Source organism: Ceratotherium simum, chromosome 38 (assembly GCF_057802395.1).
Source record: "Ceratotherium simum simum isolate JZ-2026a chromosome 38, ASM5780239v1, whole genome shotgun sequence".
Taxonomy (NCBI): domain Eukaryota; kingdom Metazoa; phylum Chordata; class Mammalia; order Perissodactyla; family Rhinocerotidae; genus Ceratotherium; species Ceratotherium simum.
Genome location: NC_141937.1, coordinates 9367265 through 9655622, shown reverse-complemented (window position 1 = coordinate 9655622; position 288358 = coordinate 9367265). Strand labels below are relative to the sequence as shown.

General features: G+C 45.2%; 4 protein-coding genes and 1 pseudogene across 13 annotated transcripts; 2 read left to right on the top strand and 3 right to left on the bottom strand.

Moving 5' to 3' along the window:
* The first annotated feature begins 4165 nt into the window (after positions 1-4165).
* TMEM181 (transmembrane protein 181) lies at positions 4166-80274 on the top strand. Of its 5 annotated transcripts, none has more exons than XM_004444117.3 (17): positions 4166-4302; positions 35683-35786; positions 44621-44676; positions 46503-46593; positions 47754-47875; positions 53736-53846; positions 65181-65261; positions 66477-66576; positions 67151-67281; positions 67530-67621; positions 68620-68677; positions 72099-72201; positions 72841-72892; positions 75340-75422; positions 76599-76688; positions 77607-77673; positions 78090-80274. In XM_004444117.3, exons 1-17 carry the CDS (start codon positions 4172-4174, stop codon positions 78166-78168), a joined length of 1551 nt encoding a protein of 516 aa, XP_004444174.2. In that variant the 5' UTR covers positions 4166-4171; the 3' UTR covers positions 78169-80274. The 5 variants fall into 5 exon arrangements, with proteins under 5 accessions (XP_004444174.2, XP_087281210.1, XP_087281207.1 ...); XM_087425081.1 differs by lacking the exon at positions 4166-4302 and adding an exon at positions 23252-23379; XM_087425083.1 differs by lacking the exon at positions 4166-4302 and adding an exon at positions 24078-24262.
* Positions 80275-82205: 1931 nt separating this feature from the next.
* DYNLT1 (dynein light chain Tctex-type 1) lies at positions 82206-89360 on the bottom strand. Of its 2 annotated transcripts, XM_004440520.3 has the most exons (5): positions 89298-89360; positions 86345-86386; positions 83422-83545; positions 82935-83012; positions 82206-82646 (listed from the first exon to the last, which is right to left on the bottom strand). In XM_004440520.3, the coding sequence occupies exons 1-5, from the start codon at positions 89322-89324 to the stop codon at positions 82576-82578; spliced, it is 342 nt and encodes a 113-aa protein (XP_004440577.1). In that variant the 5' UTR covers positions 89325-89360; the 3' UTR covers positions 82206-82575. The 2 variants fall into 2 exon arrangements, with proteins under 2 accessions (XP_004440577.1, XP_014650875.1); XM_014795389.2 differs by lacking the exon at positions 82206-82646 and having other exon boundaries at positions 82937-82992.
* Positions 89361-96222: 6862 nt separating this feature from the next.
* On the top strand, positions 96223-176973 carry SYTL3 (synaptotagmin like 3). Of its 5 annotated transcripts, none has more exons than XM_087425077.1 (17): positions 96223-96310; positions 104310-104592; positions 106242-106530; positions 108328-108546; positions 124071-124135; positions 137769-137820; positions 139045-139114; positions 140608-140686; positions 142848-142972; positions 150165-150296; positions 160551-160729; positions 168000-168102; positions 171076-171246; positions 172844-172949; positions 173992-174097; positions 175382-175587; positions 176604-176973. In XM_087425077.1, the coding sequence occupies exons 3-17, from the start codon at positions 106421-106423 to the stop codon at positions 176711-176713; spliced, it is 1833 nt and encodes a 610-aa protein (XP_087281203.1). In that variant the 5' UTR covers positions 96223-96310; positions 104310-104592; positions 106242-106420; the 3' UTR covers positions 176714-176973. The 5 variants fall into 5 exon arrangements, with proteins under 5 accessions (XP_087281203.1, XP_004440578.2, XP_087281204.1 ...); XM_004440521.3 differs by having other exon boundaries at positions 150162-150296; XM_087425074.1 differs by lacking the exon at positions 96223-96310 and adding an exon at positions 98215-98298 and having other exon boundaries at positions 150162-150296.
* Positions 176974-177274: 301 nt separating this feature from the next.
* EZR (ezrin) lies at positions 177275-227721 on the bottom strand. Its single transcript, XM_087425079.1, has 14 exons — positions 227615-227721; positions 226251-226338; positions 201268-201351; positions 197472-197567; positions 196324-196598; positions 195559-195642; positions 194414-194560; positions 186837-186933; positions 182740-182903; positions 182093-182223; positions 181184-181344; positions 180723-180815; positions 178947-179198; positions 177275-178740 (listed from the first exon to the last, which is right to left on the bottom strand). Exons 2-14 carry the CDS (start codon positions 226260-226262, stop codon positions 178576-178578), a joined length of 1761 nt encoding a protein of 586 aa, XP_087281205.1. The 5' UTR covers positions 226263-226338; positions 227615-227721; the 3' UTR covers positions 177275-178575.
* Positions 227722-271136: 43415 nt separating this feature from the next.
* LOC147912243 (large ribosomal subunit protein eL29-like) lies at positions 271137-271764 on the bottom strand (annotated as a pseudogene).
* Positions 271765-288358: the final 16594 nt, after the last annotated feature.

Sequence of the window (288358 nt, the reverse complement as noted above, 5' to 3'; positions counted from 1 at the left end):
ATGGAACTGGATCCTCCAGCTGGGTGGGCCTCCCCAGCTGATGTCATATAGAAGAAACACAAACTGTCTTTCTAAGCCTAGCTCAAACTGCAACATTGTGAGTAAATATATTATTGTTATTTTAAGCCACTAAGTTTTGCAGCACAGCAATAGATAGCCGAAACAAAGGGGAAGTGACTATGAATACTAAATGCATAAGGACCCCTCCCATCCTTCTTCCTCCATTCTGCTTCCAGAATGCTGGCAGCCAGTCTTTCACCTTCTAGTAAGAAACGAAAGAGTCCTTCTCTACACAATTGGACTAGTTGTATCAGTTTTCTAATCGTGGCAAAACAAACCATCTCAGAACTTATTAGCTTAAAACATCAACATATCATGATTCTGTCTGTACGTTGGGCTGAGGTGGGCATTTCTTCCTCCGTATGTTCTTCCTTAGTGTTACTCATGTGGCTGCCTTCAGTTGAGAGCTGGGCTGGGGCTGGAACATTAAGATCCCCTTGCTCACATGTTTGGCAGTTGGTGCTGGCTGTTTACAGGGGGCACCTCAGTTCTTCTCACACAGCCTCTCATCCTCTAGGGCACACCATCTGTCCAGCAGCAAAGCCCAGACTTCCTTACGCAAAGACTGGCTTTCAAGAGGCTGAAAACAGAAGGTGCAACTCCTCTTAAGCCTGGACCAGAAGACGTACAGTGTAACTCCAAAACCAGTCTGGATTCAAGTTAAGGAGAAAGGGATTCCGCTCCTTGATGGCAGCAGTGGTGCAGTCACATTACAGCAGGGTGCCCTTTGGACACCAATCTAAGAGGAAAGAGCTAACGATACTGACATCGGGAGTTCCTCAAGAAGTAGGTCAGCCATATTATGTACAACAGAGTCCCCTTCCTACACAAATACACGCACACAGCTTTTGAGCATTTCAGTGTTCCCCTCTTAAATAGGAGCATTCAACTAAATTATAGGACATATGAAGAAAGCTTCTAATATAAAAGAGGGATGCAAACAAACAGTAAAAAGCAACTTGGAGAAAATAGATTATAGAGGGAGAAGGAAATATTCAGAGAGAGAGAGAGAAGATATTGCATTCACGAAAGAAGAACAGGATGTTCTCTAAGAAGGAACATTCAGTGAACTACTCAAAACTCTTGAAAACTAAGAAAATATCCTAGTAGAAACAAAAATCCTAATAGAAGCATTGGAAGATAATGTTGAATAAAAGTAGACAAAGAAATGAAAACTAAGAATGAAATTAGAGGACCAGTTCAGGATGACCAACTTCCAACTAACAGGATTTCCAGGAAGAAATAATAGAGAAAACAGAGAGGAGGACATTATCCAGGAAACAATTCAAGAAAACTTCCCCAAACTGATGTACTCGAATTGCCAGAAAAAAAATTGCTCTTAAAGTCCACTTCAATGGATAAGAACAATTCCACATCATCTTGAAATTTCATCACACCATGCACAAAACGAAGCTCCGACATGCTTCCAGAGAGAAAAAAATGGATATATATAAAAAAAATCAGGATTTATAATGACTTCAGACTTCTCAACAGCAATACTAGAATCTAAGAGACAGTAGAGAAATGCCTTCAAAATTTAAAGGGAGGGGGCCGGCCCGGTGGCGCAAGTGGTGAAGTGCACGCGCTCCACTGTGCCGGCCCAGGGTTCGCTGGTTCGGATCCCGGGCGCGCACCGACGCCCCGCTTGGCAAGCCATGCTGTGGCGGCGTCCCATATAAAGTGGAGGTAGATGAGCATGGGTGTTAGCCCACAGCCAGTCTTCCTCAGCAAAAAAAGAGGAGGATTGGCAGATGTTAGCTCAGGGCTGATCTTCCTCACACACACACACACACAAAATTTAAAGGGAAAATTATTTCCAACATAGGGTTCTATTTCTAGCCATACTATCAAGAAAGTGTAAGGGTAAAAGAATTACATTTTCCTACATTTAAGACCTCAAAAAATTGCATCGCATGCACCCTTTCTCAGAAGGCTCCTAGAAGATGTGTTCCACCAATAAAGAAAGAGACATGGGATCCAAACAGAACAGAGGGGAGAGAATCCCCCAAATGATGGTGGAGAGATTACTTAGATCTCTCAGACAGCCATGCACCAGGCAAAGAGCAACCAGTCCACAGCTGGTCAGAAGGCCAAGAAGAGGTTTCACAAAGACGAAATTGATAGAATGCATCATGTGCCTGAATATCTTAAGAGGGGAATTACACAATTGATGAGGGACCAGAGGTTGAATTAATGATCAGTACACAGAACACTAAGCAATAAAAAAGACATTAATTGTAGAGGAAACAAAAAGAAAAAGTAATTATAGTATACTATATGGCTCAGCTGTGCATAACATTTACACAGGCATTGTATATCTATATGCATATGTGTACACATAATATTTTATCTAGTGTTTCTAGCTCTTTGTGGTGAAAGAGGTAACAAAGTAGATTAGGACCTTACAATGCTGGAGCTAGAAGATGTGTCCTCTAGGGGCTACTATAGTTCAAAGGGAAAAAAGTCTAGACTGGAGAAGCTAGGGAAGCCTTCCCAGAGGATTTTTAAGTGTTCTGGGGTATCTTTGAGATTGGTTAATATTTTCCCTAATGATAAGCTCTCTGTAGCCAATCATAAAATATTTGAAAAATGGCAGAGGCTGGCCTCACAGTCGCTATCTCACTTCAGAAAACAAATCTGCATGTGTGTTTTCTGGAGGATCTCTTCTCAGCATGCCTCTCTCTGCACTGTATTTTGGGTATAGCCAGTCCCAAGCTCCAATCTTTGTCTTCCCGAGATGGTTGAATACAAATGCTCATGTTAATGAATTAAAACCTAACTGTGCACAGTGCAGGGTGATCAGAAGTTATGAAAATATTTGCAATGCCTGACAGGAGAGCTTGGCTAGCAGACAAAAAGTTGTTTCAAAATGTAAGGAAAATATGTAAAGTAAAGTAAGTAAAATATGTAAATATAAGAAAATAAGTAAAATATGACCATAAAAATAAAGAACAAAGAAAAGTTGGTGGAATTAGAATGTAGGCAAAACGTGGGAATTCTGAGAACATATAAATGTAAGTGATCATTAGATTCGCCTAGGAGCTTTGAAAAATACAGACTCCTGGGACCCATATTCTATAATTTAGATTCAATAGTGTAAGTTGAGCCCCCAAAATGTACATTTGTAAAAGGTTCCTGCAGTGCATACAAGAGCAGCCTTGCATGGAGTTGTGTCATGGATTCAGGTGGAAACGCACAGCATCGCCTGGAACAACTGTTTCTCCACTTATTGTTGGAAAAATTCTCAAGAGGAGATGACACCATCTTTTGATGAGTAGTCCCATGGGGGACGTGTTGATTTGGGAGTTTTTATTTTACACACTAGTGATGAGCTTTGTAGAGGATGAGTAACTCCCTTGCCCAGAATTTCTTTCTTTTTTGAGGGGGGAGGGCCATAGAACGTGTGGGAAGAGATATCTTATTTGGACACATTCCTTTATCGTAAAAAAAATAATATTTATTATGACATAACCACAATGGGCTTGGTTTTTAAATGTTTTTGCTTTAGGCCAAGTGGAACCCCAAAATGTTGGGGGTGGTGGTGATAAGGAAGCATTCCGGTAGCTGTCCGTGGTGCTGAACGCGGGAGCCGGCTGCAGACTTTGACCTTGCGAGCAAGATGGGGCTCTCAGTCCGTCCCCCATTTTCCTTTCTGCTCTCACCTCCAGTTTCTTCTGTTTCCCAGTAGGAGCAGTATCGAGAGCGGCCCTTTACACTTTTGTCCTGGGCGGCAGATGACCTTGCGTTGGACTGCCCCGCTCCTTCTCCCTCTCCCTGGGCGGTGGCTGATGGGCGGGGCCCCCTCGGCGCGGGGAGGGGACGGGGGGTCAGGGGGCGGGGCCGGGACCCCATCACCCACTCCCGGGCCGGCTCCCCGCGTCCCCGCGTCGTCACGGCGGCGCCCTGAGCGCGCCCGCCGGCCCCGCCTCCCTCCGCGCCCCCTGCCCAGCCCCCCGCCGCCTGCTCCTCCTCCTCCGCGGTCCCGCCCCGCGCGCCGGCAGCCCCCGATCCGGAGCTGGGAGGAGAGCGCGGGCGAAGGCAGCAGCACAAAGGGCGGAGCGGCGGGAGGAGGGGACGCGGGCTCGGCTCCGGAGGGCGGGCGGGCGCGGGCATGGACGCCGAGTACCCTGCCTTCGAGCCCCCGCTCTGCAGCGAGCTCAAGCACCTGTGCAAGCGGCTGCAGGAGGCGTACCGGGAGCTGAGGGAGGACCTCACGCCTTTCAAGGATGACCGCTACTACCGGTAGGGCAGCGCGGGCCGCGCGGAGGGGGCGCAGACCCGGCTTCGGGCTGCCCCCGCCGCCCTCGTCCCGGACCCGGGCTGCGCTCCCCGGCCTGGCGGGCTCCCGCCCCTCGGCCGCCCCCTGCTCCTGGCGAGCGCGGAGCCCCGGGAGGGGCGGGGAGGCTGGGGAGGGGGAGCGGATCCGCGGGTTCTGGCTGCGGCGCTCGCATCCCGGGGATCAAGGGCAGATCCGGGAGCCGGGGTGAAGAGCCGTTTTCCATTCCCTAGAAACCTGAGCCGAGATTCTCAAACTCGAGCAAGGGACCCACGGGCACTGTCCCTGCTTTGCTCCTCCCTCTTTCCCTTCTCTTTCTGTCATTCTCCCCGCCCCCCTCCTCCGTATGCCTACCGCTCCAACGGGCTTGGCTCAGGCCTGGCTGAGTCCTGGTTTGGGGAGAGATCACTCCCCCCCAGCGCCGGTAGGGAGGGCCTTGGCCTCTCCTCTGAGGTCCTCAGGCCCCTGGGCTTCGGTGGAAATCTCTGAGTCTGGGATGCTGCTGAGGGTTGGGGCAGACGGCCTCAGGGCTGAGTGGCACCTCCGGGAAGATGCTGTGCGAAGCCATGTATCAGCATCCCCAAGGAGCTGTTGGTTTGGGCTTGTCTGTGTTCACCTCTGTCTCCCTCTCCTGTGGCCAAGGTGAGAGCCGTGGGGACCTGCAGAGCCCTGCCTCTGGGCATCTGCCGCTTCCTCCCTGTGCTTTGCTGTTCTAATGGGAAAGTATGTCCCTTGCCAATGGCTGGACTTACCTGGCGTGTTGTGATGTAATGAAAGGACCCTATCTGTGGCTGGAGGCTGGAGCCTGGATTGATTTTGTTACTAACCAGCTCTGTGACTCTGAGAAAGTTACCTGCTCTCTCTGCACTTCAGGCTTCCTCATCTGTAAAATGGGAACCTTGGACCAGAAGGGTTCTGAAAGTCAAGGACTCTGATAATGATTTACCCACTCTGTGCTTAAGGATGGCAGGTGTATTGCGTGGCTATCTTTGAAGGGGTGGTAGACATTTTTGTGTAACCCACCTGTGCTAATAGTCTTATATACATGCTCAGAAGAACATGTATTGCATTTATCATCAGTTCTTTTCAAAAGCCCGGTGGCTTCTCAGGGGCTAATCAGCAGTGTATTGCTGAACAACATGTTGGTCACAATTACTGAGTTGAAAAGCCCATTAAAAAAAAAAAAAAAGTAATCCCAAGATCATATGATGTTGGTTTTGGATGAGCCTCACACTCTGTCTAATGCAGCCACTTGACAGTATGGTAAAAAGCAAACCCACAGATAGTTTCATGTCTTATTTTATTTGTTCCAATTATGTTTATAGATCTCATTTCCCACTAATTTCCCCCGCTCTGTTTTCTTTTTTTTCCCCTCTATATTTTATTTTCTTGGGGACGTTTCTTTGGCAAAAGAGCTAGTGAATAGTGAAATGGTCTTAATTCAGGTAGCAGAGAAGAGAACAAAGCCACATCGCTGGGCAATCAACAATTGGATCATCCTTTACTCACTCATTCATTTATTCAACTGATAGTTAATTGAGCATCTGCTATGTTCCTGCTGTTGTTCTAGGTGTTGAGGATCCAGCGATGAGCAAGACAGACAGACCCCCTGCTGTCATGGGGCTTGTAGGTAATAAAGAAGTGGTTGCATAGTGCAGTGAGTGTAGGACAATAATAAACCAAGTGACATGATAAAGAGTCATGGGGGTGCTACTTCCCTGACCACAGAGGTGGTGGTCAGGGAAGCCTCAAAAGGTGACATTTGACTGAGAACTAAAGAATGTCTTGTTCACTAGACAATGAGCTGGGGAGGAAAGTTCCAGAAGAGAAAGGACAAGCGCAAAGTCCTAGAGGCCATAAAAACATAGTATGTTCAAGGAACAGACACAAGACCAGCGTGTCTGGAGCAGAGTGGTCAGAGATAGGGTGAAGTTATATAGGGCCTTGAAGGCCACACTGAGGAATATGGATTTCAGGGGACCGGCCTGGTGGTGCAAGCGGTTAAGCGCGCGTGCTCTGCTGCGGCAGCCCGGGGTTCGCCGGTTCGGATCCCGGGCACGCACTGACTCACCGCTTGTCAAGCCATGCTGTGGCGGTGTCCCATATAAAGTGGAGGAAGATGGGCACAGATATTAGCCCAGGGCGAGTCTTCCTCAGCAAAAAAAAAAAAAAAAAAAAAAGAGGAGGATTGGCAGATGTTAGCTCAGGGCTGATCTTCCTCACACACACAAAAAAGGAATATAGATTTCATTAGAATTCCAACGTGAAGCCATTGGAGGGTTTTAAGTGGGGGAAGTGACATGAGCAGTTTGGCTGCCTGTCCACAGTAAGCATTTGAATCTTTGCTGCAGGAGCAACTTCATTAGTTGAGTTAGATCCTGAAGACAAATTCACCATGGTTGGAAGGGGACGGTGATGAATTCTAGCCCTCTGCCATGAGAACAAGTTGACCGCAGAATGCTTTACAATATTGTGTGTTGGCAGAGCAGTTAGGCTGAATCACAAAGACTATTTTCTAGTGAGGAGATGTTTTAGGTCACTGAACTATCTTCTACTGCTCCACTGAATTTTTATATCAATGAGTTGTACCTTTACAAAATTATACCTTTACAAAACCCAAGAGTGAAATACTCTTGGATTTCTAAGTCAGAAAGCTGATAGTTACAGCTCCTGCATCTGTCTAGCTGGGAGATAAACTTGCTACTATAATTTTTGCTGCTACTCTTCTCACCATCTTCGTTTCCTCATTAGCGATTTATGACTAAAAGACACCAATCCTTTTTCCCTGGAGGACTGGGGGCTCACCTCATGTGGCTAACAGTTTCCTTATAACAGGCCCAGCAAGGAGACAGCTGTTAATGCTCCATTTTCCGAAGATGGTTGGCCCTTTCGTTAGCTGGCATGGCTATTTGCATATTAGCTACGTAATTTGGCATCAATGAAAAACGGCAGCTATGTGATCAAAGGACTCACAGTCATTTTCACAAAATGAGAGATGACAGTCATGCTGCCTTCTAGGAAAGGGGGAGCCATCATGGGGTGGATGGAAAAGCAGTAGGCTGGGCATCTGAAATCCTGGATTCTAGTCCCAACTCTACGCTTTGCTAACTGCCTTGCCTTGGAGAAATCATCAAATTTTATGGTAATCAGTTTCCACATCAGAAAAATGAGGCGAGGTTGTTGCAAGGCTCACGTGCTTTATGAAGATAACAAAGATGCTTTCCAATACAGATACAGAAAAACCAAAGCAACCAGCCTAAACAATAAGGTAATGGATTGAGTTGTTGATCCAGAAGCTTAATGATGTCATCAAGTTCTTTCTCTTTAACTGGGTAGCAATTGGCTGCTAATAATCATTTGGGCTATTGCTTCTCATTTGCATTCATGGGGAGAACTGGCTGGCTTTATATAGCTCTCTCTAAAGGAAAAGGAATAACTTGAAGTCCACAGCAAAACTCCTCGAATCTCCTCTATACCCCGAACAAAATGGTAACCATGAAGAAGAGAGACATGTGTTGACAAGGACATGGAACTTTCATCCACTGCAGATGGGAGGGTAAATTGGTGCAATCCCTGTGGAAAGCTGTTTGGCAGTATCTACTAGAGGTGAACATACACATTTTCTTTGGCCCAGCAATTCTTCTTCAGTATACACCCTATAGAAATGTAGACATATGTCCATCAAAAGACAGGGACTAAATTGTGTTCATAGCAGCACAATTTGTAATACTCCTAAACTGGAAACCAGCCAAATACAAATACTCATCAGCAGTAGAATGGATAAATTTGGCTTATTCCATAATGGAATATTGTACAACAATAAAAGTAAATTACACACAACAGGAAAGATGAGTCTCACACACACATAATGTGAACAAAAGAAGCCAGACACAAGGAGTCCATCCTCTTTGATTCCACTTATATAGAAAAGTCTAAAACAGACAAGATGCCTCTACATTGTTAGAAGTCAGGATAGGGCCGGCCCCGTGGCTTAGCGGTTAAGTGCTCGCGCTCCGCTGCTGGCAGCCTGGGTTCGGATCCCGGGCGCGCACCGACACACCACTTCTCCGGCTATGCTGAGGCTGCGTCCCACATACAGCAACTAGAAGGATGTGCAGCTGTGACATACAACTATCTACTGGGGCTTTGGGGGGAAAAAAATAAATAAATAAAATCTTTAAAAAAAAAAAAAAAAAAAAGAAGTCAGTATAGTGGTTACCCTTGAGAGGACAGTGACTGGAAGGGAGGAGAAGAGGGTTTTCTGGGTACTGGTAATATTTTGCTTCTTGATCTGGGTGCTGGTTACGCAGGTATATTCAGTTTGTGAACATTTATCAAACTGTGCCCACGATGTGGGCACTTCTCTGTGGGTGTATTATGCTTCAATAGAAAGCTGAAAAGAAAACCAACTCCTGTGTCTCATTGATGAGATCCGGGCCCTTGCCCTTTTTTGAGCGCAGACTGGCAAGAGGATGGAATTAGATTTGGGCAAATCAGAGCGCCCCAGGAGCTGAGGGTGGAGCCAATGTCCCCTAAGGCATAGGTCTTCAAGGGAGGAGGGGTAAATAGCCAAACCAAATTGGAGTTCTGTTAGGAAGAAGATGTGGAGAATGGATGCCCGGTGGGCAATTAACTATGTCCATGGCATCAACGGTAAACAGCTAAAGAAATGTGACGGACAATAGATATGTTCCTTTAGAGCTCAGCTCTTGGAGAATGTGTGGTTGGCCATTTTGCTGATCCATACTTTGTTGCTCGTGTTATTACTTGACCTCTGTAAAATATAGAAGCAATCAAGTTGGGCTTGAGTTTTCATGGACAGTGAAGTGATGTCCAGGGGTGTCCTCACCCAAGAGGCTTCCAGAAGTAACATTTCATCACCTCGGTGAATTCATCAGGGCCCCGGGGGCTGGCCCCCAGTCTTCCTGGCTTATTTTAGCCAGCACATTGAGAGAAGAACCTGTTCAGTGAAGTCTCCACATTTACCAAGCTCTGGACTAATGTACAGAGTCAGAATTCTAGTTTATTTAATTGGCCGATGCAGACCCATGAGAACACAGATAATGGTGGGCCTGGCAGCAGAGCCAGGGGAATTACATCAGGGATTCTCAATGCTGGCCACACATCGGAATTACCTGGGGGAGCTTTTAAAAATACAGATGCCCAGGCCCCACCCTCAAGGATGATGATTTAATTGGCCTGGGCTGATTCTCAGCCAGGATGGAGAACTCATGAGAGGCTAGCGGAATGTATAAGAGCATCAGGCTGAGAGATCCTGGTGCATCCATCTCCTCAATGGGACGGACTTACCATTGGGACAATATTGGAAATCATTTGTCAAGGCTTCCTCCGCACCACACAAAGCTGAGTGACAGCTGTCAACAGTCACCTTGGCTGGTTCTCCCTTTTCTGCACTTCTAGGCTAACCAAGCTCCCTTTTTGGATTAATACATCTGGTCAGGTTATGGTCAGGTTTAAAGGTCTGAGAAACATTTTTTCTATCTAAGGCAAACCTGCATGTCTCTAGCCTGACCCATCTGTACTAATTTTAATGTTAATGTTTCAGAGGGCTAACTTTTCTCCTTGTTTTCAAGTTATTGGAGACAAAGTGCTGTAACATACAGTCGTATGTTTCTTAATGACGGGGATACGTTCTGAGAAATGTGTTGTTAGGTGATTTCGTCGTTGTGCAAACATCATAGAGTGTACTTCCACAAACCTAGATGGTATAGCCTACTACACACCTAGGCTCTATGGTACTAATCTTATGCGACCACCATCAAGTATGTGCTCCGTCATTAATCAAACCGTCATTATGCGGCACACATGACTGTATCGAGTACTAACATCTCTGTCTGTCTTTTGTTTCTTTTTTGATGGGAGGAAACAACGAGTATCCCTGATGAGACTGTGATTTTAGAACCAGCTTCTCTTTCTTTTATCATTTCAAAGGTAGAAAAATAATTTCATGAAGCTTAAATGCTTGAGAATGTAGATTTAGGTACAAATCTGGCTCAGTGGGGGAGGCTGGTTTTCTATTTGGGACAAGATACAGGCCCCAGATGGGCCATGGACCAAGGGCCTGAGCAAACACATGTGTGAGGGGCCAGTGGTGGATGCCAGGACAGGTCAGTTACCCCAGATGGATCCATGTCCTCGTACAATCCCCCCAGTGCAGCCCCCCTCTCCCTGACTCCTGACTGCTCACCTCTCCCGCGCTCTGGGATTTTCCTCCATCAACTATCCCCTTTTGTTCTCATGTCTCAGTCTTTTCCTTGACTCTGACTCCTTCCCATCCACTTACAACTCTTTGTCCAAACAAACTTCCCCCAGCCCAGCCTCCTTTGGGAGCAACCACATCATCTTCTTCAATATATGTTGGTCTGGCTTCTGCCCCGACCATGTTGTCATATAAATGAGTTAAAGGTGGTCTCTGCATTTTGGCTTCCAGGTAGGTTGTTTACTTCTTCACAGGAGGCGAGGACCATTAGCTCAAAGCCCACTGGCGCCAAACTCAAATTCTTACACATCCAGTTGCTTTAAATATAGCCCAAATAATTTTAGCCTGCTTTGCATACCCATGAAACTGCATCCACCCTCTGCTAGCCTTAGGTAAGACAAACCCTGTGGCTATAAAAGACCCCAACTGCTGCTGCCCTTGGGAGCTTTCTGCCCCAGAGACTGCCCACGCTGCTGCTGAGCGACATCACCTGGACACGTAAGCCCCTTCTCCTGTTCCCCTCTCCCCCGGGACTTCCCTTGTCCTCTTCCCCTTCTGGGTGGTGGCGCTGACCACTGTGTCTAAAGGGTCCTCCTGCTCTAGGAACCCCCACCCCCCGTATGCAAAAGCTTGTTGTGCAACACTGCCACCTCATGGTCCTGTCTTGTCTTTGATCAGCCTCAAAACCCTCGAACTTGCTGCGCACGTCCTGGAGCTGCTCTTGCCCAGGTCACTGGCGACCTCTAAGCATCAAATCCAGTGGCCCCTTCCAGGCCCCCGCACTGAGTGATCCTGAAGGATTTGGCCCTGGAGCTGGGACTCTCTCTTGGAGCTCTTTTGTCCCTCCCGGGGCTCCAGTGATGCCCTTCTCTCTGGTTCTCCTTTTAGCTCCTTGTCCTCTACACGGTTTCAAAGCCTCTTAGGCAGCCTCTTCCTGTTTATTGTTTGAACTTAACATGAACCCTACATTTTCCCAAAGTCACAGCGCCATGATGGACACTAGTAAACGTCCCCCGCAGCAGTCCTTGGGGATACTGCTATTTAGTGTTTCAAACCACCTATCGTGGGGGTTACACCTCCTACAGAATGACCCTTTCTTTCCTCCATGCAGTATTGGTGTGTGCATTGAGAAAAGTTGTATCATATGAACCAGACACTAGCAGCTCTCGTGACCTGTCTGGTGGCCTTCCAGGTCCAAAGGAGAAGGTGAGTATAGGCTCCCAGAGGCCAGAGATGGAGTCAGATCTTTGTCCCCCTGGAACACCCAGTTGGGGCATCAGGACCTGCTCCTTGTCTTTCTACAACTTCTGAGAATTCCTGTTCTTTTGGCCTCGGGATTGTGTCTTGATGTCAGCTCAGATTCAGGGACATTTGGGGGCGTTTCTCAATCTATATGGTCCAGAAAATAGAATACTCTGGTGAGATTCAAAATTGAAGTCCTGGGCCAAATCTTTTAACCTCTCTATTGGATTGGTCACTATGAGGGTAAGACTGTGTGGCGCCTGCTCTCAGAATTTCACAGCGAGTCAGGAGGAAGATCTGCAGCTGTGGGGAGTCTTCTGACATCCTTGCCTGGCCCTGGAAGGACATGAATGTTCTGCTTCTCTGGGATGAGCACCCTGGTTGGGAATGGAGGTGTGTGTCGGTTGCCAACAGACTGAGTCACCTTCCCCTGCATCTGCCTGTGAGCCATCACTGGTGAGGGTCTGTGTATGCCTTCCAGTTTTCAGTGTTTCAATTTCTGCAGTTAAGACTTGAGCTTTGTTGGGGCCAGCCCTGAGGTTGGGTGGTTAAAGTTCTGTGTGCTCCACGTCAGCAGCCCGGGGTTCGGGGGTTTGAATCCCAGGCGTGGACCTACTCCACTCAACAGCCATGCTATGGTGGCATCCCACATACAAAATAGAGGAAGATTGGCACAGATATTAGCTCAAGGCTAATCTTCCTCAAGCCAAAAAAAAAGAGGAAGAGTGGAAACGGATGTTAGCTCAGGGCGAATCTTCCTCACCATAAAAAAAAAAAAAGACTTGGGCTTTGTTTCTCTTTCTCTGGCGTTGGGCTGCCACAGCCATGTTCCAGGGGATGGCCTGGTGACTACGGAGGGTCTAAAGAAGGGGTTTTAGGGAGATTTCTTGATACAGGGCAAGGACTACACATTGAGTTATGAGTGACACTAAAGAGGGGATCTATGGTTTATACAAAATAAACGTCTGCCCTGCATTCTTTGGGTATGAGTCTGATTTATTTTGGGGGGATCGTGGGATCTGAGAATACGCAAGGTAGAGGGGATTTTCAATGTCTATACTTTATAAGGAATTTCTATTTAGAATATATAAAGAAATCCTGCACCATCACCACCACAACATGGCAAAATACCCCAAAATGGGCAAAACATCAGAACAGAAAGTTTACACATTAGGAAACCCTAAAGGCGTATAAGGAGATGCTCCAATTCAGGAAACAGGGAAACGCTAATGAAAAAATCAAAACTAAGAGGTGGGATTGGCCATCGGTCTGGTAAACATTGCATTGGATGCTTTGCTATTAAGCATCACCAGGATTCTGGCTGATACCTGATGCATGAAGGCCCTGGGGCTGTGTCCTGGAGTGAGAATCGGTGACCCAGCAGCACCAACCCCAGTCTCTCCTTGGCCAGCCTTGGGTGATGTCCTCCCACTGTCATAGCACCCCCATTTTGTTCTTCTCACTCTGGTGCTCTGCACCTTGGTTATGGATTTCCAAACAAAGAGGGGTACCTTCTTAGCTGCAGAGCTAAGCCCCCATTTTTAAAATATTGGACAAATGATTCCTTTCTACAGAGTACAGGTTTCCATCAGGTGCTTTGAGTACAATTCCAAGAGGCCTGAGAGAGCGGCAGCTTGCTGGGTGGTGTGAAACTTTATCGCTCGCCTGTGTACATCTATGCACCATGTCACTTTCTTAGCTGAACAGCTGTCTACTCTGTGCTCATCACTGAGGCATGATGAAGGTGTAATTAGGCCCAGGCTTGAAACTCACCTCCCCAGGGGAGAAGTAGCCTCCTTGGATGCAAAACACCCACCAGACCCATTTCACCGTGCTTTGTTTCATTCATCATTTGGTGTTTCCAGGTTGCACAACTCTTTGCTTACAGGACGTCCAAAATGCCTTTTACTGGCCGCTGGTATCTGTATTCTATCTGGAATTCAAACAACAGAGCTGCTATACGCTTATCAGAGCTCTTCCTGGTGGATCACCTGGGCTTAATTCTTTTTATGTGCCCCTTAATGTAAGCACAGCTATGGCCCATACAGCAGAGTTGTTTTGTTCTTTTTTCTTTAAAGCTATGTCTTGCTCTGGATCAAGAGGAAAAGATAAAGATATTCATTTCCTGGAGAGCAGAGCATGTGTAAGCACCCCGTCTGTTCTCCAGGGCCCCGGTCATCATTGGGCTGCAGCAATGACTCAGCTCCTGCAGCGGAAAGAGCATCATCTGCCGGATGAGAACAGGCGTCCAAGCTGGGGCAGGATGTCCAAAGCTTGAAGCATGCCTCATCCCTGAAATGTGCAAGCTGGGGCTCTGGACGAGTTTCCTCGAGTTCCACCACAACATAGTGCCACAAACTGGGGGACTTCAACAACAGACATTTATTGTCTCACAGTTCTGGAAGCCAGAATTCTGAGATCAAGGTGTCGGCAGGTTAGTTTCTTCTGAGGCTGTGAGGGAAGGATCTGTTCCAGGCCTCTCTCCTAGCTGCTGGTGGACTCAGATGTTCCTTGCCTTGTACATGGCCATCTGTCTTCTCTGTCTCCCAGTATTCCTGCCACATCCCTCTTCCTCCCCTGCCCCATATGTCCTTGCATTGTGCAGCTTGGGGCACGTCTAAGAAATCAGGATAAAGCCCCTTGTTCTGAATGCTGACAGCTGAAGCAAAGGATTTCTTTCACCCAGTGACCCCCCCCATTACTGGACAGCCCTATCGTGTGCCCGGAACTGGCCACTTCGGCATTTACCCTAACTTGGCAATTTACGGCAAACTGGGGACCTAATGTGAGCAGCTTGGTTTGTTATGTAGGAAGTGGCTTGGGTGGAGGGCTGGTCCCCTGCCGAAGCAGAGCTCTGAAGGTGACAGGCAGGCCCTGTGGTAAGCCATGTCCCCGCGTGCGCTGCACACGGCATTGTGTGTGTTTGGGCGGGTGGGGGCTCTGTCCTGCCTGCTCTGTCTCCCAGGGAATGAGGGAACCAAACTGAACCTGGACAAAATGCCATCACCCGGGGACAGCTGTGCTCTTTCAGTTCTTTTTAATATACCCACATGGCTGGGAAGTTGCCCTTCTGCTGTATTTGTTCATGGGGCAGCACGCCTAACAAGTCACACTCGTGTCCAATCATCAAGCCCGGGGAGCACTTGAAGATGGGGTTATGTTCCCATGTGGAGATGATTACCACTGTCCCCCCATTTATCTGTCTAGTATTTCTCACATGTAACCCCATACTCTTGGGTGAAGAGAGCACTCAGTTTTGGATCCAGGCCAACAAAGATTACTTAAAAGTTAATTTGGAAAGGGCAAGGATGCCTACTGCCCAGTGGTGAATGATCTAGAAGCTCCAGACCTGGTATTCTTCTAACAGCAGCCCATCCTTAGCTTCCTGTGGGGCAAAATGCAAAATCAAACACCATTCCTTCAGGTTGGAATAGGAATGATGACTTTGCTGTAGTTCTCATTGTTGAGAGCGATGTCAGGGACACTTAGGGGCATTAATTGTCACTGTAGAGAGAAATAGTATGACAGCATTTAAGACTATTGGTTGCAAGTATTAATTTCAACCTAAAAGAGGGAGTTTATTACAAAGATACAGGGATAATTTATAGAACCACAGGGCAAAAACGCAAGCGGACCTCAGGAAGGAGCTGTAACCGATTCAGTCTAGATTCCACGGGTCCGTCTTTTTAACCTCTCTTACCAATGTCCCAAACCACTGGTTATCAAATTTGCTGCACATTGGAATCCTTTAGGGAGCTTTAAAAATAACTGATGCCTAAGCCCTCCTGAAGATTCTGATTTAACTGGTTGGGGTTCAGCCTGGGCATTGGGACTTTTTAAAGCTCCCCAAGTGATTCTAACTTCAGCAAATGTTGAGACCCATTGTCCTAAACTAAGTTGCTCCTGTGACCTTTTGTCTCAGCTTCAGGGAGCTCCCAATCTTTGATCAATACCAATATTCTCTTCTCTGTGCTTACGCTGCTCATTTGCAGGAGGAAACCATCACCAAGCAGGCATTATTGGGAGTCACCAGAATACGAGATCATGGACCTCAGCTGGGGCCTTAATAGGTTTTCCCAGGCTGCTCATTTCCCCAATCTTTGCAACAATGATTTCAAATCTTCTCCATCTCTTTGTAGTGGATCCAGTTGACAGTCCCTCAGATCAACTGGGCCCTGCCCATATCCACCCACCCCCACCCCCTCTGTGGCCCGGGCCTTGCTTCCCCACCTGAGCCATCCTGGTGAAGGTTCACGTAGTTCCCAGCCTCTGCTGCCTCCACCCACAGACCAAGGAGGCCCTGGTGCTGACTGACAAGGGCAGCTAGTTTGCCCCACACCCACTGGACTGGCGTCCACAGGCCCTAGCTCCCCAGTGGCTGCTTGCAGGGGCTGGAGACCATGTGCAGGTCAGACTCTGACCTGTGGGAGACAGATGGCAGCACAGAGCCAGCAGATTGTTTCCAGACACTGTAGTTTCCATCCGTCTCTCTGGAGCTATCCTGCAAGACCCAGCAACCAGCTGTGTTGGTCGTGAAGCTGTGGGCAGCGTGCACTTTCTGGAATTTACTCTCCCGAGTCCTTGCCTCACTTCGTTCACTTGCCTTCTTGTTTCCCAGAGATTCTTCCTACTTCCCATAAAGTTAACATGGAAACTTTCACCTCAGATTCTGTTTTTGAGGGACCCAAGCTAAGACATTCTTTAAATGTCAAGACAATTTTGCCCAGTGACTCAGAAAAACTAGGGGCCAGAAGTCAGGTGACCAACTGTCCTGGTTTGCCTGGGACTCAGGGGTCCTGGGATGCAAGACTTTCAGTACTAAATCCAGGAAAATCTCAGGAAAACTGGACCAGCTGATCACCCTCGCCAGAAGGCAGGAGCACACCCAGCTTCCCACCTCCAAATGATACACTCGCTGCCCCCGACACCTCCTTCCCTTTCCTGCCATAGGAATGTGTACCCCGTTCTCTAAACTAGGGGAAAACGCACCATATGTTACAGTCATCTAACAAAGCCAGCTGTCCTTCGTTCAGCACACGTGTGTTGGGTGTCCTTCTGAAGCAGCCTGGGTGCCGCCAGGCCCTGGAAAGCTGAGGACAAAGGCCAGCATGGCGAATCACAGAGGGTGGTGGTGGAATGGCACTGCTCAAACACTGGGAATAAAACAAAAGACATGTTTCAGTCTAATAAATTGGGATTGATACTTAAAAACTCCTACACTACCAAAGGCAGAGAAAGTGAAGGGTTTCGGTATGCCGGACACTGATTCCCGGGGAGTGGAAACACCGGAGCTCGTGAGTGAAGGCCGTGCTCTGCGAGTGTGTGCAAGAGCCAGGGATGGGCACCAGCAGGGTGTTCCTGCTCCCGTGCACTGGGCTTCATTATTGCAAATACCAACAGGTACCAAGGAAAAAGAGGGCATTTGTTTTAATGGTGCTAAGAGGATAGAATGAGATAATACATGTAAACTCCTTAGCATAGTAGTAAACTGACAGTGATGCTGAAAGTTCTGTGCATAGTTATCTTCCCCTTGGGAATGAAGGAAAAAGAGGAAGCAAATATTATGTAGCAAGACTACGGTAGCTAGTCTCCAAAGATGGTACCCAGGGAACCACTCCTCTCAGGATTCGTGCTCTTTTCCTGTCCCTCGCCTTTGGATCTGGGCTGGCTCTGGCTTTTTTTGCAAACAGAATGTGGTGATAGTGACAGTGAATGACACCTGAGGCTGGGTCATAAGAAGCCCTGCAGCTTCTGCTTTGGTGTCTTAGAGCATCCGTTCTAGGAAAACCAGCTACCATCTTTGAAATCTGACTTCCCTGAGACCAATGAGGAAGCCCAAGCTAGCCACGTGGAGAAGCCACGTGGAGAAAGACTGCCTGGCCAGCCCCAGCTTTCCAGCCATCACAGCTCAGGAGCCAGACATGCAAGTGAAGACGTTGTTCTGGATGTCCAGTGCAGACAAGCCTTCAGATGACGGAAGCCCCAGATGTCATCTCACTGCATTGGCAAAGGAGACCCCAGCAAGAAGTGCCCACTTGAGCTCAGTCAACACACAGAACCATGAGAGATAATAAACTGTTGTTTCAAGCCATTGTAGTAGGTGCCATCAATGGCTCCCAACAATGCCCACCTCCTGGTATTCACACCCTTGCATGATCCCCACCCCGTGAGTGTTGGATGGACCTGTGACTTGCTTCTAAAGAACAGAATAGAGCAAAAGTGATAGGATGTTGCTTGTGACCTTGGTTATAAAAGACTGTGACTTCTATCTTGCTCTCACTCTCTGGTTCTTCTCACTTGCTCACTCGAATGAAGCAATGCTACCATGTTGTAAGCTGCCCTATGGAGAGCCCCATGTGGCAAGGAACTGAGAGTGGCCTCTGGCCAACAGCCCATGAGGAAGTGGATCCTGCCAACAACCAAGTGCATGAGCTTGGAGGCAGATCTTTCCCCAGTTGAGCCTTGAGATAACTTCGGCCCCAGCTGACACCTTGACTGCAGCCTGTGAGAGACCCTGAGCCAAAGCACCAGTTAACTGTGGCTGGATTCCCGACCCACAGAAACTGCAAGATAATAAACGTTGTTGTTTCAAGTCACAAAGTTCTGGGGTAATTTGTTATGTAGCAATAGATGACTAAAATAGCTACTACATGTTAGAGTAGTTTCTTATGCAGCATAAATAATGGGAACAAGTACAATGATAAGAAGCAAAAACAACAGCCTTATATTGTCAATAAATATGGAGCTGAATGTCTATGTTCCTGGTATTACTAAACTTGGTAAGCAAGATGAAGCATTTGAACCAATAAGAGTTAGACCCTTGCTGCTAATGATCAGTTCTTAAGAGTAAAGAAGACAATGAGAAATAACCTCCCATGTTTGATGCAACAAATGGGCCAGAAAGGTGTGAGCCTTCCTTCAAATGACTGGAGGAGGGAAGGCAGAATGTTGAGAGAACTGAGCCACGGATGGAAGTCCCTGAGTTCATGCTCTGCTTATTGGAGAGAGGATGAGTCAGCTGAAGATGGGTGTCCAGGAACTGTCAAAACCCAGGCCAAATGGGGCCGGCCCTGTGGCGCAAGCGGTTAAGTGTGTGCACTCCGCTGCTGTGGCCTGGGGTTCACCGGTTCGGATCCCGGGCGCGCACCAACACACTGCTGGTTAAGCCATGGCTTTATATGGTGGCATCCCATATAAAGTGGAGGAGGATGGGCACGGATGTTAGCCCAGGGCCAGTCTTCCTCAGCAAAAAAGAGGAGGATTGGCATTGGATGTTAGCTCAGGGCTGGTCCTCCTTGCAAAAAAAAAAAACCCAGGCCAAGAGATATTGCTAATATCAGCTGTCATCAACTATAATCATGCTTAAGGGGAAGTCCAGACTGTGCGATTTTCCTGCCTTGGAACAAAGAATAGGCAATTAGAGTTGTTGGTATTGAATTCTTCTATAGTCTCTGCATTGAATATATAGGTCAATTTTCCTTTTAAAGAAATCTTCCATTTAGGGCTGTTATGGACAGAATGCTTGTGTCCTCCCCAAATTCATATGTTGAAGCCCTAACCCCCAGTGTGGCTGTATTTGGAGTAAGAAATGAGGTCATAAGGGTGGGGCCCTGATCTGATAGGATTAGTGTCCTTATAAGAAGAGACACCAGAGAGTTCATGTTCTCTCTCTCTCTTCCCTCATGCACCCACCAAGGAAAGGCCATGTGAGAACACAGCAAGAAGGTGGGTGTCTCCAAGCCAGCAAGAGAGCCCTCACCAGAAACCAAATCAGCTAGAGCTTTGGTCTTGGACTTCTAGCCTCTAGGACTGTGAGAAAATAGATTTCTGTTGTGTAAGCTACTCCGTTGGTGGTATTTGGTATGGCAGCCTGAGCCGACTAAGGCCATGGGTTAGAGAGAACTGGAAGAAGCTGCTTCTGGTTCATTCCTATTTAACTCAGTGCCCAAGTAGAGCATGAGTACTCAATGTTAGCTACTGGAGATCACAAGAGTATATCTACAAAACCCTAGACAAATGTCGGTTGTTAAATTAGGAAGTGAGTTTGAGTCCCTTGGAACAGACCACTGATTTCCTAGGGTATCAAGAACACTTGCAGACGAGCCTCTTGAGTTGTTGCTGTCAACTGGAAAATAGTGGTGAGTGGGAGTGAGCAAACTACAGAGTGGTGGACTTGACGTTGGTCCTATTCTAGAAGATTATTTAAAAGGATGGTTTGTTGGCCCTTAGAAAATGAAATGAACATTAGGTATGAATAGGAGTTTCTCTGAGAGTAGGTGGTGTTAGACCAACCTTATTCCTGACACCTTGATCCTTTTAGAAACAATACACACACACTCACTCACGCACGGGTCATATTTCCAATCAAATGGGATTACTGGGGAATGCTGTGGACATAGTATCAGGATGTTAGAAGTCTTTTTAATAAGAACAAAGTTGATAAATGTGGGCTGAGTGCCTTGAGGTTAGAGAGACTATAGCTGGTGGCCCATTTGCACCCGGCCTCTGCTGGTCACCATGTCCCTGTCCCATTCATCAATGCTTGGGACACCCAATGGAAGAGCCAGGGCTTGCGTCAGGTCGTCCTGAGTTCTTACCAGTTGTCGCTGAGAAAATCACTTCACCTCCTTAGGCCTCCGTTTCCTATCTATAAAATGAGGATTGTGACCATTGATAAGTCATCAAGTTGTTAGGGAGTTCATTGGCTCAGGGCTTAGACTTGGCAGATGCCCAGTAAGTGCTGGTTATTCTTATTGGATGGCATGACCCTGAGCAGAGAGCCGAGGAGGTGTCATGCGAGTGGAATAATGGGCTGATGCTGCCAAAATACGAACTCATTCTCGGGCTGATACAGACCTCGCCTGAAATGTGTTCCATTCTGAGCTTAAAGAGGAAGCGCGCCGAATAGAAGCATGCTCAGAGGAGGGGAGCTGGGAGGTGAACTGGAGGAATCTCATGTGAGGGATGGTTGATAGATCAGACAAGCATTCTCGGAACCCCAGAATATGTGGGGTCCCTCTCTCTTCGTCATATACATGGTCACAGCACCTTCCATTTCCTTTTCTGTCACAGGTGTAACTATGTCATTATTTGGTTATTATTTGTTTGCTGACTGTGTCCTTCACTGGAAGGTCAGTCCCAGGAGGACAGGGACTTGTCCGTGAATTCATGTTGTGTTTCCAGAGTTGAGAGGAGCGCTTAGCATATACTGAGCACTCAGTTAATGTTGGAAGAACAAATAAATGAGAAAAAGTGATTTAAGTGACACTGGAGAGCAGCTCAAGGGAGGACCAAAGGGGAGAAGTTACCAGGAGGCAGTTTGGGCCTCAAAGATGTCAACTCTTTAAAACCTGGAGTCATATGAAAACAGCAAGGGGTCCATGGGGTGTCTCAGGAGAGGCCAGGCAGCTGGCACAGTCCCTGGAGAAGGGATTTATACAGCAGATAAGGCCACTTCAGATAGGAGGTAAAAACTGGCTGCCTCCGGGCAAATGCAGCCAGCAAATGTGTTTCATTTAGTCCTCTCAGAGTTCAAAATATTTTTTGAATTAGTTTCCAACATTTTAGAATCAGAAGGTATCCCATGAAAAGTCCTATTTGAAGTCAGACTCTTTCAAAGCGTTGAGTGGCAGCTGCTCATTTAGACGATGCACACTCTCTAGTTCACGGCACCCACTTGACCTGCGTCCCTGTCACCCGCCTGTCCCTGCAGGCACTGGCACTTATGTTCCCTGGACTTGTGGTCATGAAGAGCCCTTTCCCTCCAAGTGTCTCTGAAAAGAATTGGAGACATAATCTTTTGTTATCATTCCTTTAGGAGCTGCGGTTTAGGATTCAGAGTGCTCATGGAATTTCTTGTCCTAATTACTCGGGATTCAGGCTGTTGCTTTGCCAGGCACCCCCTCTTCCCTCCAGCTTCCTAACCTCCCCCTACCCCGGGGATCAGCCCAAACATCACGCATTCTCTCTCCTACACCCCCCACCCCCACCCCAGGTGAGTTAGGTGCCCTTCCTCAGTGCCACCGTAGCGATCTGTGCTTGTCACACTTAGTTTTGGTAACTTACTTTGCCTGTAAGTTTGCTGAGGGCAGAAACTGTTATCTTATCCATCTTGGTGTCTTCCGCCAATACCAGGCTTGTTGACGGCTTGGTGATGAATGAGGATACATTAGGAAGGAAGCTTGAGTCTCTTATTTTCCTCATTCAGATGGACTTTAAACCACGTGGGGACAGGGGACCTCTGGACCAATGCTCCAAAGAGAATCTCTGAGATATCCAAACCATGGCTCTCATCTGTTCTTAATTACAGAAACGTAGACCTGTGAGCCGAGATCCTAAATCGAGAGAGTGCTTTTTGGTCAGCTGATCTCTTTCACACTGTGTAGGAACAACTTCAACAGCCATGGGCCCCTGACACTTGCTCCTATCGCAGCAGCACCTTAGCAGAGCCAGGAGGCATCATCAGTTACATCTTCCGGTCTGTGGGATATGGGATGCGGGGTCCACAACCGCATCCTCCCTGAGGGCCAGGATGGAAAATCTGCACACTATGATAGCTGTAGTCTTGAAAACGTTTGTGGGAGAATCCACCAGAAAAAGCCAGGAAGGCTCTCCTGTCATCACTCAGGGGTGCGAGAGGTTTCCCCGGCTTTTAATCTCTTTGGGGTCACAAACCTCTTCGGGAATATGGGAAGTTATAGATCCTCTCCCCAGAAAAATGCAGACACCCCTCCTGTCTTTCAGAAAACTGCAGGGCATTCATAGACTCCCACGCCCATTCTTATGCCCTGGTTAAGACTCCCTGGAAGCAGGAGGGTGAATGAATTAATGTGCTGTTTCCTTGGCTAGGGACAAGGAGTAAGAGTCAACTCATTCATTCATTCATGCATTCATCCATCCATTCTGTTGTGAACCCTTGACTTAGCCCCAGCTCAGGGCCGGCGTCTGTGCACGCTGGGCTCAGGGGACGTAGACGCGCCGCAGGGCCTTCTCCCACCGGGATCGGCTGCGCGCCGGTCTCCTGCGCCGCCATCGCCCGCGCCCCAACCCCCGCCCCCCGCCGTGGGCCCCCGTCGCTCCCCGGCTGCACTCCCCCCACCTCCCCCGGCCGCCTTCACCTTAACCCCAGCCAGCCTGTCCCCCAACCCCGGCCGCGCGTCCCCTCCCCAGCCCGCCCGCGCGCCTCCGCCCCAGCCCGCGCGCCTCCTCCCCAGCCCGCCCGCGCGCCTCCCCACTTCGCCCGTGCGCGCCGCTCCGGCCCCTCCCCAGGCCGCCTGTCCCAGCTTCACCCGTGCCGCGCGTCCTCCCCAGCCCGCCCGCGCGCGCCACCGCGGCCCCTCCCCGCCGCGCCCGCTCCCCGCCGTCGCGCGCCCCCGCCCGAGGCCCCTCCGCCGCGCGGCCGCTTCCGCGCACGTGACGCGGGTCGCGCGTGCTCCGACGAGTCCCGCGGAGCCGGGCGCTCGGGCCGCTGTCGCTCCGGCTCCGGCTCCGGCTGCGGCGGTGGCTGCCGCGGCGGCTGTGCGGCACCGGCCGGGCTCGGGGCGCAGTGCGGGGCCGAGGCCCGGGGCGCCGCGATGGAACCGTGAGTGCCGGCCCGGGAGGGCGGGCGGGGCGAGGGGCCCCGGGCGCGCGGGCCGGAGTGGGGCTTCGACGTCCGGCTCCCCGGAGCCCCGCCGCGGGGCCGCCCACGTGGAGCTCGAGGACGAGCGCCGCCGGGGTTCGTGAGGGTGGCTCGGCGCTGGAGCCCCCATCGGCCTGCCCGCCTGGTTGGAGGGAGCAGTGGAGGCGGGGTCGGCGTTCCGTGTCCGGCCTCGGCCAGAGCGCACCCCGGGAGGGCCCTTCGAGACTAGCTCTGGCCCTGCTGGCTCAGGGGAACCGGGTGACCCGCGTCCCACCCCAGGGCAGCTACTGGGATGGCCTGTCCCTCCCGGAGCTCCCTCAGCGCCTTCCCTGGGGCGGCCCAGCCTGCCCTGGAAAGGCGGTAGCCCCTGTCCCGGGCAGTGGCCCGGTTCACCAGCTGTCTATTAAAAGCACCCACAGCGCCCTACTGCGCTTTCTATGACCTGCCCCATCTCAGGGTAAAGAGAGATGCTTTCTTATGGCTTTTTTATGATGTTGGCACGTTGGGAGCCCGCGACAGCCTCTTGAGATCTCTGAGAGACCGAGTTTATGAGTTACAACCTGCTGACTTTGGACCTTACTACCTGTGTGAAGTTCAGCGGTTTTAATGAGGGAAAACCTGTCCAGGGCCCCGTAGACGCTGTCCCTAAAGCTTGCTTTTGACGCAACAGAGTCAGCTGGGTTTCCCCCAGGGGGCATCCGGAAAAGAAGGAAAGCGAAGTGAAAAGTTGAGCACTTGAGTTGCAGTCACAGAGAAGGAATGCCTGGAGTCTCTGCTGCGTGGAGCAGCGTCTGTGACAGGAGCACAGGTTCCCGCGATTGAAGGCAGCATGAGACAGGACTTTGTGAGTTTCTCTGTGTATTTGGGGTTTTAGAGGCTGAAAGGATTTGCGTTGGACCTCTGTTGATTTCTCTGTGGACATAGAGAAGTAAGATCCGGGGGTGTGGCCTGAAAGCAAACACGTGTGATGGAAGGAGAGTTTTTTTTCTCTTGCTTCCTCAGAAGTTTCTGACTTTGGTTGATTACTTGAGCTCAGCATAGGAAACCAGAATAGCGTAAAATGTCAGTCCTGTTAGGAGTCCGAGATGGATGTCTTAAAGGTCTTTCTTTTAAGCCCAGGTGGAGGTGGGTGAGCAGTTCTGCCTCTGCGCAACTCCAGGGGACACCTTCTGGAAGTTGTGCAAAGTTGTGACCCTGTAGCAGAGTGACAACCAGCATGTTTAGGAGGTTCCTTCAGTCTGCACAGCATGGCAGCCCTGGGTGGTGCATTAGCACTTTTACTAGGACAGAGACAGGCAGAGAGTTTCAAGTGGTGTGGGCACTAGCCAGGACTGCAGTCCAGGTCTCCTGCAGGAGTCCTGTGCTGTCTGTTACCTGACAGGGAACTAGACCAGGTGGAAGCTGTTAACTAAAGGAGGATTTGCAAAACCACAGTCCAGCGGTGGAGAGGTAGGCAGCGTGGATGCTCTCCTGGAAGGTGTGCTGCAGGCTGTGCTGAGCAAGGGGCTGGGGTGGTAGGTTGTGGTTTTCTGGAGGTCAGCACTCACCCCCCTCCCCCCCATTGTCCAGCATTCAGGATGGTGTGGACCTGGAAATCAGAAAAAGTCTTTGGCAGCACATAGAAATCCTACGAGAAAACAAGCCTGAAAATCTAAAGCGCACATGGGACTTAGGTGTTTGGTAGGGTCAAAGTGCTGTTGTTGGCGGGTGTGACAGAGAGCCCCGAGGGAAGGAAGCTGAGCAGTGACAGGAGCAGGAAGGGAAGCCAGAGAAAGAATGGGGTGGGGAAGACTGGGAGAGAATAGAGGGGGTCTGGGGGAGCAGTGGCACTGGTTAGGGGTAGCGGTCAGTGCTGGCTCTGTCCCATGCAGATCCTGGCCCTGTGACCTCCCTGCTCACATGCGGCCCAGGCTCCTCTTTTTAAAAGGGCCATTTTAAAACTGCCATCAAAACCAGTCAGAATACAGAGTTCCCAGTTCTTTTTTTTTCTTTTTTTCTCTGAGGAAGATAAGCCTTGAGCTAACAGCCGATGCCAATCCTCTTTTTGCTGAGGAAGATTGGCCCTGGGCTAACATCCGTGCCCATCTTCCTCTGCTTTATATGGGATGCCGCCATAGCGTGGCTTGATAAGTGGTGTGTTGGTGCGCGCCCGGGATCCGAACCTGTGAACCCCGGACCGCCAAAGTGGAGCGTGCACTTAACTGCTATGCCACCAGGCCAGCCCCCACAGAGTTCCCAGTTCTTAAAGCTTTATGCCCCAATTTGATGCAAACTCCATTCCTTTCTGATAATGCTGGGGAAATGAGAGAAGCCGGGAGTTCAGGAGGAGAGGCCGGTGCAGGGCGTATCTCAAACAGTTGCTAACTCGACTTCCTGTTGGAGCTACAGGGCTACATAGTTGAGATTTCTCAGGTTCATTTCTTGCTTTGCTCTTATTGTAGCATTTCTCTGCAAACTTAAATCAGGTCGGCTTTTGTGTGTGTCTTGCTTGGTACTACCGTTTTTTAAAAGAGTGTATTTTACATGTCTCTTTCATCAGGGGGCATGTAAGTGTAGAATTGTATTAATTCAACTCCTCTTCTGCCAGCAGTGAAGGGGTGGGATAGACAAATCAGCACGGTGGAGCCCTGCTATGGTGTTTGTGTCCTGGTGCTTGAGGGGATACCAGGCCTGGGTCAGTATCCTATTCCTGCAACCATAGAGTTGTTTACGATTGTGCCTCTTAGAATAATTTTTTTTTCTGAACCAAAATGATCTCTAGAACTAATAAAAGATAACAGAGTGTTTACTATGTACCAGGTATGGTTGCAAACACTTTATATGTGTGATTTCATGTAACCTTCACAGCCACTCTCCCCATAAGGAAGTTTCTCTTATCATCCCCATTTTACAGGTGAGGAAACTGAGGTGCAGAGAAGTCAAGTGAGTTTCTCAAGGTCACAGCTAGTAAGTGGCAGAGCTGAGACTGAAGCCCAGGGAGTCAGCTCCAGAGCCCACACTCTTGATGTACAATAGTCCCCCCTTATCCAAGGAGGATACGTTCCAAAACCCCCCAGGGGAAAGCCTGAACCCGTGGATAGTACTGAACCCTATATATACTTTGTTTTTTCCTATACGTACATACCTATGATAGAGTTTAATTTATAAATTAGGCACAGTAAGAGATTAACAGCAATAACTAATAAACTGGGCTTTGGGGCCATTATTAAGTAAAATGAGGGTTACTTGAACACAAGCGCTGTAACAGTGCGACAGTTGATCTGATAACGGAGATGAGTACCAAGTAGCTCAGGGTGGGTAACATGTACGGCGTGGGTCCTCTGGACAAAGGGATGGAGCAGGATCGTGTGAGATTTCATCACGCTGCTCAGAACAGCATGCAATTTAACACTTATGGATTGTTTCTGGAATTTTCCATTTCATATTTTCAGACCACGGTTGACCGTGAGTAACTGAAACCGTGGAAAATGAAACCTTGGATAAGGGGGAACTACTCTATATTCTGCTGCCTCTCGATAACAGCTGGCAGTGACTCAGAGCTTAGCAAGGGCTTTCGCGTAATCACTCAACTGTCACAGCAAGAGTAGGTGGTGGAGTCCCTCAGTTTCCTGAATTTTACAGAAATCAGAGGTCCCGAGAGGTAAAGTGGCTCACCCGAGGTCACCCTGCTGGTCAGTGGTGGAGGGGCCTTCTAGCCCAGGCAGTCAGCTTCCAGAGCCCCAGTTCTTAACCAGTGGGCTGCACAGCCTGGAGCTGGGCGGGGGCGCTGCCCCTCAGCGAGCACACTGCCTGAGCTGACCAGTGTGGCCTGCTTCCCTGTTCTGTTTGCCCTGGGAAGGGTGTTTGAAGACCTAAGCAACACGCTCCTGGGTGTGAGTCACTGGGCTTGGTGGCCTGGCAAGGATACACATGCATTCATGTTTCCTTGAGGAGCTTAGAACATTGTTCGTTAAAATACGTTTTGAGTTTGTTGGGCTTTGAATGTTTGCGTACTGGCTTTTTTGAAGAGCTAAAGATAAATAATTTGTAATATATTCAAGTTGGCTGATTGAAATTTCAGAGTTCTTATTCTGTTCTTCCCTCGGAGTTTCTTCTTCCTGAAACTCATTAGCTGGTAGGTTGTTTAAAAAGGAAAGATTTTGGTGAGGGGGCCAAAGAGTGAATGTAAGGAAGCAGTGGGCCTCCTTTCCACCCCTGACCTTGTGGGTTCAGATCCCATCTCCGCCTCCTGCTGACTGGGACCTCAGTAGGTGTATACTACCCCAGCCTCTATTTTCCCATATGTGAAATGGGCTGATGACACTGGCCTCACAGGGAGGCTCCCAGCCTGGTACCAAGTAGATGTTTAGGGAAGACCAGCTCCTCCTCTACTTTCCTGCAGTTGCTTGGGTTCTGAACTGGAGGAGGGGAGATTTCACACAGCCGGTCTTCAGAGATATTGGTGGGATGAAAACTGAGATTTTTTTAAAAAGAAAAAGTAGAGGGAGAGAAAAACACAACTATCTTCTAAGAACTCACATGGTTGAGTTCTTCCTATGTGCTTACCACACTGTTCTGAGCATCTCATTATTTCATTTACGCCTCTCTGCAACCCTGCAGGTATTGTGTGTGTGTCTGACTTACAGATGAGGACACGGAGGCCCCGAGTGGTGTTTAGCTTGCCCACAGTCGTCCGCCTAGGAAGTGGGGGAGCCGGGATTTGATCCAGCCCGACAGGCACCAGGCCAGTGCCCTGGACCACGGGAGAAGAGATTATTTTTATACAGATTATGAGAAAAATAAAATCTTAACTAAAATGTGAGAATGGACTGAGAGACTGAAGGTTTCTTTCCGCTAGCCAGATTCTCATTTTTTCATTCTAAAGTGGGAAATCTAGGTATGAGTTGAACAGGGGGCAAAATTTGTAATTCTGAAGTGTTTTCAGGGTTATCTGCCTCCTGTATTAGTGACTTGATGAGACGAGATAAATATGTGTCAGTAGAAACCCGTCGGCCTCCTGGCCGCCGTTCTCTCCTGCCCCGCTGCGTGTGCTGGTGTCATTGGGGTCCTGGGAAGGGCAGAGACTGTCGGTGCTGGGTTTTCCTCTTTCTCTGTCTGGCTGGTGCTTAAAGACGGCACTTTGCGGTGTTTTCTCGCATCCTTTGCTTGCTCGCCTTCTGTCCATTTCCCGGTCCCTCTCCTTCAGGCCCCTGAAGAGGCAGGCTCACGGAGTGCTGGCCTCTCCCACTTCTCTTTCTAGGGCTGTTTTGGGAACTCTCACGAGGCCTGCAGGGGAGGGAGAAGTGCTTAGTGGGAAAAGTAGCGTTGGCCCTGGCAGTTCCGAAGCACTCAGCGGCCCTGTTGGGGACACTGCACTGGCTTTCCAGCTGGCTGATCCGGGAGGAAGGGGCATCCGGCTGCAGTGTGTGGCCTGGAAGACGGCTCTACTGGGGGAAGGCGCCTGCTGGGAGCGGCTTTGGCTGGTTCGCAGACATAGAGGACAAAGGCCAGAGCCACAGAAAACATTAAAAGGCAACATTGGGAGAAAAAAGTTAAATTTTGCATTTCGGTGGTCGAGAACTTATCATAGCAGGGAATATAGGAGAACATGGAGGAATCCAGCATAAAACCAGGGAAGAGCGTGTAGAAATGGAAGGAATCTCAGGCACCGAGGGGCCGGAGGGGAGCTCCCGGTTGGGGGGAGCCATGGAAATGTGTGAATGGTTGTCACCTATGATGAGAAACAGGCATGCGCCTCCTGTCCTGTAGTCGAGGAGACAGTTGCTTTCTCAGGGTGGCTTCAGGAGTGGAGGGAGGGCAAGGATGGAGGGACTCATTGATGGAAGTAGGAAGGGCAGTGCTTAAGTGACGGGGATGGTTGGTGACTGTCTCACATTCTGAGAGGACAGTTGCAGGTGCCTTGAGCTAGGAGGTTTCCCTGCCTGTGTGACTTTGTATCTTGAGTTTAATTTTTAATTTTGGTTTACTTTTTGGGTATGAGTATCGATGGGAAGCTTTTGGTTCTAATAGAGTATCTCGTGAGAAGTGACTTAAAGAACAGAAGTGTCCAGAAGATGAGGTGGTCGTGTCCAGGGTTATTCGGCAGCTCCATGTCCCTGTGACCTAGGTGGTTTCCATGTCTCGGCTCTCTGTCCGGGGCCTGTTGGTGGTGTCCCCCGTCCTAGGTGTGGTGTGGCTGCAGCCACTTAGGCAGCACATGCACACAGTTATGTCCCTTGAAGTCAAAGGAGGTTTTCTTCTCTTCCATCTCTTCATTAGGCAGGAAAGCCTTTTCCAGCCGCGCCTGACTGATTTCCCTCAGGTTCTGCGCCCTAGCAGGCAGGAAGGCTGGGAAGGCGAGGGTCTGGCGTTTCCAGCATCTTACGGAGGCTCGTCTCGTGGGCAGGGGATCAGGGTGGGAGGGGGCAGGAATGGCCCTGGACAGACAGCAGGTGTGCTTCTGCCCTGCCCCAAAGAAAATCCCTTCATCTCCTGTGGCTCCTGTGCCTTCTTTAGAATGAAGTGGGGGTGATAGTGGGAGGGTTGTGTTAAAACAAATACACAAACACCCATATACGAGTAACAGGCATGCCAGTGACGGTTGGTTGTGAAGTGTTGAGCTATCACTCTGAGTGACAGTGAGGTCACTGGGGAGTTTTGAACTGAGAACGAACATACTGCCTTTCATGGGAGTGCCTGGGGGGAGAGCAGACTGTGGGGACAGAGCAGCTGGAGGACCAGGGAGGCTACTGCAGTCCAGGAAAGAAGGCAGAGGCTCCACCGGAGAAGGGAGAAGGGTTGAGTCTCCATATATTTTGAAGGCCTTGTTGATGGATTGACGTGAGGAGTGAGAAAAAGACAGATGTCAAAGATGACTCCCCGGTTGTTGGCCTGAGCACCCAGAAGGTTGGAGTTGCCTTGGGAAGTGGTCATGAATGTGCTTAATGAAGGGAAGGCAGACTCTACAGTGATTTGGATCATGGCTGCAGTATTTTGTGTTGGCTTTCCGGTAAAGGAAAGATGTCTCTAGGACATCTTTCTGTGGTATTTTAAATCACCCATGAAATGGAGATTAATTTAGAAGGAACCTAGAGAGTCGAGGTGATGCTAAGGGGACAGTCTGTTCCATTGCATTTGAAAGGTCTTCCAGGGACCTGGGGGCTCCAACTGGGCCGGAAGTTTAGAGTGTGTGTATTAGATGCCTGAGTGTGAAAAGATACGTGGACCAGGAGAGGAAGGCTGATGCATGGACCCTTCAAGAAAAGCCAAAGGAGACAGCCGTCATGAGCTGGTAAGATGCTGTGGGAAGACATCCGTCCTGGGTGTTTAGAGAGATCTCATCAGCCGCTGTCCTTGACCTGGCCAGGGGGTAGGGGGCAGTGAGGAGCCCTGTCCTGCCCCCTAGCGTCTCACCACAAGCTTGAGGGAACAGCATGAACACTTTTGAGACAACTAATGCAAGTCGAGTTGAGCAGGTGTTTTCTGAGTGCCTTCCACATGCTGAGCCGGGTGTCCCTCAGATGGATGGGTACTTGGTCTTCAGGCGCTCACGTGTGTAGTGCAGACCACATCTGTTGTCGTGGTTCGGAAACGTGGGCAGCTGTGATGGAGAAGTGAGGGAAAGCTTCATGGAGACGATGGGACATACAGGTGAGTCCTGAAGTCTGGGTCAGATTTAGATGATTTGGTGGGGAGAGGAGAGAGCATTTCATATCAGGAGAGCAGTGTGTGAGTGGGCTGGTCTGGAGTCTGGCTCGACCACTTTGGGAGGCGTCATAGAATTCAAGCTCTGGAGTGTGGTGCTGGGGTTTCAGTGCTGCCTCTGCCACGTGGTACTTTGTGATCTGGGGCGAGTTACCTACCTGTCTCAGCCTGAGCTTTCTCATCTGTGAAATGGGGGCACTAGTACCCACCTCAGAAGATAGCTATGATGACTAAGGGAGGTAGTAACTCGTAGGATACGTGCAGGGTAGGATTTGGGGGGACCTTGAAAGCTATGAAGGAGGAGGAGTTTAAACTCGATTGAGTTTGCTGTGGGGGCCACATAGACTTTCTGTGCAGGGGTGGCGTGTTAAACGTGCTGTACCACCCACAGAGGAAGACGTGTCTGGGAGGCTATTGCCATACTTGTGGTGGGAGTCGTTGAGGGCTTGGACCCCAAGACTAGTGTTCTGGGATGAAGAGAATTTGGGAAGCAGGGCGTCACCTCTTCCTGGCTGGCCAGATGTGTGGGATGAATGAGAGACGGGCATCGGAGGTGACCCCAAGGTTTCAGGATGTAGGGCTGGAGAAAGGGTGGAGGCAGGAAGGGGGCAGTGGAAGCAGGTATTTCATTTATGTTACTTTGTTTTTTAATGGGTTCAGTTTTAAACCCATTGACTGTAAAGTGATGTAGGACTTCTAAGTGAAAGTGTCTTGGGAGACACTATTTCAGAGTGGGGTCAGTGGTGGGCAGGAGGTTGGGTTGGTTTCTGGAGGTGGGAAGGACTGGTGAAGAGGAGCAGGCTAGCCCGCGTTGGAGAGCCTGCACAGTGTGGGGTCCCGAACGTGGGCGGAGAGTTGCCCCAGAAGGGTGGGTGAGAGTGGACGAGGAGATTGAGGGTGGGTTCAGGCCTCAGGGTCCAAGGCCTCTTGGTGGCCGGCTGTGTGTATTTTCTGCATCCCAGTCTTGCCTCTGAGCATTTACAGAACTGTTCCTCCTGTTGGTGACCAAGGCTGTCTGCTCACCAGGACTTACCCAGGTGTTGGTTAGTTTAGGTTCTCTTGGTTGTTAGAAACACGTTGGCATTTCAGCAGGGAGGTGAAATGGAAAGTAGGCAGAGAAATCACTGGGTGCCTGGCTCAGGGCAGGAAGTGGGCTGGGAGGCGGCTGGGAGTGCGAGGTGTGATGTGAAACCAGCTGAGGAGAGCACGTCCCAAGCTCTTCTCACACCACAGCCTTGTCTCCTGGCCGCTGCCTCTTCCTTTTTTATGTTGGCATCTCAAAGTTTTGTTGTTTTGAGCCTAGACCTGTGGTTTGCGTGGAGTAGGGTGACATTCCTGAGGTTTCAGAAGTCTCTGCTTTGTTGGTGAACTGCTTCAAAGCTCTTAGACACTGAGGGCAGAAAGAACCATGGCGAGGAGGGTGTCCTCATGTCTTGGTGCTGTCCTGCTGCCCATGACACCCTGTGGGTGGCGAGGGTCTCTGGATCCCAGACTCCCAGAGTGAGGATGCCTAAAGAGGTTTACTGTCTGCCAGGAGACTCGAGACAGAGCGGAAAGAGAGGCTTCTTGCCCACCCTGTCCCCTGCAGGCCCAGGTCAGTGGGGATGGCCTTTTTTCAAGCAGGGGACTGATTTTCCTTTCTCTGTGTCTTTTTTCCATTGAGGTGGATGAGGCTTGATTGTTGAACCAGGAAATTTTCTAATAAATTGGATTTAGGTGGAAGGTTTTTTTTTTTGTGTGTGTGAGGAAGATTGGCTCTGAACTAACATCTGTGCAAATCTTCCTCTGTTTTGTATTGGGTTGCCGCCACAGCATGGCTTGACAAGCGGTGTGTAGGTCCACACCCGGGATCCTAACCCACGAACCCCAGGCCGCCGAAGTGGAGCATGTGAACTTAACCACCACGCCACCAGGCTGGCACCTAGGTGGAAGTTTTGAGGAAGGGGAAACAATAGATGTTACTGAGCCCTCTGAGGAGAATTGGGAACTACCCTGTTGGGTTGTATGCTGCAGAAATTTGGTCTTGTGCCGTTGTTCCCTTTCTTAAGCCTCTTTTTCAGCATTCCTTCTCACCTGCTAAATAACCGTGCTTTTACAGTAAATTGTAGGTAATGTGTTTTATCAATAATGTGTTTTAAAAATAGAAAATTGAAATATAATTGTTCTTATTCTGTTTTTCTCTGCTTCCAAGAAGCTCTTCTGTACTCTTGCCTCTGCTGGGGAGCCCTTGGTGCTCCAGAGCCTTGGCCCCAGGCCCACTCCTGGGGCAGCTGGCCCCGAGAACAGCAGAATGGGGTGCCGTGGATGACTTTGTGCAATGTTTTTAAACAACTTCAGATTTACAGAGGAGTGGCTAAGACAGTGCAGAGGGTTTCTGCACACCCTTTGCCCAGTTTCCCCTCGTGTTCGCCTCTTGGAACCATGGCACGTTTATCAGAGCTGAGAGGTCAGCGTTGGTGCGCTGCTGTTAACTGCAGGCTTTGTTTGCCTCCCCCAGCATCTAGTCCGTTTAGCTTGTGTAGTGTTTTTTCAGAGTGACAAAGCTCTATGCAGCTGTGTAGAAATCTTCCCTGCTGCAGAGTAGTAAAACAGAAATGTATTAAGCAGACCATGCTAAGCAACCACGTAGCAGCCTCCACACCTGGGGACAACAGAGAAATGACCAAGGAGGCCTTGTCCTGTGCCAGCCCTACCTTCCACAGGGCTTCCCCCAGGAGGGCATTCCTGGAGGTGGGTCCCTCAGCTCTGTCCTGCTTCCCAGAGCCTCCTTCCTGGGGAGCGGCAGCTGCTGCCAACGGGCAGAGCTGTGACATCTCTGGCAAGTGTCCTGCTGTCTCTGGACCTCAGATTCCCCTTGGGCACATCGAAGGGGTGGGACTTCCTCCCTGAGGTAATTTCTGGCTCTAACTTTTTAAGGCTCTCAGGCCTCTATAATCTTTCGGGTCTAAAACCCGAGTTGGAATCAGCCCACTTACTCCGCTAGCTCTCGCTTCTCATGCACAGCAGGGTTGTTCATGGTTCAGTGTTTGGAGCTGAGTCGCAAAGGGAAAGATGGAGGCACTCATTCCCTCGTCTCCTCACTGGTTCCATCGTTCAGGGAACACAGTGACACTGATCTGGAAGTGTGCCCGCCCAAAGGCCTGCCAGGCCCTGCTGGCGAGAGCTGACTGAGTATCAGCAAAGCCACGTCAGGGCGAGGTGGCCGATGGGCCCCACCCTTGCCCTGAGATACCGCCAGCTGCTTTCCTGCTCAGCAGCTGGAATCTTCCGCCACGTAAGGGAGCTTGTGCATGTGCACATCCCGTGTGAGCTTCATACCACAGAGCAAATAACCTTTCCCTGTGTTTCCGGTTCAGATCCTGTTTCTCCTCCTCGGCGGGGGGGTGGTGTGTGTGTGTGTGTGAGTGAGTGTGTGTGTTGCCTTCTGTTCGTGAGGCGTGAGAAATTCCTTCCTGCTGTCTCAGCTCCAAGACCAGGAAATGCTAGGGGAATAAAAAGAACGTGAAAAGCAAAGCAAAACACCCCCCAGCCCCCATTTCTGGGTTTGTGATTCTCCTCTTTAGGTTACAGGGTAGGCTTCAGCCACCCACAGGCCAAACCTGGCCGGCCCCCTCTCTATAGTAGGGTTGAATTGGAACATAGCCACGCACGTGCGTTTGTGTCACATCTGGGGCTGCTTACGGAGGCAGCTTCGAGGACTTGTGACAGTGTGGCCCGTGAGCCTCAAGCACATATCATCTGGTCCTTTACGGATTTGTCTTTTGTTTGCCAGCCCCTGATGTAGGGAGTTCTAAAGGAGAAATGATCCCAACCCCACTGCCGTTTTGTTCTGACCAGAGGAGAGAGTAGGGATGACCAGGAGGGGACCTGATAGGTGAGTGTAGGATGGATCCTTGAATAGGTTTCCATGTTGATGTAAGTCACGGGAAACTGCAGGCAGCTTGCCTAGTTGCATCAGAGTCCCACGGTGAAAGCCAGGCTGGGCTTCACTGTGATGGGGTGACACAAGGGAGGGGTCTTAGATTGTGAGGGTCCCTGGACAGGAAAAATAAAACTGTGGGCTGGGAGAAGACCAGATAGAAAAATGTGATGCTGGTGGCACCTGGAATTCCCAGTCTGGGCTTGATCGTGACAGCTAACAGTTAAAGCTGCATGTGTGAGTGAAGTAGGGTCCTCCACCCACCTGGGCTCTGCTCTGGCGGCTGGAGGTGGGATGGCTGTGGAGGGGGTCTGGCCACCACTGATGTGTATGGTGAAACATGCGCTGAGGGGTGTGGAAGCCACAGCATGGTCTCCTGCCCTCAGGAGTGGGTTTGGCTGGCTCTATGCAGACCAGGGTGACAGGGGCCTTCACCAAGCGCTTGACCCAGAACATTCCAGAATGTCACCCACCCCTGCAGTGGTCCCTGAGGTCATTGGGGCTGTTTTGTCAGGCGGGTCGCCTGATTTCAGAGTAGGTCGGCTTCAGAGGTGAGGGCTTGCAGGTGGGGAGGGGGAGGCCCAGTGCGGCCTGTGTGTGGTGCTGGTTTGGGGACGGAGCCCTCCCTGCCTGCCCCTCACCCACTGGCTTCTGCTCCGCAGGCTGGCGCCCATGCGGCTGTACACGCTCTCCAAGCGCCACTTTGTCCTCGTGTTCGTCGTCTTCTTCATCTGTTTTGGCCTGACCGTCTTCGTCGGGATCAGAGGTGAGGTGCACTCTTTGATCATTTTATCATTTATGGTTGTCTTGGTGCAGGGCTTCTCAGCCAAACCCAGCTGTACGCACTTGCTCTCACCCGCCAAGGGCCCCATTGTGGAGGGTGAAGCCCTGCTTCTCTCTGAACCTGCTGGGCGGAGGGGTCACCCTGGTCCTGCCCCACACGGCAGCCAGGGCCTGAGTTCAGCTTGGCAGCACCAGGCAGCCTTGACCACAAACCTTATGTTGGGCAGTCAAACATTTCTGGAGAGTCTGTTGTGCGCCAGGACCCAGCCTGGGCGCTGGGGAATCCAGAAGTTGCTGGCTGACGGGGGAGACAGGCCATCTAAATGGTTCAGTGCAGCGAAAGGTGGGGAGGGCGTGAGATAGCTGTGAGCATGGGGCCGGGGTGCCGCAGAGGAGCGGGGAGGCGGCTCTGGTGACACCCCGAACTCTTGGCAGGAGGGAGCCTGCAGGTCGACTTCTGCCTTGTCTTCAGGGCCCCAGGTGCCCTGCAGCCCCACAGCGCACTGTTTGAGGGGAGGAGCCACACCATAATGATTTTAGCTTCGAAAATGCCTTTAAAATCGTCCCGTCCAACCCCCTTTCTCACAGACAGAAAACTGAGAACCAGAGGAATCAACTGGTTTTTATAAGATTCCCAGAAACCCCGGTCTTTTCGGTCTTATCCAAGGGATGGGAGACCAGGAGCCTGACGGAGGCTGTTTCTTCTTTCCCTTGTAAAGATCTTTCTCAGTGAGGGTTCCTGATAGATGTTTATCTAATTGAGGCACTTAACATTACAGTGTGAATGACAGTTAGGCTTAGCCTGTCCCAGAGGGACTTGTGCCTCAAAAGGCTTGTTTCTTGACCTACGCTGAAACTTTTGGTGGCGAATGGACTGAGGAAGCTATGGGAGAGGGCGGCTATTCAGGTGCTCTTTGCCTGCTGATGATGGAGATGAGGATGGTGACAATAGCAACTGTAGCCAGCCTCTTCTTTTCCTTCCTTGGGAAGTCGCAAGACATGTCCATTATCTTACTTGAGTTTTACAGCTGTCCTTTAAGATTGGTGTGAAGGACATTAATATTCTCCTGATCTCCAGTGGCAACGGGACCTTAGCCAACTCTTGTTTCCTTAAGCCACTGTCTGTCTCAAATACCTATGATTACCTTCAACCTTCTCCACTCTTGCAGAAATGAAAAGTGATGCACCAAGGCTGAGATAAGAGAAACAGTGTTAGGATTTCCACATCCCTTTCCTTCTTCCTGTAGAGTACTGGTGTTAGTCAGGGTTTGCCAGAGAAACAGACCAACAGGATGTGTGTGTAGATGTATATGAAAGAGAACTGATAGGACAGATACAGATATAGATATATTGATTTATGTTAAGGAATTGGCTCACGCAGTTATGGAGGCTACGACGTCCCAGGATCTGCATTTGGCTAGCTGGAGACCTAGGAGAGCCGATGAGGTAGTTCCCACGCTGAGTCCCAAGGCCTGGGAGAGCTGGTGGTTTAAGTTCCAGTCTGAGTCCAAGTCTGAAGGCAGGAGAAGACTGATCTAACACCTCGAAGATGGTCAGGCAGAGAGAGCAAATTCTCCCTTACTCAGCCTTTTTTGGTGTATTCAGGCCTTCATCGAATTGGATGAGGCCCACCCACGTTGGGGAGGGCAATCTGCTTTCCACTTCTGCCCATTCAAATGTTAATCTCATCCAGAAACACCTTCACACACACTTAGAATAATATTTAATAATAATGTTCAAATGTCTGGGCACCATGTGGCCGAAAACTCACTACTCCATCCCCAGAAGAGGAGATAAAGTCCTTGAGTGATATTTACTGTTCTCTTTGATATCCCATAATTTAAATAATATGATATAAAATTAACAATACTTAAAAACTATGGTATAAAGTCAATACTTCTTATATTACTTGATAAGGGAATAAGAGAAGGAAGAAAACAAAGATATTTGCTTAGAATATATATTTATATGTATGTATGTACACACACACATGCAAACATATTCATCACAAAATAAGGAAATGCTCATTACAATTACAGTCCTCCTTTCTATAACTGGTCACATGGTCGTAGCTGGTATTTGTAACTACCTCCTTCCACTGCCCATCCTGTGTTCCCTTTGCCTTCAGCAAGCACCTCAGCTGCTCATGGTTCTTTACCTGGTGGGTGACCCAAACCTTCATTCCTGAAGAGTCGGGCCATTTGTAGTCCTGCCTGGATTGGGTTGTAATTTTCCATTGACTGTAATCTCAGGATGTAGTAATACTAAGGGACGCCCTAAGGCATCTCCTGTAATCCGGACGTGTTCTGCCTTACCTCCATTGTGGGGTAGCAGTCCAATTTCCCCTTGTAGTCAGGATCAGTCACCCCAGCCAGCACAGTAACTCCCTTCTTTGCCTGTTGAGTCAGAGGCATGAGGAGCTCAAGGTGACCGGGTGACAGTCTTAACTTCGGGTTCAGTGGAATCATTGTTGTGTCTTCTGGTGGAAGCGTTCCTCTCTTTGGAACCAAGAACTCTAGGCCAGCAGAGCACAGGGTTGTAGGCACGGGAATCACAAATTTTGCTACTGAGTCAATGGGGTAGTAGTGTGTGGTGCCACTCCCATTTCTACCCCGTGATTCTTGGACCTATGAATCCTGGCTATGAGAGAAATAGCACCATACATTGGACACTGATTCAGAGCATATACAGCTTCCTAGAAAACCCTGCCCCAGTCCTGAAAGGAATTGCCACCTAGCTGGCCCTGTAACTGAGCCTTCAAAAGGCCATTTCACCATTCTGTCAACCGGCTGCTTCTAGATGGTGGGGAACATGGTCAGACCAGTGAGTTCCGTGAGCGTGGGCCCATTGCCGTACTTCTTTTGCTGTGAAATGAGTTCCTTGATCAGAAACAATGCTGTGTGGAATACCATGATGATAGATAAGGCATTCTGTAGGTTCATGGATGGTAGTTTTGACAAAGCATTGGGTAAAGAAAAGGCAAATCTGTATCCAGAGTGTCTACTCCAGTAAGAATGAAACACTGCCCCTTCCGTGTTGGAAGTGGTCCAGTGTAATCGACCTGCCACCAGGTTGCTAGCTGATCACCCTGGGGAACGGTGCCATATGGGGGCTCAGTATTGGTCTCTGCTGCTGGCAGATTGGGCGCTCAGTGGTGGCTGTAACCAGATGAGCCTTGGTAAGTGGAGCCATGGTGCTGAGCCCGCACATAGCCTCCATCCCTGCCACCATGGTCACTTTGTTCATGAGCCCATTGGGCAATGACTGGGGGTGGCTGAGGAGAGAGGCTAGCTGGTATCCACAGAACAGGTCATCCTATTACTTGGTTATTAAAATTCTCCTTTGCTGAGGTCACCCTTTGGTGAGCATTCATGTGGGAAACAAATAACTTCACATTTTTTGCCCGTTCAGAGAGGTCTATCCACATACTTCTTCCTCAAGTTTCCTTGTCACCAATTTTCCAATCATGTTCCTTCCTTGTCTCTGACCATCCAGCCAAACCGTTGGCCACAGCCCAAGAATTGGTGTATAATCGCACATCTTGCCATTTCTCCTACAAAGCAAAGTGAACAACCAGGTGCAGTGCTCGAAGTACGGCCCCCGGGGAAGATTTCCCTTCACCATGTCCTTCAGGGATGTCCCAGGGAGGGGCTGTGGTGCTGCAGCTGTCTACTTTCGGGTGGTCAGCTCTTCCTCTGTCAGATGATCGTGGATGATCTATGGCCCATGAGGCCATAGATGCAGGCTGGGAGGAGAAGATAGTGGAGCAGGAGGGGGGACCGGGGCATTTGGGCTGCTTCTTCATGTGACTGACTTGTGCCTTCGGGCCTTCTTGGGCCAGATCCTGTATCTCCCACTTCCATTTGATGATGGAGTGCTGCTGTGCACGCCCAGCTTTCTGGCTTGATGGGTCAGATAACACCCAGTTCGTGATGGGCAGCCCAGGTTGCACGGTAACTTGGTGGCCCAGGGTTAAGTGTTCAGTCTCCACTGGGGCCCAGGAGCAGGCCAAGAGCTGTTTCTCAAAAGGAGAGTAGTTTCTGTGGAGGATGGCAGGCCTTGCTCCAGAATCCTAGGGGCCCGTGCTGTGACTCACCTGTAGGGCCCTGGCCGAGGCTCCACACAGCATCCCTATCTGCATGGACACCAGCACCAGTGGAGCTGCCGGATGCTGTGTCCAGGTGGCAGAGCAGCTGGCACGGCAGCCTGGAGCCTTGTCTTGTTCTGGGCCCCACTCAGAACTAGCAGTTTTTTGGGTCACTAGGTAAATGGGCCAGAGTACCACACCCAAATGAGGAACAGTTGCCTCCAAAATCCAGAGGGGCCCATTAGGCATCATGCCTCTGTTTTGATTGTAGGAAGGGCCAGATGCAACAACTCGTCCTTCACCTTAGAGGGGCTATCTTTACGTGGCCCACACCACTGGACCCCTAGAAATTTCACTAGGTAGAAGGCCCCTGAATTTTAGTCAGATTTATTTTCTACCCTCTGGCCTGCAAATTCTTACCAATAAGTCTAGGGTCATTGCTAGTTCCGGCTCAGTAGGTCCAGTCAGTGTAACGTCATCAGTGTAATGGACTGGTGTGATTTGCGTGTGGAAGGGAAAGGTGATCAAGCTCTCTGTAGACTAAGTTACGATATAGTGCTGGAGAGTTGATATACCCCTGTGGTAGGACAGTGAAGGTGTATTGCTGGCCTTGCTGGCTGAAAGCACGCTTCTTCTGGTGGGCCTTATTGATAAGGATGGAGAAAAAGGCATTTGCCAGACCAGTAGCTGCGTGTCAGGTACCAGAGGATGTGTGAATTTGCTCAAGCAATGAAACTCCATCTGGTACAGCAGCTGTAGTTGGAGTCACCACTTACTTGGTTAAACTTATCATAATACACTGTCGTTCTCTAAGATGCATCTGTCTTCTGCATAGGCCAAATAGGCAAGTTGAATGGGGATGTGGTGGGAATCTTTCAGGTCCTTACTGTGACACTAATGTTTGCAATCCCTCCAGGAATGCACTATTGCTTTTGGTTTACTATTTTCCTAGGCAGAAGCAGTTCTAGTGGCTTCTACTTGGCCTTTCCCACCATAATAGCCCTCACTCCACAAGTCAGGGAACCAATGTGAGGATTCTGCCAGCTGCTGAGTATATCTCTTCCAGTTATGTGTTCTGGAACTGGGAAATTAATCATAAGATGGATTCGGGGACCCACTGGGTTCACTGTGAGAAGGACCTGAGCTAAAACTCCATTGATCGCCTGACCTCCACGAGTGCCTGCTCTGACTGGTGCACCACAATGATGTTTTGGGTTTCCTGAAATTAGTGTCAGTAGAGCCAGTGTCCAGTAGTCCCCGAAATGTCTGATTATTTCCTTTCCTCAGTGTATAGTTACCCTGATAAAAGGCTGTAGGTCTCTTTGGGGAAGGCTGGGAGAATGATTAACAGTATAAATTTTTGGCAATATACCAGGGTGCTTTCTTAAAGGGACCCAACCTCTCCTTCCTTCAAGGGGTTTTGGGTCTGTAAACTGGCTCACATCTGAAAATGGATGGAGGGGCTCCAGTCACAGAGGTGACTCTCTGTTTTTATGATTCAGGTTAGACTTTTGTCCACATGACCTAGAACTTTTCTGCTTATACAGATCAAGTAAGAATTTAGTAGGCTTCCTATATATTTCACTTCTAGGAGCACCATGACCAACTAGCCAATGCCCTAGGTCTGCGTGTCAGACTGTTCTGGTTGCTGCTTTGACTGTGCTATTCCTATGGTAACCACACCCACCTTGTCTTCCACGGTTGAATGCTACACTTGGCTCTGCCGTCCCTGGGTTCCAGTTACCTCTATTGCATTTTGGCTTCCCAATTCATTGACTTCAGTTTCCACTGTAAGATCTGGCCTACAAAGAAGGGCCACTGTAGAGCTCTTTAAGGATGCTGGGGCTCCCCTCACAAATTTATTTCTCACAGTAGTAGTGAAGGTATGTCTTACGGCCTCTCCCAGAGGTCTTAAATGACAAATCCACCCTAACATCCCAGTCTCCCTGAGCCTCTGAGTCCCTTCCTCTACATTAAACTGAGGCAGGTGCAGCGTTTCTGATTTGCTCACTGGGGACCACCTTTTGGTCCATGTTTTAGGATTCCAAACTGTTGGAATCCTTCCTAACTCCCCGAGCTACAACGTTCAGTGCAGAATCTCTGCTTAGTGAGCCCAGATCCATGAATTCAGCCTAATCCAACTTTATCTTCCTTCCACCATTATCTCACACCCTTAGTATCCATTCCCATGCGTGTTCCCTGGATTTCTGTCTGTATAAATCAGAAAACTCAAGTAGTTCTTCAGCAGTGTCGTGCATCTCCTCATGGGTCACTCTTCGTACCTCACCTCCAGGGACCTGCTGGGACTTAAGTCTATTTACAGTTCTAGAAGCAAAGAGGGGTGATGAGAGTGGGTCCTGAGCAGAATCAGCATCATCTTGTTTGGCAACTGCCTCAGAGGAGGCCATTACTGGTTCCTTAGGCAATGCAGGGTTAATCCCTCAGACAGAGGTGGAGAGGCCTCTTCCACTGGGAATAGGGAGGCCTCTTCCACTGGCGAGGAAGGCTCATTAGAATGTAGGGGCTCGGTGTCCTCAGCTTCATCAGGATCTTCCCACACACCCCCACCTCAACTTACAGGGTCCCATTCTTTCCCAGTCAACGTCCTCACTTTAACAGGAGACACCCTGCGAAGCTGGGAGTTCAGCTTGCCTTGTAATTCAGCCAGTTGCCGGATGAGATTCTGGGTTTGATTTTCAGCAATCCCAGCCCTCTGGCTCTAGGAGATAAAGGTCTTGTCAGGGCATACAGAGAAGCTTTCAGGTCATTTATGCAGCTCTTGAGCTGGGAATTCAAATCCCGGAGCTCATCCGTTTCTTTCACCACTTTGTCCAGTGACATTAGGAGTAACCAGCCAACCTCATTGTATTCGTTAGTTTTCCAAAAATGTTCTAAAGTATCATAACCAGAGTCACTTAGCTCCTTGCTTCCTATGAGTGGTTGATAAGGAGTACCCAGTGGAGATATTTTGCATATTTTCGTGGACTGTCAGTACTCTCTTTACTACTGGACATAGAGTCATTAGCATCTGTAAATCGAATCAGATTAGAGAGACAATTCCAGAAACCCCAGAACCAATTCAGAAAACTTCTCCTAAACCTTCTGTTCCTCTAGAACCACTCTTGGTACCAAAATCTGTATTAGTCAGGGGTCTCCAAAGAAACGGAACCAACAAGAGATATTTATCTATATCTATATCTATCTATATCTATCTGTGTATCTACCTACCTACCTACCTGTCTGTCTGTCTATAGAGAGAGAGATTTATTTATTATGAGGAATTGGCTCATGTGATTACGGAAGCCGAGAAGCCCCATGCTCTGCATTTGGCAAGCTGGAGACACGGGAGAGCCGATGTGTAAGGTCCGGTTCATGTCTGAAGACAGGTGAAGACTGACCTCCCAGTCTGAAGACAGCGAGCTCAGGCACCAAGAGCGCATTCTCCCTTACTCAGTGCTTTTTGCCCTGTTCAGGCCTCCAGTGATTTGGATGAGGCCGACCCACATAGGGGAGGGCAGTCTGTTTACTCAGCCTATTGATTTAGATATTAATCTCATCAGGAAATACCCTCACAGACACACCCAGAATAATGTTCATCCAAATATCTAGGCACCCCGTGGCCCAGTTGATTTGACACACAAAATCACCATCATAGGTCCTCGGCTCGCACTTACTGTATGTGGTAAGACTATTAGGATTTCAGGGTTTGGAGTGCCTTAGGGACCATCAGGTTCGTCACCCTCGTTTTGCAAATGAGGAAATTGAGATCCAGAAAGCCAAGTTAGCTGAGGCTAGAGTCTAGATTTTGCTGACCCCTAGTTGTTCATTCTTTCTGAGAAACCAGACTGCGTTACTCCCTGGGATAGGAGTGCACTCAGATTGTGGCTCTCTTTAAAATAAGCCCCCTGCGGGGACGAGCCTCCTTCCTACATAGAGACATTCCCCTCTCAGCGTTCATGAACGCGTCCCGAGGCGTGTCACCGCCTGGGTTGATGAACATACTCGTGTATCTCCTCCTTAGATGGAGGGTTTTGGTGGTGGGCTCGGGAGGGCCACTTAGGCAGCCCAGAAAACTGACGTCACAAGCTGAAAATGCTATGTTTTAGAACAAATTCAGTTCTACCTTAGATTAAAATCAGTCACAGTGTTTCCTTTGACTAATTCTTTTAAGGACAAAGCTCTGAAGAATTACACTGTGAGCATCTATGAAGGTTGTATATCTGTTATTTCAGGAAAAGCCTTGAGTATGTATTAGTATATATTGTGCTTCTGTATCCCCCTTACTTAATATTTTTGGAAGATTGGATTAATTGGATGAATAGATAAATGTCTTGTTTTTTAGCAGAAATCTTTGTACTTTACAGAATATGTAGACAACGTCTGCATCATTAATGTTTTCTTGGATCCGAGCACTACAGAGGGAGCCCTCAATGGGAGCAGAGGAGAGTTTTCTGCACATAAAATCCCATGGAAATCCTGTGTGTTGTGTGGCAGTCATGTTGGGTTCCCCTCCATTGGGAAGTCGTGAAGTGCAGCAGAGTGGATATTGTATGCCTGTGTTTGTATGTTTATATGTTTGACCTCAACACACAAAACCTCTAAAGACAGACAGGAAAATAAGACCACCTCCATGAAATGTATGAGTCTTTCTTGGCATTTGAAAAAAAATCAGTAAATTCGTTATCAATATAGATATAACCTGCTTTTTCTCCTTCTCTGTTACACTTTAGGGCCCAAAGTGATCCAGACCTCTGCAGCTAATTTTTCACTAAATAATAGCAAAAAGGTAAGACTGGGTCTGAGTGGCAGCTGGTGGGGCTTATAAACTTCCGGGTGACTAAGAAATGGTCCCACTCAGAGGGTCCTTAAGGTAGACCACCTTGCCCTGCAGTGTGCTTTAGGCAACACACATTTCTTACTCCTCTGTCGGCTGCTGGCCTCTGGGTTCTTGTTTGCTAAAGTGACCTTTTCTGCTGTAATAAATACCTCAGTACTGAGAAAGGATAGTGGGGTTACCTCTTAGGAAGCAGCAGTTCATTTCCAAAGGGCGGTTATCCCATCCTGATTCCTCACGTCTGCAAGCCTTACTAGATTATAAATTCTAAGAACAATCACCTAGGTATCTGACCCTTCTTGTTATATTTGCCCAAGTTGAGACGTGGTCTCCGTGTCAGGTTTCTAACAGGAATAATTCTTTCTAATGATTGTTTGGTATTCCTTGCATGAACTCAGTTTGAATGAGAAATGTTTTTTCTTTTCTTTTTTTTTTAATGTGCCTTGATTCTTCACCATCTTTAGAGAGAAACAAAGGTCCTTCCAATTGGAACATCTTGGTATTCTTTAATAAATACCAACTTGTGAGAACCCAAACAACTAAGCCCTTTTATTTTCCTGCACATCAAACATAATGTCTTTATCTATAAACTGAACACAGTTGTCCTACATTCTCGTGAATGTGGAACATGTATGGTTTAAATCTAATCCTTCGACCCCAAATATCTTGCCGTTGTCTCCGTTCTCTCAGCTCCCTGCAAGGTTCCCACCCTCAGTTTTCAAAAAAGCAAAAGGAGAATAATGTCCTAAAACTTACACCTTTCAATTCTTCTTTTGCTCCTGCTACTTTGAAGGGGCCTCTGTTTAGCCTCTCTGCACATTTTCTTTGCATTTATTTATTTTCTTTAACTCTTGCACTGAGGATCTGATGGGTGCCATCATCAGGTTTCCTGACCTCAGTTTGGTTTTTAAAAACTTCTGTCTCTGAGGATATGTCTTTCTTTGACACTGAAATTAGCAGCTGTCCCACAGAACTGACTTAATTCTAAAAGATCAGCCTCACTTCTGAAAGATTACAGATCATCCTCTGACAGGCTTCATTCCTGGGTGGCTTGGAGGCAAGTCTTTGGTCACAGGAGTTTCATCGAGGCCTGCCGGAGTATTAAAACGCAAAACCACCCATTTACGTTCCGAGACTACGCATTCAAATAACGCTTTTCTTCGGAACCATGGGTGGGCTCCTTCAACAACTTTCTCTGCTGTTCTCCCACTGCTGTTAAACACCTGTATTATGTTTGTCAACAGACACTGCAGAAGTATCATGGGCAGCATGGTCCTCTCTAATTTTTCTCTCCGGGGATGTTAAGACTTTCCTAAAGCTGAACATAACAGACGCCAAACAGTGATGTGTCTGGCGTGTTGGTACTAAAGAAATGATTCTTGAGACACACTGTCTTGTGAATATGAGAATGTTTCCTTGGTGGCCTTTATTATCTTACTAAATGTGTCATCATATGTGCTTTTAATTTTTTCTCCAAGATGGCTTTTTCTTGGTATTTGAGTAGCTGTGTTGTCCCAAGGCTCCAGGTTGTGCAAACCTCCTGCTCTAGAGGTTTTCCTGAGAGACAGAAGTGAATTGCAGCAGAAAGCTAGTCCTTTGTTTTTCCGGAAGGCAGAATTTCCCTTATATCGTTGAAAGGAAAACTACACGTTTCTGTTTTAGTGATAACGCTCAAACCTATTTTGCTAAATGTACATTTTGTGTGTTAAGGTGAGATACTTGGTAGACTCAATGAAAAGGTCACACGGATTACTTAACTTTTTTCTCTTTTGCCTCAGCTAAAGCCAATTCAAATACTTTCAAATCCGCTGTCTACATATAATCAGCAACTCTGGCTGACATGTGTCGTTGAGTTGGATGAATCAAAAGGTATGAAGCCTGACATTTTGGAGTGATTTTTCTTTGTGCAAAGCACTGTATTTTAAAGGTTAAAAGGGGTTTAACATCTTTGAACAGGTGCTCAAAGGTGGATGTACAAGACTGTTCATTGTTCTTTCTAATAGCAACAAATCGGAAGCCCCTTAAACGTCCTCCAGTATCCTCCAGAGTAAGTTACGATGCAGGCCTCAGGGCGGACTGGTCAGTGCCAGGGAGTACTGGTCAGCTCAGTGGCTGCACCGTGTAGACGCTGCTGCTCTAGCCTTTTCAGTGGGGTTCTGGGAGAGAATTAAGGCCTGATGCCCTAAGGCAATGACTCTACTGCTAGCATCTCGTGGGTGGAGGCCAGGGACGCTGCTAAACACCCTATAAAGCACAGGACAGACTCCTCAACAAAGAATTACCTGGCCTCAAAATATCAATGATGCAAAGCTGAGAAACCTTACCTAAAGCATGCACAGTTTATAATGAATTAGCTCTGTTCACTCACATTATTTTCTATGTCCTGTGATTCAGGTGGGGCGCTTTGGTTGAGAAAGAATTTGAAAAGATAACCCTATGACTGCAATAAATTACGTGAAAAAAATGCATATTACAAAAAAATTAACCCCTTTTATAATATTTTTAAAAGCATAAGTAAATTTGATATCACTGTGTATTTGTATGTCTAGAAAATGGTTTGGAAGGGTGGACACAAACGTTAATTATGGTTTTCTGTAGGTGGTGGGATTATAAGTGTTTAATGCCATCTTTATATTTTTTGTTCTCTGATTTTTTTAACAGTGAGCATATAACAGAAAAATAATAAATTATACAATCAGAAAAAATAAGAAATCTATTTTGGTATAAAGTTAAATTAAAAATTTATGTGGGAAATTTAAAAATACAATTTCGTTAGCCATGAAGTAGTTGTCCGTTTGTGAATGAAACTGGTGGACCTGAAACGCAGGTTTTTACATGGCCCCCTGAGTAATGGGTTGGACGTAGAATCTCATGGAAAAGCTTTGCTTTGCTGGCAAGCGTGGGTTTTCAAATATGCTGAGGCCGATGTGATGGAAGACCCTCCCGGGCCGCCTCTGAGCCAGGCAGGCACCTTTGTAGGTGTGATGTGCCTGACATGGTCCCTGACGCCAAATTTCTTTCTTTTGTAGAAACGTCTATTCAGACCAGCTTTACCATGACTGTTAAAGTCGATGGCGTAGCTGCAGGTGGAACCACCATGTTCATTCATAACAAAGTTCACAACCGGACGAGGACCCTCACATGTGCAGAGGTGAGTACGTTTGAGTGGTCCATGATTGCTCATCATGCTGCACTATTACAGGTTTGCTTTGTTAAGTAAAAAAATTGTTGTACCAGGGCCGGCCCGGTGGCACAAGTGGTTAAGTTCGCGCACTCTGCTGCGGTGGCCCGGGGTTCGCCGGTTCAGATCCGGGGCGCGCACTGACGCACTGCTTGGCAAGCCATGCTGTGGTGGCGTCCCGTATAAAGTGGAGGAAGATGGGCACGAGTGTTGGGTTAGGGCCAATCTTCCTCAGCAAAAAGAGGAGGATTGGCAGATGTTAGCTCAGGGCCGGTCTTCCTCACACACAAAAAAAATTGTTGTACCAATGATGGCATGGAAAACTCATCTAACTTTACACACCGATGGCCTTATAAATGCTTATAAACTTACACGCGTACATGCACATGCATACACGTGTACACACTCACACATACACGTATAATACATGCACACACACACACCATGATACCTGTTTTCCTGTTTGTGTAACTTACTGCATGGCATGTCCACAGATGACTGTTGATGGGCTGCCTGTCACATATGAAGCTCTGCCACTGTTCCATGGTCATTCTTGATCGCTGGGGCTTTGTGTTGTTGCCATGCATGTGACGAACACTCTAATCCATCAGTGGGGGCTGAGACCCAGGCGTATTAGGAGGACTGGCCTCCTTTGTTGAGCATCTGCCTCAGGGTGCCGTGTGTGGCTGTGGGGTAGGAAATCTGATGGTCCCGAGTGGGAAAGGAGCCCTCACTGTTGATTGTGTCAGAATCCAAAGAGTCAGAACCAGCTCCCTGCTACAGCGAGGAGGCCTGGTCAGGACTCCCTGGTGGCATGGAGAACGTGGGGAGCGTCAAAGAAGAGCATGCATTTGGTTATGGGATTAGGAAAGTGGTTTCCCTCCAAGGCCTCGTGCTGGGTACTTTCCATACTGTATCTCGTTCAGTCCTCACAGCAGGACCAGGGAGGGGGAACTGTTATTAGAGGCTGTTTTATACAAGAAGAAACTGAGGCTGAGAGAGGTCAAAACACTTGCCCGAGATCAAAATGAAAAGACAACCCACCAGCTGGGCGAAAATATTTGCAAATCATATATCTGAAAAGGGGTTAATCTCCATAATATATAAAGAACTCACACATCTGAACAACAAAAAAACCCAAATAACCCGGTCAAAAAATGGGCAGAGGATATGAACAGACATTTTTCCAAGGAAGAAATACAGATGGCCAATAGGCATATAAAAGATGTTCAACATCACTAGTCATCAGAGAAATGCAAATCAAAACTACACTAAGATATCACCTTACACCCATGAGAACAGCTATTATCACCAAGACAAAAAATAACAAATGTTGGAGAAGATGTGGAGAAACAGGAACCCTCACTCACTGCTGGTGGGAATGCAAACTGGTGCAGCCTCTCTGGAAAACAGTATGGAGATACCTCAAAAAATTAAAAATAGAAATACCTTATGATCCAGCTATCCAACTTCTGGGTATTTAGCCAAAGAACTTGAAATCAACAATCCGAAGAGGCTTATGCACCCCTGTCTTCATTGCAGCATTATTCACTATAGCTAAGAAGTGGAAGCAACCCAAGTGTCCATCAACAGATGGGTGGATAAAGAAGATGTGGTATGTATATACAATGGAATACTACTCAGCCATAAAAAAGACAAAATTGTCCCATTTGCAACAACATGGATGGACCTGGAGGGTATTATGTTAAGTGAAATAAGCCAGACAGAGAAAGACAAACACCGTATGACTTCTCTCATATGTGGAATATAAACTAACACACAGACAGAATGGTTTGGTGGTTACCAGGGGGAAGGGAGTTGGGCGTGGGCACAAGGGTTGAAGGGGCACATTTATATTGTGACTGACAAATAACAGTGTACAACGGGAATCTCACAGTGTTATAAACTATTATGATATCAATTAAAAAAAAAAAACACTTGCCTGAGGTGACACAGGTGGTGAATGAAAGGGCCAGGATTTCAGCCCATGTCTTATTCGTAAATTTGTGGCCTTAATACCCACACATACCACCTACTTAATAACAGTGACATACTAGGCCTGTTTATCCTGGCAAGAAAGAATTCAGATAGGGAACGATTCCTGTTCAGTGGCGGGCCCCTGGCTGTGCTCCCTCTCAGTTGACGGCTACTAGAAGATTCTGGAAAGGGTCAGAACCGTAGCCTGAAGGGTACTGGGTTGTTGGGAAGGTGTGCGGACAGTGCTGCTCTCTTCCAGCAGAATCATCGCAGCGTCTGCTCCCCCAGCTCAGCAGCAGCTCTGCCCGGCCGGATCCGTCAGGTGGACCTGGGTAGGTGGTGCCTTAGGGAAGCACGTGAAGTAACTGGACTCTCGTTCTGCCTCCTCCTCTTATCACCTGTGTGAACAGCCTGGGCTGGTTTCTGAAATGTGTTTCCCTCGTCCGTAAGGTGGGGGTTACGCCTTCCCTGCCTGTCTGTGGAAAATGGCCAGGATCAAGTTGAATAACAGACGTGAGAGTGTGCGGTGTTTGTGCGTAAGCCCCACTGTGCCTGTTACAGTAGGTGCTCCATTAGTGCTGCTGAATAGACTGGAGTGACGACAGGTGCGGGGGTCTGAAAGGACCACTGTATAAGCAGCAGCCTCTCCTCCATCCCCGGGCAGACTGGTCCTGGAGTCCAGCCTCAGCCGGTAGTCAAGCACCTGGCATTGCTCTTTCTCGGACTGAGCAGGTGACAAACAGGTGGTCAGTGACTTTATCCTAAGGCTGGTGTGACTGATCTCTCTGGTTCTCCGCAACCGAGGGGTTTCCCAGGACAAGAGACTTTCCGTTTCAGAACGGGGAACGTCTAGGGCCAACTGCGACAAGTTGGTGGCCCTACCTGAAGCCTGTGCAGAGAACAGAGCCAGGCTGCCTGGGAGGCTGCTTGTCTGCACTGGGGCTTCTTGGAAGCACCTGCCATGCTGCGCATCGGTGGCTCTTTGTGCATCGCTGCGCTTTCTCCCCTCTCCTGTTGGTGGCCCTGCTTCAGTTGACACTGTGTCACTTTTGGGGACTTCTCTCTTCTGTTCTCTTTCTGCTCAGGTCTCTCCCAAAGCTTGAAAGGAGCGTTGCCCTGATGTAAAAAAACACGGAATTTTTATGTTACAGAGATGCTGACCATCCTTTTATGTTACCTTTTTTTTTTTTTGGTGAGGAAGACTGGCTCTGAGCTAACATCTGTTGCCAGTCTTCCTCTTTTTGCTGGAGGAAGATTGTTGCTGAGCTGACATCTGTGCCAATCCTCCTCTGTTTTTTATATATGGGGTGCTGCCACAGCATGGCATGGTGAGCAGTGTGTAGGTCGGTGCCCAGGATCTGAACCCGCGAACCCTGGGCTACCAAAGCGGAGTGTGCGAACTTAATCGCTATGCCGCTGGGCTGCCCCCATTACCTTTTTCTGTGATGTAAAGAAAACAGTATGTTAGGCAGCAAGGTTGTCTGCACCTGCAGGTGAGAAAGCTTTGGTCCTCTCTCACAATGATGTTCAGAGGGGCATTGTAACCAGTATTAGAACCGTGGCCTGAACTCGGGCCCCCTAGATCCTCAGGTGGTTTCACTGTAGTTTCTTTGTGTGTGTATGCGAATTAATTTTTTAAAAATTTTTATTATTTTATTGAGGTCATAATAATTTATAACATTGTGAAATTTCAGTTGTTCATTATTTGTCAGTCACCATATGTATGTGCCCCTTTACCCCTTATGCCCACCCTCATTCCCCTTCCACTCTAGTAGCCACTGATTTGTTCTCTTTCTCCTTGGGTTTGTTTATCTTCCACGTATGAAGGAAATCACGTTTGTCTTCCTTTGTCTGACTTATTTTGCTTAACATAAAACCCTCAAAGTCCATCCATGTTGTTGTGAATGGGACGATTTTGTCTTTTTTTATGGCTGAGTAGTATTCCATTGTGTATATATACCACATCTTCTTTATCCATTTGTCAGTTGATGGGCACTTAGGTTGCTTCCAAGTCTTGGCTATTGTGAATAATGCTGCAATGAACATAAGGGTGCATAAGTCTCTGAATTGTTGGTTTCACTGTAGTTTTTTTAAACTTGAAGATATATACAGTGTGAGAGATAACTCTTTTGTTAATTAAAACATCCCCTGAAAATCCAAATTCTTAACTTGTAAGAAGTGCTTCTTTTTGCAGCACAGATGTATTTACTAATGTAAACCTGTTCATTCCTGATCCTGCCGAGGCCTTAGCTGCCCGTCTCTCCAAGCGTCGTTCTATGACCTGACTGTTGGAGACAGAAGGGGCGTTTGGTTTGGTTGAGACCGGGGGCCCCACACTCTCGTGCCCTGAGGGCAGGTGGCCAGGAGAAATGGGGGAAGCTGATCCGGTGGAAGAGAAGCCGCAGCTCAGATGTGATGAAATAGCCACTGGCTTGTGCTGCAGATGTGGGAGGGTCGGGCCTGTGGTCATCGGGAGCTCGCGTCCTCCTCCAGGCCCCTCGCCACGGGCTTCGGTGCAGGCCCGGGGGTGCCGGTTGGCCTGAGGGTTTGAGAGATTTTGACTTGTACCTTAATGTTGCCATGCACACTCACCTCTCCTCTGCCTTCTTTCCTGCCCCCAGATCAGCACCACCCTCCCCGCCCAGTGCCTTATCCTTTTAAGGCTTCTTATGTAACACCCAGATCTATTTTCCTCCCTGACCTCAGACATTCCTGGCTTGGGAAGCGTTTGATCAGCGGTAGGGGTAACTCTGCCCTGTTCAGAGCCACAGCTCTATCAAGTGCCACCGGAAAGCCATAGAGGTGCCTGTTTGTTCTGGGCGGTGGCCGGACGTTCTCTGGCACAGGGAGAGTGCATTTGAGCAGATGCTGGGAAGTTCCAGATGGGTGTGCTGGCCCAGCTGGCGTGGCTGGGGAGAGGTGTGGGGGGCAGTCTTCATCTCCCTCATGACTCTGAAATTGAGGTGACCTGAAGAGACCTGATTCTTGATTCTAAAGGACAAAAGAAAGAGGCTCTGGGCAGACAAATGAGCATACACACCTGCATAATCACACTAGCTGTTGTCCGCCCAGCCTTTGCTTTGGAGGGGTCCTGACCTCCGTTCTAACAGAGATAGCAGCGGAGGGGTCTGTGTGGGGAGGGACAGGCTAATAGGAGAGAAAGAAAATATGTACTCCCTCTGAATGTTACAGCAGTGGCAGGAGTGGGCCCAGGAGGAGTCAGGCTGAGGGTCAGATCTGTCGTCTTAGCTTACATTCCCCCGTGCACTCGTGTGTTCGTGGAAATGTCAGCTGTGCCTCACATTGTCATCTCTTTTATATAGGTGACATATGATTTGAATCATCCAAAGTAGAAAGATTCGGGTTCGCCCGGTGGCGCAAGCGGTTAAGTGCGCACGCTCCGCTGCGGCGGCCTGGGGTTCGCCAGTTCGGATCCCAGGCACGCACCGATGCACTGCTTGGCAAGCCATGCTGTGGCGGCGTCCCATATAAAGTGGAGGAAGATGGGCACGGATGTTAGCCCAGGGCCAGTCTTCCTCAGCAAAAAAAGAGGAGGATTGGCGGATGTTAGCACAGGGCTGATCTCCTCACACACACACACAAAAAAACGAAGTAGAAAGATTCTAGTGACTGTAAATCACATATTATTTGTTTCTAGAAATATCCATTTGGTTCTTTCTTTCTAAGAACTGTTTTTTGGCTGACATCTGAATTTTTCTGGGCTTCTGGCGAGTTCCCTGGGGATGATCGGTTCTGATCATCTGTTCTTGAAATGTGTTACTTCATGGGTCAGTTGGTGGGAGGGTGAGTCTTGCTTTCTTTAAAGATACAGATCTTCCTTGTGTGTTTACAGAAATGTGCAGAAATTATCGTGGCTCACCTTGGCTACTTGAACTACACTCAGTATACAGTGACTGTGGGACTTGAACACCTGCAGCGAGCCGTCAAGGAAATGAACTTCACAGTAAGTATACCCACTGACCTCAGGTGTTTCCATGGCTCGTTTGTTTAGTTCCCATTCTTTTGTCAAATGGTTGAAATAAATCACAGCATCGGAATCATGTCATTTTGGACAGTGGAAGGCATGTACAGTTTTAAAAAACTATAGGAAAACCAGTTTCTTAAGTGTATGGAACCAAGAATAGCTTAAAGAGACAGCATGAGATTGGAAAACTTTAGCGATGTTCTGAGATTGAGAACAGAGAAGGTAGAGTCGCCTTCCACTTGGAAGGTAGTTCAGAAGTTACCAAGTGCACCCTCCTAGGAAGGCAGGACTCCCTTCTCCAGCCCCTGTGCATGCTTTTCAGACCCTGCCAGAACCTCTGGTGAGGGGTGGGCACCACTCTTAGGTGGGCTGCCCCCAGTTGCACAGCTCTAAGTGTTCGATTTTCCTGTCTCATGTCCAGCTGGAGTTAACCTCCTTTCTCCTTCCACTCATTGGGAGTCAGAATAATCAGCACAGTGACTAGGAAGACAGGTTTCAGGTTGGACAGAGGAGCTGGGTTCAGATCCTGGCGCCATCCTTTATAGTTGGACACTGTTGACTCAGTTTCTTTATCGTAAAGTGGCTACCTCATAAAGCCGTGACCATTAAATGAAGGTGCTGCTGGGGTCCTTTTTCAAATATCGCTTTATTGAGATATAATTCACATCCCATAAAAGAAGCCTGTTAGTAGTCTTTTCCCATTTCTCCCTCCCCCAGCCCCTGGCAACCACTAATCTGCTTTCTGTCTCTATGGATTTGCCTGTTATGGACATTTGATATGAATGGGATAATACAATATGTGGTCTTTTGTGAATGACTGCTTTCACTGAGCATAGTATTCTCAGAGCTCCTCTATGCTGTGCAGGTATCACTTCTTCATTCCTTTTTTTGTCTAATAATATTTCATTGCACGGGTCTACTACATTTTGTGTATCCATTCATCAGTCGATGGCTATTTGGGTTGTTTGCACCACTTGATGGGCCTTTGGGTTGTTTCTGTTTTTTGGCTATTCTGAATAATGCTGCTGTGAACATTCGTGCACAGCATTTTATTTGGACTAATGGGTGCCCTTTACTGAGAGGTCGTGGTGTGTGGACTCTCCCCTGCTTCCCGCGCGCTGCCTCATCACTCCCCTCTGCGGTGGCGCCTGCCGTCTCCCTTCTCCCAGGGAGGCCTCTGGTGGGCGGGGGCTGGGGTCGTGCACAGTGCCTACTCATTGTGGACTCTCAGCAGATGGCGGCTGTTGTTACATTCATGTGATTTTTTCTTCATGTTCTGTCTCTAGACTCCCCCAAATGTGTTTTATTCTTTATCTACGTGATAACTACAGATATGTGTAGATGGCTGTCTCATTCCCTCTGAGGTTTTTCCTTTTCTCCACATAGCCTTGTGGGGGTGACTTCTGTACCCCCTCAGGCTCCAGGTTTCCTTCCCTCAGCCAACCCAGTCAGGCTGGCCGAGGGGCGGGGGCTCCCCGTGTGGGAGGAGCAGGCGGCCCTCCAGGCGTTGCTGGCTCCTCTGGAGGCCTCATCTCCCATTGGCTTGTGGTCTGCCAGCTGGTCAAGACCCCTTGGACTTACTCTCTGTAACTGCTATTCATTCTGGTCTTTTTCATTCTTTGCTTCTGTGGTTGGTCCTAACCATTCTCACACATTGCTCAGACGTTACACTTTGCTCTTGAATTTCTTCTCAGTGGTTTTGGCTGCTTGCTCAAGCTTCTCCTGATCTTTTGAGTTTGAATCTGGATTCTGTTCTTTGTCGTGTGTATGATTTCGTAGCGCTTCGCCCTCAGCAAATCTGATCAGCAGTCTGCCTTTGTCCTCAAGTTCATGATACGGAGGATAAACCCGATAGGGTCTGAGACAGATGCCCCAAGCTTAGGCGCACTTTGATCTCGTCCTGCGCAGACCGTCTGTGCCTTAGACTTGGCTATTTCAGAATCATTCTGATTCGAGAATGCACAAAGAAAAGAGCACCATGTTTCTCAGACAAGGGACCTCTCCTTTCCGTTGTCTTTATCGGAACACCGTCCCCTAAAAGCCATTTATCAGAGTTCTCCGCAGTTTTCCTCACAGGCTTTGCCTCACCCGGCCCTGTTACAACAGTTTAGGTCACCGTTTCATTTGTTTTGATTGTCGTTTTCTCCTTCCATCTTTTGTATCTATTTTACATTTCCTCTTAAGCTTATTCCTAGATAATTTGATACGTATTTCAGATTAACTTGGTACGTGTCATTCCTCCATTGCTAATGGAAGGCAGGTGATGTGGTATGATCTTACTCGAGGGCTCAACAAGGAAGTTACCGTCAGAACAGCTCACTTGGAGTTATGCCAGTAGCCGGGGATTCATTTTTCTAGCACTCTTCAGCGTCCAGAAAGCTAATACATAAGACCCTTGGGACCTGCAAGGGATGTCACCTAAGAGTTTTCTACGTTTTTGGTGCATTCTTTTTTTTTTTTTAAAGGAAGAGCTATTAGAGTCTTTTTTTTTTTAATTTTATTTATTTATTTTTTCCCCCAAAGCCCCAGTAGATAGTTGTATGTCATGGCTGCACATCCTTCTAGTTGCTGTATGTGGGATGCGGCCTCAGCATGGCCGGAGAAATGGTGCGTCGGTGCGCGCCTGGATCCGAACCCGGGCCGCCAGCAGCGGAGCGCGCACACTTAACCGCTAAGCCACGGGGCCGGCCCCTGGTGCATTCTTATATTTACCCAGCAGAGTGCCTGACAGCAGTTAGGCTTATAATATGTATTTATTGTTTGCATTGAAGAATAACACCATAGCACTTCACAAATTAAGAAATTCGGATGGCCAACAGACTTATGAAATGATGTTTATCCTTGCTGTAAACTGAAGAATTAGAGAATACAAGAAGGAATGTATTTTTTTTAAAACCTATCACTGGCAAATAGTAAAAACACCAATAAGAAAAATAACCTGTAGTGTTGTTGAAATGCAAGTTCTCTCATACAGGTTGATGGGGGTTCAAATTGATGGAACTTTTGGGGGCAGTTTGGCAGTGGATCAAAGCCTCTATGTGCATATTCTTTTTGACCTGGTAATTCTACTTCTAGGAATTTATTCTAGAGAAATAATTAGAAATGTACGTAAAGGTTTATGTTGAAACATGTTCCTCAGAGCAGAAAATTGGGAGCAATCTGTGTGTCAGCAGTGGAGTTCTAGTTAAATGAATAAATTCTTCTGTAGCTGTTAAAATAATAAACTGGTCACAAAATAGGATAGATAGCACACACTACCTATTGAAAAAAAATGCATGACATAAATATGGTGACGGATGGCAACTAGACTTTTGGCGGTGAACACAATGCAGTCTATATAGAAGTCGAAATATAATGATGTACACCTGGAATTATATAATGTTATCAACCAATGTGACTTCAATAAAATAAAAACTAAAAATAAAAATTTTTTAAGTGCATGAATTAAAAGTCTTAATTAAAATTTTATATTATAGAAAACTGTCTAGAAGGCTGCCTCTGGGTGGTGGGCTTAATGTTTAATTTCTTCTTTTTTTCCCTCTATTTTTCATAATGAGCTTTTATTACCTTTATAATCAGAAGAGAAAGTTATTAAAAAAAAAAAAAAAACGCTAAGACAACTGATATTTGAAAGAGAAGGTCCAAAATACACTCTAGCCGTTCACTCTGAGAAGCTCGGTTATGGCAGAGTTACCTCAGAAAGGTTGCAATTTGATGTTATGTCAACAGCTGTATAAAGATGAGTAAGAAATTAGAGCGCTGTATGCAAAGTGTTTCTATATCTTTTATAAAATTGCTGTTGAAGACAGTATCAATTACGTTGTGAACTCTGATAACCTCCAAGCAGAATTTCTTTTGACCATTTGTTATAATACCTTTTATTAGAGGATGAAAGCTATATAACTCAAATTTCTCTTTTGGTATTAGCTGCTAGAAATTTCAGAAATAAGTTTTATATTGAATTGTAGTAATTACTAACATCCTGGTATAGGTTTTTGGCACAATTGTTTACCCTCTTTCTTTATAATTTTACCATTTAAAAAACTTTAAAAATTGTTTCTATCTAATCTGGCTTTTTATTATAAACTACCTTCATCCTCTTTTGTAAACAAAGTATAAAGAATAAAATATATCTTAAAAGTATGTTAGTGTTACTGTAACACCACCACCAGAATGGCTAGAATGAAAAAGACACAAACATGCCCAAGTTGGCAGGGATGTGGAAGAACCAGAGTTCTGGCACCTGCTGCAGAAAGTGTGAATTGGTGCAACAGAAGTGCGTGTATATTGACTGACAGATATGCATTTAAATGTTCATGTCATAGCAGCACAATTCTTAATAGCTCCAAACTGTGCACCCCTGTCAGCAGTAGAATAAATACACCGATTGTGGGATGTTCCTAGAATGGAATATTATGATTACAGCTATGTGCAACATTATGGATGATTTCACAAGCGTAATATTGAGTGAAAGAAGCCAAATACAAAATAGTACATAGTGTATGATTCCATTTATATAAATTACAAAAACAGCCAAAATGAATCTGTGCTATTCAGTCAGGATTAGTGTTTCTCTGGGGTAGGTTAGGGACTCGAGGGGGCATAAAGGGAGGGGCTTCTAGGGTGCTGTGATGTTATTTCTGGATCCAAATACAGTTTACACCAGTTTGTTCAATTTGTGACAGTTCATTAAGCTGTGTACCTGGGATATGTATACAATTTTTTATAGGTTTATTATCTTTCAGTAAACACTTAAAATATATAGTGCACTTTAAAAATCAGGGCTCATCAGAATGCTGCTTGTGTAACCACATACGTTTCTTTAGACAGTTATTGCTTCTCTGACAGAATTTGACTTGAGAGTTTCTATTCCTGTTGGTTGGCATTTCCTTGGAAATCTTTGGTCTTTGGAGTTTTGAGTTCTGGGTTCTCAAAATCTAGTGTCGGTGCTTACTGTGTGTGGTGGTGCCCTTGGCTCTTATATGAGAGCTCCAGGACCACGTGGTCACCTTCCCCTGGGCTTCACCATTTCTTTCACTAGTCAGTTCTTCCTTGTGGTTGAAAATCAAGTTCAGGGTGAAAATTACCCTACGTGCTTCCCCAACCTACTGAGAGACAGAATTGTCACCAGGGCAGGCCCAGAGCATTCAGATGGTCTATTTTTAGCCGAATGTGTCTGTCCTTAGCAGACTTCTAGACAGTTGATGCTCCTTGTCCTGTCTCGGCCTTCGTGTAGGCTTTATCTTCTGTCTGGCATTGTTGATGCCACCTCCCTTTAATTTGAGAAGCGTGATTTCTCTCCTCTTGTCCTCAATCCCATATTCTATGAACATTTGGTTCATTGATTTCTGCTTACATATATGTCTTTTTGAAGTAAAGTGGCAATCCTTCTCTCTCTGCCTCTGTTATCACCTCTTATTCTTTTTTTTTTTTTTTTTGGTGAGGAGATCAGCCCTGTGCTAACATCTGCCAATCCTCCTCTTTTTTTCTTTCTTCTTCTTCTTTTTTTTTTTTTTTGCTGAGGAAGACTGGCCCTGGGATAACATCCGTGCCCATCTTCCTCCACTTTATATGGGACACCGCCACAGCATGGCTTGACAAGCGGTGCGTCAGTGCACGCCCGGGATCCAAACTGGCGAACCCTGGGTCGCCGCAGCGGAGCGCGCGTGCTTAACCGCTTGTGCCGCCGGGCCTGCCCCGTCACCTCTTATTCTTTTGAATGCACCTTACCCACATCCCATTGCCGTGTTCCAGTCAAGACCACCCTCCAGGTCTTGCAGGTACTTATGAGATATTGCTCATCTCCTTTGTTTTTAAAAAAGTTTGTTTCATTGGCTGTACTCTGCATATGCAATGGGGCATAGACTTTAGACACCAGGCAGATTGCTTTCTCTCATTTTTCTGTCATTTTCTCCTGAGCTTTGCGAGCACCTTCTCTACACATCACATCAGCTCCCTGTGTCCTCAGGGCCAATCTGGGCATTTTTCCCTCTAATTACATGCTCTTCGGGTAGATTCTTGAGTGACACTCTGTAGCCAGCTGTTCCTGTCTCCTTTCCTTCTTTTCCTTCCTAAGCCATGACCTTTCATTGGGGGATGAGATTAAAACAACAGCCCATGTCCCCGAGTCCCTGCGTTTTCTACCCGGTGGACACCTTCTGTGAACTGAGACGACTGGCAGCAGGTGCGACTCTGATAAGTCCTGACGGGCTTCTTGGATCACACTTGATACGTCGTTCTCATGGGACAAATTACAAAAGCGTATGTTAGGCTTCCCCCCCGCCCCCCCCAGATATTTCTGTATAATATCTGTCAATGTTTTTCAAGTCTTGGAGACCCAGGCTGTGAATCTAAGCGTGGGGACCCGATTCCAGGGGGTTGCCTAGTGCTGCCCAGGTTGCCAGGGGTGACACCCATCTGAGCAGCCTGCACCCTGAAAAATCCCCCACCCTCTGTGTTCCTGTGGCTTTCCTTTTCAGAGCGCTCTCTGAGGATGTCCTAAAGTATTTGTTCTCTGCCGCCAAATTAGTCAGTTTCTGGGAGCATTTTTACTGATTTTATTTTCTTTAAGTTCACTTGTTGCATATCTGCACAGGATTTGACATATTTTCTTGCATATAGTCAAAGTTGGTGCTCAACAAATGTTGAATGGATGAATGGAGGAACTGGACCAAAAACCTGTAGATTTTAATTAGGGAGACAAGATCTAGAGTATGAAATGCGCACTTGTTCCAAATGCCAGTTCACGGTGTGACAGGGTGAGCCCCGTCTCGGAAAGGACAAAGGCGGCTTTGTGAGCGCCCAAGGACCTTGACACAGAAGCCAGTGGATGGATTGATAGCTCTTAAGATTTCAAAGTAAATGTCTAGAGCCAGACGGTTTTCTGGGATTTTACTCTGTTAATTTTCTTTTACTTTTTAATTTCAAATATACATTTTGTTGCTTAAAAATAATGCAAAAACAAAAACCCCTAATTCTATAGAATTAGGTCCATACAATGGCTGCTACCTAATTATGGCACTGGCAGAGGCACTGGCCAGCTATTTGATGGAATCCCTGTGACCTTTCTCCTCCTAGCCCTGGTGTCGCTGGGTCCACGGCGACTGGAGGCCGCTGTCTACAGTGCGGGGGCCAGGGCCCTGTTCTCTGAGCTTCGTACATTCTTCTCGGGCTCCCTCAAGGGAAAAGAGAGTTTTCAAGCCGTTGGCACAGATGAATGCCAGATGGAGCTGTGAGGCTGGTCTGGCCGCAGAAGAACCCAAAGGTGATTCTTCTCAGCTGCTGCCAACAGAGGCAGCCCCAGAGGGGAATCCTATGGGGAAGGGTTTCCCCGGATCAGGAAGGACGGGGAAAGGCGTGACAGGAGGAAAGTGAGGCTGGACAGAGTGTAGTGCCGACACGGAGTGCCCACCTCGCGTCAGAGGGCAGCCGGGTGCTCGGATCCAGTCCTGAAAGCCAGCATGTAGCGTTGTCTCTTCTCCGTCTCAGCTCCTCATCTTTCTCCATCTCCCTCCTGTTAATCATATTTTAGAACTAAAATGCCTGCTTTAAGTTTAGTTATATTTATGAATAAAGCGCTGTCTTCTAGTGCTAATTTTTAAAGTGAGTGAGTTGCTTGTTTTGTACAGCTCTGACCAGATCTTAAGGCAGAATCCGCCTTCCTTCGGGGGAGTCCATGGTTCTTTTCTTTTTTAGGAGTTACAGTCCCTTGAGGATCAAAAATGTATGCTTTCTTCACTGTTACTTTAAGCATATTTTGTGAGTTTTTTCCTGATGGGAATACTTTTTTGTCTTCTTGATTATGCCTTAGAATCTGTTTTTTCAACTAAGGTATGTATTATACTTTTTTCTATTTGAATATTCTGTTCACATCAACTCTCCCCCATCAGTGCTCATGATCACTGCCACGATCATTTTGTAAATGATGCAGTTGTGAAATTTAAACACTGTAGCAATAATCATAATAGTTGAATTGTGGATTGGATTTATAATAGCAGCTCTTCTTTACTGAACTTTTGCTATTTGCCAGCACTGTGCTAAACGTGTTATATGCATCAGCTTAGTTAAATGTCATGGTAATTCTACAAAGTAGGTAACAGTATCCCCATTTCATGGAGGAGAAATCCGAGGCTTAGTGAGATTAAGTAAGATGCCCAACTAGGAAATGGAAGAGCTGGGATTTGAACCCGTCTCTGACTTCAAAATTCATATACCCTTAATCACTATGATCTCTACTTTCCCATTAGCATCGATTGTTAGTTGTTGGTTTTTGTTTGAAAGTTTTATTAAGGTATAATTGACATATAGTGAAGTGCACGTATTTAAAATATAAAATTTTATCCATTTTGACATGTGTATACCTGGGAAACTCTCCCCGTAATCAGGATAATAAGCATACCCATCACCCCTAAAAGTTTCCTTGCGCCTCTTCTCTTGTTACCTTCTCATCCCCGGGCCACCACTGATCTGCTTTCATTACAGATTCCTTTGTAATTTTTAGAATTTTATATAAATGGAATCATACAATATGTTTGAATTCTTTCACTCAGGATAATTATTTTGAGATTGATTGATGATGTTGGATGTATCGATAGTTCTTTCCTTTTTGTGGCTAATATGCCACTGTGTGGATATAGCAGAAATTGTTTATCCACTCACCTGTTGATGGACATTTGGATTGTTTCCAGTTTAGGGCTGTTATAAATAAAGCTGCCGTGAACATCTGTGTACACATCTTTGCATGGACGTGTGCTTACGTTTCTCCTGAGTAAATACCTAGGAATGGAATGGCGAAGTCATGTGGTAGGGATATGTTTAACTGTTCAAGAAACTGGCAGACTGTTTTCTAAGGTGGTAATTTTGTTTTACATTCCCATCAGCAGTGTTTGAGAGTTACACTTGCTTCACATCCTTCTCAACACTTGGTTGGTCAGTGTTTTTAGTTTTGGCCATTTTAGTAGCGGTGTAGTGGTATTGCATTATGGGTTTGCTTTTTTTTTTTGGTGAGGAAGATTAGCCCTGAGCTAACATCTGTTGCCAATCCTCCTCTTTTTGCTGAGGAATATTGGCCCTGGGCTAACATCCGTGCCCATCTTCCTCTACTTTGTATGTGGGACGCCTGCCACAGCATGGCTTGACAAGTGGTGCATCGGTGCACACCTGGGATCCAAACCTGTGAACCCCGGGCCACTGAAGTGGAGGGCAGGAACTTAACCGCTGCGCCACTGGGCTGGCCCTTGCATTATGTTTTTAATTTATAAAACTTTGAAAATGTTGTCTTCTGGCTGGCATTTTTCTGACAAGAAATCTGCTATCATCCTTATCTTTGTCCTCTGTAATAATGCTCCTCCCCTCCAACCCCCTTATCCTCACCTTTAAGATTTTTCTCTTTTACTTATTTAAACAATTTAGGTATGGTCTTCCTTGTATTTTTCTTTGTATTTCTTGTGCTTAGGGTTCATTTGAGCTTCTGGGATTTGTGAATTTATAGTTTTCATCAAATTTGGAAAAATTTTGGCCGTTATTTCTTCAAATATTTTTTCTATCCTCCTGTCCCCTCCCCCCCCAAAGAAATTCAAGGACTCCAAAATATACATCTGTTAGGCCGCTTGAAGTTGTGTCACCACTTACTGATTCTGTTCGTTTTTTCTCTCTGTTTCATTTTAGGTCGTTCTATTGCTGTGTCTTCACATTCTCTGATCTCTGTAATGTCTGTTCTGCCGTTGATCGTTTTCTAGGTCTCTGCTTCACATATTCAGTCTTTCCTCTAGCTTCTTGATGTGTTTATCTGCTAATTCTGTCATCTGTGATTTCTGGGTCAGTTTCGATTGATTAGTTTTTTCCTCATTGTGGTTCGTATTTTCTTGCTTTTTTACATGTCTGATGTCTTTGATTCAATGCCAGACAATATTGAGTGTTAGATTTTGTATTCTTATAAATATCCTTGTGCTTTATTCTGGGATGTTGTAAAGTTACTTGGGAACGGGTTGATCTTCTTAGGCCTTGCTTTTAAACTTTGCTAGGTGGACCAAAGGAGCAGCATTAAGTCAAAGGCTAATTTTCTCCCACCACTGAGGTAAAAGCGGTGGGAGTATGCTACCCAGTACCCCTTTGATTGTGCGTTTTTTCTCTCTGCTTGTGGGAGCAGGCACTACAGCTGGCCCCTGTGAGTGCCAGTGATCCCTTTCAGGACTTTCCCCGTCCTTGGGTGGTTTACTCACATGCACGCGCTGGGCAGTGTTCGGGTGAGGACGGGAGGAGATGACCTTGGCAGGTGTCCGGAGCGCTCTCTGTACTGCTCTCAGCACTCTGTCCTGTGAATCGTGGCAGGGGAATTGTCTCCCTGGACTCGCAGGTGTGCGTTCATGGCTCAGGGAGACCCCGGGCCCCAGTGCACGGCTCAGGGAGACCCCGGGCTCCACTTGGGTTCCTCCCGTGGCTTACTAGAGGGTGGGGCAACCAGAGGGTGCCCCTCTTCCCCATCAGCCAGAGATTGTTGTCTCTCATCGCCTCATGTCCAGCATCTTAAACTGCATGTGTGTGTGTGTGTATATATTTTTTTTTAATGTTTCTGGCAAGTAAGGTAAATCCAGTGTCTGTAACTCTGTGTGTTCTGAAGTGCATTTTTTAAGTTGCTCAGATGATTTTAATTCAGTGCACTGAAGTGATGGGGCTCACTGGCCCAGTGCAGTGCAGTGTTCTGGTCTGGTATTGAACCTGGCTTGTGACCGAGGTTGGAAGGGCTGCCTTCTGCCTCCGTCAGGACGTGGTGCCTGCATCCTCGGCTGTTAGGTGTACACTTGATGTGAGTGAAACTACTCAGTCAGCGTGAGAACTGACAACTGTAATTCCGTTGTACTTTTTTGGTTTCAGATTAATATTTATATGTCTCACTTAATCTTTTTTTAGAACATTCTACCTACTCACATTTTTGCATCTTTTAAAAATCCTGTCTTTTAGTAGAAAGCATAGCTTTTCCTAATAAAGTGTTGATATTTTTTATATGAGATTTAAAAGCCAAATGTGCTTGTTATGATTATAGAATAATTTATATGCCAGATTCATCATTAGTGTAACACTATTTAAAACTGTTTTCAACTCTTGGTAATTAAGATTTCCAAAGTCTGTGTTCTTCAATCTAAAAATAAAACATACTAAGTGTTAAAATTTCAGAACATGTAAAACATATAAGGAAAAAGAACATTTTAAATTACTTGTAGTCTAACATCTAGAGGTAACTATTATTAATAATCGGGTGTACTTCCTCTTAGATGCATTTTTTTTTCAAATTGTTGTCCTGCTTTTCCATTTTAGTGGAAGACTTACAACCCTGCGTTTTCCCAGCTGGAAGTTTGGTTCCGATTCGTCTTTGTGGTGCTCACCTTCATTGTCACTGTGAGTACCGTTCACCAGACAGACTGTGTCAGGCTACGGACAGGAGCGAAGCTATGTTATGAATCATGATTATCAAAGTGCAGACTGCACGGGAGATTTATCAGAACTCTGAGATGCCCCTTCCAGTGGACCAACCCGATATGACTAAATATTCTGTGTGTCTGCTAGGATGCTGCTGTGCATAGGAGTGGTATGGGATCTTTTAGTAAGGACCTCTGCGTAGTGTAATAGTAATTACCAATCACTGGCTTTTTAGTAAATTCTCATCAGTGAGCAATGACAGATGCCATTCAGCCTGTGTGGAAGGGATTCTGCTTGTGTGCAATGCCCTTCTTTGAGTGCAGAGGGAGCACATTCTCCGGTTTTTACGTGCCAGACCTTCCAGTCTTTGGGCTTTTTCAGGAGTAGGGCCACAGAGAAGTAGGTTTGGAAGTGCAGGCTTCTGGCTCATTTGGGATCCGAGTTCCATGTCCACAAGTACACGGTGGCTTTGGGGTACCCTTAGAGCACAAGTGACCCCACAGAGTCCCCGTGAGTAAAGCTGGGAATTGATAAATTGGAGGAAGAGGCAGTGTGCCCCCCCTTAGTGACTTACCGCCATCTGAAGGGTGGTATTCTGCCTGCATCAGCGGCTTGCCTCGTGCCGATGTGGAGCGGGTGACTTTTAGGAGATGTGTCCGCTCTTTGCAGTGGTGGCCACTCCAGTTTCCACCCAGGGAGCACTTGGTGCTTCGCAGACTAACCATATGCAGAAGGACACAGGCTCATGGGAGCGTGTGAGGAAGGTGCCGGACGGCGGTGACCCGGACCTGGTGCGGTGGAGGGCGGGACGTGGCCACTAGAGTACACAGGGGCTCAGGGTTGCAGTCTCAGGCCACACCCAGGGCTTCCCCAAGTGAACTTACTAAGGAGCAGCCCGCCCAGGAGGAGGTGGGAGGGGTGGGTGCTCTTTCCTTCAGCAGAGGGTTTATGGCCGTCGTGTTCCTTGTCCCCTCCTGCCCCTGTGAGAGCAGCTTGTGACCACCCTATCCATGGCCTCTTTTGCAGCAGTGCACCCTCTTACCTCAGTTGTCACTATGGTCTCAGGAGTCAGTTCAGCAAAGGCTTAACTCACAGGTCTTGGCTGGCACCTAGACCATCGATGGAGGAAGACTTAACACGATGCTAAGCAAGGTGTGAGCCAGGCCAGTAACTGGGGGCCTGATCTGGTTGCAGTGCCTGTTTGCACACTCCCTCCGGAAGTTTTCCATGAGAGACTGGGGGATCGAGCAGAAGTGGATGTCCATTCTTTTGCCGCTGCTGCTACTTTACAACGGTAGGTGCCATTGTTATTTTGGAGCTTTCCCCTCTAAAATTTAAAGCTGGAGGGCATCCTAGAGGTGGCCTGGCCTCAGAGTCTCCAGAGCAGCCTGGGGGCCCCTGAAGGAACAGGTGGTGGCGCCCCCCGTGCGGCGTGAGTGATGCTGCACCAGGATGCAGTGGGGGCCTGGCAGCTTTCACGATAAGTAAGTGATTGCTTGGGTAGTTAAAACCTGGAAGGGCTACAGACACAGCCGGCTTGGAACTTGGCTGAAGGTGGCAAACACTGCCGTCTGTTCCTCTCCTGCTCCAGAGAGTGTTTGCTTCCAGAGCTGCCGCGTGGATCCCCAGGCCTGCGGGGAGAAGCGGATGGCAGGAGCAGACGGCACTCTGTGATGATCACTGGAGCAATCTGTTCACTGGCTTTTAGGTTTTTTGAAAAACAAAACAGCCTTTAGTTCACCACCTTCCCTTTGGCTCTGGCCGGGGAGAGAGCGATCGTGAGCTCTGCCGGCACACAGGGGACGGTGCCCTGTGCCGGGTGCTGGCGAGCCCGCCTTCATCAGGCCTTTCTGCCTTTTGCATTCCAGATCCGTTCTTCCCCCTCTCCTTTCTGGTGAACAGCTGGCTCCCAGGGATGCTGGACGATCTCTTTCAGTCGGTGTTCCTGTGTGCCCTGCTGCTCTTCTGGCTGTGTGTGTACCACGGGATACGGGTTCAGGTGAGCCGTCAGCCCTGGGCACTGCTGGAGGGAGTCAGAGACTCAGTCCTTCCATTCCGTACTCTGGTGGTGATCCTTACCATGCACTTGGCCTTGAGAACCTGTCTTCAGCCTCAGAGTCAAAAGAAGAATGCACGCTATGTAGAAATGATTCGACTATCTGTGATCCAGTGTGGTCTATTAGGGCTTAATGGTTTGCTAGAATTACTGACTTCTGTATATCTTAACTTTTTTTCTTTGCTTTTTAGGGAGAAAGGAAGTGTTTGACTTTTTATTTGCCTAAATTCTTCATTGTTGGACTATTGTGGTTGGCTTCTGTTACACTAGGAATATGGCAGACGTGAGTAATTTTATTACATGTGAGCCTTCGGTCATGGAAAGCATTTGACCAAGGGGGACAGATCCAGAGTTAACTGTATTTTGTGAGCTCATCTGGAAGGGAATCTGTCATCCAGTGTTTCAAGACTCGGTAGTGTGGCCTGAACTGAGGATTCATGTTTGCTTGAGTGGCATGTAGAGATATGCCTGATTCTTCTAGTCTAAAATGGAAAATGAAAAGACCACGTTGTTTTAGATACCTCCTTCTGAGAGGCAAAGACTTCATTTGTACAAATGATGCTCGGGTCAGCTCCTGGCTCGCCACTGCCGCCCGATGTTTTATTTTCTCCTTTGGCTCACGTCTATAAACTTTCCCATCCCCACACCAGCTCCCAAGGTTTATCTGTATTCATATTTTTGTCCTTCTGTAAAATGTTACCATTGCAGAAGCCTGATGTAGTAACAGCCTGATTCACCCGAATAGGATTTTCTGCAGAAACTAGTTCCATTTCAGGGCTATGATTTTGGCAGCTGGCATATCTAATTTCATGGCACAATAGTGATCAGACGTAGCTCACATCTTCTCCACTTCCCTCTCCCTGCCTTCCTGTCATCTCCCCTACCCAGTTGGATTTTTAAATGTTTCATGGAAGTTTATATTTACTTTCATTGCTTTCTTTGTGTACTCGTGTATTTCCTAGTGCCCATATATGCCGTTGAAAAGGTGCCTGGAAAACAGCTATTAAAATTGCAAGTAAAATGGTATAGGGATTTTCATAATGAAAAATACTGCAACTTCACAATACTGATGACTCTACAAACAGTTGAGTTAGTAGCATTGTATGCATTTCATTGTGACGTAGGATTTCTCATAAATTTAGGATTACTTTTTAAAAATCCATTACTGTTAGTTAGCAAGTAGTTTATGTTAATAAGTTTTTTAAAAAGCCAAATGAGAGAAAGTATAAAAAAAAAGTAACCTTGTTACTAATCTTTGATTTTTATAACATCATGTTGTAGAGTTAATGAATTACATGACCCAATGTACCAGTATCGAGTTGACACAGGAAATTTTCAGGTAAGGATTATTAATGAAGCCAGAGGATTTTTTTTATGTTGTTTAAAAAAAATTACTGAATTTTATAACTTGTGCTATTGATACGAGCTTGCTAACTGGCTATTTGGGAAGACTGTAGAAAGCTCATGGGTAGAAAATTTGGAAAAATGTATTTGAGTGGTATGAAAAATAAACTTTTAAAAATTCTATTGTTGCTCCCAGTCCTTGGTTTGTGGTTGAAGGGTACAGAGGGTGTGTCATTTGAGAAACATTGTAGGACAATTAAGAAAACATTTTCGTTGCTTTTATTCTCTGAAGTAGTGGGGAGGTTTCCAGCGAGTGAATGGTGTGGCCAGGGCTGGCTTCATGGGCCAGCGAGCCCATAGACACAGGGCCCGGGGCTTGGGGTGATGCTCTGCTGTCACCGTCCTCAAGTTATTTGTACTTTCTGAACAAGAGGTCTAGCATTTTTTTTTTTTTTTATGAGCAAGATCAGCCCTGAGCTAACAACCATTGCTAATCTTCCTCTTTTTGCTGAGGAAGATTAGCCCTGAGCATGTGCCCATCTTCCTCTACTTTATATATGGGACGCCGCCACGTCATGGCTTGATGAATGGTGCACAGGTCCGTGCCTGGGATCCGAACCTGCGAACCCCGGGCCGCCAAAGTGGAGCGCACAAACTTAACCACTGTGCCACTGGGCCAGCCCAGGGGTCCAGCATTTTTATTTTACACAGAGTCCCACAAATGATGGTCGGTCCTGAGTGTGGCTTTGTCTCAGCTCTCTCTATGGGGTCGGCATGTCCCTGCCCCGCATAGGCAGCGCCTCCTGGGTGCAGCTTGCGGCTGGGCCTGGCGTGGATATGCTTGGTGCCAAGAGCAGAGGGGGCCCTGCTGGGAGTCTAGGAGTGTAGGAGTCAGGTTCCCAGTGCCAGGCAGTCTCAGAGGCACCAAGTTGAATCCTGACCTTGGTGACATGCAGCATTTCTCCCTGTGGCTTTTGCAGAGCTTCCTGTGAAGTAATAAAATCTGTGGTTCTCTGTGGGAATGGCCTCTGAGGAAGAGGGAAGTTGAGTGAATGATGACGTGTTGCAAAGATGTTTATCTTGTGTTGAGACTGTGTGTGTCATAGGAAGCAGTGGGAGCGCCTGATTCTTCACTGTAATCTGGTCAGGGGGTGCCGGTGGCCTCTCCACTCCATTACCTTTGTCCTCTAAGAATGTATGACCTTGTGAGGGAGCAGAGGCTTAGAAAATACAGACAGTATCGCTGAGTGTGCAGTGTCCTGCCAGATGTGTCCTTATGGACAGCGGGCCCCAGCTACTTGGGGAGGTGGCATCTTTATTTGCATTTTGTCATTTTTCTTTGTCTTTTTATTAGCCTTATAATGCTTTAATAAGTTTTTGGGGGAGGGGCTACACCTTGAGCTGGAGAGGAGGGGGAGGCATTCCGGGCCAGGAAGAGAGACGCTGTCCCAGAGTTGTGTGGGGATGGCTGTGAGGAGGAGGGCGATAAGCCTCTGCCGAGCAGGGAGACTGAGTGAGGGCACTCCACGGGGGCTGCATTCGAGAAGGGAATCTGGACGCCCTGGGCAGGCCCCAGGCCACGCTGTGTGAGGGGCAGGCCTCAGAGGGGACTTGTCTACTTGGGGGCGGGGACAGTAAGGGAAGAGAGAGGAAGGACTGGTCCGACACACGTCCAGGGAAGGTTCTGCAGAGCCTGGTGACAGACCACATATGAGTCTATTGGGTGAGGGTAACCCAGGTTTAGATAAAATAGTATAGAGTCGTGCTCATCTCCCGTTACTGGAGCTTTTGTCTGGTACGGTCCCCTCAGTGTTCAGCTGAGGAAACTGAGGGGCAGCAAAGGCCCCTGGGTCAAGCGCAAGGAGCAGCAGAGCTGGGCCCTCAGGGCCAGCAGGGGGGCTAGTGCTCCAGGCTCCCCAGATGGCCCGAGGGTGAAACCAGTGGTCCTGGGCAGCAGCCTCCTCCCTCCCTAGCCCTCTCTTTTTCATCTGTAAAATGGAGGTAATCATGGAGTCTTCCCTAAAGAGTTGCTGTGAGGACTGAGTTAGACAAGGAATGTGGAGCACGCGGCACAGGGCCAGCACTGAGAAGGACTCGGGTAAGGCAGCCATCACCACGGTTATGGTCCCCTCTGTCCCTTCAGTCAGGCCGACGGGGAAGCCAGCCGCTAGGGGCTCAGGAATGGTCGCAACCTCTCTGGGAAGAACAGACAGAGTGGCCTACGTCTGTTACTAAAGGAGACACTGGAAATCAGAGACTTCTAGGAAGCTGAAAAAACCTAAAAGAGACCCACAAGTGATCTAGTGAAATCCCTTCATTTTACAGAAGAGAAAATAAAGCCCAGACTAAAATTATGACTCCTGGTTTCCTGACTAGCAGTCCAGCACTCCATCCTTTGTCCGTGGAGGGGGATTCTGGCTCTGAGAAGAAAGGGCAGGGATGGGAAGATGGAATGGGGTAGGGGCACTCCACAGAGAGGAGCTTGGAACTCGAGTGGAAGGTTCTAGCAAGAGAGGGCATGTCATTCACCCTGTGGAGCCTGGTTTTCATCAGCCTGTCTTCCCCATCACAGCTTCTAGCCTCAGGAGAAAGTGTTCTTGTTTCTCCTGTAACAAATAACAGAATCGTGTCATTTTAGACCCGATGTCTTCTAGATGACCTGGTTCAATCCGCTCATTCCACAGATAAGGAAACCAAGATCCAGAAAAGTTGAGCCTCCCCAAGGATTGCTCAGGCTCCAGTCCTGGGTTCTCTCTTTGACACGTGCCACCATCTTCTGAGGCAGGGCAGGGAGGCAGGCCCTCCCCCAGGAGAGAGACAGGCAGGAGCCACTGCCGTTATTGAGTACCTGCGCCGTCCCGGCCCTGTCCCGGGAGCTTGATGTGTGTCGTGGAAGGAGGTCCGGTCCTCGCTCACCTGAGGAGCAGGCGCTGGGGCGTCCCCTGGGGTGAGCCGCCTGTGCTCGCAGCCGGGCTGAGCGGCTGAGCCTGGACGAGGAGAGTCGGAGCAGTGGAGCACGTTCCTGTTGCTTTATGGGGTGACCTTCAGGGCTCTGGGTCCCTTTTAAAAACGTTTGGGTTTCCAGGGCCGGCCCAGTGGCGCAGCGGTTAAGTGCGCGCGCTCCGCTGCGGTGGCCTGGGGTTCGCCGGTTCAGATCCTGGGCACGCACCGACGCGTTGCTTGGCAAGCCATGCTGTGGCGGTGTCTCACATAAAGTGGAGGAAGATGGGCATGGATGTTAGCCCAAGGCCAGTCTTCCTCAGCAAAAAAAGAGGAGGATTGGCGGATGTTAGCTCAGGGCCGATCTTCCTCACAAAAAAAAAAAAAGTTTGGCTTTCCTGCTGATGGTGGTGTTGGAAGGAGAAGCGGCACCGAGAGCCGGTTCTTATTCCAGTGCCTGTTGTGTTTCATTCCAGGGAATGAAGATTTTCTTCATGGTGGTGGCAGCTGTGTATATTTTGTACCTTTTGTTCCTGATAGTGCGGGCCTGCTCTGAGCTACGTCACACGCCTTATGTAGGTAAGCGCCACTTCACAGACCGCCCGGTGTGTGGTGGTCAGGAGTTGACGTCACACGGGGCGAGGGGGAGGATGGCTGGAGTCCACCAAGCAAGTGGCCTGACCCGGACGGGGAACATGCAGGGACTTGTCCCGTTCCCACAGGCTGGGGACCAGCGCCTTCGGTCCCTAGGGAGCCACGACAGGTTTGAATGGATAACTCTGGGCCATTTGGACAGTGCCTCAGGCCAGTGCTGGAGGGAGGCCTGTGAGCTAGAAGCTAGCAGGAGCCCAGGGTGCCAGTGTGGCTGTTGGAGCTGTCTGGATCCTTCCAGAATCACACCTTGCAGAGGAGTCGGCCGGGGTGGTTTTCCTAGTCCTTGAGTCAGGGCAAGTCACCCGATCTTGTAGGATCCTTTCCCCCAGTCTGTCACAACCAAATAATAATGGCCATGGCCTTGCTGGGGACCCTCCCGAGCTCTGGGGAGGTGGGACAGCATTTCCCCTGGGCTTCAGGCAGAAACAGGTTTAAAGTCCAGAGGGAAGAGGGTTTTCGTTGAGGGAGTTTTGGTTTATTTTTGTCTTTATTTTTAAGATCTCTGAGATGAGAGTGGAATTTACCTCTAAGGTGGTTTAATGGGAGTATTCATTTCTTTTTCAGATCTCAGGTTAAAATTTTTGACTGCGTTGACTTTTGTAGTGCTTGTCATTAGGTAAGAAGACTTTATTTCTTGAAAGAAACAAAACTGTGAATTTTTATTTTACTATCGTGAATATCTTTTCTCCCCTTTTATGGAGTGAATTTGAGGATCCTTCTAGCCAGATACGTTATGAGGTCAGAGGGCCTCTTACGCAGGGTGGGGCACTAAGTGTGTACGTGGCCGAGAGAGCACACATCTTGTGTAAATGCCCCGGGGATGAGGAGAATGAGTAAAGCACACTTGCCCGGTGCTGGTTGAGCTGCCTACTCACTCTGCCGCGTGCCACCTGGGTGTAGCAGACAGTCAGACACGTCAAAGAATTAGAATACCGTGCCATGTCCTGGGCACCCAGGATCCTTTTGATGCTCCAAGGACAGGACTAAGCAGGAGTTATTTTTGTTTAAACTCAGTACAGCAGATGTCATTGAACAGCACATGCTGGTGGCCCCATGGGGAAGGTACGAGGCGAAGAGGGCAGGAAATGCTGTGCAGCCGGGAAGGCCGTGCCTGAAGGCCTCTCCCTGTGCAGGCTGGGGCCGGGGCTGCGACAGCCACGGACTTGGAGGACAGCTGAGGTGTGCTGGACTGGTGATGGAGCTGAGCACGCCCAGGAAGTTGTTTCTTTGAATGAATTCCGGATAATTGATTGTGTATGGTTTGTTTGTCTCTTTCTCTTAAAATCAAAATCCAGAAGGAAAAAAACCTAGTTATGTGCATTTCTTTTTTGCTTGTTTGGATGGCAAATAAATGGCTGTCAGCCCCTTTCCTTGGTGGGAGCCATGCGGGGACTCCAGAGGCTGGCTTTCCAAGTCTGCTTGGGGTTGCAGCCTTGTCGAGTGGGAGGACTCCTGTAGGCAGCGTCCTGGCTCATTCCCCACCCCTCCAGGAGTCGTGTGCAGTGCTTACCAAAGTCTGTGAACTCAGCATGGACCTGGGAATGAGCTTGAGTTTTATTCATCTAAATTCACCTGAAAATAGCAGCGCATGTGTGTCTTGGCACACACGTTGTCTCTGTAACTTCTCCCACACTCCCTCTCACACACTCTCACACCCTCTCTCTCACATACACCCACACCCTGTCATACCTCACACCCCCCCCACACACCTTCACACACACCCACACACGCATATACCCCTTCACGTCCCCCCCATACACCCTACCTCTCACACACACACACCCCCTCACCCCCTCTCACACATACACCCTCTCTCTCTCTCACATACATGCACACACATGCACATACCCCCTCACATCCCCTCACAAATCCTCATCCTCACGCTACCCCAATCCGCAGGTTGGGAGCTACCGTCTACCTGCAGTGACCTCTATATAGTCTGTCTTAGAAGTTGTTGTGCTTTTGTGATCTTTCTTTATATAAGTTTCAAGGGGATTCGTTTCTTTATCCGACGGACGTTTACTGAGTGCCTACATAGGTAAGCAGGCAGACAGGTTCCTTGCCATCCTGGCATTTATATTTCAGTGGAGGGAGGCGATGACAGACAAGCAAATAAATAGCATAAGTGCCATAATGAAAATAAAATAGATGTGACAATGGCAGGAGGGAAGTGGCCACTTTAGATGAGGTGGGTAGGGGACGTCTCTCTGAGGAGGTGACGTTTGGTCTGGGGCCTGAAGGAGAAGCCCTGAAAATATGTGGGGCTGGCCTCCTCGGCCGTGGGGACAGCAGGTGGCTTGGCGAGTAGGAGGAACGGTGGCATCACAGGAGGAGAGGCTGTGAGGGAGGGCGGCCTCTGGAGAGGTCAGGTCGGGCCCCTCAGGCCACCGTGAGGAGTCCAGGCTTTATTCTCAGTGATGGGAACCCTGTGTCTGAGCTGAGAGGTGAAGGGATCTGATTTACAATTTTATTAGTCAGTCAGTCGGGCTGCGCCTGGAGAATGGACCACAGAGAGGGGAGATGAAAGCTGGGGCGCCGTTTGGAGGCTGTGGGTGGTTCAGGGGAGCGCCGTGTTATCAGAACCCTCTGTTCTCATATGTATCAGCAGGCAGGTGTCTGAACAGGGGGAGTTGCTTCTTCACGTGTGAATCGCTGTGCCGAGGAGGGGAAATGTGATTGAGGAGAAGCAGACTTTGCTCAGGGGAGTTGGTAACCTGTTGTAGAGATGCTCCTGAAAACGTGAACGAAGGGAGTGAGAGGGGGAGGAGCATGTGCGGAGGGGGTGCTTCACAGCCCCCGAGTCGAGACTGTGACATGGTCTATGCCAGGGTTAGCGGGTTCCACCCCAGCAGCTGGTCCTCCTGGATCTGAGACCAAAAACCCAGCAGCGGGGGTTGTGTGTGCATGCGTGTGTGAGTGTGTGTGTGTGTGTGTGTACAAGTTTCCATGCAGAGATAATAGTGAATAGACTGTAACTGTTAATGGGTGAATATAACAAGTTATATGAAGCTAGTGCTATTTCTTCCTATATTTTTTACATATTTCTCCTCTCTTTTTTTCCAGCATTGTCATCCTTTATTTAAGATTCGGAGCACAAGTATTACAGGACAATTTTGTAGCTGAACTGTCAACTCACTACCAGAATTATATCCTTTTAATCAGAAGGTGTCGGCCTTCAGGCGTGCACTCTTCATGGAGTGGGTGGCATTTTAGGTCTTGAACATCAAGAAGAGGCAGTCACCTGCTCATGGCCTGTACTGCGGAGCCCCTGGGGGACCCCACGCATGTTTACAGAGCTATGCGGCCCCAGGAAGCATTGTTCCTCCGTAGGCAGTGGCTCAGCATCACAGGGGGCAGCAGTCCCCCGAGGTCAGTTACAGGGGGATTCAGGCCCAGGGACCCCAGCGTCGGGAGCCGCTCTCCACCCCCCATTCTCCTCTCCGGGGAGCGGGGACTGTAAAGGAGTCCAGTCTCGCTTCTGGACCTCATGTGGGTCTGGCGTTGGCCGTGTCCCCCTGCAGAGCACTGAGGAGAGGCCGAGGCCTGATCTGAGGGTCGTCTCTCCCCACTGGCGGCTCTTACCATCACCCAGATGTATCCAGCTGCAGTGTCCACAGGGCTGTGGTAATGAGGGCGGTTGAAGCCTGTGTCTGCGGAAGGGCTCGTAAAGCAGCAGCACCTCCTTCCATTCCTGCGTGTGCCTGAGGCGGTGGGGCAGGCTGGACACGGCCGGCTTCTCTTTCAGATGCGTGACAGGATAGGGGTGTGCTTCCCACCGCCCCTCTCGGCGATGGCATCCATCAGGGGACACTTTGAGGTTAATCCTTTACATCTTCGCCTCTTTCCTGGGTGCCCTTACATCCTTTGAATTAATGCATGATTTTTCAAATCTTTGTGACTCAATTTCACATTAAGATTCATCAGATTCTCAAAGGGGTCTGTAATCGAGAAAAGTTAAGAACAGCTGGTTTGAGGTTGTTTCCAAGCCTTCATTCCATTCTTGATTCTCCTGTATGTATGTGCATGGCCTTCCTGCCCTTTGCATATAACTTGATCCCATCAGGTCCTGCCCCCTCCACAGGTTTCCATGGATAGGAGGGAGCACAGTTCACCTGATATTCACAGGTGACCCTGAACGGCTGTGGGCTTGCCCTGTGCCTCCTAACGTCTGAGTTAGGGAACCCCGAGCTACTAGTTGGTGGTGAGCAGTAGAAAGAACTAGTGGTGGTTAGAAGGAGGGGCCAGACTGGAGGCGAAGACATTGACTGACAAGTCCCAATATGTAGCGTCCGGGACGGGTTATTGCCCTTGACCAGGACCACCAGCTGAATTCTTATCTTTCTATGGCTTGTTGAACTTCTACCTCTACACTCTGGCCTTTGTGTATTCTCCATCGAAGAACGCCCTGTATGGTAAGCCACCCTGGGGCCTGGGTTGCTGGCCACATAGCTCCACGAGAAGTCCAGGACCTGTCCGCCGGGGTTCCCGTTGGTGCTGGGCGCCATCATTCCCAGTGCCGTCTCTTTAGCAGAGAGACGGGGTAGGTTTAAATGGCGAGCTCGGAGTGTGAGTTAGAACACAGCCTGTGTTGTGTCGTCGCAGCACAAGATGGCAGTTCATTTTGTTAGTGGTCCTAGCGCAAGCATCCTGCCTGTCAGCCACAGGAAACAAAGTCTGTTGAGCGCTAGCGCCATGGCCACTCAAAAGAAAGCCGAAATGCACAGTCCTGCCCCACCCCCGCCCCCAAACAAAACAAAACAGCCCTTGGCACAGAGAATGCAAAGGATGAGGACCTCCCGGAATCTGGGCAGGGGGTGTAGCCTTTCAGGACCACTACCTGACTTTTATATCGTGTGAGTTCTCGAGCACCTTCATGAACAGTGTCTCATCTGAGCGTCACAGCAACTTTAGGATAAAGTCACTCCCAGCTACGAAGAAACTGAGACGAAGTGGCTTGCTGCAGGCCCAAGGATGGAGGGGGTGGGCAGGCAGATCCAGGTCTCCTGGGTTGTTTTCTGTCTCTGCTCCCTGTGTGGACTCAGGAGAAAGTACCCGGCAGGCAGCTCCCATGCGTGGGCTCCTGCCACGCCTGCTCTTTCCTCCACATGCTCCCTCTCCATTTTCACAGCAGCCTGCCAAGTGGAGATGCCGCCCCCAGCTTGTAGATGAGAAAACACTCAGGAGACAAAATACTTGTTCAGGTCACACAGATAACAAATGACGGAAGTGGTGACTAGAGTCCAGCTCTTTCTGACTCCCGTCCTTTCTCTAGGGCAGCATCCTGCCTCCCCAGGCTAATAACATAAAAAAATGCTTTTGCTGGTTTTCAGAGTCCCAGCTGAAAGACAATCCTGCGTTCTCCATGCTGAATGACTCTGACGATGACGTGATCTATGGGTAAGTCACTGTCCCTCCTGAAGGCTGTCCCATGCTGAGCATTCAGGCTCGTTTTGCATGTTTACTGAACAGGCTGTTAGTCATTCTAAAATTATTTTCAAGGTATTATAATATGTCTCTTACCTGGGAGTGTCACATGATTCCCTGGTTTTCTGTTTTCCCATTATTCAGGCTCAGTTGAGTGGTGTTCCTTTTTGCTGAACACCTACAGTGAGTGGTGACCACAGGAAGAACAGTTCTTTTGGGATGATGGACCCTACTGATTGGTGGGGGGTGAAGCAGTGGGCAGTATCAGTGGTGATAGAAATTGAGAGTGAAGCTATGAAATGTGTTCATGTTAGGATGGCATGTGGAAGAGAAGAATAAATAAAGAGCCGTCAAAAGCCGAATGGTATCAAAGGTCTCTTTTATAACAGGAGTGACTATGAAGAAATGCCCCTGCAGAACGGCCAGGCCATTCGGGCCCAGTACAAGGAGGGGTCCGAGAGCGACTGAGCTCCTGGCGGGTCGGCGAGATGTCGTCAGGGAGCCTGAGGTTCCCCTGCAGCGGCCACTCCCTGGCCTTCCCTCGACCTGCCTGTGATCAGACTTGTCTTATAAGCAGAGATTTCCTGGTCCTTATTTGTTTACATATTTTTGAAAGGAAAACCAAAAGTGAGGACAAAGTTAAACATTGAGCCAAATTTATTGTTAGAGTGGCTGCATTTATTTGAGAAGAGACGCTGATAAAAAGTTTACACGGCCAAATCCTTTTTCAAAGATTTCAGATGAGAGAGAGCTTGTTTTCAGTGTGAGGAGGAATTGATTCCTGTTTTTAGTGAAGAGAATTAGGTAGTTTGAAGAAAAGTCACTTCCTAATTCCAAGTTCACGGGAAGCCCTTAGGAATGGGCCCGCAGCGTGGTAGTATTCCTCCTCTTTCTTCCTTTCTTCCCTGCTCCATGGGACCGCTTTTTGACGTTTTAAGCTCAAAGGGAAGCCTATTTCTGTGGCTGCCTCACAAGGGCGGTGCTTCCCCATTGAGTGGCCCGAGCTCCGGACAACCAAGCATCTTAAGTGACTGTATGTGAAATACTTAAGTGATGGCTCTAGGGAAATGGTGGGTGGGCAGGTTCTAGCCCTTCGCTGACACCACAGCAGAACTAGTGTTGTGGGGTCCTGAGGAGGTTTGGTAAGGTTCATAAGGAAAGGGTAAGGTAATCGACAAGTTGCCTGCTCCAGTGGGAAGGCCTTGCTGCCATACAGTTTTCCAAGGGCCTGTGTGCATGCGTGTGTACATCCACGAATATGATTGGATGTCCCTGTGGTTGGGGTGGGGAAGACGGTATCCATTACAATTCCAATAAATAGTAGTTTCTGCGACTCTGTTAAAGATGACACCCTGTAGACCTTTATTATTTTTTTAAATAAAAGCTACACAAATGATTGATATAACATTATAGATTCTTTATTGCCAAAAAGTTTTTCAGTTTCACATTTGGAAACTAGATGAAGAGAAAGTAAAACATTTTAGATGGCCTAGGGGAGAACCTCTTTGGGTAGAAGGTAACGTGTTAGGAATCATCCCTGCCCTCCGTGTCGCACACAGTGGTCAGGTAAGCAGACGAATTGCTCTGTGGAAAAGGAAAGTTGTCTGGAGCTGCTGAATCTGTGGCATCCTGGAAGGCCCTGGAGAGTTTCCGGTTCCATTTTGTCGAAGACAAAGTATAGAAGTCTGGTAGAGATAGTTCCTTTGCTTTTCCTTTGACATGCACAATAATATCTTTGTTGAACTGGCACTGTATGGTTGACATTTCTGTTCTGATTGATGCCATCTTGGCAAATGCAGAGGTATAGGACATGATTGTTCCACTCTGCAAATTGTACCTACATTTTCTTCATCTATGCATTAACTCTCAAATTACCATTCATGGCTAAAAATTATATTCCACTTTGGGTAGTGCTGGGACCTTCTAGAGGTTCATGAGACACTATTCATTATGACTTCGTATCTCTTTTTGATTTAAACTTTAATGATAACGTACCTTTAATATGAATTCCATTTATATTTGTTTTTAAAACCTTGTAAATATGAATGTTTGAATTAAAACTGTATTGTTGTAAGGGTAATTCAAGTTTACATGGTTTTTACATTTGCAATGGTGTGATTACTTTTTTTGATTCTGTGTACTCAGAGGTATTGAAAAAAATTTTCTTACCGAATTTTCAACTTCTATTAAGACTAACTATAAATAATTTTATGTAAACTGATGAAAACGTACTTGTGTTGATTAATGTACTCTAGTATGTGATATAGTTTACAAGTTTTAATCATTATAATTTCCATGATTTGGAATGCTATTATTTATCAGTAAATGTAAAATATTTGAAGCATTTAGCTGTACACATTAGAACTTTTTAATACTTGTCTTTGTCCTATAATGTAATTATAAACTGATGACTGATATCTTCATACATTGATTCTTCATGGCATCAAGTCAATGAAATGAAAAATATGGGAGTATTTATTTGCTTCTTGTGACTAAGTTGGAGATTAGAAAAAAATTACAAAAGTACACACTTTATGGGAAAACGGTTTTTTATTAAATCATGCATTTTCAGTTTTTCTTCTCTGGTATATCAACTTATTACATACTCAATGTAAAATTTTGCTTAAAGTATATAGCATTTAGCCTGTATTATACGTGCCATAGGTATTAGTTAAGACACTAAAGTCTGCCGGAAACTTTAGACAGTAGCAGGAAAATTGTTTTTTTTTCTTTGAGGGTATTAAAGTTTTGCAAACAAATTATAAACTCAAAGGGCTGACTTTAGTTCTTCCATGGTAATGGCTTGAATAACATCATCTTGGGATAATTTTTATACTGGTCCAGTCTAGGGGAACCTGGAAGATGACCATAGGGATTTCACAGTTTCCCTAGGGAGAGCTTCATTATCCATGTGGATAACAGGGCCGCTTGATTTATTATTAAATCATTACAGCAGTGAAGTGATGTAGTTTTTTCTCTCTTCAGCCCCATTTGACAGGCTGGAGAAGGGGAGATATAAACTATATTCAAGGTTTGTAAGGTTGTTTAATTACTGTACATAATTACAGATTGCAATAAAAGCTTAGGTATATTATTCAGACCCAACCCACTAAATGGGCAGGTTACAAGACAAATGTCACTGGCCTCAAGTATTTCATGAACTGTTTACTGAAGGTACAGTTATGTTAAATAGGTCATAATGTGGTAACTTATTTCTTGAATGCTTTTCACAGAGAAAAACACAGAAGCTTGGAGAAGGGATGCTTCAAACGGACATCTAGTGACTACTAGACTTAAAACACTAAAGGATATTTATGTATTTTGAGGGTTTTAGAAACCAGTTGCCTTAGAGGTTAGACTTTTGAAAAAAAAAATGCAAGTCTTTTCCCCAGGCCAAAGGGAAGTGGCTTTAGTCTGTGACATCTTGTTATCCTGTTTATCTTGATTTGACGTGTTTTAGATATACTGGTAACTATAATACCATATTATGAAACAGAAGGATTTTCTGCTACTGAAAACTGCCTTTTTACAAAACGTCTGTAAATATTTGTAAAATGAAACAACTCTAAACTTTAAGCTCAGAAGGAAAGCTGTAGCTATGTATTAGATCTTGGAGCCGTGTCAGTGAGCACACTAGCGCCGATCACAGAATGATCGTCATACTCAATCACAAGTGAATAAATGTTTACTTAACGGCAAACTTACACTTTGGGAATGGCTTCATTCGAAAACTGCCTTTCTGGTACATGTTAATAAATATTTCATATTCAGTCCTTATACATGTATCTGACTTGTTTGCTCTCTGCACATGGAATTAATTTGGCTGTTCAGACAGGAATGCTTTCATAAAGGGCTTTAGGGACAAGAGCAGAGCTCTTTTCATTCCAGCAAGTGGACCCTCAGGTGTCTCTTTATCACGATGTTAACGTGCCCTGTGGACGAGCACCAAAGATGGGGTCACAACACCAGGGTTTGGGGCCCACATCCTCACTTACGTGGATCTTGGATGTGACTTTTAATCAGTCAGCCAAGCTCCAAACACATTTTCTGATTTATAAATAAATAACTAATTGTGAACACAAAATGAATGACTGTGAAAGCATCTTGTAAGCCCTAAAGTACTAAAACATTTTTTTTGTGATTGCTCCTGAAAAATAGAGAACATGGGAGTAGTTGTAGTGTTGCAGATTTGGGCCAAGTGTGAGAGTCAGAGCTTTCCAGCTAAAGAAATAGAAATCAGCTTGCCCACGTCCCACCCTCTAAGCTCTAGAAGAGAAGAACCTAAGAATGAAGGATGGGATGCCCTTTCTGATTGATTATAAATCTAATCAGAAAATAGCAAAGCTGTCAGGATCCTGGGCCCATGAATGAAATTAGCAAATCATTGTATTGAAGAGGACCAAAACCTTTTCTTTTTTACAGTTGTTTTATAGATTCCAAAGCCACTAACTAAATATGAAGAATTCATTTGTGATACTATTTAGACTATGAAGAAAAACACAAACTTTAAATTGGAATAATTTATTATTCTAACAAAAGTACAAAGTATGGAAAATTAGTGTATTTGAATCATTTCAGAGAGTAGAGAAAGTTTCACACCAACAGATTTCAGTGTGGAGCACCTTTGGAAAGAAAGATTCAGAGTTAAGACAAGCGGCGTGCAGGCTCTGCCTGCCTGTGGTGACGAGTCCTCTGAGTCAGGGTGTGCAGTTCACAGAACAGTGCAGTCACTGGGTTTTTCTCTACATTTTGAGATGCCACAAGAAACACACTTAAAGAGAAGGAGAAAGGTGTTCACTGAATTCATGGCCAGTGGTCAGAAGATGGAAGAGAGAAGCAGAGACAAAAGGAGTGAGATCACACTGGATGCGGTGGTCAGATAGAGAGCCCGAAGGTGCTGACGATGCAGTACATGGTCTTGTTCTCCCATCGCACGGTGCAGCTGCCTGTGGGAGGGGCAGACGGGATTGGAAATCAGGAAAACGGGACCTGCGAGTCCCGTTTTTCATATGAAGGCCAAAACACTCAAGTACCTGCCTCTACGGCACACGAATGAAGAAGGTTGGGAAGTCTCTCTTCTATAAAGTGTATTAAAAGGTGACTCGAATAAACATGCATTCAAAGACACACAACATCCAAGCGCATAGTTCATAAACACTGCTCTGAATAATCTAGGTCTCAGCATGGCCTTCAGGGAAATGCCCATGACAAGGCTTCACAAAACAGAAACCTACCGTCAGTAGAGCTGTCCCAGAAGCAAGAACTTGCTGTGTGCAACCCCGCTCCATTCTTCTGCATAATTACACAGGTCACTTCAATGAAGACAAACTTTTATTAGAGAAATCTTGGCAACACAAATTTCTTTTTGCGTGCTTGTAGTATATGTATGAAGATCACGTGGTTGATGTTCATGATGATAATGACGGGTAGACTGCCTGATCCTCCAACACTGACAAATCCACACTTCCCTTCCCTTCACCACACACTTGTTCGGAAAGCAGCTGATCTGAAAGGCTGTGAAATCTGTGACATGCCCTGCAGCTGTGCCAGCAGCCAAACAGGCCAGGGGGGTGGTCACGTACACAAGTGACCCCCCCCCCCCCAGAACTTTCTTTGAGGTTAGGCACACTGCCACACTTGCTCTCTCCTGACACTGGACATGTCTCTGATGAGTATTTAAAGAACCACCACCACTATATACGAGAAACAAAAATCCATTACCGATGTATTTAAACGGTTTTCCCAGCTTGGTGAGTTGGCTTAAAGTCTGTTCGACCACGTTTGTGGTCCACTGGTTCACCTTGCTGTGCTGATAGGCGTTGCCACCGATTGCACTCTCGATGGCCTAGAAGCAGAGCAGAGTGGTCGCTGTTAGCAGAACACACCCAGCACCTTCCAGTCAGTACTGACGGGCATCACCCAACAACTGCTGACATGTAATTGACATAAAACGTAAGCTTCTCTGTCACCAGGACAACAACTGCAAATACACCTTTTGTTTAACAGTGTTATATTTCATTCAAGTAAGTTTTATACTCGTTTTTAAAAATCCATAATTACATAGGCTCTGTCAAATTTCCTAAACATTTTGACTGGATTCCATGCCCATTGTTGCTATTAGTACTGGAGATAAGCAACACATTTTTTTCCTATTGAGACTAGAAGATACTTCACTTGGCCTGTTCCTTTCTTAAAAGTATAGTAGATGTAGGAATCTTTATCGGTTTTGTACAATTGACAATGTACAAAACTGCAAATGATCATGTATTCAAAAATACTCCCTTTATCCAGCATTTCTTGGGACTGTTACCACGTAAGTGCATTTTTCAGATAAGTAAACAACCCTGTGTATTCCAAAACTTATTTAAATTGGTGATGGACTTTCTTCTCTATTAGGAAATTCCTGGTCGTCTTTTTCTGTGCTGTATGCTGCGGAGGGCTCCCACCGTACACCTCAGGTGTTATTCAGGAGTACAGTGCTCCTTGCCCCTACTCTTGTTCGAGTTTATAGTTAGGACAGTCCCGTTTTACGGTTTTCTGGGTGTTTTATGCTGATGCCAGTGTGCCTGCTTCTAAACAGCTTTCTTCTTTACCTCTTTCTAACTGGTTGTGCTGGGAACCAGAAAACTGAGTTTTTATGACAGTTCTGACCTAAAATAAAAACATTCAGTGAGGGCCAAGTCCTGTCCTCAGACATGTAGAGAAAAATAGTCCTGGGATCTGAGCTGGGCACCTTGGTGGTAGACTGGGGTCTACTGCCTGAGGCTTAAGCCCAGTGACCTTGACTCTCAGCAACAAAAAGCTACCTAGAGTAACAGGCTTCTGCCTGTTATAGGCAGAAGTCTACGCACGTTGCTCTTTATCCCAGGACTCTGAATAGTCACGTTAAACACGTGCCACTTGGCATCCTGTGTCCCCCTCCCCCCCCATTATCACAGCTCCTTCTCATCCTCTGCCATGTCCTGCTCCCCTCCCCAGCTCAGAGCATAAAATGGGGCTGGGCCACAGGAGCTCATGGTATAAGGGACCAGGTTATTACTAGATCTGGGCATCATCAAAGAAGGGGGAGCTCCGCTCGACAGCCTCTATCTGGCAGCTCTCTGCACACACTCTGAAATTCACTCTCTCAGGAAGGGAGGAAAACCCTCCTCCAGTTTTGGACCCGCCTAACTTTGCCAGTACCCAGTACTTAAAATAGCTCAGTACAGAATTCACTTACTGCCAGGGACAAAAAAGCTGTTGAGGCTGTGAGACATGTGAAAGGAACACCTCAACACCTGCGATACTACTTCCTGCGTCCACGGGGACTGGAAATTCAGTTGTACTTGCTGCCTGGTAACACAGTCACAGACAACGCAGAGAACAAGGAAGGCCGAAGGGCACTTCCTAACAAACAACCCCACTTCTCCCAGTTCTGGTGTAATTCCCTACCTTCCCGCTCCCCATTGGCTTCCACAGGAAACACCGTATTCAGAAAAACAGTGAAAAGCAAACTGTGACAGATCCTGCCTGATGCTGAATAATGTATATGGTAGAACAAAATCATCATGCTTTTTGATGTTCACAAAAATAGGTTGTGGTTCTTTATCACTCTGGCATTAGTCAATAATTTGCATTAATAATAATTTGCATTAATAATACTTTTTGCATTAGAGTCAATTCTAAATCACATACATAACCTCAAATGGTACCAATAAACTTAGATCATCTAACGACTTTCTCTTAGCCAGTGGCTTCACTATCCATGCTCAATTTCCGTGGGAAGGGACGCTGACTAGGACACCTTTCTGGCCTCATTCCCGCCCCAGGCTCCCTCAGCTCTCTGCACTAGTCCAGCCACACCACCCCCTTTCAGTCCCTCAAACCCACCTCCAAACACCCACCATGGCCTGCACACGTTGTCCACAGCCTGGAACATGTGCCCCCCTTTTCGCTGAGTTAACCCTACTCCTACTCATTCTCCAGATTCCAGCTCTGAACAGTCCTCACTGACGAGGTGGGTCAAATCTCTCACAGCACACACACTGGCAGTTACCACACAGGGAACAAGTTCACATTGTCCAGGGTGACGATTTGATAAATGTCTGCTGGCCCCTCCCCCATACTGTAAACTCCTTGAGGGTCAGTTCCCTGCATGCCCCCGCAATGTGTATTTTCTGAAAGAATGAAGAACATATATCCTTTGTCTCCCATTCTCATCATCTAAGGGAGGTACCATGTTCAATAACGATAAAGTGGGTAGTTTAGGAATGCAAGAAAAATGAAGAAACAAGCCCCAACCGGATCACCAGGTCTTGAGTAACTAGAAGTTGCTCAATTTTTTTATATTCATTCTTTATTAAACACTGGAAATATTTATTTGTATACTATGAGTCTTTTATGCTAAAAGGTTATAGAATCAAGCGTTAGTAACACTCAATAATAAGGCTGGTATATAAAATTTCCTGTCTGATTTAAAATCTATAATTTACATAATATGGGAGTAATCCTTATCTAGATATTCATTGAAGTAAAAACTGTTATTTGAAATGCCAAAACACACAGGCTCAGTTGAAACAATTCCAAGACAGTATTTAAAACACATTATTTTGACTCATATAAGCCATTAATCAAACATTTTAAAAGTAAGCATTTCTCCTCTTACCTCTTTTACAATGTTGCTCACTTCATCAACAACAAAAGCAGTCTGTAAGGAAGAAAATCAGTTAAGTTTGATGGATTTAAAAGCTCCGTCTGCATGCATTGATTAAGGCAAATTTGGGTAATGAACGTAATTTAGAAATGAAGACCTTAGAAATAATCTAACTAGACTGCATTTTACTGAGGAAACATTACAGAGAGACTCAGAAACATTCAGTGGTTCTCTGAGGATCACAGACCTAGTGAGTGGCAATCAGGAGACTCGGATATCTGTATATACTTGAAAGGTTTTTTGGTGTGTTTTTGTTGTTTTAATCATGCCATGATCCAAAAGACTGACTTCACTTTAAACCAGAATTCAATCTTTCAATTGGCCACTAGGATTATTAACAAATGTAGAAGTTTAATGAGTTACTTGACTTTTGTATAAATTAACTGACACTTTCCCTGATGGAAACTGATTAGGAAGGCTGAAACTTAAAATGTTTTGGGAGTTTTTTTTACCACCATTAGTGGTAAAATTTACAATGATTACACTATTTTCTGATAATTATTTTTCTTTCTCAATGAGACCATGACTCTCTTCTTTCTAGTAGGGCTTGCCTTAGGTCTTTACTAAATTGTCCCTGCCAGTCCTCCAACAGCCTCTGAACCAAGCGTTTTCTGCATGTCCCCTAACTTCATGTAGATACCTGGGCCTTTATAACTCTCAACTCCTTGTTCATCTTTTCTGTAGAAGTTGAAACTGCTCTCTGGATTCTGTACAACTTCTCTACTTTCCACTAAAAGTCCATTCAAATGCCCCTCACTCTATTCATATTTTAACCCTACATCACGACTACACAACCAGCCGCTAGCACAGCCGTTCACCACCAGTGTGTCAGGATGAGCTGGGAGGTGGGCTGCTAGCAGTAATCTAGTGCCAGGAGTTTATAAATGTTTTTCTTTTTTTCTTTTGACATCTGATACATTTGAATGGGTACAAGGTTCCGTCTGAGTCCTGGGAACAGTCCTTAGCTCTGGACATCCCCACCACCACCCCCAGGCCCTCAGTCAGTGTGCACCCTGGGAGAATAAAGGCAGAGAGCCCTGCTGGGCTGTTGACTACTGCGGCCCTGTTCTAGCAATGCCCCTTTCTTTCCAGGAGGATCAAGAGCTGACTGCCTGAAGCCCTCTCACTTGTACTCAGAAGAAGTCATACTTGGGAGACAAAGCCAACTCACTCTGTTCATGAACGTTTGCAGTATCTTATAGAGATTAAATCATTTCTGGAAGTTCAAAGGATCCTTCCAAGGGACTCCAGTAATCCTAAACCATACAGGAAAGTGCCTGTATAACTTTCCATGGGGTTAAAATCTACATGAAGTTAGAGGACATGCAGCAAAGGCTTGGTTCAGAGGCTGCTGGAGGACTGGCAGGGACAATTTAGTAGAGACCTAAGGCACGCTGACTAGAAAGAAGACAGTCATGGTCTCATCCACCCAGGGCTTTATCTCAAGTAAAACACAGGTCACTTCACCCCCTTCCCTTACAGATATGCAACGGAGATCTGGAGTAATGAAGTCACTTAGCCACCTCATTGGTGAGAGCCACAATTAGAATGCAGAGTATCAGAATGCTAGTGTTAAGGCTTTCTCTTACACTGTCAATTCCTTTTTTAAAATTGTACTCAATATTCCTATAATACAAGCCATTTTCCATATTATACTAGTTAATAGTTTACAGGGAAAAGCCCCTGTATACTTTCAGTAGCTAAAAAGAAAACAGTTGACAGTAGCTGCTCCTGAACCATGTCTTTTCATAATTATTCACTTGGTTGCTACCAGCATTCAAATATTGATGACATAGCCATAGAAAGTTTGTGCTGGTTAGGAAATTAGATCAAAACTGAAACTCTCAAATCAGTCCTTAAGCTTTAGATTTTTTCCCCCCTCAAATAATTCCTGCTTAAACTAAATTTTAAAAATGGTAAAATATCAAATCTTACCAAATTTATCTAGTTTTTATTTTTGACGGGCTGAATACACAAGACTCAGTTTATCTGAATTGCAACAAGAATAATTATTTAGCAAGAAGAAAATGGACAACTATTCTTCTACAGTAGCAGCATCCATCAGCTACAGTCCCTGAATGCTTGTTAGCTTGAAGGAAAGCCATTTTAACAGCACACCGTTACAATGAATGTCTCCTGCTCGGCAAATCGCTGTATGCTTTACCCTGCTTCTTCGTTGAAGCAATGAGAGATTATTTTTTCCCACGAATAGGAGCTGTCTTACTGACATCTCAAACTCAAACTGAAATGAAATGTGATGGTGGCCACGGTGCATCGGCCCTGGAGAACACGGTGCGGCACGGAAGACAAAGGCGGTGTCTCCTGGTGTGCACTTCTGCATTTTGCAGACAGCCCGAGCATCAAATCCGGGAAGGAAGGGACCTGAGAGATGTGACTGTACATGCGTGTCTCGCGTGCATGTCGCTCGGGGTCCTGCGTTAAAATATCAGGCAGCAGACGCCCAAGCGGCCTTCGGGTTCCCCACCCCCGGACGCCGAGCACCTTCTCCGGGGTGGGGGCTGCATCACGGAAGAAACGGGGCGGGTGATGTCCCTCCCGGCGCCCCCGCCGGCGTGCAGGGGGCAAGGGACGGGCGCCTGGCGGGCCGGGGGTGCTCCCGGCCCGGCCGCAGGACGACGTCCGGGGCGGCGGAGCCCCTCCCGGAGGAACGGCGGGGTTCACGCCCCGCCCCGCGCCCCGCCCCGGGCAGGGAGACGACGCCGGGGCAGGCCGGGGTCACCGCGAAGCGCTCGGCAGGGCGCCGGTGCCGTCAGCCTGCGCCGGGGACGGCCGCCGCCCTCGTCCAGACGCGGCCCGGGCGCTCACACACGCCCTTGGCTGCCGCCGCCCAGCTGCGCCCGGGGCCCCCGGCCTCCACCCTTCCTGCCGCCGCCCCGGCGGTTACCTCCTCAGCAGCCTGGTAGTCTTCCATGTTTCCTCCTGCGCGTCGCCGCCGCCTCCCTGAGTAGAGCGCACTGCGCAGGCGCGCTCAGGCCCCGCCCCTCGGCTCGCCCCGCCCCCCCGATCTGCCCCGCCCACTGTAGGCCCCGCCCTTCCGCTGGTGCCCCGGTGGCCGCGGCTGGCCCGGCGGGGACTCGGAATGAGCCCCTCCTCCCGTCTTTCTGGAGGTGGTAGTTTCCCTGGGAAGCTGCTTGGGTAGTCTGGTAGCTCACTGAATCGCCGCAACTAAAACGAAACAACTGTACAAAAACCAGTCCAGGAGAGGAAGTGTCCTCCTGGCCCCTCCCTCCACCTTGGGCTGTGTGGATTAATTTGAACGTTCGAGCGGGCTCGGACACCTGGTAACAAATTGTAAAGTGATTTCTGAACGTGATGGTCAGTTTGAGATACTGGTGACAGTCCCCCTGGGGGTCTAGGATGAGGAAACTATAGCTATCTGAACGAAACCTTCCTTTGGGGAGGTAAATCTTCCATATAAGTGAGAATTTTTCCTTTAGCACCATTAAAAAAAAGCCATTTTGGGTGGAAAATTTTCTAAAATGCTGCGCACTTCCCGGCTGCCTTAACCAGAATGACCTACACTTGACTTGTATACAAGAGTCTTTATGGAAATAAGTAATTGCAGTGGGCTCTGGGACCATGCTCTCCAAGAAGGGCTGAGGTCTACGCACCTGCTTGTATGTAGTCTGAGGCTAAGATCTTTGACTTCGGGGGCTGCTTTTTCTGGTTTTACCACACCCTTGAAGTCAGAGTGTCATTTCTTACCTCTCCAAACCCCGATTGCTAAAACCCACTTCCCATCCCCTGAGAGGAGCTGACCACAGGACCCCAGGGACTTGGTAGACTGAAGCTGCAGAGCCCACATTCACTCCATCGGCAGCCCTCGTTGTTTCTACTCCGTAGAATCTAAGCTCCGTGCAGGCAGAATCCGTTTATTCACTGATATATCCCCTGCCTTCAATCGTCCCTGCACGGAGCAGGTGCACAATGAAAATTTAGTGAATGAATGAATGATTTCCCCACAGGTGTAAGTTCTGCCTCATACCCAGCTGCAGAGAACCAGGGAGTGGAGGAAAATGCAGTCGCCTGCCTCCTTGTGGGAAACAGGGCTGGCTACAAGAGGGCAGGGTGGTGAAAGACCCAAGACTGCTCTGCCCTGAGCACCTGACATGAGCAAGGAGACCTGCTGGGTGGGGACTGGTTGCTCTCCCACACCTGGTCTCTGCTCCTTGGAGTCTGAACTTTATTTACCTTGTGAGTTTTGTACCATTCCTCTTATCTGGCTTCAACTCACCTGTTCTGGTGTTTCAGTCTTGTGCCTCAGTCTACTTGTGATTCTGATTCTGATATTTCTTATTTTGTTTTCCTGACATTACCATCTTCACCTAAGATCCCATTTAGGTGTCCTCCTGTCACTTGACCCTGCCTGCCTGGTTCCAGGCCCTTAGCTACACCTTAGCTGCACCACACTCCTGAGCCAAACAGGGGCTTTTTCACTCTCTTTTAATTTTCTTCTGCTGTTGACCTGCAGGGCAACTAGCTAAGTGTCTTAGAATTATGTGCAAAGCAAAAGTAAATCGATTCTGAGTGAACATCTGCAATTGAAGAGTGTAAGGTTTGGGACATCTTCTCGATCTCTCTTTTTTTTTTTTTGGTGAGGGACATTGGCTCTGAACTAACATCTGTGCCAGTCTTCCTCCACTTTGTATGTGGGACGCCACCACAGCATGGCTTGATGAGCAGTGTGTAGGTCCACGCCCAGGATCTGAACCCGTGAACCCTGGGCCGCAAAGCAGAGTGCTTGAACTTAACCACTATGCCACTGGGCCAGCCCCTGGGGCATCTTTTTAAATTGCTCCAGCCTTTTAGGAACTTCCTAATTCAAATGAGTGTCCTGAATGGCTGCCGGGATAGTGCCTTAGTAATGCATAGATCTTAAGTTATTTGGTAACTAAAAATCACCAGCACGTGCATAACCCAACAGAAAACATGTAAATGTGAATTTTAAAAAATTTTACATGACTTTAGTTTATATGCATTGGGCTCCACTCTCCAATTTTAACTGTCAAAGAACATTCATTAAATGATCATGGTATATGGCTGGTATATGGCATATTGAGTCTGTTCCAGAAATGGATAAATTGGTCTGTTATCTTTCAGAATTATTTGGTTACTTATTTGACACGCGTACTTTGAGCTCTCACTTTGTGTCAGCTTCTGAGCTGGAGGTGAGGCTACAAAGATGACTAAGATATGATCTCTATGGAAATTTTTAGAAACTAATTTTCTGTAAATAGGAGGATTTGAATTGTCTAGGTTCATGTGATGTCGTAGTGCTTGGAAAAATACAGTGATGTGGTATTGTATTCTGCCCAACTGATGTACACTCTGAAGGGCTAAGGAACTTAAAATCACTATGGCATTGGGCAGTTCACTAGCTGCCATTTCCAGCACCCCCGATCTGCCAAGAATGAATGTCCATCAGAAGCACTGGGGTATAAACACACAGACTCATAGCTGCCCATAAATCTCTGGTATTCAGCCATATTTTAGAATAATGTTTATTTTCTGTGCAGTAAGCCAGTGGAGTGAATCTTGGGTTGTTGTTTTTTTTTGTGTGTGTGTGTGAGGAAGATCAGCCCTGAGCTAACATCCATGCTAATCCTCCTCTTTTTGCTGAGGAAGACCGGCTCTGAGCTAACATCTATTGCCAATCCTCCTTTTTTTTTCCCCTCAAAGCCCCAGTAGATAGTTGTATGTTATTGTTGCACATCCTGCTAGTTGCTGTATGTGGGATGTGGCCTCAGCATGGCCGGAGAAGCGATGCGTCGGTGTGTGCCCGGGATCCGAACCCGGGCTGCTAGTAGCGGAGCGCGCGCACTTAACCGCTAAGCCACGGGGCCAGCCCCTTGGGTTTGTTTTTCAATTTGGGAGTTAGCCATGTTGGCAGATGTTGCATGCTTTCTTCCTTTTAGTCAAGTCTCTTAAATACACTCTTTAGAAATAGAGATTGATGTGACCAGTGCCTTCATTTAGCAAGTGTGGGCCTAATAATCATAGCGATGTCGCCTCAACAGATAATAGCAGCAGCCACAGTTGGGTCTCCCAGTGTCGCCCTTCACAATCCCAGTCTGATCCTGGGATGTTCGATTTTTCCTTCCTTTTCCTGCCTAGGGGTGTGTTACTGAGATGTACCACGGAGTCATGCTAAGTCATTAATAATAATATGATGATGATGAAGATGGCAGTGCCATAACACTCAAGTCTGAGGAATTTAACGTTGCCATGAAAAAGAAAATAAACTTGTGGCTGACACGTATCTGAAGTGAGAGTCCTCTGTTGAGAAATTACATGCTAGCGAGATTAGCTAAGAAACGCCTATACTTAGATCCCCTGTCAGCAGGGACGCACGGGCGCGGTGGGACTGAATACCTTTGTACCATCTAGAAGTAGCTGGTGCTCTGAGCCCCTTGGGTTCCTCTTCCTCCCGATCCTGGCATCCCTGCCTCTTCCCTGGGACCCCATTCTCCAAATCCAACAACTAAAGGGTAACTCGTGGCCCAGCAGGGGCCTCCAGCTGGCATTTCTTCTGACTGGTTGATTTTCATGCTATAGTGGTTATTAAATAGTCTATCAGTTCTGTGTATATGAGGAAAAAACACACACCACATCAGTCAGCGTAGGGTAGGTTAGCTGCAGAAACCAATGACCCTAGACTCTTGGCGGTAGACCACAATAGAGACGTATTTGTCACTCACACTACATGACAATTAAGGGTCTGCTCTGCCCCGTGTCTTCTCCACACTGGGACCAGGCTGATGGAGCAGCCTGACTCTGGAATCATCGAGGGAGAGGGAATCGTGGTCCGAGTGTTGGCTAGGAAGATGCTGCTCGTAAGTGGCAGGCATCACCTCTGTGCACATTTTGTCGTCCACAGCAAGTCTCTTGGCCAGCCTGAGGTACAGGGCAGGGAAGCTTATGGGAGAAGAGTTACAACCTGCCACACACAGCGTTCTGAAGTTTTCCCTTGGTGATTTATCATGTTCATGCTCTCTTTGCCTGACTCCTGCCCTTTTATCCACTTGGCTGCTCCCGCACTGCCACTGCTCCTCTGGTCTAATGCCCAGGCCAGCCTGTGTCACTTCATTGTAGTTTCAGATATCATCTAATTTATACCTGCTCAATTTCAACCCCTATGTACATTCTATCTTTGCCAGCTCTTCTCTGCTGTCCGCTGTAGCCTGAGGCCTTAGATCAGTGGTCTTCAGACTTCTTTAATTATGTCCTCTAGCAGAAACAATTTTTGAGCATGTGTCCCTAAGGTATGTTTATTTCAACTATGATGTATTAAACTATGAATCCATTTATTGAACATTAATAAAGTTTAGGTTTTAGCTTTTTAAAAAATAAATAGAGAAGTTGTAAATTTTCTTAGTATATTCTACTGGTATGGGCTGAATAATGTCCCTCCCAAAATTAATATGTTGAAGTCCTAACCACCAGTACCTCAGAAAGTGACATTCTGTATTTAGAGATGGGGTCTTTAAAGAGGTAGTTAAATTGAGGTAATTAAAATGAGGTCATTAGAATGGGTCCTAATCCAATATGACTGGGGTCCTTATAAGAAAAAGAGATTAGGACACAGATGCATACAGAAGGGAGACCATGTGAAGACACAGAAGATGACCATCCACAGGCCAAGGAGAGAGGCCTTCAGAAGAAACCAACCCTGCCAACACCTTGATCTTGAACTTCTAGACTTAAGAACTGTGAGAAAATAAATTTGTGTTGTTTAAGCCTCCCAGTCTATGGTATTTATTACAGCCACCCTAGCAAAGTAATATACCTGCTCTGGAAATAATTATTCCAGGTTACCCTCATTCCTGAAACATTTTCTTCCAAACATTCCTAAATGGATTCACTCAGTATCCTATGCTACAAAATAGTAATACTATTAGTAAATAAATAGTGGTTACTATTTATTAAAAATCTTCTTAGGCCAAGAGTCCTCAACCATGATCACTATGGCAGTGCCTGACATGTAGATGCACAATAAATATTTGCAAATGGATTGAATGAACTGTGAACTAAGAGAGAAGACTTGTGACCCTCACCAGGAAACAGGCTCAGAGAGGCCAAGTGGTTTGCTCAAGGTCACGCAGATCTGTCTCACCCCAAATCTTGTCCTCTTAATTCACTCTTCCCTCTTGTCATTCTAACCCCTCACGGCCCACCACCACCTCCTGCCCACCCCTGCTCCTCACCTGATGGAATTCACCATTTCAAGTTGTCATCCTCAGGCCTCAGAAGAGTGAGATTTCAGAACTGAAGAGCCCAAGGGATGAGCAAAGCAAACCTCATTTACAGATGAGGAAACCAAGGCCCAGAAGTGTTCAGAAAGATCTAGTGACTCCCATGGCCACACAACACACCTTATTCCTGATCATCAGCTGACTTGCCTGAATCATAGTCTGTCAATTACAGTTCACACTAGTTCACCCACAAGAGTGAGTCCGAGACCCTCAAAAGGGCCCATTAAAGGAATGAGAAAACAAGTCCACAGAGTGGGAGAAGATATCTATAATATAAATATCTGAGAAAGAAATATATACATATATATCCTCAATATATAAAGAATTTCTACAAATCAATAACAGAAAGACAGAAAACCCAATAGAAAAACAGGCAAAAAACTTGAACGAGCCCTACATCAAAGTAGATATCCAAATGACCAATAAACATATCAAATTATGCTCAAATTACTCAGCTACACAAAACATGAGGGAAGCGAAAATTAAAACCATAATGTGATACTACCACACACCCACCAGAATGGATAAAATAAGAAAGGCAGATAGAAACAAGTGTTGGTGAGGATGTGGAGCAACTGGAATTTGCTGCTGGTGGGAGTGTAAGTTGGTACAACCACTTTGGAAAACTGGCAGCATCTACTGGCGTTGAACATACACTGATCTACGATGCAGCAATTCTGCTCCTAGGCACATAACCAACAGAAACACATACAAGTATTCACCCAAGAGACTATACAAGAATGTTTGTAGCAACACTATGCATAATAGCCAAAATTATAAATACCACAAATGCCCATCAATAGTAAAATAGATAAATAAATTTTTTATATAATACAATGAAATATAATCCTGCATGAAGAAACTATAACTACATGCAATAGTATGGATGAATCTCACAAACATGCTGAACCAAAGAGGTCAGAGTTAATATTGTATAATTCCACTCACATAAAGGGCAAAACCAGGAAAACTAATCAATGGTGTTAGAGGTCAGGATAATAACTACCTTTGTGGGGGGCGGGGAGGGTTGGTAACTGGAAGGGCATATGGGTAACCGAAAGGGCTTCCAGGATGCTGTTAAATTTCCGTTTCTTGACAGGGGTGGGTTCACTTTTGGGAAAATGTGTCAAGCTGTGCTTAAGAATTGTATCATATTTCATATGTATGCTACACTTCAATGAAGTTTATCCGAAAGCAAGTCCACGCCAGGCTTGTTATAAATTGATCCTTGAGTAGCAGCTGCTCTTTGAGACATGGTGAGTCATTACACTTGAGGTTAATGTGAAGCCCCTTACAAGTGCAGAAAAATTTGACTATTTGGAGCCTTTAGTCTCTATCGGGGGTTTTCTTGTTAGGGGTGAAACATTTCAGCAGCATCAGCTTAGTCTTTCCTCCAGCTAGAAATGTAAACTGTTAGCATACAAGAGCTCCCGGGTGTGGTTTTGGGGTGGCTTTGTTCCCGAGGTCCTTGGTGATGTGGGAGTAGCCAGAGAGGCACTCAGGGCCAGCCCCGAGGGTGCACTGCTTTAGCCCAACGCCTGACAGGAAGGAAAGAGAAATACGTCAGCTGTTCTAATGAGAAGAAAAATTGACTTCCTTCTCTCTAGAACAGTCCCTGGGCTCTTCTCTTGAAGCTGATGCAAAGGTAGGCTGAACTTTCAAGTCTAGCCATTTTGGCAGCTTGTTTTGGGGGGGAATGGGTAGAGATTACAGTTATTGTAACTTTTCTTAAACTGATGACATTGAAAAGGTGGGAAACAAAAACAATGGTAAATCAGATAAAGGATGACATGTAATTTTATTGAGTAGCATACATTTAAAATGTAGGGTAATAATGATTTAAATGGAATGGAGGAAGTACTTTAGAGGTAGTTAAAAAACCGAACCAAACCAAAAAACACTCTCCAAAAGCCATAAGGCGGGAATTTTTTTAAGGTGGCATAGAGTGTTGTTTGCTTTCTTCTTTGGCTTGTAAATTCTTATACATACAGTTTATTACTGTTTTGCTCTGAATCTTGTTTTGATTACCCATAATCTCCAATTTGGAGGTGGAACATAAACATAATTTTAAAATAAAAAAATTAAGTTAGCTAGGGCCTAATTGAAATTTCTTTCAATTAAGCTTCCTTCACTCCAAACAAATTTCTTGGCAAGAGGAGAGACTATGAGAGGAAAATGCACTTTAGATATTATGGATCTATTAAGAAGTTAGAACTGGTGTAGAAAAAGATTATTCAGCCAAGAAGACATGGGAGAGTCTAACTTTTAAACTTTTCTGCCTAAACAAAGCAAAGGCTTTGGAATTAAACAGACCCAGATTAGAGTGTGACTTTAGGTAAATTACTTAATTGATCAAGCCTCGCTCTCTCCACCTGTAGAATGGGTGTACTTACTTCATTGTGTTGGACGTGGTAAAGAGGATTGAGATACGGTATGCAGAGTACTTGTGAAACTGGCCCCGAGTGAGTGCTAAATAAATAGTAGCTGTTGGTACAACAAACAGTATAACAATACTTATGAGTAGTACCTATAATAATATAGTAATATGAATTCTCATTTCTTTACCCTTCTATAAGAAGAGGTCAAGTTTAAGCCATGAAAATCATGGATTTCTAGTTCAGTGTTTTACTCTGATTCTCAAATAGCATTTTTTGGGTTTTTGGTGGCCAGATATCTACCTGAACGAGAAAGAATAAATAGAATCAACAGTGAGTCACAGTGACCTTTCGGGATGAAATGCTCGTCCCACTTTTCTCCTGTCTCATGTGGGCTTCCAGTTTTCTAGATTTAAGCCACATACATGCAACTTCATATATAAAGGACAGAGTTTTGAGGGACCCGAAGCTTATATAATTTGTGGAGACTTCTTTAAAAAAAAGAATACAACACTAGATACAGGGCTTTGGATGGGGCCATGCAGGTGAGGGATGCAAAGCTTTAAGCTTCACTGGCTTCCTGAAAAATCCACCTCTAATTAAGTAACGAGAAAAAAGGAATTTATAAAAGCACATCTCCATTTTGATGTCATACTTTGTGACAAACACACATGCATGTCGTCTCACGTTTGCAAAAATAAACCTGTCAAGCCTGCGAGTCTGAGCCCAGAGTGGGTTGGAACTAGAGACAGGAGCTGTTCTGTATCCATCTCCTTCCTTGGGTGGACTAGTGTTCTTTGTGGCTGTTACAGGCTTCCATAAAGAATACACACAGCAAAAGAGGGATGACATTTTCAGATAACACTTCAAGGTCAGTCGAGCCACTCAACTTTTCCCCTGCGTACTAGGCAGAAAGGATTGTGGCTGCATTCTAAAACGGTGCGGCCTCTCAAGGAAACGGTTGTGGTAAAACAGTACAGCAGCGAGGCTGCTGGGCCCTGAAGTGACTGTGCTGTGCGCCGTGGCAAGGCTGTGGCTTTCAGGCTTTCAGAATGTTCTCTAGTTTCCCTTGAAAGTTAGGGTAGCAATGAAGTCACGTTCACACGCATGCACGCCCCTGCAATTTGCCACATTTCCACTCTGGTGTCATTTCCCCTCCATCACAGTGAGGTGATGAAGCTTCATTTCCTTTGATCTGATGACCCGCTCAGAGAGGATGGATAATTGGGTGAAAGGAACAGGGGGCCGCTGCCTGCAGGTAAAGAACGTTCCCTTACCTGGCCTCCTTTTATCTTCTCACTCTCAATCTCACGTTTCTTGTACTTTTCCCACTTGTCATTTCGAAAAGCCGAAGTCAAGCTTTGCTGTTAGGCTGAGGAAAGCAAGCAAGCATTGTTTCAAAGTTCCAGCATATGGTCGGATATTTCATTCCCCTGCAAAGTGGTCCCGCACGTTTCCCCCCTGGAAAACGTTACCTGATGCCCCAACCATTTCTGCTCTTCCCATACAGGGTGACTTTCTCTGAGCATCCCCCTTCTCTGTAGATCCTTGGTTTTTATACTCATCCTACCATGTTATCACTTATCTGTTCGCATGTCCATTTTCTGGCTAGAATGTGAACTGCTTGAATGCAGAGACTGGGTCTTACTTATTTTAGATCCTCAATACCTGGCAGGTATGTGGCACACAGAAGGCCAATAAAATTGGTTTTTTGAATCAATGCACCAAATACCATAATCTAGTTGTGTTTGTCTGGATGCCAAATTTCCACTGGGATACAGCATAACTGGGTACAGACAAAGTGGAAATACATGGATTGAAGTACTGTGCTGGGTTTAGGAGGGGACCCACCCACCCCTGCCCCTGCTGCCTGCGTCCCTAACAATCCCAGAGAAATGGCTTGGTTTCCTGCTTTAGGGTGTTCCTGAAGGGGAAGATGGAGAGCGGAGAGGAATACTTCTGAGTCCTGCTTGTTTTGTTCCAGCTGTTGATGTAGGGCTATATCCAGATGATTCTAGAATCTGGGTTTGATCCCAGATTGTCTGACTCACAGACTGATGCTAAGATGGCCTGGTTTGGTGTGGAGTGCTTCTCTCAGTGGCAGTGGGAGATTTTTTCCTTCAGAGTGGTGCTGTGGTGTAGGTTTTATTTATCTTTTAACTGTTACATAAAATGGGCTGGGAGTGGAGCATTGTCAAACAAAAGCAGTTACTATTACAAAATTACAAAAATGCAGTAGAAAAAGGAGGTAAGGGCGGGACTCAGCTCCATGTGGGCGAGGACAGAGCTTGACTCCAGTGTTTGGGACAAAATGAACACAATGTGAGAATTTGCTGAGTGAGAGAGTGACTCAATATCATCAGGAAAAATGGATCTGGGAGATTTCATTATTCAAGCTCTGAGGTGAATTTTTGTGTGAGATCATTAAAAGAAAATACTTTTTAGTATGCTTCTCAAATTCTGAAATGACTCAGATTTTCCTGTGCTTTTCAGATTTCTGAAGACTGAAGCTCTCTAAGTGAGTGCTCGCTCCCCTGACTATCCTTACTTCCGACTCTACTGAATTCATGCTTTCTGCTTTGGCAAGCAAACTGGCATGTCACAATATTCACTGGGTTTCACAACTCAAGCCAAACATCAGGACCTTGGGTGATGAGGGATCACTGAAACCCCATGTCACCACTCAAAGGGACACTCAAATGCAAGATAGAACGGAGTCAGGGTCACAAGAGAGAAATGTACAAAGTAGAAAGGGGTTATCAATGAAGGAGCAATTAATTTTGATTGTAAATAAGGAGAAAGTTCCTGAATTAGGTAGCAATTAATCTGGACCTTGAAAGATTAACAATAATAATGATGATCTATTACTACTAAGAATGATAAATAATTACAGCTAACATCTGTCGATTGCTTATTATATGTTCGCCACTCTGATCTAAGTACATTCTATGTATCAACACATTTAATCCTCACAACAACTCTATGAGGAAGGTGCTGTAATTCTCTCCACTTTATAGACAAGAAACTAAGTCCCAGAGGGCTTAAGTAACTTGTCCCATGTCTCAATAGTTAGGAAGGGGCAGAGTGGAGCTGTTCACCCAGACAGTCAGACTCCAAACCGTGTTCCCCTGACTGTTCCCTCCACTGCCTCCAAGTACATCAGGTGTTGGTGGGCAAAAGGAAGGGCAGGAGCAGAGCATGGAAAAGGGAAAGTGCATGACGTGCTCAGGGAATAGTCTCGAATGAGTTCAGCACGGGACCGTCGGAGCGTTTCGTGGGAATTGAGGATGGAGATGTAGGAAGAGAGCGGAACAGGGAGGGTCAGGAGTGCCATGTTCGTATGACTTTATAATTTGTTTATAGGTGGTGGAGAACCTGGGCCCCTTTGCTGAGGAAGAATGACACATTCTTACCTCAGTATTGTTACACATACTGCCCCTCACCCTAGAGACAGCTTCACCTTCTTCCCATTCCTCAGACCAATACTCCTTTACTCCCAGGCTCAGCGGGAGTCACCTTTGCCGTGAAGATTTTCCTCTCCTCTCCTGTCCCCTGTCTTCCTCTTACTCCCCATCCATTGAGTACTTTCAGTACTGTCACTCCTGCTCCCGTTGGTGCCTGAAGCCATTTGCATGCAAGCTAATGGGTACAGCCTGCTCTGGATCCCATCAGCTATCCCTGTTATCCACCTTGCGAGTGTTACAAATGCCATTCTTTCACCTTACTCTCACCCCAGACAGTAACACGTAGTGTAGTGAAAGGAACATGCAAACTGATTTGAGTAGATTTCATATCATTCTTTTATTATCTCCATTTTCTACTCCAAAACATCACAAAAATAGAAGCATCGAAGAGAGAAGACATATTTGTTTTATCCATGTTTTGAAGAATATGAAAATATTCCAGCATGGTTTCTAATTTCCAGCCAGTATAGGTGACCAGAAATGGAATGTGTAAAAGTGTACCTTATCTTGCTAATGCCGTGAGATTGATGGAATTATCTCTGACTTTCTTGATATTTACCATGGGCCTGTGCTACTTACTACCTCCATCTGCCATCTTAGAAACCTCTTGACTAGGAAGTCCCCTCCTCCCCCAAAAAAACTTTTAAAAAATTAAAAATAAGTAAATTGTTGCCATGGGTCTGGGGCGCCTTGTCTGGATAAATAGCCTATGAGCTAAGAAGAGTTTTGGTGAATCAGTTTTGAGTGATTTGGAAGATGGAATACAGAGTGAAAACTCCAAGCTGACAGTTGATAACAACTTGTAAGAATTCAGATTCCAGCCTCACAGGGATAAGGTGCACAAAGAGCCCAGATTCTGTTCAAGATGATTGAAAAGATGCAGCTGAAATAATTTAAATAATTTCTATGGAAAGAGGTACTCTGAGCCCTCAACTATAACCTGGAAATCAGACCTGAAATTGCATAAGCAAACAAACTCACAAACCGAAGCCCCCAAACCAAACCCACACCACTTAGAACAACCACCACCAACCAATTCTCTATTTCCGTCCCCCATTCTCCTACAAACCCAATAATATGTTGAGAAATGAACAAGAGCATTATATAATTTAATTTGTAAATGACCTTAGAAATGATTGGATCCTCCAATTCAGTGGTTCTTAAACCTATGAGACCCAATGCTCACTCTTTTTTTTTTTTTGCCTCTTTTGTTGCTTGGGGAAGATTAGCTCTGAGCTAACATCTGTGCCAGTCTTCGTTTATTTTGTATGTGGGACGCCACCACAGCATGGCTGACCAGTGGTGTAGGTCCGTGCCTGAGATCCAAAGCCGTGAACCTGGGCTGCCAAAGCAGAGCGTGCCAAACTTAATCACTACACCATGGGACTAGCCCCCTAATGCTCACTCCTTGTGGGAAATATTTTGTAGTTCACCTTTTACTGTCTGGAAATAGAATTCATGTACAATATAACCTACCTTCACTGATAATGATAATACTACAATGTGATAAAAGGAGAAATAAAACGGCAGTAAATTATAATAATCTAATATGTACTCATTTATGTAAACTACACTAGAAGACACAGGGAGGCCGTCAGATGTTTGTATACATGTTGAATATGATGTCTACAAATCCAGGCTTTTACCGTGTATAGTATCAGTGATTCAAATACTACAACTTTCTGAAATGATAAACAATTCTTATTAAAGTTCTAAATGAAACAAAATACAGTCTTCCTTCAATTTACACAATAGTTGCATTCTAAAAAACTTAGACTATATAAAAACCCTGCAAAAAACACTTTGTGTTTTTATAAGAGTTAAATTCTGTTATCAAATAATTATAATTTTTTTTCTAATTATCTGGTAAGATAGTCAACATTTGTATGGGAATGCAGGATAATTCATTGTCACTGTGACAACCAAAAACACACCACAAATTTCTAAAGATGGAAGTGTGGTGCTGCCCCCATTGAAAACCCTGAACGAGTCCCAGTGAGATGAATCAACAGCGGCTCAAATGTGTTAAGTGGGGTATCCAAACTACCACACCAGTTGGGACACTAAGGACACTGGAACCAAAGGAAACATCTTCCTAGGCTTCTGTTCAATCTTGTTGCGAACGATTCCGGGGTGATGCTCTGTGCAGTACCAATTGCATCATCTCAAAAAAGTCACCCCTTGTTTAGAGAAGATCAGGAGACAGATCCTCCAAGTTAAAGAAAAAAGTACATTTCAATCCAACAATAGAAGGTTTTACTCACGGGAGATGTTAACCAAGTGCTTGAATGAATGAAGGTTTATAGAAGCTAGAATCAAAGTCTCTGAGAGTCAAGAATAAAAACACAGTGGGATGGATGCTGAACACCCATACCTCTTGTTTTCTAAGCTTTATCCCTGGATCAACGTGCAATACCAGAAGGCACCTTGTTTTGGTCTATATTTGAAAGATTTTCAATGAATTATAATTTGGTGTTATATCCTTAGCTTTAATTTGAGTTCACTATAATAATTGCACATGAAGCACAGTTTTGCATCTTCTGCCAAACCACTGCTCAAATAATTGATCATCTTGTCAGTCTATGCCCTTTCCACCTTGAGAATGTCCGTCTTGTTTTCTTTTGGTTTATCGGAACTGTATACACCACCTTGAATTCTTCTTTTTTTTTTTTTTTTTTTTTTTTTTTTAAAGATTTTATTTATTCAGTTTTTCCCCCCAAAGCCCCAGCAGATAGTTGTATGTCATAGGTTCACATCCCTCTAGTTGCTGCATGTGGGACTCGGCCTCACGCTGGACGGAGAAGTGGTGCCTCGGGGCGCGCCCGGGATCCGAACCCGGGCCGCCAGCATCAGAGCGCGCGCACCCAACCGCTAAGCCACGGAGCCGGCCCTTGAATTCTTCTTTTGTTTCGTTCTGTTTTGTTTTGCCTGGGCTACCAGGAGGGTCAGAAACACATCTAATGCCCAAGGATAGTGACTCTTGCACTGCAGGTTCCTGGTTGAAGGACCTCCCCTTTTCACTCTGGCTGCTGATGTCTCTCTGATTTTAATTTGTCCTCGATGTGCTTGTGTTGTAAGCAGCATCATATTCGTGTTGGACGTAGGATAGGGTGTAAATTACCAGTCAATTAAGTCACGACCCCTAAGCACCTGAAGAGTGCCTGGCACTTGGAAAGTGCTCAATAAATTATTTACTGAATGAATGGATGGATGGATCCAGAAAGAACTGAATTTCACTTTTCTGTAACTAGGAGTGAATGGCCACTAGGGGGCGGATGAGCTCCCACTTACCCAGGAAAAGGACACTCTGGGGCCCGCAGACACGGAGTTGATAGAGTACAGTAGTGTTTTTAAATGATAATTGAATCCTGTATTTCTGAAACGTGTAAGACCTAGCCACCTGACAGAGAGAACATTCGAGGGCTCCGGGATTCCCCCAGTGCGTCCACTGGGTGGTGTCATTTCCAGCCCAGGACCCCTCTGGTGCTGCTTAACCCAGGAGATGAAGACCAGAGCCAGAGAGTCGAGCCGGAAACCCACATGAAAAGAATGCTCGGTGCACAGGTCGTGTGTTTTGACCCAAGTGCAAAAATCTTCATTTAAAATACTTGAGAATCAGACAGACGGATAGTTCTTGGCCCAGTAGTGTAGTTAACAGATTAGAAAGAAGAAGAAAGAAAGAAGAACAGAGGGGGCAAATTTAGAAGAAATAGGCTCATAACGTTGGTGACATGATGGACAATTTGCACCTTACCACTTAGCACTTTGATTACACGCTGTTTCATATTGCTTTCCTCTTTTCCAGAGACTCAGAGGCTCGGGGAACTAAGATCTGCTAGTTCCATCTGTTCATCCGGAAACTGGGGACTGAGGAGGGACAAGGCTTTGGCCCTGGTGGCGCAGTGAGTTACCAGCCAGGCTGGGCTAGAGCCCCAAGTCCTTGTCCGTTGTTGTTTTCCCACCATCTGCATGGGAAGTTTTTTGAGAGCAGGAATTTATGAGCACTTTTCTGAAGACTAGAGGCCAAGAGCATCCATCCCCTTTCAGCTCTACGTTTACCTACTTCTCATGCAACCTCTGCAATTTAGGTGAGCAGTGTATTTTAACTTTATCTTACAATAGAGAAACTGACAAATATAGAATCCCTTATGCCAGGGGTTCTTAGCCTGTAGGTCCATGAACTGGGATGTGAAAAAAAATGACCTCTTTTTTTTCTTTACTCTCTAACTCAAATTTAGCATTTCCTTCAATTATGAATATAGGCATCAAACCACAGTAGAACCAGCTGGACTTGCCACTGTCACCCAGAGAAATTACAGATATTTTCAGGCCACATTGTATGTTGCAGATATCACAAAATATTGTTTATAATCATCACTACTTTGAAATTATGGTAGTATCACTGCTAGGTTTATTATTTCATGTGTCACTGAACACATGTATTCCTATATTATAATTTAAAAATATCTCACTATAATCGATTTCCTTTGTAACTCAATGTATTTTATTTTATGCATTTAAATACAGAGGCTTCACCAGACTACTAAAGATTAAGAAAAAAAGGCTAAGAATCTCTGCTTAAAGAATAATCCTTTAGGGCTCTATTAACCTCTCATTCACTGATTTGCCATGGATCATAAATTAATATAATGTGAATTTCTGTTGAAGCCCAACAAAAGGAATGTAGCTTCTAAAGCATTGAAAGTAAGTCTTATTACTAAGGGATTCATGTAGATTTGATCACAAAATGGCAGTATAGAAATTATGTTGATTCCATCTTCTACGTTTTCTGCATTTCATTGATATGCATCTTTCCAGTGTTTTATCAGTTTACAGCCATTTTCTTAGTTGGAGGGAGGAACAGATTAAAGGTGATGTGTGTCAACATCACTGATGCAAAAATAAAGTAGGGAGAATGTATGCAGAACCCTTCAATGAGCATTAAACAGAGACAAGACACCATGTGTAAGGCAGCCAGCAGAAACCGTTAAAAACCACAAATAATGGATAGACTGAGGTTGTGGTGATGTCCCTTCAGACATCCCTAATTGATTAAAATTTTTTTGAGTTTTGAAGTTCATTGTAAAAATAATAGCTAACAGTTAAGAACACCGTTCTTCTAATGTATTTTCAGCTACGATGACATACATTAGACATAGACCCTTATACTCTAATCACCGGAGATACAGAATTCATATTAGAAAAATCCAAGTTTGGAAGTTTGAGGCTTTCAGAAACCTGAGAAAGCCAATTTAATAAAATTTAAAATATTACATTATCACCATGGCAGAAAATGCAAAGTTCTGTCTGTGTAGAACATTTGCTCTTTCTGAAGTAATGCTGCAGGGATACACAAGCCAGGAAAAATGAGGCCGTTTTTATTGTCTTTTCTATGGGTATTGAACTGCCGGGGCTTTCAATTGTCATTACTGCTGGCCTGAAAACACTTGAAGGGGAAGGTTAGCTTCTAGAAGTCGTTGATACTCTTTTTATTGCTATTTGTAAATTCCCTCAGATTGGGGATTACTTCTGCTTTGCAGAAATTATCTGCTTGGAGCCACACATGGTTTATAACAATCTCTGGCAAAACCTCAGAAAAAAGATACGCACGCTTTTGTCTTAGACAGATGTCAGAGGCTGTGGCAGGGCCCTGTGAAAAGGCTCCCCAGGGGGCGTGAGGCTCTGGGAGTGACGACTCCAACAGAGGGACAGCCTCGTGGGGCTTTCTTCTCCCCAGGAGTGTGACACAGTCAAAAAGGAGAAAAAGAGCCACAGGCAAGACAGTTGCCGCTGAAACTGGAGAGGGAACTCTGTCAAGAGCGTGGGGCTGCTGCTGGACTCTGAGCTCACCCACAGGACAGGGGCGCTCGGCCATGGAGTGAACCCTCAGCTTGGGTCTCAGAGAAGGCAGAGGACATGGCCGAAGAAGCCAATCTGCATTCCCTCCAGGAGTTAGAACGTGAGGAGATCCTCCAGGTCCTGTACCGCGACCAGACGGTTCGAAACATCGAGGAGGAAAGGATACGGTATGCTGTCATTCGAATGGGTGGAATTCTTTGGGTTTTTGGCTTTTTCAGCTTGGAGCCTGCCACTGCTTGGCACGTTGCTGCTTGTTTACACTTATTGCTGCTTGATTTTCTGCTCAGCCTCTTGTCTGACCAGAGTCCAAATGAAGGGCCCGAGATGATCTTTGCTGTGTAACTCAGCTTTGAAGATGATAAGGGAAAAGGGAGGCTACTTTCATTATTCATTTAAAATAATGCCTTTTTGTGATAAGTTTGCTGTCTGTCTGTGTGTTCATTTGCCTGCTTTGTGGGAATAGTTCAAAGGAAGCTTTTCAGGCTGCCGGTATACTTCTCAAGGGAACGGCCTCCAGTTAAGGGTTTTCCTAAATTATTTTTGGTTGTAACTGAGGGCACAAAGAAACAGCCTAGAAACAGCAAACCTGCTGGAATCCATTCCTGTCTTTTTCTTGGCATGCTTTTGCTTCCTAGTTGGCTTTGAGGAAAGAGGAGCATAAAATATGAACCTGCTCAGCCTGTTCCCTGGCTGATTTGTCAACAGGGAGCTTCTTTCCTTGTCTGTCTCTGAGCTGCACAGGCTGTTTGACGTTAGCTAACACTTAATAAAGCAGTGCTAGACTATCAATACAGTGTCCGTTGTTGGCTGTCAAGATCCATCTTTAAATATGGTGATGCTCTGTTTATCAATGTTTATGGAGGATGTGAGGTCTAGAAAAGAAGTAAATGGAATCAGCTTTTTGATTTTGTTTTGTTTTTGATGGTAGAACTCTTTCAGAGTCTGCCAGGAAAAATACACATATAAAAGAAAACTTTGGACAACCAAATACTTGAGCAAAGAGAGAAACTTTCTGGTTAACTGGAAGGTACAATTGTATCCTCCCCTGTTGTCTCTCCTTTTTCTATCCTCTCCTGTTATCCCAAAACTCTCTAAATGTACTTATACTTTCTTCCACTAAAAAATATAATTCACTGAACAAAATGGAATTTTCTTTGATGATTAAAGATCTTTCGGTGATTTAGAAACATCATTCCAAATATCAACAAATAACATGGATACTGTGGGAAGGAAGTTTTGTTCCAAAGGGTACCGATTCTGGGGCAAATCCAGAAAGTTGGATGTAAGTGTGTTTCTTGGTAGTGGCTCCTCTCTTCTAAAAGTAGGTAACAGACATTTCATAAATGAGTGTTCTGGTTAACATCTTTTTGGGGTCCAATGTAATGTCACTTTGCACTAGGGCTGTTGTCTGGGGGAAACTAGGGGCAGGAAGTGCATGGCCCACCCGTAAAAAACAATAGCAAAAGCATAGCACCAGATAAATAGTTTTATTGGGAAACTTATGACAATAGCAGGCGTGTATGCTATATGTTTGTAGATCTTTCCATGCCTTGTATACTAAAATTGATGCCATTTTCTGTGGTTTTTCCTCTTCTCTCACTGTTCTTGCTTATCATTATAATGCCCTTTGGGCCCAAAGGGATGAACCTAGAACAAAATGAGCAGCTAAAGCCTTTGTGCCAGGTGTAATGTTTATGCTTTGCCCTTTAATCCTTGCAGCAACCCTGGGAGGTAAGGTTTTCTCCCATTTCACAATTGAGAAAACCTCTGAACCTCTGCTCCAAGAGGTTGAGTGAGACCCCTGGTTCACACAGCCGTGTTGGAACCCGAGGGGGTTGGATGACAAGCCCCTTCTCTCTCGCCACTATTGGGTGGTACTGTTGAGGTCCTTGCCGTGTAGGCATATGTCTGGTGTCTGTCCTTCCATTCAGCCTTATCTTATCGTTTAACTCTCTGGGCCACAGGAAACTGAAGATGCACCTGCAGCATCTCCGCTGGAAGGGCGCGAAGAGAGTGAGCCAGGAGTACAAAGAGAAGTCGTGTGCCCGCTGCCAGCGCATCCTGGGGCTTCTGTTGAACCGGGGGGCCGTGTGCCAGGGCTGCAGCCACCGCGTGTGCTCTGAGTGCCGAGTGTTCCTGAGGAGGACCCAGGCCTGGAAGTGCACCGTGTGCTTCGAGGACAGGTGAGGGTCCGAGGAGTCCTGTCCCTCCCACGGACTCAGGCCTCGGAGATGGTCCCAGACAAACCCTTGATAAAGAGAGCCGTCACTCCTCAAATTCAATCAGTAAATGTTTAGAGAGTGCTGAACATGGAGCTGCCTTTCTAGACTTGGACGTTATTGTCATTTAAAAATAAATTTTATTATATAAAACAGTTTTTTCTTAATTTACAAAAGTTTGTTTGCGATGGCTAGGGATGGGCTAACCCAGGAGTTAAGATTCATTCGGATTTCGTAACTAGGTGTCTTAGTTTTCTTAGAGCTTAAGTTATCTCTTTCGGGGAAAGTGGAGTGGATTGTAACACAGGGAATATGGAGTGAGCCTGTGCAGTTTTAAAGGAGGCCTTTTTGAAGGAGGCAAGCTGACCTATGTTGGTACTCCAATGAAGGAGTGGCTATGCTTTCTATTGGTGATAGACCGAATCTACATCTATTTTAATCTTTTGGTGTTGTGAGGTTTTAAAAAAAATTTTAAACATGAAACTGGTATTTTTGAACTACCCATTTTGAAAATGATAAAGAACATTTGGCTTGGACTCCCACTTTTCAAAGCAAGAATGGGCTGGTCATCAATTCCTTGAAAACACAAAGGAGAGAGCTTCTGTTTGTTGGGGGAGAATGAGCACAAGGACTTTACAGAACTTACGAGAAGGGAGAAACGTTTGTTGGGTGTGAAGCTAGGAGAGCAATTAGAGACTTTGAGATTTGAAAACAACTTCTAAATATTGCTGTAGGTGTGTGAGTTCCCGGGGACAAAGCTTGTGAGAGGTGCTTACACAGTGTGGCCATGGCAGCTGGGTTTTCTCTCCCCTCAGATCAGGAGGATTGTGTTTATTGCGCACCCTGACATTAATCTCCTTAAGTTTCCTGTCCCTTTGCAAGGCCTGATGTATTTCAATCACTCATGCTAAGAAAGGTGAAGTTGTTCAACCAGATTTCTTTGCTCGTGAACTGCATACCTCCCATTTCTATAACAGCATGCCAAGTCACACCCACTTATATCAGTTACCTCTGTGCATCTCATGTTTCTTTGGTTTGTTGAAGCCAGTGCCCTTCAGGCTTTGCTTAGCTTGAGAAGGCAAGGCCAAGAATTACTTTTTTTTTTTGTTTTTTGTGAGGAAGATCAGCCCTGAGCTAACATCCATGCTAATCCTCCTCTTTTTGCTGAGGAAGACCGGCTCTGAGCTAACATCTATTGCCAATCCTCCTCCTTTTTTTTTCCCCAAAGCCCCAGTAGATAGTGGTACGTCATAGTTGCACATCCTTCTAGCTGCTGTATGTGGGACGTGGCCTCAGCATGGCCAGAGAAGAGGTGCGTCGGTGTGCGCCTGGGATCCGAACCCGGGCCGCCAGCAGAAGAGCGCGAGCACTCAACCGCTAAGCCACAGGGCCGGCCCCCAAGAATTACTTTTAACCCTCCCTGGCCACACTTGTGCTCAGACAGGTCTCGGCTCTTGAGGCAGTAGGTAACAATTCCAAATAATCTATAGAACGGTCTTAAGGTCTTCTTCCCCCATTTCAATCAACCATATATATTTGAAGTCTACTGACAAACATTGCTAGGTAAGCTATTAAATTCTTAAGTATTTTTTCTTCTTCTAATAGTTAACTATAAGCTAAAAATCAAAACAGGAGGGCAGGGCTGAGGCAATGTCCCGGGAAGCCAGCCCTGTTGAAATCTCCCCCCTGCAGAGCATCGTGCACTGGGTATTGTAACGTTACCCTCTAAGCAGACGAAGTGTGATTTCTAAAACCCCAGCTTCCTTATTTTGAAATAAGGATGTTTTTCAACATACCTATGATAATTGCATTACTCTGAGTGAATTAACACAGGAAGTCGTATGGGGAGAGTGCTAAATAATTTATAACGACACATCCTTTCCCCTCTCCTTTCTCTTTGCTTCCTTTCTCAGCAGCCCTCTGTTCTCTCTTTAGTTGTGTCCACTCTGGGCTGCCATCCGATTTGAGGGCCAAAACAAAGATAAGGCTTGGTCAAACTTGAGAACATTTGACAGTCATGACTGAACTGGGACCTGGGAAAGGAGTTTGACCTCCACCATTTTCCTCTGCCTGCTTCTTCCTCGGCTTGAGGCTCATTCCTCATGAAGTGAATCCATGGTGGGAACAGGAGGGAGGAAATAGATTTTTAAAATCAAGAAAGGAAAAGCTCTAGGAAGACAATTAAAAAAAAAAAAACCAATTTATAGATTGCTGCAGTCAGTGCAAAAGCCCTGTGGAATGTGCTGGCATTGGGTTCCGGTTGAGGTTCCAGGAGACATCTGAGGTTTCTGCCTTCAGGGCAAGTCTTCTCTTAGATAACTACTGAGTGGTGAGCTCAGAGGAGGGAGGGCCAAGCTGGCTCCAGGTGACTTTCCAGAGCGTCCATGGCTGGAGCGTTTCTGGACCGGGGTCAGGATTGGAGAGGGAGACGGACATTGTCAGGGAGAGGGAACAGTGTGGGGATAAGCTTGACGATTCGCCATGTGCGAGGTGCCGGGCTAACCATTTCTGTACAGCTAATGTTTTATTTAAACCTTAAAACAATCCTACGGGGCGGCTACTACTATTCTCTTCATTTTACAGATGAGGAAACAGAGGCTTAGAGACATAAGATAGTTTGCCTAAGGCTGTGTAGTCAGTAAGACTAGAACCCGGGTCTCCTAAATACCATCCCTTCTTGATCTCTGCCCTCTCCTGCTTGCTGGGAGACTCACCCAGGAAGAGAGTCTTTTTTTTTTCTTAAAGCCACTCAGAAGCGTTTGGATCTGGGGCAGTAGGAAATGGGGTGTGAGCATATGTGCTTTGCCAGAAGAAAGTGATACAAAAGTCGGCCAGTGATCTGCAGGGCGGACTCAGGACGGGGAAGATGAAGGTGAACGAGCCATGTCAAAGTCCTTGCGGTGAATGAGGCATAAAGTGATGAGGCTGGTGGCAACAGAGACGGAGAGTGTGAGCGGCGGTTCAACAAAGAGATGATGATGAAGGGGGATGTAAGAGAGGGAAAAGTGAAAAGCGGTTCTGAGACTGGCAAAATGGATAGCTTTTGATGCTTTACTGGCTCCTAGGGTATCAGAAAAACAAAAAGAAATAGCGTAAAAGAGAAGCAACAGAAAGAACTCCAAAAAGGAAGACAAATTGGAAAGGACTTAGAAGAAGAAAGTTGGTTGAAGGTTGCTTCCAGTTGTGGGGGGCCCTGTGTTGCCCTTCAGGGGAGCCATCAGAAGAGGGTGATTTGGGAGAAGAAGGAAAGAAGAGAGAGTCGGATGGAAAGAAGAGAGAGACAGATGCGTAAACTTATCCTTGCTCCTTTGGTTGGTATTTTCCCCCTTGGAATTTATTGTCAATTTCTGCAGTGAAATAGCACAAAGTGACAACCATGTTGAAATATCAAGGAGGAGACTAAGCTTTATATTTGCTTGTTTGTTTCAACTTCATCAAAAAAAAAAGATTGAACTTGATGACTTAGGTTTGTATTGATTTTTCTCCCTTCAAAATTATTTAGTATGCAGAAACATCAAATTCCACTGAAAGGAAACCTGCTCACCTCCCTGAAGTAGATTGCTGAGGAATTACACTCGCTCAAGACTTTTTTCCTTGAAATGGTGATCTTTTTCTCTTGCTTAGTAATTGGCTGTGACCATAAGAAATCATTTATTCTTCAGCTTCAGATGTTCGTGGGTGTAATTTCTCTGTTTCATTAGGAACGTTTTGCTATTTATAAAATAATTAGAACAGAGATTTTAGACTTAGGGTTTCAGGGTGTGGCAGGTCGTGCTGTTGATTTCAGAGTGCTTTGTGGGACTGCTTGAATTTCTCTGTCGTACTTTGCCTGATGCTAATGGAGAGAAACTTAAGTGTGTTCAGTTCCAGACTGATACAGACTTGGCATTTATTATCACATTCTTAGTTCTCAGGGATTTGAATTATTGCTGGGATTTGAGTTATTGCTGCAGAGCAGTAATGGTTAAAATAAGATTTTGGAATTTATTCAAGGGGATTTTTTGTTGTTGTTCAAATACCTTTTAGATTAGGACTTAGCTGTAAAGATAACATTATAGGATGATGTGTTGTATTTTCTGCATGTGTGAAATAATTTTTATTAAAAATAAAGTGGGGCCGGCCCCGTGGCTTGGTGGTTAAGTGAGCGCGCTCCACTGCTGGCGACCCGGGTTCGGATCCCGGGCTCGCACCGACGCACTGCTTCTCTGGCCATGCTGAGGCCGCGTCCCACATACAGCAACTAGAAGGCTGTGCAGCTATGACACACAACTATCTACTGGGGCTTTGGGGGGAAAAATAAATAAATAAAATCTTTAAAAAAAAAAATAAATAAATAAAGTGACATTTCCAAGGAAGTTCTATAGGAATTATGTTTCCTACTTAAACTAAAACTTCCCAGAGTTTGGAAAATGTAATCTTTTAAATTTCAGACTGATACTCCCAGTATTTTCACAATCTCGTGGTTTGATAAAATACTGAATGGCTACTTTATATCCACAAAGGCAAATAACTAATGTATGAGAATGGAATAATCTGCAGTCATTATTGTAAATACTTCTACTCTTCAAGTGGGTAAAAGGTCTAACTCTATGAAAGATTGAAAGGAAATTGAATGCCAGATATGGCTCAGGAGGGTTGGCCAAGGAAGCATTTTAGCTTAGTGCCAAGGTTAAAATGACATTTCTTTACTGTCTATCTTCTGTTTCAAAACTTGATTTCTCTTTTTTTCTAATCTGATTTTTAGTGTTGCTGATAGAAACTATGGTCATGTGTTTCACATGAAAAAGTGTATATAGACAAGTTAAATATATTGAGTAAAATATTTCACAGTTGTACATTTACGAATTTTCAAGAGATTAGCCACTAAGACTAATTTTACAAGAGAAAAGCCTTTTGTTCTTTGAAATACAAATTTTTCTTCTTAGTTCTGAATTGGAAATGGCATCTGTTTTAGTCCTCACAATATAGCTTGGCTGTTTTACACGGTATATGTACACTGCTTTCTATAGGAATGTGATAGGTGATAATTATATTTAGGATCATGATATTCTTTTTATCCATTGGCCAAATGGGAGTAATGATTATTTCACATTCTTTGAAGCCTTATGTTATCAAAACATATAGTAAAAAAAGGGAAAACTTATGGGATATTTTTTGAAAAAATTTATTTTTGTAAAGTTTATCGCACGTACTAAAGGGAATGCTTTCACAACAGTTTGAGTATCATTCCTTTTGTGGAAGTTGAAATTTCTTCTGTGATCTGCACTCGATTAGTCATGGGAAGTCTGGATCTTAAAACCTTTTTGAGATTAGTAAGCTTTCTGTAGCATTAAGTCTTTTGTTCATACTCGAGGTTGTGACCTCACTCAGTTCCACTGAAACCTCTCGCCCACCCCACAAGGAAGTTCCCCACCAGCAGGCTGTTTTCCTAGGCTGGTACTTTCCATGGTGGTGAAGTCTTGCCTTGGTTAAACTTTGGGCCAGAGTGTAGGCTGGAGTTAAGGTACTGGTGGATGTAGGGATGCTGGACAGGCTTGTCGTTCTTTTTAAGTCACATTTTCATAGGAATGTCCACAGTAATATACTCATATCTACAGATCAGACCCAAGTGGATTCCAATGCCAAATAGAAGTCATATGTGGATTTAATGATTTTACATGATTCAACTCCTATACTGTTCTGTTAATGCAGATATTTAAGAATCAACATTAATAAACTTTCCTTTTTGTTGAAAGAAAGTTACCCATGGATTTCTGCCTAATGTTAAATCTGATCTCAGTCGGTTTTCCCCCTCTGAAATCCCTTCTACCTTTGGGAACTTTGGTGGTGATGGGATTAGATTTTGTGATATCTTTCTCAGATTCAAACTTGCACTTAATTTTTTAGAAATTAACAAAACTGCTTCTTTAAAAGGGAAAAAGTCTGACTAAATCTTCTATGTGCTTTGCTACTCATATGAATAGTACTTTTATAACTACTGTAATGAAGTCAACAGATAAGAAATCAGTTATTCTTTCTCCCTTTTAAAATTGTAAAAACTTGCTAACAAGGCAGTGAAACTGTTACCTTGAACACAGACCTCAAAGCCTAGGCTAGTTTTTGCCATGTCTGAAATGATTACTTTGTGTTTAATTTGAAAAGAGTTCTCAGGCTCCATAATCTAGGGGTGGTAAATTTGTTACCTTTCTGCTTGGGAAAAAGATAGTAAAATGTGTACAACATCCTATGTAACATATAATCTTGTGTGTTAAAGGCATCTGAGTTAATTTTGAGCTCTATTTAGGAACCACAAGTATTTAAAATTTGAATTTTATTATAAATGCTATCAGACCCTAAGAGCTAGTGTATTGCAAAATCTTCTGCTATGTGAATTAACAAAATGAAAATATTAATGTTGGTTTTGACAACAACCTTGTAGCTTTCAAACTGTACTTCAAATATTCAAACAATAAGCCAATGTTCATAGCAGTGCTATTCACAATAGTCACAAGGTAGAAACAACCCAGTGTCCATCAGCAGATGAATAAACAAAATGTGGTATGTGGTACATATGTGGTCCATACTATGGAATATTATTCAGCCATAAAAAAAGAATGAAATTGTAATACATGCTAAAACATGGATGAACCTTGCAAACATTATGCTAAGTGAAATAAGCCAGACAAAGAAGTAAAAATATCGTATGATTCCACTTATATGAGGTACCTAGAGTAGGCAAATTCATAGAGACAGGAATGCTTTATAAATAATTTTATTCATTTAGCCAATCATTTTGAAATATTTATGTTCTTATAAATTATTACTTTTTATGTTTTACAATATCTCCCTCAATAATTATTTTTATCACTTGCATAGTTTTTTAATTATATTAACAGCAATTATTAAACCAACTCTAAATTTTTTTCCTTAACAATCTATATGTTTTTATTTCTTTTTTTCTTTATCGTGAAATTTTTGTTGTACATTATTGTTTGTCAGTCACCATATAAATGCATACCTTCACCCCTTGTGCCCACCCCCCACCCCCCTTGCCCCTGGTAACCACCATACAGTTCTCTCTGTCCGTGTGTTGGTTTATCTTCCACTTATGAGTGAAATCATGCACTGTTTGTCTTTCTCTTTCTGGCTTCTTTGGCTTAACATAATACCCTCCAGGTGCATCCATGTTGTTGCAAATAGGACAATTTTGTCTTTTTTTATGGCTGGGTAGTATTCCATTGTATATATATACCACATCTTCTTTATCCACTCATCAGTTGAGGGAGACTTGGGTTGCTTCCATGTCTTGGCTATAGTGAATAATGTTACAATGAACATAGGGGTGCATAAGCCTCTTTGGATTGTTGATTTCAGGTTCATTGGGTAGATACCCAGTAGTGGGATAGCTGGATCATAAGGTATGTCTATTTTTAATTTTTTGAGGAATCTCCATACTGTTTTCTATAGAGGCTGCACCAGTTTGCATTCCCACCAGCAGGGAATTAGGGTTCCCATTTCTCCACAGCCTCTCCAGCATTTGTTGTTTTTTGTCTTAAACCAACTCTAAATTTTAACCAGTTCAAGTGCTTGTTGCCAATCTTTTGAGATCATGATTTCCCAATGTGCAAGTTTTTAATTTTGATTCATTTTTCCAGTCAACTGAAGTGCCTCTTCAAGGACTTTTTTCCCCCAGAAGAGCATGTGAGCAGCTTATGTTCTAAGCCATTGCATACCTGAAGATGCCTTAGTATAGCCTTCCCTCATGAGTAATGACTTCACTGTTTTTAAAAATCTTAGGTTCCAGCCTTTTAATCCCAAAGTTCAGTAAATGTGTTCTTGTTGTCTTTTGGAATTTAATATGACACAGACATCTGAGACTAGTTTTATTTATTTTTTTTTATTTCTTTATTGATTATCTGCTTTTTATGTACTAGAAACATTGGTTTTTCTGTATCCTTGTAATTAAAAACAATTTCTAGTACATATCTGGGTATGAGTTTCTCCATGTTGATTTTTATGGAATAAAGAAAGTTCCTTTGAGCTGCCTATCCCTTGGATTTGCTTGCTTTTTTTAAAAAAATATTTTTAATTGTGGTAAAATACACATAACATAAAATTTACCATCTTAGCCATTTTTAAGTGTGCAGTTTAGTGACATTAAGTACACTGATGCATTGTGCAACCAGCACCACCATCCATCTCCATAGCTTTTTTCATCTTGTACAATTGAAGCTCTGTACCCATTAAACAATAACGCCCCATTCTTGTCTTTCTCCAGCCCCTGGAAACCATCCTACTTTCTGTCTCTATGAATTTGACTACTCTAGGTACCTCATATAAATGGAATCATATCGTATTTTTCTTTTTGTGACTGGCTTATTTCACTTAGCATAATGTTCTCAAGGTTCATCCATGCTGTAGCATATTGCAGAATTTCCTTCCTTTTTAAGGCTACATAATATTCCATAGTGTGTATATATCACATTTTGTTTACCCATTCATCTGACAATGAACCTTTTGGGTTGCTTCTACCTTTTGGCTATTGTGAATAAAGCTGCTGTGAATATGGGGGTACAAATATCTTTTTGAGAGCCTACTTTCAATTCTTTTGGGTATACACCCAGAAGTGGAATTGCTGGATCATGTGGTATTTCTATGTGTAATTTTCTGAAGAACCATCATATTGTTTCCTGTACCAGCTGTGCCATTTTACAATCCCACCAACAGTGCACAAGTGTTCCCGTTTCTCCACGTCTTTGTCAATACTTATTTTCTGTTTTTTTGGTAGCAGCCATCCTAATGGGTGTGAGGTGGGAGTTTGCTTGTTTTTTTGACTCAGTAACATTTTTTTCATTCAGGTCTGATTATTCTGATTATTCTTTTATGCCACTTGCCCTGGCTTCTTAGGGAATAACTTTTTTGTGTGTGTGTGAGGAGGATCAGCCCTGAGCTAACATCCATGCCAATCCTCCTCTTTTTGCTGAGGAAGACTGGCCCTGGGCTAACATCCATGCCCATCTTCCTCCACTTTATATGGGACGCCACCACAGCATGGCCTGACAAGTGGTGCATCGGTGCGTGCCCGGGATCCGAACCCGGGCCGCCAGCAGCGGAGCACGCGCACTTAACCGCTATGCCACGGGGCCAGCCCCTAGGGAATAACTTTTATATAAGGGTTTGCCTGTTCTCTGTCCTCCATCTGTATTATCTTCTCCTTCAATATTTTATGTCTTTTGCTTTTTCATTCATGTTGGGAAAGAATCTCTACTGAGTGAGCATCATTGATTCAACTTTCCAGACTCTCCATTCTGCTCTTTCCTGTTGGTAAAGCAGTTCGTTCTGCTTTTACATTGTTAGTTTCCTAAATCTTCCTTCATTCTAGTCTGTTGTCTCTTCACATCAGCCTGGTTTTTCCTTATGTCTTTCTGTTTCCTTTTCACAGAGGTGAGCTTAAATGCCTTTGAAGACTAGCTGTTTCTGGAACTTTCCCTGGCCCCCTCAGTGATGCATATGCAGAGCAGGCCTTTTCTCTGGTCTGCAGGACTCCATTCTCCTGCGTGTGGCATTGTGTCAGAGGCTCTTGGTTGTCTCTTCAGACATCCAGGTTGAGGGTTTTGCCAACAGAGAGTAGGTGCTCCTTGTCTTCTATCCTTCTCATTGGTCCTTCAGTAGTGGCGGACCCCTTCTTAGATCTAGAGGGAGATAGGGTGATGCACAGCATCTCACTTGATTTTTACTTTCAAGGCCTTAACAAGTGCAGCTGCCCGGCTGCCCTAGAATTTTTCTTACTTTTGTTGACTAGCTATCTGATATAACAAACCAGGAATCACAAACCCATGCCCAACAGGCTGCAGATAGCCCACAGGCCTTGTTTTTTGGGCCTGCAAAAAGTCTTTTATCATTTTAATGCGTTAAAAGGGGGCATGAGTTCTCCAGTTCGCCACAGTGCCCACCCCTCCCTATTGTCTCACACCCAGCCCACTCTCCTCATTTACAGTTTCTGCTTGGTGCCTGAGTTTGTGACCCCTGCCCTACACATTTAGAGGGCACGAAGCACATTAGACCTCAGTGCACGTCGCCACCAGGGCTCACCTGTGTTGGATCCCACCTTCAATTCTCAGGGTGCTCCCTGCAGAAGTGGGAATATTCATTCATTCACCAACCCACACGTATTCACCAGCCCCACTATGCACCTCGGTTGTGTGTAGGGCTGTGAATACAGCACTGAGTATGACACAGAGGAGACCCGTCTTCTCTCTGAGGTTAAATAAGGGAGAGTTATTAATGTTTTGCAAGAAGTGGTGGTAGCCGCTTGATAAAACCATTTCTTTATCTTCATCTTGATTGTCTGACTCCTCTCCTAGTTACCTAGAATTTAATCATAACCATCAGTCTTTTTTCCTGTAAGAACGTTGAAATCAGATCAACGGAGCTGATGGAAAAAAACTCACTATTTTGCTTTGTAACTAAAAACCATCTTAGATACAAGATTATTTGATGTAAAAAAAAATTTCAACTGTCTGCGTGTCTGGGACCGTTTTAGCTGGGAATTACCAAGTGGTTGGACAGGCTAGCACAAAGTTAGGGTGATCTCAGTTTTGCAATATTTGGCTTCTTCATTTGGAGTTTTTGCAGCTTGTTTGTCTTGTGCACCGACCCACTGCGTGTGGAGCCATGCTGTGGCGGCGTCCCATATCAAGTAGAGGAAGATGGGCACGGATGTTAGCCCAGGGCCAGTCTTCCTCAGCAAAAAAGAGGAGGATTGGCATCAGATGTTAGCTCAGGGGCTGATCTGGCTCACAAACAAAAAACAAAAACAAGGAATCTGGCTCTGCAGACCCATTTTCTACCTCTTGTCTGTTGAATGGTGCAAACACATTAAGCAACTCTAGGGACATCCTGCTGACTTTTCTTGGAGCCTAAAACATGGATGCGACAGTTTAACCACCTGCAGGTGTGAGTAATTTGAATGCAAAGTAAAACTACATTCCAAAAGGCCTATTTGGCTCACTGTTTGTTGATAGTAACAAGGTCAGACTATCTTTCTATTAGGATCCTCCCTCCATCGTATTATCAAACATTTGTATGCTAGAATTTGCAAAGTGCTTTTCAACAGTTATGTCTCATTTGCTAATGAAACGACAGCATTAGCAGAGTTCAAGGCTATGAAAATGGATCCTGGAGCCTCCACAAGTTTATTAAGTGCTGTCTATGCACCGCGTGCTTGGCGTTTATAATTATACTGATCCTCATGCAGAGTTAGTGAAAAGTCAGACACCGAACTCGGGTCTCCTGACTTTGTATCTTCTGCTCTCTCCACCACTCTTGGCTTTTGCTTTTCAAGATGTATTCATCAATTAATCAAAAAGGTTTTAAATAGGCAAATCGTGATTTTCTATCTGAGAAATGTAAAAGCATTAACCTATTGCTGAGCTCAGAAAATGTTCCATAGCCAAAGTCTGATTCAGTCATCTGGGAAGAAATAATAAATGCTTCCTTTGGTTCCTGTGAGTCAGGCTACCCTGTGTTGGCCCTAATGAGGACAGAGACACTGCAGGTGAGGCCACTGCAAGATCTGCCCACCTCTCTCTTAGACAGTGTGGGAGATCAAGATTTGACCACCCTGAAATATATCTCTTTACCTTGATTGTTTTCTCTGAGGGACATTTAACCTCCCCCACTAACTGCCTAAAGAATTTGACATGGTGGCTCCTTCCTGGAACAGATCTTCTATCATGATGGCTATAAAGATAATATAGGATGGAGGTTACAATAGCAAAGGCACCAAGCCTCTTTTATCAAAAACTCTGTCTCTCCCTGACCACATTATCTATAGATGACCCTGAAAAGAATTGTCCTCCTGCCCTCTGAAGTCCCAGGCCACTACCCACCCCCAACACGTTCCTCGCCTTTAGGTGCAATACTTAAGCAAGCAGCTTAGACAGAGGGACGAGTTGCTCATTTCTGAGTTTCTCCCATGTATACATGTTATTAAACTTGGTATTATTTTCTCCTGCTAACCTGTCTTGTTAATTATTTGGCCAGCCATACGAACCTTAAAGAAAAGGGCAGAGGGAGATTCTCTTCCCCCGACAACAGCAAGAGCAATAAATGGTCCTCTTTGAAAACCTGGGATTGGTGTAGACAGGGAACCCTTAGGGAAGGTGTTACGGAATGATCGCTTATGAAATGTCTGATTCTGCAAAAAGTGTTTATGGAGGTCCAGCTCAAATCTTCCTCTCAAAGGAAGCAGCCTTAAATGCAAAAAGTGCTGGTCCTCATGGCGTTTAGGACTGTTGCGTTTTTATCCTTCCATTCTTTAATCACAGATAAGCCCAAGGGACCTGCAAGTTTGTGTCCTAATCTGTCTGTGCCAAATAAGCTCCTGTTTGAACTTCACAAGCACAGTAGTCCCCCCTATCCATGGGGGATACGATCCAAGACCCCCAGGGGATGCCTGAAACCACGGATAGTGCCAAACTCTATATAGACTGTTTTTTCCTATACATACATACCTATGATAAAGTTTAATTTATAATCTAAGCACAGTAAGAGATTAACGGTAATAACTAATAATAAAGTTGGCCTGGGGCCACTATTAAGTAAAATAAGAGTTAAGCACTGCAGTACTGTGACAGTCGATCTGATAACCCAGAAGGCTGCTAAATGACTAACAGGCGGGTAGCGTATGCAGCGTGGATATACCGGACCAAGGGATGATTCATGTCCCAGGCGGAACCACGGAGATTTCATCACACTCAGAATGGCTCACAATTCAAAACTTATGAATTATTTATTTCTAGAATTTTCCATTTAATATTTTTGGCCATGGTCGACTCCGGGTAACTGAAACTGGAAAGCAAAACCTTGGATAAGGGGAGAACTACTATAATCAGTTGGGATTTAATTAGATGATTAGATGGTGATAGTAGATGATTAGCATTAAGTGACTAGTATTTAAATTTATCTGCTTCTTGTGTAGGTTCTGAAACCGGGGCTCGAGGAGGACTTGGTAATAAAATGTTGATTTACACGGTTGTTTCCACCTTCCTCTCCTCCCGTCCCTTGGTGGTTTTTCATTTTCCATGATTGTGTAGCTGTGTGTGCGTGTTTACTTCTCGGTGGTGGCCTGTGTTGGGCTAGCTCTGCTGACCCGGGAGAGGGTCATGGTTTGATTGGCTGCCGAATCTTAGCTCTGATCTCTTTTCCAGTCTGAGGCTTGCCCCACCCCCAGTGCCTGTCTTGGATAGGAATGCTTTTGGTCACAAGAGTAACAGGCTGGAGAGTGTGAGAGAGTAGATTAGCTGGGAGGGGTCACCACCACCAGAAAGAAAACCCAGGAAGTGAAGTTCACTTATCAGATGGAGGCCTTCATGTTTCCACATTTGATTGCACTCTTGTACTCTCCTCATCTAATGGTTGCACCTTATAAGGAGGAAGAGGCATCCTCAGAAACAGACCAACTGGTAGGTATGGCACTTCAAGGGAGCGTGAAGCCACCACCCTGTTGTTAATCTCTCCAAACTTCCCCTGGTGTTAGATCCTCTGCTTGCCTTCAAGTGCTGGAGGGGAAAACTTCTGTTGAGATGCTGTTGTTGTGCTCCTTAAAGTGCTCAATTTAGTAGGTTAGATCTTTGAGTTTCTGATTTTATGGCTGCAAACTTTTCCCTGTCTCTCTAGATGCATATCACAGTTGAACATTTTACATGTTTTTGGCTCTGAATGGTAGTGACTGGTTATCAAAATTTATAAATGCTCTGTGTATGTTTTCCTTGTTCTAGTCACTAAGTGTTGGGAATAAGCATTTACATACTAATCAGAGAATGTAACAGTTTCTAGCTAGGGGAGGAAGTTGGTTGATGCCTTCTGACAACTAGAACTCCACAGAAAAAGATAGGATATTTCTTAAAAAAACTTGGAGCTTGGCATGTATTTGTGAATTTACTTACATTTACAGCATTTGTAAGCATTAACTTAAAAAAACCCATTTGAGTTCATATATAGCCTAAAAGAACCTAATGGAAAACTTCTTTTGGTAAATACTTTAAAAAAGAGAATTTGCATAAATCGAAGTTCTAATTTTTTTTAAACTTGCATAATCCAGGAATTGACAAGTTTTGTGGCACGTTATTTTAAGGGTGTGGACAATTTATAATATCTGTGTGTTTACCTTTTTATGTCCTAAAAGGATATTAACAATTCTACCTTTTCAAGGTCCTTTGAGATTGAGGGTGAGTTCTCCAGAAATTTGGAAAATGTCAAGAGTAAGGCACATTTTAGGGCTTCAGTTTCAAGCAGTGAGCACGTAAAGAGCTCTACGTGCTGTTCAGCATGTGACTAAGATGGGAGGAGATGTAGGGCTGTAGAGATGCCCTAGGAGCCACTGTCAGACTATTACCGGGTAAGGGCCCGCTGCCTGACTCGCATAGAAGCCAACACTATGGCACCAGCTTTTGTGAAAAGAAAAGGCTTTATTGCGAGTTTGACTGGGAAGGAGACAGGAGGCAAGGCTCTCAAATCTGTCTCCTTGGTCCAGGGTTTGGGGTAAAACTTTAAGAGATTAGGGAGGGCAGACTGGTATGCAGAAGTGCTGGCAGGATGAGTTTTAATTGGCAGGACTCCAAACAAGACCATTTATGGTAAGGTATGGAAAGGGGCTCTAACACCAGATCTTCCTGGACAACAGACCCTTCGCTTCTGGAAAGGGTCTGTCTTTTGAGTTCCAGTCATGTCCTGGTCCTTTTGGTCCCGTTGGGGGTGGGGTGGGGAATCTTTGGTTCCAGGTGTTATTTCAGGTCAAAATTTTCTCCTCTGCGCATGCTCCAGCTATGTGACTTGCAGTTTTGGCTCGCTGCCCCTGAAAATCAACTTTAACATTCTGTTCTTGATAAGATGGGGTCAGTTTAAACTCATCCTGTGGTTACAAGACTAGCTGGCCAAGAAGGGGTCATTTCCCCTGTTTCTCAAGTGGTCCACTCGGACCCAGGTCCCCAAAGTTCCACTGAAGCACATTGATCCCATATCCCAGACTTTAGGTCCTCCTAGCAACTTCTCAGGTGAATCTTTTCCATTGGCTCTTGGTAAATGTTGTGGTTAACACCAACTAACCTTAACCTAACCTAAGGATGATCTCCTGCTTAACCAAATAAGATGGCATTGAATTTTTTTGTCCATTATCCTTCATGCCATTGCTTCCTACCGTAAACATGATAAATTGATCATTTTGATGGCAATTTTGATTCTCCTTGTATATTTATTCAGAAAACATTAAGTACTTAATATATATTGGGCACACGCATATGTTAATATGTATATATTACATGTACATTAGCTATAGGGTGAACTAGACCCAAGCAGAGACTCTCCACATTGCTGCTAACTAGTCAAATGTGACCTCTGAGGTCCCTTGCAAGGCTAATATTTTGCGATACTATCTACCTACTTCTCATGAGCCACATATAACACCATCCACATCTCTATCTGAGGCTTCCTTTCTGCTTGTTTTTCAGAAATGTGAAAATAAAAACTGGAGAGTGGTTCTTTGAGGAACGAGCCAAGAAATTTCCAACTGAAGGTAAGTCCTCTTACATTTTTTACTAAAGTAAAATAATATATTCCCAGTTTTAAAATATTTGGTGTTAAGACTTTTGAATATAAAAAACTGTGCAGAGCGTGGTAGACAGGCCTGTAGCTCCCATCCCCTTGTTCCGTTTTTTATGCTTTCCTGCCTCTGCCCCTCGACTCAAGCCGTTCACAGTCTTTGCTTGGAGTGCCTCCCTCTCTATGCCCACTTCTACCTGCTGAAATCTGCTTGTTGGCTTTGAAGTTTCCCTGACTTCCTGCTCTGGCAGTGATGTTTTCCTCCTCCAAGACACCAGCAGCTCTGGCTTGTACATCTCTTCTAGAATTGTTGAAAGTGCCTTCTATTGTATCATCATTTCTGCACTTCTCTTTCTCTCCACAAGCAGCAACTGGGCTTTTAAAGTCTTGTTAGTCCCTTGCAGCACCAAGCACAAAACCTTGTTCATGATACTTGATGAAAATGATTGAATGGAGGACTGACCAGCACAGTGTGCGGATACCATTGGAATGTAGCAGATGTTGGTGATTATGAAGTGAGCACATGTCTGATTATATGCGTGGAGGTGTGTATGTGGTCTCTGTACACGAATGTCTTATGAAGTATTTGCCAAGTTGATGTAACAATGTAGTTGGTAGCTAGGACTCGAAACCATGGAGAGAACTGATTGTGCTTTGGTTACAGAGGGGCCATGTCAGAGGATGTGAGACGTACGGATAAGAGAATAACTTATCAGACAAAGACACACACATGTGTCATCAAAATAAAGTGGAGCCAGCACGCTCTGTGAATCACATCTTTCCACAGTGGGGATACGGGTGGCACCCTCCTCTGTGACGTGTGACAGCGGGCACTGCACGCAAGGGAGCCTAGACTGACCCAGAGGGAATGGGGTGGCTGGAAACATTTTCCTTTTCTGGGAAAAGTCACAGTTTGAGGTAAAGAAATAAGCTTTTTGGCCTCAACCAAAAATGTGTTGGCAAGTAAAGGAAGCCATTGGTTTAAGGGTTGTCACTCAGCTTTTATAAAAGGCACTGTCAACCGAGGTCCCTATTCAGTCGGCATTAGAGCCTCCCCTGGATTATACTCCTGACCCTTCTTACACAAGAAGAAGTGATGTTTCTGCCAAGTTCATTAGAAATCTGGAGGGAAATATAATACTAATGGGAGGGCCGGCCTCCCATTAGTGGTTAAGCGCGCGTGCTCGGCTGCTGGCGACCAGGGTTCAGATCCCGGGCGCGCACCGACGCACCGCTTCTCCGGCCATGCTGAGGCCGCGTCCCACATACAGCAACTAGAAGGCTGTGCAACTATGACATACAACTATCTACTGGGGCTTTGGGGGAAAAAATAATTAAATAAAAATAAAAAAAAAATAAATAATGGGAGTGCTCAAGAAGAGTGTAGCCAGTGTATATGATTTCATCCAGGCCAGTGTTTCTCAACCCTCTTTAACTCCTTCCTTATCCTGCAATCAGTTAGACATCCACATTTATTTTCTTCTAATTTTTGTGGTTTTATTTACATTTAACTCTTCACAATGTGTCAGGAGGCCAGATCTAATTTTATCTTTTTCTTCTGATCATCAATTTTCCCAGTACCATCTGTTACCTAACCTGTCCCTTTCCCATTGGTTTGTAATCCAGGGCCATTGATTTGCACAGCTTCGGGGCACCGCTCGCCTGGTCCCCCAGCCCTGAGCTCCACGGGGTTCACCCACAGAGACCCCACATGAATGCTGCCCCTTCACCTGCAACTCTTGGTGGTTCTGTCCTAACCAGATTTTGAATTCTTTGAGGGTAGGAGCTATAAGTAAATGAATGAGTAAGTGAATGAATGAAGTAAGGAAAGAGCTGGTTGGAGACAAAAGGCGAAGTTATATGTAGTAGTGCCTGTTGTCAGAGCTCAGCACCGAGTAGGCACCTAAAAATGAAAAGTTAGAGATCTTTTCCTTTTTGGCATCCAGAAACCTAGAGCTAAATGTGATGTCCATTTGAAGGAATTCCGGGAATCATTATCCCCTCTGTCACCAATTTCCTTTCTATTGCTTTCACTTATCTCTATTTTAATGGTCCTATTGGATACATGCCATTTAAGATAAATGCTCCCCAAATTTCCTTGAAAGTAGACAAGATATAAGTAATAATCCAATGAAGAATAATAGACATTAATTGTGACAGTTTGTTGTGCTAATTTTCCAACCATTAAAAGGATTTAAAAACAAGAAAAAGTGAACCCCAAGTTTTCCTTTTTCAGGGAGATGGTACAAAAAAATATTTTAAATATTTTGCTTTCCTTAAAAGTTTTTTTTTTTCTGATTCTACTTTTTTTCCTCTAAGATTTTATAATTCACTATTTAGTGTTGTTGTCTTAAAATACTTCCTTATGTGCCATAGTCGAGGTTCATCTGTGGTGCCTTAGAATGATCAAAACGTGCAGACCTCCGTAGGTGTCCAGCTGTCTTTAGAGAGCTCCCAGCCATTCTGGTTGTCGCCTCCCGCCCCTCCACCCTCAGGAAGTTGGTACTCTCTGTGCAGAGGGTTTTTCCTGTGGCTTTTGGGAACCCGGCTCCAGGATCAGCTGTGAACTATTTCAAATTCAACATTCCTGATTCAGCGGGACCAGGTGGAGCCCGAGAGTATATATGTAACAAGTTCCCAAACAATTCTTTTTATGCACTTTAGGTTTGACAGTCACTGGTAAAGCAGAAAATTTAATAAACAGTTATGATGGAAATTTTCTAGATCATTAATAACTAGAAAACTGAAACTGAAAACTTGATCTTTACTTATTCTTTTGGCATCTGCTAAACATATAAAGATAGTGCCCTCTCCTGGTTCCTTGTTGTAAATGCACATATTTTACTTTTTTTTTTTCCCCCCACAACCATAGCATTTTATTGCTTGATATTCAAGATTAAAATCAGAAAGATGACAGTACTAATACTTTTAATACTAATACTTTTTCAAGTTTAAAAATGGTTAAGTGTAATATATAAACAATCGACTGTGATTGTCATCTGTTGTTATTAATTGGGGAAATAAAATAATTCTGGAAGGCAGCACCTTGACATAGCCGCTGATAATAGTCTCAATAATCCATTATATAACTAACCAGGACGATACTATGTCTAATAATTATGAAGAAAAATAACTTTTATCTCCCTCTCCCAGTAGTAAATGTGATTTAGTTCTTCATGTGACTTTTTCAGAGTTTTGTTCTGTGGTCCATCTGATCACAAGGATATCAGGGCAGCATCCGACGGGCTGTGTGGCCTCAAAAGACTCAGCCTTGTGAATTAAAAGAAGTAGGTACCCAGTAAATATGTAGGGGCTTTATTGCCTCTCTTCTCGTCAGCTCAGTAAAGATCTCTCACCCTGCAGTTCAACAGATGGAGTCTACAAGGAAGATGCCGTAAAGCTTTCTGTAAATTACAAATCAGTAACGCTTTCTGTAAGTTATGAATCGAGTGCCTAGTGCTTACTTGCACAAGAGAGTGTCTTTATGAAAATCATGTTTATTTCCCAGATATAAAATTTTATATATGCTTTTGTCTTATTTTAAAGAAAATATGGCATTTTACTCTGCTGAATATTTTCTCCATGCTACTCTCCTTAAGAGGAAAGACAAAATAAACACAAACCCACAGAAGGGAGTGTGTGCCCTAGAAGTCAGTTCCTGGCTTGTCGTGTCCCTGAGAGATTTTTAGACCAGTCCATTTAAACTGGTTAGAACAAAGACTATCAAGTCAAGAGTTTATGATTACTGTGGTGAAGGAAGACCTTGACCTTCAAACTTTTTCTCTTCACACCGTGTTTCTAGGTAATACTCTTCTGGAGGCAGGTTCTTGAGTTTAGTCATCTTTGATTTCATGATACGTTTGGCTTTGTTCCTAGTAGCAACTCAAAAATTGAATTGCTTAGACTGGCCAGGGTGCTATGAAGATATCAATTCAACCCAGATATATATTTTTTTCTCTCAACTATCTCACCGGGAGACTAGAGGTTCCCTGCTGCTCTCTGAGCCACAGCATTCCGACCAGGACCATTTCTGTGTCCCCACCTCTCCCACCGTCCTCTGTGCCCTGTCCAACACCCCTTGATGATAAGGTTGTCTTAGGCAACCAACATCTTTGGTCCTGAATTGTTATGACCACCTCACTATCCACTTGCTTCTTTTGGGTTTTGATCCATCGCTTTTAGCCTAGAGGGGGAACCATGATTAAGTAGGCTAGTTACTAGGATAGTCTATATTTCATTTTACTTAATACCCCTTGCTCTACTGGGGGTTGGCAAACTATAGTACACAGGCTGATTCTGGCCCACCACCTGTTTTTGTCAATAAAGTTTTATTGGAACACAGTCATGCTCACTTCTGTCTGTGGTCACTTTTGCAATACAGTGGTTGAATGCATAGCTGCAACAGAGATTGTATGGCTGGCAAAGTCTAAAATTTTCTACCTGACCCTTTGCTGCCTGCTTCTCTAGATGATCAGCAGATAAAATACAACAATGTTTTGATGACCATCATTATTTTTCCTATTTAAATGAACAGATTTGGAAACCAAGGTAAAATAATTGAACTGAATAGGATTTCTGAATTAAAATTCATGTGTTCATCTGTTTAGACCAAATTACTGATTAGGGTAGTTTCCAGGGATATCTTAACAATTGGGTGTTAAACTAGCTCTTCATAGAATAAATTTGTTAAAAGATAAGACACGTATACTTAAATAAGAAATCATTTTGAATTTAAGAACTCTATGTGCATTTTTTTTATTGTGGTAAAATATACCTAATATAAATTTACCATTTTAACCATTTTTAAGTATACAGTTTAGTAGCATTAAGTAAATTCACATCATTCTGCAATCATCACCACCATCCATTTCCAGGACTTTTTCATCTTGCTAAACTGAAACTCTGTACCCATTAAATAATAACTCCTCATTACCCTTCCCACTCCCAGCCTCTGACAACCACCCTTCTACTTGTGTCTCTATGAATTTGATGACTCTGAGTACCTCATATGAGTGGAATCATAAAATGTTTGTCCTCTTGTGTTTTCCTTATTTCACTTAGCATGTCTTCAAGGTTCATCTACGTTGTAGCATGTGTTAGAATTTCATTTCTTTTTAAGACTGAATGATATTGCATTGTATGTATATATATACCACATTTTGTTTATCCGTTCATCCATCAATGGACACTTGGGTTGCTTCCACCTTTTCACTATTGTGAATAATGCTGCTAATATGAACATTGATGTACAAATATCTGTTCAAGTCCCCACTTTCAATTCTTTTGTATTTATACCCAGAAGTGGAATTGCTCGATCAAATAGTAGTTCTATGTTTAAATTTTTGAGGAATTGCCATACCATTTTTCCATAGCAGCTGCCCCATGTTATGTTCCCACTAGCAATGCACGAGGGTTCCAATTTCTCCACATCCATGCTAACACTTGTTTTCTGTCTTTTTGATAATAGCCATCCTAATGGGTGTGAAGTGGTATCTCATTGTGGGTTTTTTTTTTTAGTCATTCAGTCAGCATTTATTGGGTGTCTACAAGCCTGATATTTATTCAATTCTGTGTATGGATTTTTTTTGATGTTTTGATACACATATATCTTGCGAAATGTTTACAATTACAATAAGCTTTATTAACACATCCTTCCCCTCATGTATTTACCATTTTGTTGTGGTTATGGTGAGAACATTAATGCTTTACTCATAGCAACTTTCAAGTATACAATACAGTATTGTTGACTATAGTCACCATGGTGACTATACATTAGATCCCCAGAACTTATTCATCTTATAATTGAAAGTTTGTACCCTTTGACCAACATCTCCTCCTTTTCCCCACCCCTTAGCCCCTGCAACCACCACATTCTACTCTCTACTTCATGAGTTTGATGTTTTTAGATTCCACACATAAATGTGATCAGACAGTATTTGTCTTTCTCTGTCTGACTTATTTCACTTAGCCTAATGCCTTCAAGATCCATCCATGTTGTTGCAATGGCAGGATTTCCTTCTTTTTTATGGCTAATATTCTATTTTATGTATATACCACATTTTCTTTATCCATTCATCTGTCAATGGACACTTAGGTTATTTCCATGTCTTGGCTATTGTGAATAATGCTACAATGAACATGGGGTGCAGACGTATCTCTGAGATAGTAATTTCATCTCCTTTGGATATGAAAGGAGCCTCCCTGGGACTGCTGAATCATATAATAGTTCTATTTTTAGTTTTTTGAGGAACCTCCATACTGTTTTCCATAGTGGCTGTGTGATTGTGGTTTTGATTTGCATTTCTCTAATGATTAGTGGTGTTGAATATCTTTTCATCTGCTTATTGGCTATTTATATATCTTCTTTGGAGAAATGTCTATTCAAGTCCCTTGCCCAGGGGCCGGCCTGGTGGCATAGCAGTTAAGTGCGCACACTCCGCTTCGCTGGCCCAGGGTTCGCAGGTTTGGATCCTGGGTGCACAGTGATGTACCGCTTGTCAAGTCACTGTGGCTGTGTCCCATACAAAGTAGAGGAAGATGGGCACAGATGTTAGCCCAGGGCCAGTCTTCCTCAGCAAAAAGAGGAGGATTGGCATGGATGTTAGCTCCAGGCTGATCTTCCTCACACACACAAAAAAACAGTCCTTTGCCCATTTTTGAATTGAGTTGTTTCTTGTTTCTTGAAAAAGAGAAGACAGCTGGAGGACTCACACTTCCCAATTTCAAAACTTCCTACAAAGCTACAGTAATCCAAACAGCATGGCACTGGCGCAAGGACAGACACTTGGACCAGAGGAATAGAATAGACAGAAAAACACTCATGCATGTATGGTCAGATGATTTTTGACAAGGGTGCCAATGTCCTTCAATGGGGAAGGACAGTCTTTTCAATGAAAAGTGCTGGGAAAACTGGATATCCACATGTAAAAGAATGAAGTTGGATCCTTATCTCATACCATTTACAAAAATTAACTCAAAATGGACCAAAGATCCAAAAATAAGTCCTAAAACTATAAAACTCTCAGAATAAAACCTAGGACGAAAAGTGACATTGGCTTTGACAATGATTTCTCAGCTATGACACCAAAGGCACAGGCAACAAAAGAAAAAATAGACAAATTGGACTTCATCAAAATGAAAAACTTGGGGCCAGCCCCGTGGCCTAGTGGTTAAGTTCAGTGCGCTCTGCTTCGGCGGCCCAGGTTCAGTTCTCAGGCATGGACCTACACCACTCCTTGGCGGCCATGCTGTGGCGGTGACCAACATACAAAATAGAGGAAGATTGGCACAGATGTTAGCTCAGGGTGAATCTTCCTCAAGTTAAAAGAGAGGAAGATTGGCAATGGATAGTAGCTCAGGGGGAATCTTCCTCAGCAAAAAAAAAAAAAGAAAAAAACTTTACTGCGTCAAAGGGCACTATCAACCGAGTAAAACGACAACCCATGGAATGGGAGAAAGTATCTGTGAATCACATATCTGATCAGGGATTAATATCCAGAATCTTTAGGATAGAAAACTCCTAAAACCCACATTCGGTTTTTAGAGAAAATGAAAGGATGCTGATAAGCAGTTTATATGCTATTGTCCCCACGTCCTCAATAAACCTGGACCAGTTACCATCAACTTCAAGTGGAAGAACCACTGCCCAGCCCTTGATGATGATTATGAACATGGAAATCATCCAGAATTCCTGCTGATAGAGTATAGGGAGCTTAATTAAGGGGAAAATTTATTTTTCTCTCTTGCAGCTGAGCAGAAGAGTAATGTCTGGTGGCAGAAGGACACTGGATAAGATACTTCCTGCCAACGAGATTATAAATCTGCTATCATTAATTTTTGTCCTCCTGGAAGGTGTTGTTGCTGATTCACAGTCAGGCACTTTATCTATTTTCATCTTGTGGTACGTTCTTGGACCCTGTATGTCTAAGCTCAAAACTCCTCTAAGGACCAAAATATACCTAAAATGGCTCTGGAATCCAGCTCTGAAACCATTTATGACAGGATGTCGTGATTCTTTACATGCTGAGGGATTTTTAGGTCAAATTTTTTGTGAGATTTTCCCTTTTGCATATGTGAGCCAAAGATTGGCTTAAAGCTTTATTATTCTAGGGACTTTTTCTTTCCTATGAAAGAAACAAGTCCTAAAACACACTGTAATTGTCCATCACCCCCTCCAATGCCTAGTTTTATTCACCTTCTTCTAGCATCTCACACTCAAGCTCCAGCGTGGGCCAACCCTCAGGACTGTCTCATACAGTTGTGCAGGTTGGGCACTACACAAAAGAGCCACATCTAAGAGGAAGAGATACTGTTCACATCATAGACATCCTAGATTTGTGTGTTTATTGTGATGATTTTTCTGGAAGATGAAGCAAAATGTGTTGTTCTAACAAAATCCATATATTACAACCCACTCGCAGGGGTGGACAAAAGCCTCTTGGGGAAGGGGCACATTTGCAGAGTTCCCAGGGAGGCTCCTTGTGGGTAGCTCTACCCGTGCTTTGCTTTGGGTCACACCCGGAACTCCTGGGTATGGTTTCCTCAATAGGATGCTCTGCTCCACAGGCACAAGCAGAGAGATGGCTGTGGGCCAGGCCAGCCTTCCACTTGACGGCCCTGTCAGCTCCACAGCTGGACCCACACGGCTGTAGGGGATGTGTGACTTTCCTGACGAAAGGCTGCTGTGGGGCCTCACAGTGTAGGAGGGGAAGTCAATGATCACATCTTGGAAGAACACTAGCCCACACAGAACCCACAGTCCAGGACGGGAGGCCCTTCAGCCGCCTATAACGTGGTTTGGCTGGTTGACTGACTTGCAGTGGGGCATTCCAAGGAGTCTGCCCTGTGCCCTCCTTCCGTGAACTGTGTCACCCCAGAGAGCAGCTGGGGGAGCAGGGCGTGGCATCTGCTGCAGGACCTGTGGTCCAGGGCGTTGGTAGGTTGGCGTCACAGTGGAGCCCCACTCAAGATGGGCTTCCACTCTACAGGAATTTTTATGAGCACCTAAAGTAAGCTGTCTTATGTGTGTTTTTTTCAGATTGAGAAGTAGATAGGTAGATATATAATGACTTGCCACAGACCTGTGTGCCAATCACAGGATTGGTTGATCTAGAAACCACAGCTCTGTTTTGTAGTTTGTGTGAATCCTTACAGCACCATAAGCTCCTGCTTATGAGCAGAGGTTGTGTCCTCTTATTCTTAGCTCTGTGAAGTGCCGTGTGTATTATAACAATTAATGTGAATGAATGGATGAAATTACATGTAAGCTAAGCGTGAAAAAACGATGACCTTGTTTTCTGACATACTTGGTTGTGTGGCTCAAATGAGGTAATGCTTATTGTTATTGTTAAAATAGCGTTGGTTGCTATTGTTGTTGTATTGATAACCACCACCTCTGCATGGCAAGCCCTCTGCTGGGTGCTGGAGACACTGAGATGCGTAAGATGAGGCCAGTGTCCTCCAAGGTTCGCCGTCCAGAGGGAGAGACAGACATGTATGCAGGTTTTTACAGAGCAGTCAGGCTTCCACACAGACACCAGCCTGGTGAGGATGGGTGCAGAATCCCCGAGAATGAACCACTAGAAGGGGCATGAAGGCACGTGACCAAGGAATACAGAAGAAGCAGAGTCTAGTGGGCGTGGGCATCTGGGAAGTTCAGCTCGACCATGACCTACGAATAGGACGGGGGTGGCAGAAGATGACACTGGATGGGGCCGGCCCTGTGGCTTAGCGGTTAAGTGCGTGCGCTCCGCTGCTGGCGGCCCGGGTTCGGATCCTGGGCGGGCACCGACGCACCGCTTCTCCAGCCGTGCTGAGGCCGCGTCCCACATACAGCAACTAGAAGGATGTGCAGCTATGACATACAACTATCTACTGGGGCTTTGGGGATAAAAAGGAGGAGGATTGGCAATAGATGTTAGCTCAGAGCCGGTCTTCCTCAGCAAAAAAAAAAAAAAAGAGGAGGATTAGCATGGATGTTAGCTCAGGGCTGATCTTCCTCAGGAGAAAAAAAAAGAAGAAGATGACACTGGAGCAGTAGGTGGGGACTAAACCACAGTGGACCCCTGTAGTAGTTTCCTTGGGCTGCTGTGACAACATCCTGCAAACTGGGTGGCTTCACACAGCAGAAATGTGTGTCTCACAGTTCTGGAGGCTGGAAGTCCAAAATCAAGGTGTCAGAGGGGCCACGCTTCTAGGGGAGAATCTTTCCCTGCCTCTTCCAGCTTCTGGTGTTCTCGGCAATTCTTGGTGGTCCGTGGCTTGTTGACACTTCACTCCAGTCTCTGCCTCTGTTGTCACATGTTCATCTTCACATCGTCTTGCCTCTGTGTCCAAATTTTCCCTTTTTATAAGGACATCAGTCACATTGGATTAGGACTCACCCTAATGACCTTGCCTGAACTTGATCTGCAAAGACTCTATCTCCACGTAAGGTCACATTCGCATGTGCTGGGGGTTAGGACTCCAGCATATCTTTTCAGGGGCGGCATCGAGGGAGTGTCATTTGCATCCACATAGGCAGCGAGTTGCAAGCAAAGGAGGGAGGGGAGCTGAGCTGCTCTGGAGGGTGTCTGGAGGAGGGAGATGAGGCGGGGCTCGGAGCAGGGAGGGGAGCTGAGCCCAGGCAGGGGGATGCAGGGGATGGAGGGGCTGTCAGCCCACTCACTGCCTGCCCCTGTCTCCCTGAGGCCCTCACGCCCAAGGCTGGGTGCCTCAAACACACACGCACAGGCCTTATTTCTGGAAGATTTAAGTGGAATAAGATACACACGACAAACAGGAAAAAAAATTTATAAAATTAAGAAATCTTTACAGGGCTTTCAAGAACCTAGTTCTTGGTGTAGACATGGTTGTTTTTCCTCCTTGCTTTTAATTATGAAAATTTTCAAACATGAGCAAAAGCAGAGAGAACGGTACCCCCCTCCCCCACGTACCTGTCACCCATCGGTTACCCCCATTTTCTCTTTTCACCCATCCTGGCCTACCTTATTTGTGCACGACTTTGGAGCAAGTTGTGGTGCAAAAGCCAGCTTTGTCATTTGTGAACTTTGTGACTTGGGGCCGGTTATGCAATATCTCTGAGCCTCGGTTTTCATTTATGAAATTGGGATGACACCTGATGAAATGGAAAAGGAAAGGAAAGGAAAATGGAAATAAACAAGGCATTGGACAGACTCCCAGGGCAGGGCTTCTCAGACTTCAGTGAGCAGGTGGCGAGTCTGCAGGGCTGGGATTGGGCCTGGGACTCTGCATTGCTGACAAGCCCCCAGCTGGTGCCACTGCTGAGAGTCACTGCCCACCCCTGGAGTAGCACGGACATGAGGCCACCTAGGACCCTCGGGCCAAACCTGTCCCTCTGCGTGTTTTTGTATGTTCCATGAGCTAAGAATGGGTCTTACATTTTTAAGTGGTCAAAAAAGTCAAAAGAATAATATTTGTGACACATAAAAAGGATACGAAATTCAAATTTCCGTGTCCATCAAGTTTTATCGGAACACGGACACGCCCACTCTTCAACATTGTCTGTGGGTGCTGTCACAAGGGCAGAGTTGAGTACTTGGGACAGAGACCGTATGGAGCCAAAATGTTTACTATTTGACCTTTACAGAAAGGGTTGTTTGACCCCGTAGAGCTGCCGGCCGGGCCGCGTGTTGCGACAGCCAGCAGGGGGCAGCAGAGAGCCGTTTGCGGGCCGGGCGGTCCCGGGACCTCAGGAGGGGTATTTAGAAAAGTGAAATGCGACGGACGGGGACTGGCTGAGGTTTTAGGATGGAGATGGGGGGTGTAAGGTAGAAATGCCTGGGCACTTAGCACGAGGAGGTGGGGTGGGGGGTAAGTGGGAGTAAGGAGACAACGCCCAGGGTAAGTAGAGCAATAGGAAGCTACTGGGTGTCGCTGGAGCAGAAAGGTCGTGGCCCGCAGGTCGTGGGAAAGGGGCTGGAGAGGTGAGCCCAGGCGGGGTGTGGAGGCCCAGGGATGCCGCATGGGGCTTGGACTTGAGGCGAAGGCAACAGGGAGTCACTGAGGGCTTCAGGCGGTGGAGGGGTAGCATCACATTTGGGGGAGGGAGTGTAACTCTGGTGGCTGTGCCTTGGGGACAGTGTTGCAATGATCCGGGGGGCAAGGGGATGAGGGGCAGAAGAAGGCGGGGCAGCGGGGAGGGGGTGGAGCGGCCACGGTCCCTGTGAAACAGCCCAACCCACCAGAGGGCTCGGAATGCACGGTCCCTTGGGCTCTGCGTTTCCGCCCAGGACGGGCTGGATAAACAGTGTGGCTATTTTTTCTTTCTCTTTCCCTTGTTTTCCTCTGCTTTCCCGAGGACCGTGGTGCAGTGGGGTGGTGCTCTTTTTGCCGCGGGCCTAGCCCCCGCTTCTTTCCGGTGGTTCGTGCAGATGTGGGATTTCACCATCACCGGCTGGTTCTACCAGTCTTTGCGGGAGGCCTTTCTGTTCTGTCTTAGAGAAATCTTTCTTAATGAGGGAGGGGGAGGGCTCCCTGACTCCTTTTATAATCCGGTAAACACCATCAGGAACCCCAGAAAAATGCACACGGCAGGTAGACTCAGAATTGGAGATGTGATGTCAGGGCTCTGGCTCCCTGAGGCCAGCCCCGGGTAAGGAACTGCGCTGGGGCTGCACAGCTCGGGGTCACAGAAGGGTTAGCTGCTTTCGGCTTTAAGGTTTGGGGCTTGATAATCAGAGTCATTCACCCTCCTCCCAAAGGCCTCCCTGCCCATCCCGATTTTCTTACTCTCTCTGCCTTCCTTGGGTTTTACGGAGATGATGCAAATACACAGGTCTGTCTTTGGCATGAACACACAAGACAGGAACTAGATGGGCCTCCTAGGATGGCAGGTCTGTGGTTCTCCCTGCGTGATGGACAGCGTGGGGCCCTCTGGGGAACCCCCCTGAGCAGGAGAGTGGCCTTCCAGCCTCTGGGCTGGGCAGGCTGACCTCTCCCTGTGCACTGGGCCAGGAAACATTGTGTTCACAGAACTATGGACAAGTTGAGTTCTATTTTGGGATCTTAATGCATCATAAAATCCCCTTTCCTTGAAACAAAAAGAGTACTATCTCAGATGCAGTCTTATTTAGGAAATTATTAGCTTCTACAACGAGAAATAAGTAGATTACATTTTTTTAAAGATTACTTTAATCTCCATAACAAGGAACATTTAACAGAATATAGTCATCTAATTATGAAATATTTCCAAAGGACAAATGGAAGCTTAAAAACTTGAACTATTTTTCAAATTATCTAGATTTTAAAAATCTAATCCAACATCGACTTTTAATAAAAATAGTCATTTCCAGCAATTATGGTCTCTTACTGTGTGTGTGTGTATTTAACAATAGCTTCACTGGAATATAATTTATAGAACATAAAATTCACCTATTTTAATTGTACAATTTGATGATTTTGAGTAAATTTACAGACTTGTGCAACCGTCACCACAGTCTAACTTAAGAGCATTTCTAGCACCCCAAAATGGTCTCTTATTTTTAAATCGCAAGAAATTAGAAAAATAATAATCTATTACTTCCTGTATTCGCATCATCTAAGTTATATTCTTGCTAATAAGTGACCTTTATTGATATCTCTTCCAGGCAAACGCGAGACAGCTGGAGCAAAGCTCTTGCAATCTTATCAGAAACTGAGGTGAGCATTGTGAAAGGACGGATCGTCCTGGGCTCTCGGGCACTGGAGCACAAAGGACATGCTGAAAAGAGCTTATAGATCTCTGACTTTCAGACATTGCTGCTTTGGAATGTCATTTTTTTTTTTTAATGATAAAGTGCCTGGAAAAGATTGAAACAGAGATGTTTCCAGATTCTTATGAAAAGCCTCCTAGGAGCTGGCATAATATTTTCTCACTAAACGTTTTGTTTTGTTTCTTTTTTTTGGTGAGGAAGACTGTCCCTGAGCTAGCGTCTGTGCCAATCTTCCTCTATTTTGTATGTGGGACGCTGCTACAGCATGGCTTGATGAGCGATGTGTAGGTCCATGCCCGGGATCCAAACCCGTGAACCCTGGGCCACTGAAGTGGAGTGTGCAAACTTAACCATGATGCCGCCAGGCTGGCCCCTGTTTTGTTTCTAAAATTCTCCTGAAATATTGTCAGGAAACTAAATATTCTTTTTGAGGGCACGTTAAAGGAAATTCTAAACCACACATTTGCTTTTATGAATCATTCATCTCTCCAACGTCTTGCCCAGTGCTTGACACCTTAGAGACATTTGTGGATTAAACATTGGTGGAATTGAATAAGAGCCTGAAAGATGTTCACTTTACACAAAATTCTAAACACCCAGCAGTCTTGAAGCTGGCAATAATTCACACACCTGATTATACTGAATTTATTCAAGTTTTACCAAAAGCCCCCCACCAGCAGCTATTTTTTTGGCCCATGATGAGATTTTTTCCAGTCTCAGGGCTTTTTCATTTTTTACTCCCTCATTTTTTCCCACTTCTTTTAGCACAAACTTTGAATTCCTCTCATGGTCGATTTTTATATCCACAACATTTGTGGCACTTCTGCTAGTGTGGTTTCCACCGAGAGAACACGCAAGTCCGTGTAGAACACATGCGTGAAGTCTGGGGCCCCAGCACCCCAGCTATTTTAGGACACATGGATGGAGTGAGATGCACAGACATTAGACTGTGTGACGCTCATTTCCCACATTCAGATACCAGGAAATAACGCCCCGTGCGGAGGAGCAGATCTGAACAGGGCTGCTGGACCCTCTGCTAAAAAGTGAGGAAGTCAAAAAAAAAAAGGGCAGAGAGCTTGAATTATAGGGTGATGACGAATCTTGTGTATTTGTAAGACTAACACTTGCACAGTTCATAACCTGCTTCTTATTCTTGTATTCTTCCTCACAGCAAAATTTCCGTGGTTCCTCCTACCCCACCTCCTCTCAGCGAAAGCCAGTGCAGCGGCAGCCCTGGCAGGGTAATGTGTCTGTTCTGTGTGCTTCCCTAGGGAAGGGGGAGTGGGAGAAAGAGAGAGGAAGAAGGGGCCCGAGAGGTTGGCCCAAGAACCTCCTGGCAAAGGGGTCCGACTGTGGCTGGAGTGGGTCATGAAGCGAGGCAGGAAATGAAGGCCCCGTTGCGGCTTGGGAAGTGCTGGGCCCTGCCCACTGTCTGTGCTTCCACCATGCTTTGGGGGCCATAGGACCATCTGTACTGTCAACCGACTCACCTTCTGCACCCCACGTCCTCGCCTGTGCCCACATCCTCATCTCTTTACTCCTGTCGTTTCATTGGCTCTCTTTCCTGACTGTGCTCTGTGCCCTTGAATGCGGGGGTCTGCATAGGCTGCAGTGTGTCTGGGGGCAGGTTGATTCACAGGTGTGTGAGAGTGGGAGTGCCTGTGGAAATGTGTGTATCTCTGAGTGTTTGTAGGCACTCATGTAAAGTAGACCAAGGCCATTTCTGTCTGAAGAAATTAGCCGTGTGATCTTGGGGGAGTCACCTGGGTTTCCACCTGAGGGGTGGAAATAAGTTTACTTGTCTGGTTTGCCTCTCTTGGCTGGTGTGAGAAATTAATGAAACAATGTCTATGCTGGTACTTGAAAACTGTGAAGTGCCGTGAAAACTTACGGTCTTGATTATTTTCATTATTATTATTCTATGAATGAAGGAGAGTAACCATATCTGTATGAAGGAAGCTCTACGCATCTGCTGGTGAGAGGGAGGAAATATATACATTCTTTTTCCAATTTCAAAGTGAGCCCCAGGAGTGACTTTCAAAGTCCTACTCTACTTTCCCCTTGAGATTTTAAGTTCTCCAAAGTTGTTTGAGCACCGATGTGCTCAAGACATATTTACTGGATGGATGGATGGATGGATGGGCGGATGGATAGATGGATGGATGAACGGATAGATAGATGGATGGATGGATGAGACTTGCAGAGGGAAGTGATCTCATTTCTGTTGCTCTCTTCGTTTTTCTTCTCTCTTCTGCTTTGGGAGGTGGAACTATCTCTTGGCTCCAGACTGGTCACCTGTGCCTGGTCACACCATCAGCTCCTGTGTCACCAGCATCCTCCCTGTGTTGGCATCCCCTCTATGTGGAGTTGGGGTGGAGTCATAAGAGAAAGGTGATTAGAGAAGCAGGAATTTACTTGGGTGCCATCTTTGAGCCAGGAAATGAGGGTCATTATTTCTAAGACCTTGTTATCTTGTCAACATCCCCTTGATGGTGCCCCTTCCTTTAATGCGGTGTCAAAACTCAGAGGACTGGTGAGAGTACGGTGCCCTCTCCACTGCAGATATGCATGCACACACACCCGCTGGCACCCCAGAGCCCCCGCCCAGACACACGCATCCCCGCATGCGGGCACACACTGGCCAGTGTGGGGGGTTGGCAGCCTGGAGGCTGCTGGGGCAAACATGAGTCATCGAACATAACGCTCATTCTCTTTCCTTCTGTCTCTGTTTTAGTTACAAGAACTTGGTCAGTTTAAAGGATTTAATAAGTCCATGGAAAATTTGTTTCTGTCTGTTGCCACCCACATGAAAAGTAAGTGGATGTTTCTCCATGTGTTCTTCCCCACCACTTGGCCAAGGCCTGGCTGGCGACCTCTGTCTCCGGCTCCTGGGGAAAGCCGCAGCCCCCGCCCTTCTCCCGTCTACCCGCAGAGCAGGGCTCTGGCTCCCTGGGGAAAAAGGAGGTGCCCTGACCTGCCGTAGCTCAGTGCCATGGGGAGAGGAGCTTGATGCCAACCTTGAGCTAGCACTGGCACCCATTGGAGCCTCTCCCAAGGAGCAACCAAGAAAAGAAAACAGAGTGATCCGATTCCAGTAAATGGAAAACCAAAACCTTTCAGGCCAGGCGGGGCCCAATATCCGTCGTTTGGACGGAATTCCTTGTCCATTCTCCTTTTCTCCTGGGTGAATTTATTTTCTTCGATTAGCAGTAATCATGCAATCTGCAGATGCAAGGAACCCGGAACTACCACTGCTTAGAATCTTGTCTATTTCAAAGGTCTTTCTACTCAGATATTTTTTCCTGTTTATGTTAAAATGCAAGTCCTAGAGAATAGCCCCTGTGTCAGGCCTCCTAAGGTGCCCAGAGTGGGTCTGGTCCTCAGTGTGATGGGGGTCGTAGGCATCCATTCCCCTCCACTGTGTTTGTTTCATTCATCACCCCATCCATCATCCCTCGTTCTGCAGTTGCAGGTGGATGGTCTCCATGCTGTGCCTTGGCTCTGAGATAATCTTAGTGTTTGATTTTAATTAGTCCTCTGTATTCCCCACGAGCCCCATCTAAGCTGTCCCATAATGACAGTTGAAATCAAAGTGCTGCTTTTCAGATAGGCAGAGAAGTGACTGTCTCATGCCACAGTCTGCCCCCTTCTGCTTCAGAAGCGGGGAGCAGCCGAATTTCATGGCCTCTTTGCTAATAGAGCTTGGAGGTTTAAAACCACCCCCGTCACTCCCCCGGGCTCTCGGACAACATCGTTCCACCCTGTGTGCGCATCAGCCTTGGACACAGTTTCCGACTGTGGCGCTACCTGCGCTCTGAGTGGCTGGCTCTTTCCCACTGATGCTTCTTGTGGGAGCTTCTCTGCGTCTCTTTCTAGATGCACAGCCTCCATCCAGATTCATGTGGCTTATGTGAATTCCCTCCCACCACTGCCACCCTGGAATCACGCCTCGGAGTTAACTCTGACCTTATAATCCCTCAGCCAGGCTCCCAGAGAGGCAGGACGCACGTTTCGTCTTGTCCCACCTCACACTCACCTGCTTACATGCCCACCTGGTACACTTGGGCATATTTACAGCCCATAGCCTCCCTGTACATATGCTCACACGTTTGAGACTTGCCAATTTAATACCCGAGTGCTATGATCGTGATGTCATGATAGAGCCCCAGACCCAGGTGGACAGCCAGAGCCGACCCTGGAGGGGACTTCAAGAGCAAAGCGGCATGCCTTCTCAGCCACCAAGGTCGACTGAAACCCCTAAGCTGCGTCCTCCCATGTCTCTACTGGACAGCTCTGATCTAAAGATAGTGTTGAGGTCCACACTTGAGACAGACAAGGATCTCCTGGGAAAAGGCAGGCGTTTTTGGAGGACAAAATCGTCTTTGAGCTGGTTCTCTCATTTCTGTGTGTGGGTGGCTTCCTTCTCACCTTCTTTGTCTTTATTCTAGACCACAGTTATACGGCAAAAACGAAAAAATTTAAAGTCAGCTTTTCAGGGTTTGCTAACTAAGATAGTTACAAGGATATCCCAACTCTTGCTTTCACCTCAAGAAATGGTGTTTAGTTATAAAATCTTCGTAAGGAACCCAGAAGAGCTGGCTGGTTTGTTAGGCTGCCTTCTTTGTTTGGACAACTGTGCACTCGTGACATGTGGCCTGGAATGCAGAGTGACCTGGGTGAGGTCTCCTGCCCTGTTGGTGGCCACGCAGGTGCCTTTTAGGAATCCAGCTCTCCTGCCCCGTGCACAGCGCAGTGTGCCCTGTGTCCAGCCGGTGGTGTGGACACAGTCTCCTGCCGTGTCCCTGCTCCCTCAGGCCCTAGAGTTCGGCGTTGGCTGCTCTGCCCTGTGTGGTCTTGTCCTTGTGGGACCTTGGGGCTCCTGCTCGTGTGGTCGCAGGAATCCTGGAGCAGGGCTCCCCCAAGTGTCACAAAGCTGTGTGCTTCCACCTGTCATCCCTTGTATTTGTTTTCTAGAGCTCTCGAAGTCCCAGAATGACATGACTTCTGACAAGCAACTGCTAGCCACGGGTCCCAGGCAGTGCACGGGCCAGTCGGAGAGAAGGAGCCAGTCTGACACTGCCATCAACGTCACCACCAGGGTATTCCCCGAGGCCACCAGGCCGCCACAAGATTGCCTTCCAGCCCATTTTCTCTATAGATTTATTTTTCCTTTTACTTTATAGCAAAACATTAAGCAGTCTGAAAGCATAATTATAACCCCTTTATATGGGGAGGCCTGGCCAAATGAAGGTCAAAATTCAAGGTCGATTTGGAAAACGGTTCAGAACAGGGAAAGGCTTCAGCCTAATTCCTAGGCTGTGGGACTTCCACGTGTCCACAGGAGTTCGCTGCAGCTTCAAGGCCACAGCAAAGGCAAAGGCTCGCCTGCAGGGTCCAGACACGCCAGGTTATTCCTGGGGTCTTCGAATACCCTCGCTGAGAGTCGAGAGGCCTTCCTACTCCCTATCTCCAACTTCTAACTTCCAACGACCACTGCTTAAAACCTGTCCTGGTCTCTGAGGGGAACTGCTGAGACAGAAATGCAGCATGATCGTGGGCAGTCACGAGGGAGACCCTCTCCAGGTATCTAAGCCACGAGAGAGATCTCACCTAACTGAAGCTTTTAGGGAAATAATTCCTCTGGCTCTCCAGCAGAATTAAGCAAGCCTGAAGCAGATACACTGGGGTATAGAGAAAGCCGGCTTCAGGATCAGAAAACCTGGGTTCAAGTTCAGCTGAGGTGACCTGGCTATGGCATGTGCCACCACGGGCTGTTTACAGGGTTGATGTGACTGCTCTGGTTCGCTGGACAGGACAGGCGCCCCTTGTCTGCAACCGTGGGCTCTATTCAAGATGTCCCCAAACAGACTATGCTTTAGCCTCACTCCCCTGCTGGGACTTCCAATCCTGCCTCCATCCGCTACCTGCCACTCTGGGCACATCACGTGAACGCACTGAGCATCACTATGCCCCCGTGAAATGAAGATAATAATACCTGTTCTGTCCAGAGCGCAGGCTGCTTGTAAAGATCCCTTGAGATAATACAGTATCTAAATTGCTATTTAAGTTATCTAAATATGGTATCTAAATTGCCAACATTTCTTTTTGTGTACCCGACTTTGTACTAAAAGCTTTACCTGGGCTATTTCATTTTATCCTCACACCATCCCATGAAGTAGGTATTGCATTTGGCCCTATTTTACATTTAGGGAAACTGAGGCTAAGAGAGATTAAGTCACATGCCCTGGGTTACATAACCAGAAAGTGGTGGGCAGTCTGGCTTGGAGGCTGAGCTCTGGAGCAGCGATTCTCCACTTTAACATGTGCATGAGTCCCCTCGGGGTGCTGGTGAAATGCCGATTCTGAACCAGTCTATCTGGGGCAAGCATGAGATGCAGAATCTCAGATGTGTTTCTAAGGAGCTCGTGGGTGAGCAGGTGATGCTCATGTTGCTGACCCTCAGACCTCACTTGAGGAGCAAGGTGTCTAGAGAACGTGAACTGTATTTGCAAGGTCTTTGAAACTCTAAAGTGCAAGCAAGCGTTAGTTCCCGTCGGCTCCCCAGGGTCCACGTAAACCCCATCCCAACCGCCATCCCTGAGTCGACAGATGGAGGAGAGGGTTAGCGTGCATTTAGGAAACAATATGCTCTGGGCATGATGGCACAGTTTGTTATGTACTTTATCACATTTAATTCTTACAAAAATCCTGAGAAAGATATTGTTATCCCCATAGTAAAGATCTAGAACCTGTGTTCTAGTGAGAGGTTACCTGATTTGTCTAATATCACATGGCTCATAAAAGGTGGAGCCAGGGGCAGAAACCAGGTTTCTGTGATTCTAAATTCTAAACATTTTTTTTTTTTTTGGTGAGGAAGGTTCGCTCTGAGCTAACATCTGTTGCTAATCTTCCTCTCTTTTTGCTTGAGGAATATTAGCCCTGAGCTAACATCTGTGCCAGTCTTCCTCTATTTTGTATGTGGGTCGCTGCTACAGCATGGCTGATGAGTGGTGTAAGTCTGCGCCCGGGATCCAAACCTGCGAACCCAGGCTGCTGAAGCAGAGCACGCCAACTATACCTACTACGCCATGGGGCCGGCCCTGTAAATTCTAAACTTTTAATCTCTTCATTTTATGCCCCACATAAAGAGGAAAAATGGGGGCCACTGAAGAAAGAGGGTTCAGGACAGGGGTTCTGGAAGCTCAAATAATTCTCTTCCTCACACGGGTGGGATGAAGCCACTCTGATGCTAACACTGGCTAAGCGTTAACAGCGTGCCAGGCACTGTTCTTGGTGTAAAGCGCTTAGAGGCATGTAACTTTTTCATCCTCAGAACAGCCCTGTGAGGTCTATACTATTACTGTCTCCATTAAAGATGACACTGCAGCAAAGAGATGACCGAGGGGGTAATGTGGTCAGAAGTGGCAGGGCCAGGTAGGTAGAACCTGCTCCAGAGACCACACCTGTAATGATACTAGGAGATGTGCCAGCAAAGTTAGAGACTGGCACATTTCCCACTTCTGATGTCATGTGCCCTGTGCTGGAGCATCCCAAATACCCGCAGGCTTAGCTTTTGGCATTCAGAAGCTGACATAACGCGGCATCCATGGCACTTACCTGGCCCTGCTGCATGCGCACATGCAACGAGCCTGCCGGACGATCGCAAGGTTGTCTGATGGGACAAGGGAGCTCCAGGGTAGAAGTGAGGAGGAGCAGGGGAGGCCACGGCTAGAGCGTCCCCATCGTGTAGACACTCTATCACCTGTGCGTCCACTTCACTGCCACGCTCTTGTCAGGACATGCTTACAACTTTTTGCAGGCATTCTTTCTCCTCTCTCCCCACCTTACTTGAGGACGTGGCTGTCTTAAGGACAAATGTTTATAAAGTACTCAGCAATCATGGGATGATCTATAAATGCTGAATAATTATGGGTTGAAATATAAACAGTACATCTTTAAACAGGACATTTGCAGACTGCAGTTACACCTGCCTTAGCTGGTGAGCTCACAAAAATCACACTCGCATTTTCATTGGAACACTTAGAGCATTTGCCAATATTAAGCACACAACATGGTGCCCCTTGGAAGTAGGGGATGTCGGTGCCCACTTTGCGGGTGGCTACACTGAGGCACAGAATAGTAGATAAGTTTCTTAAAGCCATATGGTGACTCCAGGATGTTAACTGAGAAGACAGTTCAGGATTGCTTCCATGTCACTCCTCCATTAAGTTGGAGTTACATATTCTGAAAATGCTTCTGCAAAGACTGTCACTTAAGCATCTGAGCCAGGATTCTTCAAGAAGTGAATTCTTCTTCTCCTTTGAGATTTCATGTACACTCCAGTGGGATTTTGTTGTACATCTTATTAGTGTGTCCTTGATCCATATTGGCCATAAAGACATGCACCTGTTAACCAGGAAGGAAGCATAAAAAGTTGTTAGGAGGGGGTGGCGAGCCCGGTGGCGCAAGTGGTTAAGTGCGCGCCCTCCGCTGCGGCGGCCCGGGGTTTGCCAGTTCGGATCCCGGGCGCGCACTGGATCCCAGGCGTGCACTGACGCACCGCTTGTCAAGCCATGCTGTGGCGGCGTCCCATATAAAATAGAGGAAGATGGGCATGGATGTTAGCCCAAGGCCAGTCTTCCTCAGCAAAAAGAGGAGGATTGGCAGATGTTAGCTCAGGGCTGATCTTCCTCACAAAAAAAAAAAAAAAAAAGAAAGATTAAAAAAAAAAATCTTTCAAAAAAACAAAAGCTATTAGGAGGGGCTATGTCTGAGGAGAGGGACCGAGGACAGAGGTGGAGAAGAAGACTTTATCGTATACCCTTTTGTATTATGTCGAGTTTTCCCATGTAGACCTGAAATCTAAAGAAACAAGCCACCTCCGGGCCTGGTGCTCCCTGCCCATCTTCTCTTTCCCCACCTGCTGGCCACACCTCAAAGTCTGAGCAGCAAGAGAAGAGAGAGGCAGCAGCACTGGGTTTCAACTGTTAAAACACTTGATCCTCGGATACCAGGGCAGTTGATCCTTCCCGTGGTCCCAGGAGAGGTGGTCTACTCTTCAGGTGGGCTCTAACATGGCTCAGAGCATGTATTACTGGCCAAGCCCAGCCTGGGTATTTTTCTGATACCCAAGTGAGTGTTTATGTTAAAAGGCAACCCTCAGATGCAGTGTCAGAGGCGGCAACGATGGCCTTTCCTTCTCTTGTCTAAGATCAGAAAAATCTCAAACCCACATGTTGCGTGGATCGAGAGAGTCCATGATTTGATCAAATATTATTAAACTTATATAATATTAAACTTAATAACTCTCTGCAGAGTAGACTTCATTCAGGGCATTCATTTTTCTCTATAATCTGGCCCAAACTAGATAGTTATTGAAATACATTAAAAATCACAGGGAAATAAAAGCCTGTCTCAACGACGTCAGTAAGCTGCTATTTAGATCTTGAGGCCCTTTAATAGGGCACTGAATCTGACAGTCATCCAGTCCTTCAGAAACTACTGGGGAAGAGCTGAACACAAGATTTCAAGTTAGATTCCTTAGTCAGTCAAAATAGGCATGTGCTTCAGAAGAGTATCGACTTTTCTAATAATTTCAAAATATTTGTATTTGCTTTAAGCTTCATTAAAGGTTTTCCAGTATCCTGATGTATTTAGAAGCATAGTCTTTCCTGGCTTTGAATTCGACCTGCCACGTGATTGCTATTATAAAGATAGTTGTTTGTTCCTTTTCAGAATTTTCTGTCATCAGTTTTTTTTATGATTCAAAAACTATGTTCCTTTAAAGAAGACCGAATTAAATGGTTATGTATCGAAGACTTAGGCGGTACAAAGCTTTATATTAATATTTAGCTCTGTTTTATTCTTTCTATCCCAGTCTGACTACTTATCAATTTCCTTATACGCTGTTCCAAATGGAATCTTCCATATTCCCCAAGACCTCTCCCCGACCTGCTCAGAAGATGGAGGCCTTGCGGAAGGAGAGCCCTCTGACATCTTCCTCCCACCTGAGTTTCTCTGGATTCTTAGCCGTCCTTTCCTCCTGCCTCAGAAAGGGACGTTCCTTCCCAAGGCGGTGCCCTCCTCTGGGCAGTGGGTCTCCTTCCTCTTCACCCTCCTCTGGGAACTTGCTCCATCAGCTGGCAGCTTTTCCCCTCTCTGCCCATTTCTTCTCAACCTACAAACATGCCCCGCTCTTCCACACCTTAAAACATAAAACAGCCACATCTTTTGAAGGGTTCCCCATCAAGCTTCTCTTCCATTTCTTCATCACGAGCAAAGTTCACGAAAACGTCACCAGCTCTCGCCGTCGCTGTTCTTTTCCTCCCCTCTGCCCTCCCTCCTGTTCCTTCCTAACTTCCTTGCAGCCTGCAGTCCCCCCCTTACCCGGGTGAAGCCCCCAGGAACCCCCCCGATGGATGAGCCAGGTGGCTGATTTGCAATCGTCATCCTCTTCACCCATTTTGTCGCATTTGACTCAGTTGACCAGAATTCCATTCTTTTCTTTAATTAAAAAGAATGACTTTTATTGCTTTTCTATATAATAAAATCCATGCCTGTTCGCTAAATAAAATTTAGAAAACACAGACCCTGGAGACAGCCAGTTGGACTACATGTGTACATTTTACAAAAAACAACATTCAGTCTCATAATTTGCTTTTTAAAGATAATCTAACATTATGTTTTAATTCTTTCCATGTCAATAAATACATATTGTCATTTTTAACAGGTACTTTTTAGGGCTTTTAATTCATGCTGTCAAATTGCCCTCCTCTGAGGCTGACTCAGTTTACACGACCACTAGAAGGGGAGTAGCCCTTTTTCTGGCACTCCAGCCAACACTAAAATTCATACCTCTTATTCTAATATTTGCTAATTTGGCAATTTAAAAAATTGGCATTTCTTTAATTTCAGGTGAGCCTTTTCTCATACTCTTTTCTCCTTTTTGAACACCCTTCATTCCTGAAATCCCCCCCTTGGATCTCTGGCTCCTCCAGCCTTCTATCTCATCCCCAAGCCACTTGTTCCCTGGACAACCTCACTCATCACTGTGTGCACATGATCTCATGTCAGCTCCCTGCCTGGCCTCTTGAGTCTCTGAGGTTGCATCGGTCTCTAGCAAGTCTGGGAAAATACTCTGTACTTGGGATGCCTTACCTTGGGTCTTTCCCCAGCCAGCCTTCAACACTCCACTCAGGTCATACTTCCACTGAAGATCATCCCAGAAGCCCCCTCCTACATAAGCCCTCCCTCTCCTCTTTCCCATTGACTTGGCTCATGGCTCCATTTTAATGGTGTGTCTATTTCCTGCCAGCTAGTGAGCCCTTGGAGAACAGACTTTGTATCTTCTCCTCCTTTCCCTTCTCTCTCCCTCTCTCTTCCCCTCCTCTTCCTTAGGACTTAAGAGTGGTGGATTGAATACAGTGTTGCTTAACAAATATCTAGTAGAACTGAGTTGACATTCTGGGGATTGAGCATAAACAATACTTTGGAGATAATCATTTGTTTCATTTGTTCTCTAATATTCTCACTTGTGAAAATTATGACTATGGTGCAACTCTTCTATTTCCAAGTTCTGCTTCCAACCTAGCATCAAAACCTAAAGTCTCAATTCAGAAACTTTGTATTTTCCACCAGGAAGAGGTTTTCCCAGCTTGTGCGTAGTGTTTATTGCTCTGTACTAGCACTGTCCAATAAAATTTTCTAGCCACTGCCACGTGTGGCTACTGAGCGCTTGGAATGTGTCTAGTGCAACTGAGGAACTGAATTTATTAATTTTATTTGATTTTAATTAATTGGAATTTAAATAGCCATATGTGGCTAACGGCTACCATTTTGGAACACACAGCTATGTACATTATAGAAGAAGTGCGAACTATTAACAAAATATTTTTATAAAATTTAAAGACATATTTTGATTTTCATCTTTTTTATAAGCACATTAGAGCTAAAACTTTGCCTATCAGAGTGAATACTATATTTCATGTGATTAAATGCCAGGATCATTATTAAGGCCAAAATGTGGACTTCAGTTTCTTTAAGATTTGTACTAATCCATAAGTAACCCACCCATCACTGTTCATAAATACCCCAAAGCTCGATGATGTCTGCCTCGGGGCCCCACGGGTGTGTGTGTATGCATTTATCCAAATGGAAGTGTGTCCTCTTAGCCCCCGGAAGTTTGCATATTAGTGACATCAGGTAGTAGATGTAGGCTGTGCTTACTGAAGTCATCACAGTAACTTTGGGCTGCAGACTATAATATTAATTCTGTGTTTCTTTTTTCAGAAGGTCAGAGCACCAGATATTCTGAAACCTCTCAATCAAGAGAGTCCCAAATGCCCTACTAACCCTGTTTTGAAGCAAGAGGATCTCTCGTCCAGTCCACCACCCAACACTTTATTTTCAGGAGGCTTGAGACATGTGAGTCTTGTGTAATACCCTTGACACATGATGGGGGGTTGTTATCATGATGTCCAATTGGATTGGTAGGCAAAGGTAGGAGTGAACTGTTGACTTGTGGGAGCATGACAGTAGAGCTTGGAGGTAATATTTTACTTAGGTTGGGAGCTGGTAAAGCCTTGCTATTCTTTGATGGTGGTTTTTCTTTTTTACAACGTGTTGTTGTGAACATTTCCATACATACAGAGAGTAATTGATAATAAATAATGGTGTCTTTGGGTGAGAAGTTTTGATGAAGTCTCATTTATCAAATTTTTCTTTCATGCTTATTTCTCTGTCTACCCACAAGTCATGAAGATATTCTATGTTTCTTTCCAGAAGCTTAAAAAAGTTTAACTTTTATAGGCAGGTGTATGCTTCAGCTCATTAATTTTTGTGAATGGTGTAAGGTAGAGGTTGAGGTGCATTCTTTTCCCCTACGGATACACAGTTATTCCAGTACCATTTGTTAAAAAAAACCACTCATTTTTCCATTGACTTTAGTGTCTTTGTTGAAAATCAAATGACTGTATAAGTGGATTTTTTCCTGGGTTCTCTATTCTGCTCCGCTGATCTCTTTGTCCATCCTTATGCCAAAAGCACACTGTCTTGGTTACTGTAGCTTTGTGGGAAGTCTTGAAGTTGGGTAGTTTAAGGCCTCCAACTTTGCTCCTCTTTCTCAAGATGACTTTGTGATGTTTTGAGTGTAGTCCCTGTTTATAGGCAGACATTTTTGTTCATGCATTTGTTTATTCAAAAACATTAAATGAATACTTCATGCCTAAAGTTGTGATATATTGCACAATAGATAGAGCCTTGGATGAGGGGTCCTGAGGCCTCAATCACAGTCATAGCTCTTTAACTAATTAAATGATCTTAAACCATCACAAAAACTCTCTAAACTTTGGAGTCCTCATCAAGAAAATAAGTATCGAAGTTATTTTTATTTCACTGAATTACTTTGAGAATCAAATGAATGCACACATTCTGTGGTGTAATATAGTGGTTAAGAACTCAGCCTCTAGAAACCAACTTCTTGGTTCACATTTCAGCTCCTTTAGTGGCAAGGAGTAAGACCCAGAGCAAGTCCTTTATCCTCTCTGTGCCTTGGGGTGGTTGTGTTTTTATGGAAAATGGTGCTTACTTCAGAAAATGATAAATTTCCCCCTCATTTACATGAATGCGCAGTGGAACATTCAAAAGTCGTGGCGGAAGCAGCCAGATCCATGCGTTGAAGGTTAGCTAATATCCTTGACTCAATCCACTAAATGTAGCAGTTCCCCTCCATCCCTTCACTGGCTCCCGTGGGTGGTCCTGCCTCCATCAAAACCACTGCTGTACACCTTCACTACTCAAAATGTGGAGCCCAGGAGCATTGACATCCTCTGGGAGCTTGTCAGAAATGCAGAATCTCTGGTCCCATCCCAGACCTACTGGGTCAGAATTTGCGATTTAACAGGAGCCCCGGGAGATTCATATGCACAGTGAAGTTTGAGAAACACTGGTTGAGCCCCTGCAATTTCAAACTTGAGTCAAGTACGTCATCTGTTAAGGAGTTTTTAACAGTCTGGGCTGTGCTGTCCAATATAGTAGTCATCATTCGCATGTGGCTACTGAGCACCTGAAATATGGCTAGTCTGAATTGAGATGTTCTGGAATGACAAAATACACACTGGATTTTGAAGACTTAAGTATGAAAAAAATGTAAAATGTCTCATTAATAATTTTTATATTGATATATCTTGAAATGATATTATTTTGGATATATTACATTAATAAAAAACACTATTAAAATTAATTTCACCTATTTCTTTTTTTTTGATGTGGCTACTGGAGAATTCTAAATTACATCTTTGGCTCATATTATGTCTCTGTTGTACAGCACTGGTCTGAATACCATGATTGTGCATTAAGTAGCCCCTGGAGTTCTCTGGAACGGTATCCAAAATGTTGTGTCATGTGCCTCTGTGCACTTTCCTGGGAAGAAGGTTCATGTTTTCATCCAGTTCTCAAACAGGTCTGTGTGTCCACATTGGTCAAGGACCAGGATTTGGCTCTCAAACGCAAATGCAGTTCACACAAGTCCTCTTGTGGGACCCTCCCAACTCCCTGCTGAGTGCCGCCACCTACCCTGGGTCACACAGATGGTTGTAGCAGAACCGAATGAATTTCTGACTGCTAAGGCCCAGGCCCTCTGCTTCTCGGATGCTCTAAGGTTGTGAGAGTCTGGGATGGGCCTGCCAGGATATCTCAGAGAGCATGTGTCAGAGGATGTCTCAGCACCTTTCTTCACAACTAGATGTTGTTTATACTTGAGGGTAGTTCAGGAAGGTGAAAGCACTGAGGAAACACTTCCCTGAGAGCAAGATAAGCAAGGGTGGCTCCAGAACATTCTCTCCTAGGGTTGAACCCTGTTGCAGATATGAGACAGGGAGAGCAGAGGGGTGGCCTCTGGGAGGCTTTTCCAAGACTCACCAGAAGGTTTGCCTCTTCCGCAGGTGACAGAAGGACTCCAAAGACTCCAGCCAGCTTGAGCCTTTATTAGGCTGACCCGGGAGGATGAGGCTAAACCTTCTGGGAGAGCCCAAGGGGCGGTTTTCCCTGAACTGCCCAGCGTCCCTCTAGACTGGACTCTAGGCTCCTTCAAGGGCCAAAGTTGCGTCTATTTATGCCCAGAAACCAACACGTAGGCAGGGACAGGGGCTAGGATCCACCCCACAATGGTCCACGGGGCCCTCTACCGCTGTGCTCCCCCCAACTCACTCCCCCCTTGCTCACTCTGCTCAACCACACTGGCCAGACTCAGGCCTACCTTGGGGCATTTCTGCAGCTGTTCCCTCTCCCAGACACCAAGCTTATTCACTCTCTTCCTTCAAGTATTTGCTCCAAGGTCACTGTTCTGCACTCCCATCGCCCTTACCTGCTCTACATTTATCCATATTCTTATCACCTTCTATAGCTATATAATTGGCTTATCTGTTGTTTATTGTCTGTTGTAATTCTCGAGTGCCTGGGGCAGTGCCTGATACTTAAATGGCACTCAATAAATATTTGTGGAATGATTGGCTTAACCCTTATCATAACTATGTTTATTGAAAACCTACTGTGCGCTAACTCCTGAGCTAGGTGCTTTACCTCTCAATCATTCTTACAACCATCTTGTGGATCTTGTCCAGTGGATGCTGTTATCCCATTTCACAAACAGGAAAGCCTGAGGTTCCCAGAGGTTAAGCGACTTCCTAAGTTCATAGGGTAACTGTAGAACTGGTTCAACCCCCAGGGGCCACGGGAGTCAAAGCCCAGGCTTTGTGTACTATCCCACGGGATTTGTTGAACTCTGAAACCGAGTGCTTTTCCCGACGCCACCCCTGGTCCAGCCTCACTCACTTGGGGCTGATCCGCCTAGAAGCTAACCTTCACAAGTTAGGGGGGATGAGGCTGGGGTAAGGGGGTGCGGTGGCTGTATTCATCTTATTCAGACTCTCTGTCTTAGGAGAGTTCCTCCAAACCACAAGGCGAGTTCAACAGGGCTCTCCATTCTCCCCTCTTCTAAGGTCTCTGATTTATGCCCTTAACATTTATCATCATGAGATTGAATTATTATGGGTTTAGTCCTAACCTGTTCCCTTTAGACTGAAGCAGTGTTTGTTTGAGAAAACTAAACTCCCACAAAGCAAATAACTGATTATGCTTCTTGCCCAAAGATGTTGCCTACCCTTGAGAGACATTTACAGTCTCCAAGAAACAGGAAGTTGCGGCTAGAAAAAGCTTATTAAATCTTGACTTATTACCAAGGTAGAAATACAAATGAGCAATTAATAGGGGAAACACTCAACCTCCCACATAGTTAAATCAGTGCAAAATTAAAGCAAGCGCTATTTTGGGACCATTTTAGCAAATTTTAAATGTGATACAGCTCACTGTTGGCAAGACTGTGGAGCAGCAGGCATTCTTGTAAACTGCTGGGGTGAACTAGAGGGCAGTTAGCAACATATATCAAAAGACTTTAAGATGCGTGTTCTCTTTAATCCAATTTAAGTTACAGGAAATAGACTTTAAGAATGATCGTGAATGTTGCTCAAAATGTGTGTACATAGATGACCAGGCAGCATTGTTTGTAATTGTTTTAATTTTGAAAAATTGGAAACGACCAAAATGTCCAAAGTAGTGTTAAATAAATTATGGTACATTTATTCAGAGGAATACTTTGCAGCTATTAAAAATAATGTGGTCGAAGAATATTAATGGCATAGAAAATATATTATCGATAAATGAAAATATAAGGTTCCAAAACAGTATTATAGTAGCTCATGTTTAGAAAAATAAATTGATTATGTTATAGATATTACAAAACAACTGGAAGGATTATACCAAAATGTTGATGCTGCATTGTGGGATTATGTTCTTTTCTCAAATATTTTTTTGGCTCATCTGTGTTTCCTGTATTTTCTTTATAAACATGTAATGTTTTGTGAGAAGAAAAAATCCAATTTGTTAAAAAAAAAAACAAAAAAAGGGAAAACTCCAATCATCAGAAGGAGTTAGAACATGGTGGAGTAAAGAACCCCGTGGTTCACTTTTTAGCATTTCTGTGGGAGAAAAAAATCGTATCAGAGTTCTTGTCTGATTTTCAATTTTGTTTCCACTTCTGTTTTTTAAAAAACTAAAAAGGAATGCATGTATATCAATGTTTACAGGCAGTGACATTTTCCCTGCCAGTGAAGATGTTGTGATTGGCAGAGTGACCACGTGAATTACATAGTCGAGCTCCTTAAACAGGGGTGGGCAGGAGGTTGGCATAAGTTTGAGGGAGAGCAGATTTTTAATCATCGAAGTAAAAATTCAACTCCCCAGTTGTTTCCTTTAAGCATAAATTTGATGCGTGGGACATTGGCGTGGGTTTTTTTGGGTCACTTCTAAATAAGGACTGGCTCAAAACGTTTGCCCATCCATCCTACATAGCTCATTGAGGTTTTGGAAGCCTCCGTCTTCCTTCAGTTTTTCAGAATTTCTCTGGCTGCCTGATATTTTTAAAGAGTGTTGTATTTAGCTGATGTCCACCCATATTAGTGTATTTTTATTAAAAAACAGTAGAAAAAACAAGGAAGAAAATATTATGGCCTGCTCATCTAGTGGAATACAGATGGGAGTGACAATGAAGGAACTAAAACTACACCTGACTGCATTGATGAATTTAAAAAAATCATAATATGGGGCCAACCCCATGGCGGAGTGGTTAAAGTTCCACGTGCTCCATTTTGGCGGCCCGGGTTCACGAGTTCAGATCCCGGGCATGGACCTGCACCACTTGTCATCCATGCTGTGGCGGCTCACATACAAAATAAAGAAAGATTGGCACAGATGTTAGCTCAGGGGGAATCTTTCTCAGCCAAAAAAAAAAAAAAAATCATAATTTCAAGAGAAATTAAGTTACAGCAGAATATATACACAGTATGATTCTAATTATATAAGTTCCAAAATCAGGCAAAACTAACCAATATACTGTTTAGGGGATATATATATATGTAATAAAACCATAAAGAAAAGCAAAGGTGATTAACAGAAAATTCTGAAACAGCATTTACTCAGGGACAACAATAGAGTGGATTGGATAAGGGAGGGACCACCTGGCACTTCCGAGGTCCTGGTTTTTTGTTATTTTCCACGAGTGGTGGGTACACGGATGTTCATTTTATAATTATTATTTAACCATATCTATCCATTATATGTACTTTTAAATATATATTTCACAGTAAAAAAGGAAAAAAAGGAGAAAGAAAAGCAAAGCAAAGGGAATGATTTGCTCAGCTTACAAAGGGTGGCCCCATTGGGTGGCATTTCCAAAAGGTTAATAAATCGACTATGTAAGGCATGGTTCTCATTTATTTATTTTTTTGCTTGAGGAAGATTCACCCTGAGCTAACATCTATGCCCATCTTCTTCTATTTTGTATGTGGGTCACTGCCACAGCATGGCTGATGAGTGGTGTAGGTCTGCGCCCGGGATCCCAACCCATGAACCTGGGCTGCCGAAGCGGAGTGCACCAGACTTAACCACTAGGCAGTGGGGCCTCTCAGTCTTTTTATAGACATTAACTAATTGAGCCTCATGCCAATCCTGTGAAGAGATCCCCATTTTACAGATGAGGAAATTAGGCTATGGAGGGGAAGAAAATTGCTCAAGATCACACAGCCACTTAGTGTCAGGGCCCAGAGCTGAGAGGCTGTCTGACTCCATCGCCGCCGTCTGGACCACTCTGCCATAAGGCTCTGGCTGTGCTCTTGGCGATCAGGATTTATTTATTTATTTTTAGTATAGCTGTGGTTTCAGTTGACTCCTTGCTTTCTGCCTTTATAAAATAAAAGGGCATCATCGGGCTTTGCTTGCAGTTAGAGTAGATAAGCTGTGACCTTCAGAGAAAGTCGCCGAATGCTCCCTGCCTTATGTAGTTAGTTCTACTTTGCTCGGGTTTATTTTTCTTTCACATTCAGACACCACCAATGGCTCTAGTAAAAGTCAGGCTGAGTTGTTAGTTGCTCTTCTGGGCCAGGACCTCTTGGTTGACTCCATTTGCTGTTCAAAGTTTCAACTTGCTCAAAGATTCTGTTCTGGCTACAGGGAAAATAGAACCAGAAAACCCTCCCAGGGCAATGGTGGTAGAGTCATAGTTGTCCCAGAAGGAATGTGGCTGACCAAAGGGCCGTCTCTGCTGTCCTTTCATTACCTGAGGCTGTCCTTTCCCCCTGCTAAGCAGGCATAGCAGGTGAATTACTGAGACACTACCATCAGTTGATGGCCCCCCAAAATCAGGAGCCCAGGTCCACTTCCAACTCTATTTCTGATTTGCTATGCAATTTTTGGGTGGGTCTCAACTTGTCTTGACCTCCCCTTATTTACTTATAAAATGAAGGATGAGTAATTCCTGTCCTTCCTGGATGCTTTGTAATTCTGAGCATCAAGCTGGATGAGCCGGGTGTAACCTTCTCTGTACCTGCACCTGAACACCTGTGCACACAGTAGGGCAGACATAATGCCCAGGATGAATGTATGGGGATTAGGTCTGCCCTATTGTGTCGCCAACTCCAGATGCGCCCCTACAGAGCCAGCAGTCCTGATCCTGATGTGTTTCTCTGGGGAACTCAGTGTCCTGCTCTCCATGACAACCACATCATACCTTCTCCAGTCTTTTCAAAATTCTCCCCTACTCTTCCTCATTCTCAACAAATAAACCTCCCTTCCTACTTTACAAAAAAGTGGAATCAGCTTGGAATTCCCTAATCCGCCTAACACCAAAATTAACCTCCCGGAGTCTGCACCCAACCTACCCTTCTTTCCCCACCCAAACAGAAGGAGCCAGGTGCCCCAGCAATGCTTTGATTCCATCCTTGCCTGCCTTTATTGTTCCCTCCACTGAAGGTAACATATCTTTTTTTCCTCTGCCTTTAAGATTTTTCTCTTTGTCTTTCAACAGTTTTATTATGATGTGCCTACATGTAGTTTTATTTTAAAATATTTTTCCTCTGGAATCTGTGCTTAAGTGACTTAACGAAAGTTATACCATTTAGGACTTCCACCTGAATCTTCTCACTGCAATTCTATTGCTCCTTCAGGCACAAGGCAGCACAGCCCATCATGCCATAATATTTACAGAGAGAACTTTTAAAATCAGAGGACTTCAAGTGCTTTCTTGAGCCACTTCATAAATATTTATTGAGGGTTTACCATGGGCCAGGCACTGAGCTGGGTGCTGGAGAGACAACAAGGGCAGACACATGCAGGGTCCCTGCCCTCACGAGTTTCCAGTTGAATGGAAGAGATGGATGTTATCTTCCTTCCGAGAGAATTTACTTTTGCTTCCGGCAGATGACTAGAGTGGAGGCAAATAGTCTTCACCCGTCTGGGATTGGGCTCATTCAAAGCTGTGTTTCAGGCTTTGTGAGGACTGGTCCATTTCCAGTTGATCTTACTCCTAGGAAGAAAGCCTTTGAGGGGTCCCAACTGGAAGTCTGAAGGTTTACCAAGCCCCTTCTCTCTGGTGGGGTTGAACTCCAACTTTTTCTCTCTGGTAAGATTAAACTTCTGAGGCATTTTTAAGCTTCCTAGCCTCTCAGGGATAGTTTCTACTTCAGCAAACACCTTGAGGGGAAAAGCAGCATCTAGTGGCACTCTCATTTCAGTGCATTTCCCTTTTCTCTGAGAACTTAGCTCCTCAAGTTCTGCTTGCCTTCATAGCCTTGCCTTCAAGCCCTGTCAGGTTGCTAAAAACCTTGCTCGGCTTCTGAGTCTCATAGCTGTTGAATTTAGCTTGACTTCTGTCTTCTAGCCCTGTGCTGCTTACATATGGACACATACATCAAAGGGAAACGCTGCTCGGAACGTCAGGCTCACCCAACCTCACTGTGCTTCTCTTTTTAGTTTCTTGGACCCTTGTGTCCTGGCTGTCTTGGTAGCTCTATAATGCCTTGAAACAGTTGTTTGTTCTTTTTTTTTTTTTTAATTTTTTTTTTTTCCCCAAAGCCCCAGTAGATAGTTCTATGTCATAGTTGCACATCCTTCCAGCCGCTGTATGTGGGACGCGGCCTCAGCATGGCCGGAGAAGCGGTGTGTCAGTGCGCGCCTGGGATCCGAACCCGGGCCGCCAGCAGCGGAGCACGTGCACCTAACTGCTAAGCCACAGGGCCGGCCCAGTTGTTTGTTCTTTAATTCAATTTTCTATTTGTTCTTGGCAGAAGAGTTGGTGTAATACAATTTAGTCTGAAGTCCCATGATGAATGTCAGTTTAATTATGAGAACTTTTAGCACCTCTGTTCATCTACCTTGTTCTTCCCTCAAGCAGCTCACACCCTTTGCCAAGCTTCCCCAAGCATTATCTTCTATCTTTGCTCTTTTGTAACTCACTTATTCACACTCTCTCACCACTCTATGCCTTTTTGAGGGTGAAAAATTTTTAAGTTGTTTTCCATTCTAACAGTTGCGTGGGTGTTGACAGATGACATTTTTCAGAGCCAGTGACTGGGTGTGGTGGAGTTGGTTGTGTTCTTGGCGTTGGTTAATTCAGGTTCGGGTCCCTCTGATGAGTTGTTGGTGTTTTGTTTTTCTCTCTCTCTAGTGAGAGAGAGCCCCAGGCTTTCTTCTTAGTTTCTTTTCAGGATGTTTTGCAGAGTGGAGGAAGTCATTGGGAATTAGAAGTGGAAATCACTTAGGGTTCCCTGTTTCTGTAGAGTCAGCACTGAGATTGGTTGCATGCAAATGGGGGTAAATATTTAAGCAAATTTAATAGTGATAAGTTGGTTTGTTTTGTGTTTTAGGCACAGGCATTCCATGCTACTTATCTACGTCACCTAAGCTTACAGTGCCCTATCTTACGATGGTGGTTTTGTTTTTCATTTTAGGTACCCATAAAAATTTAACCACAATTTATTGTTGTCTTTGTGTATTTTACCTACTTTATTCCATTTACTCCTCACCATAACCCTATGAGGCCAGTGTGTTTTGTTTTTGTTTTTGTTTTGTGAGGAAGATCAGCCCTGAGCTAACATCCGATGCCAATCCTCCTCTTTTTGCTGAAGAAGATTGGCCCTGGGCTAACATCTGTGCCCATCTTGCTCTAGTTTATATGGGATGCCGCCACAGCATGGCTTGACAAGCGGTGTATCAGTGCACACCCGGGATCCAAACCTGTGAACCCCAGGCCGCTGAAAGAGAGCCCACAAACTTAACCACTAAGCCACCAGGCTGGCCTCCGATGAGGCCAGTGTTAGTTCTTCCCTTTAGACTTTGACACAGCTAATGAGTAGCAGAACCAGCATTTGAATCCAGCTTTATCTGATTGCCAATCACGGACACCTAGCCCCCATACACTGCTGCTTTCCACATGGCTATTCCTGCTGTGGATATTATCTGCCCTCTGAGAGTTATCTTTGCAGAATTGCACAAGAGATAGTCCACTTCATCTCGAGTAATTTGTGTTAAAGCATGAGATTTTGTAACCTTTATTGCTAAGCAAAGATCATATCTGGGCAAGACAGGACTTTCTGAGGATTTCTCCATCTCCTTAGGGCAGAATATGTGGCAACTTATTTTGGCAAAGTACAAGCTGGTGCATTATTAACTTAACGTGAGTCAGGATGCATGCTCTGTGTGAATTTTTTATTTATTTGATATCTTAAAACCAGAACTGCAAAAAAATTGATTAACTATGAAGTAATTTATTATATCTGTCATTCTTGATTTCAGGGAAGTTTAATTAGCATTAACAGCACTTGTACAGAGATGGGCAATTTTGATAACGCTAATGTCACTGGAGAAATAGAATTTGCCATTCGTTATTGCTTCAAGACCCATTCTTTAGAAATATGCATCAAGGCCTGTAAGAACCTTGCCTATGGAGAGGAAAAGAAGAAAAAGTGCAATCCGTAAGTTTCTTTTTCTAAGTTTTGACATAAGATGATAGACATATTGATTCTAAAGTTTATATGGAAAAGTACAAGTCCAAGAATAACCAAGACAATTGTGAAAAAGAACAAAAATAAAAAGACTTACATCAAGAATTATTATAAAGCTATAGTAATTCAAACAATGTGTTATAGATGCAAGGATAGACAAGTAGGTCAACAGAGCAGAATCAAAGTCCAGATACAGACCTTAGCATATATGGGAACTTATATCATCAAGAGGCTGTTAATAATCAAAGTGGAAAAGATGAACTTCAATAAATGGTGTTGGAAAATTTGACTTTCCTGTACGAAAAATAAAATTAAAATCCTGTGTCACACAATCCATAAGGAGATTAACATTTTTTTCCCAATTGATAGATATGAAGTGGTATCACATCATAATCTTAGCATGCATTTCCTGATTACTAACAAAAATATATGTGTTAGCTACTTAGGGTTCCCTTTCTGTGAACTTCCTTTCATATGTTTTGCCCATTTTTCTATTGGATTGTCATTTTCTAATTTATTTACAGGAGTTTGTTTTTTTTAAATCCATTTTGAATACAGCTCTTCATTGGTTATATGTATTTTACACATCTTCTCCTGGCTTATGTTTGTTTTCTGACATTGTTTATGATGACTTTTCTTGTAGAGAACTTGATAATGTCAAACTTATTAACTTTTTCCTTTAGAATGTCTGCTTTTTGAGTCTATAGAAGAACTCCACCTGAAGGGTATAAATACATTCTTCTCTATTTTCTTCTATTAGAGTTTTTTCACACTTAGATCCTTTCACATTAAAACTGGAATTGATTTTCTGTGTATGGTTTAAGAAAAAGACCACATTTTTGCCTTTTTTCCCCCCACACGGAAAACTTTTAGCACACTGTGTTAATTACCAGCTGGGGAAAAAGAATGAATTGTTGATCCAATCAGACTTTCCTCTTCTCTGAAACCTTCAGTAGCTCCTCAATGCCAGACAAGTTAAGTGCATTGCTATAGCACTTGTGGTCCTCTGTAACAGGATCACTCCTATCTTTCTAGTCTTAACTTCTGTTGCCCTACCTGTGCTATATGCTCCAGAGAAAATGGAATAGCTATTGTTCAAAACTTTTTCCAAATACAGTTATGTGTCGCTTAACAGCAGGTATACATTCTGAGAAACGCGTCGTTAGGCGATTTTGTCATGTACAAACATCACAGATTGTACTTACACAAACCTACATGGTGCAGCCTACTACACATCTAGGCTCGATGGTACTAATCTTATGGGACCACGGTCATATATGGGGTCCATCATTGACCAAAACATTGTTATGCAGCACATGACTATATGAGCCTTTTCTCATATTTGAGACTACTTTCCCTACACTATTCCCATAAATAGAAATCCCAATCCTGTCCATTCTTCAGACTCTTCTCCAATCCCATCAGATACATTTATTCAAGCCTTGACCTTCCAAGCACATTGGGCGTCTCCTATAATTCTCAATAGGATGTAGTGATGTGGTTGAGAGTGTGGACATATGAGCCCTGGCTCCACCATTTACACATTTTGACCTTGGGCAAGTTACTCAACTTTTTCATATCTCAGTTTCCTAACAGTAATATGGGACTAATAATAGCACCTGCTTCAAAGGACTGCTGTAGTGCTTCCCTGAAATAGCCCATATTAAGCCTTCAGAACAATGTCTAGAACATCATAAACATTCAACAAATATTATTCTTAAGCAAGTGAGGTGGGAAGTGCGCAGAGAAGTAGGCCTCAAAATCCATATAGGGATCTTGTTGAGGCTTTGGTCAAATACTAAGCTGCTCGTATTCAGGACAAGATTTCATGAGGTCTGTCAGAGGATAGCTACCAGGGGGTGGTGAGTTAAACAAAAAATCTGGGAGTTACGTGGTGCTGGAAAAGATTGGAGTTCTGACCAGCAAGAGTGGAGACTTTGCTGGACACCTGGGGCATTCAGTGGACACTAGAAAAGACATACCTTAGTAGTAAGGCTTCCCTAGTCCCAGGGTAAGGGCTACACCAACCCACCCTAACTAGGCAAAATCAAGCCTTGATAGGATCAAACTAAGTTGTCAGGAAGTGAAATGCCTACTAGAACAAAACTCAACACTTTTCAAAGGAAAAACGTGGTCCAAAGAGGATTCTGGAAGATGGCAGATTTGGAAGCATCAGGAATCCATCTCCCCATGTAGACAACAATTGCACTGGCAGACTCCGTCTGCTGTAACTATTTTGGAATTCTGGAGTCTTTTGAAGGCTTGCAACCTCCAGGGGAAGGCTTGGATGGTAAATTGGGGTTAATATCAGTCAATTTCAGCTCTTAGCAGAGTAGCAGCTGCCCATCCCCCACCCCAACCTTTTGGCAGGCACCTGTGCATGTGTTCCTGGAGCAGCTTACACACGGCTTGTAGGCACCAGGGAGCAAAAAGGATCTTGTCCTCCGAATACAAGGGGTCTCTTCTCTGATTGCTGCTTCTGATCACAGAGGTACAAAGAGGCAGGCAGCCATTGCTGTTGCATCTCCCCACATTGTTGCAATCCTCTCCCACTCTGGCTGAAATGATTTTCAACGGATTTAAAGGGCCAGTGCCCTCATTTGTCGCCCCTCTTCGTTTTTCTCTTTTTTCCTTCTTGGGAGCCAGATACTAAAGACTAGGACATTAAAAAGTAACTGCATATACAAGGAAAATTAGAAAGTGACCATGCATGCCCAGGTACAGGCTCAGACAAGATCTGAGAAGACCTTAATTTACACCTCAGGCTGATCCTTGGCATAGAGACAGTCTGCAATAATAAATTTAAAAAAAATACAATAAACAAAAACAATAACAAAAAACAACAAACCCTGGGGAAGGAAGAGAATCTGATTTCCAGAGTTAACACATTATTAGACGCAAATGTCCAGTGTTCAACAAAAAATCACAAAGCAGATAAAGAAACAGGAAAGTCTGCCCATTCAAAGGGAAAAATAAATCAACAGATTTGTCCCTTAAAAAGATCTAGTGGTGGGGCCGGCCTGGTGGCACAAGCCGTTAAGTGCGCACACTCTGCTGTGGCGGCCCGGGGTTCGCCGGTTTGGATCCCGGGTGCGCACTGACACACTGCTTGTCAAGCCATGCTGTGGCAGTGTCCCATATAAAGTGGAGGAAGATGGACATGGATGCTAGCCCACGGCCAGTCTTCCTCAGCAAAAAGAGGAGGATTGGCAGATGTTAGCTCAGGGCTGATCTTCCTCGCAAAAAAAAAAAAGATCCAGTGGCAGGTTTACTAGACAAAGGCTTTAAAACAACTGTCTTAAAGATGCTCAAAGAACTAGAGGAAGATGTGGAGAAAGTCAAGAAAATGATGTATGAACAAAATGGAAATATCAACAAAGAGATATAAAACCCAAGAGAAACCAAAAAGAAATTCTGGAGCTGAAAACTGCAATAATTGAAATGAAAAATTCACTAGAGGGATTCAAAGGCAGATATGAGCAGGTGGAATAAAGAATCAGTGAACTTGAAGACACAACAATGGAAATTATTGAGCCTGAGGAACAGAAAGAAAAAAGATTGAAGAAGAGTGAACAGAACCTCAGAGACCTGTGGGACACCATCAAGTGGACCAACATATGCATTGTGGGAGTCCCAGAAGGAGAAGAGGAAGAGCAAGGAGCTGACAGAATAGTAGCTGAAAACTTTCCAAATTTGGTGAAAGACATGAATATAAACATCAAAGAAGCCCACTAACTCCAAATAAGATGAACTCAAAAAGACCCACATTGAGAGACATTATAAACAAACTTTTGAAAGACAAAGACAAAGAGAGAGTCTTGAAAGCAGTAAGAAATAAGTGAATTGTCACATACAAGGGATCCTCGATAAGATTATCCGATTTCTCATCAGAATCTTTAGAGGCCAGAAGGCAGTGGGTCCATGTATTCAGAGTGCTAAAAGAAAAAAACTGTCAGTTAAGAATACTACATCCAGCAAAACTGTTCTTCAAAACTGAAGGAGAAATTAAGATGTCTTCAAATAAACAAAAGCTGGGGGAGTTTGTCAGCAATAGACCTGTCCCTGCAAGAAATGCTCAAGGGAGTCCTGCAGGGTGAAGTGAAAGGATACTAGACAGTAACTCAAAGATGTATGAAGAAATAAAGCTCTCTATAAAGGTAAATACACAGGCAATTACAAAAGCTAGTATTATTGTAACAATGGTATGTAATTCCACTTTTTGTTTTCTACGTGATGTCAATGCAAATATCAATAACCAATCTATAGATAAGAAAAATATTTAATGAGCAAGTGTTGAGGACTGGCCTGGAAGTGTTTTCTTCCTCAGAGAAGAAAGCACTCTGGAGAAGCGTGGTTTACACCAGGGTTAGATACTGTCTCAGATCAGAAAACATACATCAAGCGTGACCGGAATACAGTTTTTTCCCCAAAGTCACAAGGAGATGTTTTGCTTCAGTTTAGCACACACACAGCAGGTCAACTTGACCTTGGTTCTCTGGGAAGAAAAGCTTAAGCTTATCTTCAAAGAAGTATTGGTATTGGTGTCCGAGAAAGGGAGACATTCATCCATATCTTTAAAGAGTACATTCTTTGCTTTGGGAAAATGTTTGAAGCAGACATACAATGCATGTGTGGTTGGCCATAAGTCAGGCTACTCTGGGAAAAACAAGTTTTAGGCCGAATCAGATTTAATTTTTTTTTTTTGAGGAAGATCAGCCCTGGGCTAACATCCACGCCAATCCTCCTCTCTTTGCTGAGGAAGACTGGCCCTGAGCTAACATCTATTGCCAATCCTCCTCCTTTTTTTCCCTTTTTCTCCCCAAAGCCCCAGTAGATAGTTGTATGTCATAGTTGCACATCCTTCTAGTTGCTGTATGTGGGACACCGCCTCAGCATGGCCAGACAAGTGGTGCGTTGGTGCGAGCCTGGGATCCAAACCTGGGCCGAGGCCGAATCAGATTTAAGCCAGAGTGTCTTCCCCATGTACCTCAACATGTGAAAACTTCTTATTATTCTTATTATTTTCATCAATAAATTAAGAGACTAATACACCTTAAAAATTAATTAGTCTTTTATTATTATTGTAACTCTGGTTTCCACACTTTGTTTTTGACATAATTTAAGAGACTAATGCATTTAGAAATATATTATTTGTGTTTTTGGTCACCCAGTGTATAAAGATGTAATTTTGTGACATCAGCAATGGAGAGAGGTGAGGATGGAACTGAAAAGGAGCAGAGTGTTTGTATGTTATTGAAGTTAAGAGAGTGTAAATTCAAATTAGAGTGTTATAACTTCAGGATATTAAATGTAATACCCTTGGTAACCACAGAGAAAATAGCTATAGAGCATACACAAAAGGAAATGAGAAAGAAATTTAAACATTTCATCGCAAAAATCAACTTAACACAAAAGAATACATAAATGCAGGAAATGAGAGACACAAAGCTATAAGGTATAGAAACGGGGCCGGCCCCATGGCTTAGCGGTTAAGCGCGTGCGCTCCGCTGCTGGCGGCCTGGGTTTGGATCTCGGGCGCGCACCGACGCACCACTTGTCCAGCCATGCTGAGGCCGCGTCCCACATACAGCAACTAGAAGGATGTGCAGCTATGACATGCAACTATCTACTGGGGCTTTGGGGGAAAAAATAAATAAATAATAAAATAAAATTATAAAAAAAAAAAAAAAGAACAAGTGCTGAAAAAAAAAAAAGATATAGAAACAAATAGCAAGTAATTCCCTTCTTATCAGTAATTATTTTAAATGTAAGTGATTCAGACTCTCCACCCAAAAGACAGAAATTGGCAGAATGGATAAAAACGTAGGATCCAACTATACGCCATCTACGAGAGACCCATTTTAGACCCAAAGACACACATAGAAGATATTCCCTGCGAATAGTAACCAAAAGAGAACAGCAGTGGCTATCCTAGTGTCAGACAAAATAGATTTTAAATCAAAAAAGGTTATAAAAGATAAAGAAGGACATTATATATTAATAAAAGTTTCAATGCAGCAAGAAGATATAACAATGATAAATGTCTATGCACCTAATAACAGACCGTCAAGACATATAAAGCAATTACTGACAGAATTGAAGGGAGAAATGGATAGTTCTACAATAATAGTTGGAGATGTCAATACTCCACTCTCAATCATGGATAGAGCAACCAGATAGAAGATAAGTAAGGAAACAGAGGACTTAACACAATAAACAACTAGGTACATGGGTGTGTATTTTATTATAAAGCTTTAAGCTATATAGGTATGTTTCATATATCCTGTTTTACATATGTGAGATCTTCTAATGATCAACAATTTAAGAGTAAATGAACAGTAAGGAATTGGTGACAGTGAGCCTTGAGTACTTTTCCAAGAAATTTGAATAAAAGGGAAGAAGAGGCCTGAGACTGGGCTCCAGGAGGGACCCAGACCAAGAGAGGGTTACTGTTCTTTTTTTGCTTTGGATTAGTTGAGCCTGTTTCTAACCTGTGGGGATAGGGCTTGGGCAAGTGGGGTCATTGCCATCAATAAAGCTGCCAGAGGAGCCAGGAAGGGCATTCTCCGGACCTGAGTGGAAGAACAGCCTCGAACAGGATTTCAGGGGGTGGGCAGAGTGCAGGTGGAGAGATAGCCTGTCAGGCTTCCTCTGACAGCAGCGGCCTCCACACTCAGTGGAGAGGCCTCCTGCCAGTTCTCAGTGATGAACGCCAGTCCTCAGCAGTCAGGAGGACATTCTTTGAGGCCCCACAAGGGAAAAGCAAAATGTGAGGCATACACTTTCCATTCCCACTGTTTTGTTTTTTTTTTTGCAGGTTGAGGGGAAGTGATAGGTAGAGGGAGGACAAGCTGGCACATGGCCTCTACATCCAGGTAGATTAGAGAATCTGCGACCCATGGAGCCCTGAGGGCCTCTGGGTTCCATGGTCTTCACCAAATGCCAGGTGACGAGTAATGTAGATTCCAGGAGTAGGGCATGAGGAAAGCAGGGGAGCTTCACTCCCCCAGGAACATTCCAGAGGATTATGGCCAAAGACCTTGTAAACCAGAAGCTGCCTAGCCAGCACTATCATTGTTCACTGTCAGTGGTGGCCACTAAGCCCTTTCTATCAACCCCAAATTCAGCAGGAAGCAGGATAAAGAAAATGCTGATGTGTGATTCCCCTCCTGAAGGCTTTGTCTGCCCCCCGCTGAGCTCCCCCCCACCCCCAACTGTCCTGTGTGTGTTTGGCCTCTAGGTACGTTAAAATCTATCTGCTGCCTGACAAATCCTCGCAGGGAAAACGCAAGACTGGAGTCCAAAGGAACACTGTGGACCCAACCTTTCAGGAGACCTTGAAGGTACTTGCTGGACAAACATTCATGTGCTGAGTCCCCCACCCTGGGCTGAGCACAAGGGGCCAGAGTCCAGCGGATGTTTCTTCCAAACCCTTGAGTCAGTTAAATATAAGTGCAGACACCTATACATTTCTGCGGGCTCTGTCAATCAGTGGCAAGTTCGTAGAAAATAAATTTCAGCCTTTGTACAGGAAAAGTGCAGAGTTGGCTGGACTGGAGAATGCTTTTGATTAATGATTTCCAAGAAAATGGTGAAAAAGAACCTGGCTGCCTCTCAATTTCTAAAACAGGTTTGTCCTGTTGAATTTTTATGACTATTGGAGAGGTATTCCAAGCACATTGAACTACTGAGTTACTATCTTTGTAAAGGTGCTCCTTTACTGTAGTATCTGGCAAATCCAGGTTTCTTCTTATTTTATGAAAAAAATAGTCATTTTATGAAAAACATTTTATAGAAGAATTGTTTGGGTTTTCACTTTCTTTGGTGCTAGGAAATATGATTTGTGGTTTAGGGCAGAGATGGGGAGGGACTCCCTCTTGCTAGGATTTAGGGAGGAGAGTCGGACTTGATGTCTGGTGTATGCAGATAGCTAGGGAGAGCAGTCCAGATGTGTGGAGATGTATCCAGTCAAGGCTAGGCAGCCCAAGGATCCCATGTGTCAAGCCTGCGAAGGAGAGAGCTTTGCCTTCCTTGGCAAGTAGGGGTATTTATGAACTCCCAGCCAGGGACGATCGGGGCAGCTGGCACACAGTCTCATTCGTTAAATAATAATAGCCATTGTTTTCTGTGTGCCTGCTGTGGCCAATTGCTCTATATACCCACTGACCTAGGTATTAGAATCCTCATTTACCAATGGGGAAACTGAGGCTTGGAGAGTACTTAGAAGTATAGCTCTAATCTACGATAGACCAACAATTCTTTACAAAATTTATGTTCATTGGAATCCCCAAGGAATATATATATATACTTTTTGTGGTGAGGAAGATTCACTCTGAGCTAACATCTGTGCCAGTCTTCCTCTATTTTGTATATGGGATGCTGCCACAGCATGGCCACTGACGAGTGGTGTAGGTCCATGCCTGGGATCTGAACTCACAAACCCAGGCCAACAAAGCAGGGTGTGCTGGACCTCACCACTATGCCACGGGGCTGGCCTCCCCAAGGGATATGTTTTAAAAAGTAGATTGTGATTCAGCAGGTGTGGGCGGGGCCTGAGATGCTGTTGGTCTGAGACCATTCTAGTAGCAAGTCACTGGAGTTTGGTCTTCAGATGGTTTTGCTCACAGACCTGCTAAAAGAATTTTGAAAAGCTATGTACCTCCTCATACATTTTAAGTGGATATCTAAAATTACTCATCGGACGTTTAATTAAGTATTTTGTGCTAAATAGTGGTGGACAAATATTTCACATTTTATGAAATGAGACAAAGATAAGGATTGACTATGTTGTAGATAAATAATTATACAGTTTGATTTTTAAAGTTTTAACTACCTTTTTAAAAATGTACATAGAATCTCAAAGAAATCACTGAAAATTTTTATCCATTGGTTTTATCCAGGATATTTTGAATATTTTGGTTGTCCTGGAAAACCGTCCAGATAGATTGAAAAGAATCAGTGTCCCAGGGCCGGCCCCGTGGCGTAGTGGTTAAGTGCATGCACTCTGCTGCTGGCGGCCCGGGTTCGGATCCTGGGCGCGCACTGACACACTGCTTGTCAGGCCATGCTGTGGTGGCGTCTCACATAAAGTAGAGGAAGATGGGCATGGATGTTAGCTCAGGGCCAGTCTTCCTCAGCAAAAAGAGGAGGATTGATAACCTGGATGTTAGTTCAGGGCTGATCTTCCTCACAAAAAAAAAAAAAAAAAAGAATCAGTGTCCCGACACAGGCTAAGCCTTATCTTCATAGAAATGCGTCTAGGATGGAAAAGGTGGGAAGATGGAGAGGCTGAGCAATCGTTAAGAGATTTGCAGAAACCAGTATTTCCCATTACCCCTTTGCTTAGCACAGGGAGGTTTGTGCAGCCTGGGGCAGGCACCAGCGTAAGATTCGGGCTGTGAGAACTCTCTTCCAGTTTTGAGAAAAGTGCATGTGAAAGTTGAAGATCTAGAAATTGATCCTCCAAGTTTTCTAAGCAGAGCACCCCTTGGGAAGACCTCCTGCCTTCCAGGGGTGCTGGCACCCCACTTGACCACTTTATGGGTCTGATACGAAACAAGGGTTCAATAACTTGTACTTTTGTTCATTATTGAGAAAAGCGAATTAATAGGCTAAGGAGGAGGCTCTCAGTGGCTGAGGTGGGGCTCCCGGCTCCCTTGGAGAGCCTGGCTGTGTCGCCTCGCCTCTGAGAAGGGCGGTGGGTCACCTCACACAGGGCCTTTGGCCTCCAGTCTCCCTCGGGGCAGAAGCCCGCCCTCAGCTGTGGGGAAGGGAGAGGAGGCTTTTTCGTCCTCCAGAGTGTGCTGAGAGCTCCTGGGAGGACGTTACAGGAACAGCTCTGGGGGACCCTGGAGCATCAGCTCAGGTCCAGCACGCCCTCCACATCAGGGCAAATGCCGGCACTAAAAGCTCATGCTTTGCATTTTTTAAAACAGAATTCTTGTTTTCAGTATTTTTGGACACCCTGGCTGGGACAGTTACGGCCAGATGCAAATTCAGATCCCAAGCAGTACAGATCTTGGCGAGATTTCCAGAGCGCCTTGAGTTGAACAAGAACCTTCATCCTTGTCTTGGGGAGAGAACTTGACCGTGGGAGGGAGCTTAGTGGCTGCCCACAGTTTTCCCCAGGCAGAGCGCTAGGCGCTTGCAGAGTTGGGGAGGTTCGGTGCTCGAGAAGGGAGAAACCCCCAGCTCTAAGCAGCGTGGCCCACTCTGCCCACACCAGGACGCTGGCTGCAGTCTGCTGGAGGGAGGCCCTGGTGGCCTGGAGCTGTGGCCCTGGGAGCCCAGGTGACATCTCTGTTCTGCCTCTGCAGTACCAGGTGGACCCCGCCCAGCTGGTGAGCCGGCAGCTGCAGGTCTCTGTGTGGCACGTGGGCATGCTCACCCGGAGGGTGTTTCTTGGGGAAGTGATCATTCCTCTGGCCACGTGGGACTTTGAAGACAGCACGATGCAGTCGTTCTGCTGGTATCCACTTGGGGCCAAGGTAATGTCTGGTTTGGGACTGAGCGACCCCACCCCCGCATCGTGGGAACTTCCCAAAGGCATCCAAGAAGAGAAACCTACCTGGGAAGCCTTGGACCCAAGAATATGGCGCGCTTGTTGGGCTGTGAGTTTAAATAGACACTTCCTTGGGGGAAAAGGCTCAATGTCGGGCTCGCCTGATGGGATTAGGCTGAGGGACTTTTAGTTTGTACCCGAATAGCCCAACCTGCAGTGTAGCCCCAAGACCAGCCTGGATCAGGGTGGGTGTTCAGCCCTCCTGTGATGGCCTTGTGGGTCCACGTGCTTCAGGATCACGCGGTCTCAGCTGTCTGACAGCTGCTGCTGGCTGAAGTCCACAACCTGCATCCAGTGAGGCTGCCCACAGGTGTGCCCCACACAGCTCAGTCACGCGGCTCTAATGCATTGTTTCTAAGCTCCCCGCCCCGGGACTCCCAAAACCATGACGGGGGAGAGTGACTGGACCAAATGCTGTGGGGCAGGCAGAGGCTGCCCTGACCAGTGGGATCTCCTGTCCCCGCTCTGGCAGTGCAGCTCACCTCAGGGTGGGGGTCGGATAGGCCAGGAGAGGAGCTGGCTGATTTGGGGTCTGCTCACAGGCTGTGCAGGTAAGAGGAGGGGCTGGGGAGAAAGGTTAGCATTTCTTAGGGTGAGAAAAAGTGGGCTCCATCATCTTCTACGAAATGACAGTAGGATGTGCCAAGTTGTCACCAGGACTGGCCCAGGTCCCATGTGCCCTTCCACCTCTTTTCCTCTCTGAAGCCAGGGAGGCTCTAATTCACAACGCCTCTGCTCGGAAATGTGTTTGGTTTCTGGACACTCCGGGTCAGACCGAGGGTCCTCAGCCTGGGAGCTGTCCAGCCCCACCTCTCCATTGTCTTCTCTCTGTGTGGTCTGTGCAGCCCCTGCGTCACCATCCCAGTGACCTGTGCCTTCTCTTCTCAGAGCCTCAGTCCATCCTGAGCCTTGGGAACAGGGAATATCCACTTGCAATGCTTTCTGCTACCCAAGGTCTGCCGGAGACTTGGCTTAAATCCCACCTCCTCCACTAAGGCTTTCCTGATTTGCCGGGGAGCTGGGGACAAAGAGGGGGCCAACTCATGCCGACTGGAGGGTGACTCCTGGGCCCAGGGCACAGAGCCTGGGACCCTGCTGTCTCCCGTGCCTGGGGCAGTCCCTGGCACAGAAGGGTAGCTTCAATCTTTACTGACCTGGATGGAGTCGATGGGGCCTTGATTTTATTTACTTTTTTAAACTCAGGTTGTGTGCAGATTTTCTTAGGACCACCCTGTGGGAATGTGCGAGGGCCTTTGGGCCCCTCTGCTTCCTCAGCCCATCTGCCTCGGGTGGGCTGTTTGCCTGGGTAGCTGAGCTGAGGGTGGTGAGGATGGGAGTAAAGAGTCACCACAAATGGAAGACGAGCCCTGCATGGGCATGTCCACTCCACCTCCAGGCTCTCCAAGGCCTGCAGAGGCTTTGCAAGGGTGCAGAGGTGGGAAGGGGATATTTATGGACAGAGGAACCCAGAAGGTTCTGGGGGCTGGGGGATCCTGCTGCTGAGTTCTGCCTCTTGCCCCCAGGCAGAGAAATACGAAGATGGTGTTCCTCCAAATTATGGAGAACTCGCAGTCCGGGCCAAGCTGGTCCTCCCTGGAGGGCCCAGAAAGCTCCAGGAGGCTCAAGAAGGTAGGTGGCCTCCAGCCTTGTGAATGTTCGTCTATCACTGTGTCAGCATCCCCAAAGCCCGGAGCCGCAGGAGGGCTGAGAGGTGGGACGATGTTTTAGAGCATTTCCTCTCTGCCGCCCACTGATCCCGCACGCTCTGCTAACTCTTACCAAGAACTCTGAAGCCCAGCCTGGGAGACGGGGTCTTTGGAGTGCATGGCTTGGAAGGGAACTGAATGACCCCAAATCAGGCCAGGCCTTTGATGCCCACTTTACAAGGCTCTTAGGACACCAACCCCGGGGCTTTCCTCCCAAGGGGCTGGCTCGGATGGTCCCCTGGTGAAAACAGTCCTGCAGTGGCGCCTCTTGAAGAATAACCCCCTGCATTATGGTTGGGAGTTCGGCTCTTTAGGAACCAAGAGTATGTCTCAAGGCGGCAGGGCCCGCAAGGCTCCGAGTGAGTAACTTCCTACTCCTGGGCCACGTGAGCAGCTGCTGCCCAGCAAGAGAATGGATCAAGGACAGGAGCTTACAGGAGATTTAACTATCTTAAATAACGCGGGGCATATGGAAAAGATGAGGGTGGGGAGTGAAGACAGGGAGAACGTGCAATTCCCTGGTGTAGTTTAGTGATTTCCTATAGACTGGAAGAGGAAATTCTGCCAAGCTCATAGGGCCACCAGCAGAGCGGCAGCCTCTGTGGTCATCACCAACTCCCTAGAGCAGAGGTCTTGGGGCCCTCACTTTCCCCAAAACCACTGGCTACAATTAGACTGAAACTTCTGCATCGTTCCTCTCCTTGGGTTCTTCTTCGCTCTTTCTGCAGCTTCTGTGTCCCTAGGATTTAGCCATCCTTCCTTGCTGTCATCATGTTGACCGTGCAGTAGAACAGCGTGTGAGGAGGGACAGCAGAGCCTTCCACGGTGGGCGCGCTCCTCTCCGTCTGCTCTCTTGGGGTCTGAGGGCCCTAACACATCCTTGCATTCATCTATCAGTTTTGGGGTGGTGGCATTGCATGCCAACGTGCAGTAGGATTGACAGTAAATGCCGGCTTTCCTTCCAGGGACAGGCGATCAGCCATCATCTAACGGTCAACTCTGTTTGGTAGTCCTGGGAGCCAAGAATTTACGTGTGCGCTCAGACGGTACCTTAAACTCATTTGTTAAGGGGTAGGTATTAGATTTAATCAAATATTACTTATCGATGATCTAATATACGTGTGGCATGGTCCCTGTGAGGGAACACCAAAAAGTATGTCATTTTAAACTTGTCTTATTTTAGCTGTCCTATGAAAATTCAGCATAAGGTGTGTCAAAGACTCTGATTTCCAAGAATTCATGGGATTTGGACATGCTGAGGCTAGATTTGGAACACGACAATTTAACCTGAAACCCCAATCTTATCAGTCCTTGTTTTATCAGTAAATCAGCATTCACTGACTGACACGGAGCATGGAAAAATTGGTGTATTTGGTAAATATTCCCTTAGCTTAACATCTCTGCTGGGATTCAGAGTAAGATGGGTGACTCTGCATTATTTCACTCTTATTCATTACAGGTGTGTTGGTATCTCCACAAGTAAAGCAAACGCCATTAATTATTATGTAGTGTTGCTAAATCCCCAGTCAGTGACATAATGGAAAAATGATGGCTTACTGTGTCAAGATAGGACTGAGTTCATGTCCCCACTCTGTCACGTATCTGCATGGCCTTGGGCAAGTTACTTGGCCCTTCTGAATTCATTCTCCCGAGGAGAACGGGGTTAAAAAGAGCTAACCCGTGTGTGCTGTCCCGGGCCCTGGGTAGCCCTGGATAGCAGGTCTAATGAGTAGTGCTGTCGCCTCGTGTAAGCACACCAAGGAGGGGGATGAAGACAAGGGGCCGTGTGGCCTCAGAATCCCAAATTACACTCAGTGCCTGGTGCAGAATTCAGCTGTAAATGCGGAACTTCCTAGTGAGAGGTCACACAGCTAATCTTGCGATTCCCATCTCGTTTCTTGCTTAGGATTTTTTTGTGTGTGTGAGGAAAATCAGCCCTGAGCTAACATCCACGCCAATCCTCCCTTTTTTTTTTTTGCTGAGGAAGACCAGCCCTGAGCTAACATCTATTGCCAATCCTTCTCTTTTTTCCCCCTTTTTCTCCCCAAAGCCCCAGTAGATAGTTGTATGTCATAGTTGCACATCCTTCTAGTTGCTGTATGTGGGACGCGGCCTCAGCATGGCCAGACAAGCAGTGCATCGGTGCGCGCCCGGGATCCGAACCCTGGCTGCCAGTAGCGGAGTGCGTGCACTTAACCGCTAAGCCACGGGGCCGGCCCCTTGCTTAGGATTTTTATTTTGTAATGGGTTTAGCTCTTTTCTTAGCACAGAGAGTCTTTGATGAGCAAGTACCAGTAGGGAAGGGGGCGTGTCGAGGGCGGTATTACAGGGTCTGTGTTGGTTTCCCTTCTGCAGCTGTCTCACGCTGCCAGACCAGCAGAAACTGAGACTCAAGTCCCCGGTCCTGAAGAAGCAAGCCTGTCCCCAGTGGAAACACTCCTTTGTTTTCAAGGATGTAACCCCCTCTCAGCTGAGGCAAGCCAGCCTCGAATTAACCGTTTGGGACCAGGCCGTCTTTGGTGTGAGCGACCGCTTGCTGGGAGGAGCCAGGCTCAGTTCCAGTAAGTCTGAGATTTTTATTGGGCCCCAGAAGCAAAGTTTACCCTTAGTGACTGTCTTGCATGGACACCATTAAAAGAAAAATCATGCTTCCATCTGGGCAGGTGATTTAACCGGCTCTGAACTTGCCTAGCCCGCCATAAATGGAGATTACTAAGTCTAGAGCAATAATACAGCAAAGTATTTCAACAATGTAAATCAGATTTAGATCTGCTAAAGAAACAAAAATTGCAGGCCTCCAAATGGGCTGGGTACAGTATCTGCTTTTGTTTCTGGTATCAATCATAAAGGAATTATTTTCTTAAAGGAAAATACCTTCTTAACCCAAAGAAATGGCAATTCAGCAGGTATTTCATTAAGAGAGGGACAAAAGGGTGATGCTTTCAGTGTTGCTCAACAGGGATGTTCCTGGCATTCTGTAGGGGACAGTCCTTTTTCAGAGAGGGCTTGCACGCCCTGGCCCCCCCCGCTGGTTGCCAGCAATGCCACGCACTGTGACAACCCAAACACCTACATACGTTTCCAAGGCCTCCGAGCGAGGACCAGTGAGTATAAACAAGACTCACTATTAAATGACAATTTGTTTTAAAAGGAACATTGTCCAAAGCACACCCCTTTCCTCTAAGGATCTCCTTTCCATGAACAAACCTGGCCCCTGGTCTGAGATGCCCCCACCTGTCCATAGCCATGGTGATGTATTAAGACAGTCGACTCCCCTTCTCAAAAAATCAATGCACCAAACCTGTCCCCTCCTACAGGAAAGAAAACAGCTTCAGAGTTTTGAGGCCTCACAGGACCCGAGAGGAATTCCCGAGCACCTCTCGTTCTGAACACCAGTTCTGTTGGGGGTGGGGGGGTCTCTCTCTTACTCGCCAGTGGTTGACATTTTAATATGATCTATGTTGAGATGAAAAATTACTTTATACTTTTCTTGCTGGTCCTTATTTTTAAAAAGCTGAGAAGGGGGATGGGAAAGTGGGCCCACCATTCCTAATTTGTCACTTCACTCACGTCACAGAGGAAGATCCAGCTGGCGGCACCGACTCATGCTCGCAATCAAAGCTTCAATGGCAGAAAGTTCTTTCCAGCCCCAATTTATGGACAGACATGACTCTCATCCTGCACTGAAGCGAAGGTTCGTTTGCAGCAGGTGTTTCAAGGGTCACGTGCCTAAAGGTCGCTGAAGAACAGACTGTGGATACACAGCTGGAAGAGGCCCTCTGGAGTGTTCACCTCCATCTACAGCTCTGTCGTGTACCTAAAATCTTCCATATCCCTCTGTGTATATTTAAGTTAAACAGAGCAATTAATTTTATAAGTCTCAGGTTGGTTATCTGTGATTTGAGAGATGTGGAAAACGGCCCAATTTCAATAAATGTTCAAGTTACCTCTGTGGCCCAGTGCTTATCAAATAGTGCAAATTACATTGCACATTATGTGCATTTCTAAGAGAAAAAAGGAGCCTGGTGAGTATTCGATCCCTCCCATTCTACTGCGGAAAGGTGTTTCTGGAGGCAGGTCAGCCAAGCCCATGGAGCTGTGCAGGGACTCCCACTGCGGGTTGTGAGCGGTAAGGTCCCGCTGAGGGACGCCTGGCCCCACAAAGCACTGCCGACAGGTCTGCATGGACAGTCGAGCAGAGACGGGCCCTCCCTTCCCCCCTCACACATGAGTCGACATCCAGTGGGGCATCTTGCCTTGCACGTCTTTTATTTCAGAAGTCTGCAGTGCGGGGTTCCTCGGCACAGGACGTCCCAACCGAAGGGAAAAGGACAAAGCAGAGCATGAGAAGGAAGGCTATGAGTGAGCAGGACGGGCAGTGTGTGACAGCTGACGTTTTAAGGGCTTTTCAAGGATGTGGTAGAGAATGGAAATAGTTTGGAACAGGTTCTTCTTGTGGAAACAAGAGACCATAACCAGGTCAGGTCACAAGAGTCCCTTTATGGCTGCAGTCTGAATTATCAAGATAGCTTGTGTATTTTTCAAACAAGAGCTCTGATAGAAAACTGGAACGTGCATAGTCAATTACAGGCACAAAGAACACGGAAAGTACAAAAAGGCATTTTTACAGAGGTGATTATAGCAGTTAATCAGCTTCGTTACTGCCCTCACGTCACATCGGATCAAGTCCCATGGTTACATGGTTTTTTACATGTAATTCTTTTATTATTCTGTAAAAGGTAACAAAATATACAGAATGAAACTTTCCCTTTTTTAAACTAAAGTTACAAACCCATATTATCACTTATATATAAATAGTATGCTCTAGAGCTGATGATTCATTAGGTGGTTAAGTCCGACAATGTAGCCCTCTAACTGTTAGGCAAAAAAAAAAACCAACCAAACAAGAAAAGTTTATCGGAGAGTGGAGCATCCTCCTGGATCCTTTATCCTGGATGATGCCAGGACTCTGTCAACTGCACTGAAGGAGGAAAGAAAGCATTGTGTGTGCACGTGTGTCTAAGAGTGCGCTAGACTCAGTTTTCAAAGTAATTTTCACCCCTCAAAATACATAAATATACAAAGATGAATCCTTCATAGAAATCAAGAACAAATCAATCAATTGGAGCTAATTTCAAATACAGGAAAAAGTATGGCACAGAATATAAGCCACAATGTGGTTTTAATTATGCTGAATCTTGTTTCATACATGCCAGCATGGAGTATGTTATTCAGACTTTACAGGCATCTTTCCTTAATCCAATTGGTCCTGCTCCAAGCAGAAAACAGGAAGTGATTCAATAATAATAATATTAATAAAAGTCAGGCCTGTTTGGCACTCGGATACAACTGGGAAAAATAACCCAGGGAAGCTTCCACTGGTCCCAGCCCCAGATTGTTCCCATGAAATAACTACTCTCTCTTTAAAGGAACTGGAATATGATGAGGGGTCTAGACTTAGAGAACTACGAAGACAGGTGTTAGAGCCCGACAGTGACCCTCCGCAGAGCCCAGTGTGAGGCCCTGCTGCCCACAGTCCAGGCTGGGCTTCACAGGGCCTCGAACTCATCGATCCTCTGCTTGGTGTTGCCCTGCCGGATCTGCCGCAGTGTCTTGTACTTGTCTCGGCCCTGCCTCATGTTCTCGTTGTGGATGATGTCGTTGTGGGTCCTCTTGTTCTCGTCTCTGGCCTGGGACAGCTCACTGGTCAGAGTCTGCAACATAAGAAGCACTGGTCAGGCACGACCCCTTCTGCACGTGTCACAGTGACCCCTCCCCTCCCTAGGAAAAGTGGGTGCTAGGTGGGACGGCTCGTTCTGTGGCTCTGCCTAAGGCCCGCCTCCTCCAGCTAGATGCCAAGGAAGCCCCTGGGGACCTAAGGAGTGGGCGCCCTGCCGCCCGTTGGCCCCAGTGCACTCACCAGCAGCTGCCGCTGCACGCGCTCATTCTTCTCGGCCTCGGTGATGCGCCTTTCCTCATTGCGGTGGTCCAGGATGCCCTCGCTGGACAGCTCGGCGCTGTAGCCCGAGTCCTCTGTGCCCTCCTCCTGCGGGTTCTCCTGGACGTGGTAGCTCACCGGCTCATACACGGGGGGCGGCGGGGGCGGGGGGGCGGTCATCACCAGGTGCAGCTCCTCCTTGGTCTTCACCAGGTCATCTTGGGCCTCTCTGGCCTTTGAAAGCAAGTCAACAGACAGGTGAGAACTTAAACGCAGAGCCTTGTGTTTGGGCCATTTTCCGCAGAATTACCTTTTCTCCCAGGAGGCCCATTCTCCCTGCTAAGAGAACAAGGATTCCACACCCTCTCTCCCCCTTGCTCTCTCCTGGCGGCTGATGCACGTGCCCTGAAGCAGCAGGGACCGAGGATGTGGACTATGGCTCATCAGAAGGGTCTGGGCTCCAGACCCTCTGAGCAGTTATCAATTGTGTCCACAGCACGAAGAGAGAAACTGATGCCAGGGGCTTGATACTTCCCAGTACCATAACCTCTTTTTTTCTGCCTATAATCCTACTATATGCGCATACATTTTTGAAAAAAAGAATTATTAAAGAAAGAGAAATCCTCCGTCCACTGGCCAGCGCCACAATAACACATTGGTGTGCAGTTTATTCTCCTTCCTTGTGCGGCTGCTGCTCCTCAAGCTCCTCACCGCCTGCCGGCTCCATGCTCAGCACTTTCTTACCCATCACTCCTAATCCTTCCAGCAACTTCTCACGAGCACACACACTCAGTCCTGCCCACCTCATCACCACCCCGACCCTGGAGATGAGCTTTGTACCTGTTCTGTAACCAGCTTTGCTCACTTAACACCTTATAATGAGTACTTTCACCAAAATCTTAAGCACCGAAGTCTTCTGCACACAGCTTGGGTTGGGGCTGGGGACAGGGGTGAAGACAGTGAGGGGAGGCACCAGAAGGGGCCACCGCAGATGGGGAAGTGTGAAAAAGGACAGGCGAGGGGTAGGGAGGGGGGAGGAGCCCCCCCCAGTCTGGCTGAGGCCTATACTCTGAACCACACCACACCCAAAGCTCCCAGGGACCACGCTTTGCTGGTGGGCGTGAAGGCCCATCATGGAGGGATGCACTCTCCAGATGCTGCAGCTGAACATGGCTCTCACTGTTACAATTTATTAAACCTCTCTGAGCAACCTGACAAGTTGGCTACCACTCCCAATCTGCAACAAGGAAACCGGGGCTCAGAGAGGCGAGGCTGCTTGCCCTGGTCACACAGCGAATAAGTGGCAGAGCCTGGACTCTCGTTCTGGTCTGGAAACCTCCAAGGTCTGGATCTTTCCATGGTGCCATGCTGCATATACCAACAGTCAGGAGGGGCAGGAGGGCTTGTTTCAGGCACTGCGGCCCATTGCTGGGGGCACCAACATAATCCTATTTAAAGCTGGTTCCTGATGGGGGCTGCATGATGGGGCTGAACGGACTGGGGTGGCCAGAGCAGAGTGGGTGGGAATGAACAAGGGGCTCTTTGTTCCCTAATCCGACAACATGCTTGCTGGGGCACAAAGGCGAGCCCATTCCCATGGGGATTTCTGCTTAAGTACAGCTGGTGTCGGCAGGGATTACAAAAAGTCCCCGAGGCTCTTGATGCGACATGCAAGCCTGGCCCAGGCCAGCCCGTGCCCACCACGGAAGGGCCCACGGCAGGCGGGCTGCGGAGGCGAGGCCTCAGCCGCAGACTCACCCTGTGCTGCCACTCCTCCACCTCGGTCTCCTTGCGCCTCCTAGCCTCTTCCAAGAGGGCGATCTTGGCGGTGTACTCGGCGAGTTCCGCAGCCTGGGAAAGGAGCGCAAAGACGAAATTATTCCTGGGATCCTTTCAACCGAGTCCATTTGTGAGTGAACGGTCACACATTTGGGTGAACAGCTTCCCTTATAACACGGCCCAGTCCCTCCCTCCTCTCTGGCCTGCAGGGTCCATCGCCGCCTGCCGTGCCTGGGAGAACACGCCTCGCCGAGACTGCCACGTCCCCCTCCCTGACCCAACAACAAACAGCACAGCCCCCTCCCCACCAGCCACTTGACACCATCAGGCGGGTCATTTTACAGCCCCAGATACAAATTATTACGAGGCGGGTGTCACGTTTTCAATCCCCGGAGGCAGCCGCTCCATAATTCAGCATCGTGAAACTCGGGGACTCCTACCAGCTGCTCCTGGCTCTTTATCTGATCCACCGCCTGCCTCTCCAGCTCCTCCTTGGCGCGCAGCGCGGCCATGCGGTCAGCCTCCAGGCGCTCGGCCTCCTCCTGCGCCCGCTTCCTCTCCTCCTCCAGCTGCAGGGCCCTCTGAATCTGGTCCGAGAGCTCTGAAGGGAGCACAGGACCACGGCTGCTCAAAGGCTTGGGGACCGGGAGTCCTGCCCTAAACCCCCAGCCCGGTGGGATCAGATGGGTCATGGACGGGAATCCCACCCAAAGCTGCAAAGCATTGGACCCCGTTACAGGCTGACGGGCCTCTTCTTCCAGTGACACCAAAAGGAAAGTGCTCTACCAAGTGTCCCTGTTGTGTTTACAGGACAACATCCTCATGATGGTTAGAACCCTGTACCGAGATGTGCAACAGCTGGCCAGGGCCTGGCTCCCACATCCCTGTGTACTGCTCTCCTGGGAGCCTCAAAAAGTGCACTGCTAACCCCCACTTCTAGTTCATAGGTCGGGGGGACTCACTAGGTGGGGGCAACGCAGCACGCCCTGGGCACTCACTAGCGGTGTGATCTCAGGCAAATTATTCCTCCTGCTCAACCTTAACATCCTCATCAGGAAAATGGGGATAACTCAGTACCTCTCTCAGGATTGAGGGAACATTCAAAAAGATAACATACATGAAGCATTCAGCACAGAACAAGCACAGGTATTAATAAAGTACAGAATTATTTTCTAATCCAAATAACTGTTGTGTTCTCTCTCTTCTACAAGTCTCTGTTTTGGGTGTTGTGTTAAACAGACGCATATTCTTAGATTTCCTTCCTGTTGTGTGTGTGTGTCCTGACCTCTGTGGACATATTAGAACTGGACCCGGAACCAGCGTCTACCCCAGGAGAGCACAAATCGCACCCTTCTCTGCCTTCTTGGTCTTCTCTTCATAGTCCTGGAGCCTGAGCATCAGCTCCTCCTTCTCCCGCAACATCTGCTCTTTTTCTCTCTCAACGGTTTCTCTCCTTTTCTTCTCAGTTTCCAGCTGCTGCCTGTTACGGGGTCGGGGGGAAGCGGCACAGGAATGTTTAGACTCTGGCAGGCTAGTGTGATGTCAACACGCTTCAACAGTCAGTCATCTGAGCGCGACGCCCTGGCCGCCACCAGCCCTGAAGCCAGCACGTCACCAGCCCCAGCAATCTGAAGGAGCCGCTGCGTCTGAGTCACCTTGTGTCCCCAGCACCTAGTCCAGGCCTCAGGCCTGTATCTGCGGGCTGAACAAAGGGCCACAGGCCCGTCCTCTGGTTGGTCTGGACTAAGGAAGTGACAGCAGTGACCCCCACTCCCTCGAGCGCTCCCCCTCCCAGGCTCTGCCACTGCCCAGCCCACAGCGAGGCAGCTCTGAGGGCCGATCCGAGGGCCCCGCGGCCTCAGAAGACCCACACGCGTCTACTAGGTTATATCCCACTGGCTCTTCTGACGGGGAACAGCTCAGGCGCTCCGAGGCCACCTGACAGGGGCCCAGTGTCCTGGGGGTGAGCCCAGGAGGACGCGTCCACCCCGCTCACCGCTCCAGCTGCTTCTGGTGCTTCTCCTCCCGGGCCTGGGCCTTCATCTGCTGCACCTCGATGGTATCGGGCTTCCTGCGGCGCATGTACAGCTCGTGGTTCCCCATGCACAGCTGCAGGATCCGCTTGTTGATGCGCAGGCGGGGGGCATAGAAAACGAAGTCCTGCGGGACAGAACAGGGCACTCGGACTCGCGGACGTCTCCGTCCGGCTTTCTTCTTCCAAACTCTGCTTCACCAAGTTCTAGATACCTTTTCTAACAGGTCAAGCAGAGCAGAGAGTAGGGGCCAGAAATAGGCTTCAAGGTAAAGCCACTAACCCCATGTGACAACGAGATGCCAGACACGCAAGCCCTCGGTGCCGTGGACGCATGTTCTCTGGGACCAGCAGAGGGAGTGTGTGTGGTCGGTACGTGCGTGCCTGTGTACGGACACACCGCAACCCCACAGCTGGACGTAAAGCCTGTCCAAGGCAAGGATCTCGTGACCTTGGAATCCCAGTATCTCCAAGTACCAGCACAGCCTGAGGTTACCAATCCTTTGTCCATCCTCTCCAGCCCCACCCAGTCCCCGATTCTTGCCTGGACCACCACAACTTCTCCTATTTGAGGTTCCCATCTCCTCTGCCTCAGCCTTCACCTCCCATACCTCTACCGGCACATCAACTGGGTCACTGCCAGACCTTCAGTGTTACCTGTTAGCCCCACGACAAGGTACAAACGCCTTGGCCTGGCAAGTGGGAAGGCCTCCGGCTCTGGTGCCGACCAACCCCTTGTTCACCTAAACCGAGCTCTTTCACACCTGTGAGCATTTCCTCAAACAGTCCCTCCTACTTGGAATGTCACATCCCATCCCATCTACCCAAGGACACTGGCCCTTCTATGAGATGATGTTAAGGCACCATCTCACATCTCTTTGTGACCTCTCCTCCAGTGATTAACCAGCCCTTCTTCCGTGCCCCTTGCACTTGATGGATATGGCAGCCACGGTGTTGCTGGCACTTTACTCCGCTGACTTGTTTTGATCTCTCTCTCTGACTAGATGATCAGCTGCCGAGAACTGGGCCATGTATGTTCATGAACCAAACCAACGCTCAGTATGTACTGGTGCTCAATAAATATCTGCTAGGTGACTGACAGTTTATCCAGTGCTGCAACATCCGAGCCCAATGATATTGACAAGTCACTTCCTCACATGAGTCCCGGCATCTTCAACTGCATACTGGGGTTGACAGTAATCTAACAGGATTATTACGAGGATTAAATCAGATAATGTTTACAAGGACTTAGAATAGCGTCTGGCACAATAAAAGCTGGCTGGTACAGAAATGCTCACTCACAGACCGCTGGCTGCCTTATGAGACCACTAGCAGAGAAGCCTTCTAGAAAGGAGAACAGATTGCAGCATCTAAGAACTGTATGACTAGAGACTGCAAAGTTTGGGACACAGATGACACGCCATCTTGTTTCCTGGCTCCCTGCTACCACTGTAATTAATGTAGGTGACAGAAGGGGGAATATGGTTTAGAAACTTTTGCTAAAAGTTACTTTAAAATGCCTGTCTGCTTCCTCTTCCTTTCTCTTCTCAACCACGGGGCCCTCAGCATCCAGGTTCCGACCACTGGATGGGAAAGGGTTGTTGAAACAAAGCAACAGTGCTACCATTGCCATAGCAACTTCTGGAACCTCAAGGAACGTGCTGGGCCAGCTGATCAACGTGTCTGAGAAGGACCTATGTAACTTCTTGGTCTTTTCATCTGTCCCAGAAATGCTGGGGAGAGAGTAAAGCCAAGCCCGGAGCCCATGGACTTCCTGGGTGGCGCTCTCCCTGGGGTTTCACACACTTGTTATTAAGTCATTGAGTTTCCCAGGGAGGTGTCCTTGGGGCTGGGAGAAACAGGTATTTTTATTACCCACCTATCTCTTATTACACAAGAGAAAAGGACCTTGTGTTATGTGCACAGGTACGCTACCCAAATAGGTCTTGACTGTGGCTCCCAAGTATCGGCAGAGAAACTCTGATTAGCACCAACTCCGCTTTAGAAAAGAGCCAAGGACAGGAATGGCAGGTAATGGCCCCCACAGCGTCCAGTCGCCCAGAGCCAGTGAGAGCATCCAGCAAGCTGGCCACTTCTCGGGGAGGCAGAGGAAATTCCTCCTGCTGCCTTTGAAGGAGGCCAGTTTCTGACTTCAAGTTAAAAATAAAAACTAAAAACTAATATTTATTTAAAGATTTCTAAATGCAAGTCCCCAGCCTCCTAATGTGAAACCACAATACTGACAAGACCCGGGCAGGCTTTCTAAACTCTGGCAGAGCACGGACGTCCTAAAAACTGCAACTCGAGGCACGAGGAAAGCTCCAGGAAATAAATCCAAGACCCTAAGAATACAGGAGAGGAAAGGAGGTGAAAGAGCAATCTCTGAAGTTGTCAAGGAGCTGACAACGGGAGCATCTAGGACGCTGCCCCACCAGGCCCAATCCGGGGCTCCCCTCAGCCCAGGGAGCGGGGCGGGGGAGCCGCGGGGGCTGTGAGAGCCAAGTCAGAAGGTCACAGAGCTGGTCAGTCAAATGTAAGTTTCCATTTCTCCAACATTTCAAAAGCTGTTCCACAGTTAGGTGCCTGAGAGCCTTCTGCCTTTTCCATGAGGCCACAGGAACAAAAGGCCCTTTTCTCAAGGGGGAGACAGCTTGTCTCGGCCCCTCACAGGGCTACTTGCCTGGCAAGTCTGTACTAAATGCTGGTTTAATCGTAAATGACTGGGCAACTACCCGTGAAGCAGGAATCAAGAGTTTGTAACAGCAGGAAATGTTTTCCAGTAAAGAAGAAAATACTTTCACGGTGTGAAGACCTCTGGTTTTCACTTATGCGAGACTAATCCGTACGTGAGGAGCAGCAGCTGGACTATAACGCCACACGCGGTTCCACGGGGGTTAACCATTGCCCAGAAGTGCCCGAGCCCAAGAGGGCTCCTGGTCCAGGGCCTGGACCACAGCCCATGTTTGCCTCTCTAAGCCCAACACTGTAACTAAGGAACAGAAAGTACAGGCGACACAGAGTCCTGCCCAATCTATAATTTTGGTAAAATTCAGAACAGTCTCCAAGGAGGATAAGGGAATTTCTTCAAGTGGTGTTTTTTTTTTTAAGAAGCAAATTTCTGATTAGAGAACAAACTACTCACCCATTCCACTGCACTACAGTATATACGTATGTCTTAAATCTTCTGAGCAAACAACAGCTGAAAGTTTACATGTTCACAGAATAAACAGTAATACCAAAAAGAATTTCCATAATACCCCAGTCTTTGCAGCTATGAGCTACCAATCAATATTCTTCAAATTCCAGGATATGAAGACCCTTTTCTAGCTAAGTTCTCCCAGGATGGCTGCCCGCCAGTCATCTTTGTGTGGGAACATTTCCCACATCAGCACCAACGTGAAGATGCCTGCGTAAAGATCACCTGGGAAGGCAGAGGGCAGTCAGAGAAAAGCAGAGGCATGCCATCTGTCCAGAAGTAGGTGAGGCACAGATGAACTGTGGGGACCAGCAGTGGTCTGGATGCAGGTCTGATGTTTCCTAACACAGGTAAGTTGCAAGGAAAACTCTGAAAGTCAAATTCTGCCCTTGAGGATTGCAGCAATCATCATCCGTGCTCCAGCCAGGTACCAGGGAGATGCTGCCATGAGCCCCCACACCCCAGGCACACCAGGCTGGTTTCCCATATGAGCTTGATGGACATTTTACCAGCCCAGAAATGCAGCAATTGGTGAAATGCTTATCATCTGGCAAAGGTCAATGACTCAGAACTGCTCTTCATAAGGAATGAAGACCCATTTGAAAACCTCAGTGACAGTCAGCTAGCTTTTGACGGACACCTGGGCTCCACTATAACCTCCCACTGCAATGGTCGGTCCCATGGCCCACGGGGTCCTTGATCCTCAACGTAACCTACTCCCAATTCTTTCCCCCTACCTCATAGGAAATTCTGAGTATCAGCAACTCCCTGCCACACCGACAGAGAAATCTGACTGTTATCCTGAAAATGCATTTGGCTGTAAATGAAAAACAGCGACCCCTGCGTAGAATCCATGTGAACTTACAGGCGCCTTCTTGTCGATGGGCTTAATGACAAACTTTTTGTCATTGAAAGAGATGTTCCTGATTTCACTCCATGGGAAGCCAATCTTTGGGGTCAACCTGAGGTTAATAAAAAAAAAAGTGGGATGGTTAGATGTGTGCTTGGATTGGCTGAGAGGTTTGCAAATCTAGTCTTAATTCAAATTTAAGAAATATACAGCTAGCTTAGGAAGCATAATATATAATGTATGTCATTACCAAATAGTTCTTACCTGTCCTGGGTTAAGTCAGGTGGTTGTAAGGTTCACACTCTAGGAAACCTTGATATGTTCCTATTCACATTAGTCTTTCTCAGTTTTGGGCATCTTACTGCGTCCTGCCACCGTGGCTTGTAACCTCAAGGTCAACTTTTTTAGAGTGATTTCCACAATATATACATATTTATTATTAATTTTTTAATTGAGGTCACATTGGTTTATGACATTATATAAATTTCAGGTATACATCATTATATTTCGACTTCTGTATAGACTGCCTTGCGTTCACCACCAAAATCTAGCTGCCATGCGTCAGTTACACATGTGCCCTTTACCCCTTTTGCCCTCCCTCCGCCCCTTCCCCTCTGAGAACCACCAATCTGTTTTGAGGTCAACGTTGATTCCTAACCAGGCACATCCTTTCGTCCACTGTTTGAAATGTCTCCCACAGCCATCTTTTGCAATCCATTCTCACATCACCACCCTATCCTACCTCTCACATGCCGTTTTGCTTGTCTGATTAATGTCCCTTTCAGTCCATCCACTCCACTCTTCAAAAATGCAAACACCCCCTCCCCAGTTTCTACAAGAAACCCACAGTCCTTAAACTTAGCACTCAAGAGCCTTCTAACCAAGGGCCGGCTTCCTGGCTCAACCCATCCTTTCAACACAGGTTTCAGCCACCGCGCCTTGCCTGGAAGGGCCTCCTCCTCCCTCACCATCCCAGGACCTGCACATTAGGCCAGCTCACTCTCCCTCCCTCAACAGTCTTTCCCCTCTCAACCTGCAGTCTCTTATGCTTCTCTTACGCTACATCTACTATTCTCTTCGCTACATCTACTATTCTCTTCCTGTTAATTAAATGACTGCATTACCATTTAGCTCTTTGAAAACCAGGCAGGTGAGCTTTCTGATGGCAAAGATCACATCTTATGTTTCTGTACACGCTACCCTCAGAGCTGGGTATGGATTCTGTTCTTCTGGTTCTCATCTTAGTAACACCTGTTTTCCTGGCTGGCCAGGTGCCTTCCCATGTCATCCTCCACCTTCTAAGACAGCACTGTGACAACACATCCCTATTGAAAGCCCCAATACTGTCCTCCTTAACCACTACGAGTCCACTACTGACTGAAACTCTGGCTTTTTAATTAGCCTTCCCAGGAAAGTTCACATGATTTCAAGACCACATTGTTCTCCTTACCTCACGCCTCCCACCCTGTTCCTTCATCTCCTCCACCCTATTCTTTCAACACATTTTACCATGGATACCATTCTAGAAGTAACAACAGATCCTCAAACCACCATTCAAAGACACTGCCATGAAAAACAGTCCTTTCCCACAAGCCATAAAACTTTCAATTTAGAAAATAGCAGGGTGGAGAGGACTCTACTGCCTACCAACGTGTTTACACAAAAACTAATGGGCAATGCAGGCCTTGCTATGACGCCATAGGCCAGGTCAAGGCAGTGGGGGTGGCCTCTGAAGGCCAAGAGAGGCCCAACAGATGGCTCTCCTGGGACGCTGTGGTCACAGCACACCTGGAGGAATGATGTCAGGGCACTGGCCAGGCTGTGGTTTTCAGTGTCAGATCTTTTGGTATACATCCTTTTTAACAGCTCTGTCCTGCAGGATCGCCAACATCCATTGAAACACCTCTAGCCAACATGCTTTATAGCACTCGAACAAACACGCAGGGAGTTCGTTGTGTTATTTTATTTTCATATGTGGGTTACAGGATTTTTAAAGAGGTAATTTTGTTTGCAGGTCTCTGAGCTCTAGAAAGGAGCTCAAGAGATCACCTGGTCCTGCTGCTGGCGTCAACCTCCGTCCTTACATGGGAAGGCTGTAAGAGTGACACCAGGTAGGCATCTGAGCTTTGGAGTCCTTTCCTCCAAAACACAACAGGAATATGCTGGGAGCAACAGAGGAGCTAAGAACCAAGCGACTGTTGTCAATGCTCAGCCATACAGTCAACACCGTGGGCCACATTTCCAGCTCCCAAACTCCAGAGAAGCAAGGTTCTAGTCTGTCTCCTAGCAAACAGTTCTAATCCTAGAAAACCTGGATCTTCAGGCTAGACAGGCATCTTTCTTTCAAGAGTTAGGTACCCTGTCACCATGGCCTCTGGCCCTCTGCTTTCTGGTGTGTCTGGAAAGTCTGTCTTTTTAAGACTCTGAAACCTCATGTAACAATTTATAGCCATTCATAAGCATGACTGCAGGACCAAAAGGTGATGACTAAACGTGAACATTCTGACTCACTTCTGAGTTAAAGGACCGCCTTTAATTTTTGATCATAGTTGGGAAATTAAAGTCTACAAGGATTTCTTTCTCTTTTTCTTTTTAAGAGTTCACATACAGGACAAGAACAGAGAAGGACCCACAGAGAAAATTTCTAAAGGATTTATAACCTAAGTCTGTCCTTGCTTAGGCCACACATTTTTTTTAAAAAAAGTGGGATTCCCAAATAATGGGGACCAGAGATCTTTGGAGAAATAGCTGATTCCAGGGTTGGAGCAGGGAAAGTACAAGATGATCCTGGGACGTCTTGAGGAACCAGAAAGTAAAGAAGTGCTCAAAAAATAATGGGGTCCTATCAAAAGGGCACAGGAACCAACTTGAAAGGGCTCCTAAAGGCAAATCTCAAACAATTTTATTATTATTTTTGAGCAACAAAATAATAATAGTAATAGATTATAGCCCATAGAATAAAACAAATATCCATGAGTCCATAGTAATATAAATAACTAAATGAATACATGGAGAAGAGAAATTGGATCTTTACAGTAGAATTCCAATTAATACATGTAAAAAGAATGATTTTTTAAAAAAAATCACCATTGCTTAAATACCACAGTAATAACTGTTTTCATTCAAGACATCAATGGTAATTTTCAATGGTATTAATGGATGCTAGAATTAACAGATGAAAGTATGATAGGAAACAAGATATTTATAGAGTTTTAAAGTATTTCCCTGAGATACACTTATCGATTACAAAGGGAAGGACAGCAACTCTGCAGAGGCGAAGCCTGGCAGACACCACCTTGACCAGAGATCAAAGTCAACACCATCAGTAATAAGAGATTCTGACAACACGTGCCACCGCACGAGAGGCCCTGGACGGGTGGGCGCTACAGCACTTCTGAGGGATGCTTGCCAGAAGTGCAAAACTCCAATCTAATCATGAGAAAACAGCACACAGATCCAAGTTGAGGGACTTTCTAAAGAGTCAACGGCCAGGACTCCTCAAAAATGTCAAGGTCATGACAAAGACAGGCTGTGGGACCGTCCCACACTGAAGGAGACTGGGGCGGGGGACATGACAACTAAATGAAGGTGTGATTCCAGGCGGGACCCTGGCGCAGAAAAGGGACATTAGTGGGACAACTGATTAAAATGGGAATATGGTCTAGAGATCATCAATAGTATCGTTATCAATGTTAACTTCCTGATTTTGATACCTGGACTACGGTTATGTCAGATGTTAACATTTGGGGAAGCTGGGTGAAGGGCATATGGGAATTCTTTGTACATACTATTTTTAGAACCTTTTAAAAGTATGAAATGATTTCAAAAGGAAAAAACAAACGATTAAAAAATTTTAATTCAAAATATGCCACTGGGGGTGATGAAAATGTTCTACATCTGGTAGGAGTTTGGATTTCACAGGTGTATGTGTTTGTGTAAACTCAGCAAATGAACACTTAAGAACTGTGCATGTCATAGTATTTAAATTTTACATCAGAAATAAAACAAAACATACCGAGCTCTAGTAAATAATATGCGTCTTGGGGAAAGCATACAGCTGACTGCAATTTACTTTGAAATGTGTCCAAAAAAGAGAGGGCCAGAGGGTCCAGTGACGTGTGGATGAGGAGAGACGTGACAAAGCAAGTAGTGAAATGCTAATGGTAGACTCTTGGTTGTAGGCACATGAACGTTCACTGTAAAATCCTTTCCATTTTGCAGTTTGCTGGAAATTTTTCATTAAGAAAGTTTAGAAAAGGTCTGGGCTGGTGGATGGGCTGGAGATCACTATGTGCCACACAGATGGGGAAGAGGAGCTGAGTCATCGAGTCATCGCTTGGAGGCAGAGATGGGCAGTGATAACTCGGCTGGAAAAGCTCTGCCTACCTTTTTACAATGAAAGAAAAGACTCGAAGAAAAGACTCAAGACTCAAGACTCACTGATCTGCCCTGCCCTCCCCGCATCAGGAGGGGCCAGTCCAGGGGGCACTCCTGCCTCTCTGCAGGGCAGACCCATCAGGGGACTCTCCCCACACTTCTCTCTCTACCGCCTGCTCCCGGGCCTTTCTTAAAAGGCACCCCGGCTTCTCCTCGGCCCCTCGCCCGTGTCTGAACATGTTCCAGACCAAACTCTCCTCTCTGGCGATCTGATGTGAACTTGAAACTTGTTGCTATAGGTGTCTAACTGGAGTCCTTGCAATAGCAAAGTTCTGTACGAAACCACGTTATTTGGAAAATTCTGTCTGTTCCACATTCAAGTTAGGGTTCCAAAGACCAGAAAGGAGAGGGTGGTCTGACAAATGTGATCCCGGCACAGCTCGTAAAAACAAGACTCATACAAATCAACAGAATCCTTTTTGCTCTCCTCTCTTACAGAGGTAAGCCATTAACGACAGGGCACAAAGATGTAACGCTAACCAAAAAAAGAGTCAAAATTAACATATTCTGCCTGTGAGCATAACATGAGGAACTGGAAATAGTTTATTTAAATGGCTGTTTATTACAATATGCTTGAAACATCATTTCTAAAGCGAATAAAATGGAAATGTAAATCAGAATATCTGATCTACAACCCTGAGTAAGGAATTTAAGGGAACAGACACTTGGCGCCTGTTTCGGCCCCCAACCTGTCTACAGCCCTTTCCAGCACTCTGTTCCTGATAGCGTTCATCGAGTTGCCTTTAAAGCCCGGAGCTCACAGCACATTCAGAAACTCCTCCCTACAGAAGTCTCAGAGAAGTGAGCCCTTGGAGGGATGACACGAAGCGGGAAAAGTGCTTTCAAAGGACTAAAGAACTTGGGGCAGGATCAGGTTCCTTTCATTTCTGTTTTGTTTTTGGTCTGAGGATGCCAGGGGAACTTTCTCTGTTCCCAAGCTGAAAGCACCTTGCAGAGAAGGGGTCTGCCTATTTCTTCCCTCTCTCTGCTCCCTCCTCTTCGGAGTTGAGGGTTTACAGAGAAAAACAGAAAAGAAAGACAAATTCTTTCAGTTCTACGCGCTCCCACTTAACGGTTACGTACACAATGGAAAAGGGCCCTCAAGAGACATTTCCCAATCAGAGCATACTTAATACTAACAAGGATAAACGTTTTAGTAAAATAAAGACATATGTGTTTATTTGCAGGGTGCCCTAAGCCTCTGATCACCCCACTTACACACTCAATACTGTGTATCCGCTCTCACTTGAACAAGGCTCGAAGAACATCCACTGTTAGTGCCGCTGCCAAGGGCAGTACGTCAACACGTGACACAGTTGTCACAGCATCCCTCAGACTCAAGCCACAGTCACCAGCCTATCCTGGTGACCAGGCTGTCAATATTTGTTTTAAGAAGAGCCTGGGCCTATTGACTGATGGACTGTCTGGTTAAGTGTTTTTTCATCATTGAAAAGAAGGGTGCCTTCAGGAGCAGGAGGAAGAGGGAGGAAGTGAGGTTTGCCCCATGCCCCAGCGTTTTCTCTGGGGAGAAGACCCCTTTGAGAGGACTGCTAAATTGGGGGATGGGAGAAGAGCAGAAATAGGACTGAATGAGCCACGCAGCTCAAATTTTTACTTGGAAGAAATGAACATTTATGTGGACTGGGGGTAGTTCCAAGCTGACATGCAAATTCCTGCCTATGACTGTTTCTGCAGCTTGAAAAACCTGTTTGGACAGCCTGGTCGTGGCTATGTTACAAAATCTGGTCATTCAAGAAATGAGTTCAAAGACAGAGGCCGTTCCCCACATAGATTCCCACGAGGCCGCCGTGTCTTCTTCGTGGGCTGCCCCTTGGCGTGGCCAGCCACCATCCTCCAGCTCAGGGGCCTCCAGAAGGCCGGGTCTCCCGAGTCCCCTTGCTTCCCTAGACTGTTCACGTTTCTCGATAACACTGGATCTCACATAGTTGGGGAAGGAGCAAAACCAAGAGTCCTCACTAACTCACTTGTAGGTTCTCGAAAGAGTTCCTGTGATTCTGATCCGCACATCGGGTTTATCGTGTAACCAGAGTCATTCCCGACTGGCAGCATGCCTTCTAGTAGAGAGTGACTCTCCTTGTAGGCTCCTAAGCATGGGTGCCTCCATCCAATTCAGACCCTAAGTAGAGTGAGCCAGGTCCCTGCCCAGCCCACATGAACTGTACCTGTACTTTGGTTTCTGGACTAGAGTACACATGGCTGGGATTATAGGTAGATGCTTTATGTGATACCATTTGTCAAAAGGAATGCCACTCCCCTCATGATGCCAGAGAGAGGGTTTTGGGGTATCTGGGGTGTGGGGGCTGAGAACATTAACACCTGAGAACAGGTGAGATGGGTAAGGCACAAGCAGGAAATGCAGGAGGAACCATCACTCAAAGAATAGGGAACCACCGCGGAAAATGTGCCCTCGCTGAATTAGAATGCTTTTTTTCTGTGTATCTAGCTCCTTGGTAGAAAAAAGGCCTATGCGCCGTGTTTGTTACCACAGGGATGGGCAAAGGAAGCCAATGGGAATGGGGGGGGCCCGCCCTGCTTGATCCTGCCTCTGCACTCGCAGACCCTACTCAACAAACGTAAGGAATGTGAGGCAGCTGGATACCTCCCGGAGGTTCAGAGGATTTCGTTAAATTGTCTGTACATAAAGGCTATTGTTTGCAGAATCCTAAGGTCTCTGACAGCACTGGAAATATTCCTGGTTGGATTAGCACAAACCGCAAGCCGCCCAGCACTGCCAGGCTGCCTGGGTGGTAGCTATAGGTGTGCTGGTGCCCACAGGCAGCTGGCCGCCGGGCCTCAGTGGAAGGGGAGGGGGACACCTTCCTGCAGCTCCCATTCTGCCCTCTTTGCACACGCTACAGAGACTGTGAGGTCACAAACCCTTGTAGTCCTCCCGCTAGGCCCCTCAGCACATGCGACATGTGCTAGTAAACAAGCTATGGTGACAGGAGAGAAATAACGCACACCTCTGCGCCAACTTCTGATATCACCACATCATAATCAAAAAGCCCCTGAAGATTCACACATGTGGCCAGTAAGCTGCTTCAACAGTAACCCACATGCATAACTGCCACTTTCTCCACTGTTTCCAGGCCTGATACCCCATCAACTAAAGATAATTATAAAGTTCAACTCACTTATCATCTTTCTCATAAATATTCAGTCCAAGGGCATCAACTCCAAGCCAAAGGTCTGTTCCTTTCTTATTTTTTATCTCAAAGTAGTTGATTCCATACATTTCCAGGTCCTGGGCGATCTTCAGATACTCTAGCATGGCGTTATCCCTAGTTGGGGGGAATAAACATTGGCATAGTCATTAGTGCGTTACATCCGGACCAGTAAAACCGCTACCAGTATCTTCAATGTAAGGCAGATCACGTAGGATGGGCTGACAGCTGTGTGCTGTCCCTCTGCTGGCCATCCACACCTGTGCCCTGAGTGGGCCCCGGGCTGACCACTCACGGACTTCACACATTCACAAAGAACTGAACTGACTCACGCTGGTTTCTTTGGACACAGACGTGCTTCCCTTTAAATTTTACTGTGAGGCACAAGCTTTCTTTTTCTCTTGCCTACACGGTGCTTCAGGGACTCCCACAATCTGCCACACCAGCAGTCATCGCTTAGGCTTGAGTTATTTCCTTCCACAGAAGATGCTGGGGTCAGACAGGACACTGGGGACACCATGTCTCTGAGGCCCCAGTGCAAATGAACTTCTGAGCTGGGACAACCCACAGGATTGCTGCCTCTGCCCGAGAGGAGGATTCCAGGACAGCAGAGAATCTGGCCACGTCTTCCACGTGACTGCCGCCTGTCACAGCATGTCCCTCCTTCACGCCTGTGCTATTTAACACATGTTTCTCACTTGCGATCAATTTTTTTGCTTTTGCACACTTTTGAAGGTAACCACCTTACAGACAATGAACAAACCAGCTCCTCTACGACAGAGAAACGAAAAGTAACTCTGAGGGCTTGTGAACAATGCTCCTGCCCCCCCGCAACCTGACGAATTTTAGACACAAGACTTTCTCTCCTCTAAAACAGGGAAGGCAGAAAGAAGGCTTTAGGGCCTGAAGGTGTAAATTAAACTGCTTCGTGCCCCAGGCAAGAACACCTGGCTTTGTCTAAGCAGGAAACCTCACTTGCAGCTCTGTTGACTGCTCTGCCAGGCGTGGGGACTGGAGCCCGGGCCAGCGGCTCCCGAGGCTAATCACCTTGGGACCCTAACTGGACTGACACAGAAGACGAGAGGACGCGCCAGACAGCCCGGCCCAGCACTCACTTGAGCATCCCGCGGTGCTCCGCGTGCCACACCTGGATCCGGTCCTCCCACTGGTCCCTGCTGAGCTTGTGCTGGTCCATGACTCTGGATTGGAAAGGGAGAGGGCACAGGACCGTCACCCCAAAGGCTGTGAGAGGTGAGTGACTGGCCACTGCCCGCCCTCACGTGAGCCTGGACTCTCCTTTCACATAAAACCACAAAAAAGCATTTGTTTCTACTTCCTAATGTGCGGGTTTTCTATTTATGACGATTAACAACTTGGAAGATTTAAGAACCTGGAGTGAGACAAACCCAGTCCTGTGGGAAAAACTTTAAAAAGGTATTTTACTTTAAGAAGCCTCTGCTTCCCAAAGGGGTAAAATTTATGTGACCAGTAGTGAATACAAACAGATTTAACAGAGGCCAAATTATTACAACCAGGGAGAGCTAAGACGTTTGAGTATGTTACAGTATCCCCAAATGACGCGGGGGCTCTTCAGTTCCTGTGAGGAAGGGGCCCCACCCTGCTACGTGTCTTCATCACAGACCGTGTTCAGGTGGACCACCAGTGCCGTAGGGGACACGGTGTGCTGGGTCATGCCTGCTGAAGGCCAGAGCACATGACTGCAAACAGACCGATTAGGGAGTGACCACAGTCCCAGCCTCAGGGAGCACTTACCCTTGACAAAGTCCTTGTGCTTCTGACTGCTTCTTCTAACACACCACCTACGCCTTTCGAGGATGCTAACCACTGCCCTTACCCAAGCCGGGCCACCTCCTGCTCACCTTTGGGGGATCAGCCGCTCAGAGCTGAGGTACCCAGACTTGTGCGTCTCTTTGTTGTAGTCTCCAAACTTGGCCTGCACGGCGTAGGAGCCGAGGAGCACTGCGGTCTCGGGAGGGCAGTAAATCTCATCGCTGAGAATTCCGTCCTTCACTTGGAGGAAGAAGAGCTTCTGCGTGATGTCCTGGATGAGCTCCTCAGACACATCTTCGGGGTAGAACTTGGCCCGGAACTTGAACTGGAGAGGATTCTCCTTTCTGACCTCCTGGGCAGAGACCTGGACAACAGAAGCCAAACTCTCACAACAAATTCAGAAGACAAGACCTGCCTTCTCAAACACAGGTCTAACCACTGACGCAAGAGGGTCCTGCAGCCAGTTTTCTGAAAGTCACCTTTTGTAAGGAAAAAAAGGCCAGTTAAAGTCCTATTACACTCCCACACTTAGCTGGAAGTCTAGCAACAGCCAGTTACTGACCCATGAGCTCTGATTTTTGAGGGATGATGCTACCAATTCCAGAACTCGAATTTGGAAACAACCTTCCCTAATGACCTGTGAACCCAGCACCCGTCCACAGGGCCAGTCTAGCCCAGGACCACAGATCATAGTTTTAATAATTCCTCGTGCTCCTCCCCTCTTTCACATCCCCGTCGGTCCTCCTGACCTGTTATAGTAATATAGCAGGAAAGCAGGTATTTAGGAGAAGAGGCATTTTCAAATTGTTTGGAGAAAACATGTTTAGCTTACTGCTTTTCTTTATAACCGTTAATGGGATTATCCAGTCTTTCGAGCTGGAAGACAATCTACCACAGGTTCAAACAAAGCAATAACAGGTTCTTACAAAACAGTGGATGATTCATGGTTTATAAGATTAACAATCTCATTGAAAAAATACCTAAGGTCAACTAAAAGCTAAGCAATTAACCATCATATGCTCCAGTGAGTTAGCAGTAAGGAGAAATATTTGCCAGGATCTGATTTCCAACCAATATCCCCCTTTACTGGAAACCTGCAACCTTTCCATCTATAAAAACTTTTACACAAATAAAAAGGAACAAAAAACAAAAGACAGAGTAAGGTGCTCTGGTTTCAATGTCAACGGAGCAGACCAACACCCAATTAATAGCCTGTAAATAGTTAACTCAGACCTACCTTTTTATCAAGTTTCAACCAGGTAGGAAATCCTTTATTATCCACATACTGGAGGCCAAAGTACCACACTTCCCGAAGGCCGATAGTCTTCACCACCTGTGTGAGAGACAGGGGGAGGGGGCACAGAAACAGTCCTGAGAAACTCTCTGAATGGGCAGTGGCTATTACCAGCCACGGTCGCATGGGACAGCGGACTTGCCAAGAGAGCCAGGGGCCAGCTGCTTAGTCACACTGACATGCCTCTCCTACACTGTCTCAGGTAACTTCTTCCCAACAGAGGCTATCACCCCAAAGCCATGAACGATTTATTTTTAATATAAACTTGAGTAGATTCAGGGTTAGCTTTAAATCTTAAAAAATCTTAAGATCTTATAAAATTTCATTCCTACTCCTTGGTACTCCATTAAGCTTTCCTGAGTATAGACAGCCAGGTGAGTTACACCAAGCCCACAAGAATTGGGCATTACCCAGATATACCAGTGAAAAGTGTGTGTCACAGGTGTGAAGTCACCTGTCAGGTGTGCCCACATGAAAAGGGGTTGAAAGTTGCCAATGTGAAGCCAAGGAACACTCAAGTGTCCTCTGGCTGCCCATCTCTGCGTCTCAGCCAGTTGGCCCAGGACTCTGTTTAACTAAGAACAGGGACACAGCAGTCCCCAGAAAGGCAGGAGGCAGATGGTGGCAAACTTCCAGGGAAGTGAGGGGTGGGGAGCCGGGTGCTCAGCCTCACACATGCCAAGGGGTGACCTGTGTTCTTCCAACCTCCAGAAATTTGGAATTCTGATATAGGAAGGCAGAATTCAACCCCAGGTCACAGTGAGGATGTCACATTTAAAAATTCTCCACAGTCCTGGAAAAAAAGTCTCCTGTGGTCCATTATGCTTGTCTTGGAAAGAGAAAAGCATCTCGCTGTGGACACTTGCTGAACACCATCAAAACTGGGTCCCAGGGCTTTGCTGTATAGTTTTAAATTCCATGACATCTAATGTTAAACTTTTTAAAAAAAGGTTACCATTCTTCAAATACATGGCTTCCATCATATTTAAAGGGAAAGAGGACTGAATACACTAGAAATGACAAGTCAGGTAACTGGAGCGCTTGCTTAAAATAAAGTCTGAGATTCCAAAGAAACTCCTGCTCTGGGCCTGCTTCTTCGTCGGTGGGGACCAGACGCTTGCTAAAGCTCTAGGAGTCTGTTTATTATGAAGAGGACTGACCTGTGCATCCAATCCCTCCACTCACCCAAAAAAGGGCAGGGGGGCCTATAACCAAGACCCTTCATCATGGGTGATATGAAAAAAATTTAGACTTTTACACGGTGCTTTACTCCAAGTCTTCTGGGAGACCCTGTGTCTTATTTTTATGGTAGTTAACTGTAGAGAAGGCTGAATTTGAAGACCAGGTTTTTTTATACCCAGTCCCACAAACCTCCGTCTCATCACTTGCATAGAAAACCCACCTTGCCTTCCTCTTTGGGTTGTTTCAAAGTCGCACAAGAAAACCCCACAACCTCAGCAATCACTCTCTCTCCAATCTAGCCTTTCTGCTTTATCTACCCAACTGCAGCCTGAGTCTGGGTCTCACCAGTTTGAAATGATTTCTTGTAGAGTTGACTTCCCTCCCCGTCCCTGTCAGACCCTCAACCCTCGCTGATTTTCGGGGCCACAGCTCAGATTCACCTTCTCCATCTGCCACAATGTGGCCAGCACCCTTCACAGAGCAGATCACAGACTCTGGAAGCACGCCATGGACATACCCCAGGACCCTCGCTCTCTCGGTGCAAGCCTGTCCCTGGGTGCCCTGACCTGCCTTTTGGCTTTAGAGTATGAATCTTCCGTCTATTTCCAGGATGACTGTCCTCTGCGCTTCAAAGCCCTACTTCTTCTATCCCTGTGCCTTCCCCAAGATGACACAACAGAATTAAACAGCCTTCCTTTCTCCAGTCCATTCTAAAAGCCAACCCGGACATCCTCCCAACAAGGGCAATCCAACATTCCTCGAAAATGCCCCTCACTATTCCCTCCAATGTCCTTAGCTTAACCCAAAGCTGATACACAGCACAGGAGCGGGATCTGAACAGGCGTGGGGTCTATTCTTTCATCTCTGCCTCAGTAGAGTTTTAAATATCAGGTTTTTGGAAAGGAAAACGCAGGGATGTGTCTACTTAACTCAGTCTCAAGCAATAGCTGGAAAATACTTTGATGACGGAAACAATGGGCACCCAGAGTCACCTCACAGGGACTCCTTTCTCACCACTTGGCCCCATCAGGACACCCGCCTCGCCATGTTGCGCCTGGGCTCTGTGATGCCCTCCATCCAGTCAGAGCCCTGGACTAGAATCTAGTCACAGACAACATGGAAGATGGAGGTAAGGGAAGCTAACTGATTGACACATCAAAACTTTATAATGAGCCTAATGAGAGCTGCCATCTCTGCTTTAAAAATAAATTTGCTTGAGGACAGCCCACCACTCATTTATAGACAAGGACTCTGATGTGACCGAGGGACACATGGCTGCAGGCAGAGCTAACACTAGCACCTCCTACCTGGCCTGTGTGCTAACCACTATACCACACGGCTCAGCTGGCTCCATTTCACTTCCTTTAGGATGATCTTTTAGGAGGAACCTTTAGATGTTCAACCTAAGTCCAGCCCCACTCAGAGCAGTAAATGTCTTTATCCTTACTGGGTGAGAAGAGCCAGGGGACAATCTCAACATAACAGTGCAGGGAGAGGCAGGGAGAGCAGAGGAGTCATTCGCACCCACCCTCGGAGAACTCAGCACCTACGTCCTGACATCCATGCGCCTCTCACCAGTGTGGGCTCGCGGGGCTGCTCACGGAATGCAGCACGTGGGGGAACTGATCTACTGGGCACTCACTTTTGGGGATGAGAGGGAGATCTGATCAAGCACGGGGCGGTGGGGGTGGGGTCACCCATAGCTTCTAGATTTGCTAAAATTCTACATCCCAGGTTTCCCCAGCAGCACCCACTCCAATTCCTGGGTTTGGTGCGTGGATGCTGAACGTTGCTTCTCCTACCAGGGGAGCCCCTCAGGAAGGCAGGGGACGGTTCAAGTGACTTATAAATCCACATCCGGTCCTGCTGCCCTACTGGATCCTTGGCCCCAGAGCAGAATTTACTCAGCCCAGAAAAGTAGATCTCTCTCTCAAAAGCTTGGAATTGTTCCGTGGAAGGGTGATCACAGCCTTCACGGTGGCTCACTGTTCTTATTAAAACAGTGCCTTCACTGTTTTAATTAAAACTCTGCCTTCATCTTCGGGTTTCAAGAAGAAATACGCTGGACCGTGGATGTGCTCCCTGTGCCCAGCTCAAGGGAAGTGTCTGCTGACATCCGAGTGAGCCCACGGATGCTGTGGTGGGAGAAAGAGCCAAGGAGGGGCTGACCCTGGAAACTGTGGCCTGCTTGGTTCCAGTCTGGCCCTCAGGCATCTGACCCCAGGGCACCCTGGCCTGCAGATCAGATGGCAAGAAACAGCCGGGGTGACCATGAGGACCCCAGGGGGATGGCAGCCAGAGCTTCTGGAAGCGGTGCTGTGCTGATGAAGACTTCACAGCGTCCTCTAAATTTCCTCTTGGGGGGCTGTGAACAGGGGCCACCCCTGGAGAGGGTTTAGAGCAGTGTGAATCCCCCGGGTAAGAGGGGAAAAATGGTCTACTCCACAAAGAGAAGCCAGCAGCAAACCAAGGAATGCACTTAGCAAACCAAATTATTCAAATATTGTCAAAAATTTTTTCTCAATGGGAATTCTCTCTCAAGTTCACAGAGACCAACCTGATCAAAAAGCTGTTTTCCTGTAGTATTTGGCTGGATGGCGAACTCCAGCTCTGCATCCATGGTGGTAACTCGGACATTGATCTAGAAAACAGAACAAAACAAATTATCCTTGACTGAGTGTTCTTTTCTCTTAATAATCTCCTGAGCCTTCCACATCAACTCAAAGCCACTTAGCAGTATGGCAAGAGCATGTTCCTCTTCAACATCCATTCTCATGCTAGTCACAACACACACACACACACCAGCTGATTGTGAGACAGCTGATGAGGCTCAGCATGTGCACAGTTTGGATTCAAATGTACGCCCTTTATGCTTTAATAAAGCACATTTGCTCTTAGATCTGAGCTGTTTTTCTACAAAAATACTTTGATAACTGTTAACGTATTTTCCCATACACCATCCTGTGTTGACCCTTAAAACAGTCGAGTGAGGCACCAGCGAGGGCGGCGAGCCTCCCCTGAGAGTTCAGACCAAGGCAGTGAATCAAAGAAAGAGAGAGAAGGATCCATATACCAGAATGATCACAGCAACATTCGAAACCATCTAAATGGTGAAGAGAGAAATGCTTAAATGACTACAGACACAAAGAGGATAGACTATTACGTAGTAATTTGAAATGGTAATTATGAAGATAGTAGAAACAGGGAAAATTGGTTCAAAAATTAAAACTATGACAGGCAAAATGGTATGTACCCTATCAATGCAAATGTGTGAGCTCTATCTAGACAAAAGATGAAAGTAAAATGCAAAAATGGAAGTATTATTCGGATGATAAGACCACAGGAAATTGAGGGGGTGGTGATGGGAGGGCCTTAAAATGGTCTCTAATGTTGCCACATAGTTGTTTGTTTAGAAAAAATTTATTTCAAGGTAGTTTTCAAATTTATCACTTCTGAAAACCCAGATTTACTAGCATATGAAAAAGGGACAAATCTACTTTATGTCACTGTCCCAAAGGAAAATTCCATGGCCACAGAGCAACTGGAACGCTTAATAATAGTAAAAAATGCTTGCTTCTCACCATTTTTCAAGTGAAATATACAAATGGCGAGATAGACATATGTCCTGAATTCTTCCTCACCCGACATAAACGTGATGAAGACACAGATGAACTGTACTGACACTTAGCTGATGGAGGTCTAAGTACCCAGCATGACACACATTCAGGACTCACCACATTACTTCTTACTCCAGGAACAAAACCAGTTGCTACAATTTTTTTTTCCTAACACTCAAGACTGTGATAATTGAGAGAAACTGTGCTCCACACCCAGTATGTATAAAGGTTCTCTGACTGCGACTACCAGTATAGAGAAGCGAGCCTTGGGGGCTGGCCCCGTGGCTTAGCGGTTAAGTGCGCGCACTCCGCTGCTGGCAGCCCGGGTTCGGATCCCGGGCGCTCACCGACGTACCGCTTCTCCGGCCATGCTGAGGCCGCGTCCCACATACAGCAACTAGAAGGATGTGCAACTATGACATACAACTATCTACTGGGGCTTTGGGGAAAAAAAAAAAAAAAAGGAGGAGGATTGGCAATAGATGCTAGTTCAGAGCCGGTCTTCCTCAGCAAAAAGAGGAGGATTAGCATGGATGTTAGCTCAGGGCTGATCTTCCTCACAAAAAAAAAAAAAAAAAGAGAGAAGCCAGTCTTCATTTTCCAGAGTCTCAAAAAAAGTTTCCCCTCCAATCTCAGGTCCACAAATTAAAGAACTGAAGTTTGAGAAGCAAGATTAGGCATATTTTAAATTCTTCAATTATATTAAAATATAAAAACCTAATAAGTTTCTTTCTTTTCCTGCTGGCAATAATTTATTTTAAAAAAATCACAAAAGAGTTGTTAAGAAGCATACAATAAAGCAGGTATCTCTCTCAATTATGATTCCAAGGGCACATATTAGATATGGGAAAAGCAGCCCCATAGTTGAATACTCCAGAACAAGCACAGCTCCAAATTACACACTCATAAGCCCACGATGACATATCACACTCAAAACTAAAGTGGGGGTGGGGGGAGTGGCTGACAAATGCAGGGCCTTAGATATGCTTTTTTTTCTCTTTTATTTTCCGATTCAGAATCTGAACCACCCAGTAATTTGTACCGAATGCCACTACCTTGGTTTAGACAAATATAAAAGAGCAGAGTCCGTGCATAGGAGATTTCAGACTGTCAATTCTAAATCTTGATCACTTCTAAATTTGACAACAGCAAGAAAATGTCACCTCCTGAGACCAAAGCTATTAACATAAAAAGGTGACCATCACACCATTATTAACCATTTTGCAAACTGATTAATGGGGATTTAGAAAAAACTACTTTGAAGTTCTGAATCAGGTTCATATTTGACTCAAAGTTCACACAACTCCCTGAAAAAGCAAATAACCAGTTAAATGAATCCTTTTACTGAGGTTGGATGTAACAAGCCGGTAGTAAGTAGAAAGGGAACTTCTTCAAAATGAAGCTCATTGAGGAGCTCTGTATAAACCACACCTCCCATGACGAGGACTTAATCTGAGCCCTGGCAGCTCCAACACAAGCCATTTTGCTGTCTTAGTTGGTCTGGTCTTTCCACAGACTTCTTTCCTCGTGCTCTCACACTCAGGGGCAATCATGAAGTCTGGTATAGGACCTCAAACACAGGCGGCAGTGACAAATAAAATTGTCCTCCGGCTCTGCAGTAACAAATAAAATCGGGACAAGCAACAGGAAGCAAACAGGCTTTTCCTCCATTGTTTGGTGCACCGGCCCTGTCAAAAGGAGTAATTCCCAGTTCTGATTCAGGGATGCGCCACAAGTTTTATTTTCAGAAACTCTCCTAAAATTACAAAATCAATGTTAATCAACATATGTGTATTTTCATCATGCTGTACAGTCTTTTCTCTGATCTTAAATTATTTGTCAAATGTACAACATATTATTCTTGAAACTGAATTTTTGACAATCCTTTTTTTTTAAACCTTAATATATTTCTACTTTTATAAGACGTTTATTTAATGTATATAAAGTCATCTCATTCCATGGAAAATAACCCTTGTTTTTGCATCTCATTTTCCACATGCTTTAAATTCTCTATCATTTATATATTTTTGTATTTATTTCTGCACATCTAGGGTTCTTAGTGATTTTCTATATCAAGAAGCTCAACTGCATTATTCTGGTCAAATATGAAGTATCTGTTTGGCTATGGAGGATCTATTTGGTACCAGGCTTGATCCCAGAAAACTCAAATTAACTTTTAAGTATCCTTATCTTAGTGCTTTGTTGCCTTATTTTCAAGTTAATTTTAGTCAACAGATGTGTATATCATATACAGTGTATGCCCTACAATCTTGATATAGAGCTTGAGATGGGAGAACTCAGGAAATCTAAACAATCCGTGCATGAACAGTATGTTGATGATCAATGGCCGAGCTGTTCTGCCTTAATGGGCTTGTGTATCACTGGAGTGGTCAACGCCCTGCGAGTGTTTCTCTCGGGGGCTGCTACTGGTATTCTGGGCAGCACAGTCACCCTATAAAACTATCTCAAGTACTGCAGAGTGTTTCCCATCCCTGAGCCCACCCACTAAACACAGGTGTCCCCAGTCACTGGGGCTTCTAAAAGTACCCTCTCACACACATTTCCAAAGGCTCTCTGGGGCAAAGGGGAGGCTCCTACCTAGATTAAGGACCACAGCATGGCAACGCCTTAATCAATAGAGTGTTACGGATGTTTAGAAAGACTACTAAGATTGCTTTCAATTGTACAGATCTTTAATAATGTCCTGAAATATAGCATCAACTGTTACCAAAGTTTAAAATGAAACGATTACTCAGATGACAGGACCATTTATATACATATTTTGGTCCACTTATCCAGGGGCTTTAAAAGAAATCAGGCTTTGGCAATTAAAGAAACATATCTAAATCCCAACTCTTCTTTTTATTACCTTTGTGTTACATTTTCCACGGTAAGCAATTGTTTTTAGTGAACTCAACGTACTTGGATAAAAGCTGGCACTCGTATTTGCAATGGTGCCATAGAAATAAAGTGAGATTGTGTGGTTATGCTCCATAAATGCGAGAGCGGTCCCACAAAAAGCCAGAGGTCCATGGGCTTAAACATACCACCACACAAACCCAAATCATGTGCAAAGATTGGGAAAAGAGCGCATGCTCTCCAATTTTTATTGTCTGGGTGTGTCCCCCTAGATCGCACACTTTTATCAAAGGCAATATTTGCTGAAGACAGCAAAGTCACACAGTAATGTATGATACAGGTGTGTATACAGAGTATGCAGTTAGTCATTTAAAGTCTACCCCCAAAAGGCAGTGCTTATTCCAGGCTTGCCAAAACACTAAAAGCCTTTCTAACATTCTTTGTTTGGAGGCGATGGCAGTGATTAAGGTTTAATTTTGCTCATGTACCCCCCGCCCCACACATAGGCACAAAGAACCACGTGGTTGATGGTGTAGACGATAATTTAATAATTCATGTCTCCCCTTCAAATGCTATTCCACTTGAAGCTAAGACACAAAGCCATATTTAGAATTCTAAAATGTTAGAACATATGAGGAACCAGATATAATTCTACTCCAATATTTATAAAGGGAATTCACAAATAAGTTTAGATATGGGAGTTAAGTTAGCCCTCTACAGATTAAAAATAATGAGGTCTTTCTACAGCTGCATACTATGTCAGAATTTTAGAATACGATGACTTATCTTAGACACAAGTCAGGAAACCTTGGTATCGAAGATGCCTGAACCCCTCAAGGAAAATGAGGCTCTCACGAGTATATGTATATTTTTCACAGACTGTTATTTAGCAGAAAAATCTTCTTTTTTGCCCCCGATAGAGCCTAGCTTAGTAGGTGAGTTGTGTTTTCACTTCAGGAGGAGAGGTAAGTTTCTGATCTATGACTAGAATATCAGTATTTGTGAGACAAATGCCTAAAAACAAAAATTGGATTGAATGACCTTTTATTTCTAAAACAGGAACTAACAAAACTGGCTAAATTTAAAACTTCTTAAATTTTTTAAATTTAAGCAACTTCCTCTTAAATTTAAGCGACACGCTGTGCACCTTTTTTCCCCATGAATAATGACCAGAGTTTCACAGGTATTTGCACCAGGCCATTTGACTATATAACACATATATTATTTAATATCAGGATCCAACACACAAACCTGGGTCTTAATGAAGATAATGGAAAGCTAATTCTAATATTCTCTATCCTCCCTCTGCTTAATAATCTATTCTTTAAAAAATTCTATTTGCTGTTTTTATTATGGGTTAGCTCCGCTCAAAATGACCAAACTGCACGCTGATGAACACAATAGCTGTATTCTTACATTGCCGGCCCACCCCAGCTAGTGAACACCTTGTATGCCTTTGGGGCTCGCGTACTCTACAAACACCAACCAAATGCCTACTGGGTGCACTGATGCCACGTGGGCCACTGAGGACTGGAGGGGAGTCAGACTGCCTGCCCTTGAGCCGCTTAGACTTAAAAATAGGATGGACCTCCAATAGCTGTCATACACCATAGTCGTTCCCAAACAGGACTAACTATTAGAACCCCCAGAGCAGCTTTTCAAACACCCGAGTTTCTGGGCCACAGCCCAAGAATCTGTATTTTTTTAAGCCACTCAAGTGATTCTGAGGACCAGCGGAATTCACGGATCACTGGAACGGGGAGGCCTGAGACCTGGTGCTGTGACCTCCTGAGGACCTCGGGCAGATGACTCCCTCCCACTGGGCCTCAGCCCCTTTATCTGCAAAAAGAGGGTTTGGACTAGACGATTGGAAGTCCCTTCCAGCTCTGAAATGCTGGGTCTCAAGTCCAAAGGCACAAGGTGAGATGCCGGGAGCGCAATTAGCGCCAGAGCTGTGAGGAATCCGGGGAGGCGGACTCCTTAGGGGATGCAGGCAGACGGAACGGGAAGATTCCTGAGAAAATGCCAATACTGTGACCAGCTGGCCCGGAGACTGTTTTCATGGACGAATGAAAAGCTTACACCTGTTTTCACACTTCCAGGAGGGGGAATGTAACTCTCCAGCCGGACACACAGCAGCACAGGTTTTACTGCTCCAATGCAACTGCCGTCTCTTCTTCCAACATAAAAGAGAATTACAGGTGTTCAACCCCAATCTGTTTTTTTAAAAAAATAAACTCAATAAAAATTCACCGTATTAAAACAAAACAAATCCACTGACCCCTTTGCTCATTCCCTCACGCAGCCGAGCAGTCATGACCAGACAGGCCGGACAGCAGGGCGGCGGACACCCGCCTCGCTGGCCCAGGCAGCCAGGCCACCTCTGCCCGGCGGGCCGCAGTCTGAAGGAGGCCACTTCTCCGCTCGTTTGTCAAATGAAGTAATTGGAAACGATTTTCTCTGTCAGGGATCTTCCAGCTCTAACATTCTACAACGTAAAAATTATCTGAGTGACTTCTGACACCAAGTCAGTGGCTGTGCAGTTTTCTGCAAATTATCCGAATTTAAGGGGAGAGCCACAAGGAGGTGATGGGGGCGCATATTTTGAGGTCACATAAATTAAGGTTCTTTGTTTCTTTTTTCTTTCTCTCTCTAACTGAAGGGCTTTTGAGCGCCTTTGCTGTGTTAATGCAAATTGTGAAATCCCAGGAGGGTGCCAGACTGTTCTGCCCACAGAGGTTTTTCCCTGGACTATCCCAAAGGACCAGTACTTTTCAGAATATACTTTGGAAAACAGGAGTTTTGAGTCTTCCTAGATTAATTTTATCAAAATGGTATCTAAAATGCCTTCTAAGAGTCTGAGAGGTGTAAAAAAAGATATAGAGTTGACAATGAAATACTGTATTTTACTTCTAACCCACATTGCCGAATCTTTGGCTGTCAAATTATCTCCCTCATTCTTCGCCTCATTTTGGTAAATAAATCTAGTTATGCAGTTTTTCCTTTGGGAAGTGTTCATTTCCTCCTGAAATATTTTAAACTTGGTTTAAGATTACCTCTCCGATCAAGTCTTTTACAGAATAAATTCAAAATGCATTAAAGACCAAGACAGGAGGGAAAAGTTCAAGATTGATTCCTCCACAAACTTCACAGAAAAGCAACCGTTTACATCTTCTTAGACAAAGCCACCAAGTTTAATTTTCGTAGTTAGAATAATGCAGGTGGAACAAAAGTTGGCCATGATTTTCCTACGTACTCAAAAATCAGGAAAACCATGTAAAATGGACAGGGAAATTCAAATGGTAACATTTGAACGAATGTTTGAAATTCAGGCAGTGGATTCAGCGATAACAGATTACTCCCTATATTATCACACCTGCATTTACTCAAAAATTAGTCTGAGTACAACTATGTGAGCGCCACGAAGATTACATTGACAGCATGACCTTTCATAATCACTGAGAATGTCAGTGCTGTTTTCCAACATTCCAGCCCTCTTCCGAAGGTGCCACTTCAGCAACTTCTAATGGCTTTCAAATATTTGGATAAGACCTTTCAAATACTTAGAAAGTCTCTGATAGGAAGTAGGTACAGTAAACTTTCTCCCACAAATGGGTGAAGAAAAGCAGACGCATATGACAAGGAAAAATTCGCACAACTGATAATAAATGAATTAGAAAAGCCTTTTCAGATGCTATTTTGGTTCACTTAAATAATTATAGAGCCAATATTGTATTTTGATTTTCACATTGAGTCATTATGCACTTTTTTATAACAGCTTTGTTGAAATTTACATACTATAAAATTCACCCATTTAAAATGTGCATTTCAGTGATTATTAACATATTCAGAGTTATGCAACCAACACCACTACCTAATTTTAGAACATTTCATCACCCCAGAAAGAAACCCCATATCCATTAGCAGTCATTCCCCATCACTCCTTCCCCCAGCCCCAGCAACCACGAATCTACTTTCTGTTTCCATAGACTTCCCTATTCTGGACGTTTCTTACAAAGAGAAATCATATAACATGTGGTCTTTTGTGACTTGCTTCGGTCACTTAGCGTAATGTTTTCAAACCTCATCCATGTTGTAGCAAGATCAGTGCTTCATTCCTTTTTTATTGCTGAACAATATTCCACTGTCTGGGTCTATCACTTTTGTCTATCCATGCATCAGTTGATGGACATTGGGGTTGGGTATCTTACTACTTGATATGTTACTTTAGTGACTGTAAATATGAAACAGCTGGAAAACAATGTCATTGAACTAGACTATCTACGGTCAATTTGGTATTCCAATTGATAAGAATAAAAAAATCTTAGGGGGAAACAAAGATAAAAGAAAATCAATGTTTAGAAACTAAAATTCAATTTAAGTTTACCGTTTTTGCTTATGTTGTAGTAAATGAAAATATTCTGTTCTCAGGAAGAAGGTACCAGCTGCCAAACAAACTGATGAGAACACAGTAGGAAATACTGAATCTTCCACTCCCACACCCACTCTCTCCTGCGGCCAGCAGTAATTTTAGCCATCAGGGATCCCGGCCTACTCTCTCACTTCACAAAGAGGCAGTGGCACTGGGGAGCTGACCCACCACGGAGCAGAGGTGAGAACCTAGGCTGTTGTTCAGGGTCCTCCCGGGCAAATCATGTTCTTCCCCGAAATTTTAAGCAGAGACTGAACCTTCTGTTCCACATTTAACTCTAATGGTACTGAGCATGCCACAGCTAGCACTCAATTTAAGTACCCCCAATTTTTTTTTTAAAAAACTGAACACTATCTTTATATTTCAGACTTTCTTGGATTAACATAAACCCCTGCAGAGCCCCGTCCACTGCTGCACAAGGAAACGTGGCAACACCAGACATGTTTTATGGAGTCTGGTGTCCCTTAGTAACTGCTTAGGAAATACGGATGGCCACACCTTAGATGCTGTTCCCTGGGACCTCCAGGCTCCTCTAAGGCAGTGGTTTTCAAACTGGAACATGCAAGAGAATTACCTGGAGAGCTTGTTGAAACAGCTTCCTGGGCTGCAGGCCCAGAGATTCTGACTCAGGAGGGCGGAATGGGCCCATAAATCTACAGCTCTACCCAGCTCCGGGGTGAGGCCAACCCAGCCAGCCTCTGCCCTCAGGGAAAGAGGCTAGCATCCTAAGCACACAAAACGACACAAGACACAACTCCTTTCGACACAACTCCTTTCGGCTAGATGACTGTATTTACTGCTACTATTTATATTCCATTATGTGAAAACATCTATACTAAATTTTTGTTCACCAGTACTAGAGTACAGTTGCAGAGACAGGTTTTTCTTACTGAAACTCTGTATCCCAACACATGGATCCCTATTTTAGTCTCTCTGGATCCTGATCTCCTTGGTTTTGAGAAAGGTAAAAATCAGTCCCGATGAACAATACTCCAACTCAATAAATCACAGCATTAGCTATGACAAGCTGGGGTCATTTTTCACAAATGCTGGCTAACAAATAACCAACCTCTGTAAAACATTACCACTAACTTAGCGAACCTTAATCAGCTTAGTGTAGAAATGCAGACACGTGAATTCAGCCAAGGATGGCAAAGTTGGAAAGCCCCAAAGGCCAAGGGGTTTTTTGTTTTTAGTTCTCCCTCTCTATCACCAAACCTTTTTGGAGTGCCACAGTAATGGCTACTATTTAAAAGGCAACTTTGTTTCTTATCTACAGTCACTCACCGCATAACGACGTCTCAGTCATCGAGGGACCACATCACATATACGACAGTGGTCCCATAAGATTAGTACCATAGAGCCTAGGTGTGTAGTAGGCTGTACCATCTAGGTTTGTGTTAGTGCACTCCATGATGTTCACAATGATGAACTCACCTAACAATGCATTTCTTAGAACGTGTCCCTGTCGTTAAGCAATGCATGACTGTATTATATAAAATGAATGTTTATCTTAGTTAAATGTGCAGTGCTGCTCCCAGTACCACAAAATAAACAACAAAATTATATAAAAGCAGTTGCCATTGAAAATCCAGAGCCAGCCCTGATGGCCTAGTGGTTACAGTTCGGTGTGCTCTGCTTCGGTGGCCTGGGTTCTGTTCCCAGATGCAGAACCACACCACTCGTCTGTCAGTAGCCATGCTGTGGCGGCAGCTCACACAGAAGAACTACAAGAACTTACAACTATACACAACTATGTACTGGGGGCGGGGGGGGCAAGGGGAAGAAGAAGATGTCTTATTTAATTCCATACAGCATCTTAAAAAAAAAAAACCCAATGACTATATTTTACATTGTTATAATGTTTCTAACAAGCATAGAGCCAGAAGTGTCCAACTTTTATTCAAGATAGGCAGTCCAGAAAGCACCCTGCTGCACACCTTTCTTTTAAGGACAGAGAGGCCAAAATAAAAACCGATATGTTGCTATTAGAAGGTACTTAGCAAAATACCAAAACGTTATTGTACAGAGAAGACAAGTAAAATAGAAATGTGATCCTTAAAACACAACTTTTCATTAAAGGGAGTAAAGGCCATATTAACCTGATACTGCACTGGCAAAGGCATCAACAACCCCACTTGTCAGTCAAGAGTCAGGAGGTAGTGGTCCCTCTCCACAGGGTTCCCACCAATAGCAGCAGCAACATGTCACCACGCGCCCGAAGGCAAGCTGGGCTCAAAGCTAGAAATTCCAGGGACGCATGTTTAAGCTCTGGCTCTTGACAGACTTCTTGAGGTTTACTGACCTTTAGGGAAGGTGGAAATAACAGTACAAATACATCTTACTAATAACATAACCCTACCGCAAACCTGTAAACCGATGGATAAAGACTTCTAATACCACTATTCCTTTCTTTCAAGCTCCTCTGTATCTTAAGTTCAAATTATACCCAATCACATCATTTTAAGTTCAAATTATACCCAATCACATCATTTTATGTTGTCTTCTCTTTCAAGGTAAAAGAAGAAACTGAGAACGAAGGTGAAGAAATTGACTTGCTTGTTAAGGCTTAGGAAAATTTTCAGACGCCAAAAAAAACTGGTCATTTAGGTCCACAATCTTCTAAAAAATCTGTGGAATTAATTATAACAAAAATCGGCAGGCAAGTCAGTAAAAATTCTGTGCATCATCATTTTGTCTATAGCACAACAAACTAACCAAGACAGATGGGTGGGATGGATACAAAATTCATATTCTGATAAAGTTTTCACAGTTTCATAGGATTATACAATACTAATAATAGTCTAGTCTTTTATTGCCTAGTAATAGGGACAATAAAACTATCAAATGTTAGAGCTGACAAGAGTCCACCTGAGACAACTCCCACGGAGGTCAAAGTGGTGGCCCAGAGTTCTGTTATTTCTACAACTTTCCTAGGAATCACGGAGGGGCAGTCCCGCTACTCCTGGGAGTATGAAGTACTGAGAACGACTGGGTGATGCTGGTGTTGACTGCTCTCCAGTCTCCTGTGCCCGTCATGGAGCTCTAGACACTCCATCCCTTGTGAGGGTGGTCATCTGCCCAGCAGGAAAATTCAACTTAGGCTACATGAGGATGGATGCTGACCGTCCGTCAATGGAATGACTCTAAATTCCGTTGTATGTATCAAGAAACTAAATTAATTTTCCACCATCTAGTGCCTCAGGCTAAGTCATCCTTCTGGATTGAAACAATCCTGCCCTCCCCTCCAATTCCTTCTTGATGGAGGTGTAAAACAGAGGTCACTGGTTAGTGTTTGCCCAGGTGCTAATTACTAAGGAAAGGCAAGGTCATAAGGACAGAGTTCAAAGTCAAATGAGCCAACTTAACTCTATTATAAACAAGAAGCTATAAGGAAAGTTTCTTAGTTCAGGTTAGGCACAGTCCTACCTATCTAGTTTTAGGAAACGTATAAATTTTAACTTGGAGGAACGGCGGTGTCTGTGCCAGGACCCCGGCCCTGACCCTGACAGCGTCAGGGCACCATGGGGTGGGCACTGCCCTCATTTCACAGAGAATTCAATGTCACTTTAAGGAATTTTGAGGGTAACAAAGTTAATCATGAAAATTAACACCGCATACTCCTCCACCACCCCTAGGCTAAGCTGGCAATGTAAAAGCTCAACTCTTAATATGCAGACAGCAGCAGGGCATGGTAGTAACAGGAGAGCTGGGTCTTAGAATTTCCAAAAACTTTAACGTTTGGGTATCTACATTATGTTATATTTTATACCGTATTTCTATGGTATACACGTGTATATGTTATGAGTAGAACAACTGAAATAGTGACCAGGTGTCACTCTTGTAGGGGACTGTGAGGGGGTACTGCTCGGTGAGGTGTCCAGTTATTCTAGTCTGACCACTTTCTTTTCAAAGGCTGAGGAAACAGAGGCCCAGAGAGGTTTACACAACTTCCTCAACTTCTGGTAATCAGCCCCTAAAAATATTTATATTTGTACAGCTCTTAAATGTTATTCCTAAAGTTGTACTTTCGATAAAAGTCAATGGTCTTCAACTTTTGAAAAGTTTGTATTTCCAAATTCCAGAGTAAAAATTATGTAAAAGTATATATGAAGGAAGCGCCCAGATCATCTAATATCCATCCCATAATTTCAAGAACATGTCATGAAATCCCTAGTCTTTTTAAATAGCTCCTTTTGCCTCTGAAAATAAGCCACTTCCTGCTCTCAGACCCACTTCCTGTCAGCCGAGGCTGCTTAACAATACAGAAGCGACAAACCAGTCTTGTTCGTGCTGATTATAACCAGAGAAAATCATGATTGATCTTAGAGCTAGAAGGGAACTTTCTGAACGGTCTCATTAAAAAGAGAGCTGCCTCACTATAAAACTGAGTTGGGACCCTTTTGTGCTGAGCCCTCCCCACTGATCATGGGCTGACGGTACAGCTTCTGGAAGGACACTGAGGCAGTAAGAAAATGCTTCCAGATGGCTGAGGATCCTCACTCTCACTCAAGCTCCAAGTCTGTGTGTGCTGCAGAGCAATGCTGGTGGGCATTTTCTGACCTGCTAACAGCACGTAACAGTAATATTCCTGATACCTGTCAGCTGTCTACTTTTAAGATCCATGTTTTGTGAGTAGGAACCAACTTTTTCTACACCGGGAATGACATACACTGTGTGTGTAAATTTAATATGGAAACTAAATTGGAATGCTTAGACACCACTTTACACAGGAAAGGGGAAAGAGAAGCAAAGAATGTCACTTTCTGCAAAAGAAACTATTCCTTTCCAGAAACGCAAATAATCTACACATCCTTCTCTCCCCACCCCAGGGCAGGTAAAATAAAGGATCATTCAAGGTCACTTTCTCTTTATCTAATAAGCTTGTGAAGTCTTGATTCTGTGACATGTAATTTCAGTTTTACAAAATGTGTCATACATACTTCAGCACCAATTTAGTTCACTGAAAAGTGAAGTTAATTATATCCACAAATTTACGATCCCATAAAAAACAAAAGTAAGAGACAGGGCCAAGACAGCTATCACACGCTGAATGAAAAACTGTGGTTTTTAATTCTAGGTTCATAAAACAGAGGAAATTAAAGACCTATAGACTAAATTTCACTACCCACCTGGAATGCACTATTTTCTTTGTAAATTTAGAAGTCTGTGAAGAGTTTTTCCTTTCTAATCTAGTGAGGGGAAAAGCCTAAGAAAGAACAAAAATGTCAAAACAACATAATTCCTTTGCTAACCCGCTGTTTGAGGGAAAGACATATAAAATAAACCGTACTTAAATCTTGTGCCATTTCTGATATAAATCTTTGCCCCTAGTTAAGATCATATGTGCAGTAATATTTTGCAATGTTAAAGAACATTTCTCCTATAAGAAGCTTAGACAAGATGTGTTTGAAGAACTTGACCAAGAAGTCTTTCCTCTCAAAAATAATTAGAGAGTAAGACCCCAATAGCTTTTAAAATCCAAACTAAATCAGTAAGCTTACAAAATTTGCTTGAATAAGCAAACGTCAACAAAACTTTATGCTTTAAACCACCCCGTGTTTCTGAAATTATACTAAAAAAAAACCTCTTCAGTTTATACTTTGTAACAATCAAGTATGCTACATCCGGAATGGGATTATAATTATGTACATAACTACCCAATAGGAGCAAGGAGACCAGGAGTGCACCCAACTATCCCTATCACCCACCCAACTCCTGCAGCTCCTGGTCTGTTGTATTTCTTTCAGGTCCCACCTCCGCCCACCCCACCCGCAGCCCTGGCGCACAGATTGCACACTGATCTCTTAAAATGGCTGCAAAGGGGCAGGCCCGGTGGCGTAGTGGTTAAGTTCAGGCGCTCTGCTTCGGCGGCCGGGGGTTCACAGGTTCAGATCCGGGGCATGGACTATGCACCACTTATCAAGCCATGCTGTGGCAGGCGTCCCACATATAAAAATGGGGAAAGATGGGCACAGATGTTAGCTCAGAGCCAATCTTCCTCAGCAAAAAGAGGAGGATTGGCAACAGATGTTAGCTCAGGGCTAATCCTCCTCACCAATAAATAAATTAATTAATTAAATAAAATAAAAAATGGCTGCATAAAATTCCACTAGGTAAGGCCCCACACTTCATTATGCTCACTTCCAAGTTTCAGCTTGGAGAAAGCTACTATTGAGACGATGACCTATTTCCATCGGGTCACAGCACTCTCCCCCTCCTCCACCAAAAAAAAAAAAAAAAAAATCGTGGGAATACAGAGTAATAGTGAAACTAGCTGGGAACAAATAGTTGTGTGTGTTTCCAAGTCAACTGCACTTTTGACTAGAGAGCTCCTTCAATAAAACACGTGTAGCAGGCGAGATGGCCCAGGTAGGATTCAACCAGGCATCCGTCTGCTCAGAACACAAAAGGTCTCCCAAGAAACTGTGGTTCTACTCTAGGGATCCCCAGAGAACCATCACCAGGACCTGCCGGCGGGCAGGGCTGGGGAGGGCAGGCTCCCAAGCGTGGTTGTCAGCCCTCACGTCCAGGACTCGAGACTCGAGATCCCAGGGGAAGGAGCCGGCCCTTCCCACTGTCTCTCTCACAGACTCAAGCATTTGGTGACTTGGAAAAGTGACAGTGTCTTTCCCTTTCACCCCTATAATGTGCTTTTAAAAAATAAACTTTTTATATTGGAAAATTTGAAACACTCACAAAAGTAGAGACAGCAGTACAATTAGCTCCCATGTACTTTTCATCCAGCTCTGACACCATTAACTTTCTAGCATTCTTAATTCATCTACTCTTTCCATTACGTAAAAAAAGAATTTTTTTTTTGCTGGCATATTTTAAGGCCATCATATATCATTTCACTTATAAAAACTTCAGTACGTAGCCCTAACAGACTTTAAATAAATATATATACACACACACACACACACACACACACACCATTCCACTATCATTTCCAACATAATTAAAAACTATTCCTTAGTATTTAAAATTCAGTCAATATTCAGTTTTCCCCCATTGCCTTGAAAATATCTTTTTACAGTTGATTTGTTCAAATCATGTAAGGCACTTTGCAGCCTTGTCATCACTATATTTCCAAACTACCCCGCTTGGCCAGTTTCTTAATAAACATCAAGTCTTCCCCACCCTATCTCGACCCAGTGAAGTCCCACCTAAGAGGCTCACCCAAATAGCAACATATTATGTAAGCAGATACTTGAACAACAATAAGCAACATCCATAATTATTCAACTGAGGCCATGAAACACCTTAAGCAGAATACTATACTAATATACATAATATGTTTTCATAAATAAAGAGGTGGTTCCAATCTAATATTTATGTTCTAGGCTTTTACCAAGTGATTTGTGGTTCAATTTCCTCTTTAAAAACAAAAAGAACAAGGCTGGATATCGTTCTAAGACATGTTTTAGAAGAAATCTATGGATGCAGTAATAGTGCAGTGGCAAAATATTATTCAAAAAGGATACATTTCCCTGAACCTCAATGCCTGAGAAATGATGGGAGAATCTAAGCGGGTAGGGCAAAGGAGGACGTGCTTATCACCAAACCTATCTGAAAACAAGTTCTTGGAGAAATATCATCTTGGCTCATCGTCCAACGCAAGAGTGATTTACGGAAAAGCAAAAAATAAACAAAAACATGTCACGCTCTGCCCATTCATAAGTCACTCTGCTCAGTGGTTTTAACTCTTCACCCAACAGAGTCAATGAAAGAGTCAGAGCACCTGCACCTCTTGGCAGAGCCCGGATGACACTGACAGCAGCGTGACCCTCACCCCGACATCCTATTAGCTGTCTGAAAGCAGTATTTCCCTCTTTGTGTTTACCAATGTATCTCCAGAACTTAAACACCTGGCATGCAGTAGGTACTCTATTTGTTGAAGGAACGAATGAATTTTATGGAGGGATGTGGGTGGTGTTCATCGTTGTAACAAAAGGACAAAAAGGAAGGTAAAAATCTACTGAGTCAGAAAAAAAAACAATACCCATCATGAGATGCGAAAGCTTTTAATCAGGCTAGAATTTAGTAGTTACAAGCAGAGTTGTTCTACATTGACTCTGTCCTCTGTGGCGACAGAGACAAGACACAGTGCCAGGGACAGGGCAGGAGCTTCCCGGGGGCTGTCCCCCCTCCAAGGTGGGTCCCCGGGATCCTCTTTCCCAGGTGAGGAAGCGGCCACAGGGAGGCTGAGCAGCTCGCCCAAAGCTGACCCCCTGAGAGGCAGGCTCGTTTACCTGCTTGGTCCTCCTCCTCTCTCTTTATCTGCCAATAAAACGAGAATTTAAAGTTTGTTCTAGAAGCAGATAACAATGCTTCCCCCCCGCCCCCCAAACCACTATGCCTCTGGCTTTGTGGCCAGGAAAGACAGAACCTAAAGAAACAAGTATCTAACACTGTCATAGGTAGAAATAAGTTCTATGAAGTAAAATAGAGCAAGGTGGTCACTGAAGGGGGCGCTGTTTCAGATTTGTTATTAGTGCTGTCCAGTGGATTCCACTCCTAGCGCCCCTGTGCACAGCAGAGTGGAACCCTGCCCCGTCTTTCCGCACCATCCTCTCACCTTCTGGGGTGACATCAGACAATGCTCTACTGCTATTCACAGGGTTTTCATGGCCAATTTTTTCATAAGTACGTGGCCAGGTCCTTCTTCCTACTCTGTCTTAGTCTGGAAGCTCCACTGAAACCTGTCCACCCTGAGTGACCCTGCTGGTATTTGAAATCCTAGTGGCATAGCTTTCAGCATCACACCACAGTATGACAACCGACAGACGGGTGGTGTGGTTCCCTGATCAGGACATGAACCTGGCCGTGGTGGTGAGAGCATGGAATCTTAACCACTAGACCACCAGGGCTGGCTCTATTTTGGATAGAGTGGTCTAAGTTAGGGATGCAATTATAAAAACCATCTACAGTCAGAAATTCATACAGACTATAGTAGGTCAAAGTTCATTTAAAATTATCAGTGATAAAAAAGCCTCTCATTTATGTAACATTCTCCTTCCAACTCAAATATCACGCACAAATTGCTTTCTTTTAGCATATGCCAGAAATCTGTCATTATACAATGGCTTAGCAAGTGTGACACAAGATACTACCACTTTCTCTGTAGAAACAAAGACCCCGCCAGAACACCAGCCTTGTTTAAAATATTACCTCAGCACCAACCACGCCTGCTCTTCGGTGACAGCTTTCACAATACACGTCCCCACTCAGAGCCTGGGATGCGCTTCACACTAGCTAACAAAACAGATTCTTTGTTCTTTGAATTTTTTGAAAATTGGAACCAATGCAGTGGATCTGCTTGCAAACATTATTAGCTTAGTCATAAAATATATACAAGGTTATAACAAATGCTTAACAATAATTATTTTTATCCCAAAGCAGGGGTTAGCAAATTTTTTGTAAAGAGCCAAAGAGTAAATATTTTAGGCTTTGCGAGCCATATTTGGTGTCTGTTGCACAAAACTGCTCGTTGTTTTTAAACAACTCTTTAAAAAGTAAAAACCACTCCTAGCCGGTAGGCCATACAAAAACAGGCCACAACCAGATCTGGCCTTTCCCTACCCCATCCTAAAGTAAACACAATTATTTACAATATCTGATATGACAATTTTTGATACAGTTTTAAACTCATCTTCTCTCAGGCAAAAATAGGAGAGAAAATTGTTGTGTTCTGCCCTTGTGAGCCGTAGTGAGCTCCTGTGCATCCTGCAACACCCACCCAAAGCATCTCACTAGCTGGGAGGCCTCCCTGGCTCTCCAGGGCACACTTAATCGTCTTCTGTAGGCACCTTTATTACCACACTTTTTATACTGCACTTCAATTCTTTGTTTACGTATCTGACTTCCCTATTAGACTGAGAATCTCTTAAAGTCAAAACTCTATCTGACTTATTTTTACAGTCCCAGCACCTAGCACATAATGGCACAAAACAGGGCTTCCGTGAATGAGGAAGGAACCCACATGACCCACGAGGGAACTCTGACAACCAGAAGACACAGAAGATGAAAAGGAGATAAAGTTCAAGTGTTCTCTTTTACTAAATAACCCAAACATTTCACGTTGCTCTTTCCCATCAAAGATGTATCAACAATCTTTACCTGGTTTACAACAACTCGAGAACTAAACCCTTAGTTTTAGCTACAGTTTACACTGAAAAGTTTGTAAAACATATTTCCAAGAAAAAAGCACACAAGAAATACATAAAGCTTACAGCAGTTGAAGATAAACTGTTTGGATTTCACAGCTATAAGCTTTGTCTCAGTTTATTTTATGTAACATTCTTTTCATTTAAAAACTTTTTGCTCCCATTTCACAGACAACAAAATTGAGGGTCACAGAAGCCAAACAGCTTGCCGAAGTACAAGGAAGTAGTAAACTGATTATGAAACTGTTCTTTTTATGCCTCTTTGCATTTTTATTTTATTTGGAAAAAGAATGTACATTAACTATATATTAAGTATTTTATTTTAGTCACAAGTCTCTAAGTCATATTCTAGCATGATGGTTTTCTTTTTCTTTAAAAAGACTATTTCCAGAAGTCTGGAATAAAATCTTTATTCTTTACATCAACAGGCATGGATGGTAAGTATGTCAGAAGGAAAATAATGCAACTCTGTGGTCTCTTCGATAAATATTCCATATTTAATCACTAGTGGCAAACACGCATTTAGTGCTTTAAATTAAAAACTAATTGGACTACCTGGGGAATCCCAAGTGAAGTTACTCCTGAAATGAAATAAAATATAAGGGATAACTCAAAATGTGTTCACTGATTTTGAAAGCAGACTGAATTTTATTGCTTCATATTCGAGTTGAAATGTCAAAATATTATAAGAAAGCAGGCATATTGAATCATCCTAAAAATCTCCAAATTGTCAAAGATACAAACAAAAGTTGTCTAAGTTAAAAAAAAAATTAAAGAATTATGATAAATCACTAGAAATTGTGATACTGTTTTCTTTTCCCAAACTATAAGTACTAACAAAATTACTCAAAATTTTATTAGAAATCACGATATTATTATTTAGGACAGTGAGAAACAAGACAGGCCAGTGTGGAAGGACTGAGACAAAAGAGGAAAGAGGAATGGGATCTCTTCTTTCCCTATCATTTAATAGAAAATGTCTAGCCTCTTTTTCTCCTTTAAAAACAAAGAGAACCAAAATTTGAGAGACCGCTGGTCACTGCCAAATTAAGCTGTGTAACTGGACTCCCTGCAGAGAGCAGTTCAAATCAGAGAGATTCGATCGTACATCTTTGCTGGCCTTGCCTTTCTGGAGCTTGACCCCCATCCAGCTATCTGATTTTTCCCACTCCAGCCATGTTCCAAATGCCAGTGATGGCCCCACAGCGTTTAAGCCGGAACTTTAAGGCAGCTGTGTATCCACTCCCACACTCGTGAGAACCTTGGCCTGAATGGACGCTCTAGAATGACACTGGGCTTCGATGCTCCCCAAATACACCATGGGCTCCGGTCTCTGCTCACACACAACCACCAGTATCACCCCATCAAGAGGGCCTGTTTGCATTGTTGCGTTTCAAGCAAAAGGAATATATAAAAGCTGCCCTTTTCACATGAAATCGGCAGTTCCCAAACTGGGGGGTGCATCAGAATCATTGGGGGAGCTTATTCAAGGCACAGCCCCTAGAGATGGGGACTCAGTAGTACTGCGAAGGGCCCAGGAATCTTGACATCTCCAGACAAGCACGTACACCAGCATTTGAGACCACTGCACTGAACGAATCCTAACGTTTAACTTCATGTGTGTATAGTGTGTACATACACTCAGGAGAAACATCAGAAGCTGCTAGCTTACTTATAATTTATGTGGATTTAAAAAAACTGTAAGAAGTCTGGTATTTGTATGTATTTGAGGGGGGCAGCAGTGATAATAATGAAAGAAGGCAAGGACTTGCTTCATCAATCACAGTCACAAATTGATTAACAACATGTACCACCCAAACTCTCAACCTGCCCTCCCACACCTGGTCCTCTTCCAGGCTCCTTATCTCAGTGAATGGCACCACCATGCATTCAGTTATGCAAGCCAGACAGAAGACAGCCTTGACACTGCCCTCTGCCCTTGCACATCGCATCCATCACCAAGCCCTATCAAGGGTACCTCCCAAAGAGCTCACAAGTACATAGACTTCTCTCCATTTGCACTGCCAGCACCTTGGTCCAAGATATCACCACCTCTTACCTGGGCTACTCCAACAGTCTATCATCTCCATCACCTCCTAATGATTCTCATATTGTAGCTGCAATGACCTTTCAAAAGGCAAATCTGATCAGGTCACCTCCTTCTGGTGAAAACTCTCAGTTGCTTCCCCTGAGTTAAGCTCAGAAATGCCCGAGTATGGCCTACAAGGCTCTGCACAGCCGGCCTCTGTTTTCCTCTCTAGCCATACTGGTCTTCATCTGAAACCCTAAACTCATCCTACTCCCTCCTACCACAGGGCCTTTGCACAAGTTGTTCCCTCTGCCTGGTATGTTCCTTGCCTCCCTCCTTCACTAGTGAACACTCCTTTGTTCTCTACATTACTTCAGCAGTCATCACCCTCCTCACGGGTGCCCTCCTGACCTCCCTAATTCACATTCCCTCTAACCACCACCATCACTCACATGTCATTATACACACTCAAGTCACTCTGTGATTATTGTCTGTCTTCCTCCTCAGACTGGAAATCCATGACGACAGGGACTATTTCTGTGTCTGCTCATCTCGGCAGCCTCAGCATCTAGCACAGTCATGCAGTAACGTCTGCTGGACTAATGGATGAATGTACAAATGGATTCATTGTGCCTCTGAGTGTGATAATGACAAATGACTAATCCCTGCCAGCACTTCTCACGGCCATATGGGAAAATCTTAGCTACCTAATTCACCATCTGCCCATGGCGATGACGGAGGGTGTACAGAAAATAGATCCCATGTGTCCTCCTCAATTGGTGGGGGGATGGAAAACGTATCAGCATAGTCAGTAAATTCTGCCCCTGTTAAAATATTTAGTGGGAAAGGCTACGTATTTCCAGAGAGGCAAGGTAAGCTCAGAAATTATTTTAAGATTTGGGCACAGGGCAGAATTTTGAACACACTTTCCGAGTTTTCCTACTGAAGGGAAAATCTACTTTTATACTAGAAACTTCCACAGCAACACTTTAGGAATGAAAGGCTAAGGCACTGGCTGGTGCCACTCAACAGGCAGTTCAGCTCTAAACTTCTCAAAAAACAGCTTGAGGAGAGCCAGGCCTTGAAGGCAACACCCTACTCACTCCCGAGCTTGACTGCCCTGGCTTTTCTTTCTAACACCCCACACCTCCTTTCTCTCACCATGAAGAGAGCAGGTGTGCGGGAGAGAAAGGAAGGAGGAAGGAGCGTCACAGTCACCCTCCGCTGCGCCGTGGGCACAAACACTGCTTCCTGAGCCAGCTCTCTGAGCACAACCCCCACGCCTCTCCCAGACCAGAGGGACCCAGAAGGCCACACAGACCAGTGGAACAGAGGGCGTGGTGCCTTCTGGACCTCAACTCATCCTCCTTGGAAGTGTACCAGTCCCACATGAGTCGAGCCCCAAAGCAGCTGGGGCAAAAGCAAAACCAGACAATGGGCCCCAGCAGCCCCTCCTTGGGAGGGCCCGAGCGGATCAAATCCTCCCACTACAGGCCTCGAGCAAGAGGCAGCTGAGCATTAGTTCTCCCGTTTCCCGTCAGGATTTTGTCTTAATTGTGCCCCGCTTTACCGAGGCCCCTTTCCCTCTGTGATGGCACTCAGTGAGTTTTCCAGCTCCTATTTCAGCATCCAGGTGAGTCTGGGCTCGGGTCCCAGACTGTAAGCTCCCGGAGGACAGGACCTGTCCCACCCATCTGTGTTGGTTCCCTGTGCCTGCGTGCGGAGCCTGCACGACCTCTGCTTGCGGAATGAGCGAACAATCTTTTTAACAAGTGGTGAGTTGAGAAAGCAGTATTAAGAAAAAAGGCAGCAAATAAATATTTCATTTAAACCGTCTGACGAATAAAGTCACCCACCGACTCAGCTTAGACAAATCAATCAAACATACTGTGCCTGCCCAATTCGAGGAATCAGGTAGAAGCCCCAAACTCCAACTATTCAAATGTACCATCTTTAGAGGTTAAGTGTGTTTGCCCTTAATCCTGTTGTTAAACATCAAATCACAGGAAGCCACCTAACAAAACTCTTAGCGTAGGCTTGAATAGTAAGAATCAACAACGTTTTGTTTAAAGGACACATCTATAGAGCTTGTGGCTGGATGCTTCGGCTTAAGGTCTACTGAGGCAGCAAAAAACAATAATAAAAATCAGATACTCTGTAACAGCCTTGGAAGTACCATATCCAAATGTGCGCAGGCCCTTAAACTCTTCCCAGTCTTCTGTGGGGTGGCCCTAATACAATTCTCAAGAAAGACTTAAGGGTATTTATTTTACAAGACCCTCCCACACCACAAAGGGGGCAGGTAGGAATTTTCCATGGCAAACAGCTGTGGCTCACCTAAAAGGAGACTTCGCAACACCGTTTGGAAATTATAACTTTAGATGTTATACAAAATTTAGTCTTTCGAAACGTTCCTCTGGTTACTGGAAACCTAACATACAAGGTGATGGCTATTATCCTTCTTAATATTTTCACTCTGTCAGAAGAACATTTTGTAAGTTTTTATCCATCAAAAAGACCTTTAAAGCCAAATGAAATCAAAATATAACGGCTATAAGAAATAGAAAGGGAGCCTTACTCAAGGAAGGAAATTCTGACACACTACATGGATGAACCTTGAGGACATCCGGCTAAGCTAAATGCACCAGTTACAGAAGAACAAATACTGTGTGATTCCACTCATATGAGGTAACTAGAGTAGTCAAATGCATAGAGACAGAAAGTAGAAGGGCGGTGGCCAGTGGTTAGGGGGAAGGAGAAATGGGGAGTTAGTGTTTAATGTGGACAGAGTTTCAGTTTGGGTAAGTTCTGGAGATGGATGGTGGTGACACTTGCACAACAATGTGAATGTACTTAGCGCCACTGAACTGTACAGTTAAAAATAGTTAAGATGGCAAATTGAATGTTACGTATATTTTACAATAAAAAAAGGAAACCAGAAAAGGAAAAGAAATTACAGTTCATCATGAGAAATGAAAGAGAAAAGTACTGACTGGAAACTGGTTTATTAACTCTTTTCTAAGCGATACACTAAAATCTGAACTCTGCATCTTTTCGTGAAATAAAGAAAACCACACCAGGAAATGGTAATCTCTTGACCACTGCTCTGAGTAACTGCTCAGGGCTGTGCCCCAAGTAAGCGGCTGTATTTAGGTCAGTTTTATAGCATAGGCATTGTAAAGCCCGGATGTCACGGACCGCTTGCAAGTTCGAAACTAAGAGAAGAATTTTGTGTAGGAAAAAAAATTTTCTGCATCACGAATGAATCATCTTGATGAAATAATTTAGGCAAAAACTATACTAGCTTCTCAATCTTTTAGTATATTAACATAGTAATTTACTTAAACAACAAAATAAGACTTTATTAATAAAGAACTCATTTTAGAGAATCTAACATTTAACGGTAGAAAAGCATACACAGCATCCACTACAGAACCAATCTGTTTCAAAAACTATTCCATATGTATCTTTTATTGCAATTTTTAATGAACCCAGACATTTTCTCCACCGTGATTCAAAACTCGATTAAAATTTAAACCCTCCTCCCCAGTATCTGGTCACCAGTTTACCTGCGTTAAAGCAGGCAGAACATATACCACTTCCTAAGAAACGCCCGTCACAAAGAACCTGCCTCGGTCCCATAACTTAAACGAAAGCCTAACACCCCAGGCCTGGATAGCCAACTCACAGAGAACGCAACAAAATCAGATTCCGGGGCACAGAGGTGCGGGCAGGGCAGCCCTGACATCAGCTGATGTTTATGACATTTACCAGGAGTGCACGACCAGAGAGGGCCCAGGGAGCCTCCTTATCAAACTCCGGGGCTGCCTGCCCTCATCTGCAATTCAAGTCCATTACTAAACTCTTTCAGATAGGAATCCTGCTGCCACCAGCAAATTCCGGGCGAACAGAGCACAGCTCCACAGGCTGCGCCGGCGTGCAATGCACTGGAACGGGGCTGCCCGCCAGAAAGACAGCGTCTCCTCTGCCAGATGCCCTTGGGGGCGCCAAAAGAAGATTTGGGGTGCATCTGGCTCCGGACTCGGAGGGACTCGGAGTTGGTGTGCGCCGTCGGACGTCACCCAACTCTCCTGCGATTTAGACAACTTTTCTTTCTAAGCAACTTCCAAGTTGCATTAGAATACACTTTGAAACAGACTGAAGCGGTGTAAAAGGGGATCCTAACTTGTATAAAAGACCGTAACTCCTGGGGGGCGGAGCTCGCAAACAAAAAGACTGTAGAGAAAAGCATCAAAATCGTGTTTTCTTCAGGAGGTCCCTAAAAGGACCAACATACAACAAAGAGGGGAGACAATTCCCTACTCCTGCCCTCTTATCCGTTTAAAAAACCCTGCCCCAACACCTCGCCCAGGTGCCTCCAATTGAAAATACAGCTCGAAGCCTCCGCCCCAGCCCAGAAACTGGGTTACTTACTGGTTTCGGCATTTTCGGTTCCTGATGGGTTTTCCTCAATCCCCTGGAAACACTACTCTCGACCAGCAGCTGAGACGGTTCTCCCGACCTGGAGGCAGAGGGAAGCCCTTTAGAGCGCGCAGCAGCCCTCCTCCCGCGCCCGCCGCCGCGCCCCGAGACTCGCCGCCCGCCCCGCGCCGCTGCTTAAGAACCCGCCGGGCGGGCGCCGGGATGAGTCACCGCCCAACCTGCAATTACCGCGGGCCGGGCGGGCGGGCCCTGCGGGGAGGGGGCGGGGGCCCGGGGGGAGAGGGAGGGGAGAGGGAGGGGGGAGGGAGGGGGGAAGGGGAAGGGGAAGGGGGCGGCGGGAGAGACCCGGTGAGGAGGGGGCTGGACCTGGCCAGCACGGGGCTCGGGGTCCCGGGGGGAGGGACCCAGCCGGAGGGGGGGCGGGGTCCCGGGGGCCCGGGGGGGGGGGCCCGGGCGGAGGGGGCGGGGTCCCGGGGAGGGGCCCAGCCGGAGGGGGCCCGGGGTCCCGGGGGGGAGGGGCCCAGCCGGAGGGGGCCCGGGAACCCGGGGGAGGGACCCAGCCGGAGGGGACCTGGGGGGAGGGAGCCGGTGCGCGCGCGCGCACAGGCATGTAGGGCCCGGGCGGGGGGCCTCGGCGCCGGGAAGGGGGCTTGGCGGGGAGGGTGCCGGGGCGGTCGGCGCGGATCCCGGCGGGGAGGGGTCGGGGGACCCAGGCGCCGGGGCGGGGGCCGGCTCCGGGACTGGGAAGCGGCCGGGGCGGGGGTCCCCAGAGGTACTTCTCGGGGCTTCCCGGAAGCCAGCGGGGAGCCCAGCAAACAGCAAGTTTCACTTTGTGAAGCAACCGTTTGCCCCAGGGCTGAAACCGCAACCGTCAAGCCTTTGAGAAACACTTGAAGAAAACCGGCCCCGCCCGGGAAGGGCCGAGGACCGCGGGGCCAAGCGAAGCACGAGGGCGCGGGCAGGGGCGCGGCCACGCAGCCCAGGCTCCGCTGGCACTTTGGAAGGGGGACTCCAGGGGACAGAGTGGAAAGAGGAAGGTCGCGGAGCAGCGGGGGCGGCCACACCAGCAGGTTCAGCTTCACCTGCTGTTTCTTTGGGCCGAACGGGAGAGCCATGCCCGGAGGGCCAGGCGAGGACCCCACCGGCCCGAGACCCCGAACGCGGCCGGCGGAGGGGCGAGCCCGATTCCCCTCGGGGACCACCAGCCCGGGGCTTGCGCGCGGGCCGCCCCTCCGCCAGACCGGCCCCGCCACACCTGTCGTCGAGTCCCGGCCACTGTCCCCTCTGCGGGGCGCGCCCCCCCAACCCCGGCCCGACCCCTCCGCCCGCCAACCCCGGCCACGCGCCGGGCTCACCGGCGGCGCCTGCAGAGGACGGCTGCTCCCCGCTGTCGGCGTGTCCGCGCAGTGCGCCCGCGGCCCGCGCTCCCGAGAGTCCCCGGCGGGGCGGGGTCCCGGGGCCGCGCCCCTAACCGCCCCGCCCGACCTGCGAGGTGCGCCCAGCGCGCAAAATGGCTGCGGCCGCTGGCCGCCCAGGGGCGCCCCCGCCTCCCACCCGCCCCGCCGGGCGCCCCTGAGGGCCTTGGAGACCCGGGCGGGGGCGTCCTCCGCCTCCTTCCCGCCCCGCCGTCTCTCTCCATCGTGAAGACCCTTCCCTCTTCTCTGCCTGTTCCCTTGCCCTTGGAGAAAAACTTTGCCGAATTTGGTTCAACTCCTGATTGCAGATGTAAGACGTCAGATTATTTGCCCCACAGTGGACAGAGAGAAAGCAAGAAAATGTAAATAAACCTGGAGGAGCAGGCGGCCACAGGGGAGATGCTGGGCCATTTGGGGGTGGGGCTGCCCCCCGTGGTCAGGTCATTTGCTTGTCCTTGCGCCGCGACCGGGCCGGGTTCTGAGAACCCCGGGCCTGGGGCGGCCGTACCTGGCCTCTGCGTCTCGGCGCACGTGGCCGGCCGGCCTCCGCCTTGGGATTGGGTCGAGAAGGACACAAGCCTAGAAGACGCTCCATCGCGGAACGCGCTGGTTAAAGGACACAGCTGTGGCCTCCTTTGACTTGACTAGCACAAAGCTATAGCAGAAATCGCCATAGGGAGAAATTCTAGGAATTGTTTTTAATATTTTTTGCAAATGGATCTTAAGAGGAATTTTAAAAAACACACAAAACACATGGACTTTGGTGGCCAGGCGCATTTGTGGCGCAGTGATTCGGTGAGCCAGCTCCAGAGCGGTGGTTCTCTAAGCGTGCTTCCCACACTAGCATCGTGAGCATCACCTGAGAACTGGCAGAAATGGAAATTCAAGGGGACGGCCCCAAACCTAGGGCTCAGAATCTGTAGGGCTGGGGCCCAGCAGTCTATCTTCAAGCCCTCCAGGGGATTGTGATGTAGGCTAAGGGTTGAGACCAGAGCTTCTCCGGAATTCCTTTCCTGGGCTGGCCACTAACTCCCCATGTGAGTTGAGCGCGTTATTAACTCCTTTGTGCTTTCGTTTTCACATCTGTAAAATGGCATAATTATGGCACCTATTTCCTAGGGTTGTTATGAGGATTAGAGGAATTAATGCATGTGAGATGCCTAGAGCAGAGCCTGGCACACAGTAAGCACTTGAATCTCTCCTGGTACAGACAGTAACCAGTGACTTTGGGCAAAGACCCAAACTCTCCAAGACTCACCTTCCCAATTCGTAGACTGGAGATACTAGTAGCCCCCCCACATGGACTTGTATGGATTAAGTGAGATAATGTGTGCAAAGTGCTTAGCAGAATGTGGGCCTCCCACTAATGCCTAACCTGTCATGGGGGCAGACTGCTTCTGGGGTACCCCCTTGTCAGCTTGTACCTGTCACCCTCTCCCAGCTGCAGGACCAGGGCATTTTAGAGGTCCAGGTGAACAGGGAGGCCTTTTCTGAGATTTTGTCCTGTGTTCCAACAGCAAGTCTGTTCCCTCTGAAACACTTTCTTTTCTATTAAAATGAAGATGTAAAGTTAACTGCAGGAGGAAGGAAACTATGAAAGATATTTAAATAACCTGCAGTGATAATGGTTCAGACTGGACATGTTACCCCAGCCTGCTCTATCTCCGCCTCTTATCACTGCCTGGAGACTTGTTAGTCATTTCTGGTCCCCAAGTCTGCTGATAGGATGTGCCTCTAACATAATTGTTTATCTCACCCACTTTACGGTATATTGTCTTCTAAATTGGGTGTTTTGAAATAGCAGTGGCCCAAGACCTGGAGCATTTCTGAACTTTACCCTTCAGGGGAATGGTGAAAAGGAATTGGCCGGCAGCAGTGTGGTAAAATGAAAAGACCACAAGTTTCAGAAACGAACAGAGCTGAGTCTGAATTCTGGTTCCAGCATCTACAAGCCCCTCACTTTGGGCCAGTCTCTTCATCTGAGCTCCTGCCTCTTCAGCCGTAGACTGGAGATAATAATATATGGAGTTCTTGTGTCACTGAGTCATATAATGGGAGCGTTTAACTTACTCAAATTTGATTTATAGGTATACTTTTGTTGTTTAAGTTAAAATAGCATAAAGTCATAAGCCTTCCCCATTTGCTTTACATTACTGTAAGCCTTATGCATTATATTTACATGTTACTGTACAGGGTTCCCCAACCTAAAAATAAAACCTTTGTACTGTATCTTAGGAGTGTTTTCAGGGCATTTTCCAAGGGTAATTTATTTTCACCTGACTTGAGAACCTAAACTTCTCCCCAGCCCTCCCCACCCCCAGCACACACACAGAAGACTGAACTCCAAGGAACCTATGAGAATTGCTTAGGACAGTGGTACTGAAGCCTTGGTGTGCATTAGACTCACTCATGGAGCCCGCTCTAGGAATCATGGGTCCTTAAGTCTCAGGTGAACCCTGGGATCTGCGTCTTTAACAAATCCCCAGGTGAGTCTGACTTACACCAAAATCTGAGAACCACTGACTTAGGGTGTGGCAGGATCCTGACAAATATGACTTAATTTGCCTCTCCCTTCACTTCTTATGTGTGAAGTTATTCCCCTGCAGGGTTTCAGTTTTTCAGCTAGAGGAGGGAAATTGTATGTCTGCCATGAGCCTGGCAAAGGCTGTTGGGAAATTGCTTGAAGTTTTTCAGGCAAGGGTACACTAAAGTGAGGCAGCCCTCACAGTCCCTTTAGATACGGCAGCAAGGACCAGAGCTGTCGCACAGAACATCCGCTTCCTATCAGATCAGCTGGAGCCTGTCTCCACGCTGGTGCCAGGTTAATCTCAACCAATAAATAAAAGTTCACAAAGAGTATGACAAGCTCTAGCCTCAGTCACTTCAAAAGTACAGTCAGTAGGCAATAGGGAAAAATATAGAACACTCTCGGCAAAACAAGAATTTGGGTTATTTTTCAGGACTCACTAACTTTGGGTGGAAATTCAGGACAGTGACTATCTGGAGGACAGGGAGAATGATGCCTCCATGGGGGCCTCGTCAGCGGTAGTAATGTTTTATTAAGCTGAGTGGTGGCCCACGGTGCCCTTTATAGCATCCTTTGTACGTTTTTGTGGGTCTGAAATATTTTATAATAAGTATTTTAGAGGTAACACTGGGTAAGCTTTTCACTGGCAGAGATGATTGTTAAAGAGAACTAAGCATTTCGTGTAATCTTATAAAGTTCCATGAACTCAATCTGGAAATCTCTGGTATGATTTAACATTCCTTTCTGACCTCTGGGGGGGTGACCAGTCCCTGCAGTGTGGGTGACAGAGCACGGGAATGAATAAGGACTCGCACAGCCTGACCGGCAGCCACTCTGCCTTGTGTCCAGAATTAACTTTTAAGGGTCTTCACAGGACGATAAGGTAGAAAAGCGTTCTGATACTATTTTGATGGTACATCTTATATACCTTTGGTCCTCTGAGAAGAATTCCGGCCACTAGGTGTTCTATTTTCATTGTTTCCTTGGCTTATCTAATAATTTGTATAAATAGCCGTAATAGTTTTTATGTAAAAGAGTACTAATGACCGCAGAACTTGTTTGACTAATAAACTCCCAAATAGCATAGCTTCTTTTATTAGAATTTTTCTTATCCCTAATCGTTTTAGCAGTTTTTTTGAAAATTTTTTTGCCGGCTTAAAAGCATGTGGTATGATGAAGTAGAGGATGGGGCCTTAAACATCATCTTTTCCCATACCCTCCTTTTGCAGAGGAAACAGCTCCACAGAGATTAAATTAGTTGTCGGCACCCCTGCACCCAGACTTCTCTTGTCAAGATAGTGGAGACTTCCATCTTGCTAAATCCGGAAGCTGACCTTCTCTGCCTCATCTTACCCTTCTCCTAAGCAGCCTTGGACACATGTAACACTCCCTGGGAACATTCTGTTCTTAGAGTTTCTGTTTTCTCCCCTCTCCCCCAATCCTGCTTCCTCCTCCGAGGCTAGCTCTCCTCCCCCAACTCTCACTGCAGGCTTAGCTCAGAGCTCATTCCTGGGTGCTTATCTGTGTACACTCTCTTCCTAGGTCATCTCATCCAATCCCAAGACTTAAATAACATCTCCAGCCGTGACCTCTCTTGAGCAACAAGTGCATACATGTTGTCTCCAGGATTCTTGATGTTTCGAAAACTGCTCCCCTCCCAGGCTTCCCCTTCTCAGAAAACAGAACCACCATTCACCCTGTTGCTTGGCCCCAAACCTAGAAGTCAACCTGAATTTCCCTCTTTCCCTTGACCGCACTCCATCCTCCAACCCTTGTGCGTCCAATCCAGCAGACCTAACAGGCCCAGTTCGGAATATATCAGACTGTGTCTGCCCCACCCCCCCATCCCGCCAGCAGGTCTGAGTTTTTGTTCTGTGCCTCAGGGATCTCATACTGGATGTTCCCTCTGCCTGGAATGCACTTCCCCCATCTCTGCTACCTGGCCTTTTCTAGTCTTCCAGGTTTTTGCCCAAATACCACCTCCTCTGAGAGCACTTCCTGCCTCCCAGGTTACTCCTGGCCAGGTCACACGATTTTACTGTGGTGGAGCTCTTAGCACTGCCTGCTATAGTCTTGCTGTTTGCGATTTTATTTTCCACCTCCCCCGCGAGAATTGAAGCTCCTGTCTGTCTTGTTCACTTCTATGCCCTCAGCAGCTAGAACAGTGCCTGGTGCCCTAGCAGATATTCAATAAATATTTGTTGAATAAACGAATGAATGAACACTGCTAGTTAGGACTAAAGCCAGCGTACAGTACCCGGGTTAGTTTTCTTTCCAGTATACCATACTGCTGTCTGCTGGATTGCTAACCAGGCAAATACTTTACTTACCTAGATCCCAGCTGTTCAAAACACCACCGAAAACCACATGATGGTGAAAAAATATGTTTAAAAAAATTTATCTCTGTGGAATCATCCTAGGTTTCTTTTAAAGTTTATTAATTCCAGTTTTAGCTGGGGTTCTAACAGGTTTGATTAGCTTTTTTCCAGGCACAGCAGATAGGAGGGAGGGTGCAAGGTACAGGCAGACACCCTGACGGCAGTAGGAAGCAACGCTTGACAGCAAAGAGGCAGAAAAATTACACAGAACAGACAAGAACTCAAAGTACAGCCGACTGGAGTCACGTAGCCCAGACAGACAGCTCTGTGGTGCTTGGGAGCTCAGAGGTCAAGGAGTAGAGCCCAGGGCATTGATCGATGTTCATAAGGATAGTTTTCTCAGGAAAGGAGTTTATTTACATCTGCTCTGTACTATCAGAAAACATGTTATGTTGTAATTTTTTAAAATCATAAAATGTTTTAAATCTTCAGAAAATACTTCAATAGATAACTACGGACCCACTATCCAGATTTAACAAATGGTAATATTTTATCACATTATCTTCAGATTTTTTTTTTTTTAAAGAAAAAAGGCACTAAAGCCCACCTAGCCCTGCCAAGGAGGAGCCCTCCTCCTACAGCTGCTGTCTCCTCTATGCATGGTGTAATGTTTTATATGAAAAAAAAAAAAATCCACTTATGTGGATCCACTTATCTCCCTAATAAATTAGATGTATTAATTAAGTGTTTGGTTGCAGGATGTAAACAAAAACATTTAAAAATCATCACGAAGGCCGGCCCTGGTGGCCTAGTGGTTAAGTTTGTCTCGCTCAGCTTCCGCGGCCCGGGTTGGGTTCCCGGGTGTGGACCTACATCTGTCAGTGGCCATGCTGTGGCGGCAGCTCACATACGAAAAGAGGAAGATTGGCAGCAGATGTTAGCTCAGGGCGAATCTTCCTCAGCCAAAAAAAAAATCATCATGAATTTCTTTCTTTTTCTTTTTTCTTTTTTTTTTCTTCTTTTCTCTTTCTTTTTTTTTGGATGGTCAAAAGCTAACTTAATAAAGCAGTTAATATGCTGGAAATGCCCAGGGTGACACAGTTGGTTTTAGCATCTATTTGGATTGCCCTTCACTCAAACTGTGAGCTCCTTGAAGGTGAGACCAGTGTCTGTTGCCTTGGTATCTCGAGTTCCTAGAACAGAACCTTGCATGTGATAGGAACTCAGTAAGTATTTATTGAACTAAATGGAACACAGAGCCCTGTGTGTTCTCTGGAGTGACTACAATATCTCATTGAGCTTTAGGTGTCTGGATCCTAGGGATTTGACATATAAACTGGAGAATTTGGGCTTAAAATTTTTTAAAAAGCCCTTTGCAAATTGGGCAAACAAATTTCTGTGGCAGGTGATGAATGTTACCTGACCCAGCTGGGTCTTACCAAATAGCAAAAAGACTCACTCCAGAATGAGCTCAGCTTTATAACATCTTGAGTAATGCTTTAGGCTGAAACATGGACCACATTCTTCACTAGACAAATATTTATTGTGCTCCGACCCCTTGTCAGGCAATGAGCTATAGAGGGGAGCAAGACAGATGAAACCCTAAAGTTTACACTTCATAAAACTTGGCCTTTGGCTGTTGGGGGTTTACCGGATTTCCAATGAATTTCCATGAAATAGGTATTGTCACTTGGCCAATCTGCGATGGCAAGCCACCTCCTCAGACTGGGTCATCAAGTGACCCCCAACAATTTGATCAGGAATGCATGGATGGCTGGGTGCTGGAATCTAAAGACGACTGTGAGATCTGGGGCTGGTCCCAGCTCTGCCGTTAACCACGACTGTCGGCACATCACTACAGACCACACTGGCAGACGCAAATGCCAGAGCAGCCGGCGGTTCTGTCACAGGAGGGAAGCAGCCAGACTGAAGGACGGTGGTCACTGGAGAGGCAGGACGGTCCAGCCACCCCTCGGCTTCTGCTGATGGCTGTTCCCATGCTGGAATGTGGGCCCTGTCTTGCCCCACATCTAACTTTCAAGAAAAGCTTGAAATGCTGATTTTAATATGAAATTTCCCAATTCTTAAACATGAGCAATGAGTTAAAAAAATTTTCATAACACTCTGCAAACCAGACAAAACATATCTGCAGGCTGAGTGTGTACGTCCATTGCCGGGTGCTCTATTTATTTAGAGCTGCTTTATTGCCTGTCGTACACATGGGTTCAACCCGGTGCCGTGTGACACCCCACTCGGCTCCCAAGTGCTGTCATAGCAGGCAGGGCCTGGCACGGCAGGCGACATGGCTGCAGGGGCTGCTCTCCATGTGTCTGGAGGTGGTAGAAAACACACAGGCTGGCCCTAGGCCTTGCCACATAGTCTCTCCGTTCTGCACATACAGACTTTTATCAAAGATAAAGATGAAGGTCAGTCTTTGTGGTCATGCTTTCTATTTTGGGTATTGACATAGTTGGTAACTCAATGTCTTAGGCTTAAGGGATGTTCGAGGAAGGGGTCCCCTCGTTTGTGGTGGACACTATGACCTGTACGATTGGCCACAGCTCATCCTCTCTGGCAGGCCCTCTCCGTGCCGTCCACCCTGGCACCATCCAGAGCTGTCTGCACAACCCCTTGTCCTGCCCTTTCTTCCTCACACATGCTCACTCGACGAGAAAGAGTGGCTTCCAGTTTTCTATGCATCTCCTCGCCAGCTCAGTTGTGTTTTGTGTCTAGACTGGCCGTGTCCCACCACCTTGGTCACTGGACAGTTCCTCTGACTGCTCATCACTGTCGCTGAAAAACCTGTCTGCGGGTCCACGGAAGCGACCTACAATACCATGTGGGTATTGAGCACGGAGTCACCGCCATCCCAGGCAGCTTCCTTCTTCTAAAGGTGCCTGACCATCTTAGAACACGTTTCTCTTCCTGGGCCCATCTACAGCAAATCTGTAACATCAGGCACGTATTTCCTGAGACTTGCTTTCATTCTGAAATTACTTTGAAGGAAGAAAAAGCAAAAAGCCCACCCACCATCAAAAAGCTGTTTTAAGTCTCAGAGTGGAGTTTACCAGGGTTGTCATCCTCCATTTCCTAGATGTTAGGGCGTGTGCTAACTGGCAGGTGGGGATGAAACAGAGAGGAACGCTGACTCACTGGGTTTTGTGAATCTCCCGAAGCTCAGAACTCTGGTGTTGTCTGTTCTCTTCCCTTTGTCTCGAGGCCTGCCCAAAGCCTTCTAGAACTTGCAGCTGAGAAGACCCCATAAGGAGGAAGACTCCACATCCACATGGAAGACAGGCTATTTCCTTTCTTCTGAGGGAGCTCCATGAGGGTAACACGTCGGGCCTCCCCTGTCCCCTATGTGGAGAAGGCCTCACATCCTCTGACTGGTGCATTTGGAAGGAGGACCTGGTCACATGCAGCCCGGCCTGTTCTCTCTCTTTCCCTTGGGAGCCAGCCTGCTGGCAAAGAGGACTGCTCTGCCTCTTTAAGCCATACATGTTAGAGGACCTGGCCCCATCTGCGAGACCTGTGTGGGGTAGGGCTGCCTCCGGCGAGGGGGCACATTCGTCTAATTCTGTGGTGCGGTTTTAGGATGTCCACTTGCCCACAGATCTAGGCCGCAACACCCAATAGCGGCTTTATCAGCAATAAAACTTACAGATTTTTTCTCAGTTGTCTCAGAACTGGGATGGGGAAGAAAAGCATTATTTATTAGGCTCCTTCAACAAGTGCCTCTAATCTCTCTCCCCCAGGCTATTGCCCGCAAGCTAAAAAGAATGATCATTCCTCAAGTGTCCTTTCGGTGCCATAAATTTCCTGCTCATGTTCTCTGAATGCCTCCTGAAACAGATGGAAACTTCCTTTTGTTACAGATTTCAAGGTGCTCTCAACCGGGAAGGCTTTTTATCTATGTTGTTGGTGCCTGCAGTATCTGAGAGAGAGCCTGGCCTCGGTTCTGTCCAAGCATGACCTCTGTTACCCTTCACACCCATCTCTCCCAGTGCCCTGCAAAACACCTCCGTTCTCTCCTGGCTTCTCTCATTTTCTCAATCAGGAATATCCGTCTTCAGCAACTATGTCTTTCCCGTCTTTTAAAACACTCCTCAGGAATCAAGCTTCCCCTACATAATGAATGGACTCCATTCTCTCGAAATACTGTACCAACTGGCAAAACGTTTGAGACCAGACTTACTGGGTCCGGATATTTATGTTATGGCTAATTACATCAAAGAGAACGTTTCATTAGGAAAAGTGTTTTAGTTTAAGGCGGGAACTTGGTTACAGCTTCTTGAAGACATTTGTCCTTATTCCCTGGTGTCTACCTCAGTGTCTGATACACAGCAGGGCTCAATCAACATTGTTTTCCTTTTTTTCTTTTTGTTGAGGAAGATTGGCCATGAGCTAACATCTGTGCCAGTCTTCCTCCATCTTGTATATGGGACGCTGTCACAGAATGGCTTGATGAGTGATGTGTAGGTCCACACCCGGGATCTGAACTCGAGAGCCCCAGGCTGCTAAAGCAGAGTGTGAAAACTTAACCACTATGCCACCGGGCCGGCCCCTCAATCAACATTTTTATTCCATCAACTGCTTTAACCAACCGGGCTGTTCTCCTTTTCAACTCCACATAGCACTGGGAGTTCTTAGCAAACAGTAGCAATTGAGATGTGGCAATGGGTGACTCACTGAATGTTTATCCCAGAGACTTTTCACAGAAGATCTACCTGTTAACATTGAATCCAATTCTTTATGTTTAAATTACTCCTTTTTATTCCCATTTCCCATTTTCTCATCATCCTAATGTGTTTAATGCGTCTCTCTTTGTTTATAGGTGCTTTCTGCAAAATGTATATTGTTTTACGTACATGTACTTTTTTTTGGTGAGGAATAGTGGCTGAGCTAACATCTGTTGCCAATCTTCCTCTTTTTGCTTGAGGAAGATTGTCCCTGAGCTAACATCCACACCAGTCTTCCTGCATTTTGTATGTGGGTCACCACCACAGCATGGCACAACATAGCTTGATGAGTGGCGTGCAGGTCCTCGCCTGGGATCTGAACCCACACCGAACCCCAGACCGCCGAAGCGGAGCGTGCAAACTTAACCACTACACCTCCGGGCTGGCCCCCATGTGTTTTTAATTTATATAAATGATATAAGGTTGTGTATCTCCTTCTGATTCTTTTCCCACTCAGCACTGCTTTTATCATCTACCCATGTTGCTTCAGGCTCATCTAATCCCTTGTTCCTCGCACCTGCATAATCCTCTGTGTGTGTATCTAACACCTGTCATCCTCCCTACTTAATTCCCTCTGAGATGTCTTCCCTCTGAGGATGGATTTTTCAAGTTACCATGAATTTTGCATGCAGGTCCCTATGGACCTGAGGATTTCACTGGGACATATAACCATGAGTGAAATTGTTGGGTCCTAGGAAGGTGGCCATATAACTTATCATCCAAACGAGGACAACTCATAGAATGAAAGGGGGCACTATTAATAATTACACCAAGACAAGAGGCATAAACTGGACTGTCCTGGGCAAACCGAGATGTGTGGTGACCTTAGTCAAAAGGTCTGCGTAGGTATAAATTGACTAAGGAGTACCAGAACGGCTCCTGCACCTGCATCCCCCAGCAGGACATGGGGGTCCCACATCTCCACAGCCCACCACACTTGATTGGTGCCACGATGATAACTACAAAACACATCATTATTGTTTTAGTCTGCATTCCTCTATCACTAACTTGTCTGAGTATCTCTACTACACTTGTTTGGTGGTCTAATGGTTAAGATCTGGTGCTCTCTCTGCCATGGCCCAGGGTTTGTGTCCCAGTCAGGGAACCACACCACCCATCCGTCGGTTGTCATACCGTGGCAGCTGCGTGTTGCTGTGATGCTGAAAGCTATGCCACCAGGATTTCAAATACCAGCAGGGTCACCCATGGTGGACAGTTTTCAGCAGAGCTTCCAGACTAAGACAGACTAGGAAGAAGGACCTGGCCACCCACTTCCAAAAAATTGGCCATGAAAACCCTGTGAATAGCAGTGGACCATTGTCTGATATAGCACCGGAAGCCAAGAGGATGGCGCAGAAAGACTGGGCAGGGTTCCACTCTGCTGTGCACAGAGGCGCTAGGAATTGGCATCCACTTCACAGCACTAACAACAACAACTATGCTTGTTGGCCTTTTAGATTTCCTTATTTGGGAGTTGTGCCTTTCCTTTGCCTATTTTTGTTGGGATTTCCTTGTTTGCAAGAGTTTCCTATGTTTTCTAGCTGTTAATTCCCTGCCAGTTTTGGACGTTGCAAATATGCTCTCCATCAGCTAAATTAATGTTGTGCATAGTGTTCTTTCTAATCAAATTCATCAGTTTTTTTTGCCTTAAAGTTTTGTATTCTTAACATTCAATTTTAGAAATGTTCTCTTTCCCCTATTTTGGGAAAACATTCTCCTTCATTTTCTCCCATTAACTTTTTAGTTTTACTGTCTGCATGTAGGTCTTTAACCCCCCTGGGAATGTAGTCCACCCTTAAGTGGAATTAAGTAGGGACATAGTTTTATTTTTCTTTATACAGAGAGGCAGTTTTCCCAGCTCATGCACTTCACAATCCATCCTCTTCCCATTGATTTGTGGTGTCACCTTTATCATGTATGAAGTTCCCAAGCATACCTGGGTCTGTCTACTAGTCCTCTGTTCGCCTCCATTGGTCTGTGCGTTCTTGCAGCTTACTGCACTATAGCTTTGTAGTAAGCATATCTTAATATCCGATAGGGCAAATATCCCCTCATTATTCCTCTTTCTTCAACATGGATCTTTGTGAGATTCCACTATAAACAAATGCATCTCATAATATCTCTGCTGGGATATGTCCAGAATAGGCCGAGCTGCTCCACTTGGATTTTTCTTTCTTTTTTGTTTTTGGTGAGGAAGATTAGCCCTGAGCTAACATCTGATGCCAATCTTCCTCTTTTTTGCTGAGGAAGATTGGCCCTGGGCTATTATCCGTGCCCATCTTGCTCTAGTTTATATGGGACACCGCCACAGCATGGTTTGACAAGTGGTGCGTCAGTGCGCGCCTGGGATCTGAACCCGCAAACCCTGGGCCACCGAAGTGGAGTGCGCGCACTTAACCGCTACACCACCAGGCCGGCCCCCACTTGGATATTTTGTCTTAACTTGTGTCTCCTACTATCATGCTCATTGTTCGATCATTAAATGTGAAGGATGCTTTACAAATTTTATATTTTCGTTATAGAATTCAGAGTGGTATTGCATTTCTGCTCAGTTATAATTGTTGTCAACATTTTTAGCATAAACCTCTAAAAAGTGAATGCAGCCTGCTGTGTCATCTGAGAAAGGCTCCTTTGCTACTGAGGGGCCTGGGCACACGGCCAGGACTATGCCTGGCTTGCCCGTCGTGTGGATACCTGGGAGAGGAGCTTAGCCTTCTCCGCAACCCATCACTTGGGAGTGGTACAAGAATCACTGCTTCCTCTCCAAGGCCTCTGCCAGGCAGGCCACAGGTCAGATTCCCCCTGAAGGCACTCAGTGCCTGCTTAGCACTCACACTGGTTATAAATGTCTGAGTCATTCTCAGCTCCTTCCCTCCTTCCCACCCATATCCTCTAGTCTAATCCCTGACAATTCCACGAGTACCCATCTCTTCTTTTCCAGCCTGATTCCCACTGCTATTTTCCCAGCCTGGTTTTCAGCCTCCACAGCTCTTTTCTCCCCTAGCTAGAGCCACTCGGTCCACACTGGCCTTCTGCTAGCCCCAAGGGCCAGTGTAGATCTAACACCTTGGGCTTTGGCACCACAACATGCGTCAGGGTAGTCCAGCTGGCTTTGGGCTTCTACTTTTTATTCTCACGTTGCTCCCCAGATCTGGTCATTCATGTAATTGGCTTCTGTTTTCTCAACCATCTGTTATCCATCCTTACTTAGTAAGTGCCAATTCTATGCAAGGCACTGGGCTGGTCCCGATTATTGGAGCCTTGTTTTATTTCCTGAGCCCGCCTGCCTGCCAGATAACGCCCTTCTCCAGGTGTCCCAGACACTTGAGAACCTGGGTGATACCTTATTCTTTTGATTCCTCCTCCAAGGAATTAGAATCTGAGGTGAGGGTCCTACCACCCGTTGACCCATTTCCTGGATGCAGATCACCACAAACTTTAAAAATCACCTGTTCCACATTTACTCTTCCAGATTATTCTGAAAGGTGGATGTGGATATCTCCATGCCGTGGGGGAGAAAGCTGAGGCCCAGAGGTGAAGTCGCTTACCTGAGGCATACGGCGAGAAGACGGCAGAGCCCGGATTGAAGCCAGACTGTGGAACAGCAAAGCTGTCACTCTCCCCTCTGCATCATAGAGCCCGTGGGCCCCAGGTGCCGCCTCACGCCCCTGTCCTGCTGCCATCTGTGTCTGAAATGGGACAAGGCCACACTGAGGTGCTCGGTACCTCTGTCCTGGACAATCACAATAATATTCCCATTGTGGCCCTTTTTCCTGTTCATGTAATCAACAAATATTCATTAAGCACCCTGTTCCTGCCAGACACAGCTTCCACAGGATCTATTTTTCGGTTCGGCATTGATGCAGCAGCCAGAGCTACAGCTTGGATCATGTCAACCGTCCTGCTTGCAAACCTTTAGGTGTGCCCTAGCTCAGGGCAGGGCCTGCTGGAGCGGCCGGGAAGAGCTGAGACCTAGAACCAGGCGATCTATGGGGCCAGAGAGGCTGGGCCGGCAGGGCATTGGCACAGCCAGGCAGGCTGGTGTCGGGGAGGCTCAGCAGGGGGTGATCATGGATGGGAGGGCGCAGGAGCCGACCAGACTCAGGGAAGGTCCAGGGCCCAGACTCCAGGTCAGAGGAAGGACTCGAGTCCCTGTGAGGGGATCAGCGAATGAACAGAGGTCCCTGCCCCAGAAGACTCAGCTACTAGACCGAGCAACATAAAAGAGACTGGCGAGCAGGGCTGCACAGTTATAAAAACAGGCAGCAAAGCGGTGGATTATGGCGAGTTTGGTGTCGTGTCCAGCAGAGGAATGCCTGCTTTGGGTAAAGGTGAGTCCTGGGCCCAGAGGAGACAATTTGGGCCTCTCATGGAGGAGGGGGCGCCAGGCAATGCTGGCGGTCGACACAGCCTGACAACCGCCCCCCCACTGGCTGCAGCCCCAGCGTCACCCCACTCGTTTCTCCCCACACCCTTGCTTCACTCATGCAGGCCCATCCCAGATGCTCCTGCCTCCGTGCCCGAGTCTGAACTTTTCCACTGCCCAGGTGTGCTCTTCAGCCCTCTGACCCCCACCTCTTCCCTCCTGTAGCCCACTTCTCCTTTAAGACTAGTGCAGAGGCAGCAAGCTTTCCTTTTTCCTTTTCCAGGCCTTCCCAGAGTCTATTTTCCTCTCTAACAGACAAACTCCGTAAAATTTACTGTGTACTTCTATTACAACGCTCTTCTTTTGGCCTGGTTGTGTTTCCTGGGGCTGTCCTAACAAAGTATGACAAACTTGGTGGCTTAAATAACAGAAATTTATTGTCTCACAGTTCTGGAGGCCAGAAGGCTGAAATCAAGACGTCAGCAGGGCCGTGCTCCCTTAGAAACCTGTAGGGTAGGATCCTGCCCTGCCTCTTCCAGCTTCCGGTAGCCCCAGGCGTTCCTTGGCTTGTGGCTGCATCACTGCAGTCTCTGCCTCGTCAACACATGTCCACCTTCTCTCTCTGTCTCTTTGCTTCTTATTAGAACACCAGTCATATCGGATGAAGAGCTCACCCTACTTTGATCTGTCCTCATCTTACCTTAACTAATTATATCTGCAATGACTCCATTTCCAAACAAGGCCATATTCTGAGGTGCTGGGGATTAGGACTTCAACATATCTTTTAGGGGAACACAATTCGACCCATCACACCCGGTATGAGAGTTAGTTGTATACAGGCCAATATCCTTCACAAAATCCCAAGCTCCTTGCCTACGGCTGGGTGGTTCTGGAGTTAAACAGACCTGGGTTTGTTACTCATCTTCTTGTAGAAACCTGAGCAAGATCCTTAAGCCATCTGTCCTTTCTCATCTGTGAAATAAGCACAATACCCAGAGTTATTGTGATATTTATTAGAGTCAGTTCATGCACACAGCAAGTTCCCAGGACATTGTAATTATTATTGTGAATAATGTGTGTTGAACAGAGCAGATAATAAATAAATATTAGTCACCACTTCCTCTGATAAATATTTACTAAATTGGCAGGCCTGCAGAGTACCTGAACTGATGAGCTTTTCCAGAGGGAGGGAGAAGCAGTAGCCAACAGCCCTGGAGACTCTACCCTGTCCCCTGGCATCGTGGGAATTGCTGAGGTGACGATATGGCAGCTGCCCATCCCTGCTCGGATGGCAGGGAGATTCTGGCTCCCACCCCCACAGCACAGCATCCTGGCTGCCTCTGTGGGAATGGGAGGTGGAGCAGGCAGGGACTCCACACCCTGTTCTTTGTTCTCTAGGCTCTGTGTGTGTGTGTGTGTGTGCGTGCGTGCGTGTGTGCCTGTGTGTGTGCATGCACCGGGGAAGGGCCTGGGAGACAGGGGCCAGAGGAGCCAACCATCTTTCTAAAAGGACATATTCAGGCTGGAATGAAAGACAGCAACCAGAGCTTGACCCCTAGCTTTGGGGACCTTCCTGATTTCTGTGACGACCAGATTCTCCTCCAGAAAGAGGGTGGGGAGTGGGCACAGCAAAGGAGACGGAATCAGAGACCTGGGTCCGAAATAGAACTCTACCTTGGAGCAGCTGGGGTGACCTCAACGCCTGAAGTTTTCTCTTCTGTCAAGTGGGGCTGATAAAATCTGCCCTATCAAATAAGAACATGCTTCAAATGCCAGCTGTTAATAGTTACATCCTGTTGGTGCCAACCCTTGAAGATACATTTCCAGAGTTCATCAAAGTTTATAGGGTACTGTTGTAGCTTTGCTTTGTTTTGATTTTCATTTTTATAACAAGAAGTGAAAAATCTATGAATTACTATGAGAATTAAGAGCATATGTCGAAGGCTCAGTGGCCATCTGCAATTTGTCCAGGATCAGATTTGGCATCCCTTATCCTCTCTATATTTCATGATCACCCAAAATTGTATGCTTCTGTTCCAGGAGGTTGCCTTTCTTGAGAACAAACTCTGACTTGGCATATGGCCTCCTTAGACTTTAAACAAGGCAAATACTTCCACCGTAGAAACTAATCACCAACACCTTGAAGTTTATAGGGAAGTCGTTTCAAGGAGATATACCAAAGTGGGATGCAGATTTTTGGGAAAGAAGATAATGATGGAATTTCATCCAGGAACCACACATTTAAGAGTCAGGCATCATTGCACCAGACAGCAAGGGTGGTGGTCAACCCTGAGACATGCTGCAAAACACGGGAAGTTTTATTACTCAATTTACATCTTCCAGCAGAGCTGGTGAGGACAAGGATAAGATGCACATGGATAACCAGAACACAGCACAGATTGAGGGGGACTTCTGTGAGAGGTACAAAGTGTGATGAGGTCAAAGAATAAAGAGCTCACATCCTTTTGGGGCAGTAAGAAGAGTACCTGATGTCCTTTTTCTAATGTGGCAGAGATTAGGGCTGAATAAAGAGAAGGAAGAGAGCTGCAGTAAGCCGGTGATTGGGGTGGAAAAGCAAGCCCCAACTAGTATGGCCTAGATCCTAATTCATATGTGGATTGCCCCATTCAAGTTTCCATTCTGGTTCTGTATTTATTTATTGCATTTGCATTTACCCAGGGAAGGCAACTCTACAATACAGGGCATGCAATTATCTTGTCTAGTGAACTAGGCAATGTTTTTTTTTTTTTTTGTGAGGAAGATGAGCCCTGAGCTAACATCCATGCCAATCCTCCTCTTTTTGCTGAGGAAGATGGGCTCTGAGCTAACATCTATTGCCAATCCTCCTCCTTTTTTTTCCCCCTTTTCTCCCCAAAGCCCCAGTAGGTAGTTGTATGTCATGGTTGCACATCCTTCTAGTTGCTGTATACGGGATGCCGCCTCAGCCTGGCCGGACAAGCGGTGCGTCTGTGCGCGCCCAGGATCCGAACCGGGGCCGCCAGTAGCGGAGCGCACGCACTTAACGGCTAAGCCACGGGGCCGGCCCCCTGAACTAGGCAATCTTAACAGAATGTTGTAAAAGTGCTGAATTCTAAGTTCAAAAGCCTAGATAATTTTTAGCAAAAACTGCCCAATAATTTCACCAATAAACCATATGACAAATGCAGAGATATGACAAATGCAGAGATTATTGGAGAGCATTTAATTTGCAGTAGAAAGTATCTAAAATTTCACCTGTAGCTTGGATGGCAGCCAGGAAGTGGATACTACTGTTGGCAGGCCCCTGCCTATAAAATTCATAACATGATGATGACATTTTAGGTGAACATGGCATCTCCTTTGAGAAAACCATTTCAATATATTTTCAGCGTTGAACTTTTATGTTTGTTACTTATAACTTTGTGGTCTGAAATAAACTGAAAAATAACCCAAACTGTTTAAATTTCTCATTATCTGCGTAATGTAGTTGCTTTAGGCTTTTTTTTTTCTTTTTTTAAAGATTTTATTTATTCAGTTTTTCCCCCCAAAGCCCCAGTAGATAGTTGTATGTCATAGGTTCACATCCTTCTAGTTGCTGTACGTGGGACTCGGCCTCGCGTTGGACGGAGAAGTGGTGCCTCGGGGCGCTCCCGGGATCCGAACCTGGGCCGCCAGCATCAGAGCGCGTGCACTTAACCGCTAAGCCACGGAGCCGGCCCTGCTTTAGGCTTTGAGAAAGTTGAGCTTCCCATTTGAGTTCCACAAGGTCATTAGATAAGGGACTGTCCAGCCTGAGATCTTTCTAGGAAGTGATGTCATAAAGCTCCTCTTGCAGAATATTTCCAAGCTTCCAGGACCTCGGCTTTCCGAAAGAGGACATAGCACCACAGAGGACCACACCAGGCATGGTCCAGCCAAGTGCTCACTATAAATGGATCTTGGATGGGGTTCTGAGCTGTATGATCAAAAAGAAAAATGGGCTAAGGAGAAAACAACTTATTTGAGATCCTTACTAGTTAGGTCTTTTTAAGACATGAAGATTGAGATTTATCTCTACTAAGTTCAGAGACTAGATTTGAGTGAATTGAAGTTCTGGAAAAAATCCAGCAAGAGACGAAAGCACCTTAAAAATGATTCAAGCTTCAAGGAAAAGATCATAATTATTTAAAAAAAAAAAAGATAAGAGCAATAGGAAAGAATAAAAACAAACCCCGAGGTTACTGAAGTACTAGAACTTGAGTACTGCCAAAATGAAATATATGTGTGTGTGTATATATACATATATATACATACATACTTTCCCTTGAAATTAATAACTTGTACAGCAAGACAAAAGCATATGAAAATATAAAAACATAAAGCTCTCTAGTAAAGGTAAATACATAGACAAATACAGAAGCCTGTACTACTATAATGGTGGTGTATAAATCACTTTGAATTCTGGTGTAGAATTTAAAAGTTAAAAGCATAAAAAATAGCTATAAAACTATGTTAATTGATACAAAATATAAAAAGATATAATTTGTGACATCAGTAACTAAATTGGGGAGGAGATATAAAAGAGTAGAGTTTAGGGCCGGCCCCGTGGCTTAGCGGTTGGCTGCGCGTGCTCTGCTGCTGGCGGCCCGGGTTCGGATCCCGGGCGCGCACTGACGCACTGCTTCTCCGGCCATGCTGAGGCCGCGTCCCACATACAGCAACTAGAAGGATGTGCAACTATGACATACAACTATCTACTGGGGCTGTGGGGGAAAAAATAAATAAAATTCAAAAAAAAGAAAAGAGTAGAGTTTAGTTTTTGTATGTGATTGAAATTAAGTTGTTATCAGTTTAAAATAGATTGTTATAACAAAAAGATATTTTTTGTAACCCCCTTGGTAATCACAAGGAAAATGTCTACAGAAGATACACAAAAGAAAATGAGAAAGGAATCAAAGCATATCACTTCAAAAAAATCAGCAAAATACAAAAAAAGGCATCAATAGAGGAAAAGAGGGACAAAATAACTAAAAAACACATGGAAAACGATTAACAAATGGCAATAGTAAGTCTTTTCCTATCAGTAATTACTTTAAATGTAAATGGATTGAACTCCCCAATTGAAAGACGTGGAGCGGCTGAGTGGATAAAAAGCAAGATCCAGGGGCCGTCCTGGTAGCAAAGCGGTTAAGTGCACACACTCCGCTTCGGTGGCCTGGGGTTCGCAGGTTCGGTGCATACTGATGCACTGCTTGTCAGGCCATGCTGTGGCGGTGTCCCGTATAAAGCAGAGGAAGATGGGCACAGATGTTAGCCCAGGGCCAATCTTCCTCAGCAAAGAAAGAGGAGGATTGGCATGGATGTTAGCTCAGAGCTGGTCTTCCTCACACACACACACACAAACAAAAACAAGATCCAACTTTGCGCTATCTATAAGAGACTCACTTAAGCTTTAAAGACACACATAGGATGGAAAGAAATATTCCATATAAATGGTATAAATGCTCTCAAAAGAGAGCAAGGGTGGCTATATTTATATCAGACAAAATAGACTTTAAGACAAAAATTGTTGTAAGAGACAAAGGACATTGTATAAGGATAAAAGGGTCAATTCACCAGGAAGATATAACAATTATAAATATACATGCACCTAATATAAGAGCACCCAAAATATATGAAGCAAACAGAATTTCTGACAGAACTGAAGGGAGAAATAAACAGTAACACAATAATAGTAGGAGATTTCAATACCCCACTTTCAATAACAGGTAGAACATCCAGACAGAAGATCAATAAGGAAAGAGAGGACTTGAACAATATTATAGATCAATTAGATTGAACAGACAGATACAGAACACTCCACCCAACAGAAGTCAAATATACGTTCTTCTCAAGTGCACAAGGAACATTCTTCAGCATAGATCACGTATTAGGCCACAAAACAAATCTTAACATATTTAACCAGAATGAAATCATACCACGTACGTTCTCTGACCACCATGAAATGAAACTAGAAATCAAGAGCAAAAGGAAAACTGAAAATTCACAAATATAAGGAAATTAAATAACACATTTTTGAACATTCAATGGGTCAAAGAAGAAATCATGAGGGAAGTTAGAAAGTATCTTGAGACAAATGAAAATGAAAACACAACATGCCAAAACTGATGGGATGCAGCAAAAGCAATACTAAGAGGGAGGTTTGTTGCAGTAAACGCCTTCATTAAAAAAACAAGACAGATCTCAAATCAACAACCTAACTTTACACCTCAAGGAACTATAAAAAGAAGAACAAACTAAACCCAAAGTTAGCAAAAAGAAGAAAATAACAAAGATTAGCATAAATAAACAAAGTAGAGAATAGAAAAACAATAGAAAAAAATTAACAAAACTGAGTTGGCTTTTTGAAAAAGTAAACTAAATTGAAAAAACTTTAGCTAGCCTAACTAAGAAAAAAAGAGAGAAGATTCAAATAACAAAAATCAGAAGTGAAAGACGAGACCTTATAACTGATGCCACAAAAAGAAAAAAGATTAGAGACTATTATCATTATGATCATTAGAAACTATATGCCAACAAATTAGGTAACCTAGAAGAAAGGGATAAACTCCTAGAAATATGCAACAAGACTGAATCATGAGGAAATAAAAAATCTGAACAGATCTATAACTAGTAAGGAGATTGAATCAGTAATCAAAACAATCCCCAAAAAGAAAAGCCCAGGAACAAATGGCTTCACTGGAGAATTCTACCTAACATTTAAAGAAGAGTTAACACCAATCTTTTTCAAACTCTTCCAAAAAATTGAAAAGGAGGGACCACATGCAAACTGATTTTATGAGGCCAGCATTACCCTGAAATCCAAAACTCTACAAAGGTACTACAAGCAAAGAAAACTGCAGACTAGGGTCCAGCCTGGTGGTGTACTGGTTAAGTTGGTGCATTCTGCTTCAGCACCCTGGGGTTCACAGGTTTGGATCCTGGGTGTGGACCTACCCACCGCTCATCAAGCCATTCTGTGGCAGCATCCCATATACAAAATAGAGGAAGATGGGCACAGATGTTAGCTCAAGGCTAATCTTCCTTAGCAAAAAAAGGAAGATTGGCAACAGATGTTAGCTTAGGGCCAATCTTCCTCACCAAAACAAAAAAAAAGAAGAAGTATTTACAAAAAACCCCACAAAAACTGCAGACCAATATCCCTGATGAATATTGACGCAAAAATTCAACAGCAAATTAAAAGGATTATACATCATGACCAAGTGAGATTTATTTATGGAATGCAAGGATAGTTCAACATAATAAAATCAATTAATGTAATACACCACATTAATAGAATGAAGAGAAAACCACCAGATGATCATCTCAAATGGATGCAGAAAAAACATTTGACAAAATTCAGCATCCTTTCATGATAAAAACATTCAACAAACTATGAATAGAATGAAATTACCTCAACATAATAAAGGCCATATATGAAAAGCCCATAGCTAACAGCATATGCAACAGTGAAAAACTGAAAGCTTTCCCACTAAGATCAGGAGCAAGGAAAGGATGACCACTCTTGTCACTTGTGTTCAATATAGTACTGGAAGTTATAGCCAGAGCAATTTGGCAAGGAAAAGAAATAAAAGACATGCAAATTGGAAATGAACATGTAAAATTATCTCTATTTGCAGATGACATGATTTTATATGTAGAAAACCCTAAAGATTCCACAAAAAAAGCTGTTAGAACTAATAAACAAGTTCAACAAAGTTGCAGGATACAAAATTGACATGCAAAACTCAGTTTCATTTCTACACCAAAAAACAATGAACAATCCAAAAGGGAAGTTAAGAAAACAATTCCATTTACAATAGCGTCAAAAATAATAAAAATACTTGGGGAAAAAAAGAATAAAATACATAGGAATAAACTTAACCAAGGAGGTGAAAGACTTGTACACTAACACATTGCTAAAAGAAATTAAAGAACACACAAATAAATGGAAAGACATTCTGTGCTAATGGATTGGAAGACTAAATATTGTGAAAATTTCCATATTACCCAAAGCGGTCTACAGATTCAATGCAATTGTTATCAAAATCCCAAGGGCCTTTTGTGCAGAAATAGAAAAAACCATCCTAAAATTCGTATGAAATCTCAGAGGATCTCGAATAACCCAAACAATCTTGAGAAAGAAAAACAAAGCAGGACGCCTCACACTTCCTAATTTCGAAACATATTACAAAGCTACAGTAATCAAAACAGTATGTTACTGGCATAAGGACAGACGCATAGACCAATAGTACATAATAGATAGCCCAGAAATAAACACATGTATATGCGTAAATAAACCCGTGTGTATATGATCAAACGATCTTCTAAAGGGTGTCGAGGCTACACAATGGGAAAAGGATAGTCTCTTCAACAAATGGTGTTGTTTGTTGGGAATGGTGTTGGGAAAACTGGATGTCCACATGCAAAAGAATGAAGTTAGACCCTTACTTTACACCATATACAAAAATTAACCAAAAAATTAACTCATTAAAGACCTAAACATAAGGCCTAAAACTATAAAACTCTTAGAAGAAAACATAGAGTGATGCTTCACAACGTCGAATTTGGCAATAATTTCTTGGATATGGCACCAAAAGCAAAAATAGACAAATGAGACTATGTCAAACTTAAAAACTTCTGCACAGCAAAGCACAATCAACAGAGCAAAAACACAACCTATGGAATGGGAGAAAATATTTGCAAACCATATATAGTCATGTGTCGCTTAATGATGGGGATATGTTCTGAGAAATGCATCTGTTAGGCGATTTTGTCATGGTGTGAACATCATGGAGTGTACTTACACAAACCTGGATGGTATAGCCTACTACACTAGGCTATATGGTACTAATCTTATGGGACCACCGTCACCTATGCAGTTCATCGGTGACTAAAATGTCATTATGTGGCACCTGACTGTATCTGACAAGGAGTTGATATCCAGAATTTATAAAGAACTCCTATAACTCAACAACAAAAAGATGAACAACTTGATTCAAAAATGGGCAAAGGACTTGAATAGACATTTCTCTAAAGAAGACATACAAATGGCCAACGAGCATATGAAAAGATGCTCAACATCACTAATCATCAGAGGAATGCAAATCAAAACTACAATGAGATATCACCTCACACCTATTAGGATGGCCTCTATCCAAAAACAAAACAGAAAATAACCAGTGTTGGTGAGGATATAGAGGAACTGGAACCTTTGTGCAATGTTGGTGGGAATGTAAAATGGAGCAGCCACTATGGAAAACAGTAGAGTGGTTCCTCAAAAAATTAAAAACATAATTATTGCATGATCCAGCAATCCCACTTCAGTGTATACATCTAAAAGAATTGAAAACAGGATCTTGAAGAGATATTTGCACACTGATGTTGATTGCAGCATTATTCACAATAGCTAAGAGGTGGAAGCAACCTGAATGTCCATCAACAGATGAACGGATAAAGAACATGTGGTATATACATACAATGGAATATTATTCAGCCTTAAAAAAAAGAAGGAAATTCTGTCATATGCTACAACATGGATAAACCTTGAGGACATAATATGCTAAGTGAAATAAGCCAGTCACAAAAAGACAACTGCTTACAAACGTTTCCACTTAGTTAAACTTAGTCAAACTCCTAGAAACAGAAAGTAGAATGTTGGTTGCCAGGGGCTGGGGGGAGGGGGGATAGGGGTGTTGTTGTTCAATGAATACAGAGTTTCAGTTTTGCAAGGTGAAAAGTTCTAGAGCTCTGTTGCACCGTAATGTGATATAGTTAACGCTACTGTACTATACTCTTAAAAATGGTCAAGATGGTAAATTTTACAGTATGTGTTTTTTGCTACAATTCGAAAAATAAAATAAATAATTTGTAAAATTATTCCCTAATATTAATGGTTATATTTCTTGTCCTTGTCTATTTTTGTTCTGTCATTAAGTGCAAATACGGGTGTACATACTTCTGTCCTATGTTTGGGGAAAGTTAACTGTCCCCAAATCTATTTAAAGGAATCCTATAACTTATAAATGTTGATAATTTCAGATAAAACTTAAGATACTCAGTCTGCCTTAAAGAGTACCAGGAAGTAGTATGAATTGAAAGTAAGCAAGCCTGTTAATAGCACTCATCTCACTGTTACTTGCAGTGATAAGTTGAACAGTTCTTGCTGGTATCAACTTCTATTCATTCATTCAAAAATCATTCGATGAGTGCCAGCTAAATGCTAGGTATTGTCCAAAGCAGAGAATCAGAAAGGAAGAAGTGGCCATAATCAAATTATCATGTTCCCTTCTTTCAAGGGATTTACAATCTAATAGGGAATAGTGAAAAAAAAAAAGGACAGAACACTACAATTATAGGTATTGGATCCACAAAGTGCTATTTGAGCCTATCATGGGCATTTCTTGATTTTAGTTACCCAACGTCCAGTAGCAAAACCAATACTTGCCTTGGAGATCTATTCACTCCCCATTCTTGGTCCGTGTGGTCTGGTGAGCTGACTCAAAATCTAGCTCTAAGTTCAGGCATGTGACCCAGACATGGTCAATGAGAAGGTGGAATCTCCCCGTCCACGGTGATTGGTTTCAACAGTGCTCTTCAATTTCTCCAGTGGGGACTTGATTCTGGGTTATTTTATTTTATTTTTTTAACTCTTGGGAGACTTAGAAATGGACTTCCAACTATTAGGATATTAGCTTTGCCAGCTGAAAATTAAGTAAAATGAAAGAAAACACAACCAAGAGAAGAGAGGTTGGGTCTAATGATATTGTTTGAGTTCCTGAATACAGCTTGGCCAACACCCCTGAATCTTTCAGTTAAGTGACATAAAAAATTCCCTTTTCTTTTCTCTGGCTATTTGAATTGTGTTTTTCCTCACCTACAACCAAGAATCCTGAGTGGTACAATGCCTTTACAATTTAGCCAATTATAGGTCATTGTTACCTATCTCAACTTGATGTAAATTGGGATTATCATACAACCACTCAAACATCAGGACATACAGAGCATTTCTGTAACCCTCTTTTTAAATTCTAAACTGTGATATGTAAGTAATATATCCTATAGGATGCATATCAGTGCTTTTATAACCAAAAAACATTTGATATTATTGAAAGAAGATAGTTTAGACATATAAATTAGTAATTTTAAAAGAATTCTATTTTGTCAATACTTCTTCCATTACAAGGATATTTGAAGGATGAAAGCAAGCCAATCCTTTAAAAGATATTCTAGACCTTGAATTTGCCACACCAACAATAAAAATAAACCTGTTTGCATGGTACTTTGAACTTTTTTGCGTACTTTACACATATTATTTAAATGTCCAAAGCCTAGGATCCTCTGTGATGTACTGCAGATTTAATCCTGATTATTTTTTTATTTTGGCAAATAAGCTTCCTAATTTATGACTGGGCTCAGATTTCAATTAGTTTGAATTCTCTGGGCAAACAATGACCGAGCAGTAGGAGAAACTTTTTACAGAGGGTACAACTCATTGAGTGTTGATGATATATTATCTAGAATTTTCTAGAATATTGTTCAGAATTTTCTACAAGGGCTTTGCTGGGTTTTACAGCGTGTCTTTCATCTTACACACTTGGGAGAACAGGCTTTAATTCCTAATCTTTTCATATGTGGAAGGTTGTGCAAAAGCAGCTTTAAGAATTAAATCTGACAAAAGAGCTATAAGTACCTACAAATAAACATTCGTTTTTATAACACATGAATCATGTTAAGCCACTGAGCTACACTTGGATACCTGAAAAATAGTGGGAGAGTTGGGCCTGAGTCATTTTCATCTGCAGAGGGTAAAAGTGAAGTCTAGAGTCCAGGTCAATGTTGTCAGGCCCCAGAGCCCCCTCCTCCCAACACAAATGACCATTCCTTGGACCTTGTGGAAATGAAACAGCAGAGCTAGATTCTCTTTCAATGACTTTTTCCTTTCTGATAAGTGTAGTAAACAAGTTTCGATCCAGGGGCTAACTTTTTTCAGTGATCTTCCTGCACATTTTATTAATAATCAAGTCCATCATCAAATCTGGAAGAATACGTTCCTGTGTAATAGTGTATCCGTTAGGATCTCACTTGGTTGAAAGTAACAGAACACCAGACAGACTGGCTTAGCCACGCCAGGGTTTCTTTTGGTTTCTTTTCTACACACAAGAAGCCTGTGGGAAGATGGTTCTGGCCGGCGAGGGCAGCCCACAGGGTCATCAGGACCATGGGCTTCTTCTAGCTTTCTGTTTAGCAATCCTCTGCATGTGGCTTTTGTCCCTAGCCTTGTAGTCAGGTGGTTGCAAGTTGAATGCTCTGCCTCTAGCATCATATCTGTTTTCAGGACAGGAAGTGATGAAGGGGAGAAGGAGAAAGGGCACATGCCAGGTGAATCTGTCCCTTTTTAAAGAGTTTTCCCGGAAGCTCCACCCAGAAAATTCTGTTCCCTCTCATTGGCCTGAATTTCTCCCAATTCCCTATCTTCCTCCAAACATACATACCAGCTGCTGGAAGGTATAAGTTAGTAGAAAATAAATATTTTCAATCTTTCCAGATTGACAAGTCCATATTGAGCTCCTCTCATAACTGTAATGAATCACTGAGTAACTCCTAAGCTAAGAAATGTTTGATGTCGGGCCGGCCCTGTGGCATAGCGGTTAAGTGCGTGCGCCCCGCTACTGGTGGCCCGGGTTCAGATCCCCGGCGTGCACCGATGCACCGCTTCTCTGGCCATGCTGTGGCCGCGTTCCACGTACAGCAACTAGAAGGATGTGCATCTATGACATACAACTATCTGCTGGGGCTTTGGGGGGAAAAAAATAATTAAAAAAAAAAAAGAAATGTTTGATGTCCTTTAAAAGAAACTTAGAATGTGTTGCTCCTCGTTTGATTAGAAAAGAAAAGAAAAGGTTTCTGCACAGTGGATCTTGGGCATACTCTTGCCTCTGTGTCTTTGCATTTGCTCTGTCCCCTGTGTAGGACGCTCTTCCTGTGATATTTAAAGGCTCTCACTTCCTTCAGGTCTCTGCTTAAATGTCACTTCCTCAGAGAGCCCTCCTTGCTCACCCTACTGAAAACATCACCTCTTATCAGCTCTGACCTCTTCCTCTGCTTTAGTTTCTTCATAACACTTAACACCCCTGGACATTAAGTATACGGTTATTTGTTTATATGTTTATGGTCTGTTTCCCTTGCTAGAATGTAAACTCCACGATGGCAGGCACTTTGCCTGCTGTGTTCTCTGCTGTTTCCCTAGGGCCTAAAACAGTGCCTGGTCCACAGAGGGCACTCACTAAAGATTAGTTGGATGAGTGACTGAGTGAATGAATGACCATTTGGTTATCATATAACTCTCTCTATATGATTGGCCACAGAGTCATTGCTGGGGTCCAAGGAAACAATGACCTAGTGGGCAAAAGAGATTATCATCCCCCAGATGTCACCTGCATAGCTGCCTGTACTCTCAGAAAGGGGTGTCTTTTGTTAACTAATTATCTAACAAAAAACTCTATTATCTGTAAATTATGAATGCAGATACTTTGTAGTAGCTTTACTTGCAAATATTCTCAGATCTTAATTGGACCTGACAGATTAAAAAATATATCAAATTAAAAAATATATCAAAATGTTTCTGAGAAAACATTTGAACTCATCTAAACAATTTTACCCCATGGGGTCAGAATAGAAGCTGCTAGTTGTAAATTATGCTTGTAGCTAAAAGAACATTTGTGTTGAATGGGTTAACATTTTTATTTACTATCCCAATTTCCATGCTGTTTAGATAGCTGCGTGATATATACCTCAAACCTGATTGAAAGATTGAACCTGCATTTTAGGATTCTGACTTCCCCATTCACTCCAAATTCTTAAATATCTAGAGAGGGAATTAGTTATTTTTAAGAAAGCCAGAAATCAAGGAGGATACACTGAAAAGTCAGGTGATTTAGAGAATATTAATTCATCTCCCTCAGGGAGCTCAGTGCCAGAAGAGCAACCACAAACTGAAAAATTACTTATATGCTGGGGAAAAGGCACTGGGGCACAGAGGAAAGGGGAGGAGTACAAAGAAATGACAAGAAGAGAGGAAGTGATTTTTCTCATGAAAGCTGACAAAATAAGAAAACATTAGTTTACTTTTTCTAAAAGGTAAGGAAGAACGAATATCAAATTATTGTTTTGCTAATCGGCAAATGGTATAATTACGTCTTGTCTTATTCAGCATATTTTCTTCTCCAATTGTGATACTTTTTAAAACATGGAGTGTTGGGGTAGTTGTGCAAGTCTTGTATTTTCCATTTGCTGTGTGAGGTTGATAGCATGTTGTACATTCTTCTAGTACTTATCTTGCTGCCCTGCAATATTTGTTTACATTTTATGTGTCCTGTGATAGATCACCAACTCCTCCAGGGCTGGGCCTCTGGACTCTTAATCTTCTTTACACCAGCACTAGCCAATCAATGTTTGGTAGATCAGTTATGGACCAGATGAACCTTTGCTCTACAGTCCTTCAGATTCGTTCAATATTCAACTAATTAAAATTAAATTTGGAAGGCCTAGAAAATTCTTAGTCTAGCAATGAAATCTAGTGACTTGTCGCTAGTCAACAAGTGTCCAACTGTTTAAAGAAGGGAAGATTAGAATTACTGAAAAATTCTCTAAATGTGTATGAGAGATTTTGAAGTGAATAGAACATTCAGGAAATTTTTTTTTTGTGAGGAAGATCAGCCCTGAGCTAACATCCATGCTAATCCTCCTCTTTTTGCTGAGGAAGACCAGCTCTGAGCTAACATCTATTGCCAATCCTCCTCCTTTTTTTTTTTCCCCAACCCCAGTAGATAGTTGTGTGTCCATAGTTGCACATCCTTCTAGTTGCTGTACGTGAGATGCGGCCTCAGCATGGCTGGAGAAGTGGTGCGTCGGTGCCTGCCCGGGATCCGAACTCTGGCCGCCAGTCGTGGAGCGTGCGCACTTAACTGCTAAGCCACCGGGGTCAGCCCAGGAAATATTTTTAAAGTGTGGTAGGAGGAAATTAATTTTCATTCACAGGTAAGAAGAGCTTCTTAACAATAAACAACTTTGCAGAAAGTTTGTTTCCACAACAATACTCAAATTTTTACTGACTTTACCCATATTCACTAATACTTGACTATTTTTCAAATACTATAGCTTGCTTCCCACATTGGAAATTCTAGGGATCAGTATTAACCCACTCACTCATTGATACATTCAACCGATATTTATTGAACCCCAACTCTGTGTTCAAATACTGAGGATGTTTCTCTTGTTTGTTTTTTGTGTGTGAGGAAGATCAGCCCTGAGCTAACATCTGTCCCCAATCCTCCTCTTTTTGCTGAGGAAGACTGGCCCTGGGCTAACATCTGTGCCCATCTTCCTCCACTTTATATGGGACGCTGCCACAGCATGGCTTGACAAGTGGTGCGTCTGTGCGTGCCTGGGATGTGAACCCTGGGCCGCCGCTGTGGAGTGTGCACACTTAACCGCTATGCCACCGGGCTGGCTCCTACCAAAGATGTTAGAGTGAATGGATATAGACATGCCTTCATGAGAGCTCAGTGTTACCAAACAATTGCACAAATAAATGCAAGTTTTCAACTATGATAAGGAGATAGATGTACACAGTGCTAGAGTTATAAGGGAGATTTGCCGTAAGTTGGGCGCCTAAGGAAAGCTTTCTAGAGAAATGGTGAATAAACAAGATCTGAAGGGAGGTAGGTTGACCAGGTCAAGCGAGGAGGGAAAAGGGATTCAGGCAGAAGGAACAGCAATCTCAGGTTCTTGTGGAGGGAGTAAGGCCAGAGTGGCTGATGCAGGAGACCATGCCAGGACGTGCGCAATTTTAGGGAGTTAGACGTCTCTTTGGAAAATGGGAAGTCACTGAAATGATTTCAGTCAGAGAAGGGTGGGGTGGATCAAGCCGTAGCAAGAAGTGATTTGCCTTCCCAAAGACTCCGACTCTGTGTGAAGGAAGGATTGTGGGGTGGCTAGACTGGATGGGGTGGTAGGCAACTAGGGCAGTAGGCAGGAGATTTGAGGGAGTCCCAACTTTCTCCCCACTCCACAGAGAATGACTCCTTCTTAGTGAAAGTCAGTGTTTTGCCACCAAATTAAAATAAAAGCTGAAAATGTATTTCCTGACTAACAAGGAAATGGAATACCAGTCACATTGAACCCAAATGAATTTTTGCTGAGGAAGATTAGCCCTGAGCTAACATCTGTTGCCAATCCTCCTCTTTTTGCTGAGAAAGATTGGCCCTGGGCTAACATCTGTGCCCATCTTCCTCTATTTTATACATGGGACGCTGCCACAGCATGGCTTGCTAAGCAGAGCATAGCCGAATCTGCAAACCCCGGGCCACCCAAGCAGAGTGCGCGAAGGTAACCATTAGGCCACTGGGCCGGCCCCCCAGATGATTTTTTGTGTGTGTGTGTGAAGAAGATCAGCCCTGAGCAAACATCTGCCAATCCTCCTCTTTTTGCTGAGGAAGACTGGCCATGGGCTAACATCCATGCCCATCTTCCTCCACTTTATAGGGACGCCACCACAACATGGCTTGCTATGTGGTGCGTGGGTGCACGCCCAGGATCCAAACTGGTGAACCCCAGGCCACCGCAGCGGAGTGTGTGCGCTTAACCACTTGCACCACCAGGCCAGCACCCCCCAGATGATTTTTTAATGTAATTGTTCCCCCCAAAAGCCTACAAGCTTCTCAAGGGTAGGAAATGTATGTTATTCATCATTATATCTTCAGGCCTAGCACACCACAGAAACTGATTAAATGATTGTCAAGTAAATGAAGGAAGCACGGTGTATTAGTTTGCCAGGGCCTCCATAACAAAGAACCACAGACTGGGGGCTTAAGCAACAGAAATTTATTTTCTTACAATTCTGGAGGATAGAAGTCCTAGATCAAGGTGTCAGCAGGGTTGGTTCCTTCTGAGTGCTGAGGGAAGGATCTGTTCCAGGCCTCCCTCTTGGCTTGCAGGTGTGTCTTTACATTGTCTTCTTTATGTGTGGTTCTGGGTCTAAATTTCTCCCTTTTATGACATCAGTCATATTGGATTAGAGCCCACCCCAATGACCTCATTTTAAACTTGATTCTGTCTATAAGGACCCTATCTCCAACAAAGGTCACATTCTGAGGTACTAGGGGTTAGGACTCCAACATATGAGTTTTGGGGAAATACAATTCAACCCTTAACACATGGGGCTGTGTATTTTGGTAGCTGGTCAGTGTCAGAGGATTCCATTCAACAAAGCGGCTTTTGCTTGTTCCATTGAACGGTGCCAGCTCCCTCCTGTGCCAAGCCCCGGAAAGTGACATTCAGAGTGAGTAGAGCAGAGTAGAGAGAATTCTTTTTCCTGGTCTCTTCAAAGCTTCTCTCATTTCCCTGAAAAAGTGCCAAATGGAAAGACTTTCCAAACTGTTATGGGTTGAATTGTGTCTGTCTCCTCCACCCCTAAATGCCTATGTTGAAGTGCGAACCCCTAGTACCTCAGAATGTGATCATTTGGAGATAGGACCTTTAAAGAGGTAATTAGGTTAAAATGAGGTCATTATAATGGGCCCTAATCCAATATGACTGGCAACTTCAGAAGAAGAGGAAATTTGGACACAGATATAAATAGAAGGAAGACACAGAGAGAAGGCAGCCATCTGCAAGGCAGGGAGAGAAGCCTCAGAAGAAACCAACCCTGCCAACACTTTGATCTCAGACTCCTATCCCCTAGAATGGTGAGAAAATTCTGTTACTTAAGCCCCCAATCTGCGGTATTTTGTTTTGGAATTCCTAGCAAACTAATACACAAACCAAACTGGCCAACACTCCTATGCTTAAAATCCACTTTCTCTTGATAATTCTATACCATGGTTCACATTTTATCAACTACAAGTAATGTTTTCTGAGCACTAACCTTCTGTGTCAGGCACTATGCTAGAGCGTTATCAAATTTAATCCACACAAACCCCTAGATGTAAACACTGTTGTGATCTTAATTTTTATGGAAAAGAGACTTGAGAGTGAGAGATGTGAAGTAACTTGCCTGAGGTCACACAGTAGGAAAGGTACAGAATCAGGGGTCTCCAAGACTGTGCCCTGAGCCTCTGAGACCCTCTGTGCCAGCCAGCCTGAAGAATGTTCTGGAAGGTAGAGCTTCACTGCACCGTGGGGTCCAGAGACACAGCTAACACACCTGGGTGTTTAGGTGATGACAAGATTAACCTACCCTTTACAACTACTTTCCCTCAACAACAAGAAAACAAACAACATGACTTAGGCCGAAACCTTAACAGACACCTCACCAAAGAAGATATACAGATGGCAAGTAAGCATATGAAAAGATGCTCCACATCATATGTCATTAGGAAAATCCAAATTAAAACAACAATGAGATACCACTACACACCTATTAGAATGGCCAAAATCCAAAACACTGATAACATCAAATGCTCGCGAGGGTATGGAACAACAGGAACTCTCATTCATTGCTGGTGAAAATGCAAAATGGTGCAGTCACTTTGGAAGCTTCTTATAAAACTAAACATGCTCTTACCATATGATCCAGAAACCATGCTCCTTGGTATTTACCTGAAGTTAAAAACGTACGTCCACACAAAAACCGGCACACGGATGTTTATAGCAGTGTTTATGGCAATCATAATTGCCAAAACTTGGAAGCAACCAAGATGTCCATCAGTAGATGAATGGATAAATAAACTGTGGTACATCCAGACAATGGAATATTATTCAGTGCTAAAAAGAAATGAGCTATCAAGCCATGAACAGACATTGAGGAAACTTAAATGCACATTACTAAATGAAAGAAGCCAATCTGAGATGGCTACATACTGAATGATCCCAACTGTATGACATTCTGGAAAAGGCAAAACTGTGGGGACTGTAAAAAGATCAGTGGTTTCTAGGGATTGGGAGGAGACAGACGAATAAGAGGAGCACAGAAGATTTTTAGGACCTTGAAATATAATACACAATGATAGATACATGTCATCGTGCATTTGTCCAAACCCATAAAATGTTCAACACCAGGAGTGAACCCTAATGTAAACTATGGACTTTGGGTGATGATGACGTGTCAGTGTATGTTCATCAGTTGTAACAAACACACTACTCTGAAGGGGGATGCTGATAATGGGAGAGGCTGTGCGTGTGTGGGACAGAGGTATAAGGGAAATTTCTGCACCTTCACTTCAATTTTTCTGTGAACCTAAAAATGCTAAAAAATAATGTCTTAAAAAAAAGCAAACTACTTTCTCAGTCTCTTGGGTCAGCTTGTGATTCCAGATTCTTCTTAATTCTTGCAGAAATCATGAGTCCTTCATTAGCAATATTAAGATTATACCAACATTTCAGAGCCTGGATTAAATATTTTTGCCTTTGCTATTATCACAAGTCATTGGACTCCTATTAAAACTGATCTTAAGCACAGAAAAAAGAAGATCGGGAGACAAATGACAAAATCATCAAATTAAAATGACAAATCATCAAATCACAAAGAAATTGGAGGAAAATGTCCTTAATGATTGAAGGTCAATGTATTTCTATTGATGCCACAGTGGCATCCCTGTTTATTTGCACAAGACAACGTTTACAAACATTTAGGTGGAGCATACCCAGAGAAGAGTATACAGACCTCTCCCTCCTATTCAGGCCTTCGGCTAGTATGAAGGGTTTAAGCCCTTGGAATGCTGACAAGAAAAACATACTTTAAATGTCTGTTTCAAAAAGGGTAATGAATGAGGTGGAATAACACATTTAATCTTGTGGATTATTAAACCTTTCTTGAATGTAAAACTGCCTAGGAGAGGTGAAAGAGTTATTCCTGTTTTTATGTCTAATTATCAAACTACCGAAATTTGCATCTTCCCATAATCAGCGCCCCTGTTGATGGCTGAAATACATACTGAGAAACAAGTAATCCAGCTCTGGGACGAGGTGGCCCCACGTACCGCCATCTTCCCTCACCAGCAGTTTCTGCCTCCCACAGACACCCTTGCGGCCACTCAGAAACATTTGAGACGTTGTGGAGAAAGAAGGCGAGTGGAATTTCCCCATACTTGGAAGGGTTAAGCACTGAGTCAATCTAAAGCAAATGGCACACCCAGTTTGAGGTCCAAGAGGGTGAAGTAATTTATCTGTGAGTCATATCAGTGAATACACTCTGTTCTATAGAATGTCTGTTAGCAACTCGCTTCCAAACACTGTGTCCAATGGTTCTGTTATACATAACATTTGAAAGTGAGATGAGTTCCTGCTCATTTTGACTTAGCGTTAGGCAATGAAATGAATCTGGCATTGAAATGGGCTTGGGTTTTCACCAATGGCTTTAGAGTCTGAAAAGAAGTGCTGTGTTGCATGATTTCATTTTCACACTAAGCATGAAAGCCAGAGAAGAACCACCCTAGTGCCCCTGGCTAAGGGACAAAAGAGCGACACTCTTGAGAAATTTTCAGTATAGGAAAAAAAACAAAGGAAAGAAAAGGAACTCAGCTCAATGGCCTTCCTTTTTTATTATGTTGTGGCTTTTTCACAGGCTCTGACTATATGATTAAATTCTTAGCAATTGGCAGGACTTTGTGCTGATTGGTGTTTTTAAACTAGAGCCTTAAAACCCAGTTATCCCAACCACAGATCCTATTAAAAGAACTCTGTATTTTTAAGTTGGGAGGAATGAGCAGGCAAGAGGGTGCGGCTGTGTGTCTATGGCTGGGAGAAAGGTGTGATGAGTTGCTGTTTTGTTGCTAGGCGATAGGTTTTATGTGACAACAATTCCTTTTCTCTAAGAACCAGAAATCTCCTTTTGTTTCATGAAAGCAGTGCATTTTCTCGGTACAAGAAGTACACTGTAGTTTACACTAATTCATGATATTGTAGTAAACAGCGTTTATGAAAGGGAATGCTATTATATTTGAATTCTTTTGTTTGCTTTCCATTGCCACCTGAGAAATCTCTTGCTTAAGGAGACGTGGTTTTTTCCTTTTCTCAGTTGATTACCAATGTTTGGCTTGTCTGGCTGTTGTGTGTGTGATTGCGATTCTCTTCAAGCCTCTAAACTCCCCCAGTTGAGTAGTAAATATGCCTCTGAGCTTCTCAACAGAGAACATGTCTACGTTCGGAAATGTTATTGGATTTGGTTTTATAATTCCAAACTAGTTAGCTAATCCTGATGTGAATATGTTATGGTATCTTCTATATTTCTTCTTTTATTGATTCTATCCTTATATGGTATAGTTGTGTTGCGTACTGGGTATAGTGTCCCCAAGATAGGGCCCTAGATCTCTTGCATCCTTAGAGCCTTAATAGCATCTGACATAGAACTTGGTGTGTAGTAGATGCTTGATAAATGCTTGTTGAATAGACGAATGAGTGGATGAACAAGATTAATATAGTGCTGCGTTTTTACATGGATTTAAAATAGATTCAAGGTAGGCTCTGAAAATACTGGAGCAGTGATTGGTATTACAAGTACAGTCATGTGCCACATAACGACATTTCGGTCAATGATGGACCACATATAAGTTGGCGGTCCCGTAAGATTAGTACCATATAGCCTAGGTGTAGTAGGCTATACCATCTAGGTTTGTGTAAGTACACTCTGTGATGTTCATACAATGATGAAATTGCCTAACGACACCTTTCGCAGAACATATCCTCATGACTGTATTGTTAAAAGAGACAGAAATATAAATACACTTAATTTAGAGACCTGTCGTTCCTCCATAAAACCATGTGTTTTACATAGAAATATCAATCGAAAACTCTCGAGTATTGAATCAGAATACTGATATTCTTTTAATTTTAGGAGACCATTGAGTTAATTCTAAAAATGGAAAGTACGTAAGCTTGAGAACCAGCCCATAGGTTTAATATTTTTTCCTGAGTGAATGCATTCTCCTAAAGCAGAGTTAGGGCTTTGCCACCACACTACAACATAATCTGAAATTGCATCCCCGACAATAGGAAGTGACGTGTGTGCTGGTCTTCCTTTTCTTTTTGATAATGTAGAAAAATCTTTGGATGAACTTTGTCTCTTGGGTTTCTGAATATTACAATGCTTCCCCAACTCCATCCCTGCCACTTTCTAGGACACTGACCTTTTGTTCCCAAAGAACGATGGTTAATATTCTTTGAGTGCTTACTATACACCAGCTACTGTCTTAAGCTCTTTACATGAATTAATTCTTTTAATCCTCATAACAGTCCTATGAGGTGGGTGCTGTTATTGTCCCTTTTATAGAGGAAGAAACTGAGGCACAGAGCAGTTAAGTAACTTGCCTGAGGACTCTGCATGTAGTATGTGGCAGAACTGAGTTTGGAACCCAGACAGGCTAGCACCAGACTCCACTCTGCTAACCCTTCTCTGACACCATCTCTGAAATAGAGAAGGGGAAGAGGAAGTCCTAACACAGGAACCATCACCACACCTGGTGTGGACTCCCCACCCAACTGCTGCCTTCCACATCTGCACTCTCCTTAGCCTTGTTCTGGGCAGCGCTGGGGCTGATGGCTCACTTGCACCAAGGCTCGAGGGTCTTGTGAATGTGAGTGAATGTCAGTGCTGGCTCAGCTCCAGAGCTCCCTTGTCCCTGAGCTGGGCCTATGCTGCGGCTGAGCCTGGCTTCTCTGGGCTTGACTTGAGCTCACTCCTCCAGACCTGCACTCTGAAATCCTGGGACTGGCCTTTGTAGGGAGCCAGGCAAGGCTCTCTAATGCCAACTGCATCCACCAAGAGGAGATGCACTGCCTGCAAGGGCAAGCCTGGGCTGCACCCATGGAGAGGTGCTGATGTTCACTACAGAGAGAACATTCTGGTGCTCTGGCCCTGCCAAAGGCTGCCAGAACGCAGACTGCCCTCTCCTCCAAGGGGTGGGGGTGAGGGGCAGTCACACACCACACACACACGCACACACACACACAGGTTTGCCCTCCCACAACTCTCCTTTATCAGCAAACACTTCTGAAGGTACAGCTCATACCTGCATTCCAAAGACCACACAAATCACTTCCCTCCCTGCTGAAAGGCCCTCACCCCCAGACTGAATCATAGCAACTGCTGAAGAGCAGCCCGTGGTGGGCCCCACCCTTCCCACAGGAAGTGAGAAAGAGTAAATACAGTTTTTCTCTAAGGGCTGGTGCACATGTTAAACAGGTGATTTTTTAAAGCGAGAGCTGTTTAAGAGGTGGTGACATTTCTGAAGCACAAAGAGTCAGGGGAGGTGGCAGTAGCCTGGCAGAGGCCACAGGATTCCTATAAACTCTTTTATGAACAGGGTGGTGAAATTCCAGAGCCTGCAGGAGGTGGCTGCCTCTTTGATTCAGCACTGCTGTGCTTCCAAGAATGCACTGAGGACTGGGGCACTGGGACGCCTGAGATGTGGGGTCAGAGAGGCAGCCCTGGGTGAGAATTCCAGAGTTGGGGCTGGGTTCTCTTAGGATTAAAAAAAATCAAAGCATCATTTCTTCTAGGAACCTCCCGGCAGGGCCCTAAAAGCCCCTCTGTGAACAGGTGTTTGTTTCTGCACCTCCAGGACCCAAACCAAGGTGAGGGGGAGGTGGTGACAGAGAGGCCACTTGAGTCCTTGGGATAATACTCATGGGCAGGCTGCCACTCAACAGGGCTTATGATGTGATCACTCTGGGGGCAAGGACCCCAAATTACCAGTTCTATTCCAAATATTCTCTTTAGACAGTCTCCAGTATTTGGGGCAAACCAGCATTCCCTTATAATCCCTCCAAAGAGACCAAGGGGCCACCTAACAAACAGCTCTAGACCCATTCAAAACCACGGATAAGTGAGGAAGACACAGATTACAGAGAGCGTGAGTGCACTGGAGTCACCTGGGGTCTTGGTAAAATGTGGATTTGGGGTAGGGTCTGAGATTCCACATTTCTCCCAGTCTGTGCCAAGGCTGGTCTATGGATCACACCTCAAATATTGGGGGTATGAGAGAACACTGGGAGGGGGGGATTGGTTAGTGGACCCTGGTAGAGTCGGGGGAAGCTTCCTGGGGTGAGGGGTGGGGTGGTTTGTGATGGGGCCTGGTGGTGAGATTGGATGGAGAGGAGAGTAAAGATACCCCAGACCCACCTTGTAAGGTAGTGGGTGATAAATCCCCATGGTGTATGGCAGTTGGCCCCTGTTCAAGGTACAGGATCAGCCGTCCAGGTGCCCTTGGGGGAGTTGAAGGGCTGGAGAGGTTGGGAGCTTGGAAACTAGACTCTGCCATTTAGTAGCTGGGAGACTAGGCAGGTCAGAAAATAATGCCAATCTCATAGGAATGGTGTGAGGATGATATGAGATGGTATATAAAGTGCTTAGTATAGGGTCTGGCACAGCATATGCAGTCAGTAAATAGAACACTTGTTGACATTATTATTATTATTAATACCTGAAGCAAAGGAGTGGTGTGTCTCCTGTTTACTTCTGAGCCCTGGGCCAACATATCCCAAAACGGGTGGCTCCTGGTTGAGGCAGGAGCTCTGTTCTCCCTACTTGTGGCCCTTGGGGTGCAGGGTGGCCACTGATGCTGCAGTGGAAAGGAGAACTAGGTGGCCTTGACAAGAGGGCAGAGGACCTCATTCCCGGGGCCTAGGAAACACTGAGATTGTGCCTGCTCCTGGGCATAAACAGGGGAAAGGATTCAGGGTACTCAGGACTAATTTATTGGTGGAAAAAGTTGTTTAAAAATATTCTAGGGACCGGCCTGGTGGCATAGTGGTTAAGTTCATGCACTCTGCTTCAGCAGCCCGGGGTTCACAGGTTCGGATCCCGGGCGCAGACCTACACACCATTCATCAAGCCATGCTGTGGCGGCATCCCACATACAAAATAGAGGAAGATGAGCACAGATGTTAGCTCAGGGCTAATCCTCCTCAAGCAAAAAGAGGAAGATTGGCAACAAATGTTAGCTCAGGGACAATCTTCCTCACCAAAATAAAAAATAAAATTCTAGACAAGCCCATCATGACATTGAAATGTCACCATATGGCAGACTTTCTGTATCTTAGCCACAGTATACCAGGACGTGTTCTAATCTGAGGCACAACCAGATTCAGGATGGAGATTACTAGTGTCAGGTTTTTCTGATGTTGGGTCTCCCAGGGCTCGCGAAGCCACACACCCGGGCCTCCACAACAGCCAAGAGCTGTGCTGAATATAGTCATTCAGGCACTTTCAGCAGAGGGTGTGAAGTTTACTTCCCTCAAATATTTCTCTGTGAGAGATAAACCAAGAGAGAAACGGAAGGTATCAGGCAATGCCAAGCTCCAGCTAGGCCAGACCTCTGGAAGAGCAGCTGGGAATGGTGAGGAAATGGGCAGAATCTAAACACCAATGATTTATTTTCCAAAGTCTCTGGCAATTTTTAATCCTTATTTTTCTTCTCCTCCCCTTCTCTTTAACAGGGCAGAGCAAACAACCTTAAGGCCAATTGGCTGTGCTTTGCATTTTCCTCTGATGGATTTGTCCAGGAAATGACGAAGTTTTTACATGGCCATTGTTAGTGCATCGATGCTACTCCCGTTCTTTATCTGCTCTTTCAAGGATTTAACCAACATGCAAAGAGGTTTCCCAGTTTTAGAGGTAAAGGGACACAAGGCCACCTGTCCTCACTGAGTTGTGGGTCCCTGGCACTGGCTGGAGACTCCCAGCACCTATGGCCTGTTCTCCTTGCCCCAACTTACCCCACCCTCCTGAGGAGCCCCACTTCAGAGAGTCCCCCCACCCTATCCCAGGAGGCTCCCACAGTGGCCTTTGGCTGACCAAAGTTTACCAGCCAGAAGTCCCTCCCACCCATGGACTTCCCCTTCCCAGGTCTCAGTCCAAGATGACAATTAAGTCATCTCACTCTCGTTTACTGAAGGGAGGAGGCCTCCCAGGGGCCCCCCACCCTCTCCTTGTGTCATATAGTAGTTCTCCCTTATCTGCGGGTGATGTGTTCCAAGACCATCAGTGGATGCCTGAAACTGCCAATCATACCAACCCTATATATACTGTTTTCTCCTATACATACATATCTATGATAAAGTTTAATTTATAAATTAGGCACAGTAAGAGATTAACAACAATAACTAATAATAAAATAGAACATTTATAGCAATATACTGTAATAAAAATTACCATAGATCTTAGGAACCTCAGCATATGATTTTTTTTTAAGTTGAGAACTTTCACCTTTTCACTTAAAATAACCCCTTTACAGCTTCTCTTTGGCATATCCGAATTGCCAGCATCAGTACTCTTGTGCTTTGGGGCCATTATTAAGTAAAATAATGGTGATTTGAACACAAACACTGCGATACCACAACAGTTGATCTGATAACCAAGACAGCTACTAAGTGACTAATGGGTGGGTGACATCTACAGCTTGGACCCACTGGACAAAGGGATGATTCACATCCCAAGTGGGACGGAGCCAGAGGGCAAAAGATTTTATCATGCTACTCAGAACAGTGCACAATTTAAAACTTATGAATTGTTTATTTCTGGAATTTTCCATTTAATATTTTCAGACTGTGGTCAACCGCGGTAACTGAAACCGAGGAAAGCGAAACTGTGGATTAGGCAGGACTACTGTAGAGTATATGCATATTAGCAGCTGCATTCATTGGTTCATTTAGCCAATAACCTGGCAGAGGATAAGCAGTCAGTAAATAGAATACTTATTGATATTATTATTATTAATAGCTGAAGCTTATTGAAACAATTGAGTGCCAACCATATGCCATGCACAGTGCAAGGGTTTTGGGTCTGCAGAGATATGAAGATGTGGTGCCTGCCTCCGGCTGTTTCCAGGCCATTGAGGATGATTAACAGGGACTATGTTATTAAACTGAAGGTGATGAAGGTAGAAAGGAGAATAGCGTGCTCCATGTCCCAGATGCACTTGAGGGAATGGCTGACTCTACCTCAGAGAGGGGGAGAAGACCTCACAGAGGAGGTGAAGTTTGGGCTGTGCTAAGGTCTGAATGTGTCCCCCCTGAATTCATATGTTGAAATCCTAACCCCCAAAGATGATGGTATTAGGGGGTGGGACCTTTGGGAGGTGCTTAGGTCATGAGGCTAGAGCCCCCATGAATGGGATTAGTGCCTTATAAAAGAGGCTCCAGAGAGCTCCCTCACTCCTTCCACCATGTGAGGACATAGCGAGAAGGCGCCTGCTGTGAAGAAGAGGGCTCTCACCAGAATGCGACCATACTGACACGTTGACCTTGGACTCCCAGCCTCTAGAACTGTGAGAAATAAATTCCTGTCACTTATAAGCCACCCAGTTTGTGACATTTTGTTATAGCAGCCCAAATGGACTAAGACAGGCTGTTTCTCCAAGGCTGAGTAGAAGTTTGCCATAGAGAGAAGAGGAGAAAGGACGAGTCAGGCGGTGAGAGAAGGATCTGAAGGCAAAGAGGTGGGCATGAAAGGATGTGGCCTCTTCAGGGAGGGGAGTAGTCTGGTTTGGCTGGAGTGGAGGGGGGAAAGGGGCTGAAAGGAGGTGAGGTGGGAGAGGTACAATGGAGGTGGCTTATGAGGGGTCTGTGTGCATCCAAGAAGTCAGAACCTTGTCCTGTGGACAGTCTGGAGCTAAATGGGAGAGTGACCATTTGGAGACCATGGTGGCTCTAATGATGGGCCCCTGAGACTTGATAGGAGGTGGGGTGGGATTGAGGAGGATCAGATGAAGAAGCTTAGGGGTTCCCTGTTGGGGAAGGTCTGTAGTATCTAGTGTAGTACCACACACACCTAGACACTTTGTAGATTTTGTCATGTAGGTGACGCTGCCTATGTGGTATGTGTGTTACATGCCATCAAGTCCGCTTCAACTCCTGGCGACCCTATGAATGAGTGATGTCCACAATGTCCTGTCCTCAACAGCCCTACTCGGCTTCTGTAGATTCATGCCTATGGCTGTCTTTATGGAGTCAACTCAATTTATATTTGATCTTCCTCTTTTCCCGCCGCCTTCTAGTTTTCCCAGCATTATTGTCTTTCCCAAAGACGTGGTATAGGTGAGGAAATTATTGCAGTAAGTGGTTACTAGGCTTAACAACCTTGTAACATTCTCCAGACTGGCTATACAAATTGCACTGTAAAGTCCACAGTTGTTCTCTTTGGCCTTATTATATGATCTCTATATGTAGCACAACTCCAAAATAAATGGGTTTGCCTGGTTAACAAACCCTTTAGAACTCTGGTGTTCCATTGAACATGTTCTCTTTCAAAAGCGGGTACGGTCATTCTGTTGATATCAAGAGGGTACCTAAAGGGAAAGCCCAAATAAAGTCTTAAGTTTATCTTGAGAGAAAAGTCCTAGAAGAATCTTCATTGACACAGATTTAAAAGACACCACCACAGAGGAAGTTACTGGATTTCTTGACCAAGAACAAGGTAGATCTGTCTGATTTGTGTCTAGTCAGATGCTGATTTGCTGACAAGAAAATAGGGCTTGAGCTTCACGGCCCCTCACTTGCACGGCCCCCTTCCAAGTCCTGTGCCAATTTTTTAATTCATAATTTTATATTATTTTTCTTAGGGAGGCATAAATAAAACCTGGATCTTCCCCTGGGTATATTTCCAATCTGAAGATGACATTAATCTCGAGCAGTAAGCAATTCGGGCCTTGGCAATATTTAAACATTTTATGATTCAACATGGCTCCTAACTGTAAGGATGCTTCAGCAGAAAGAATGAGTGATTTGTGTTCACTGTGCTGCAGATTCTGACTTCAACAGACACTTGATCTCAAAAGTAAATTTTTACTGCCAGGCTCAACTTTTCAGAATCCTTTTTTTTAGTGGGCCAGAGACTGGCTTAGTAAGGGTGACAAGACACACGGCATTACTCCAATTGGGTGCCTACCACATGTATAATGAATGAATGGTAGCAATTGTGGTAAAAACTTATTAGCCCCAGCATGCTTAAAATTCTTGGGTTTTTGTGTTTTTTAAAAATAATTTCAAAATTGCAAAAAAGTTGCAAGAATAATTCAAAGACCTTTTTAGTTCTTGAACAATTTGAGAGTAAGTTGCAGGCATGATTTTCCCTTACTCCTAAAAACCCTAGTGTATGTGGCCTACAAACAAGGACAGTCTTCTATACAACCACAATATAACCATCAAGACCAGGAAATCAACACTGGAACATTACAACCACCACCAACCCCATTCAAGGTTCGCCAATTGTCCAAATAATGTTCTTTATAGCCATATGATCCAATCCAGGATTAGGCATTTCATTTAGTTGTCAAGTTTCTTTAATCTCTTTCCATCTGGAATGGTTGTTCTGTCTTTCCTTGTCTCTCAAAACACTGACATTTTGAAGATTACAGGCCAGTTCATTTGCAGAATATTCCTTAATTTGAGTGTGTCTGAGGTTTTCTCATAATTAGATTCAGGTTAGGCATTTTTGGTAGGAATTTCACAGAAGTGATTCATGTTCTCACTGCATCCTATCAGGTGGCATATGATTTTATTTGTCCCATTATCAATAATACTAAAATTTTTTTGACAGCTCCTGCCTCAGGTTTATTTGTACAAATAGCACAGGAGGACACCAGCCTCATGCAGACTGCAGCCCAGGAAGACACCGGTCCTTCCTTCCTCACACTGGCACATGGAGGCCTCTACTCCAGGGCCTTCGTGGGGCTTAGGCGCCTTTAGGAGGCCTGAGCTGGCACCAGAACTGGAGCTGGAGTCTGACTGAGACTTGGCCTTGGCCTTTGGCAAGCACAGCCTGAGACACTTGGTGCTGCAGGCACAGGCATGCTTCCTGAGCCTGGGGCGGCCAACGTAGGCGAATTAACTAAACTTGCCCCTGATGCCCTTTGGGATCTTGGGCTTGACGTCCTCGGGCTTGACAAGGACCTTGATGGCCTCAGCATGCACACTCACGGCCTGGGCCTTGTTGGCCTCCATCTTCTTCAGACGCTTCTTGTGCTTCCTGGCAAAGCATTGTTCCTCACGAATTTGGGGTCCACCCCATCAAGAGATTCATATCTTCATAGTTTCTTGATGCCATTTCCGTGCCATTTTCAGGACCGGTTGGGCATGATGTGGCTTTTGGACTTGGCATGTCTGCACTGTAGCCCACCAATGATGTTAACTTTGATCACTTGATTCATGTGGCATCTGTCAGGTTTTTCCACCATTAACTTACTTATTTTCTCTTTGTTTTTAATGAGGACTTATTTGAGACTATGCAAATAACTCATTCCTCACCGAACCTTCATTCACTTGGTTTAACATCCTTTGAAGTTTCTTGCTGAAATTAATTATTACTATGATGGTTACCAAAAGGTGATTTTCTAGTTCTATCATTCCATCTACATTTATTGGTTGCCGTGCTACTATCAATTTGAGCTGTCTCTTCTGTCTGTCTGTCTGTGTGTCTGTTTATCTATCTATCTATCTATCTATCTATCTATCTATCTATCTATCTATCTATCTATCTATTTCAGTATGGACTCATGGTTTCCTATTTTATTCAACGGGTTTATAATCTCTTACTACCATTACATATTTTGATGATTGAATTGTCCCAGATTTGGCTAGTGGGGGCCCACTCAAGTTAGCTTCTGTGTCTTTTTGACTTATCTCCATCGTACTTTGACTGCTTCCTTACTTTCTAGGTCAACAAGATGTTCCAGGTTCATCTTATACTTTCCCTGACTCAGCCCTGGAATCAGGGAGCTCTGGTTGCTTTTAGCAGAGAATGGTCTTTAGAAACCAAAATTTTGTTGCTAGGTCTGCTCATTGCTATTGGGGTCTCACTGCTTTAGGCTCTTTCAATAGTAACAAGTAGAAAATATATGTATACATACACACACACACATATATATTGAAAACCATCAGTACATGTTAATAGCTCCAATTTCAGTGCAATACTACACAGTTCATTCTAGCTTCTCCCTTTTCCATATTTGTAACTCCTCTTTTCAACAGTGAGAAACCTGACTCCCATTATCCTCAGTATATTTACTTATTTGCTCAGTCACTTTGTATGAAACCAGTCTCCTGACTCTGCCAGGCCACTGCCCTACTCAGCACACCTTTGTGTGAGCCACTGATCCTGAGGGCTTTGAAACTGAATTATTAAGGAAGGAAGGCCTTTCTTTGTTTTTAGAATGGGAATACAACAGGTTGTATATACCTTGTATTTGGGGATCAGCAACATCAGCATCATCAGCAACAAGGATCAGCTTAAGAAGGTGGCTTCAGAAATTCCGATTTTATGTCTTTCACTTTTCACTGACAAACTTTATCTCTAGGGATGAAGTAGGACTTCCTAAAACCCCAAGCCCCTAGGTTACTGAGACCATCAGTTCTTACCAGTTTAGATGTGCATTTAAAGAGAAGTTTGTTATATTTTATTCAGTATTTTTAGGTGTTTTGTAGTGAGAGTGTTTTCAACTTAGACTGTCCACTTTATTACCAGAAATTTCAGTTCTGAACACCTAGTTTGAAATCACCTTAATTGAGTAATTACTCAGAAAGGTACACTTCTACTGGCAAGTGAGTTGTTATGTGGCCAGGTCTAGAATGCCACTGGCTCCCCCCTGGAAACTTCTAGTCCTTGGAGAATACCCAGGAAACCTCTAGATAACAGCCCAACATCAAGCTTTTTCAAGGTCTGCCCATCTTGACAACCTATTTCTAGTGGTGTGAACCAGCTCCTTCCTAAAAGGCTTTTCATGAGCCTGAAGAAGCTGACCTATCTATCATCTATCTATCTATCCATATCTATCTATCTATCTATCTATCTATCTATCTATCTATCTATCTATCTATCTATCTATCTTTCTCTTTAGCCAAGAGTCCCATGGCAATCACCACGATGTTTCAGCCACTGATCTCTGTCATCTGAAGTGAGCTTTGGAGAAGGGACTTGTGACCAAGGACTATGTGAATGTATCTAATGATTGCTGATTTTAGCCAGAGAAGGGTTTATCTTGCATTCCAGGCATTTTTAAGATTTCTGCTGTAAAATGCTACTGTCCTGCATGAACCATCATGCCCAGATCCACTCGATGTGGTATAATTCCTTAGTTTTACCGTCAAGGGAATAATCAAGATTCCCCAATGCAAGGCATAGCGAATGGCCAGGAACATTTCTGTATTTCATTCTGATGGATTTTGAGTTAGATAGTCTTTGGACACAGCCATTCTTGTAGAATCAGTATCCAGCATCACTCCTAGCTCAGAGGTACCCCTGAACTGCTCTTCAGCTGTTTATTCCACATTGTACATTTCTTGTGCTCTACTGATTCTTTTGGCAGGAACACTCAGCCTTCATCTTACCAGGAGTGTTTATGTCAGAATGTGCCCCTTTAGTGACTATGGCATTCTGTAATGCAGACTCGATGGCTAGGGCCTTGAAATAGCCATCATAAACTCCCAAGTAGGTGCCAGCAGAAAGCCTCATCATGTGTTGCACAGTAAAGTGAGCAATGTCAGTAAGAAATCCTCAAACTTGCAGTTTTTAGACAAAAGGCCAAGTCTTAATATATTATAATACTGTATGTATTAAATGTGGTAATTATCCCCCAGGCTGCTGGAAACATTTGTTTACTATCAGAGAACAATAACTGATGATGTCTGGCAAATAATTTCCCTAAAAACTCCACCAGTTCACCTGAAGTTCTGATCCTGGGTAAAGCAGAGACAGTAAAATACTTTACCATGGCAAGGATCAGGAGCAATACCACCACTTGGGAGAACTGTACAGCAGAACCGAGTCCTCCATTTTTCTTCCTTTAGTATAGCATAGAAAGCCAATCTGCAGACTCCAGGAAGTGGCTTTTTTTATATCCTCTTAACTTCGTTTAGGCTTCACACTACCTGCAGGATGCTGGTCAGATGCTTTAGCGTGGCTTTCAGGCTGTTGTGTTCAGACTGACTTCATCTCCCAACACCCCCACATCCTGCGCCCCTGTGCTTGGTGCTGCCTACAATCTCTATAACCTTCCCCATCTCTCTGCCCTTGCAAACATACTTAAACTCCTCCATTGTAGCAATTAGTTCTCAGCTGCATTATTCGCTTATTCATCTCTTACTCCCTCTAGACTGCAAGCTGGTGGTAGCAGGCACCATGACCTACTCATATTTATTTGTATGCTTGGGACATAGAAAGAGATCAAGAATTATTTGTTGAATGAATGAGTGAATGAATGAATGAATGCATGCATGCTTCAAAGGGGCCATTTAAAATGCAGGTTCTCATTGGCTCAGGTTCCAGGGTGGAGGTGGTGTTCACTTGCTTAGCAATAGCACAGAGCACTTTTATTACCTGCCACTGTTGGCTCCTCAGTTTTGTCTACAGAAGATGCTGTATTGGGGCAACAGTAAAGAGTCAGGGGACAGGCAGGTTTTCAAAAGCAGCCCTTTATTGGAGCAAAAATAATCTGAGGCAATCATATCCTAAATCATACTTGCTGGCAATGAAACGAGTTAAAAGAATGAACCAAAACCATTATATTGAACCACATTGGCATCCAACATCTATTACACTACAGGCTCAGTTCATACTACTATTTTTCGTAGCTAATAAGTTATCAGTTATTTGCAATAACTGATGTTGTATATTATGTTATATATTAATTTCTCATATCATATTATATATAATTGTATGTTAATTTCTCATCCCTAAAATATAAATTCTATTAAAGACTGCTAAGTCTAAAACTATAGGTTAATGTGCTCTAAAAAGGTGGGTTTGTCTAATTTCTTTTCTATTGAGTTGACTGCTCATTTGACTGAATCAAATAACCCAAATAGGTATTTGGGTGTCAAGTAAATGTTGCCTAAGTCACATGTTTTTGAATTAGGAAAATATAGCTCCACTTAAATTCAAACCATTTAGTTAAACTCAAGGCTTTGCAAGTTTCTGGAAACTCAGTTCACTTAAAACATATTCAGATGTGTCATGGTTTGCAAAGTTTGCATTTTTATTAGTAATATCCCCTGCTACCTCACTGTGCCACACATACACACAGCACATTTTATAACTTTATACTTGAAAAGAGGACTTAAAAGTCTCCCTTTGACTGACTAGCAGTGATGAAAACAATCTATTAATTGATTATGCAAGATCAATTAACAGGGAACAACATCCTCTAAATATATTTTAAAAGAAACATCTTTAATTTTTGTTAATGCCTAGTTCTGTTCTTAGCTTTTTGTGTTTGTTTTCCTTTTTTTTTCTTGTCTTGCCAGACCAAATCATATTTATTAAGAATTATGGTCAGAGTAGGAGCCTGGGAGTAAGAAAGAACAGGTTATTATTGTACATAAAAGTACAATCTGTTTCCCTAATGCCTATTTGTGAACCAGGCTATTTTGCTGAAATGTTTTCAGTTAGCTTGAAAGGGGTTCTGTTAGTGAGTTGTGTTTCCTCCTTAGAATGACAGATACCACCTCTGGTATTTGTGAACCAGGCTATTTTGCTGAAATGTTTTCAGAAAGCTCTATTAAAGTATAACTGACGTCTTATACCTAATAGGTTTTCAGTAACTATTTGTTAAATGAATGACAGACACAAATCTGAAGCTGATACTTGAAAATCATGTTGCTGAAGTTTCAATAAGGATGTTTAAAATTACGGATGGTAATAAACGGTCTTAATGTAAATTGCTACCTGACTCTGAAATTCAGCACCATGAATGTAGCTCGCTAAAAGGAACAATAAAGGTATAATCGTCACAGCTATGCGCTTTTCTTCTTAAACAGTCAGGAGAAGGGGCAAGAAAGAGAACTCACATTTTTGAATATCTATGTACACCACAAACTAATCCAGGAACTTCATATATCTCACTTAATCCTTGCAGCAAAGTAGGTTACAGATAAGGAAAATGAAATCCAGAAAAGTTTGGAAACTCACACAGCAGAAAGGGAGGGTGGTAGGCTGGAGATTAAACAGACAGGGAGATGGTAGGCTGGGGACCGCACACAGGTCTACCTGGCTCCAAGGCAGGCCCCACTGCAGTGTCTATTGTATCTGGAACTTCCATCAGGTAGTTCTCTGATGGGAAAGTGTAGAAAAATGTTTGAAAGTCATTCTTCTGACCAGTTTGTTTCCTGGTTCCTAACCAACCAAGTGGATCTAAGTGAGGCCACTTTGTAAACAGTCCAATCTCCATATCAACGAGCACAGCAGAATTCAAAATCTTTTCGAAAACTTTGTACTGCAGGTTTAACACCGTCTGTTGTTCAGGGGAAGTGGAGACTGTTAAGGCTCCTGGCACCATTATTTTCTTTTAGTAGCAATCCTTTTCTTAAGCCAGCAGCAGGACAAACATCTTCCTGAGAATTTATAACACTTACTGACTGATCTCAACTCCTTTTGTGCCAGCCTAAGACTGAATTTCCAATTAGTTAAGACAAGGAGAAAAGAAACTACAGAGCTTAATAGGTAAGGGCACAAATGTCAGAGACAGCCTTGGGTACAAATTCTGGCATTGCCATCAGACTTCAGTCAAGTTATTCAATCTCTCTGGCCCTTAGTTTCCTTTTCTGTAAAATGGGTATAATAACAGTATTTAAGTCATGGGGATTTTGTAAGGATCAAGTGAAACACTTCTGAAGCATTTACAATGCCCAGTACATTGAAAGTACTTAATGAATGACAGTTTTTATTGATGTGGTTCACATTCAATATTTAATAAGTTATGTTCCTTCTACATCCAACTGCAAATAATATTCAAGGCTGTGAGTTTAGGAACTCTCAGAGGCCTTTATGGGCTTGGCAACCAGAGGTGGTATCTGTCATTCTAAGGAGGAAACACAACTCACTAACAGAACCCCTTTCAAGCTAACTTCCCATCCAACAGGGAGTGACGACTTCAGATGGTCCTTTTTGCTTATCCTTTTACGAATAAGGATTTTCGGTGAATCACACTTGGCATTTATTCAGTAACTTGCACCAAAGAAGCTCAAAACCAGTGGGTCACCAAAATAAGTTTAAGAACCTTGAGACTCAGATAAGTAATGCCGCCTGATTGATGGACAGCCAGAAGCCAGGGAACGCCGGACGTGGCTCTGATCACGATACGGGAATGTGGTGGAAACGAGATCCTTCTGAAACGTCTAGGGAGTGTTTTGTTCCTCTGGCTTCAGAGGAGGGTAGATGACAGGGCTGAGGGAAGAGAAAAAGGGAGGCCCGAGGACAGTCGGACGGGAAGCACGGAGAAGGCCTCAGCGGGCTGGTTTAGCAAAGGGCGAGGTAGGGATGGCAGAAAGACAGGTCTGCAGAGGGGGCTGACAGCGCTTCTAGCCAGGAAACGACACTCAGGCAGCTCGGAGCTAGCATCCGGTAAGGTTCGCGCTGCTTCCACCACGTGGCTTGTAAGCAGTGTAACGCCATCTGGCAACTCCCTCCCGGAAGCCTGAATTAGTTCGGTTCTGAGAGGCCCCTTTCGGCCACACAGGCTCTTTCATTAAAATATAAGCCAACTGACCGATTGCCGAGTGGCACGCAGGACCCCTAAGGACGCTCGGGACCCCAGGACGCCAGTACCAACAGCCTACTGGGCTGCGCTCGCGCTCCACTGCCCTGCTGGCCACCGGATGCGCCCGTCCCCCGGATCTCGGCCCCTCCCCGCGGCGCGCGAGCGTGTCGTCACCCGAAGCCGGCCAATCAGAGCGCACGACCAAAATAGCGCCGTATAAATTCGTGCGCGCCGGCGCCGCTGGCGCAGAACCGCGCGCTTGGGCGGCGTTCCCCGTGCAGGTGAGCGGGGCGGGGCGCGCCCCCGCGCACCTGCTTCCGCCTGACGTGGGCCGGGAAGGTGTACAGCGGCTGCTCCGAAGCGCTCGCAGAAGCTGGGTTTCTGTGTGAGTAACGCCGAGGCGGCTGGGCTCCGGCTCAACAGAAGTCATCGCTACCCTCCTCCTAAGTGGTTTCCTCTTCGGAGAGAAGCGCCGACCGCAACCTGCGGCTGGCGTAATCAAAGGGCACGTTCACAGAGCAGGGTGCAACCGAGTTTCCATGGTGACTCCTGTCCCGCTCGAGCAGTGTTAATTTAGCCCGCGATAAGCCCTGGAGGAAGTGTAAGATGAATGGACACGTCTCTACCCTCTGGGAGCAGGCTCACAATTGTGGGTGGGAGACAGACCGTCCACGCCCAGCTGAGGCTGATGGTGATAAGATAGACGTCCTTCCCAGGACGAAGAGATCAATTCAGGGTGGAAGGCGTTCCTCGGGGTCACCTTTCTAGGAGGAGGTGGAAAAACAAAGGCTTTGGCGTCGTACACACCTGAGTTCTAGCCTCTGCTCTGGTCACGCACCCGCTCTGTGACACTGAACCCATCAGCAGACCTCAGAGTGTTCCCGTCTTTAGGATGTAGAAAACAGGACATGCCTGATAACATGTTTTTGAGGAGCCCCCGTGGGTGATCATGTTCATTTCTCCCTCATTTCCCTCCCTCCCATTCTCTCCTTCATTTTCTTTCCTTTGTCCTTCACTCTTTCATCTTTATTACTTCTTTTCTAATTGAGGTATAACTTGCACAGATCTTAAGACGACAGCTGGGTGAACTTGTATGTATGTATACACGTGTGATTAGCCCCCAGACCAAGACACAGAACATTTCCATCACCCCAGATTTCCACGTGCTCCTTCCCAGTTCATACGTATCACCCCAGAGGTAACCACTGTTCTGACTTCTATTAGTATATATTAATTTTGCCTGTTCTTAAACTTCATATAATTGCAATCAAGCAGTGTGCTTTTTTCTGTCTGGTTTCTTTCACCCAAAATAATGTCTGTAAGATTCATGCATGGTATTGCATATATCAGTAGTTTTTTTATTGCTGGATAGTATTCTGCTGTGTGAATATACTACAATTAATTTATCAATTCTGCCATTGATGAACATTTTGGTTGTTTTCAGTTTTTGGCTATTATGAATGAAGCTGCTGTGAACATTCATATGATCTTTTGGTGAATAAATGCATTCAGTTTTGTTGGGTATATACCTATGAGCAGAATTTTTGTCATAGAATAGGTGTATATTTAGTTTTAATAGATACTGCCTAGCAGTTTCCAAAAAAGGTTGAATCAAACTTATGAAAGTTAGTTACTTCACATCCTTGCCAACAATTGGCGTTAACAGTCTTTTTTTTTTGTTTTTTTGTGAGGAAGAGGCGCCCTGAGCTAACATCCATGCCAATCCTCCTCTTTTTTTTTTTTTTTAGTGAGGAAGACTGGCCCTGAGCTAACATCTATTGCCAATTCTCCTCCCGTTTTCTTTTTCCCCTTTTTCTCCCCAAAGCCGCAGTAGATAGTTGTGTGTCATAGTTGCACATCCTTCTAGTTGCTGTATGTGGGATGCTGCCTCAGCATGGCTGGGCAAGCGGTGCATCGGTGCGAGCCCGGGATCTGAACCCGGGCCGCGGAGTGCGCGCATTTAACCGCTAAGCCACGGGGCAGGTAACAGTCTTTTTAATTCTTGGTGAATATGTATCGGTATTTTCTTGTGGTTTTCGTTTGTATTTTCCTAATGAATAATGATGTTGAGCCTCTTTCATAACTGATGAGCTATTTGGGTAACCTTTTTTTGTGAAACAATTGTTCAGGTCTTCTGTTTTTTAATGGGCCTGTCTGTCTTTTCCCTACAATTTCTAGGAATGCTTTTTATCGTCTGGATCTGAGTCTTCTGTTGGGCATATGTATCAGGAATATATTCTCCCTGTGTGTGCTTTGCCTATTCAGTTTCTTTTGATGTCTTTATTTTGTTTTTAAAGTGGACATACAATGACATTGAGTTTTTAAAAAATTTACAGTTCTATGAGATTTGACACATTTATAAATAGTGCAGCCACAACTGTAATCAGGATCCAGAACAGTTCCATCACCCCAAAAATCTTCCTTGGTCTGCCGCTTTGTAATCATATCTTTCCCCGTTCTGTAACCTCTCAGAACCACTAATCTATTCATTGCTGCTGTAGTTTTCCCTTTTCTAGAATGTTATATAAATGAATCATATAGTGGGTAGCCTTTTGAGTCTGCCGCCTTTCACTCCACATAATGCTTGTGAGCGTCATCCATGTAGTTACACGTATTAATAGCCATTCCTTTTTATCACTCAGTAGTATTCCACTGTATGGATGTACTACTGTTTATTCACTTGTTGAAGGAAATTTGGGTTGTTTCCACTTTTTGACAATTATAGCTAGCGCTCTTCTAAACATTTGTCTAGAGGTCTTTGTGTAAACATACATTTCCATTTCTCCAGATTAAATACCCAGGAGGGGGTTGCTGGGTCATTTAGTAAATGTATGTTTAGCTTTATACAAATCTGCCAACTGTTTCCCATTGAGGACCATTTTGTGTTGCTCGCAGCAGTGTGTGAGTTTCAGTGGCTCTGTATCCTTGCCAGCACTTGATATTATCACTGTTTTTATTTTACTGGTTCTGCTAGGTTCTATCCCATCATGGTTTTAATGTGCATTTCCCTAAAGGCTAATGTTGTTGAGCATCACTTTCTGGGCTTATTTGCCATACGTTTATTCTCATTAGTGAAAGCTCTGTTCAAGCCTTTTGCCCATTAAAAAAAAAAATCAGGTTGTTTTCTTACTGTTGAATTTTGAGTGTTCTTTATGTATTCTGGATACAAGTTCTTTATTAAAAAGTCTATCTTTCTTCCATTGAATTGACTTTGTATCTTTGTGAAAAATCAGTTGGCCATGTTGTGCCCTTATTACCCATCTGTTCCTGCATGTCTCCTTTTTCCTTAACTTAGCCCTTAGTAGCCCTTAACTTATTAATCATAGTTATTTTATTCCCTGTCTGACAATTCCAAACCCGGTGTCATATCTGAGTCAGGTTCTGATGCTTGCTCTGTCTCTTCAGACTATTTTTTCTTGCCTTTTAACATGCTTTGTAATTTTTTGGCTTTTGAAAGCCAGACATGATGTATCAGGTAATAGGAACTGGGGCGATTAGGTTTTTAGGGTGAAGTTTAATGTCAGTCTGGCCAGGAGTTGGCCTGTGTTTTATGTTTGCTGTAACTGGAGGTACCAGAGGCTTCCTCTGGTTCCCTGTTTTTTTTTATGCTTTCCTCTTGCCTCTGGGTTTCCCTAGGAATTCCTTCTTAAATAGAGTCCGTGTTTGGCAGCTAGCTCTTTCTGTTGTAACCCTGTTACTATATACTGGGGCCTTGTTGATGTGGTCATAAGATGCAAGAGAAGCAAGGTGTTCTCTAATCACATAATTAAACCTCAGTTTTTTAGTGGATCTGAGTCCTTGGGCTGTGATGTTCAGAAGCAGTTCTCAGCTTTAGCTTTCTTTTTCCCTTCCCTTACCCGAGACAAGAAGATTAGAGGGGGCTGGAGTTGGCTAAGTGCCATTCCTCCAAGTCAGTTGTTTCCCTTAGAAGGCAGGCCTTTGCTCTGGAGACTTCTCAAGGTGCTTTTCAAAATAGTTACTTTCCCCCTTTGCCTGCATGAAACCATGGTAAGGCTCCTGGAGATAAAACCCACGAAAGTGTGGGGCCGTAACCAAACTCAGTGGGTCTGTCTTTTGGTGAGTTCGGAACTGAAAAGCACAACCAAGGCTGAAGTAGATGAATAAGAAGCTTTATTGCTTGCACAAGCAATGGAGAACACTGGGGATAAGCAGTGCTGCCGCCCCCCACCCTCCAGCGGGCTTAGTGCCGGTGGGGACTTTATATTCCAGAGCATATGGTACAACTGTGTAACAACTGGGCCTAATCAGGGCCCGTGTGCAGGCCATTACATAATGAGTTCAATGTAACATGCCATTGCATAACAAGGTCAAGGTGTCATTACACTACAGGGTCAGCGCAACATGCCGTTACATTGCAGGTCCATGGTAACTTTTGGACACTTAGAGCTGGAGCAGTTCGCAGGGTCCTGCTGCAACCGTGTAAGTTGCACTGTAGGATGGCAACATCCACAAACAGGAGGACGTCTACTACTAAGGCAAGTTCAGTTTCCTCCTTGTCTGGAAAACATTTGACAGACTTTGTTTAATTATGGATCAGAGTCTCAGTAACCCTTTCCTTGCCTGGTTTCTCGTCTCAGGGCCCCTCTAAGACTGGGCTTCCAGGAGAGCTGAAACCAGAAGTTCTGTTGATTAATTTTAAGTTTGGAGATTTTCCAGCTATTTTTTTCTTACTTGTTTCTGATTTCCATTATGGTCATAGAACATAATTTGTATGATTTCAATTCTTTTAAATTTATTAAGGTTTGTTTTATGATACTGGATATTGGTGGGTATTTTGATGAATGTTCCTAGGAAGAATGTATTAGGTGAAATAGTCTACAAATATCGATCAGGGTAGTTGAGTCAGTGTTTTTCAGTTCTGTATCCTTGCTGATTTTCTGTCTATTTGTTCTGTTGATTACTGAGAGAGGAGTGGTGAACTCTCCACCTATAATTGTGGATGTGTCTATTCTCCTTTCAGTTTTACTATCTTTTGCTGCAGGTATTTTGAACTCTATTGTTAGGTGCGTACGTATTTAGAATGGCTGTATTATCTTGGTGACCCTTTTATCATTTGCAAGGACAGTGAAAGGTCTAAGGTTTTACCCTACTTGCAAGCCAACAAGTTAGCGTGCCACAGTTTCATGGATGCTGGCAGAAGACACAGGCTCCTGAGTCAATGACACAGGACTTTGTTAGCTACAAGAGCAGTAGCCACAGTATCAGCATTTGCACCAGATTCTTGAGCCCCATTTCCCACAGGATGATACAAAGATAGTGCCTGCATATGCAGAGGACTGCATTACAGCAGACGATCTTTGAGATTAGGGAACCCAAATCTTTGATAATGGGTAGCAAACCTTCCCGACCTTTGCTCCAAAGGGAGACGTTATTGTTATTACACTAGACTGAAAACAGACCAGCCTGTTGCTCGAGAGGGAAGCACTGTTTCTTTTTCCAGTGCTGTTGACTATACAAACATCCTTGAAAAGATACTCCAGATCCAAGACAGTCATTGCCACTGCTCAGAAGATGTTCAGAAATGAGAGAGCCTTTGGAGAATTGTCTTTCAACAGTAATATCCCTCTTTATCCCTGGTAATTTTTCTTCATCTGAACTGTACTTTGGTACATATTAACCTAGCTACTTCAGCTTTCTCTTGGTTAGTGTTTGCATGACACATTTGTCTCCATCCTTTTATTGTTAACCTACTTATATCGTTATATTTAAGATGGGTTGTGTGTTTGTGTGTGTGTTTTGTTTTGTAGACAGCATGCAGTCTGGTCTTGTTTTCTTATCCACTCTGAAAATCTCTTATCTTTTAATTGGTGTGTTTAGCAAACTATGTCTGTGGGTCAAATCTGGCCAGCTGCATATTTTTGTAAATAAAGTTTTATTGAAACACAGCCATGCTCATTCATTTATGTCTGTTCTATGGCTGCTTTTCTCCTACAAAATCGGAGTTGAGTAGTTGCAACAGAGACGGTATGGCTGAGAAATCCCCAAATATTTACTGTCTGGGACTTTATAGAAAAAATTTGCTGACTCCTGGTTTAGATCATTTACATTTAATGTAGTTATTGCTATATCTAGATTTAGGTTATTTTTTATTCTATGATTTCTGTTCCCTCTGTTTTTCGTTCCTTTATTTCTGCTTTTCGGCTTTGTTTTGAATTATTTGAATATTGTTAGTATTCCATTTTAATTTTCTATTGTGTTTTTTGACTATATCTCTTTGTATATATTTTTAGTGGTTGCTCCAGGGATTATAATAATGTGCGTACTTAACATTTCACAGTCTAATTAGAACTAATATTTTATCACTTCAAGTGAAATGTAGAGATGTTACCACCATATAGATCCCTTTACTTTTCCTCTTTTATGTTGGAATATCTATTTATTTAGATCTTCTTTAATTTCTCTCAGAAATGTTTTGCAGTTATAAGCATAGAGATTGGGTGCTTTTTGTTGTTGTTGTTAGCTTTATTCCTAGGTTTTTATATTTTTGATGCTATTACAAATGGTAATGTAATGAATTATATTTTTTCATTTTCAAATTTTTTGTTGTTGATATATGGAAATATTGATTTTTGTATATTGACCTTATAGCCAGTGACTTGGATGCATTTGTTAATTCTAATAATTTGTTGTTTATTTTTTCTATGTTTATAATCATGTCATCCGCAAATATAGTTTTACTTCTCCCTGTCCAATCTTTATACCTTTTATTTTTTTTCTGGCCTAACTGCATTGTTTAGGATGTCCAGTACAATGTTGAATAGAAGTAGTGATAGTGGGCACTCTTTAAAGGACTTGGAAGGATGAGGGAGATTCCTCTCCACTGTGTTCTTTTTAATTCGCTACTGTATTTTTTTGGCATGGTCCAACATGGGCCCTTGGAGGGACTGAGGGTACCTTGCTTGTTTCTAAAGACATAATTTAGTCTTTTGTAGGCTTCAGAGGCCAGAGGTAGGTAGATGCCCCTAACTTATATATGCATTTGTTCAAATTAGAAGCAGACACTTCTTTGGTCGGACTACTAAAATAAAGGTGCTCTTTTCTGTGGACTGGTGTAGACCTGGCCATGACTCAGAGTTTGGTGAGCTGAGCATGAGCTGGATTTCAGCCTCTGTCCCCTTGGCTGGGCCTTTGTGCACACATTGTACACTGTTTGGAGAGGAAGTCAGACTCGAGGACTGGAGAACACCATCAACCTGCCATGGGGAGGAAGGTCCCAGCTCATCAGTGTCAGCACAGGGAGCAAGGGGCCCATCTTTTGATGCTTCCCAGGGTTTCTGACTCCAAATCACTGACCTAAATCTCTGATATACAACTGACATTACATGCCTTATATTGCTTGTGAAATAATTTCAAATCCCAGTATTAAGAAAGAGGAGTGGAGTATTATCATCACTCCTATCTTGTGTTTCTTTGGTGTCCTCTTGCCTTCTTCACTGTTATCTCCCACCTGCCCCTTTCTCCTAATTAGATCACACATCCATCAGCTTGGTCCGTGTGAGGAGAATTTGAATTCATAGAAGGCCAAGGAGGCAGCAACCTGGGATTGGAGGGTATAATTGGAGCTCTTGTTTCCCTCTTCTGATGGCCCATTTACCCACTTCTGCTCTTATCTGATACAGTTCACCTGGGGGCATGCATTAAGGGTGTTTAAGAACATTCTGTTGTAAAATGTAAATGACACTAGAAGGAAAAACACATTAAGTCATTACCAGCTCTTAACACCATTCTGTGACTTCATTAACACGTTATTGTGTATTTATCACTTAGCTTTCTAATGACCCAGCATAGTTAAGTTTTGTTGGTGAGAGCAAGTAGAGAGGTATGAAGAACAAGGAACATTGCCAGGGGAGTTTCTTCGTCTACAAAATGAAGCTGTGTATGCGAAATTTTCTTTTCCAACTCCAACATCCAGGATTCTCAGTGTTATCTGCAGAACAGTGGGAGGAAGGTAGGTGAGAAGCTAAGCAGGGATGTAACTTGGTACTGTTGGGGTCCACCCACCACACCTTGTGCTCAGGAAAGGGAGACCTTCCCATCTACAGTGCTCTTCTTCTCACAGGTCCCAAAGATTCCACCCCCAGCCCAATGGGAATTTTCTAGTCTGCTGCGTCTATCTGAAGCCATGGCAGAGTGAGCCGGCATGGGGGAGAGGTGTTAATGTTGATGGCAGTGCCTGTCATAAGAGATTAAAGATTTTTCTACTACCCTGGGCCAACTGCCAGTCCTGCATCTCCACATCATTTTTGTAACTGTTGATTCTATCTTCTCTTGCAATAGGCTGTGAGCTTCTTCAGCAGACACTCTCTCTCTTACCCATCTTTTCCATCTCTAGCTCTTTGCACAAGGACTGCCACATAGTAAGTGCTCAGTAGATGTTCAGTGAATAAATGAATGGGAAGGGGCAAGGGAGTGAATCAAAATTCCCCAGGTTTATACATTAGCATTGACTTTGATTCTTTCCTCATTTGAACCCTTCACATCCAACTAGGCACTAAAAGCCAGTGGGTCTTATTTCATGGTGTCTGGTTTTGTGGCTGCCTCCCTAAGTCCTTTCTCTCCTGGGAAGTAGCCTACAGTCTAGCTTCCTGATCACCAGTTCTCCCTTCTTTATCCATCCTGCACAGATCCATCTTCCTAAAGTACATTTTTCACTTATCACTGGGCTGCTCAGAGCATTTATTTGACTCCCTATCACTTACAAGATAAAATCCAAATTAATCAGCTTGCTCTTTCGTATCCTACCATCCCATCAACCCTATCAATAAATGTGTCTTGAGCTTCTACCTAGTCTCTGGGGAAAAGGAGCTCCACCTAGATTCTCTGCTCCAGCCAGATGGGTTTTATCATGGTCCTGCCTCTGAGCCCTTGCAAACTGTCTCCCTGCCTGTCCCAACTACTTGCATCTTTCCAGAACTTAGGAAGCCCGCCTCCCCCAGAGAAGCCCCTTGGGCATCCCAGGCCACCCCAGACTTTGTCTTCAGCAGTACTTGGTCACCAGTCTGAGTGTCGAGTGGGGTCCAATCAGTGTTGACGTGATTTTAAATCGTGGCAGCAACCACAGGCCATTCCAAGCAGAAACAGGGAAACAAGAGCAGTGGCTGGAGTGGGGAGTGGGGTCGGGTCAGGGTCTTATAACAACGAGTGGGGAGTGGACTGACGGTGAAGGCATTGCACAGGTGTCCCAGCGTACCCTTAACATGCCTGTACACCACTTGATCCTTTTTGCAGAAATCTAGGACCAGAGAATCTCTCCTTAGATTCTGAGCCTCCAGAGGGCTCTGATTTCTAAGTGCTTTTAAGCTCAATCTGAAAGAGTCCACAGAGCCTTTCCTGGGAACAAGTGTGGAAAGGGAGAAGGAGCATGGAAAGCCAAGGCCCTCGTGGCCTGAGGTGACCCACTCTTTCCTTCACAGCTCTGTTCCCAGGACCCACCTTGTGTGTGGTGCTTGAGAGAATCCAGCACACTCTGCTCATAGGTGTGCCAGGGCACATTTTCTTTCTTGGCTACCTCTTTAGTAATTTGTTATCAAGGAAAAAGACTCCCGACAAAATCATGTTTCTTGCACAATCCTAAAGGTGATAAATTACCCAAGAGGATCATAGACCAGGGTGGGTTGACCTAAGATCAAAATCGAACAGGACCTATTGGGAACTGATGTGTAGTGTGTTCTTCCTACTATGGCATGTAGTTTAAGTACTGTAAAACACAGACAAAACACCCTCTTTTTCTTATTGCAAAAATAGTACACATTTGTTGTAAAAAAAAAAATTTAGAATATACAGACAAGCAAAAAATAAAATTCATCCATAACTTACATATTTTAGTGTGCATCTTTGTCGTTTATGTTCCTCCCTTGCTCCCTCCCTTCCTTCTTTCCATCCTTCCTTCTTCCTGCCTTCCCTCCTTTATACTTTTGCAATGGGAGATATTTAACCACTGTCTCTGCTTAGGAATGCCTTGAACTAGATCCTTTCAGTATCTGTGCTCCCCACCTCTCACCTCCATCCTCCTACTCTACTAGAGCATATCCTCCTCTCTGCCTTTTTCATGCCCTAGGATGATTTAAGATGAGGTCATCCACATGAGTAGGGACAGAGACCAAGCCACACCTCACTGTGAAGACGGACATTGCCGATGGCCTAAGGAAAGCCCTCACTGGACTCTTAAGGGCAGGGCAGCTGGTACAGCCCTGGGCTCAGCTCAGGCAGGAATGTGGACTGAAAGAAGCTGGAGACTCCTGAGTGTTAACTC

Coding starts and splice junctions, on each gene's coding strand:
- TMEM181 (XM_004444117.3), top strand. CDS start 4,172: ATGGACGCCGAGTACCCTGCCTTCGAGCCCCCGCTCTGCAGCGAGCTC. Junction 35,787..44,620: donor CGTCTTCGTCGGGATCAGAG/GTGAGGTGCACT, acceptor GTTACACTTTAG/GGCCCAAAGTGATCCAGACC. Junction 44,677..46,502: donor CACTAAATAATAGCAAAAAG/GTAAGACTGGGT, acceptor CTTTTGCCTCAG/CTAAAGCCAATTCAAATACT.
- DYNLT1 (XM_004440520.3), bottom strand. CDS start 89,324: ATGGAAGACTACCAGGCTGCTGAGGAG. Junction 83,013..83,421: donor AAAACCGTTTAAATACATCG/GTAATGGATTTT, acceptor TCTTCATTGAAG/TGACCTGTGTAATTATGCAG. Junction 82,647..82,934: donor CTGGGACAGCTCTACTGACG/GTAGGTTTCTGT, acceptor CCCCTCCCACAG/GCAGCTGCACCGTGCGATGG.
- SYTL3 (XM_004440521.3), top strand. CDS start 106,421: ATGGCCGAAGAAGCCAATCTGCATTCCCTCCAGGAGTTAGAACGTGAG. Junction 106,531..108,327: donor ATCGAGGAGGAAAGGATACG/GTATGCTGTCAT, acceptor TCTGGGCCACAG/GAAACTGAAGATGCACCTGC. Junction 172,950..173,991: donor GCTCCAGGAGGCTCAAGAAG/GTAGGTGGCCTC, acceptor CTTTCCTTCCAG/GGACAGGCGATCAGCCATCA.
- EZR (XM_087425079.1), bottom strand. Junction 179,199..180,722: donor TGGAGGAGTGGCAGCACAGG/GTGAGTCTGCGG, acceptor TTGCTTTCAAAG/GCCAGAGAGGCCCAAGATGA. Junction 178,741..178,946: donor GCGTGCAGCGGCAGCTGCTG/GTGAGTGCACTG, acceptor CTTATGTTGCAG/ACTCTGACCAGTGAGCTGTC.